At 42.8% G+C, this 288,358-nt stretch overlaps 1 protein-coding gene across 4 annotated transcripts; it reads left to right on the top strand.

The window, feature by feature from the left end:
* The first annotated feature begins 129,009 nt into the window (after window positions 1-129,009).
* LOC127387691 (calcium-activated potassium channel subunit beta-2) lies at window positions 129,010-262,659 on the top strand. Of its 4 annotated transcripts, none has more exons than XM_051626389.1 (5): window positions 129,010-129,094; window positions 247,792-247,902; window positions 253,757-253,927; window positions 256,267-256,462; window positions 262,170-262,659. In XM_051626389.1, the coding sequence occupies exons 1-5, from the start codon at window positions 129,057-129,059 to the stop codon at window positions 262,452-262,454; spliced, it is 801 nt and encodes a 266-aa protein (XP_051482349.1). In that variant the 5' UTR covers window positions 129,010-129,056; the 3' UTR covers window positions 262,455-262,659. The 4 variants fall into 4 exon arrangements, with proteins under 4 accessions (XP_051482349.1, XP_051482350.1, XP_051482351.1 ...); XM_051626391.1 differs by lacking the exon at window positions 129,010-129,094 and adding an exon at window positions 171,886-171,956; XM_051626392.1 differs by lacking the exon at window positions 129,010-129,094 and adding an exon at window positions 218,861-218,870.
* Window positions 262,660-288,358: the final 25,699 nt, after the last annotated feature.

Below are 288,358 nucleotides of genomic sequence, written 5' to 3'. Positions count from 1 at the left end.
GGGTGATTGTGATAAATTACAAAACAACTGCATGAAACCCATTATAATGACACCGCAGTAGCTCAGCAAACGGTGTCCAATCTCTCTAACTCCCCAACAGCCATTTTGCATTGATGAAGGTTATATGCGCTAGTGGGGGAAACCCCAGCAGCAGCAGTATGTGATTGTTTCCAATTGGTCTACCCAGGTCAGGAGGTGAGGCTGCAGCTCCAGAAATCTGGGCTAGAAGTTAGCTAAGAACTGGAAGAAGACCCAGGACTGGGGGGCTGAATCTGTGGGTCTTCTCAGTAGAGAACCAATGATAGATTTGACTTCCTGGCTGCTAGCATGCATAGGCAGGAGATGGAGGGACCAGATGGGTCTCAGAGCACGTTATGCCACCGAGTCCAAAGGGATCAGCCTGGGGGCTGGAAGGGCAAAGCTTGATTCTGGGATTTCACAGACATATATCCACACAATTAAGGTCAGGGGATTATCACAGTTGGTTTTATATCTATTTGTTTATCTATTTGGTTTTTTTATGTCTTGGCTTCAGGGACTGGATGGCTGCATTCAAGCCCCACGAGCTGCTAATTTTGCAATCTTCTCTCTCTGGTGCAAGTGTTTTGTTTATATTTTCAGGCATGTGTTATTTCAATTTTTGTTTATCTCCTGTATCAATCAGTGAAACAGTCTCAAGAAACAAGGCCAGGCCAACGAGAAACATGCAGGTTTTGTTTGGACCGAGATACAGCATTCCTGAAAGTTGGCTGCACCTCAGACAGACCCGGCGAATGATGGTATTTACTGCTCTCCACCTTGCAAACAGAGCTGAAACCCAGCCTTTTCCCACTGGTGGTTGTTAATCTTGATGAGGTGGGTAAAGGTGATTAACCCCTGTCTTTCCTCACTTTACTAGCTCTTTAGTTGTAAAAAAATTCCTTTTCTGGGCCAAGCCTTCGAAAGGACTTGGGTGACCAGCCACCCTTTTATTCTTGTTCATTGTGCTGAGGGCTGGTGCTCAGTACTTTGCTAACAAGATAGGAACATTCATGGATGAAACCGTGTCTCTAATATGAAAGGATCTGTGTACATCTGTTTTTCCTCCCCTCTCCCTCCCTACCATGGGAAAAAATTACAGTATGTTCAGTCTCATTTCTAGGCATCCTGCACAAGCAATGGGATCAGACCTCCTGCACATTAGCTGCTCAGCCCTGGCATCCGGATTCTGAACTGATGGTCAGCACCAGGGTGGAGGGGCCACCAAGTCTGGAAGATGGGCTCAGTACCCTCAGCTGTGCTCTGTTGCTGCGAAAGAGCACAGAGTTACTTTTCCACATGCTGGGCTCCAAGTAGCACCATTAACACTGGCAGGGCTGGGAACAAACCTCTGTGCTCGCAGCCTCTGCAAAAGCTCTTCCAGGTTGCCAAGATGGGATCTGATCTGGAGGCAGTGAGGGGGAAAAGCAGGGAGGAGGACCACTGGCACTGGTGCTCAGGGAGGGGGAGAGGACTCAAGCTGTATTTTCTTTTTGGACTTGAGATTTTGCCTCCTTGAATTAAAACTAGAAATCACAGGAAAAAAAAAAAAAAAAAAGAAAAAAAAAGAAAATGGGGAAGGGAAAAAGAGTGCCAGTCTACAATTGCTGGAGAGGTCACAGAAATGGGCTTCCTAATGGGAATGTGACAGCTCAAGGATTTATAGCTGAAAGCTTAAGGACACATGTACATTGGTGTCTGAGATGGATTTAAAAGGACATAAATACCAGTGAAAATATACTCTAAGAAGAAAACCCATGCATAGTCGAATCATTACAATTCCAACAAAGCAATCATCAATTCCCTGGCAATTCACATTTAAATGCATAATGTAATTCCCATGCTAAATGATCTATTTCCAGAGCAGTCCTTACTCAGGGTGTCTGTGATGGGGGAGGAGAGGCAGGCTTTGGCTTAACTTGCAGATAGTCACTGGTCTGGGTGAGCTACGCTGCACGGTCAAGCTGAGTGATCTATATTTCGGGTTTCCCTCAAACAAACGGGGACAGTCATGCTTTCAGCAGAGAAACACAGAAGCATTTTCACGTCCAAAGCCCAGAGGAGATGGACAGATCTGGAAGAGGAGCAAGATCTCAATGTTGAGGGCTACCAGGGCATCTAATAATACCGCATTTTAGACACAGACAGATAGAAAGCACTACTCCGATTCCATGCTCCAAACCAACCTCTCTCACAGAACTCTGCTTATTGCAACATATTTCTGCTAACAAGATAAGACTTGCTGTAACATCAGCCCTGCCTACACGTCATCCACTGCCTGCTTCCCATCTGTTAGTCTCGATATTTCCTTAATCTCTCTCACACAGCTCCATGAATAGTTCCTCCTCGTAGCACAGGGAGTGAAATTGGAGAATGCAGCGTTGTTCTCTGGGAAAGGAATATATTGGTTTGAAACAAGAAGCTTAAAGGCCCAGGCAGGATGGCTGTTCCCTGAGACAGCACAGAGAATGCAATGAGAAAATGGAGGGAGAGTTGAATTTGAAGTGTCTGTTCTTAATTATAAATATTCTTCCTCCAAACAGCTTTTCTTAACAGCTGGTCATCAATTACACAGAGTTACTGAGGTTTTCAGACAGGAGATCAATAAATGGGATTTCTTTTCTTGGCCAGGAGAAGCCATTACGTAATGGCTCTGTTCCTTCCCTCTGCTTGCCGAGCTATCAAAAACTGGCAAAGATTCAAGACAGATTATTCTTAGACAAGGGGCACAGCATCAAGATCAGCAGCAGCAGCAGTGGTCTCAAGGCCAGACCACAGAATGGGATGATGCAGTACAGGGGGTCTCAGTTCTCCCCTGAAGGGCATGGAGCTGGATGCAGCTTTGGTAGGATGTATGTTAATGAAACAAGAGTCTCAGCACAGTGGTATGCCTGAGTTGCATTTAAAAATGTGCCAGATCTAAATAAAAACAAACCAGACAGGGAATGATGAACAGCTTTCCAGAGCTACCTGCAGCTCCATGTAGGAAACCTCACAGTGTGAGTGGAATAAATGCCCATAGCGTAACAACTTGAGAAGTGCACACCTTTGCTGCCTGATTTGAACGGATTATTTGACATGAAATCAAGATGCAAAAGGGGAGAGTTACTTCTTCACATACTGCAACCCTTGCTGCACATTCCATATAAATCTGGCTGCTGCTGTGTGTTTTAAATTGAGAATGACATCCACATCTTTGCAGATAACCTGTCTCTCACAGACATGACACAAAAGCATTTCTAGAGACATTTTGGTGACCCACTATCATGCCACAAACCATCTGGTTACCTCTGTCATAACAGAGCTTAAAAATAAAGTCTCTCCCTTTACAATCTGTGGCTTACAGAAAAAGAGAGGGGGAAATGCACCTGTTCCACTTTGACCCATCAGCAGCAGCATTGGGCAGGGAGGGAAAGTCTGGGGTGAGCTGAGAACCAGCCTGAAACCACCTGTTTGAGCACCACTAGCAAGATCCCAGGCAGGGTGGTCCTCACAGGCATTCAAACAAATCAATGCAAGAAACAGAAAATAACAAAATATTTTCATGGCCCAAACACGACGGGAAACAGAGTTCAAGATGCCAGAAAGGCCGAGTGCTCTAAGGAGAAATGAAAATAAGTATTTCAAAGCACAGCAATAAAAGCACATTGCAGCACCTGAGCCAAAACGTGCTCTCAGTTCACCTTCCAGTGTAACATCCAGAGCAGCGCTTGGACGATATCCACACGTATAAGGGTTCGGTTTCAAAAACATGGCTTTTCAGGGCTCTCTACCAGCACAACAAGCTGAGGCACAAAGGCATTTGTGGTATTAACTCTCCCCAAGCCCCGGGGGTCTTGTTGCAATCATCCCAGTCATTATGTAACCAAGAATTTCTTGTCTGACCCATTAACAAAGTACAATTCAGTCATCTTGTATCTGACAGATATCCTACCCATCTGTGCAGCTGATTTTCCATAAAATAAGTATGTTATGTACTGCCAGGCAGCCAACGAAGACTGTTTGCAAGCAAGATAATTAACAACACAACCCCTTGAAGAAAACTAGCCAAATGTTAGAAATAGCCCCTCAAGCAAAGGCTTCACAAAGCAAGTGAGCATGGCAAGAATGGCAGTGGCCTCTGTCATAACATTTCCAAGATTAATTCGTGCTGAATAAATTGCACAGTAATCTCACTTGATAGCAATGCTTTTTTGCAGGGCAAGGTCATGCTTATTGCCATAATTGTATGTGGTACATATATAGTAGGGAACATGTAGTGGTGCAAGTATGAAAAGGCAAATTACACTTTATAGGTGAGACTAAAGGAAGAGAGAAGCATTTGGAGAAGGAGGAAAACATTAACCTGAAGTGGCCCTGAGATTATTCCAGACCTTATTTTCAGGGGTCAAGAAAAGCCTTTTTCCTAAAGGGGAACAGGTAGATTGTGCCAGGTGTGGGCAGGAGCAGCATCCCTGCAGTACCCACAAGACAGACCCAGCCTGCAGCAGCTCATCCTGGCCTGGGGGGATCCCAACGGGGGATCCCAACCCTCTGGACCCTTGGCACCAGCTTCACACCCCTTTAGCCCAGCAGCAGAAGCAGCTGACCTGCACCCATCCCATGCTTCTCAGGCTCCTTCCCAGACTACCACACACACATTTTTCGGTCTGCTCTAGGTCACCCACATTTACTTTTTCTTTGAAGAGGGTGAAAAATGAATTAATGAAACAGTGTGGCATGCAAGACACCCTCCCCCTCACTGCCTGGCTTCTCCTGTGAAGAAAGCCAGTGCTTCAGCTCCTATCTGATGTGTATTCAGCAGAAGACTGGGAGGCGCGGCAGTTTCTGTGGGCAGCAGAAATGAAAGAGAACGGCGGGGGGGGGGGGGGGAATGAAAAAGAAAGATCTTACAGCTCTTCGATTGTGCTGGCTCTTTGTTTGAGATATATACATAAAAAAACAAACCAAACCCAAACCAACCTGCTGAAGGATTGGTCTGCTCAAGATAATAACCTTTTCAGAAGACTTGTCTCACCTTTCAAGCACGATATTCCTCAGAAGGGAACTCACCTCTCACACAACCCCTAAACAGCAGGGTTATTTTTTGGTCAAAACTGAGATTCTCTACGGAGTCCTTTTCTCCCCAGTTTTGAGCCATGCCCACCACTCGCCTACAGCGAGGCAGCCACCCTCATTGAGCTGCATGTGGTGGTGGGCTGGAGAAGGGACCTGCCCCAAGCATGTTCGAAGACGTCTATGGGAAGCAACCTTGGGAAGGTGGGATGGGTTGTCCCCACTGCAGAGCTCAGATGTCTGAGTGCAAGAAGAGACAACAAGCAAGCAGGCAAGTGATGGATGCATTACAAGCCAGATACTCATGGCGTGTAAATCTGTACATCATCCCCAGACTTACACCCAGCAAGGTCATGGGTGTGCGCTGCCTCACAGCTGCCCAGAAAGAGTTAAAATCTGTGATTCAGCAGACATCTGCTTGGCTCCCAGGAAAGCTACTTTGCTCAGAAGATTTATGTCAGCCTTGAAAGAAGAGGGCCAGACCAAACTAAAGCAAATCAGCAGTGTTTTGGGAAAATATCTTCTTGCTGAATTTGTGAGAATTTCCTTGTTACATCTGCTATATATATATACATTGTTTTTCCTGCAAACTTCTAGCCCTGGGAATAACTTAAAAGCATTTCAGTAATTCTCTCTTCTCTAATCTTTGGATGTCAAAGTACTTCATAAGCATCCACAGGTGTAGACCAAGGTTTCTGAAAGCAACTATTGATTCTAGGTGCCTGCATTGCTGGATGCCTTCCTTCACATCAAATATCTGTAACAGGGCTTCATTTTCAAAGGTGCTGGAGTACCCAACCTCTGTAGATTAAGCCAGAGAAACAAAACCACTCATCACTTTTGAAAGCCTGACCTTTAATCTGGCGATACCTTTGCGGAGCCTGATTACTGGAGAGGTGAATCATCAGGAGCTGAGGGATACCTCCAAGGTCACATGAGAAGGTTGAGGCAAGCCAGGCATGGAATAAACGTTGTTCAAAATCACCTTAATTGCAAGACCATTCTTCTTGTGCTAGCTCCAGTAGAAAAGAAATACCTTATTTGCAGTAAAAGGTCATTATTTTCATGACCAAAAAGAGTTTTTAAGGGGAAAAAAGCACTCCTGGCACTTAAATCAAACAGCTTTTGTTTGTTCTTTGGTTTGCTTGTTTGTTGCGTTTTTTTTAGCCTTTTTAGGCAAAAAAAAAAACAAAACAAAGATACTGAGTTGAAAGCTTAAAACCAATTTAGGATGAAACTGCATTTTGTCAGAAGGGCAAGCCCCAAGTCCTGACAGAGTTTGGCAAATTAAGACAACTTGGATGATACTAGGGGCTTAGTAAATGAAGCACGTGAAGAAAAATTGTAATAACCAGAAATGCCCTCTAGTCTCATTAATTATTAGGGTTTTTTTTAACATATGACTATGACACAAAGGTACAAAGAAGATCACAGAATCAGGAAATTGTCAGAGTTGGAAGGGACCTCTAGAGATCATCTACTCCAACTCCCCTGCTAAAGCAGGATCACCACGCAGTGCTGGAAGGATTTCATACAAAGAGGCTTGGAGCAGGGGACACTGTTCCTGCTTAAATAACTCCTAATGGAGGACTGTGTTTGAACAGTGATGAGAGGCTTTTATGCACATTCAGAGCAGTGAAAGAGCTTCAAACGTGAACTCTCAGCTCTCTCCTGGCCAGAAGAGATGAATGAAGGTTGTCATTGTTCAGGATGTCATCACCATCAGAAGAAATTTTAGACTCTTCTAGGAAGGGGAAGCAGTTTTTCATTTGAGAAGCCTTATCTATTGTGCAGAGCTCTATTCACAATAAATAATTTCTTCTTGAGTGAGACAGTAATGCTCATTCTTGCCTCTCTTATGGTCTGCCTGGCTGCTCAGGTGGCATAGATGGGCTCTGCAGGACACCTGAAGGACATGGTGGCAACAACCCAGCAGTGGGGGAGCAGAGTCCACCAGGTGGTTGTAGGCTAACCTACTTAGCTGTGGGCTGCGTGGTGGTGCAAGGCCAGGAGAAAGCCACAGACCCTTGCTGTGCAGGGCTGTGCATCCTAAGGGCACCCTAGGAAGGCTTTTGAGAGTTAGAGCAGCTGCAAAGGCTGCACTGACACACAGCATGTGTCGCTTTGAACTTCCCATAAGCCAGAATCTAGAAGGAGTAAAGTTATTATAAAGTTTTGCTTTTCCCTTCCCTGGCTGCAATTTCAATGCCATATCCCTTAAGGAATACAGCATAAAGTTGGATATTTAAGGTAGGATTTAGCTCATTGCAGTGCAGTGGTTGGGATGAACAGATTTAGGGACTAGTGATATTTCTTTGGTACAGTTTGTCCTTCAGCATTCTGCTTTACATGTAGCCTATGAGGTGAATTGCTGATATGAAAAAAAAACGTGATTTGAACACAGAGTTGTTCTTGGAGGATTTCTGCAGTTCTGACTGCTCGGGGAACTCTTTCCTTGTCCATTCATGCTCATATTAATCATATCTTTTCCACTTAATATCCCAAAGAGTGTTATGGCCTCACTTGGACTCTGTACCTGGATGTAAGCTAACATGACTGTCCATCTTCCCTGATGAAAGAGATTCCTAGGGCAAGTGATGCCAATCATCATTAATTCTCCTTCTGAACAAATGGACTGTAACAAGATTTGACCACAGATGCATTTTAGTAGATCAAGACCCATGCTTTCATATCCAGATACCTCTGCATGTACAGTCCAGCTGTAGGCTCATACAAAAGTATTTTGTAGCCATTTCTCAGATGTAGATTCTTCTTCCCTCTTAAAAAAATTTCAACATTAGCACAGGTCATAAATAGAAGACTAGTGCAATAAAAAAAAGGGACTGATGGGCTCCAAATTCCCCATCTGCTGGCTGTTAGTTTGTGACAGGCTGGTCTGAAAGTTGTTCCAAGGGAGGAGTGCACAGCGCAGAGCAATTCCAAGAACATGGCTTTTCTTCCAGGAATGAATTTTAATTTTTGACCATTTCAAATTAACTTGCCATGAGGCCCCTACAGCGTGTATTCACACACAAGAAGCTCTTCACCCATGGGAAAAAAAACCACAGGCTTTTGAATTTGACATTTGACAGAGAGATCTGGAATCCAGAATTATTCTGCTAAGTTTAGGAATACGTGGCAGCAGCACAGGAGATCAGCAGAAGCTGAGAAACCTTTTGCTGGCAGCAGCCAGAGCAGAAACAGCCTGAAAATTAACCTAAACAGTGCACACTTCTCAGCAAACCAAGCAATTATTCATACAATAGAAAGACATTTGGTAGTGGATGAGCAAACAGTTTTGCATAGCTAACAAGCCTGAAAATTGCAAAGGAAAAAACACCAAGGAACTTGTTTCTATGTGTTATCCATTGTTCAGTGCTCCTGCAGGACTTTGCAAAGTGACTTGCTCTGACCCCTCCAACCCAAGAGGCAGCAGGGAAGCCACCTGAGCCCTGGCCCCCTCCAGCAAAGCCTGAGATGCTCCAGAGACTGAAAACACTGAAGTTTATTGGTATCTTCACTCCCATAAGGAAAACAGCCCCAGCAGGGAAGCTTACTCCTGAGGAGCCTGTACTGCTCATCTCTGTTCCACCTGGAGCAATCCTTCCTTACCTTAAGTACCAAGGAGCATTTTCACACCTATGGCTCCACATTCCCCTCGGTCTATCAATAAAGCCAAAGGAAAGATGAAGCCTCAGGAATGGGCTGTGGGTTCTGTCAGCCCTGAATGGGGCAATGGCCCAGGGATGTCAGACATGTGAGAGAGGCAAGCAGGGGAGCAGAGAACTAGCTGCTCTTCCAAACCCAGCTCCATCTCACATGGGGATGAAACAGGACAAGCTTTTGTCAGTGCCCAGCTGCATGGTGCTGTGAAGTTGGCTCCCAGCAGATACAGCAGATCTGGCCTCACTGTTTTTACAGAGGAGACTAAAGGTAATTGAACAAAATCTGTTTCTGATTAAAGAGATTATATCTCGCAGAGCAGTTTTTAAAATTGCACTTAAACGGCTTTTATGTAGCTTGTTATTTTGCTATAAGTTTAACACCAAGGTGGATTGAATTACCTGTTAATTCAACATATAATTTGCTGGTACCTCCATGTGCCATCAGGGATATATTTAAAGGTGTCTTGACAACAGATCCATAGAGTGCACAATAAGGACATCATTACTTAAGAAGATACATCCCCAAAGAGACGCATGACATTACCCCCATCTGTAGATGAGTAATCAGAAATGTTCCCTTTTAATCTAAAAGAAATGGTGCCCTATAAATTCTACATACAAAAATACTAGTAATTTACCACATGATTAAACTGTAGTGACTTTTTTTTTTTTTTTTTTTTTAAGGTAGCAGTTTTGCTGCATTATTTTATCTTGGGATCCTAAAAAAAAAGATTTACAGCACTGAATGCAATGCTCCCCCTTGGAATAATCAATACTGATTTTTAAAAAACTTTAAAAGAAGATTTATTTCCTTGTTGTGGATTTAAATTGCAGGGTGTCAACAACTGATGCATTATGATTTAGGGCCAAATCTGTTTCACTGGGAAGAATGCTGATTTTAAATTACATGAAGTTTCTCTGATGAGTAGAAAAAGTAAGTTTTGGCCCCTATTTTTGTTGAAAACCCACCAATAAAATAATTAACTTGTCACACTGACAGGCACGTGTATTTATGGATGGAAACCATCACACCCTGGAGACACATGACAAACATGCACTTACTCTACAGCTCTTCTCCACATGCTGCTTTGTGCTTTGACTGAGCAAGGGTAGAAGAAGCACTCAGGAATGTCTCCATCAGGTCACAACACGTGAGCATATAGCTCCACAGCCCAACTACCTTTATTTATTTCAAGAATATTTTTTAAGATTTTTATTTTAAACACGCTAAAATGAGGAAAATGGTGACACCTTCCCTGCTGCTGCACTTGGGCACCCACACGGAGTTCGGGAGAGAGCCTAACCAGGGGACAGAGCATCTCCTCACTTCAGTGCCCTGCTCTCACCCAAACGATTAATACTCCATATCCACAGGACAATAGCTGGATAAAAACCTCGTTTTTAATCTTGTCCATCCCCAAGCAGTTCATGATTGCTCCCAGGAGTCTATTCATGAGTGCTTTGTTGAGTTTTAAATGACTCAAGAGCTGATAGGGACTCCACCACCTCCCAAAGGAGATAAATCAGTACACTTAAATAAAAGACAAGATGGTATCTAGCATGCTGTTTCTACAGCATTTGCCATTAGTTCTTACCCCAAGGCAAGCATGAAATAAACATTGCTTGCTCCCAGGTTAACTAACTGCCATTCATTTGGTACAGTGTGGTATGGATTATGCTACCATCAACACACAAAATTAACTTCTACCCAATGCTGACAGAGACACATGTAACATACGTAGTTTGGCAGCACATCCAACATTAATTTCCCAGTCCCAGACACAAGGAACAGAAAAGCTTTATTAGATCATTCAGTCCTGCTCACTGTTAGGCAAATTATTTGCTCCTTAGTTGCAGCCTCTTGAGTTTTCTCCAGCCTCATTTGCAAAATCCTGCAGCATGAAGATGCACCTCCCCATGGACTGCACATTTCACCGTTCACCTGAACTGCACAGTTCACCGTTATGTTTATGTTTGCATTTTCTGCATCTTTCTTAAAATCACCCTTATTTTTTCTAGCTGCAGCTCTAGGATTCCCTCTCATTACTTCCTCCCACACCATTTTTTTTGCCCAGCTATATGATTTTCCACAAGTTAACCCATCCAGCTCCCCCATAATCACTGTGAGCTGCTCAGATTTTATTTCACCTAGCTAATATATTTCTTATACAGGGGCCTGAAGGCTGAATGTGGCATCTCTAGCAGGTTCCCCATGGCCACTGGGGCAAGAGACCTGCTCCTAGAAAATTGCCTTTACTATGTCCTTCCTCCAACAGGACCAGATCCCAAAGGTACACCAAACTCCTTGTTTCCACTAACTATGTTCTTTCACCTTTGCTTCTTTCTGTGATGAGATGGAGTTATTTCTCTTCACATGGATTAACTGCAATTTTCCTGTTTTTAATGTTAATGTTATCTTACTCTAACCACATTTTCCTTCGTATCTAGGCAATTACAAGACAATTCACAGCAAATTTCCATGGGGATAGTTCATTACATACTAGAAAATGTACAATAATGGAGTGTGAAAAACATGGCAGCTTGCAGTGGTGTTAGCTGTTCAGAATGTGAATAAAAGTGAGGAAATAGTGCTCTGTAGAGCCTGGCAAGTATTTGAATTAGGAGAGAGAGAAAGATTATTTAAAGTAAAACAATAAGGCAGAGACTTCCCAAATTATGGTGTGACTAATAATGCATTGTTTCTATTTTTTAATTTCATTTCAATTACCTTTTAATTTTCATGATTGTGCAGTCACCAAAAAATGAGGCTTTAGCACATGGCTAGAAATCCATGGCTCCACGAGAAGTGTATTTTAAGTGTTTGCTTAGTGCAAAGCAAAACTAAAATTCAGTACCTTGGGGGTTAAATCAAATGCATAAATACTGATTCTGCTATTGGAGTAAGCATCTCATGTCAAAATTCTCCATCCTCATAGTGGATGATCAAACATTGTGGTGATAAACTGGTTTATCTCAGACCAGGTGCTCAAGTCAAAAGATGCTTTCAGAAGGACAAATCTCAGGGAGCAAAGAAATGTCTCTAATCACATCAGGCTCTCCTCCACGAGCAAGCTCTTCAGCACATACAGACAGAGCAGGCACTGTTACAAGAAACTGTGCAGCAAGCTTGCCTGAAGCATTCCTCTTTCCCATAGCCTGTATAATAAATGCAAGGAATGATTCAAAAGGGCCATTCTTGCTTCCCTCAGACATATTTTGCTAAACCATAGCAATAAAGATCAACTCTACCAAACAGTTTCTTTTTCTCCTGCCTCATGTCTTTCTGCATCTGTCAACATTAAACTACATCTAAAGAGTAGGCTGAGGATTTTTACAGCTCCTTATAATGTAGCAGGCAGGCAATGGATCCTGCACTAGGCAGACTGACTGGGGACTCAGAAGGGCTGTGGGAAAAGGGAAAAGATCATGGAGGGTCTTCTTCCTCTTTGCTAGCACTTGATGTGGGAGCACGCACGCATCACATGTAGAATTTCATTACATCAGTTCTGCAGCTGCTCCTCCCACCACTGGAAAGAATTAAAATCATTTTCTGGTTGCTGCCCTTTTGCCATCAAAGTCAGCATGTAGAATAGGAACAAAATATGTAATTGTTTCACAAATCCTTGCTTTCCACAGATCCCTAAAAATGGAAATAGTTTTAGTAGTAGTCTCTGAAGATGAGGTGGACTGAGAATTTTATGGAAGAATGGGGCATTTGAGGAGCCTGCAGACTGCTTGTAGTGCTTGCTTTTAATGCCAGGGTTCATCACCTGAAGCAAAAGAAGTTGTTGGGAGACAATGTGTTAAACACCCCAGACTTTCAAGTATGAAGACCTGCAAGAAATCAGTGTTTCTGCAGGCTGTCCAGAAACACAAGGGAGCTTCCCACTGCTGGGGCAGATCTTTGCACATACCCACTTCCCCAAGGAGACAGTATTACTACCTCCTAGCCAAAGCTATCCTCCAGGTCTTGATGCTTGACATCTACCAGCCTAAAGCTAATTCTTTCACCCTTGCAGGAAAAAAATCTCCAGTTCCCTGCATCCCCCCAGATCTTCCCTGGAACAGAGGTTCCCTGTGGATTTGCCTGCAGTGCTGCTCATTGCTTTTCCCTCTGGGGAGCACAGCCATTCCAGATGATAGGTTTACTTCCATGCACACCATCACCAGCTTAGAGAGGAAGCTATCTCATTATTTCAGTGGAGCAAAGGGTTAAGTTCTCAATTATACAATGGAGAGCAGAGTTCCTATAAAGCGAAATGAAGTAATAAAATGCAGTTACACATTATGTTTAACCACATTCTTTCTGAGCTGTTTGAGAACCTCAGCTGAAGAAGCAGTTGAGCTTCAGAATGGAGCTGGCTGCTCTGGGGCTCTTTTCCCCCAGGATAGTCCTAGTAGTTTTAAATAGCTTCTTGCTGCCCACAGTGTTTTTAAGACTCTCGCAAATGTTCTCCAAATCACTGATCACAAGAAGTATTCCCTGTATGTGTCTCTTATTAAAATGAACATAATGAATTAAAATGAAATTTGAGTTCTTAATAAAAATCAAAGAGGTATTCTTTGCAGGATACACATATTTGGCATTTGGGTATCTGAAATGACTTTGCTACCTTCCTCTTCATCCCAAGCTCACACCTAGTGTTGATTTGGGGTCTTCTGATGAGAAAACGGTCAAATACGAATCCTTATGCTGAAATGACTGATGAAAACCAGGACTAGGGCTATCAGGCAGAAAAAGTTGGGTAAGCACTAGAGAAGACTCCAACAGCACATAGTGGTGGTAAATTAGGTTGAGAGACTCCTATGAAAGAAACACGCATAAAGAAGAGAGGCCTGAAACATTTGTAAGTTATTAAACTACAACATCATTTTAACTAATTCGTCACCAACTATAGTCAGTGTTTTCATGTAACCCTATTTATTTATCATCCTATATGCAACATCCTAGTGTTGAATCCAAGACATAATCGAGGTGAGTGAGCATTGACTAGCATAGAGTTGGCACACTGGCGTGCATGCAGATGAACCTGATTTCCAAGAGGCTCCTACCCTGAGTTTCAAAAGTACAGAGAACTAAAGCTGCCCAGAGAACACAACCCAAGTCAAAAAGAGACTGGATAGCAAGCTGAGAGAAGTAGGGAGTTTCTAGCTCCATCTCTTCAACTATCATTAGCAAATTCCACTCTCACTATCAATGGGGTTTTGTGAAAATTAATATCTTTAGTTGGCTCAGGGTCCCTGCCCAGCCCTGCCCTTGCATGGCACCGACTACTCAGCCAGTGCCTCTGAGATTGCAGCTCAGCCAAATTCCTGCAGCAGCACTGAGACATTCTGACATTTTCATTTCTTCTGAGAGTGTGTGACCGGGGATGCCCAGGGAGTCTTATTTAGCAGAGCATTGAAACACAAGCCTATTACTCTGCCTGTCAAGTCACTTATATGGTTCTCCATCACTGCAGTGCCTACTGTCTGTATATTGTTGTAGATGAAAGGAGTTTATCCCCCAAGGTAAGGAAATGTTAGCCCTAGCCTCTGAACCATGAGCTAGAGGCTAAGGCCACACAGGGAAGTTTGTGGCTCATTGGGGAAATTCACTGTTCTCTAAACCAACTTCCAAAGCCTGCTTTCCTCATCAGCTCTTCTCCATTTCATTACAGCACATCCCTTGCCATCAAATGAGGCTTTTGCATCTATTTTTCTTTTACGCTCCAATAAGAAACTCCTGGCAGTTTTTCTTAAATTTAATATTTTCCTGAAAAACAATATTTTCACAATGATCTCTAATTAGATTCCATAGCAAATCACCCAAATAGATGCTATCTTTCCAATTCTTTTATGATGCAAGGAAGGGGATCAAGAAACTGTATCATTTATTTTCCTAAGGATGGAAAAATACAACCAAAACAATGTGCTTGTAACCTTATGAGAACACAGCCCTGACAACAAACCCTCCCAGGCTGCACACTCTCCCAGAAAAACATACCAAAATGGAAGACATTCCAATGGGCTCTACCTGTGGGAAAATTCTCTTGCACATCAGAGGGGCAAAATCAGGTCCAATGTGGAGTGATGCTGCAAATACTCCTCTAATGAGCTTTTCCTGTCCCAGTGTGTTTATGTGGCAAAGACCACCCAGAAAGTGGGGGGCTTCCTGGCACAGAGAATTTTGGGCAAAATTGCTTGATTTCATGACACCTGGTCCATGCTAAAGCCAAACATTTGCTTCTCAAGGATGTTCCTACACTCCCTCCAAATAAATCATGGTGGCAGGGATGACTTAGCAGGGGGCAATTTTCATCAGAGGCCAGGATATCACTTCAGCCTTCCTTTCAACATAACAGTGGGTTTTTAATCATGAACTGCTTCTGATTACTCTCAAGTGCCATAAACAACCAGGATTTGCTATCAGGCTTTTGGATTATTACCAAAACCAGAGTGATATAATACACACTATGCAAAACATGATTGCCACTGCACGCAGATAAAATGCTTGCAATTAAAGAGCCCTAAGTTCCACGGCGGCTGCTTTAAACAATTCCTGCTATTATCACCTTTGATAATAATTAATCCCTACTGTTTTACATAATCCCAAGCTGCTTTGGCAGTGTCTGTCAAGTCCCATCTGGGCATATTTATTTATTTATTTTAGGAAGCATTGTCATCGGGAAACCTGGAAGGCCCAGGAAAGAGCTGATTGATCACAGGGTCCTATCAAATGTCAAAGCTGGCCCTTGCTGACCTCCCATCTATTCAGAACTGCTTTGATTTAATCGGCAAACTGGCTGCCTCTCCTGCCTGTGAGTTCTGCCTGTAACCCATGTGTCAGTTTTTTGAGATATGACCTGCTTCACAGTCCATTCATCTCATCTGAAGGACGGAAATTAAACTGGAGGGCCAGAAAGGGGCACAGCTCAAAATACGCACACATTACACTGGAGTCTTTTGTTTGGGCCCATCAGAAGAGTTAGAGCAACCATCAAAAATGATATTCAAATGGAACTGATTTTCTTTTTTCCGCTGAAATCTTTAGTAATAATATATGTGGAAGAGTGGCAAGCCTTGCAACAGCAGAGGGAAAAATAATAATGGTGCCTTCCCAGATAAGTGCTTGTGATGCCTTTTAATGACTATGAGTGTCTTGATACCTCCAGCTATAGTAGTGTGCACAAGGGAGTATATCCATTGTAAATCCAGTGCTTCAAGCCTTTTTACGTTGATCATAATATTACAGCTTGAACTGAAACACAGTGGAAAGTTCACAGCATGGATCACAATGTTTTAAACCCCATCTGTCTTACTTGGGTTTTATTATAATTTGGAAAATGCGTAGCTCCACTTCTTGCCATGTGGAATACAGCCAGCAGCTCAGGTGGATAACTCACAAGGGTGACCACAGCTTCGCAGAGCAATTTTCACACTGGCTTTAACTTGGCGAGGAGAGTGATTATGAAGCATGAACCCTCAACAGCCATGCCAGCCTCCACGCACTCCGACAGCTCTGGTGTGAGCTGCACCAACTCAGACACACTCCTTGCACAAACTGTAGGGCAAGGCAAGGCTCCGCAGGTGGACCTGCCATATCTGGGTTGACTCAGGTCTAAGATTTCCTTTGAACAAGACAGGTTGTTCCACCCATTACACAAACTTTCATGTGATAGGTAGCTACAAACCTGGTTTTCACTTGTAGAGGCAAGGTGGAAGGACTAGATTCAGCTAAGAGTCCTCTTGTACCTCTGTTACACCTACTGCAGGTTTAATAAAAGAGCCCCTACCATCACTTTGAGACACCAGGAGAACATATTTACTGATGACCAAATAACTCGTTTCCCGATTCTCCTGTTTTCATGGAGCTTCCTTTTGCTGATTTCCCTACCCCTTAACTCCTCCTCTCAGCTTGAAGCACGCACAGGTACCAGGATGCTCCTTGAGATGCTCAGATAACAAAGCACATGCACCCTAGAAACACAGGAGGACATGCAGCTGAGACAAATGTTCCTCCTTGTAATCTCTTCCTTCTCACAGATCTGTAAAAATTCCTAGGCTCTGTCTGCTCATAGTTGATAAAAGTCTAACACACTAATTTACTGAGTAGGTAGATTGCTACTACGTGATGACATTTAACTAAAATTGCACCATCTCCACTAACAAAAAGAGCAAGTGAAGGGTTCACACTCCAGGTTTCTGTAAGAAGCTTGAGGATCATACCACCATTTTTGTAAATCACCTTGTAAATTTAGTAATACAAAAAAAGCCCAGATCCCATTGTTCCATATTTAAATTCAGCCCTAGTATCCTTAATAAATTAATTACATAAAAAAGCCTAACAATTTAAACTGAAATCTAAAGGAGATACTGTTTCTGAAGGTATGCTGCTGTTTGCAATTTTATCTGCCAATCAACAGCAGAAACAAACTCGGTGATTTGTAACAAGGTTTCTTCTTTGGAAGAAAAAACAGAATAATATTTATCAAAGGAACATTTGCCCTTGAGTCTGAAAAAAGCAAGAAAATGCCTCCAAATTCTTTTAGTTCTATGGCATGTCTTTTTGTTCATGTTTAACTGCAGAAGAAAAATTAGGAACAAGTGTGTGCAAATCAGTGCATGTGTTAGCACAGGCTTTAATTGCTTAGGAGTAAATTAATGGCTGCTTGCAATATTTCTGGCAATCTGTTATAAGCTATGTAAATTTTTTAAAGGGGTTTCTTAGAAAGGCTGGCTGAAATCCTGTAATTCATATTCTACTGGGGAAATTGATTTGAGAAATAATAATGAAATGTTTTACCTCGGTGATGAATCTCAGTTCTGTAGCACTGCAATTTTTTAAAGATTCTTGTAAATAATGCTATGAGTGTTTCCAAGAATAATCTACTTGAAATAAATATATCTGTTTCTGAATCATTAGCATTTGTTCACTGTTCATTTTCACCTCTTTCTTATTCTACCATTCCAGGGGTTCACTGCAAAGCCAGCATTAGCTTTGATAATATTATAATAAATTAAAATCCAACATTTGTTACCATGTGGTCTGCTCCAGAGGGTTTTAATAGCAGTTTTGCTATTGAATTCAGTGGGAACTTAATCAAACCCTTAAAAGGCAGGTCCAGTTTTATAGAGGCAAGCTGGAAATGGCCCAAGAAACCACTGACTCTTCAAGGTGAGCCTGCCTCGGTCATTTCAGTGAGAGCTGTTAAACATTGATTGGGACAGAGGGAAAACATCTAACTTGACTGCCCAGGGCACTCATTAAGGCTGTAGGAGAAGAATTAAAGCCTCACATGAGGTAGATGAAGGACATGGACCTGAACCTCCCACAATCACTCCTTCGCACACCCAGGAAAAGGGAAAATCCACCATGGCAATGAACCAACTGTTGAACAATGGCATCTCCACACTGCACTCATCATTTCCATAGTTACCCACTATCCACGTGGACCATCCACACTCAAGATTGCTGGTGACCAGCTCTCAAGACCAAAACATAGGTCTTTAAAGGCTCACAATCCAATACACAGGGTTTTCCTCTGCTTTTCAGGGAACTTGAAGTGGTTGCACTTGAGGTGAACACATGCCATATGCCAAGCAAGTTTTAATTGCTGTCAGCCCAGGGGACAGACAGACAGAAAAAGATGCTTCCACTTGTCTGGGGAACAACCCCAGCAGTAGGAAATTCAGGTTGAAGAGGCTCACTGCAGAAATACACTGAAGAAAATTAGAAAGTTTTATTGCTTGTCCCAGGCAGGTATTACTGAATGTCTTCAGACAAAAGCCCCAAGACAGGAGCTGACTAAAGCACATTACTGGTGTAGCTTTTATTGTGGCTGTATGCATAGCTCCTGCAACGTGACTAGGTGGTTTAGCTCTGCTTTTCTCTTATCTTGTATATTTTATAATGTCCTTTTTCATGCTTAGCAGTATGCAAGAAAGGATCTGGAATTGTCAATAAAGCTGTTATCCTTTAATAAAAAATTAGAAACTACCAAAAAAAAAGAGAGAGGGAGGGAAAGAGAAAGGCTATGAAAGAATATGGCTCAATGCCTAGAAAACTTCAATATGTTGTAAAAGGAAAAGATTACTAATTAGGCTCTTACGCTGTCTATTCTAGTTCCCTCTGTGCTGCAAGAAATTTAACCCAGCTCACTTGGCTGATTGTTGGAGAAGTGGGAATAGAGTGTGGGAGCACTGGAATCAGATTATTGAAATGATCTATGAAGTAATGAGGCAGTGAAATGCAGCTGGATGCAGGGATTTCACTGTTGGGCTGAAAACATAGGAAAAAGATTCTTAAATTAAACGGGAGGCTGGTCCACCCCATGGCTCGTCATTACACTTGGCAGTACTAAAGCCTCCCTCCAAACTGGCCCCACATTGCTTGTGTGCCTAGTGATGCAAGGCAGGGAAAACAAGCTTTGGAAAAGCTGACTGCTACTCCAGATGCTCTGAGAGATCAGTCACGATGCAGGGAGCACCATGAGAGCTCTGCAGGCCATGAGAGGATCCTATGGATTCACTCCTTCAGCTCCCAGTTTTTAACATTTGCAGCTAAAGTCCAAGTTTCTGTGGGATAAGTAGGGTGCAAACCCACGTGGAGTGGAGAAAACGATGGGATGGATATGCACCTGTAAGAACAGCAATGCCCAGAGGTCTCAGCTCTACCCCTTGCACCTCCTACCACTCCAGTGGGCTTGGCCAGTAGCCACCAGCTGGGTCTGGCCTTTGCTTTTCCCAGGGAAAGCACAAGGAAAGTGGCTCTCATGCAGGACCTCCAGCACAGCTGCTCATGTCATCTCCACTGTTATTCATTAACCTGCTGATTCAGGAACAGCTGCTCCCATGTCATTTTAGGTTTTCTAACTCTGGACTTTCTTTCCTGCACTTACAAATTACCTCCCTGCAGCTTCCGCTGCTGTTATTATAATGACCTGGGTAAAATCTGTCATCTCTCAGAGATTTTGGTGGCTTGAACTTGGTAAATTGTGTCCCACTAGTGATTTCAATTGGAAAAAGGGATATATAACTACGTGATCTTAGCTGGAGATCAGCATCTCAGTTACAAATATTTACAGGTGTGAAAAATTATTTTAAAAAATATGGAAGATCATATAAGTTCTCAGTGTTTTATCTTGGGACAGAGGTAGATGAAATAACATGGACAGAGAGAGCTTCAGTGCTGCCGTGGATAATACATATGGGTTCATAAACAAGCACACAAGTTACCTGCTGGCCTGTCCAGGCACAGGGCTTGGAAAGATATATGTATACATAATTAACATAGGGCTTAATTTGCATACTAATTAACCTGCAATATCTTATTTGCATATATATGAATCTGAAGGTGCTATATAAAGCATTTGCTTTTAAGGAGTGCTAGTGCATACTTGACAGACAGTCACAGTAATCTTCATTTTAGGTTAAAAAAGGAATTAATGATGGCTTTGGTTAATATTAAAGAGCAAGTTCAAAAAGAGAAAGGGAAGGCATCTGCAGTTTCCAATCGTTAGGGTAAACTCTATCCAGGCCAAGGAATTTCTTCAGCCTTCACAGTTCAGCAAGGTGACTCAGAGCTTCCTCCTGCAGAGTCACATAGGCTCATTATGGCCCTGACTTCCCCTGGGCAGGTTACTCGTGCTGTCAGTCAGAAAAGTATGTCATAAGTGCACATAATTCATGCTCGATTCAATGTTTTCTCTCCTCCAGGACGCTGTTGCAGCCATCACAGGCAGAGCTACTAACAGACAAGCAGAGTTGTCTCAGCTAATTCAAGGCAGGGAAACTCAAGGCAATGGGAAAGCCAGGGTGGTTCTGTCAGCTCACAGCCTGCGTGGGGCCCACAGTGGAAGTGTGAGGAGGCTAAAGACCATTGCCTCAATCTGGCTGAGTGATTACACTGAACAAAAAGAACTAGACATGCTACTTCCTCAGAAATGCCATATTTTGTGCAGCTGTAGCCAGTCCAAGGTCAGCTTCTTCAGCAAAGCTTTGGGGACCAAAGGTTTCCAGGGCACCTTGGACAACATGCGAAGCTGGACGCAAACTCTTGGATTTCTGACACACATGCCTGGAGAAATTCTCAAGTAGAAGCTTGTAAAGAATGCTTAAACCCATAAAGAAATTATTTTGTGGCACTGGTTTGCTAAATCTATGACCTCAGACTTAGACAACTTATGGTCATGTTACTGTGAGGTGTGGGTGGGCATCTGCATCTTGTTCCAAGCAGCACATATGGATGGGGAGAGGCCTCTGCAGAGGGCACAGTGGCTGGAGAGATCATGGCTGGAAGCAGTGTCATTGCCTTGCCTTTTGGGTGGTGTTTCTCTTCACAGAAAGGAGTTTGCTGAACAGGAACAATATGATTTTAAGACAACTATATTTTACTGTGCAAGCTGTCACTGCAAACTGTGATTAAAGGTGCTCTTTTTGCTAAGACACAGCTCTTTTTTACTGCAAGCTCTGCCTTTAAATTCTGCTGATGGTTTGAAAAGGACAAGCACAGAGGGAGAGCAACGGGGGCAGGAAAGCACCTCCAGTCAGGCCAGGTTTAACTGGATACAAGCACGGTGCACTCTTCTCAGGGCGAACATAATGACTGTGGTGGCCAAAGGGACTGATACGGCTGTGGATTTTGGGAAGAAGCCTGTGGTGCTTGAATGTCATGGAGGGGAAAGCTCACATACTGGGTGATGTTCTCAGGTGGTCTTATAGGCCCTTTAAAAAAAAAATAATTAACAAATCTATAGTGAGATCAGTTCCTGGTAGGCCTGAATGTTATGGTGCCGTGGAAATAAAATCAACGCCATGTGATTCCTGTCCTCCTTGGTGGGGTGACCAAAGGGACACAGTTTATGAGACCCGGCAGCTGGAGCACACTTTTGGGGACCTTGGTCTGCACCACACAGCAGGAGGAGGGGAAAGGCAAGACAAACATCAGCCTGCTTAACGCTCTTGTTCTAGGAGATTTCATCCTGGGGTAAAACCTTGCAAACCCTGCAGCTCGCGGGGCCCAGCCGCCATCCCGCAGGTGAGGAGCTCGCACGGAGGCAGCTGCCTTCCCAGCCCTGCCCGGCTGCAGCTGCGCCGGCGGTTCAGCCAGGGCCAGGGGAATCCTCCACACCGAGGGCTGCTTCCTTCCCCTCTCTGCAGCTGGTCCCTCTGACTGCCATCTGGAAATACATTTTTTCCCATTACGATGCCAAGGAACATCTTGCTTACACCTTGCTTCTGCGCTACTCTCCATAGCCCTCCCTCTGGCCAAATTCCTCCCTGCAGTCCCCAGCGAACAGCACAACTCCCTCTTCACTGGTTTGTTTTTACTGCCTGTCTATGAGCTTTCCAAAGACCACTTCATCCTTAGAAAAATATCCTTCCCTTTAGCACTTTGGATGCTGTTTGCCCAGTGAAAGCCTTTGAGGGATATGGATTCTGGACCGTCATGATTTTAACGAGGGCCTAGAGAGATCATAGTGCTAATTTTAAACAGATGGGCCTTGACACTAAAAGATACCTTGATTGAATTAAATCTGTGCTCAGCAAAGCTCTGACATAGCTACGGTGACCCTGTTTATAGGAGATGCCATTGTATTGATCATCTGTAACACATCATCTGTCCTCTGCTTGGGTTCAGTTTGGCATCACTTGAAGGAAATAATCAGCACTGGCAAAATGTATTTTTTAAAAAATTATTATTATTATTATTATTATTATTATTATTATTATTATTATTATTATTATTATTATTATTAAGCAAGTTAAACAGCAGGTAAGGGTTTCTCTGCAAGGAAAGAATTACACCCATGTAGCAAATGCCATGGGAATAGCAGTGCTCTGAGCACCCATTCCCAGCTATCTCTATGGGAAGCTCAGCGGGGAGGCCCAGCCGTGGCGGGTCCTGTGCCTCAGAAAGTGCTGTAGCACTGGAGAGAGCTGAGAGCAAAAATGCAAAATATGCATTTAAACTTTAAAAATTAATGTTGACATTTATTTTTAAATGTGAGTTGGCAGCTCTCCAATGGTTCACTGAGTGCATTAACTTAGTCAAACGCCCATTACTTCCTCCCCTTCCTACTAACAAGACTGTTTTGAAAAGGCAAGCTCTGCAGCAAAGCGTACACCCCTTGCTTTTTTCTTTTTCTTGTCTAAGCTGCTGAATGCAAAGACTATTTATAGAGAGTGGATTAGAGACAGGCTTGGAGAAAATCTAGATCAGGGTGCTCTAAGATTCAGAAGTGAGAAAGGATTGTCTCACGGCCAAGATTTAAAAAACAGAAATGTGGGCTCAGTCCTCACTCTCTGCACCTCAGCAAGTCACCCAGCACACCCACACTGCTTCCCACCAGCCCTCCTTGCAAGGCTGGGAAGCCTTGGTTCACTTCTTCATTCAGTGGGCTCTGTGAGTGCCCACAGTAGCATCTGTGAGTGTCACAGTAATACAAATTATCTCCCAGGGAAATTCATACCTATCATTGCCCCTACATGCTATCCCGACATGGCATTCACACTTGGGTCTCCAGCCAGGGCGGCCCCATCCCCTGCGCGAGCCCCAGATCCCAAGCTGTTAATGTCAACAAAGACAAAGCCCTATATTTTTGCAGCACCACCTGTGATATTTGGGGTGCAGTAGATCTTTGAATACAACTGTACAATAATGAGAACATTTTGCAGCTGTCTTTTGGACATGGGAGATATAACGACAGACCTGCTTGGGGAATTTCTAGTGCATCCGCCGTTACGGTATCACAGCAGTCAGACATATGAGCTGACAAATTTTGTGGCTGTAAACAGCAGAAGCTTGCTGAGAATCTGGACACTAGCATATAAAGTGGGAATACTTTCCTAACGTGAAGACAAGTGAAATCCGTATGGTCTTTCCAGGCAGCCTTTCAGCCCACTGGAAAGCCTGCAGCTGCTGTATGGGAATCGTGTAATTCCAATACTGCCAGCTCCCATAAGGACTGAGCAGTGTATTAAATACTGGTTTCAGAAGCTAGTTTTGCAAGCCTATAGAAATAAATTTTAGGCTACACTGCTGCTGAAATGAAAAGTGCAAAATACCCCTAGATAAATGTTTTATGATTACAGGTATGTTGTCTACAGACCTCTGATTTCCAGACCTGCTCTGAGCAAAGAAAGTAATTAATCTCCAGAAAGAGAAGACAGAATCACCTCCAATGGTGCATTTTCCAGTAGGCCAGGTTTTCTGCTCCTTCACTACTAAGGAAAGGCAGAATAGTTGGAGTCCTTGTCTTCAGTCCCACAAAGTGACTTCATGGTCACACCAAATCAAGAGAGATCAGATTTCAACCCAATTACATCCTGTAATCATTTTCCCCCTTAACATATGTTTTGTAAAGTTTTATTCTGGGGAAAAAATAAAATAAATAAATAAATAAAAATAAAAATTATGTGATTTCATTTTTGAGGAAATTGTGCTGAGGTGCATAAGGAACCTAATCCTGTTGTGCTGGTGATAAACCAGCAGGGAACTGCTGAGGTTCTAAGGGGAGGAAGGGACCAAGGGAGGTGAGGCTGTATGAACCATGCATCCAGCTCACCTCTCCTGTAAAACCTACGTAAAACCAACAAATGCAAACCCCATTGATAACCTGTCCTTCTACACATTGTTACTGCTCCTATAGGTTATGTTCATATTACTAAATTAATTAAGCCAAGCGAGGAAAGCCCAGTGCCTTCCACACAATGCTGAGTGTGAGGAGGCAATCTGTGTTGAAGAAAGGCCACCCTATTTAGGGGCCTCTCCTTCCCTCTGCACCAACCTCAAGGCTGATTTGAGATAAGATTCCTGCTTTTCTAAAATTGCTTTGGAAAGAACAGGATGGATTTTACCCAGATGGAAGGAAAATAACATTGCAGATAACTGCCACTGAAAGCTCTGTTAGACTCTTCTGTGTGCAATCTCTGCCATATATTTTAGTAAAATACTCACCCTCCACTCCAAAATCTCATTCAAAAACAAAATTAAAATTGAAACATTCACCTTTCCTATCTCATAACCTTATTGCCTGTGTCACATGTGGGTGGTGAGCAGGTTAGGTACAATTTAGAGTATAATTTCCCGAGAACAGAAACGTCACCAAGGAAAGGATTGTAAATAATGAAACTTTGAAAGGAATCTGTGATATTTTTAACAGATAATTGTATTTTAATTCTGTGTTATGGCTTATCCAATTGCCTACAGGTAGAGAAAAACAATTATTTTTCTTATTATATAGAAATCAGATGAGTCAGATTAAAAGCCATCAACATCACAGGTTGGAAAAATATACCAGTGTTCAGTGATGTGAGCAAAGCTCATGAATCTGCTTCAATTTGCGGCCCTTTTAATTGGTTCTCCCTCAAATATTAAAGAGATCTATGTTCATAAATACACTGGTCAAAAAGTTTTCAAGAGATATAATGGATCACAGAATTGTTGAGACTAGAAAAGCAAGTTCATGGAACAACTCCTGCTGAGTTAGGCTGGTAGCAGAAGCTGTAAATCTCTTTTCCTCTCTGTAGGTTTTTCAGAGAGCCAGCCAAGTATCAAAATTATTACTAGATCACATGGTTGCTTAATTACAGAGTTGGAAGGATGACTATTGAATGGTAAATAGTCAGAGTGAATAGTTTATCCATAGCCCCAACAGGCAGGAATATGCTGGCATACTGCTTTGGATCTGATTTGAATATAAAAAAAAATAAAATACAGACACATCAAACACTGTTCTAGTGTAATTAGGAAGAGTAAAATTGGACAAAATGCGTGAAATAAATTATTGCAAATGCTTTGCCTAATGACTGATACCACAAAGACATGCTGCAGTGTCCAACAAAAACAAGGTCAGAGGATTTCAATGCCTAGACATGTTCTGTTTTTGGTTAGAGCCCATCTCTCTTTTGTTTCCAAAGGCCTTGAAGCTTTATACTAAGCAATTGCCAATCACTGGGGTTTTTACAGCTGGAGGACCAGATCTCTGAGAATTTCTGATGTGAACTTGCTTTCAGCCCATCACCAACAAGCCAACAAGGTAAGAAAAGCCATAAGGGTAAGATGTTGTGTAAAGGGCATCACCACTGCAAAGCAAAGCTGTATCCCAGAGTGTCCATCAGCACATGGACAGGCAGGGAGGGAGGACCTCAGGATGCATTTGCTTCCCCTCCTGACTTCTTGCCTTTTGCCACAACTTTTTGAATTTCCCAGTTCCCTTTGTCTGAGGCTCCTGAATTATACACATGCTGAACACACACACATACACACGTCATTCAAAGAAAGAAAAAATATAATAGCTGTAGAACAACTTCCAAAATAATTGGTTTAGTTCATTATGTTCTCCAGGATTCTTATTTCAGGTCCTCCACCATTCTGCTTTTTGCTAAACAAAAGTAAGATCAGTGCTTTATAATTCTCTTCCTAAAACTAACTGCAAAAAAGCATGGCAAGAGCCTTAAGTTATTCACCCAGAAACACTCCACTAACAGACGGTACTACAGAAGCAGAGCAAGTCCTTCTTGCTCCTAAAGACTACATCCCACTTGCCACTGGCCTTCCACCAGGGTCCCTCATTCGCCCCAAGAGTGGCTGTGCAAACCCTGCTGGGTGAGCCTGTGTCCCCCCCCATCAGCTGGTGCTGGGGAATGCCTGAGACATTCCCCTGCAAATAACTCCTTTTCCTGTTCGGTGACTAATCCAAAAGTTGGCAGGGGAGGGGAGGGAAGGGGGGAAGGGAAAGAAAATAAATCACTTTTTATTGATGCAAAGCAGCATTTTTCCATGTTTTCTTGGCACAAAATAATTAAGCTAACAAGCCAAAACAAAAGAAGTATCTGTTTAAGATCTGACTAAACAGTCCATTGTGTGTTTGTTAACCCTTTTCCTAAACCAAATCCTAATCATGCACTCTGTATGTGAGAATGCCATCTCGAAAATTTAAAAAAAAGGGTCCACTTTCTCCCCTTCCCTGCTTCTTTACCAGCCAAACACCAGAACAGTTCACTGCCAGCCACCCTTTGCACCTCCGTGACCTCCCTTCCCACGCACCTCTTCTTTTTTTCCAAGATTCTCTTTTGGCTGAGCACCCTTCCCCTTTGGGGAGAGATGCTTTGTCATAAATATATGATTGTTTGAGATTTCAGTATTGGCCTAGCTTAGCATTTGATGTCATTCCTTCAACTACTGACACTGAATTGCCTTTGTATTAAACAGGAAAAAAACCAAGGAAACAAATAAAAAGTGCCACCTACGCTGATACAAGACCTGACCAGAAACCAACAGACATATCAGCTTCATTCCAGATCCTTCAGAAGAAACAACCTTTCCACAAATTTAGACCCCCGATGGAGATCAGAGTCCCACAGGTTTGTTTTTGGGGCTATCCTGGGATGCTTTGTGCCAGCATATGAGACAGTTTTACTGCCTGAAAAGGTGAGTATTTGTGTTAAAATAGAGCATTTCCAGAACAAGACACAAGGTGAATTTCTTACACACTGCAAAACTGACTGGTAATTTTTTAAAAAGACCCACATATGTTTTATTATCTTCGACTTTTTAATGCCTCATATCTCTAATTGTAGTAGTAATTATTACCTCAGTTAATGAAAGCTTTGGAAACAAGATTATGTGGGAGTATTTCAAGTCATGAGTTAAGTCTTTTAACTCAGTAATTGCCAATAATTAATTAATTTTTCCATCTAAGCACTGAAAAGCTGAAATATTATTTCCTTGAACTGTATTTGTGCTTTGCAGTTCTGAGTTAATTACTACTCTGTGAGCACTTTAAATTAAATTTAGAAGTTTCCAGGTGTATGAATTTTGAGGTCCTAGTAAATCCTTCAACATTTGCTTGGAAAAGGATTTCTGAACTTGACTGATGATGCTGTTCTTCTGAAGGTCTACCCGTTATGTACCTACAGCCATTAAAGGCACTACAAGTGCAATAGCAATAAAGAGCTTAGGCTTGTGGAAGTTCTCACATAAATAAGGATTATACTCATGAACATCTGGTTTGGAAATCATCCACCCTCATTTTTCAGGATAGAGACAAGGTCTTGGTCAAAGCCCCAGAAAAATACAAGTATGTGCATAAATCATTGGTTCACTGGCTATGACTGGTGGAAAAAGACACAATTCCATAAGGAACTGTAACAATTGTAGCTCACCAGTGAGCCAACCTGGCCTGGAATTGGGGCTGATTTGGCCTGATTTGGGACCTGCTAACCCAGCATCTTCCTCAGCTGCAAAGTGGCAGCAGAGGAGAAATACCACAATGGGAAAGAACCAGGTGTGTCAGTAAAAGGACTGACATGTTTTGGGCCTCAGATGACACATTTTGCAATTTCTGTAGTGCGCTGAAGCCCACTCCTGGGTCCTGATCCTTGCTTCCATGACAATATCTGCATTTTGAGACCCCCTCAGTGTAGGGTAAACCCACCACTACCTCCTGCTCCCCCCTCCTCTGGATGCTCCAGAACATGCAATGCATCCTCAAATGCTTCCTGGCTCCAGTTAACTTTTTTAACCCCCACCACCAAACAATGACAGTGAGCAACCCTGGTCTGCTCCTCACAGCTTGCTCCATTTCCTTTTTTCCCCTCAATTGTTTTGTTTTAAACAAAATGTCAGATGCTTACAATCTAGGTGAGCAAGACAGGAGTCTGATCCTAACCTGAAAAGACATCTGCTCTTGCAGCCCTAATGCAGAAGCCTGCACAGCAAGACAACATTTAAGGCACAGTTCTGTACTAGTTACCTCCTATGCCTCACTCCAAGCTGGGGATGTTGCCTAGGTCTCCACTCCACATTGTGCAGGGGAGAAGCCAGCCAGCCCTGGGTCTTTGATGTGTCCCTGGGTCTTACCTAGATGATAGAAATGGTGGCAGCTACCTTGAAAATGCCCAAACCCCTGAATTGATCTAACCCTCTACCTTTGGCAAAGCTTTGCAAGGAGATGTGAGACCTTCCAAGCTGGACAACTGTTGGAGCAACCTGCTCAGATACTAACTGACTCAGATAAAAGTTGATTTGGGCCAAAAAGACCTCCTCCCCTTTCAGCTCTCTATAGCCACTAGAACATTGTATTCCCATGTTTGTTGTGGTCTATTACTCCTTATTGGTAATCCAAGATGTATTAAAAATTAACATCTGTTAACCAGAGACACTAATCTCATCCAGACTTTTAAAGTTCATGTGTGCAAATTATCCTGGACTGCTAAAATAAAAAAAATCTAACTCTACCAATTCTTGTTGAGCATTTGATTCAGTGGCTATTAAACCAAAAAATTATTTCCTTTCCTCATCAAGTATGATGACACAGCTCTCTGCTTCTGCTCAAAAACAGCACAGAAAATTTTAATCAAACTTGTTTGGTTTTTCTCTGCATCATTACACTAAATTAAATCAATAACTTTCACGTGGAAGGAAGAAGTCCATTATTTTCTTGTTAGCTCTTTGTGCAATCATCTTTCTTTATTATAGACACCTGAGATCCATGTCAGAATATGTATTAATACATAGGTCAAGTTTTAAGCTTCTTTATTATTCATGTTTTTGGAGTGCTGCTGCTAACTGACATGTCATAGGATTGGTGGCTGGATAAGTGGAATCATTAAAAATAGCTCATTTTAGTAATAACACAACACTACTCATATTTTATTCAGTATTTAACAGTCTGCAGGAGATTCTCATGCTTTCTTATTTTCCAGATTGTCTCTTCTAAATGTCATTGTTGACCAGCCACATCTAGTTCACCCTCCTGAGCAACATAAGTTAAGAAAGCCTACCATAACTAAAGAAACTAAACAGATGGTACACTGCATCCCTGCAATTTCCTAAGGCTTGAGTTTTAGCCCCTAAAAAAAATAGCTCCCCTTGAAGTAAGCATATCCCATTATGTTAAAACATTAAATATAATAATTACAGAGGTTATGGAACAATTTTCTCAGCCATTGAATGAGGAGGATAAATGAATGCAGGAGCTGGCAACTGGACTGGAAAGAAGTCTGCAGGTTTTCTGTGTATGTTCAGAAGAAAGACAGAGGACACTGAGTCCCTCTCTGCTGTGACCTTGTCACCCCAGCAGTGTAGGACATAGTCCCCTTACAGAGCAGAGGCATTTACTTCCACTGGAAAAATCATCTTCAAGCATGGGTGTCTGAACAGAGATCAAAAAAGTTGTGTGTGGTCATCTCAACATAGGCTATAGTTTAAAGAGTTCAGCATCTCTGAAAATGTAGGCAATTTCAGGGATGTTTTTAGCATGCCACATGCCAAGCTGCCGAGCTAGTGCCAAGGAAGTGGTGTGTGTGTGTATGGCAGCATTCCTGGTGCTTGGCAGCCAGGTACACCTGGATGGAGAACTATTGGTCTCCCCAACAGTACCACCAAGGGCAAAATTATTTATTTGGATTACAAACTCCAATGTTTACTACAGATCATACAGTTCTTGATGTAAGGAGATGCTAATCTCTGTGTGGGTAACTGTAATATAAATGAGAGTAAATCAACATAACAAGAACACATTAATTAAACTGTTTCATTCAAGGAGATTAAGAGAAAAATATTATATTGGTACAAAACTTTATAAAGTTCAATAAATGCAATCGTCTTGCTTGTTCCTTTTTACAGGAATATTATTTCATTGCAGGTTTACAGAGAGTCCTTGCAAGGAGCCTCAAAGCTCTTCCAAAAGATCCCCCTTCTCTGATACAGCCACCTCTGGCTGGCCCATGACAGCTGTTCAACATCACACTGGGACACGAGTAATAACAGTACTTGCAGCACTTACATAGCATTTTATACTTTCAAAGCCCTTAAATTAATTAGTTACAGGGCTACAGTATGGATTCAGGCAGGATGTGAAAGAGAAAACTGTATCCAGTGGAAACTACAGGAGGAATTTGGGGAAATGTAATGTAATTACCTAGTTTGGAATCTGGCCAGAGCACTGCTGCTAGAAACACCATGGGATCTCTAATGACCACACATGGTCAGGACCTTGGTTTCACGTCTGCTCCAAAAGATGAGGAAAGCCTTAGCAAAATGTGCTCAGTCATCAGGTACAGGAAAAGGATGATTATACCAAATCCTGTTTCCCCCCTAGACACCTCATAGCTCTGGGCCCTGAGCTTGGCTTGGCAGCATCACAGGAGCTCGTGCTGTGTCGGACCTCAGGAACTTCAAAATTCTTTTCAATCAAACAGTTCTGACTTTTGGTGATATTTACAAATGATCCACCTCATAAGTCCATTAACCAGTCTTAATTGGGTTAAAATCCCCAAGCAATTAGTCACCTCAGCCATTCCCCTCCAAACTCCCCCAGCACACACATGTGTACCCTCATTTAGCTAAACAAGCAGATCGGGTGGTTGCGTTGCTGAGCTACAGCATTGCTCCATGCCAATTTGGAAATCTTAATGGCGTGTAGACATGCAAATGTCACAAGGGGCCAATTTTAGGATGCACAAAAAGAGGGAATGCTAATTGGAAGGAAGGAGGAGAAGGTGATTACAATTCCCACTCACCTCAGTGGCGCCACAAGAAAGAAAGCAAAATGTGGACAAATAACAGTTAGTGTCTCTGACAGTGTTTGATGTATGCCACACATTGGGCTGGTGGAGAAAGGCACATTTCAGTTTCTCTAGTTGTGTAGGGTGGTAAGTCCCATGTGTTGGTTTGAGGCAGAACACCCACAGCCTGATGCTTTTTTACACAGCTGGATTTCTGCAATATGTAATTTCTCAGCAACACATGAACGTGGATGCTGAGGGATCTTTGGCTGATTTTGAAACACAACATACAAGGAGGGACTGCTGGCAGCTGCTTGCCTGAGCAGCCTGGGAACTCACTTAGGCCAGAGAGCCCTAAAGCAGCTCTGGTATTGCTTGGGGTAAAAAGGGGGAGCTGGGCAGCCTGCCTGGCACACCAAGACCTAGGAGCCTCTGGTGCCTGTCAAGGAACTTGGACTCTTAGGCCTCTTCATCAGCTTTCATGCTGACTACTAAGTGCTGAAGGAGCTGCTTCATTACAAACATTAATGAGAAGAAAAAAATTGGCAAAATTGATTTTTCCCCCCCAAAAAAACATTGCATTTTGTAAATAGAGTTTTCCAACATGTTGACAGAGAGTTTCTTACTAGCACTTCTGATGAGTTGCTACATCCCTCAGAGCTCACCGAGCGTTACTCAGCTCTCTGTTGCCACAGCACAGAATGAATCACAGCACGACTCGCCACTCAGCTGCACCCAGGGCTCCTGCTGCCGGCAGGCAGCTCCCAAAATGAGAGGTGTGAGCAGCCCCTGCATGCACAGCCTGCTGCTGGTACAGGTCAGCTGTACCCTGAGACCTCGGCAGAGCCCTTCCTGTGCTGACAACTGCATTGTGCTGCAGCCCAGCTCCAGGGATCCCCCATCGCAGTGTGGTACCCAACACATCTGCTCTCTCCTTCTCCCTGTCACAGTAGCACCTGAGAGATTCCAGGAGAGCCTTGAAAGACCTGAGCAAAGAGAATGTATTTTTTTCTGCCCCATCTCTTCCTCAGCAATGTTCCCATATGTGGACACCTCTTCTAGTGCACCACCAACGGCTGTTAACTACATTCCCAGTCTTTGCATCCTGCTTCAACATGAGATGCATGGGAGCTTTATTTTTTCCAGTGAATGTTGGTGGAAAAACAATAGAAAGCACATAATGGACAGCTGTTGATAATGGCACTGTAACACACACAGGCATCACTCCACCAGCTTCTATGGATTTAATCTTGATTCATGCTAGCATGAAATCCAAGCTCAGATTTTTGCCTCCAACTCTGGAGCATTCTAATCTCTTGCAGTCTTTTGCAATCCATAGCTGAGCATGTCTGGGGTTTATTTACTCATTATATTAATTCTGATGGCATTTGTGAAACACTGTCACTAGTGGGGAAACCTCTCCATGGCTGAATGATGACATTTGCCACACAAATAAGCCCCAAGTGCAGAATGCCCTGTGAGCACATTTTCACTCAGCACCACCAAACCAGCCCCCTTTTAAGCAGTAATCCTCTGCTTACCAGTCTGCTCAGCCAGCTATAATTAGGTTTTTCGCTCAGGCTTTGACATGTCTTTGGGAATCATCACATTGGCATTTCTCTGCTGTGATTTTCCATGCCTTGCTTAAGCAATAGGGGTGCGATGCAGATCCTGTTACCCCCAGCACTAGTGTACCCACAATAGTCTCTGCCACCCAAAACAACCACACTACAGTAACCAGTGCTTGAATGTGGGACCTCCAAGGCATCTTCTGCAAAATTAGGATGTGACAGCTGGTGTTGCATAGTTTAGAGCCCTTTTGTCAGATTAAAACTTGTTTCTCCTTAGACTATAACTTGGAAGTGACCAAGCAGTAGGGAGCTGGAGGAGGAAAGGGACCTTGTCTCATTAGAGGTTGCTGTTTGTTGGTTGAAAATAGTGAGTCTGAACCTAAATAACTCTGGATGACACAGCGAGGACATGGGATCCAATCTCAGCACTATGGATGCATTCAGCTGTAATGAGCTGCCAGGTCACAAGGGCATCAGCAGAGCTGCTAGTTTGCTTTTACTGAAAAGGTCTTCGTGTTCCAGTTTGAGTAATGAGCTCCCTTGCACACACAAAAACAGGCTCAAGAAACAGCAGCGAGTGTCTTCAGCAGCACAGGCTACTGCAAATACATCACTTCTGACCTTCTGTCACTTCAAGAGCTTTTCACAAAATGTGGAGTCATATTCTAGATCTCAACTCTCGTCTCAATAGCCTGACCCTAAGACACCCATGTGGACATTTAAAGCTCCCAGGTAGAAGGTGTTTCCCATTTTGCTCCTGCTTCAGCACAGTGCAGCTCTCCCCAAGCAGTCTCTGCAACACCAAATTTTCTGTTTGAGGCAGCTGGAGGTGATGGGAGAGACAACTGTAAGAAACGAGCAGTGTGACACTTCCAGCACAAGGTTCCTCTTCCTGAATTAGCTATTCCTAATGCAAATAAGTATAAACATATCTTGCTATAACTCATCTGAAAACAAGGCACTACTGAGTGCTTTCTCTCCTGAAAGCAGTTCCAGGAGGATCAAGGCACAGGCAGGCACGCTGTGGTAGCTGCACAGTCACTACCAAGAGAAGCAGGGCATGGCAGCCCACAGGGAAAATAATTTCACAGAAAAAACTCTAGAGGAGAATAATCCAAGGGAATTCAGCTGTTTCAGTCATTCCTGTGGTTTTGTCTGGGCTCCTTTTAATGAGGCCCAACAGCTCACCACTGCCCTGCCTCTCTGCTTACAGAGAAAGCTTTGTAAGACTGCATGTTTCTCCTGATTCTCTCATTTCCCTCTTGCAGAAGCTGGAGTCTCACTCCAGTGGGATGTTGTGGGGGAGCCAATGGTGTAGTGAGTCCTGGGCTCTTCAGGGCCAATGAGGACAGAAGAAAACGGGTTGTAGTGCACAGTGAAGGAAAACGCAAACCAACTACATAAGCTAACAAGATTTATGACATCTCTGTGAGAGGGTCAGACGCAAATGTGAGGGACAGAGACACCATGGTGCCTGTTAATGGGGTGCACACAGAGGCAAGCCAGGTCCATCTGTACAGACAGCCTTTGCCTCCAGGGATGCTGCTTTAAACTCCCTGCAGTCGTGCTGGTGACACCAAGCATGAACTGGTGGCTTTTGACTCTGCCCGATAGCACCAAAACTGAGATGTAATTTCTGTGAAAGTTTTTGGTTTTGTGCTTTTTGTAGAAGGATTCACTGGTTAGATCTAAGGTACTCCCAAGAACACAGATACATTTCATTTTACATTTTGTATATTTTCTTATAAGAAGATGCTTCAAAGACTGTCTTTATGCTATACCCAGCCAGGCAGTGACTGCAAAAGAAATCAGAGCACAATGCTGGCATACTGACTTTAGCAGATCTCACAATTACTTCAATGGAAGTTGTGCTACAGACAGAGCTTGTTCTCAAGTGAGCAGGGTGAGAGACAGAAAGGGTTGTGCCTGCACAGCCTTGGAAGGAGCTGGGGTACCTTGAGTCCATCCCTAATCCTCCTTTACCCCCTTTTTGGCTGCATATAGCAGTAAATAATCACAGTCTTAAAATGGGACAGCTTATTCTCATGGCCTTCCAAATTTCCTAAGGAAATAAGCCACTTTCTGCACTCATTCCAGATCAGGGTAAACCAAGGGGAGACCAGAGGAAGTCTGGAATCAACAGAAAACAATAACAGCACCTGGCTTTGTTTCAGCACCGTTTTGCTGTGTATCCAAATGTCTTTCGTAGCACTGAAGCTGGGCAGAAAACAGGTTGTGATCTCCCTGACCTGTCATTTCATCAGGAAGCATCATCATCACCAGTGATACCAGGGAGCAGCACAACCCCTCTCTCCAGCACACAACCTGCTTCACATTTCCATGTGATCTTCTCTTACATCAACCCATTTTACTTTCCTACATAAGTTATCTTTTAGTGAAAGGAAGGGAATTAGGTTCCATCAAGGAGCTTTTCAACAAGTTATCACCATCTCAGTGATTTAAGGTAGGCAGAACACCTCATACTCCCTGTTGCTCTCATGGCACCACAAGCTGCCAGTCAGTGTGAAAGCACAGCCCACTATAGCATCTGGAAAGGTCAGAGTTGAAGTGTTTTCACAGAAAGATAATCAAGCCATAAGATAAATGCCTCATCAGGAGGAAATTTCAGCTCCTGAATAAGAACAGTTATTGTAGAATTTCTTTACTTAAAGGAATCAGGTTAATATATCCCCAAATTGCTATTTATCACACCATATGATGTTCAATTTCCAGTGTAATTTCCACTGTGCTTTCTATAGCATGTGTGGAAATCCATTCATAGATCAGTGAATTCTTATTTCTGAATTTTTACAGCAGCAAGTCAACAACTCATTAAGAAAAGCCACAACAAAGCAAAATACCATGTAACAAGGCAAAATAATATTTTGAGATGGTCATTAAAACCTTGTGAGTTCAAATTTAATGTATCTTCTTTTGCAGCTTGAATGGGAAAGACTCAAGAGGGATTGTGCTTTGGGTTCCAGGAGGGAAGGCAAAGGGTGACAGTGGAGAGGGGCTTAGAGCAAAGAGCTTGCAAGAAGCACTAGAGGCTTTTAAAGACATGTCTTGAAGGAATCATCAGCAGACTCCAGGTATAAAAGCATGAGTGTTCACATAGGAACCCTGGGAGAAGAGTCAGAGAGGCAGCTTGTTGTTAAGGAGGAAGCAGACAACAGTGTAAGAACTGGAAAGAGCTGGGAAAAAAAAAAAACAAAAACACTGTGAGAAGAGTGTGATGCTGATCAGAAGAGCTGAAAAGTTAGAGCCAAGTGCCTTTAAGAGCACCACACATTAGAAGAGTGATGGAGTGACAGTGAACTTGAGACTCTCAGAATGAGGAGTAATTTCCTTTCAGGAAATATGTGACCTTTAAAAAAAAAAGAAATCCATTGATGAACACTTTCCAATGGGCTCTGAGAAATAAGCAACTCTTTTCAAGCTTTTACATTACTTGCAAAGCAGCTGAGATTATTTTTACTGCAATAACCTTCTCCTTTCCTGAGCTAAAAGTTCATCTCTGGCACTCCTACATGAAGTGATGGAAGCCTGCTCACAGGGCCTGATGAGACTGGTCACCCCCAAAAACTCTCCCTGTGCAGTCTCTGCCCTGGAGTACCAGGGAAAAAACTTTTACTGGCTCAACCATTTCTCCAGTAATTAAAGAGAAAACAAACGATGCTCAGAGGCATTGCTTACAGTCCTGCAGCACTAGCACTGTGTTGCTGAGCTGTCTCCTAATTTCACTCTAATTTTTACAGCCCAGCCCTGCAGTTCTGCATTTCTAAAAATTATTCTGTGACCAGCTGTCAGGCATCTCACACCTGATCAGGAGATTCAAACCAGCTAGATTTCCTCCTCAGCAACTCTCAAGTCATTCAAAGTATATACATTATCTTTGCTAACAAGATCTACTTTGGGCCACATTGTTTCTCACCCACCACCTTGCTCCAATAACAGTTACATTTTACAATTTTTAAAAGCTGTCAACATCATTGATCTTCCAGCCTGAATGTACTTGTCTTCCATTATGTGTGCTGAATTACTTGTGCCACAATTAAATCTTTATTTAGCTGAAGGCAGCTTACCTCCAAGGCAGTGTGTCATATACTCAGTATAGAAGCACAATAGTAATCTAATCAAATAATGGTGGATGCCTAAAAAATATGTATTAAAAAAAAAGAAAAGAAAAAAAAGAAAAAAAGGCTCCAACAGAGTCTTGTAAGATGGACACACTCCACATGGTAAACTATCACTCTGGTAGGATAATTGGTTTGGTTTGATCAAAACTGCATGCTCTTACAGAACTGATCGTCTGGCAGTACTCACAGCTCAGCATTAAAAGAGAAGATTGTCTTTGTCAGATCTGTCATGAACACAGAAAAAGGAGAGACTGGACTGGGCTGAGCAAAAATGAAGGGATGTCCTCTCAATCCGAATGACCACGTGCCTTATTTATCCTAGTGCTACACATTTAGTCTCTACTGTGAGTTAGTTCTCTATGACCTCTTTTGATGCCTTCTATTGAAGAGAAGGAAAGCTGCTGGCAGAGACATCCCACAGAAGTCCTACCCTTTTCTTCATACCTCTTTAGAAAGGCCACGATGACCTGAGCACAGTCACATCATTCAGGCAATGAAAAAAAGATACAATGCTACCTGTACCATTAATTGGAAAATGCGTATCATTTTACAGCCACCAAGTAAAATGAGTCTTGAGGTCTACAGCTGACACACTCCAGGTTTGCAGATAGGAAAGGATGCAGAGCCCACAGCAATCAGCTGCTGTGACAGCCTCATCTCACAGCTCTTCTGAGCACTGGGTCCCTCTTAGACTTGCAGAATCTCTCCCAGAAAAAACACCCCACCTTGGTGGAAATCCTGTGAACACACAGGTCACCACTTCCCTGTGCCAGCTGCACTACCTGTGACCACGGTGCCCAGCAAGCATCTTATTGCTGGTTATTCATCATGTCTCTGCACTTGGATCCTTTGTGGTGATACTCAAACACTCCTGCCGTTTATGATCCACATCTCATTTGACAGACATTTGTAAAAGATGATATGTTTTGATTTGCAGAACAAAAACAAATTTGGTCTAGAATCCTGCCATCTGGTGACTCCAAATAATTCTTGCATATTTTTACAAAGGCTTGCAGCTTTTACTTTGCTGTATAACTTATCCAGTTGTCACTTATCTGCCCTTCCATAGCCCTTTACTTTGCATATTACAAAGCTCTTTGAATAAATAAGGGTCTTTGCAGCACCTTTGGCTCTGTTTTACAAGCAAAAATAAGACGATGCAAAAGGGCAGGAGACTTGGCCAAAATCACTTAGCATGCCAGAAAAAAATTATGCCATCCAGTTCTTTGAATCTACCACATCCACCTTGAAAAAACACTACCACCAGCCCACTAAGAGGTATTTTTGGTTTTACAAGGTAAACTCCTACTCAGTTAAAAAACAGAAGGAGAAAATGTTGGCCAGTGTCTTCATGACGTTAGACAGAAGACGCGCCATCATGCTGACATATAGAGTTTTGTGCCCATTGCCCTGTGCAGTGCAATAGAAATGGGCTTAGAAAAGAGCTGGTAGGAACCCTGTCTTAGCCTCCCTCCACTTCTCAGGGCACTCACAGCTGACAGATGAGCAAGATGTTTTCAACAAAGACCAGGAGACCATAAACCACATAAACCATGGTAAATTTAATCTCAGAGAAGGATAACAAGAGGGGAATCAAAACATAGCAGATTATTTTCAGAGGAGAAGGGTGTCAGCCACCTTTGTTCATCACAAGCCTGCTGTCAGCTGCCCAGCTTTGCTGCCTTCCCCCCTAGGATTTGTGGTTAAAGGGGCAATCCATTGCCATGTCAGCAAACTTCACAAGAGCACTACCCTTTTCACAAGCATTGATATGATTTCCTTATCTCCTTAGCAAAAGGAAAATGCTCCTTCTTGGAAAGCATGAGTGACCCAGTCCCATATTCCACCTAGTGTGCTATTTGAGATGGCACACTCCTTCACTGCAGCTACCAGGCCACCACCTACCTCCCTCTTGTGAGTACTGCATGGGCTACAACAGTTCCAGGTTACAAACATGGCACTTTGGGTGGCTAATGGGATAACCATGGGAAATTCCAGCTCAAGCCTGCTCTGCTTCTTAGCACAGCCTTTACATGCCTCCCTTGCCAGGTGGGAAAATAAAAGTTCCACCTGGAAGAAACTCTGACTTTACTTGCTTTTAAAAGACAAAGGAGATTTTCCATGCAGCCAGACCCTTTTGCGTTGATTAAAAAGATAATATGACAGCCAAGCTGCAGGTATCAAAACAGGGGGGTCAGCTCTGCCCCCAAACCTGAAGCTTTGGCTAGAGAAGACCAAGCCCACCTATGCACCCTGCTTGAACTGCTGTGGTGGAAGTGGGTCCCTGACCCAGCTCTTGCCAGGGAAGCCACTCTCTGCTTCCTGTGGCATGTGTCAGAAGGAGATAATCTTGTCTGTTGTCCCAGCCCACCCAAAACCAGCACACCTCGTGATTTCAGCCCTGGAAACAAGGGGAAAATCCAGCCCAGAGGCTGAGCCAGAATTGTTGAGTGATGCAAACAAGATTTGATTAAGATACAGATCACGTAATCCACACAGCATGTGCTCTTCTGCAGCTGGAACAAGGGCTAGCTCTGCAGTGAGCAGGTCCTCCCACTGCCTTCAGGGCAACTAAGATAGTTACACCTCCTGAGGATACAAGCCATGATTTTTTAATTTGCAAAGTCCAGCATGTGCCACAATGACATGAGCAGCAGAGCACAAGGTGTTCCCTGAAGCAGAGAAGTGAGACAGTCTCAGGCCTTTTCACAATCTGGGAAAAACGTTATCCTAAAGAATGATAGCCACTTGGAAAGCAACACAAATAATTTACTGCCTCTTCCCTCACCTGTCCAGTGGGTGGGAAGGAAGGAGGAGAAGAAAGAGTTACAGCTCACAGGGGCATGTGAAATTGTGTGTTCTTCTTTGCTCCTCTTCCCCTTCTTGGGAAGGTCTTGGAGTGCGTCTTGCCCCCAGAGATGCAAACATATATGCTGAATGTGTCTGGGTGTTATCCTGCAAGGACACTCTTGCTATTAGCACAGAGGTGGCTATACAACAAAGCCATCTCTTGGAAGCCTTCTTTAATGTTCAGCTCAATTTGAAATATTTTCATGCCTACTAAAAGGGCTTGTGCCAATAGAGGCTGCTGCTGACAGAGGAAGCTGGAAACTGAACTAAACTATACTACCTGCTGCTGTCACTAAGAGTTGAACACCAAAAGTAGCGTAAAAAATAAGAGGCTGGCCTTGATGTTCTGTGCTTGACACCCTTGGATAAAAAAATAATAATAAAAAGAACTGTTATTATTGCATCATTACCTTCCCATTATTTACTTACAGAGCTGAAGCACATAGCACCTGAATGCCGTCAGCTCCCCCGAGATCAGTGCCCCAAACCCTCAAGTCCCAACTGAACACTGCCCTAGGTCCTTCTCAGCCCCTCATTGCTTTCTAGATGCTCTGCTTGGACCCAGCCCCAGCACCACAGAGAATAGCAGGCAGCACTCTGAGCCTCACAGCATGTGTCCATGTAAAGGCAAAGAGCTTCCCTGGGCTGCCCAACTTCAGACCGCCCATAAGCTGAGACAAGGTTGGAGAATGGGTGGGAAACAGGAGCTCCAATAGATGGATGCAATTAAACGATCCTGAAGGATGGAAAGTTTGTGGCTCTGAGGTTTTGGTCCCAGTCCCATAGTGGGTGTAGCTGTGAAAGCAAAACAATATTCCCTACAGTAAGCACGATCAGCCTTTCTCCATAAACGTTATTTCCGGAGGGCAGGGCTGTGCTAGCGAAAGCTGGGGAGAATTTCCATTCTGCCTGAAAGACTCGCAAACCATAGATTAAGCGATGAAATTTAGTGACTGGGAATCCTATCCAGACCCAGTCTTAGTAAGGGAATTAGTAGACTTTATGTTTACTAGATCAATCTTTTCACTCCTCAACACAAGAGATGTGAAGTTTCAAGGTGGCTATGTACACCTCACAGAGATTCTCTACAGATTTGTGTCTGACTTGGCTCTCCCATGTGAAAATGAGCTACCTTCCCCTGCCCACGGCAGCCTGACCAAATATCATAACAGAGTAATCCAACATGTGAAAAATAATCGATCCTGCTTCTAAATCTCTACCATTTCCTCACTCCAAGTAGTATATTTTTTTTGCAATTATCACACTGCCATGTTGAGCAGCTAAACAAGGATGCAAGCTCAGTTTTGTATCAGTGCACTGCTTAACAGTGGTAGCAAATTCTCTCTCTCTCCCTCTCTCTTTCTATATATATATAAATTACAGTGTTCCCAAATGGTTTCTCCTGAGGAGGCAGGCAATAGTTACTTCATACTTTCGCTTGAGATGGATTTTTTTCTCACTATTTGCAGAAAACAATAATACAGAACAGCCAAAATAATAAAAATAATAATAAAAGACTAATAGGGGAAAACAGCAATCACAAAAACAAGCCATTGATCCAATATGCTCTGCCATTCGATACCCAAAATTACCACCTCTGGGCACTCTAAGACCTCTCAGCACAGCTCCAACCCCCCAGTGCACTAGATCATTACCCAAAGCTCATGTAAGGCTTTGGGAATGGATCTACTGACCTGACTGGCTTTGGTCCAGCCTTTAGTCATGTATGCAGGTGACTGAACATTTGAAAAAAAAAAAAAAATCCCACAAAATAAAGGGTGTGAAAGGCATGAGGAGGAGGAATATTTCTTGCATTAACATTTCTGAAAAAGCATTTCTCCTGCAGCTCTCACTAAAGCTGGGTCAGAGGGAGGTGGTTTAGGGAAGCCTCACCTCAGGGCAGCAATGAAGCATGTTTGTTCACTTTTAATTGACTATGTCCTTAAATATGTCCAATAATGAGGGAATAAATGCTTAAAGTAGTTGCCTGGGGTGTTGTGTGGAGAGGGAGTGAAAGCTTCATACAAGTCCACATGCAACTGAACTCCATCCTATGGTGACTTCTTATCATGGGAAAATCTGGGAGAAAATGTGATCCACAAAGTGCCTTTGATGCTCTCTGAGACCAACAAAGCACACAGCAGCTACAGCTGTGACGTGCTGCAGCCAGCTCCCACTGACATCTGTCAGGGACCCCAACATTGGTGTCATTTATGTCACTTTGGAGACCTGAAGAGAGATTTATCAATTTGTGGTAATAAATGTAATGCCAGTAGGTGCCTGTACTTCTGACACCAACACTGTGGTCACCATAGCATAAAATACAGGCAGGCACCAAAATTTTTCCTTAGGGACTACACTCCACCAGCAGCAAAACCCCTACAAAAATTACTTTAAGAGCCATGGAGGTGGCCATTAGGTGCTACCTGACCTCCGCATTGAGCGCCTTGTTCATGGTGCTTCACCTCTGGGCTCTAGGAAAGCTGTGACCCCAGATCCAGAGGTTTCTGGAGTTGCCTTGGGCTCCCAGGCCATGGACCATCTCACCATTCTATGCATCAAAACAAATCTGATTTTGAAAATGAGCCCTGTGGTGGTGTGTTTAAAGCAGGAATGATACCCAGTGACAGACTGCCTAAGAAAAGCTGTGGAGATGAAGGGAAATTATAGTCCTTCATTTACACAATTTGCTTGCATTTGATTAGTGAAGGAGTAAAGGAAAGCCAAGATGAATGTGCTCTCTCTCTTCTCCCCAGGCACCCACCCCGATCACCCCTGGCTCATTCTGAACTGCATCCTCACAAGCACTGCTTAAGCAAAACCCTGTTCCCATGGTTACGCTGAGGATTTTCTGCCCAGGGCTGCATGTGATGGAGTGTGAGAGTGACTCGGCTGATCTGCTAAGCACGAAGCAGAGTCCCCTTCCAGACCCAGGGATACACCAACCAACCTCCCCAGTGCACTCAGGGTGGTGAATCACCACGGTGGCTGGGCAGGGCTCCAGTGTTTTGAGCCATCATTTCAATGGTGCAGAAAGAGGTGTATCTTCCCCCAGGGCATCCCCAGCTTCACCTGCAGGTTGTTTTTGCTGTGGCACCAAGCACCCCTTTCTCACTCCTTCCAGGGTGGCTGCAGCCCTGATTTTAAACTAACAAACAGTGGGAGAACAGAGAAGATATTTCCCTGAAAAACAAAACAACCCTACCTCAAAAAAAAATGCCATGGGTTATGGTGACGATTCAATCATGTGAGAAAGGCAAGCAGGGCAGGCACCTTGCTGAATGAAAAAGATATACTGTTTTTATGATACGTGTGCAGGAATCTGAGTTGAGACCCAAGAAGGATGCTGCTGGGTCATATCAAAGCTGCCGGAAGGAGGGAGGAATTTCAAGTCCCACATGAAAAGTGGGTCCTTGGTAGGGCAGGGCAGCACACAGCACAGCCCACCGAGCGATGTCCAATGCAGCCCATGAGATACCTTGCTTTTTAAGCCAGGATGTATCCACGTGGAATATATTCTGCATGTTGAACTGCTTAAGAAATTACTACTTCCCTATAAAAGAAGTGGGAGTAACATGTTTATATAAAAGTAATCTGGAGTTTTGCTTTTCCTGGGTATTTTCGCAAGAATAATAGTAATAATCAGAAAAAGGGCTGGGAAGAAATTCAAGGAATTACTCACTCCATCCCTCTTCCCAAAGCAGACCAAACCCTATGTGCATGCTCCTTGTCAAATGTCCCCACATGTTTTTAAGGGTCTCTGGTGGTGGATATGCACAACAGTCCACAGATAAATCTATTCCATTCTTTCTTCTAAATTCAAATTCATCTTTTTTGAAAGTCTTTCGTTTCACATTGTTCACCAAACCACAATTGCACACAGAATGTGTCTTTCTACTCGTGGAACATTAAAGCTTCTCCAACGTCACCTCGTAGCAGGCAGTGTGATAAACAACTCTTATTCACTGTGTACTAAATCTTGTTTCTCAGCCTTCACTCTTCCTGACAGAAATGCCACTGAGAACCTGCTCTGAGAATGATAATTATTTTGTTGATATAGTGTCATTCCTTGTGCTTTTGGGTTTGGAGAGCGTTATCCCCCTCAGCAGAAGGAAGCTTGGAATGGTGCTGTGTCAGTCCAGCACGTGAAAAAAAGGCTCCAGACAGAGGCAGGACTGCAGGTACCCCGTGACACCATCACCCACCTGTGCTGGCTCTCACCAAAACCAGGGCAGAACCACCAGCCAGCTGCTCTGCATGGTGAGCACCCACTCCTCACTTGGCTCTACCTCTCAAGCCAATGAAGCATTTTAACATTTCTAGGGCAATTTTCTTGGTTTCAACTCCTTTACAAACATGACTTTCGTTAATACAAGTTGTGACTTTATTTAATTTTCCCAGGAGCTCCCACACCATTAAGATCAAATTTAAGGTGTTAATAATTAAATGGAGGGGGTAACAACTTACAGCCCAACAGACAACTATTTTGGTTAATGACAACGACCAGAGGTAGGTTACAGCTGTGGGCAGGGAAGGCTCCAATTGCTCCCTGTCAGCCTCCCATTAACCAATATTCCTGTTTTCCAATATAGTCTCCCACTCCCTGGATTTCAATAGTTATTTGACTAAACCTCACTGACAGCTAATATTCAATTTAAAGGCTTTACTTGTCAGCTTATATATGCTTATGTGCAAAAATAATTCTCCATGTTTATGTATTTCAGCTCCTCAGCCTCCCAGATGTCTTTAAGTTCAACTTAATTTCACCACCTTTTTAAGTCAACAGCTGCAGAGGAAGACACAGCAACTTCCAGGTTAACTAGTTAATGGGTTTTAGCCAAACACCATATTGAGTTCATGGTTGACCATAAACTCATTTAAAGTGACACCAAGTGCACCAGGTCAGACTCTCTGTATGACAACAACCTGTCCGCAGCAAGATCCAAATGCAAGCAGGCATGAGAAAAACCCCAGCGTGCCCCTGTGTTGCCCTAGCCTATGCACCTTGTAAGCTAATATAAACATTTAATTAAAAAACAAATTATTGTGCAAGAATTCTTTTGTAATAGTGGCTAACAGAGTTTTCCTGATAGTTGGATGGCTTCTATTTTCTATTAGCTTGTATTAAAAGTTGAGCTGATTGATCAGATGGAATAAGATGTCTTCTAGGTATGAACTACCCAAAAGCAGCATCCGATTCTCCAAACTGACTTACCATCAGTCTGAATTTTTTCATGACAGCTTATTTATAAGGAAATTAGTATTTGATACTAATAATGCAAACCTTATCCATTAATTTGGACCAGATATATACAGACCGTGGTGTCTTTTTTTTGGCCAGTCCTACTGAAAAAGTTTCCAGTTTGTATATTTATATGCAAAATTTCAAAATGTCTTTATATGCACCTTTTCTGCCACAGAACTGCTAATGCAAAAGTCTTTGCAAGCAAACTGATCTGTTACAATCTCCTTAGAACAAAATACAAGATGGGTGTCAACACCAGCAAAGGCAAGACAGGGTTTTATTTACTTATTTACAGATAACTTGTTGAGGGATTTTCCCTGCTTCAGTTAACAGCTGCTTTGCTTTTTCGGTGGCAAACTCATCAATCCACCTCAGTTTCTGTCATGGTGGAATGGCAAACCCAGCAGCAAAAAGAGGGATAAAGTCAAGCAAATGCATTACTGTAGTACACACTGTTTGCTGCCTGAAGCTACACAGTGCAGCCCATACTACCAATCAACATTCAGTTTTAGCTCAGTTTGTAAGCATGAACAACTGTACTGCTCCATTAAAATTAAATTATAATTGTTAAAATAATTTTCATCAGTGTCTAGACCCAGCACCTTTTCATCCTGGAAACTGCATTGTAGTACCCCACCACATCAACATACTCCTGCAATCACCAACATCCCACATGGAAGAGAACAGGTTAATTTTTCCAAGGCTGAATCATCACTGAATTCATCTACAATAGCCCATGCAGAATAAAAAGCTAGAGATGCATTTAAATATCCCCAAAGTAATTTGGCTAGTCAATGAACCACAGTATCTTTTCCCCACTCACTGGTTCACTTGGCATCCATCACTTTTATTTTGTATCAGATACTCATTGTCTGGAGTGATAACAGATACGTGGATCCAAAGAAAGGAGCATCTCATTGAATTGCTGGCACACAGCATAACACTGTCATTGTGCAGCATTGTGGTGCAAGCCAAAATACCCATTTTAATGTGATCTCTGCAAAGAAACGATGGCACCCACAACTCTGCTACATAATCTCTGGAAGTTATTAAAACCGGTAACATTCTTGGTCTGGCTTCATCCTGAGTGAGCTAGCATGGGTTTGTCTAAAATGCCTGATTTTACAGGCATGGATGATGCTAACCCTTTTTTTCTTTTCTTGCACAATACAATTTTAAAAGTTGCAATCAAGCTTCCAGAGTATCACAGCACAGTGCTCGTAAAAATGAATACTGTAAAGCTGACAGTTTAAGAAGAGGTGAAAATTGGATAAATTACTAGGAAAGAGGGCACAAATGTACCGAACACCTTTTCACTTGCAGCCGTAGGCACCAAATGTACCCTGGGGACTGTTTCCTTTATTGTCTTGGCCATAGCTCTTTCCTGTGGCTCCAAGCTGAATTATACTTCCTTTCCACCTTCTTCCAGCAGCTGCCTCACTCCTCTCTGCTCATCCTCACCCTGAGCCTGTTCTCTTGAGATGAGGTGTTCAGTGCATCACACAGCAAGAACGTAGCACACCATAATGGTTATATATCTACTGTATTTTTCTTGGCAAAAACTCACTGTCTGCCTGACACTCACTTACTCCGAGGCACAGAGCCCCTGTCCCACCACTGTGTCCCTTCTGGCATGTGCCTTCCAGGGAGCCCCAGTGCAGGGGATTTAATTTTGTTCCACCATACACTGCAGGGACATAGATGCTCATAGGAATTCAGAGCAATTCAGCACCAAAACTTTCTTCAAAGGTAATTACCTGCCGCAGAACAAAGGCTGAAGGCATGGAGTCTTACAGCTTGATTAACTCTCTCCACCCAGAAAATCTTTAAATCCAGCATTACTGAGCTATTGCCCAGAACTTAAAGCTTGCTCACAAGTACCTCTAGGCAGTTAAAGCTGCTCTGCAGTGTCACAGGCACTGCACCTAGTAATATGTAGAGATATATAGATATATAATTCTTCCTTTGTTTAGGTGTTTCTGTAACTTATTGATCAGACAGAAACCTCTGAAGGGATTAAAATTATGCTTCTGGGATAAAACACAGAGACCATGATGGATCCCCCAACAAACCAGCTTGGGAAGAGTAGGACAAGAGGCTGCAGCAGCAAAGCTGCTTTTTGGGGATGTTGCACTTGCAATACAGTGGGGAGGGTCAGCAAGGTGAAAATAGTGTGGTGGAGATCCTGCAGGGTGCATGGGAGGTGACCAAACAGCCTTTGCTTCTCTTTTAGGACCTCTAGTGCTTTCATGTGAAAGGGAAAAAATCCAGCAAGATCACAGCTTATTTCTCCACTTTGAGGAGAATATAAGAAAACGAGACATGACTTAGAAAAAAATGCTCATGCAAATCATCAGTGGGGGCTGCTCTGGGGTCCTGCAGCAGCCTGGCATCTCAGCAGGCACACACCGAGCACTGACCGTATGCTGTAAACCTCTGAGAATCAAAACCAGCCACTACTCCAGTGCAATATATATCAAAGCTGAGGCTCAGGGTTTTGGCTTTTATTCAGACATGTCCAAAATGCTTTGGGGCTTGCCGATTCCTGGCTTACCCAACAGGTAAAGTTTAAAGGTTAAGTGAACCAGCAACAAAATCAAAGCCAAGGAGAATTCTCATTGATTTTTGAACAGGATGAGGGAGAACTGGTTTGCACTAGCTCTCCAGAAAGGGAATTATTGTAAATAAACAGCCTCCACACCCTCCTCCCACACGCACAGGCAAGCGCACTCCAAGCTGCTATCTCATTTCATTCAGCTCCGACAACTCCAAGTATTAAAGATAATTAACCCTTATTATTAGTACTTCCAACACATGGCATGCATGAATTTTACTCTTATATCCTTATAACCTGAGGCTTCTCACCCAGGCCTATTAACCACATCAAAGGGGAAGGAAGCAGGAAAGAAGAGCTATCATTACAGAATTACACTCGGGCAGCCCATCGCTAGGGAACATGTGACCTAAACTGGGAGGCCACCACTGTCCCTTCAATGGGTGCAGAACCAGCACCAACACAGTGTCCTCCTGCAGACAGCAGCTGCCTGCACACAGCTGACCAACCTCCTATGAACTCAGGCACTGTCATATTTATCCTTGCTAAGCACAGAACAATTCTGTTAATATAACATTCATTTGAACCCTAAAATCCTCAGTTCTGACAATCAACTTTGTTTATTTAGGTTACTTCAGGCCAAAAGAAACCCCATGGCAATGACCAGTTCTGGGTAATAAAGCAAGCACAACTGCTTTCCACTTAAGCTCAGCAAAACCTGTGTCTCCGCATTTGATCTCTTTCTTCATCACTAGTATTGTTCAGCAAGCTGGGAACACACAGTCAATGCAGATTTAGAAAATATCAAGAGGGTTGAAAGATATAAAATGTCTCACATAGGCTCAGAGATTTTCCATACAGAGCTACTACTCAGGCTCCCAAAAGAAGATATATATGCGTCTATATACATACAGGCACACATATTTATGTATATATACACACAGCACATACCATGGGCAGGGTATGCAGACACTACACCACAACAGAAAGCAGTTGTTCCAGCAGCCCTGGGGAAGGCTCCAGAAGGCTCCAGCTTTGCAGAGCCCTCAGCCAGGTTTGTGCCCTTGGCAGCTCCTCTGGCTGTGGTAGCGGGCATGAGATGGGGCTGTGTCAAGCTCACACAGCCACCTTCTCTTACCCTGAAATAGAGCAGAAAACAGCTGTGAACCTCTGGAAAACTCTCCTCCAAGGCCCCGGGTCCACCCTGGAGCCAGCAACTTCCCAGCCATCTAAATTAGTTCTCTTTCACAGTGCCTGAACCAGGAACAGCATCACCAGCCATCCTCCTGCAGCAGAGAATTTCAGTTTATTCCTCATGTGGGTGTTTTTTCCACTTCTGCAGCCACAGCAAGGACTCTGGCTTGGCTGCAGGACTGTGGTGTGTTTGTCAGCACAGCTAGGAGCCAAGACAGGGCTGGGGAACAGAAATCACTGAGCCAGGGTTTCACCTCCCCACTGCTGCATGACACTGGGCCCAGCCTCTCCACAGGGCAGGGGAAAGACTCGGCTGCTGTTAAGAAACAGTGTCCGAAAATGGGCTTGTTCCACTGTGAAATTATGACGGCCTTGGCCTGCTTTGCAGGCATCCTGGCTCTCTGCCAATCAAGTGATGTTGAACTGCCAAATCCACCAAACATCAAAGGAAATGAATCTGTTCCCGTGGGACTCGTTTTGCTCTCTGGCCACAGAAATGTTGCAACAGAGCTTTGCTTTGAAGAGCCAGGCAGAGAGGTGCAGTGGGATCCCCAGCAGCTCCTCAGTGGGGCCAGCCACCTCAGCCAAACAGGGCTTTATCTTCTCTGTGGTACAAACCAATATGTGTCAAAATGACTGTGAAAAATCCCTTGCAAACATAATAGGAATGAATAAAATAAGAGGTAAAAATAGCTAAGAAAAGGAAAAAGGTAATAAAAGAATTAGAGCCATTGTGAATGGTTTGCATTTTGAAAGAAATTCCTTAGTGGTTGCCAGCTGTCTGAGCCCTGAAACTTGGCATAACTACAACAGACACTGAATTTGATACAGACATTTGGTTCCTCATATTAATCATGTAGAGCAGAAATAGTATACATCACTTCTGTGTTTGCTTCATCAGCTGAGGCTAAGCCATTAGACTTAATGGAAACCTTCCCTTGAATTTTCTTGTGGCCAAGACTTCAGCTCCAGAGCACACCTCAGAGGAGACACCACTGGAGGAAAACCCCTATGCACCTGCATCCCACCACCCCACAGAGAAATTCAGTCAGTGCAGGCTTATCCCTTGTCTAGTCAGGACTAATGTGCCCTGCTCTTTTATCCCTTACAGATGACAGAAACCAAAATAGACAAAAAGAAATCAGATTCAATTAGTTGCTTGTGTTGGAGGAGAGAGCAAGTGGGTGGAGAGCTGGGGAGATGAGGGATGGCTGGTGCACCCTGGGCAGTCAGGACATCCCTCTCTCAAGCAGCATTTGCTGGGCTGGATTATGTCACATGAAGCAAAAGGGTAAAAGACATAAAAAGACAACTTCGTGGTACAATGAGAAAAAGCTTTGAAGTACCACCAGCCTTGCCCGTGGTGCAAAAGCCAGGAGGGGATGAGGAGGTGATTCATTGCAGTATCTCTCCTTTCTACTTCAAAAACCAAACACCCACACAATTACTTTAAAACCTTAACATATCAGGGCAATTAGTATTAAAACATGTGCCTTATGCCAGTATTGTTCTAGAAATGTCTTCTTTCTTTCTTTCAGCAACTCCCACAGGGCAGTAGGCACAATACATGTGCATACATCTGCTGTGCCACAGACATCACAAAATGAGTCAGGTCCTCAGTTGGTATTATTCAACTTGTCTGTCCTGATGGTTTCAATTTTTTTATTTCTTTGCCTCCTTCCAAACATTCTTCCCTCTCACATTCTGTATGCAACAATAGCACCATAATGCATAATAGCATCATAAGCATCTCTGCAGTCCCTCACGAAAGAAAAATAGATGAGTAGATGTCGCTGACAAAGCGGCTGTGTCTGGGTGGCACTTCGCTTAACAATTCCTGACATCAGATTCTAAATCCTAACTTCACTTTCCTACATAAGAAGACTTTCTCCTTCAATTCTGGTTATCTAATATGCTAATCCTGAAAATATGGTTTAGAATATCTTCATGTTAGGAGTGGCTTCTCAGGTTATTCTGATATATGAATGTAAGTCCCTTCCTCTGCACTCACAAGTCTCCACATCACATCTTTCCTCCTGCACCACTGATCATTTTGTCTTATTAGTGTTACTTGAGTTCACTTGCCTGATGGATAGAAAACCTCTTTTGATTTCCAGAAATATAAAGCTTTTGCTAGAACAGTTAATTCCATGTATTAAGGAGGGTATTTTGCTTAAAGTTTTTGTCATCATTTTGGGGTTAAAAAGCAGATTCATTTTGTCCTTTGCTTACTTAAAAAAGATCCACTGATGACATAAGTGGTGAAGTTGGTTTCATGCTTCATTTCCATACCTGGTGGCAGATACCACCTCCTTCTTCTGACTTGGAGAATTGCACTGCATATGGCCGTGCTACTGCAAAGCTCTCGTGATTTCCAAGTCTGCATCAATCATACTGAACAAAACCATGTGACTCTTGCAAAATGTTATGTTTTGTTCCATTACAATGCACCTCAGCACAAGAATTATCATACCAAGCCAGACCCAAAGATCATGTTAGCTCAAACTCAGTGCCTTACTGTGGTCCAGGAGAAAACAAAAGTAGAAGGAAAGCGTATTTGCCCCAGTAGATTGTCCTCCTTTCCAAACATCTGCAAACCTTTCTAGAGGTTTTATGTGAAGTGTTAGCATCAGAAATCCCTGTACAAGGAGTGCCCCATTTCAACTGCATGGAAAGCATTGATTTAATTTGATGCTCTCCAGTTTCTACATTAGGGGAAACAGTAAATTATTATTTGCTGCTCACCTTCTTTATACAGCTTCACAGCTTCCCTGCTACCAATGTTGGCAAAGGACTGCCAGAAGAGCACTGACGAGAGAGTCTTATGACAAAGTTGCCTTATGACAGAGTGTCTTATGACAAAGTTATGGTAACAACTTTCAGTGTGGCCATTTGTCACCCTCTAGAGGTGGCCGATCAACAAGAGGATTAATACAGCCCAGCTTCTCAACTGCTTTCTTCACCTCTTGCTGCTGAGAGGGAGGTCTTGTAGCCTCCAAACACAGGACCTGCTCGTTTACAGCCAAGGATGCCAGGTTCAGTCTCCTGGTCCTGTCACCCATCTCATTGCCAGGAACTGCACAAAAAGTTCTGCCCTTCAGACCCCACACAACAAATACCTGAGAGACTTGGAACATGCTATTCTTGAAACTCCCATGTGTTATCCATAAACTAATACCATAACGCACACCCATGTTTTACCCCCACAACAACTGAGCTCCCGTGATCATAATAAAATCATGTTTAGGTTGTCTTTCAATCTGGAATGCCAGATTCAATCTCTAAAAAAAATACTGGTTATGGGTGAAAAAAAAGCCAAACTTTTTGCTATGTATCAATCTACCAGCAGTGCAAAAAACAGAGTTGAAAAGCTATCAACAGGGCTCATTTTACATAGAACTCTATAAAAATAGACCAGACTCTGCAGGAGAAGGAGGAAACAAAAGACATTATTACCCCTTTCTTACTTGTACTGTGGTGGTTTCTGAAAGAGTATTCTACTGTGCTAGGAGCTCTAGGAACACAGAAGGAAAAGACATCACCAAGCCAAAGACTGTGGTACCACTTGCCATGCATCAGCATAGTCCTCCTGCCTACCATGCGACCATTTGTACCATCCAAACATATTGATCCTGTTTCTTGCCCCTTATATAAGTGAAGAAACAACAAAAATGCTTCTGTTCTTTGACATCTTTTCTAACACAAGAAGTTCTTATGCAAGAAACCCCTCTGCCTCCAAGGAAACCAAGGGGACAGACACAGCAGAGCCCCTGGATTCTGTCCCTACAGGTCAATCCTTGTGGTGCTGATGTGTGAAGTGGTGTTGGTCCATGGCTTGGATCTGCAAAGCCTACACCCAGCTTACCAAGGAGCAAAGCTCCCATAGAAGCTTTTTCTCTATCAGTACCTGTGTTATGGACTTCGCTTTCCATAATAATTATCACAGCCCCTGTAAGAAGTGCCACCATGAGCTGGAACGTGTTTCTTTCTTGCCTGTGACCATACGCAGCCATGTGGGGGAAGGAAGCTGAAGGCTGGGTGACAGCAGAGTCATTCTCTTTGCACCACTTGGCATTGTCTCACAGAAACCCCTGTGTGTGGGAGGAGTACTGAAAAGCAACTTGGCAAAAGAGGCAGGAGGAAGCATTGCAGGTGTTGCCAGAGCAGTTTGCATAAGGTGACCATTGCATTAGGCAAGCTGAGCTGAAATACTGGCCAGAGGCCAACCTGTCTGTCTCCTTGTCTTTCCTGATATTTCATCACAAGCTCTTCTCTGCTAAAGAAGACAGTCATGCAAACAGGACAGCCTTTGGAGCTGAGTGGAGTTGCTTAACTCCAGTTATCTCCCACATGTCTGTGCCTCTTTACACAAGTGGGGAGTCTGGTCCCATGGTTTAAAAAAAACAAACAAACAAACAAAAAAACCAAAACAACAATCAGCATCATCTTCTGAAAATATTATTTATTCTCACCATTCTGAGAGGTCATATAAAAACCCCATTGGAAACCAGGCTAATTTATTCTCTGCAAGACCTGCAATTCCTGCAACAGAAAAGGTAACACACCATATCTGCCTCTCCCTAGGTCACCTAGTGATAGCAGCATCATTAAATTCAGGAGCACATTTCCGTCAGTGAAGAACCTGGGCCACTATTTCCATTTAAAAGGGCAGTAAAAGAAACATGCCTTTCCAGTAAAGCTTGCCTCTCTGTTCCACTCTCTTTACACCATCAAAAGACACTGAACAAAAAGAAACTCTTAAACTTTCACATCTGAGGTGTGAAGACAAACATTAAGAAGGCATCAAGCATTTTTTTCTAATCTTCAAATTAGTAAGAGGATAAATCCTGAATGCTGCCTATTTTTCAGTGTACTCCCACCAAGCTAAATTAAATCTCTAAGCCTTCTAGAGGTACAGGATCTGCCTTTTCCTTCTGCAGGGCTGTTTTGAAGTGTTGAAGCACATGATAGCTCCTCAGCTCTATGGGAGTAAGTTTAACATTTCAGTTGCATATACTGCTTCCTGCTCCACATTGTTATTCAGGACTTGCTTGTAAAGCCCAGAAACAAGGAACACAGCTTCAGTCAGACTCCTCTGGAAGGACTCACCCCATCCAGTCTGTCTGAGCAGAAGCCCATTATGGCATCAGCAGTTCTTTCAGAGCTGTTACAAAAGAACATCTCTGCTGTGAACAGTGGACTGGGCTGTACTATGGAGTTAAATACTTCCATTATTATGCTGTCTAATGCCTCCTTTAGACCAGGCATGTCAAGCATTTTTGACATAACATATTTCTCTTATTCTGACAGTGCTTTGGATCTCAAATACTGTCAAACTGTTGAGTTTGGTTTCAGCAGTGAACTGTCAATGTAGGGACTTCCTCATCCAGGCAGCCCTGCTGCTCCCTAAGGTTAACTCTTACTCTTCAACACAGTTTTTCTCTGTTCACCTTTTCCTAAAAGAGGTGACACATTTGTATGCATTTTATACTCACAATAATAAAAATGCCACAATAAGAATCTTAATTAGTAACATAATGAAAAAGTCAGGAAGAGAATATACTGTAAAAATGGCACCTGTCACAGACAGTTGTAGGACATGCACTCTCTAATGAACTGCCATCCAAGATTTGTTTGGGATGATTAATAAGACATAATGACAGGTGATGAATATCTTAAAAGCAACTCCATTCCTCCTACTTACTTTGTGAGTCTAACAGAGTTGACCTTTCATAATGTCTAGTAATTTCCATATTACATCCTGAAAAAACAGCTAAAATGAGCATGCTAAATTGCAATATGGGACCAAAAGGGACACACCAAGCAGAGGAAAAGTGTTAGCAAACTGTGACAAATTACTTATCTGCAACTTCACAGGCTCAGGTTCAAGTCCAATTTGAGATTCAGAGTGATATATATTTGATAGATTCAGCTTAGCTATATCAGACAGGCCAGCCTATAATCCACTTTATAACTGTCACACATTAGTTGATAATGCTTAGGAGAGGATTGGCAGGACAGACTGACACGATAAGAGAATTACCTCCATCACCCCCCTTACAAGTACCGTTTATTGAACTCACATCAGAACTAGTGAGTCAGTGTTCAGGACCTCATCACAACACCGTCTGCTGAGAAACCACACGTCTCACACAGTTACACAAATAACTTCTTTTTTTCTGGCCTTCCCAGCATTTAGAAAAGGTTGAAAATAAAAATTTGGGGAGGATGATAAAATGTATGATTCATATTGATCTTTCTGAAAAAAAAGGGGAGGGAGGGCATACATTTCAAAACCCAAAATGTTCATTTCAAATAAAAAATTCAAAACTTATTGTTTGACAAATATTGAAATGAAACATTTCAGTCATTCTGTCTTTTTTATGACAGGTTGCTTGGCGCTTTTCCTTCTTACTGAAGTATTGCTGAGGCTTATTTTAATTTGCAGAATATATTGGTTAAGGCAATTTTTCACTTTTCACCCAAAATTATCTTAAAATTACAACTGTATTTCATGTTCTTTTACTCCATAGACATCTTTTCTTTCCAGGAAGCACACAGGATAATCAGTGTTCAACGTGGACTGGCAATGACAGGCCAAAGATACATATATCTTTCTATCAACTTATGTGGCCCCCAGATTTATGAGAAGGTAGTCATAGCTCCTTTCCTTGCACCCAGAGAGAGTGCTCTTTGCAGGGGCAACATAGTTTTGCAAATAGCATTGCCCATATCCAACGGGGACAACACATCCTACTTGAAAAGACACATCACTGTAGCTAAGTGATACTGTGGTCAAGAGCAATCAGTTGATCAGATCCATTTCCTTCATCTTTGGGCTGCTGAACCTCTTCCTTCTCAAGTCTCTACTTAAGATCTTTGCGAGCACCAACTCCTTGGCCCTTACTATCTCCACCTGCTGCTTGGTGGGAATAGGACATAAGAAGGACTGTTGGAAAAACACAGAGCACGATAGGGCAGGGGTTGGCAAGAAGCAAAAAGTTTTCTCGAACTAATGTGATGTTCCATAATCACAGTGTTAATCACAGCCACACAGCTCATTTCTGCCCCTGTTGCTCTCCTGAACTGTGTCTATTTAGATACAGTTTGTCAAAGGATGGACTTTGTTCTGGGTTTGGCAGATGTAAATGCAGCATGCCCTTAATAAAATAGTGCCACAGCAGTCCACCTCACATCCTTTGTGCACATCTGTGAAGTGCCAAAGTGCCAAGAACACTTTTTGGTGTCATACAAAAATAATAAAGATAGATGTAGTTAATAAACAGGTAAGTACATTTTCAGTCCTCTGAGCTCCTCATTTTCTTTCAGCATAAGCCCCATTTTTTACAGCTGACTGCTGTGATCTTCCAAAGGATGTGCTGATGTGGCTTGAACCAAGTTAATTTCCTTCCTTTTTTTTTTTTTTTTTTTTTTTCAGGATTGCAGTTATCATCAAAAATAAACAGTACAAAGGAGGGGGGAGAAAGAATAGGCAAAGCAGAAACTGATTCAGAAACTAATTAAAATAAAGCATAGTTCTCAAACCTCTTTAAATTATTCAGATGTCACAATCCAAGGAAAAACTGTTCCTTTCTAAGCATTCTGCTTTTTTACCTTCAGCCTCCCTGCTGAAATAACTAGTTTAATTAAATGCTGAAGATACTTCCAAGTGAATTCAGGTTATCACTGACAGTGGTTTTGGAGGCATTCAAGGATCTCCAAGTCATGGTAGTTTTGAGGAGTTAAATGTTTTTTTGTTTTTTGGGGTTTTTTTGCTAAAAGTTGTGAAATTCAGGACTCAGGAACTAAGGGGTGGGGGACCTGGTACAGCTGCCAATAGTCCTTGTCCTTGGACAAGGTTATAACTGGGCACTGCACAATGAAGGGAGCAGCTCCAGCACATCTGGAGACTTGAGAATGAGCTGTGGTTCAATGATTCACAGCCCTTTTTCTCCAGTTGCTGTAGGCATAGAGGACAGCAGGCAGAGAGGCAATGAATGGCTTCTGCACCACATCAGCCCCTCTGTCTATTTATTTATAACAAAGAGCATCAGATAAAATGTGCAACCACCACTGCCGTCATCTTACAATGAAGGTAACAAGCAGTGGGACGCTTGCTCCACTTCAAACCATGATATTCAAACCATTCTGTTGCCTCATTTGCAACAAATAACACACATTTTAAATACAAACTACCAAGCACTATTTCAGATAGATAAAATAATAGGTGATTAGTGAGCTCTTTAGAATGAATTTTTAATCCAATGGCGGTTTCCACCTAGAAGGCAGGATTCCAAAGCTGCCTCTTCATTTTACACCTCCCCAAGCAGGAAATGCAGCAAGCTCAAGTGCAGCAGAACAGGTTGGAATTTATCCGCCATGGCAGGACTCCTCCTGCCAGACCATGGCGATAGCTGAGCTCTGAGCTTTTCCCACTCTAAAGCAAAAACAAGGTCTCCAGTTTTGGGTGGTAAGAAGAGTAAAGTGCCTCTAGCTTGAGCTTTTCTCCCTAGTTGAATATTTCAGGGACACACCCAAGGAAATGGCTATTTCATGCTTGCTGCAGGGACATTTGTGCTGGCTGAACATGCTAGCAATGCCTTAAAAGACTGCAGCAGATCATAATTCTCCTTAACGACTTATTATCCACAGCAATTATCAGTGCTGCTGGTGCACACCTTCCCTGACCTATAGAAAATACCCAAGCTGTTACTTTGCTGCTGTACCTCAGTTCCTGCAGCACCAAGAGGTAACCTACAGCACTGGGCATCCCCCACCCTAGAAATCATTTCCACAAGTGCTTTTCTAAATTTGTTCTGATGTGCAGCCTGGCGTAAATCCTCCACCCATTTTCGTCTCCAAATCCAGCCCCTACCCAGAGGCCTTTAGCTTTGTTCGCTCAGGAGTGATTCTCAGAGCAGTTGTCTCTCCTGCAGCTGTTAATCTGCCATTAGGGTGCCATAAGTCAACCAGATATACTACACCATTGCAAAACCTCAACAGAGTGGAAAAAAAAAATAATCATTTGCTTTACTGTCAGCATAAAAACTTTTTATCTTCATTGACAGTTTTATTTAGAAAATCTCGGCTATATTTTAATTTGGCTGTAATGATAGCTCTTAGAAAGCAGTTCCTGTACATTAAAGTTTTGTGCAATAGCAGCTGCTCATTTTATTTTTCCATTTTTTTTGTTTTAACAGATATTTTTAAAGAAAAGATGCTTCTGGGGTTATCTGCTGTCACAAGAAGCAGATATTTCTGATAACACTGCACACTGGCTAATTACCAATGGCTGCTAAATCCAGCTCCCATCACGTTACCATCAGCAATGAAATGAAAAGGGATGTCTTTAAATCTTTATCTAGTAGGACACCTACAATTTACTTCCTAGAGAGCACATTACATATCTTAGTACAAGAGCATTCTGCCTTTGCTCTGTAAATACCTCCTATCACAACAACAAAACCAATTACTTGGATTGGAGTAAAAATGCAGGGGTTGGTGAAATAGTTTTGTGTCTTTAATTTCAGTGACCACACTTGGTGCTGTGAAGGAAGGTAGCTTTAATGGTCAGAGGCCTTGTTTTCTGTGAAGTAAGTGAAAGAGGCACAGGCACCATTGCTCTACCCATACCTTTGAGCTCAACCTGTCTTTTACTGTGGCAGCATTAGCCAGGTTTTCACCATTCAAGCCCACAATTAAGTAATGCATGGGGAAAAGATATAAAATGGCAGCTAAGGGTCTCTACTTGGCCAAATCCTACATGCCTTTTATAAAGCATTTCCCTTGGAAACAAAAATGCTTCTAGAGAGCTCATAACCTTCCAGCTGTGTGATTTTGTGAATCAAAGTTCATAAAAATCTATAGGCCATATGCTCACTGGTAGAAACTCATAGAAACATGAACAATGGCTTGCAACATACCAGGACTTCAGCCCTCTCTCCTGCTAGCCACACCAAACAGCAATAAACACAGTACCAGTACCTGGCGAAAAGCTGGCAGGGGAAGGGGGACATGAAGACTTTAGAGTTTTGGGAGTAGTTCCCACCACACCAAGATCCATGTAAGACGCTAAAGCGTGTAAAACCAAGCCCACTGCGCTCTTCCTTTAAAAGTTAAGCATGGTAACATTTGAGGAAAAAACCCACCAGAGGCTGACTGTCAAATAAATAACATTTGTAAAAGATGTTCCAGAGGGATTGTGCTGGCTTTGACCAGACATGGACAGCAAGAATGGCAGTTGGTTTGAACTGCTGCAGAATCTGTTTTTTGTTTGGTTTATTTTAAATCGTAACAATATGAAACTGATCTTCCAAAACACTTTCTTTTTTCTTTCTAAAAGATAAAACCCCAGAGCAAGAATATTCATGCTGGAAAAAAAAGTCTCTTGGATGAATAGCTTTGCTCACGCAAGGGTAGAATTGCCTGAAATAGCGTTGTTTTGAAACAATGCATTGTCTCATAGGAATTTTAGACATTCTTTAGGAAGGCAGCACTTGGCATTATATTTCATGCCTTTCAAAGTATCTGTTTTCTTAGGAAATTAAGGAAGGGAATGGAAGAGAGATGTTTTTCACCAAACTGACTTTTCAGTAGTAAGGGTCTCAAGCAGGAAGATACGTAAGAATGGACAAAAAATAAAAGATATCTTATTCACCCTAAATGTCAGCAGGAAAAATAAAGGAGCACTCTCTCCAGACCACGTGCATGAAGAGAGACTTTCTTTGAAAAAAGTCTCTTTATCACTAAAAACTTGTTTCAGCTTGACTGATGAATGCTAGACAGTTGCACAGGTGAATTCAGGAGACCACAGCTGACAAATATCCCATCGGGACAGATCAGCTCAAATACAGTCTCTGTATTTTCCTAGCAGTCTCTCTTTTGTTTCATACATGCTTGTTAAGCCTTTTCTGCTACAGCAAATATAATAAAGTAATGTTAGGATATAAAGCCCTTTTTACAATGCCTCCAGAATCTGAAGGGTCTGATCTGATGGTCTGGTTCATCTCCATCTATCCCTGAGGTCCAAGCCACAAACTCCAATCCTGTTCCTACAGCCCGGTGGATACACTAGTCTAGTCTGGGTTCACCTTAAAAATCCCCCAGGTCTGGAGAATCATGTCATTTTAGTCTCCTGGTGGTTCTATTAATTATGCGAAAGCACCACAGAAGAAAGAAAAGAAACCTAACCGGTACACAGAGACTTTCTCTTCCCAAGTTCCAAGTCACCCCGCTTCACCCCCCACCCCCTCACACACTGTTATTTCACTTTGTGGTTTATGCCAGTTTGCTACCATATCTTGCCAGAGGGCTGGCTCAGCTTCCTGGCTTCATTTTCAGTTGGTAGTTAAATCCATCATTCAAATCATTTTTCCTTTGCATATTTCTTCTGAAGAAAGGTCCGTGGTGGGCACATTATTACTCACTCCCTGTTTCCAGTATAAAATTTTAAGTCACCTCTTTGTCCGCTGTGCAGCCCACACACATTGACGTAGCATCTTCTCACACTTCTCTCCCACACAGGCAGCTCATAAAATTACACTCCTAAACCATACAGGGGATGATGGATGGCTGGTATTTATCTATTCTATGCAGGACTAGCTTACTCAGAGGCTGGTAATAGGTAAGAGCAGTTTTAGCTGGCCCAGGCACCATGCAAGATGTGCTGATTGCCTACATATAGATCTTTAATTGCTGAAAGAGTTGACTTCACAAAAAAATATTTCTATGATTGACAGGCCAACAGGCAGCCTTGGGCAGGAGGTCAAGGAGCAGAGGTAGCTGATTGCCAGCTGGAGCTGAACACTACCAATTTATCAATTGGTGATGAAGCTACCCCAGAGGAGCATTGACTAGGGGGGTTCTCTCTGTGCAAAGAGATCAGTGGAAGGTCACAAGAAGGCTGCAGCTGCTGGGGGAATTGCTGAAAAGGTGGAGGAGAGGTTTCACTGAGAAATGGGAAAGGTGGAGCTGATTATGGTATTTAAGCTCTTGTCAAATAATGCTACCATGTAAGAGTGAAAAACCAGCTGTAGAAATCTGTTTTTCTACTTTACCCCTCACATCCGTAATTAATTGCAGTAAATCACCCCACTGCAGACACACTGGTAAAACACACAACCTGTCTCGCTTTCATGTTGGAGCTTTTTTTTTTTTCTTGCCAAGGTGTTAACACAAGGAAAATAAATTTGCCTCAGAAAAAAAACCAAAAACAGTTTGGATGAGCTGCTTCATCATCTTCTTTCTGCTTTTCTGTAACAGTAAGTGTAGCAATATCCGTTTAAGTTTAGAAAGCATTTTGGTACAGGATGTGTGGGAACCACAAATACCATCTGAGGCCAAGTTACAGTAAATTCTATTCTTAGTGTCATTAATGGTAGTGCTTCTTTTTTGTCACAAAAGAAAATGAAAGAAGGCCCATTAATTCTTCACTTGTGGAGCAGTAAGAAGGCAATTTAAAAAAAAGGGGAAGGAAGGATTCCAGTCACAAGTACATGAGTGAATTCAGACCTTAATGTGTCACTGACCTCGGAGGTTGGAAACCATTTCTATCTATGAATGGTCAATATTCAGGTTCTTGTTACTTTATAAATATCTTCAATATAAGCACAGTTTGAATCAGTAACTATGTGTTAGCATGATATTACTTATTAAGGCCAAACACTGCAATAAACTGTTAATCATTACCTCTGCTATTCCTGGCCACTGTCTGCATTACAGTAGAATAATAATAAGAAACACATTTTCTACTACTTTGGGTGTAAGACATGAGACAGTAAATATTTCACTTGGTCTTAGCATTTACACTCTCTGGACTTGGTATTTCTCTGATTTATACCAAAGTGAAGTAGGAGTAAATCCACCAAAGTCAATGGACTTAAGCTAGGGTAAACCAAAACCTCTATTACCAAAAATCAAATGTCCATTTGTTTTAATAACATTAATTTAAATGAACTCACTTGATATTCTCATACCTCTGATACGTGCACATAATTTATACCAGAAGTAATCCTGGGTAAACCTGAGTGCTTATGGATTCTCAGGCCACTCAGATTTGAAAAACTAGTTCAAATAAAAATATTAATAGAATTTATTTTCTAATCTTGTATACTGAAGCCAAGTGCAGGGCATTCAGATAACTTAAAGACATGTGGCAGACTTCATCCAGTCAAGCATGTTGTTATTGCACATCTCCTTTACCTTGGGGACCATTTAGGTTTCCATTTTTAGCTGCACACACAATACAGACATATCTTGGCTGTGAAGGCTGAAAGAACTGTGAAAAGTGTGGGGCACAGGCCCCAATTCTGAGCCTGCCTCCCTGCCAGCTTTGGGGGTTCAATTCCTCCTGCTCCCTTGGTCTGCCTTACCAAGGTTCTTGCATCAGGAAGTCAGCAGATCATCAGTCAACCAGTTCCCATGTAAGATCTAAGTGGGGAAACACAGACCTCATTTTCTAATGCTTTACCCTGCAAAGTCCCGTGTCCACTAACAGTAACTGAGGACAAAACCACAGCTTGTTAATGCCAATGTAATAACACATGTGAAAGCATCACTGGAAGAGAAAGGGCTAAACCACATCCACCTAGAAGTACCAAGTGGGAAGAAACCTTCAGAGAAGAGGTAATGTTCTAAGGAGATGTCTTTATTTATTTATTATTACTTTTTTAAACTGAGAGTTGCAAGTGTGAAAAAAACACTTAGCTTTAGGATAGAAATCCTTTGTTCAGGGCTGGAGTGGAAGTAAACTGAAAGCTAAATATGGTTACAAAACCATTACTCTAGGTTTGCTGGCGACTGAGGGCAGAGAGAAAGGCAATGGGCAAGGACATTTTTTGCCTCAAGGACCTGGCTGCAGGTGGGAAGTGGGGGTTAGCTGTCATGAAGCTTAAAGACCCAAGTCACCCTGATTTTTACCCTCCTGTAAATTTGGAAATTTGGTCCCCAGGCTCAAATCTGAGACATGCTTCTGTGAGCATCAGGCCCGAGGGACTGTTTGTGAATATAGCATGTCTGCATCTTCTTTTGTATATTAGGTAGATTAGCAGGATACTTCCAGCAGAAGTGCTGTAAACAGAAATAAATTATGCTTTATGTATCTTGTGAGCTGCTAATATTAAAAGTCTAAATATTTGTTCAGATACATACATCTCCTCGGCTGATAAGGAGTCAGTCAACAAGAACTGAAAAGCAAAACAAAGAACCCTCTCTGATAGCTGGCTATTAGGAAAGCAGAAAGCTCATTTCAATGCCACAAGTCCACTTCAAAACCTGAAAGGTGCCTCTCAATGGACCACTATAAATTAAAATTCATATTGGCTTTGTGAGGCACCATCTGAGCAATCACAAGGAAGTGTGTTTTGAGGTACACGACCCAGTTCTTTTGGTTGTGCAGAAGAAATAACACTTTGAACCTGCCTTGAAACCCATCTTGACTTTCTGCAGGAAACGTGCCCCTGAAAAGTTCTGCCACTATTAGGTCATGCTAGTGCCTCACTGTAAGGACAAAGACACAAAAACAGCGAATGCAACAAGGTGAGGAGGTGACAGAGTGAGCGGTGAGAGACAAGGGAGAAGTGATGAACAAGGAAAGTGAGTGCAAAGGAGGGGAATGGACTTCAAGTACAGAAAAGGTGCTGAAAAAGGATGAAGGAAATCATCCCCACAAGACAGCGCATTCATTTCCATCATTGTTCTGCTCCGAAGTCTTGGTTTCCACACTCTGCATCACTTCTGACTGCCCAGAAACCCAGCCCTGGGAGAAGCAATGCAGCTGCCTGGGCCTGCAGCCAGGATGCTGTCTGCCTAAGAACATTTTTATTCAACTTGAGGTTACAATTCTTTGTTTTTGAAAATGTAACATTTGATATAAACCCAGGGTGCTGACCTATTCCTTTTGAGAATGTACAAGTCATTTGGGTTTTAGTTGCAGCTTTTGATCAAAAAGCTTTTAAGGGAAAATCTAAAAAAAAAAAAAAAAATCCTATGAAAATTCCAAACCAAAGTAATTTTCTGGCCCTTAATTTCCAAGAAGCAGGGAAAAAACAACCATAAGTGGAGGGAATAGAGAAGACACACATAAGTAACATCAAGGGGATTATTCCTTTTCCTTAATAAGGGTCTTTAACAGCATGATGACTCATGCAGTACAGATAAGCAGAAACAAAAAAAAAATCAAGAAATTAAATAGCAAATGGAAAACTCAGAAGAGAAAGCATGTAAGAAAAAAAACCAAAACATGTGGAAGGGGAATGAACTAGTTCCCCATCTAATACCTACCATTGGCTAGGATTTTGCCCTTCATGGGACATTTTTTTTGCCTGGGTTTTTTCCTACAAGAAAAGTCTTTGGGAGTTGGTAGACAGCTCCCTCTTACTCTCCAGCGACAGAGGTAGTACAAGGAGGCAGTGTTTCTACTTGTTATCTTCTTTGTCTATAGCACCATTATTTTAGAATTTTAAAAATTATCAGAGCTAGGTGATACACCTAAAATGAACAATGGCTTAACTGAAGTGCCATCTTTCTTTTGTCTTTCAATCTGAGAAAATGTTTCCATCTTTAATACTCATCACTCCAGCATTTGCTGATGCTTTTTTTAAAATTATGCCAATCTGTTGCAGCTCAGAGACAGGACTCACATTTTCCCCCAGGCACCCAGTCATTTGTTTCTTTGTGTGTGTGTGTGCTTTATTTTTTATGGGGCCAGCTGCTTTGTGATCAGCAAAATGTCAGAAAAATCATTTTACCATAACAAAGCTGAAAATAAAATATTCAGGGAAGCAAACTCCCATGGAAATCTTTAAAGCCCTAACAAGGGAGAATTCTCATCTCTGTGCACATGGGTGACTCACTGAAGTAAATGGGAATTACGTGACTGCATCAAAGATTTCAGCACGAAGAGCACAGATTTTTCTCCCAGCTTTGGCCTTTTGGAATGAACTCACAAATAAGTTTTGATGAAGATTCTAGATAGCGAAAAAACTTGCTTAGTTATATCATCCATGACCAGAATACCAGAATGATTTGAGGGAGTTACAGCATTTTCCTATCAAGATTAATTGCACATTTAACATAACACGTCCTTAAATGCTTTTTATAAATCAAGTACTCGCGTTCAACTGTCCAATTTGCTAAGACAATGAATGCTACTTAAAGGTCAATACAGATGTGTCTTTGCAAATTTAGAGGTTAATTGACATAAATCTTGTTACAATTTGCAATATGGAAAAAAGCTGTTTCGGTAAATACTGCAATTAAACAGAATGTTGTTTTTCTAATTGTTAGAAAAGAAAGCCCCAAATTACCAGGAGGAAAGAAATTAGAGCAAACAGATCTGCAGGAAAACATTCTCATTTTAAGTATCAGCTAAAATATAAACTGCCTATGAAAAATTCACAAAGATATACTCATGATGCACCAAATTATCCTCTCGGGTTTCATAATTCTGCGAGTGAGTGCAATTAGTTAACAGTGGTGGTGTTATAAAACTACACACTGTGGCTGGCGGGGTTTGAAGCTACTCCAGAAACCAAAGTCTGACGCTAAACAACTATTGTGTTTGGGTATTAGGCAACAGGAAATCTGCCTGATGATAACTGAGTAATACCAAGCCCTGCAGCAGCCACTGAGACACTATGTCCATTTAATCTGCAGATGGCAAAGTAGATATGCCATTCACAGCTGCATGCATGAGGATATGACATCTTTGTCTATATTAATCTCATGGCTGGCTTCACATGACTCATTCAACCTTTTTTTCTATTACATGAAAGGGAAGTTAAGAGGCAAGACCTCTGGTAATTTTTAAATAGGTCCAGCCCTGCTGCGATGTACATTTCAAGCAATAGACTACAGAGCTGCTCTCCATGTTCCTAAAGCTCTTGTGCCACACAGCTGTGTGAGTCCAGTGTATCCACACAAATCCTCTGTGTGTGCCATCAGCTATTTCCAAAGCAGTCTCATTAAAACACACAGGCCACGATGCCAGGAATATAAGTGGGTCAAACATATTAAAGTATATATTGAGACAAGATCAGCAGGCTTTGTTTTCTCAGTTATCAGTAGGGAGATAGAAGACTTAAATATATGAAAACCTTAATTTTAAAAATACAAAAAGTCTGCAATATCTCTGTTTCACAAAGATAAGCTGACAGCTAAGGCAAAACACAGCTATGCCCAGAGGCAGCAAGGAGCATAACAGGCTTCCCAGCTCTTCTCATCCTCTGTGGCAAGGTTAAGAAAAACACGATGGGTTTAGCTCCAAGTGGTTCACAGGAGCTTTGCTGTTCAGGGGAGCTTGATGTTGAGTTCCTGTGCTTTGTTTTTCAATCAATATTCAGATAAATAAATCTTCAAATTAATATCACCAGGGGAAAAGTATGACGCTTTTAATCGTCTTTGACTGGAAAAATGCAAAGAATCCTTGCGGGTTTGAGGACATCCACAAAATAGTACTATTTTCAGTTACAGTAACTGCTCAAACCTCAGAGGAGAGACTGTTCTGAAGAGTAAGAAACACTCCCCTCCCCAGAGAAGTAACTTCTACAGTTAGGCAAGATACTGAAAGTGATGAAGAAACAGAAGCAGAGAGTTGTCATGGTCAGCAATAGTCACACAGACCCCTCAAGGCATGGGTTAGATGAGGGCTCAAAAGGAAACAAACAAAATTAAAAAAAAAAAAAAAAGAGGGAGGAGGGAATATTTCCTAAGGCATTTATATGAGGAAAAATAAACATTTTCATGCTAAATTCCCATACTGAAGTTCAGAGCCTTTCTTTTTCCATGATAATCCCATCCAGCCTTATACAAACAAAAATAACAACAATAGTGAAATATTTTCCTGATGAATACTTGTCCCATGTGGACAGGAAGCTCCAGTTGTGTGCAGAAGGCTGAAGTTGAAGAATCAGGATCCAGCTCTACAAGGCTTTCAAGATTTTCTTGTTTGCATCCTTCTGCTCTATGAACACTGTACTATGTGCTGAAAGCTACAGCAAGTATACTCAGAAAATAACAAGCTATCAGTAGAAAATAACTTCTGGAAAGAACACCTGCCCCAGACAAGTGGAACCCTAGTGAAATGTTTTAAACCTCCCAGATACGTACTAAAAGCCATGGGCTTCTGTACAATACATATAATCTCCACTTTTCCTGCATGAAAAAAAAACAAACAACAAACAGAACAAAAAATAAATACTTAATGTATTTTAAAGTATCTGAAAATGTCCAAATTCTCTAGGGAGGCTAAATTAGGCTTTTCAGTGGCTTTTTTTGGTGATTCTATGCTTGAAGCAAGCTTACTAACCATGCTTGAGAAGACTTTTAACTTCAAAGACTGATGTGCTTGAGAGGCAGCAAAAGAAGTAATTTGTTAAAAAAACAATCTAAACACAACCAGAAAGACTTTGATGTAGGTCAAAAATCCACAGCTTCCCAACACAGATCACTTGTAGGAAACATATACGTGTATGTGTATATGCTTTTCTATTTTAGTATAAAAGAAAAGCAGAGAAGTTGTTGAGTATTCCTAAAACCCTCCAGTGACAAGAGTTTCAGTATTGCTCCTGGGCAAGCTGTTGTTACAAACTTCTTTACCTCTTCCAAAACCCCATTCCATTGAGCTAAGAGAGCTTTTCCTTTTTCTTTAACAGACTGATGCTTATGACACAGAAATTAGCAGTTCCACTTATTCCTTAATCCTACTATGCCATTACCTCTTTGTGTGCATGAGATGAAAAGAAAATATTGACACCAGATTTGGAAACCATGTAAGGTAAGGGGCTTAGAGTATGACAAAAGAGACCATAGTAGAAGACCTTGCTCATGCTGCTGATTCCTAGCATTAAATACCACAGTGTATCAGAGATGGATGTTCACATTTCTGCTAAGCAGCCTGCAGGGGCACAGGTATTTCAAACCTAGAGTTTAATGCCTGCGTAGCATGAAGGTAACCCTGGATTAAACTTACCACTTGAAATGCTGGCTAACATTATTTGTCATGTTACCATGAGATAAAGCAGTAGATAACCATGCAGTTACCCTTGTTTAGAAGGAGCTGCTGGGTCATTACTGCTGTTTTAAGTGACTGTCCAGTGTTTTGGAAATAATACAGAAAGAGAGAAATAACCTGTCAAAACTGCTGTGAGCCCCTCACTGCACAGGTCACATCCCTGCAGAGCTTCTTAGTAAATAGGAGCTGATCCCTCGTTTGGAAACAGAATATTGCTGAAATCTTACAACCTTACAGTGAGAAAAGCAGAAACACTTTCAAAACTGCTTTTCATCTTTTTCTAATCCTCCTCTTAACTCTTCACTGGTAGGAAATGGACATTTATAGCCACTATCAACTGTCAAACCTGACAACAGAATTAACAGCTCTAGTAATTAGCAGGAAAAGTACCTTGGCAGGCACAAGGCTCAGACTGTAAGGTGATCTACAGATTTTTTTTTCCCCGAGGGTCAGGGTAGGGCTAAAATCATAAAAATGGTGAATTGCTTATGATATGAAGAGAAAAGAGACAGCTCAGCCACAAATTTTAGCCCAGCAGATTGCAGTCAGATACTCTATAAAGACATCGGTTAACCTATAGATCAAAGCTTGTTAAAAACAAAGCAAGTATCTTAGAAACCCAGCAAATTAGATATACTGCAGACAGTTAAGAGGAATAAAGGAGATTAAGTGGCCACTAGTCATGCTTTCAAAACCAGAGGAGAATTTAGTACTCATCTGAACTTCTTCAGACACAAAACACTCTACTCCCAATAATACAAAAACTTGAAGTATGAATCTTGGGCTTAAGCAGCTTGCTGACGACTTTTAAAATTACCAACATCTCACGTATTTCTTGAGATGAAAAAGTATTGAAAACTACCTGAGAAATAGATGTTAATATTTCCCTGCACTCTGTGTACAATATTTGGCAGCAGAGATTCCAAATGCCCCAAAGCCCTACCTGTATTAACAGCATTACGGATATTTGGCAAAACCAATCATAGATGTATGATGTGCTCACTGTTACAGAAAAGATAATTTTGTCTTTCTGAAGGAAAATTACTTCTTTACCCAAAGAAGCATGTTTAAGTTGGAAGGCATTCAGTTTCAGATGCCAGTACCTTTTGGAATATAAAAACTGATTTTTTTTTCAGAGAACATGCTGATGCAGATTGCCTTTAAAACAAATAAACAAACAAACACACAAACACAACCACAAACTTGAAAGTTCACTCTTTTTATTTTTGTTTTTCTTTTTTTCCTGCCAGGAGGAAATATACCCTCCCAACCAGCTGTTCTCACTATTCAGAATGCATAAATATCAAAGCAAAACAGAAACTTGAGCAGTATGGAAATACTCTTGAGGAACTATAGACTACCTAGTGACCTAGTCTGCAATTATAACTGTAAGTTATAGTGAAACCCTCTTTCTAAATAGCCATTAAAAAAAGATTTAAAAGATGTGCTGACAAACCAGAGAGGTTGGGGACTGCATAGCACTGCACCATACAATGACCAGCCTGGGATAAACTCTTTAAGGACATGCATGACACACACAATGACTTAGCACCAGGATTAACAGGACACAGCAAAGTACCACAGTTATACAAACACTGTGAAGGAAGAACTCCCCTTATTTGTTACTAGTTAGACTTCGGAAAATGCTGAAAATCAATATTGGTTCAAAATTTAGACTAGTTTTGTATTTGAAAGGATTTCTTTAATGTATATTAATAATAGCCAAGATAAGCAAATCTGTGTGTTAGCAGCTACCCTAGAACATAATCAAGCAGCCGTTGACCCTTTTGTGCTTCTAATCTAAATATACAGAGAAAGCACTGGGGAAAGGAAATGTTATTATTCCTGCCTTAGAGCTGGAGAATTGAGACAGATAAGAACTAAGCAATTTTCCATCCTTAGAAGGGAAGTGTGTGTCAGAAACTGGGACAGAATGCAGATTTCTACAGCTACTCTCAAAACAGGTTTGCTGGTATAATTGTTTTTCAACTGCACAGGTTGCCAAAGAATCCTGAGGAACATTTATGGAAAGTGAACCTTAAGTATGCACTACTCAGCTAAGAGCCTTTTCATGTTAAGAAGTGGATTTTGTGCAGCTGACTTCAGAAAATCATAATAAGAAAAAAGTGACAAAAAGAAATGGAAGAGAAGAACATATGAACTAAGCAAAGGGAAATGCAGTCATGCCAGATGCTCTAAGCACAAACTGCTGGACGAGCTGTGTTGCTTTTCCCTTCCTCTAAGTATGGAAGATGATACCCAAGCATAGCTGGGTGGTCCATTAGCAAAATATCAACCCAAGTCGCTGTGAATTCAGCAATGTTACTGCAGCCAGATAAAAGCATTGCAATGCACAGATTAATGAGGTGAGATCTAGACAGAGAGGAAAAAATGGAGTAGAAATGCATGGGGCTGTTGCTGATAAAGAACATAGAAATTCTCAGGGTCATATGCTAATACAAAGACAAATATTAAAAAAACCTATATATGCACTGACAAGCCTGCTGCCACCCCACTGAAATAAATGGGTTTTCACCCTTTGGTAGAGGTAAAATTTCAAGACTGGAGGTGTAGAAACCAAAATGTATTGAGCTTTTACTAAGGAAGACAAGGTAACAGGCTGACTGTGCTGCAGATCACAGACACAGTATCAATGGTGTTTGATCTTTTATCGAAATCCTCGCCAGGTAAAAAAACCACCCTGCTTGACTCTAACCTTCAGATTTGGTGCAAATAAATCTATTTTGTTAGCAGCGACTGGGTTAAGTATAGCACTTAAAGATGTGTCTCAAAAGACTGCTCATCCAATCCTTCTATGTTTATGGGGTACTAATAGTGTGTGGATTCACAATTAGGGTTGCATTTTGCCCAAGATTTAAAACAACACACTAATATTGATATGCAACAAGCACAGCTCCTTCTTTCAGTATGGTAATTCTGGTTTCATGAGGAGGCTGAGTTGCTCCCATCCTCAGTATAACTTGTCTTATTTAACAACCTAGACAGAAGAGCTTTAAGAGGTAACCGTTGCTAGTTTTAATTTTTTTCTACTAATTTGAAAACTGCTTTTGCAAAATTACAGCTTTTTCACTTTTAAAAGCAAGAAAGGGCTGCCTGGTTTGTGTGAAAATCCTTGCAGGCACATGCACTTCTGTGGAGAAGCAGCAGCTGTTTCCCTCTGCTGCAGCTGCAGTCAGTGCTGCAGTCACAGGGGTAGGAGCGAGGGCTGCTCCACAGCCAGGAGCCCCCATGCTGCACGGCATGAACATATGAGAAGCACCAGCCTGAGATACCTTCATACACCAGAGACTGGCATCAATAACACCAAAGAGACAAAAGATGTGCTCAAAACAGAGTTCTGCAAGGATGAAGAAAAACAAAGCTAAAGCAGCAACAGCTGCAGAGCATCACTGGACAGACAGTGTGTTTCACTCTTTAGCTGTGCTTTTTCCTGGGTGCTCATTATTTTTCATCCCATTAAACAAAAAGACTGAGACCAAGTAAAGTATACACGTGTCTGTCTGTACTTTTGTAGAGGCTGACTCTGACATGAGGGTGATGAGTGGGTTTGCTGGCTGCTGTGCCCTGTCAGATCTTCCTTGCCCTGACTTAGCCAGCCTGACAGAATCAGCAGAGTTGCTCTCAGGATTTATCAGCACAAGCAATGTCAGAAGAAGACCCTGTGCACTCCTGCTACAGCCTGTGGCAAAAACATGATTTCCTATTTGGGAGTTACTAATCTATCATGCATTAATTAATCATACAGGCTGTAGATAGAACGTGGCTGAGCAAACTCGTTGGAGAGAGGAATCCGAAGCCACTCCAATATCCCGAGGGCTTCTCACAGCTCTGCCCTCCCTACTAGGAAATGTCATTCTCTAAAGTAGGTCTTGCATCTTTAGAAGACGAGTGTGGGGAAGAGCGCTCATCTGGGATATAGAGACAGTTTCAGGCAAAATAGCAAGAACGGTTGCTCTAGTTTGATGAGGGTTTCCTCATTATGCTCTGTGCATTTCAAATGTGAGAGTTGTGTTTTGTAATGATACTACATATCATCTTTGAGCCTTCAGGGACTGCATGTAGGATTTCAGAAATAAATATATTAGCAAGAACAATTGTTGCTCAGAAGAAAAAAAAAGTAGCAGTTTTTCTGATAGATAGCTTCTGTGTGCCACCTACAAAGGCCTGTGTTTCTCTGCTCTGGATTTTCCCAGGCTCTGAGGTACTTAAATTAATTGCCATTTATATAACCAATGCAACCCTTTCTCAGGGGCAATGAAAGCTCTGACTCAGGAGAAAGTCATCAGATACCTTTCATCACTCAGAAGCAAGACCAGTGACTAAAAAGCATAATATTTCATTTGGATTTAGTCTCATCTCTGCAGCACATTGTAACAGGCAGCTCTCTTTGCTGTCTCGTTTTTGTTTGCTGACTTCAGGAGTGTACTTCAAAAGTTCCCTGTCCTAATGAAAGTGCTACACCTGTCTTTTATCATATCCTTTGTTCTGAAGTTAGCCCACATTCCCAGATAGAAGATGAAGAGTAGGAGAACTTATTCAGCATGACAAAACAGTCATTGTGTTAGAAAAAATAGCACGTATCTAAGTGAAAGAAATTCCTAATAAAGAGAGCAGACCTACTGAGGTATGTTTTTCTCCTACCACAGTGTCCCTGCTCTAAAATAGAAAAAGAGAAACATATAAGCCATATAGACAAAAAAGGCCATCTGAGTCCAGCTTTAAGGAATCCTATTGAACAGTGTTGGGAGTATGTGACAGGACATGTTGTTCATCTGCTGCTCAAGAACACTGTCCTCAGCTCTAAAATCTTCATGCTCCATCCTCTTTGAAGTCAAAGGAAGATGGTAGCTTAAAGAAAAAAAAAAAAAAAGTGTTTGATCAAAAATTTCTGTATTTGTAAGGTGCTGTATTAAAAAAGCTTTTCCTTGGCTGATTTCTCTCTGATACAAGAAATTAGTTTTGAAGTGTAATAGTGGTTTGTAGTTTTATCTTCAGGATATGGTTTTGAGTTTGAAAAGGTTTTAATTGAAAGGCTGTAGTCCCAGGATTGTTTGTGTCTCCCTATGATTAAAAAATAAATAAATTAGCATTTCTGTCTAGCAATTCTAGTCTTAGCATTCCTCCTGGTGAGACTTACACAATACTCATATCTGCCTCCTGGGTCTGATTTCCTTAACAGTACTTTGGACTGGAGTTGCATCATCTATTTAGCCATTCCAGGACTATAACGAGTACCTTTCAATCCTAATCTCTTTCTGTGTAACCTCTAGTGGCATTTAGTTGGCACAGAGCTCTCCCAGCTTTCTATGCCACTTTGAAGAGTTACTCATGCTCCATGTGGCATTTGTCTCTTAAAAGCCTGATTTACCTGGGTTCTTAGCTGCAGTCCTGACAGGAGGAGGGCACACACCATGTCAAGGCTCCTAAGTAAGTACAGTTAGCAACTCATAGCTACATGTCAGATGGGAAAAAAATAATAAATAAAAAAGTGGCATCATTTCAGGATCATCAGTGGGCCTTAGATCTGGGGAAAGGAATAAGAGTGAAATGACAGACACTGTGCAGAAGTGAAGCTAAGGCAACACACCCATAAAGACATACACAAGTTGGAGGGCTCTGTACCAATTCTGTGCCAGCCTTTTCTCAGGAGACCCTGTGCTCCCTGCAGCCTCGAGCAGTACCTCCAGAGCACATACACTAGTTGTCATTTTGTCTGGCACCCCTGAAATTCCCCTTTACTAGCTCGGCTCCATTGCCCTTTTTCAAATATAACAGGTGGCACAAAGCAAGATACCAATGCCTCGCATGTCAGAATTTCCAATTGCATTTATTTGCATTGTTGCTCTAGTTTATTAATGACAGCACTCTCAGTCTCACCTTCTGCACAGGCCCTCAGTAATTCACTCTTCTCTATGAACCTGCCTTACCTTTTTTTCTATTACTTCACAACGGGCAACCTAAACTAGGTCTCTAACCTGAAAAAAATCTTTTTATTTATAATCTGGCTGGCATTAATCTACTAACTTAAGCTCATACAGAATTATTTGTTCTACAAAAAAGGTAGAGAACAATTTTTTAGGCTTACACAAGGAGTGTGAGTCTTTTTGTTCCAGTTTATTAATTTATCTGCATCAAGACCACAGATCTCTGTGGGTCTGAGCAGGTTACAGATCCCTGGTATGTACACACGTTTTATACCCTAAAGTGCCTAGAGTTTAAAGAAATTCATCTCTCACACTGGTTCATTTTACTACTTGACTTCAATCAAAACTATCTCCACTGAAGTCATTCTACAGACTTCATTCCTCTACTTAAATACACCATCTATCCTCACTGGTACCACCTCCCTCCTCCTACTCATTTAAATGGGCTGTTATAGCAGGGTAGATTAATGTCACAGTCATCTCCCTTGATTTAAATGGTGTTTGATTATATCTGTCAGGATATACTTCTCTCTAAGTATGTGTTCTTGCCTGATGTGTTAATCTGATGGAGTAAATGGGCCTAGAGACATGGCCTAATCATTGCACAACATTAAATAGTTAAGGCAAGGTTCAGGCCTCCAGGTACAGACTTGTTGTACTGGTAATCCCTGCAGGAGGTGGAAAGCATGCCAGACTTTGATGATATAATGGTCAAAACACAAAAGGAAAGTAGCATTCTCCAAGCATGAGATAGTCAGCAAATACCACATTTTCTACATTTTCACATCTTTTTCCCCATTCCTGCTCTTTTGGGGTTGTTTGGATTTCTTTTGAGTCAGCCTTAGAAAAAGCTGCTGTGTCTCCTGCACAATTTCAGAGCTGGGATATCAAGCACAAAAGCTGTTTTTGTTGGACCTAAGAAGGAAAAGTAAATTTTCACCCTATGGCTGTTCTTCCCCTTTCCAACATTCCCCCAAGATCAGGAGGACTGGGTGAACCATGTCACATCCTCCAGCACAGATAGCTTCAAGATGAGGTGAAAGAGAAGAGTAAGACAACAGGGATGAGAAAAGCCCACAGAAATGAAAGCAAGGTCTCATTTTATTTTTTTTTTAGCAAGACCTTACTGAAGAGGATCTGGACCTTCTTTCAGGGTTGCACTTACTTTTTGGTTGGTATAGTCTTCTTAAGACCTTACCAGTCTTTGACCATTATTGCTACTGTTTTTATACCAATTTCACCAGCAAGGCTGTCCAGTCTGACAGTACTTCTCCTATGGAAGAATCTTTGAAAAAGTGCTATAATCCCCTTATTTGCTGGAAACTCCAAAGTTTTGGGAGCTTTTCTGAGACTATCACTTTCAGATTAAAAAAATTAATAATAAAAATATTAAAATATTGACACAGATTAGTGAACTTTCTTATTGATTTTTTAAAAAAAACATTTTTTCCTACCTAGCATTTTAATTGAAGTTAAACTAAATAAGTTTTGAGCTAGTTAAAAATAATGTTAGTAAAAAAATTCTAAAAATTATTGGAGAAATTCTGGGAACATGAGGGGGGACTTAATGTCATTAAAAACTGCAAGCTTTAAAGAAAAAACAAAAATGAAATTTAAGTCAAAGCAACACCTTCTGTACTCATTTTAGACTAGATCTCTCAAGACAAAAAACTTAAATTACCAGGGAAACTTCTTCTTTCATGATGCTCTCTATCACAGATGTACCCCTACTACAGCTCTGTTATAAACCTCTACATCTGTTGTCCTTCAGGTTACTGCAGCCCTTCATTACCTTCACACAAGAATTTTGGGAATTATTAACATCAGCCTTAGCTTTCTGCATCTTAGCCCAGGGCCAAATTAATTGTAAAGTCCCAGACTCAAAACTGTTGTGTCAAAGTCAGATTCATGCTTTATATGGAAAAAGAAGGAAATCACACAGAGAAAAGACTTCTTCTTTGAAATGAATACATCAGATAAGGATTAAAATCTTCTCTACCAAAAAAAAAAAAAAATAATAATCTTTCCTCAGCAACCTAGATTTGTGACAGATCACAAACAAGGAATCAAAGGAAACACTGAACAGATAGATGACAACATTAAGAAGGCTTCCTAATAATGCTAGATGCACTGATTTTTTTTCTTAGCTGCAATTTCATGACTAAGCATAACACTTGTTATGAGTGATAGTAGAAAAGAACCATAAAGCTGACAGCATAATGTATGATTGCAGTCCAAAAGACTGAGGAAAGAAGAAGGCTAGTCTGGGAGGGAAATGTTCTAGAGCTCTGCAATAAGGGACTTAAAACAGTTTTGTGGCAGTTACATCCAATACTGGGTGTACATACTGTGGAAATAACTATAATAACAGCTTCATACTTCTGTAGTACCTTCTTTCTAGATGGATGATTATTTACATAGCACTTGGACATGGGCTAGATATCCTCATAGGAATTTACAACCTCATTTTATTCGCGATGCTCAGTTACTATGGTGAAAAGAGTCATTTTTAGCTAGAGACAGACAAGCAGTTAGAGCAGCAAACAATGGGGAGACACAGTGCAAAAGAAAAAAAGCTTAAAGCCAGGATCCCAGAGGGTTAATTCACTGAGATGCTGGGGATTACTTTCTTCAGCTACAAAGAACAGTTCATTTGGGGTGATGGTAAATCAATTTATACTTGATATCAGTAAAAATCCTTCCTATGCATATCCTTAAGTTCATACATTCATATACCCTGGATTAAGCCTGATCCAGGGGACAGCAACTTGCTTGCCAATGCAGGACTGTGGTTCACTATACATTGAATCAACGGGTATCAACAACAATGGAACCTGGAACTTCATCCTCAATCCAACCTTGAAGAACTGGATAGTTCAGCAGAAGTGGGAGAACAGGTGACCCTGTTGTGGAGTGCCTAGTGCATCCGAGTGAATGCCATCAGGGAGTCAAGCTGGGCTAATGACTGGAAAGGAGGTAGCCCCAAGCCATAGCTGGCAGGTTCTGCCACCTGTCTGTAAACTCTGTGGCTGAGCTTGGGTGAAGAAGAGTGCACAGATCCCAGCGGAGATCCCAATGACAAACTCCTTTCTCTACAATAGTCCCTACCATGCATTGTTGCTATTCCCAGTCCTTCACCTTGTTTTATTTTTCATTACCAAAAATATCAAGGCTTCCCAAAGCCACCTGCATCAGAGTACCATTCAAATGTTTGCTCTTATCTGCCTCCTGAAATGAGTTATTTTAGTTAACTTCATTAAGCAGGTTTATTGATGGAGTAAGCTACTCCTAATTACATCCTTATACACAAAAAGGTTTGGGGCAAGCGGGAAAACCTCATGGAATTAGAAGGGCTGTAAAGGTTTGGGAAAGAGCCTTCTCTCTATTAAGGAAAGCTTAATGGTAATAGGAAAAGTATTGAGATAGACAATTCTCCAGCAACAGGAGCTGAAGTGATTCACCACTCATTCTGCATGTATTTGACTTGATGATGGAATGCAAGAGCCCACCTTAACTCTTTTTCATCACCATCAGTCCATCATGGTAAGGGGACAGGGGTATTTGCAAGGCTGATATAATGATTTTTGGTTAACAAATCAGACTTCACATTAATTACTTTCTGTTATCCTCACAGAATACCACTACAAAGATATTTTACTATCTGTTCTGTCAAATCACCATTCTACTCCCTTCAGCCCTTATTACTTTCATAGAGGGCTAAGCAGCTAACCAGACAGGCCCCTCTGTAGCCATCATTAATGCACACATATAATAAGCCACTCACAGGCACAGTATTACTCATGAACAAAGCCTATACCTATTTTGACACAACCCACAGAGAAAAAAAAAAAAAAAATTGTAGTTAACTATGCAGATAAATATTTTCCAACTAAAATGGGATTGCATGACTTCAGTCATGTAAGCCAAAATACTTTTCCTTAACTATGTTCTAATGTTGTTCTTTACACAGGCATTGATTGTGTACACAAGATAATAAACGTTGGGAGAAGTTTTTAGAATTGCTCATCTAGAATAAAAGGTGGATGTTTCCTAATCAAAATAACTGCATAGAGAAATGAATGAAAACAAACCCAGCCTTTATCCGCACTCAGCTCCATGAACAAAGTGTGAGGCTGTGCCAAGCACTGGTATCAATTTTCCTTGCTTAATGAAAAGGTTTTCCGAGATGTAGTCCTTTCTGCTTCACTGTGGATTGACAATACATTCTGACCTAATGGATGCTGATTACTGTTTCCATTAGGCAAGGCTGACAGAAGCAATATTTCTTAGAACCACAACCTGTTGTTGAGCACAGAGCTATTGTAGTGTAACTCTGGGCCACAAAAGCCTTTTCATATCACATGTTCCTCATCTGCTTTGAACCACCAGACGTTCTCTCACATGGCAACAGGAAGACCTGACAGGCTGTTCTACCATCACAGCTGGGAGAAAAAAGACTCAGGAGATAAAACAGAATCATCTGGAAGTCTTGGTTCAATGTGAACAACAGATGAGACACATATCACACTTCAATTCTTTAAATAAGACAAAAATAAAGTAAGCAGCACAAGTGAGAGATTAACTTGCTGGCAAGTCCTTAGCTCCTCCTGATCTCCCAAGGCTTCAACCAAGCACCACCAGAACTGGCACAAGAAACCACATCCTTCTTGCAAAAGAGAAAAGAAAAAATTGAAGGGTGTTACGGTGTATGTCTTTTGTTTATCATACAGCTGTTTCTGTTTGGACAATTTCAGACATTACAAAAGAAGGCGCAGAGCCTGGGCTGATCACCAGCCCTGTGCCCAGAGGCATTACCTAGAGCCCTGCCTCCAGCTGCTCTCAAACTAGCTTATATACCCCATCTTTAGCTGTATTTGTTGATCATGCACACAGGTGATGTTTTCATCATTTACTTTTCATAGCCTAACAGAAAGACTAATTCTTCCAAACACTGACATCACACTAGATGCTCATTTTGATAGGTGGAGTATGGGCTGTCTTTCCTGAGGTGAGCTTCAGAAGCCCCTTCCCACCACAACAAATTAGCCTGGTCCATGAAGGGTGCAGTTAATCTCACAAGACCTTGACAGGTAGGAGACTAATAGATTAATGCCTGATGTTCTGTGCAGTTACCAACTGTTAAATGACAATGTGTCCTGGACACTTGAGAAGGAGAAGGGGGAAATGAGGAAAAACTGAATGTCCAGTGCTAAAATTCCGAGCATGCCAAATGGCTTTGAGGAAATCGGGGTGAATAAGGAAGGTGAAAGCTGCAAAGCTCAGTATGAGAAACAACAGAAAGTAGTCACTTAGGAATAGGGTATTCACCATCTCCCAGGTCTGAGTTGTTACCTCAGGAGTTGCTCTGAGGCTGCTTGTTGTTTTGCCTCCCTCTTGGTTTCAGTATCACTGTGCTGGGCAGCCATTTCAGAAGAGATTCTCCTAAGTGCTTTGCTTTGCCCACACAACCGGTGTCACTACGGTTTGTGGGAATCCTCAATGTCCTCTAAATTAGACACATCTTTGCTAAACCAGCTGTGAAATATGCTAGTGCCTGCAAAGCCTCAGGAAAAATAAAAAGATAAACAAAACCAGAAAATCCCACACCAAAATGAAGCCTTTTTCAAATAATATTAAAAAAGAAGTGACATCATTTGCACATGCTGGGTGGGGAGGCCACAGTTCGTGCAATTAAGTGGTTGACTCTCTACACCACCTCAAACCTCTCTCAGCTATACAGAGCTTCTGAAGGATTCTTCTCCCAGAGAGAACAAACTTATGTTCCTGTGTTTTTTGTGGAAGCATTTTATCCCCATTTCTTATATTCACTCTAGCTCCCTGCCAGCAGAATAATATTGTAGCAAGTGGGCAGGCACAGCTGGCACTGGAGAGCACTGCCTGGACCTCATTTCTGTGTGCTGGGCAGCAGACTCCTTGTCCATCAGTCACCAGCTCTCTCCAGTCTCTGCTGACCCAGAGAATAGCAAAATTTCTGTGACTGCTTGAATGCTTTCTCCCTGCACTTTTGTTGTGTCCAGCATTTGATCTGCCAAATGGTGGGTTGCTGGGTGACTGGGATTTGTGAATTTGTACCTAGAGCAAAACATTTTTTTGCTTTTAAAATAACAACTATAAGGACAGGAAAAAGAACTACAAAAAAACCCCAGAACATTGTTGGATATGATTATTCTGCAGGAACCTAATTGCTGGCATGGTGCCACCAAAGACACAGCAGCTGAAGGCAGAACAAATGAAAAAAGCTGCGCAGCAATCAATTGCCAGCAAAAAAAAAAACACACAACATTATTTGTGTGCTCATGGTTTTATTTTTCTGGGAGCCAAAGGGGACATAGTGTTCTGTAGCTTCACAGACGACAATTTTCACACCAGGTTGATACTGCAGAAAATCTGCTTCTATGCTGGTGAAAATACACTGCTGTCCTAAACCTGCCCAACACAGTGACTCGTGCTTTTTTCACAACTCCACACAGTGAACAGCCACAGAGAGGACAGAACTCAGCCTGTGTCACTCAGCATGAAATACTCCCATTGCACTCAGCTTTCCTTGAAGACACCTTGTGTGTGTTCTTCATTGGCCAATCCCCTGGGCATGGGCAGCCAGGCAGCATGACTCCTGCCCATGCCCAGCACCCAGCTTTGTCTCTCAGGTCTCAAACCTTTGGTTGCCAGTGAAGCCCAAGGTGGATGAATTTGCCTAAAGAACACTGCACCAGTCTTCTGAGAAACCATTCAATGGCACCTATTACCAGCAGGACAATGTCCTTCTATGGAGATTTCCTTCTTAAACTACAAAGGTGGAAAAGGAAACAGATGAAGTAACCTCTTTAAAACCAAGCAGAGGCATGAGACACCTCAACTGTCCCAAGCTGTGTACCACTGATTTATTCTTGAAGCCACAGACCACAGCACTAAGAAGTTGCTTGACTTCAAACAAGTCAAGTGTGGGGAAATGAGCACAACCCTTTTCTAGCTCCTTTTTGCTGTGTAAAATAATCCTTGTGCATCTCATGTATCCCTGATGCATCCTGTCACCTGGCTGGCTCTCTTGCATAGGATACTTCTGATTATCTGCTTACCATCTTACCCGATGTGAAGGACAAATAGTTTGGATTGTGAGTTATTCAGAGTACTGTACATGGTGAATGTGAATTTTGTTTGCTATGCTTGAGCTACTGAGACCCTACATCAGTGCTGTGCAGGAAACAGTATGGACACATGGCTAGTACATAACTATGCCTTGCCATCACTCTGTAGACCTGTACACTTCTCACACTGATTGTGTCTCATGTAATATGGATGTCTTTGTCAATGGAAACTGCTCACAAAACAATTCCATAAGACATGCAACCACACTGACATCTGCAAGTTTGTATGCTTCATTTAAAAGGCTCTGCTGTGTGTTGTGGTATATTTTCCAAGCAAGGGGATAAGTCATTTTTTCTAGCTCTTCAATTTGTAGTAACTTCATTCTCCTTCAGTTCTCCCCAGTTTGCTGTGAGCACTGCCACTGCAATACTTTTCCATTTAGATGAATAAATAAGTCGCAGAGCCCCTTGGAAACTGTTACCACAGGTATTCAGGAAATAGCTGGCAAGAAGAATGCTGTGGTTCATATTCCCCCTGGGCAAGCATAAGATTGGCACAGTGCAAAACCAAGCCAAAAAAATTTCATAAATACAGATGAAAAGAAAATTCAGCATAATCCTTTTCCAAAGCCAATCCTTAGTGAATCTGAGATGACAGGCTGAGTACATGCCTGGCTTTCTGCTGACATTATAATAGCTAATATGGCTTTGGCAAATGAGTAGCAGGGAATGATCCAGCAAAACAGCTTTTGCCTCCTTAGCAGAGCCTGAAATATACCTCTGGTTACATCTCACACAACCTAAGCAGGAAACTTCACTACCTGAAAGCAGCACTGCAGCAAAGCCAGAAACAGAGCTGAGGAGACCACTGCACCAACAGAGAACACTGGCTTACTGAACAAAAAAAAAATAAGTTTTGCAAAAAGATGTTCATTATGATAACAAGGCAAACAAGAAAAGTGTATAGCAGAAACAAAGTGAGCGTCTTGCCTGCTAGATGCCAGCAACCCACTGGCCAGGCTGACTGTCCACCAATCTGGGAGCCCTACCTTCCACCATTCTAATCTTTCATTTCTTTGCAAGTTGGGCTGTAGCTCCTGGGTGCTAAACAGTTCCTCAACACTTCACAGTAGGTTTTTTTTTTTCCTGACTTCTTTTTTGTGTGCTGGTTTCAAACAGGAATTTCATCTTCCAGCCTGGTTTGTTTTTAACAATAGCAGTCAGATCCTCATTTGCTATAGATGTCTATATCTCCACAGAAAATAAGGTGAACACCTGACTAAGGTGTACCAAGTTGGGTCCAGAGAGCAGTGTGATCTGATTTCTACTTCAGCTTCAGCCAGGTCAGGGTTTGGGGATCTTGGAGTACAAACTATGCATTCAAATTTCTTTCAATATGGTGCTTGTCTTTTAAGTATTGAGTTCTGTGAAAATGCATGCACTCTCAAACTGCATGTTCTTTTGTCATATGTTACTTTAGATATACACTGCTTGTCATTTCCTTTCTAGGTCTGTGTAGAAACATTTCTAATGATGTTACCCAAATAACAAGTTTGTACAAACCTATACAAGCCTATTAGCCTCTAACTGGTCATGCTGACTTAAATGGAAAGACTCCAGCTGACTTCACAAGAGGCTGAATCAGGTCACTAACAAAGATTGCAAATTCAGGTTTGGTTCAGCAACACAGAAGCTCAGAGACTTGTCTAGATTTGTTTAATATGTGAAATCACCAAGACTTTTGCACTTTGCAAGAACAAACGTTACCATAAGTCTTAAAAATGAGGATGCTGCAAGTATAAGCCTTCACACTGCACTGTGGCTATACTAAGAGCTGAAAGAAGAAAGGTGAAAAAGGGGGCATTTGGTACAGAAGTGAATAAGTATCAAAAAAGTGGGGATTTTTTTTTTTTTCCCAGATGCTCATCTTTATTTTGCTTCCTTTATGTTAGTAGCTCTTTTCATCTGGAGAAACAGTATGCTCCTCACTGCTTTCTCAGGTCCTAGCCTTGGTTCAAATTACAGTCTTAACCACATACATTATTCGTTACGTGTCTATTGCGATTAGTTCCTCTCCTCAACAAAAGGCTTCTGCTCCCTAATTAACAATATTTCATCACTGCATAGATAGAGGTAGAATGACAAAGGCACAGGAAATAACGAACAACACAATGAAAGCCCCTTGGATTTTCCTATTCTACCGGTAGTACAGGACAAGAATAAGGAGACATTTAATGAAATCAGAAAGGTTGCAGAGGCTGATACGGATTAAAGGAAAGTCTTTTCCTCTTTGAACATAGTTTATAACCAGGCTGTGAAATTAACTGCTGCCTACTCAGAGCTGAGGAAGAACGAGATTGTATTTTCAGTGTCCTTTTTTTATGTGGGATCTAGTGAGAGTCATAGCCTCAAAGCACATTTTGAAATAAAGCAATAAGGGAACATCTTAGTTAAAAGAAAAGCTGAAAAAGGAGGTGTTGGTCTGCACAAGGCCTCTACAGGAGCTGTTGGTTGTTGTCTGGCTGGATTAGCCTCAACACTGTTCTTAATAGAAGCAGATTTAGAATAGACATTGGAGAAGCAAATAAGGAAGAAACCTCATGAAGAAAAGAGAAAGGTCAAGGGAGGAAGTGCAAGATGCAGGGTCAACAAGCTGAAGACCGTTAGAAGTCTGAGTGGACTCGTGGAACAGGATGGGCAGTTCTGTCTGTCCCACAGCATAAGACCCCACTTGCTGTTTGGGGCAAGTGAGGAATACCTTGCTGAACTGGGGCACATCAGGAGCAATGGGCAGAGAGAGCACTGAACTAGCACTGCCTGCTCCAGCAAGGGAAGCAGGGAAGCTGAGTGCTAAGCCCCTGCATGGCAGGATACAAGCCAGGAAACTCTGGAAGCAGGGCAGCTGTTTGCACAGCGCTCAGCCCAAGCTCCACACTGCTCTGTGGGTTGCCGTTTGCCATACAAACTTATCAGGGCAGACTTTATTACTCAGGAAATTGTGTCAAGCATCTTTAAATAAGAAAACCAAAGGTGTTCTAACCCTCTCTCATATAGTAAATACAATAGTAAATTTATGTTCTGTTCCTCTGTAAGCTTGTTTTTGTGCCTATAAATCCCCAGTGCTAACTTTTTATTTTTCTGAAGCTACTCCTGACAGTACTGATGGCACAGTCATCTTCCTCCACCAGCATAAGCACCTACCCCACTTGGTCTGTTTGCAGAAATGGCAGTGAGAAATAAAAAGATCAACCTGGACTTCCCCAGCAGCTCCTTTTGCTAAGATTAAAATCACATGGTATATTACTCAAAGATTCAATATCTCATTGCAGTTTAAGATCCACTGGCAAAATTAAAAGTGATAAATTGCCATGCTCCAGGGTATAAACTAATTACCATCTAGAGTCAAGAAGCAGCTTTCCTCTTTATACTGATACAGCCTTTTACTGTTGCCTGGGAAAATGAGTTTGGAAAAGGTTGCTCCTCTCTCTGATGCACTGACCTTTGCCAAGTCTGGATTCTCAGCTAGTGGATCAATGGCCTATTTTAGGATGACGTTCCTGTGTTGATGTATCACCTTCCATTCAAATACATTCATTTGATTTAACATCCATTAGCAAGGTAATGCCCCAGAGCCTTGCATTCATTAAACTGTTTGTTTACCCTTATTATTCCAGACATTAGTGCAATCTCATATGCAAAGTGCAAGTGAACACATTCATTGCTCCATAAGTCTCCTTCCATTGAAAGGTTGGTGTTCCCTCCATACCTTTTGGAGGCAAGAGCAATGGTGACACTGGTACAGACCTAAGCCTTTTATGAAAGAGCAGCGTGGCAGGTCTATTTGTCTGAGCCCTTGCTGACACCCACAGTCTCTGTAATTCAGTCTGACAGATTGAGGCCATGTTCCAGATCTCACAAAAGAAGCAGAGGCGGGTATTGATTTTTCTGTTATTGTTGGTGATTTGCTGCTTCATTCCTTTAACAAATGTTAAAAAAATATATAGTAAATAGGAAGGTCATAGCTGCAGGTTGGCAGAGCACACAGTACTGTTTCTCCTGTTATTCTCTTCTGTCTCTGTCTTTCTGATTCAATGGGTATGTTCCACAGACCTTGAGCAACAACACTGGATAAATATGAAAATATAGCCACAATGCTGTGTACAATCCAGAGGGACTGCAGGAGAAATCTGATTCCAAGCAACTTTCACACTGCAAATTTGAGTAATGCTCCTTGATCCCAATTCAGAGTAACAACTGCATTTATAGCTTCTCCTGCATTAACTCTGGCATGTAGATAACCTCCACGTTCATATGGAAACCAGGCTCCTCAGCACACAATTCTCAGGCTTAACTCTTAACTAACCTCAGGTGTGATTTGTCAAGCCCAGACCCAGTGCGGGTCTTCCCACACATGTGCTGGATGCTGCTGGCCATGGCCCCTCATTTCACATGGACACCTTGGATCACGTCCATACCTGCTCTGTGCATCTGCTACATTTGTTTGGCAACATGCACATCTTGTAGCACCTTAGTTCTGATGTACAAAGATGCTAAGGTATCTATTTCCCATTAAAACCAACAGAATACCTGGATCCCTTCCCTAGCCTACTATATTGGTTTCTGTAGTTTGGGGAGCTTTCTAATCTCCAAGTGTGCTAAAGTAAACAAAGGATAAAACATTATGAATTTGCTGCTTTTATCATCTTGAAATGCTCAGGCTTCCCCTTTTTACAGCTAATTCTGGACAGATGATATGCAGATTCAGGCCTTAACTCCCAGACAGAGCATGCTGCCATGTGTAGAAATAAGCCATTTGTAACAATTCTAAGATAGATTCTGAATTTATTATTGGCATTTTCAGATTTATCTTAGCAAACTATCAACAATCCTTTGTGTTTGGCACTGTGGTAAAAAAAAAAACCAACACAAACAAACAAACAGTTGCTCAGGGGACGGGTTGGAGGAATTTGTTCCTTGGGGGAGTTGGGTGGATGGGAGAGGCTGGATTGCTCCCACATACCTTCAGCAGAGCAACAGAAACAAATCATCAGGCACTTTAAAGGCATGCCAAAGCCTCTAATGTAAATACAAAATATATAAGGATATTTTTTAGCAGCTTTTCAGACTAAGAGAGATCAATAATATCTTCATACTGCGAACAGAGCCATTTTCACTATCACAAGGCTTTGACAACCAACATCCTACGCAGTTCGTCATGCTGAATGTCACCAATGCTGTCTGAATACTGATATTGTTCATGAGTTTTTGTCATGTCTCATGTAAAGATTTTATGTATTTAATTTAGCAAGGCCTTGATAAATGGATATAAATCTTTGGAGAGGCTACTGGCAAAAAAATCCATTAATATCACACAGATGTCTGTGCTGTGTTAGACTTCAATAATATTTACATCTTATCCTTTTTATGAGCTGAGTGGCAATGCAGTGATCATTCTTAAAGATGATTGAAAAACATAGTAATCTCCTGAGAACACAGGCATAAATCTGGAGTAACCTTGTTGCTTCTGGTGAAGATATTTTTGCAGAAGTGGGAGTGCTATTCAGCCCAGCGATTGCGTCATACCAGCAGTTACCAGTAATGAGAAATATAGTTACTTGTACCTTCTCTTCAAAATCCTTGGCTTTTTTTCCAAAAGAAGTATTTTCCCTTCACCAGCCATCATGCCAGTGGTGTGTAAGACCTTCTTCTGGCACTGGCTCATGAGGAACATTTTCTGCTCTCCCAACGAATGGGCCAGCAAAGAAGAAACCTGCTCCTGCATGGGTTCACTGGTCAGCAAGAGGGAAACAGGACCACCAAGAACAGCTGGCTTCAAGACGGCACAAGGACGTGTTCCTCAAGGGCCATTCTCCAACAGGCAGGTTGCAGCATGGGCTACACAGGGCAGCTGAGGGCTGAACAAACATCTGCTTCAGCTAGTAACCACTGAGTACCAGTGGTTTTAGATTCACCAATTACAACCCTATTATACTGCCTTTTTTATTATTTATTTATTTTTACATTTCAAAACAAAAGTGACACTCCCAAGGAGGTAAATACTGATTGCTCTGTCTCTCAGGAGCTGGTCTGTGCTCCCAGGCAGGACAGACTCCCCTTTGAAAGGTGTGAGGTTTAATTCCCACAGTGCCACTGCATTTCTGTTTTACGCACCCTGGCCTGGAGGTGATAACAACGGCAGGACAACACCACTTGGCACCTTCAGGATGCTGGCTGATACCTCACAGGGATGCTGGCAGGCCAATGGATGCAGCTCACTAGCAGCCCTGCAGCCCCACTGAAAGGGAAGGTGTGACTTTTCAGTGTTTCCATTAGCACCGTGCCAAGGGGTCACACCAAAGGCTGAAGGGAGTAGGATCACAGTGTGGGTGTAAGTACACGCATATAGCCCTAGCACCAACGTGTTTAGCCAAAATATTAGAGAAAGGTGGGAGTAAAAACAAAGGCAGAGAGCTGAGAGAGGTGAAGCAAGGGCCACGGTCAAAGAAAAGTTCTTTGCAGAGCTGGAAACACAGGTCTCATGAGTCCACCTACGGAGCTCTGCTGATCCTCAGAGCAGCTTTCCCATAAGTGGAATACGCGCCAATTTTGACAGTATTTTATTTGTGTACAACTATAATTGTGACCTTGTCACAATAAATTCCTTTGTGAAACTTGGTCCTATTTGGAATATCACTTCTTCACAATACGCTAGAGGTCTAGTAGGAATGCCTTACAAACATTATTCATGTTACACCTCAGGGGCAAGATAAATAATACATAAGTTGAACGAACACCCAGGCACATTAACAGGAAAGGCTATGCAACTTCAACCACCCTGTGAACTTTTCCCTTTTCCTCACAGAAATTGTTTCTGTCAATGTTTTGCTTTAAATTGGGCTGAAAGGGAGGAAGGAGGGAAGTCTAGCCAGAAGGTTGCCAACAAACTGTGTTCACTTGAGAATTATTGATCAGTGCCACTACTTGCACTTTGGTATACAATGTATCTCTCCCACAGGTAAATTTTTCTGGGGGCTGAGGGAAAAATAAACTAAACCAAAAATTCACCTTAATTTTTACTTTGTTTTGGAAAAAAATTGGTTGGAATTTTTCACTGCTGGTGTATTTTTGCAAGGAGTAAAAATGTTAAACTGGTACAAAACAGTACTGTAGGATTACTCCTGATTATCATGCAATTTTCTCAGTGTTGACAGACTCATGGATAGTTGTTAGAAAAAGTTATGCTGACTGAAATAAGGAAAAATATGGAAACACCTTCTGCTATAATAGATTCAAATAGCTGCCACCCTATCAATTAAGCAACTGAAGAGCTGCCAGCTTTGCATTTTGGCTTCACTAGCCTCAGCAGTTCCCACCCTCTCTCCTGCTGTGATTGCTTGTTCCTTTCAGCCCTTGATTTTCATCATGAGCTCCGTAGAGCAAGGACTTGTCTCTTTGTTTACTCCTGTAACAGCTCTTATTCCTAATGCATGCAATTAGCAGTAACACCATAGAGATGCAAAACCACAGATGCTGCCCATCTTGGTGGCAAAGTAAATATTCACCGTTATCTTCACAGTCTACTGAGATCTATCAGTTTCAATTAGAAGAGACTTGTCTCTGGGAGCAGTCAAATGATAACTTTAGCCCACTAGGTTCATATCCACCCTCCAGAAAAGCTTATTTCCCCATCAGGCTCAGGAGAGTAGTGGTCCTATTTCACAAAGTCCTTTCCTCTCTTTAACCCAGGCATCCCTCCACCAAGCTCAACAACTTATGATCTGTGCTGTTCACTGATAGCTCATTTTTATGGTGAATAAAACCTACTGACCCTTCACTGAGGTACTTCCTAAATCTTGCTCTTATCTTTCTAGTGTTGGCAAGATCCTATCCTTCAGCAACAGAATCCAGACAGGGATAGAAGAAAATATTGTTCATTTTGGCTTAATATAAATTAGTCAACCTAAGGAGAGCTTTCTTTCCCAGAGAAGAGCATTAACTCTTGTGAAGACAAGAAAAGGGATGCAGAAAGGCAGGGAGAGGTTGGCCAGGTAACACAAAGCAAGAAAATTCTACCTGTGTATCACCACTGCTTTCACCCTGCCCACGCTGATTCACTTGGTAACAGCATCATTTACAGCAGGAGATGAGCTTATTCCAGGAGCAATGGAAGCTGCTTGGCAGCCCGGTAAAAGGGATGTTAGGCTAGGCTTCAGTAAACAAGTGGTCTTCAACAGCATTCCTGCACTTACTCAGGTATTCCTGGCGAGGTCAGCAGAAACCCCAGGAACTTGAAGAAGTTTGCAGGAATAGGACGGCAGAAAGATGAATGTCTGAAACAGCCATATAACACTTCCTTGTACAATGGTATAATGAAGGTTCTTTTCATTGAAAGTTAGGGGGTTGGATCGTTTGTTTTAAATAAAACTTAACTCAAGGTCAAGAGTAAATACTTACAATATTACAAGTGGTAGGGCAGAGGGAGAAAGCTGGCCTAGAATGCAAAAAGCATTAGAACAGGGAGAAAATTAAGAAGTGCATATAAATTGATGGTGTTAAAGCCTGGGGAACAGTAAATGAGGAACACTCAAGTCATAGAAAAACTCAGATCATTTAGAAGCTAATGGCAAAGACAGTTCAAAGCCGACAAACAGAATAATGAGGACTTTTAAATATCTTACACTCTCTGTGAATCATAAAAATGCAGAGATTAAAAAGGTAAGGAACTCCAAAGAGACAATCTAAGGGTTGTTTTGCTTTTTCTGTTCTGGAAATGGAAAGCAAAATGCTAAGTCTCTCCTGGGAACCAGTTTGTTGAGTAAACACCCTACAAAGGAAGAAACTTAGTCAAAATAGTAAAATTATTTACTAGGTAGCATAAAATCTGAGGAGAACAGCAAGAGTAATTTTGAAGGAAATAATCTGAAATCAACAGAAGTAGGCACCCTGGCTAGTTATGTACTCTTGAAAACATCTGAATTCCTTTGCAGATCTTGCCTTCAAGCACTTAGAAGTCAGATGCCATTTAGAAGTCAACCTACTTAAAAGTTCACATGCTTAAATCATCCTTTACAGTGAGACAAATGCTCCTGAGTCCCTTTAGTGCTTTGGAAAATACCACTTCATGTGCAAACAAACTACCTCTCCAAGCCCATTCCAACCATACCCTCCTGTTCATTCAGCCAGGCCACACTTCAAATTTAAGTACATTCTATATGAATGTTCAGAGTGTAACTTTCAAAGCCTACAAGACCCTACTGCTCATAGTAGAGGAAAGCAGATCTACCATTACCTGTCTAGTGTTTAATTAGGTGATCTAATATTTTGCTCATTTCCTAAAATCATGTTTCTTGGAAATAGAAACAGCAGACATGTAGCTCCCAGCAGATCCTCACTTCTACACGGCTCTTAAAAGAACATAAAAGACCAGAGTCTCTTTATCCACAATGGAGCTATTCAACAAAAATTAAGAGGTATCATTTTTACAGGATCTTTTGCACTGTGAAGTCCTGCTCTGGAGCCAATTCACATCTCTCCAAGCTGACCAGCCTACTTCTACACTGCAGATAAGCATTCAGTGACATCTCTGAACATTTCCAGTGCCTCATTAAATACACTACACCATGAACACCACGTTTCCAGCCTCACAGCCTTTGGTGTCTTCTAAAGAGTAAAAAATCCAGCAGTTTAATACAACGAAAACAGTGATTGTTTACCATATATTATTCAAGGTTGACAAAAACTTCACTGAGTTCCTACAGCATCATGTACAAATTACTTGGGCAAGAAACATCATTAAGTTTTGTTTAATAATCTTGCAGCATTTGGCAAACATACTGTTCAATAAGTGCCTTATTAAACTTAATTTTAAGTCTTTTCCTGAGATACGCAATTCTAATGAAAAAAAACCAATTAAAAAAGTGATTAAAAGATCTCAGAAGCTTTAAAAAAAAAAAGAAAAATATCAAGCAGACTTACTTGAAAACTCCAGAAAACAGTGCTGAAAATTGTCGATATGGAGTTTATAGCTGTTTAAAGGGCTAGGCAGTTTCAGGATGTCATCTATAGGTGTTTAATGACCAGCAAGTTTGTGCTTCCATTGAAAAATACAAATACCTGCAAAGGACAAAGATGAAACAAAGCTCTTATCAGTAAGAGAAAAAGCAAATTTTGGAGGACAGCTTTGCAGGTACTAAAGGGACAAAGGAAAAGCCTATGCTACCTGAAGGTAACTATTTCTCATCTGCTGTTCAGCTTGTCTTAATTATGTGGATGAGAAAACTTGAATTGGAAGAATTATAATTGAGTAAGTCACCTCATATTTAGGACAACTTGATGTAGAAGGGCTGTAGTGATAGAGGCAAAGAATGACCAAGCCACAGTATGACAGATTAAAAATAAGATGAAAAGAACCTATCTATAATTATTGGAAGCAAAAAATGTAATTCTTACTGAGGCTTCAAAATTCACCAAAAGAATGAAATAAATACGCACAATAATGTCTTTTTTCTAACTTAAAGAGTCATTGCAGAAAAGATTAAAAGTTGAAGTCATTAAAATGGAGAGAATAATTGTGTTCAAGAAGGGAGAATTATACTAAAAATACAAGATTAATAGGCTAGGTATATGATGCCTGCTGTAACATCACAATTAGAAACCTCATTGAATTCAACAGTTCAAAAAAAAGCTGTTGTTGTTTTTTTTTTATGTGTTTCAGGTCTGTTGTACCATGTTCCCAGTTACTATATACTGCCCTTAACACCACTTATCTTAACCTAACCTGTCAGCTCCACTCACCACATACAAGGACAGGTACAACACAGAGCACCCTACATGCTTTGTGTAGCTTTTTGCCATTGAAATGCAACCAATTCCCAGGAAGTGTGAAGATGCCATGCAAAGATCCAATGCTTAAAGCAGCATGCCAGAAAACCAATACCTTTCCCAGGGGGAAAACTCAAGAATATCTTCATTTAATGGGGAAAATTTTCTTTCCCCCCCCCACCAGAAGACTGAAGCCATTTTGAAACTTCCCAGCATTTGGGTATTCACTAAAAAATTTTCACCACTTCTGCTCTAAAAGAAACACAGAATTGAAAATGGAGACAAATATCTCAACTGATAGCCCAGACTGCTATGGGTATTGGACCCCTAATCCAGGATCTGACCTTACCACACAAAAAAATATTAGGTGTTAAGAGACACCTACACAAAGGACTTTCATTTGCAACATCTTGTCCAGGTAACCAACACCTGGCAGCCTTACAATACTTCAATTTATAAGCCTCAGAGAGCTGAAGGAATGCCTTTTAAATATATCTGAACTAGTGTAAGTCTGTGTGAAATCAATAGGCAGTATTCATTTAGCAGGAGGTTGAACTCATGCCAACTCTGACTGAACTGGAAGGTCAAATAAACAGATATTTCAAGCTTAAGTTTTGGGAAAATTAACTGACCTTCCACATGCTCCTCTAAAATTGAATCTTTAGACCTGGGAGCCAATAACAGGACCTAGAGCCCCATAGTGACTAGATCACATTGGTAATAGGTTAAGTTACTGTCTATGGCTTTAACTTAAGGAATTATGCCATCAGCAGCTAAGCACAAATGTAACAGGTTTCCCCACAGTCGTTTGTGGTTTTCCAACTAGAGCAACTGCTTTTGGAGGAAAGAAAGGAAAGTGTTACACCCTGCATTAGATTTGCACACTGTGGGTCTATACCTCTGTGCATAAAACCAAGTTTCATACCTGTGCTGCACCACTGAGAAAAAGTCCTGGGTATGTGAACCCATCTTTACACTGGAGGAGGAGGAGCAAAGGCACAATACTTGTCCCCTCCTTGGCATGCTGTCCCTCTTCTCCCCTATTCTCTCCTACCTGCTTTCTGACAGCAACATTCAGCATTATTGGCTTTGCTGTGGAACCATCTCTGCATGAAGGCACTGAGCTTTTCAGGGTGGCAAACACTTTTCCTCTCCATTCAGTTCCTTGTCTCCACCAAACATAAAGTCACTGTCATTGACAAAGCTGTCTGCTGCTACATTTTCGTCTTGCATTACTACATTCACATGGGAGAGAGTACTCCTTGCCCAGAAGGGCTGACCAACTAAATAGCAAAGAATGGGGATGAGCAAGCATAAATATCCTGCTCTTCACCCTTGGCCATGGGCCCCCTGAGAGGTTAAATATGTCTATGGAAGCCACAGCTGGTCTCTTAGCCCCTGGTGTGCACCTCCCTCTCAGCACAAAGGAGAAAAGGCGACCTCTCCCTTCAAAGAAAAATCATCCTCAATTACAATAAACTGAAATTCCTCAGCAAAGAGGCACTTTTTGAAGCTGGGCCAGGTATGGAAGAAAAAAGAAAACCAGTATACAGAGCAACTGTTCCCAGAACATTGCTTCAAAGTTTCTCTGAATGATCTAATTTTTATGCTATTTATCTGGGCAAGAAGGAAAATAGAGCTCACAGATTATAGTGTTGCTGATGGATTAAGACTTCAAGCAAGTCTTGTCATCTTTTATTAGGCATAACTTTAGAACACACTGGCAAGGCATAAACTGCATCATTGCTAGGTAACATCGGATTTTTCAATTATTATTATTCCAGTCATGATTGTGCTGGAAAATGTAGAGATTTAAAAGTCAAATACCATAATTATACCCACAGAAGGAGTGTGTGCAGGGGAATCCTCAGTGGGTTCATAGGTACATACTTCTGGTAGGTTTGGTTTCTAGATTTTTTTTATTTTTTTTTTAAGTGTATCAATAAATCAGGCATTCACATTTCCATTACCTTTTTCCCCTTGTAAATAATCAAACCAATCCGTTCAAGTATAGGTTCTTCTCCTCCATTTATTTTAGAAATCCTAAAGACAGTACACTTTGGTAATAACCTCACTGAGGCTCAAGTCCAGAACGGTGAAGGGAGAAGCTCACATTTCCTATTAGCAGTGAAGTACCACTGGGTAAAATTCAGCAACTATATTGGAATGAAATTCAGGTCAAGAAGTTGTAGGAAATTAATGAAACTGTTCCACTGAATTCCTGAAATTTCAGATAAGGTTCTATTTGTGCAGAGTTATGCCCAATGGTGCCAAAGGCATGGGTTATATCAGAGATATAAAAGCAAGAAAATTTCTCCATATCTTCCATGACCAGCAATTCTGCCTGATCCCAGCACTCAGTTTTTTTTTTTTTAAAAAAAGTATAGCTCTTTCAGTAGGTTCTAATGATTTCTGTTTCCTTCTGTCACTTAACGATTGTTAAGTCACATTTTATCAGTGCTTATCATGATTTAATGGCACAATCATTTGCTTAATATCTTGTAACCTGAAAATAATTATTTCTCCACTGAAGCAGGTATGTTCTGCTGAAAAACTACCAAAATGCCACTTCTGCTTTGGTGAAGCTGCACTACACTAAAAATTCCTGTTATATTGCTTTTCTCCCTTATAGTCATAACATATTTTAGTTACGAAAAGGAATGTAAAAGTTGTATGTTAAGTCTCTCAGTAAGCTTAACTGTCTAACAACACTGTGCTTCACTTATTTTTCAAAAACACCAATTAAGGTTAAGAATTATTCCATGTTTCATTTACTTTTAACACCATAGTGCTGGTCAACGTTCTTCATGCTCACAACGTGAAATTGCTTCAGTAAGTACAAAAAAAGTGAAAGGCTCATTGAGAATATCCTGGGTCATGTACTAACTTCAGCCACATCCAGCAGAGAATTAGTTCCAGTGTCATTACACAGAATTTACACAAATTTAAACGAGAGCAGAATCTAACCCAGGGTCTCAAGGTCTCATGATCTGTGAGGAGATGTCTTGGTTCAAAAGTCACGATTGTCTTATATTTTATTTAGTCAGTGCAAAAAAGCCTAGACTTGAACATATCCACACCTTCATGGCTTAAAACCCATCCCCAAAATTTTCAACTGGAAATATCAGAAAGCCACCGTTTGTGGATGTCTTATGCACAGGCTCAGCTCCTCCATGTGCTGAAGAAAGAAAAACATTATCTGATGCCAGTGGGCAAATGCTTTCAGGCATAAAGCAATGTGTTTTCCTGGCTCCCAGGAGAAGGTCCTCCTGTCTAGGGAGCTGCACTGAGGAGAGGAAACATTGTTCAGTGAGAAATACAAGATAAGCCACTGACTGAAGTAACAGACAAGCTCTTATTTTACAATTTGGAAATCCAGTGAGAGAAAATAGAAATCAATAAAGTTGAATATTTCAGAATATCAAAAAACCCACAATTCTGAATTTCATGGAGACTAAATTACACAAAGGTGTGTTTATCTCTGTTAGTACTACTTTTTCCCCCCTCTCTGCTCTGAAAGTTTTTGCCTATTTAACAAGTTACAGGAAGCCCTACATACCACATCCCACACTGATGACCTGATCCAAAGCCCCTCAAGGTAAGTAAGGCTTCCACTGACATCAGCACATTTGGATGGGGTTGAAAGGAAGCATTTGTGTTTGTTGTTGTTTTGGTTTTTTTTCCAAAGAAACAGGCTGATGAACTTGGCATGTTTCTAACATGAAATCCAGTAGAACAGTAAAAGATAGGACAAACGTACTTGAGCAGAGGCTGAAAGATGGAGGTGGTCACAGCATGGTATCTCTGGCCCTTTGTCCCCATTTGGCTGTGCCACCAGCTGCAGAAACAGTACTGGTGGGGCATGCAGCTGCTGGAACAAGCCCCAGCCAGATCCCTGCTCACCTGCCCATCACCCCCTTCCCTCCCAAGCAGGACAGGGAGGCTGGGTTTGGCGCTCAGGCTTTCCAGAGGATTGTGCCACATACCAGACTAAAGTGGAAACACAACTCTGAGTTGTCTGTGGATAGGATCTGCTCCTGTAAACCAAACAAGTCATTCTGGCCATCCTGACTACTGCATTTACTTCTCCCTACAGCTTGGAGATAGCATATTCCTCAATATAATTCAACATAACTACTTTTTCTTTTTTTCCCTTTAATCCATCACTAAGTTGACCCCCAAACAACCCCAAATTGAAAAGGTATGGGGACCACTTAATGTTTCAAGAGGAAGGGGAGGGTTGAAAACATTTCAGCACCTAGCACCAGGTAATATTACAAGATTTTGACAGTATAAATCTTACTTCTGAGCTGTAAACATTCAATATTTGACATGTTCACAAAAACCCTAAAAATAAATTAACTTGAATTTTAAAATCCTTTCCATTCCTAAAGGCCAGCTCACCACCAATAGGTGGTTATCTCAGCAGTTAACAAACAGCAGGAGTGCACAGCCTGGAACGGTCACGTCAGTGTCAGTAGCTGTTCTGCTACAACAGGAGGGGAATTGAGGATAATTACAGGCTGAACGAGTTGCATAATACAGCGTGCATCCTCAGCAGTACATTGTGTCCTGATTACCAGCACAGAAGCCAGGGCTGCATTGAAATTATAGTTTAAAATTCAGCCATCTTTATTCTAAGAAACTGAATTGGAGAGGCAGGAAGAACCAATTCCAAAAACGAACAAAAATTGGTCAGAGACTTGGAAAGAACTGTATTGTCTTCTGGCTGGCAGCCTCACAGCTGCTGATTTCTGTGTAGAACTGAGTGGAAAGGTGGAAAGGCCTTTGAACAGGCTAGATTCCCCTCCTAAGTTCTTCATTAGAAGGTTTAAATTTCAGGACACCATTCTCCTCCAGTTACTGCAAGGGATCAGGAAACGTATTTCCAGTGACTGCTGCCAGGTCCTGGCAAAAAGAGAAAGGACAAAAAGAGAGGAACAGCTGCTGAGTCTGATGCTCAGAGGCTGCAAAAGGATGGATTTGAAAATGAAGAGAACCTGCCACATGCTAATGTGTCCAAACAGGCTTTGGGTTCAGTTCCAGCTCTTCAAAAGGAATAATTTCAATCATGTCTTTGCAGGGACTTGGAACTTCTTCTTAGTCTACTCCCTAAATGGTTTCTTTACTCTCATCTCCTAGAGAGGCTAGCCCCTTGCTGAATATCCATCCCCTGCTCCATCTCTTCCAGCACTATCCCCACCATCAATCTGGACAGTTTGTCAGAGAAGTCATCACTTAGTTTTTATGTAATTTCTCTACTATATTCCACTACAAATTGATTAAACTAATTTACCCCCTTCTTACATTAAGAAACAGTTTTTAGTGAAATCATGGCTTCCTTCAAAGACACCTTCTTTTAATATTCTGCTGTATGTAAAAAGCCCACTGAGCCTCTTCCAGAATTCATTATTTATCACTTCTGATGCAAAGATCAAAGGCACAGAGGACTGATAATGTTGAAATTTTCTCAGAAGTAGACATCAAGATGTCCCCTAAATAGATCTGGCACAGACACGCAGGTATACATGTATATTCATATTCAGGTACGTATATAAATAAAAACATTCCCCTTATATTTCTGCTCTTTATAACCATTCTTCTGAATGAAAAAACAGATGCAATTTCAAGTAAAATTCACAGGAGGAAGGTGCCAGTGTTCATGGACAGTGCTTAAGTGTCTCTTAGTGACCATAAACACTTAACTGCTGCCAAAACACTACACAAGCCTAAATTTGACCAAATACTTTCACTAGGGAAGGGGTCATGATCAGAAACACAAGTTACTGAATCCGTTGTCCTTACATAAGGAAAAACCCCTTGATACATTCATCTACCATGTCCCTAAACACTTAAGTCTGAATCTGGATCCTGCTGTGTCAGCACAAGAAGGTACAATATCAAGCTGACCCACCCTAATTATGTGTGTCTGCTAACCCGGGCTATTATGATCTTTTCCACAACCACAGCAGGAACAAAGGATGACTGTGGGACCACATTTGAAGGGTTATCTCTAGAGGCAAGATTTCCTGCATCATGAAGAAAAGGTGAGCTTCATCCCAGAAAGTTCAGCTCCCTAGGAATTGTTGAGGGAAATGTCTGCTTAGGGAATGATAGCCAGACAATGTCATCTCCTTTAATTAAGGCAAACTGAAAACAATTAAGAACGTTAGATTAAACGTTCTTAACATAAATTAAAATAGTAGTTCATTCACACTGGTATGATTGTAAACTCACACTTCATGTTTGCGAAGTGTTTCTAGAAGCTGAGTTTGATCATGCTGTATAAATATAAACAAAGCCCTATAATATGTCAACGTGTATATGACAATAAATCAAATATTTATATTAGCAAATGGTTTGGCTTTTGCTACTATTTTAAGGAGTTGTCGTTGGGTTTTGTGTTCCTTTGCTTTCATTTTTTTAATCACATGTAATTAACTAATATTCGTTTCAAAATAAGTGAACTGACTGTATGTATTTTGTACGGTGCTCAGGTTGATATATACAGTACAGAAGTTTAATTTTCATTCTGAATTAATTAAGAATTAATGACTACTTAGAGTGTTAGTCATGTCTTGAAATGCTGTTTTTCTCAAAGGAAGGCAGTGGCAGAATTAGTCAACTCTGAGTAGTACAATTAGATGCAGCTTCACGAAAAGCATGAAGAGTTCAGCACATTAAAGGATATTATTTTACTGAGCATGTTATACACAGCGAGTGAACCTTTTGTGTCTGCAAACCATTTAAAATTAATTTTTCATTCAGTTTCACATATTGTACTAGAACTTCAGCTATCCAAGAATCTTCCATTTCTTCAGTCATTAAAATTAAGATATTAGCATACTCTGAAGTACTGCTGGACCTACAGTTTAAACAGTTTCCAACATGAACAGCAGAAATGTCCTTAGAGAATGCAGAACCCTGTGGTCATCATTTCACCATTTCACTACCAACTGTTATACCATTTTCCCCACGTCCTTCCTATGGAAGGATAATAAGCAACAAGGAGGTAGTAAGGAATTTTAAAATAATCCTGGTTCAGCAACAAAGAGCATGCTTATTGTTCAGTTTATGGCAGCCTGATGGTTGAAGAGCATTTCTGCTGCACAAAGCTCCTTTGCAGGTGCATTTGTGGGCTGGCAGTTGGAGAACGTGAAAAGGAACTTTCATCTATGAGAGAAATCTATGCCTGGGAACTTGCCCAGAAGGCAACCCATCTTCCTCGGGTAAGGGTCCATTAAAGCTAAGTATAAAAGCAGCTGAGATCCCAAGAACCACAACATTATTCCTTACACATTCTCCACTGAGGATTATGAAGCACTGACAGTATGCTCATCACCTGGGGTTAAATGCATCCCATGGAGAGGAATTACACAGGCCCATATGCTACATTGCTAGAGCCAAGCAAATATGTTTCAGGCAAATATTTTATTCACAAAAATGACTTATTTCTCAACTAAAATAATTTGAAAAAGAAGATCAAATTCACTGAATTGCCTCAGAGGTTTAATAAAAGATGGGAAAACAAGCCTTAAAAAAAATTCTATGTATTTTAATCTGGCAGGTTGAAAAAAGTCGCATCTTTCTTTTACTTTCAAAATTATTTCTTTTGAACTTGGCATAAGAAAACATTCCAACAGAAAAAGAGCCATAAGTAGAACTCTTTCTCCCCTGCCTGTTGGACCACAGTTTAACTTTACAGAAAATTTGTTTTTGAGGTTTGTGGGGAAAAGAGTCATCTACATTGAAAAAGGCAGTTGCTCTGTTACAGTTATAAGACTCCAATGCTTTAGGACCTGGTCCTAATTTAGGTAAGTATAAGAAAAGATTTTCTCAAGTGAAAACATGAAGGCTAGGCCAGTTTTTATGATCTGTGAAACCAAGGTACTAGACCATGAACTGTGTCTTGGGCAGATGAGAATGTGAGCAGAAGAGCAGAAAGCGTAAGAACATCTACTGAGGTCCTACAAGAAACAAGATCAGCAGTTTTCAAAATCTCAAAAAGTTCCCAAGCCAACTAGACAATTCCCATATTAAAAATTAGGAATGTTCTTTCACATATCAAGGCTTAAATTTACTAAGGCTAGGGATCGGATTTGAGCTAACTTAATCTAAAACAATGGGAATATAGAAATTGTGCATAGAAAACAAGGGTAGCAAGAGATATTGATAATAATTGAGTTCAAAGCCCTCCAGGAAATGAACAGATGATGCCACTCATCAGTGGAACAAAGGGAAAAAAATGAGATTAAATTTGAGGGGAACAAGCACTTTTACAGCTCCAGCTAAATAAAATCTCTAACTCTCCTACAATGCATTAATGCTTATTGAGCAACAAAAATACAAAGAAAAATGAGACAGCAACATTGCAGCCACCCACAGCCTTCCTCAGGTTATGCTTGTAGGGATAAAAGATGAAGTGGTTTAATACCTTCCAATAAGACTGAGTCATATAACCTCTTCTCATCTGTGGCCTTCGTATCTGTGCAATGGGAATGCCCTCAAGTTGAGGAGTCTCAAGGATACCTCCACTGTCACAACTTTCCATTTGTGTGAGTAGAACATTTGAGAGGGAAATCAAATTAAAATATTTCAGCACTGTATCTGGGAACTCACCTACTAAGCAGCCTAAGTTGCTGCATTTATAAAATTCGTTATGAGATGTGGGAGCCTGGGAGAGCACAGGACCAAGTCTGCCAAATGAGAGGAGCCCTTCCTACCCTACAAACCCATTATAAGGCTCACAGGGAGGCTGAAATGGTCATGTTGCTGAAGTGCTATCCCACATTCCTCCCCTTCCCTCGGTGCTCCCACCTCAGCTGTGTAACTCTCCTTTTCAATGCCTATGAATCCCAACAGGGAAGGGTGGTTCAGCTTCTGGTGCCAGAACAGTCATAGGCCAGGACCAGGACACTGCTCACATGCACAATCTGTGAACACGGACTGGGATGCAAGCAGCCTAACCCCAAGCAGGCTGAAACAAAAGGGGATTTTATGATAGTCACCTCTGTTAGCACAGGAGTCCCCCAAAAACACTAATACCTATTTCACCATACTGTTTCATCCAGGTCAGTCCTGGGGATTGAAGTCAACAGGCTTCATTTTAACTAGTACTCAGAATATCCAGAAACACCAAAGTTATCATTGCTTTCGCTCCATCCTGCTAAGCATGGGAATACAAATTTTGTCCATCTCTGATACAGCTTCTTTCTTCAACATCCCCTGCTTATCCAGTGAAAAAAGTGGAAAACATTTGCAGAACAGCTACTCAGTACTTTCCTCAGACATCTCAATCCTCCTGATCAGCCTTTTCCCTCCTGTCTCTCTCAAGACTAAGCTCTGACAATAGCAATGTTTGTTTCCTTGCATGTTTTACTAGAATAGGGGACATCACACAAAATTTGCATGATCCTTGAAGAATCCAACACACATCTTCACTTCACAGCAGCAGTATATTGTTCTTGTTTTACAGATGCAAAACTGAGATGCAAGGGGATTACCAGGAAAAAAAATAATAATACTTTTGTTCCTTCACATTTTTTGGATAATTATTTCCCACACATATAAAATTGTGACAGGACCTTGAAAACTTAGCCTTTTGGTGACTAGTGGCATAAGGCTCAGCATCTTAACAGCCTTTGACCTCCACAGTCTGAGTTTTGCTGAAACCTTCCACATGTTGGAGAAGCTGCCTTGGCAACAGAGAGGGGAAGCTGAATTCCAGGAGCACAAGGGACCCGCCTCCGTGGAGCTTAGATGCACACAGGAGATCCTGGCACATTCTCAGTTTGGATGCCAGGCAGACTGGGAAAGCATTCCCAGAAGGTAAATCCATGGCCTTCACTCAGCATGAAGGATGTGTAGGAATGAGAGATTTAGTCTTCTTAATATGGGGAGCCCCTCTTCTTACAGGGCAGAGAGGTCAAGCCAAAGTGTCTTCACACAAGCAATCAGTGTTACAGAATGCAAGCCTGTCACCTCAATGTCATCAGCTACCAATGGAGCAAATCCAGTCCTTCCCTTATTGGTAACAGCACCCGAGTGAATGCCAACAAGATCTTTGCTGTTTGAGATCTTGAGTGTATCTTCTAATTTCAGCCCAAAAGATTACAATCTAGCATGATTAAAAAGAGTAAACGCTGTAAGCGACTGCAGACAGCCTCTCCCTCATGGAAAGTCAGTAAATAATGAAAGATGCATGTTCCCATTTCAGTCATAAAATAAAGAGCAGCAAAAGGCTTGTGAGTTAAAAGGCTCCATGTTAGCCTCTAAGCAGGCACCTCTTTCAAATTCTTACTCCTCAGACCTACTCACTGATAAGTGGCATTGGCAACTACCCTGAGAATGTGTCCAGAAAAAGAGCTAGAAGCAGTGACATAAGCAGGCAGGAAATGCATTGCTAAATTTTGGTGTGAACAGTACTTGTCTTTCTCATCCATGACAGAGAAGATAAGCTACTGAGAATGGTAGAAGGAAACAAAAACACAAATTAAGGAACAATGTTTTGCACTACATTTGCTTTTCCTTCCCCTCCTTCTTTGATTTCACAGAAAAATAGCTATATGTGCATGTAGATCAATGTGGTATCTCCAGCCCTACAAATCCTAACAAGTATCCATGGAACTCCTTTGCTTTCAGCACAGTGAAAGCCAGTTTATACCACCTAAAGTGTTTAATTGCATGAAGACAAATAAAAGCTTTTATAACACATGAAAAAACACCTTAGCTACAGCAGCAACTATCTGATGAAATTCCTTTAAAAGCAGTGTTCATCAGCATAACCTTTAAGAAAAGAGGAGGGAGAAGCAAATGACACCAAATACTTTGAATTTTTAAGTGTAACTGTACTCAATTCAGTTGGTTTCAGAAACATGATTATCAGCAGATTAACGAACTGTGGGTAAAAAAGTAAATCTCACTAAAAGGGTCCAGAAAAGGTTATGGTTCCCTCCAGATTCACTTTGCCTGGAATGTAATGCAGTTCTTACTGGGACAGATGGCCAGGTGATGTCAATTTTGGATTACTTACCAATATATGCAAGCATGGTGTCCCACCACTTGGCCACCCTCCCAAATTTACAACAGGTTTTATAATATTAATGACTTCTTGAAACTCCTCTTGGAAGCATGTTATTATTGGCTTTCATATTTGAAGTAAATTTTAGTCATCAAGACTGGACAGAAAAGAATGTTACGTCCCAGGTGCTGAAATAGGATCCAGCTTCACTGAGGGGTTTTAATTTACGTAGCCTTTACATTGCCTTCAAGACAGTTCCCTGTTCTGCATTTTTCTGCCTAGTCTTGATTCCCTTCCCCAAAAATGAATGCCTTCATTTTTTCCACCAGAGCACTGCCAAATATAATGCATTCCCAAACTAAAATTCTGATAGAACAACTCATTTGAAAAACCAAGATCAGTTTTAATAGTACCTCATATGCTTTAACTGCAATGGAAACAAATGTGGCAAAAGAGTCTCTAGTCATGGCTGCAATTCAAACACTGAACTGTGTGGTAAGGCTAATGAGAAACAGATAATAGGAAATAGTAATATGTAAATAGCAATAACAGGAACAATGATTTACACTGACTGCACTGAGAAAAATGTAAGCAACAAGACACGTCCATTGTATTTGTAGAAGTTTCCTAGCTTTGTTAACTTAATGTTTTAGTATCAGAGAAAATATATTTGTTAACCATAATGTGAGAATTTTAATCAACTACTGTCCCATTATAAGCCATGTGTTTTGGAACAGGCCCTTTACTAATTTTAACTGATCAATATATACAGATTAACACAACAATCCTTTATTGCTGAGTATATTTATATTGATGTCTATACTAAAGGGCTTCAGGCTTCTAACCCTTAATTACTCACGTGTCTCTATATTGCTTGATTGTGGAATTCTGTAATACTAAAAACATGCAAGAGAGTTGTCATTAATTTGGATAGTAATCTGGAATCCAATTCTTTCAGACAATTTATTCCCCAAAAACGAGTCCCACAGCTTCAATACTTTGGTGTTGTTTCATACCCTGAGTGAGCTCATTTGAGGTCTTTCTTTTCAAACAATGTATATTGGCATTGACTGCTCTGAAATTAGTTTAAATTAGGTCAGAAAGAGGCCTATTGCCTATAAAAATGTTATCTTCTATAGATCAGTGCTTAGCCCATGGTTATTGCAAAATATTTCTCCCTCTGACTTTAATCCTGTTCTGTTTGTTTTTTTCCCCCTCCTACTTCAGAAAACAAACCTACCATGGAAAAGTAGAAACAAGTAAACTTCCCACACACACAAATTTGCATCACTGCAGACTTTAGATATCTGGATCTACTTCCCTAATTGGGTCTTAGATCCAGGAGTAAGACAATTCTTTCAACAGAGGTCAAAATCTATTAAAACAACCCTGTTGGAAAGAGCTACAGCAATGGACTGTTCAACAATCATCTAAATTTTAATTAAGAGGAAATATTTGTGATAAGAGGCCAGATTTGTGATTTCTGAATTAAAGGCAGAAGAGAATTTGGCCTACAGTAAACAACAAATAATGTTAATTTTCTTTCAAATAAGAATCACAGTATCTCACAGGATAAATGCATTTAGATCTGATACATTTTACTCTTATTAAAAAGCTATTTTTAGTCATCCTAGTCAATGCATTTCCAGTTAGGTGTGGGTCTCAGCAGCCACTGAAAAATATGATACCTTTCTCTTTCTTTGGATTCAGGAAGCTGAAGACACTCTTGGCTCAGAGCATCTGGCCCTAGATTACCTGTTACCAGCATGTGGTTCGGACTCAGATTTCATCTCGCTGCCCTGAGCAGTGTTGATGTGGGTACATGCGTTACTTTTACTGTCTCTTGGCAGTCGTTTATTGGTAATTATTTTTTCAGATACACAATACCTGGAAATATCCTGGATTTTCCTGATAATACATTAAAATAAATTTGCCTGTAAATGTAGTACTAAAGTTTCCATTCTGAGCTGATATCTATCACGTAATCTAGGCCAGAGTTTACATCTGGGGTAGATCAGCCAAGTGCTATTTAAATCTAAAAATATATGACAATTTATATCAGTTGAGAATCAGACCAGCTGTTTCTAATGGGGTTTCATTTGAAGCAATTAGAAAACGTGAAGTTGGAAACCCTATAATCTCGTTAGTTTTCCAAGGCCTATTATCTAGTCTGTGTATTGCTTCTAGAGGAGTGGGGATCCTCTCCAATTACTCATTCTTAATTTATATGCCAGACTCCAAGCTTCTGCCTCCACCACTTCCCACGACACAAAGAGAAGCTGCTGCATCACCTAGTGGCTAAAACAAAGCCTTCAGAGGAGCAAGGACACTTGTAAGAATGGGCCGCTTCTCCCAGCACTTCAGTCTCCCACACTTAGGATGCACAGAATTAACTGCATGCAACATGCAGACATGTTATTGTGAATATTTTCTTCAGAGAACTAGTGTTTCAATATGTAAATATATGACAACAGCTCCTCAAGGGGGACTGTCTTCCCAGGTGGAAAGCAGAGGAGCCACTATGCAGAAGTGGAGAGAGGCAGGTCATTGGTGAAACTGCAACTAAAGGCTTCACCTCCTGACCCCCAGGCATAGCTTAAGCCACCAGAACAGAAATGTTTCTTCTCTCAAGCCCATCCCAACTACAACTAAGCCCCACATGCTATTCACATAGTCCACAAAACTTGTGTGACTTTACTGTATATGAATCACCCTTGAATCCTCAGCCTACGTCAGCCTGAGTAGGAGTCACTACAGAAGTGGGATGCAGCATTATTTTGAATGCAGTTAAAGGAGAGAGGATTTTGCCTGACTGGAATGTTTAGTATTTGGTGGAAGCTGTAAACCAGACTGTAGCATGGGATACACTGTGCTGCAAAACTACCCAGCTCCTGGACTTGAATAGAGGCAACAGATACTGAACTACAATTTCCATAACATGTTCCCAAGGCATATAACATTATACTGAAGATTAAATATTTCTACACCACATTGTTCTGCAGAACTCCCTGTTCATAAATATTTTCAATATTTATTCCAGTTCAGGACAGAAACTTGCCAGAATATCAGAATTGCCTATGGGTAATGATTTGTAGTGTTAGCACAGCTCAATTAATATTTAACTTTTACACCACAGGTTTCCTACCAGAATGCTTTACATTTCAGTAAATGGGATGACAGGACAATTATGCTCTTTCAGTATCTTAATATTTGTTTAGACTTACGTGGGGAAGAAAAGAACAGTTTCCCACAAACAGGAACCCAGAGCATCGTTAACAAAGAGTAAGCAATGCTCTTCCTATGTAAAAAGTTACAAGTTACCCAATGCAGGTGGTCATGTTAATTTCTTGTCACTATTTTTCTCCCTCAAACTGATAGGGAAAAGCAAACTCTAGGAACTGGATATCTTAGAGCAAATTTCTTTACTTAGGCCACAGCATAAAGTCCTCCAAGTACCAAAAATGTTGCCAAGAAAAGTTTCATATCCGCATAAGGAGGCTGTTAATGCTTGTGGTATTTTCAAACCTGACACCTGGAGCTTCACAACACAGACTTTCACAGCCTCCTAGGAAAGCTGCCTGCACAGTGAGGTCTTTGTCAGATGCTTCCTCTGATTCATGTTCTCTACAGCATGTGCTTATATCACTGTTACTCTGGTTAATAATCTGACCCTGAAAACTGGAAATATACCACAAATCACCATCATGGAAGAGTTTATGTCTCAACTTCCTGACTGGATTCAAAGTTCAAATGATAAACTCATCAGTGGGTGTACTGCTTTCTGGCTAGTGGAAAATCTGTTACCAGCAAAGAACTATTAATCTTCCAAAAAGAACTGCAATACCTTCAGATTATAGCTTTGTGGTGGGGAAAGCAAGAAAAATTGTATGGCAATCACTGCTGACCCTTGCCATTAAAATACCATTTACTAACTCTTCAAACCAGGGACTGAAATCCAGTGGGCAACTTGCCAACAAGATCAAAGTCAGTAGGAGCTTTGTCCATGTGAGTAAGTACTAATAAGTGCCCAAATAAGGCACTTACCCACAATGCAAATATTTCTTCCTTATTCAGCATATGGAATTCCCATTGATGGAAATGAAAGTACCATGTGTGCAGAAAATGCAAACGATATCTACAGCATGGATCAAGGGAAAGAATTTTGCCTGCAGTGTAATGAAATTGTAATCATTCATACAGCTCAAAAACCTCAGGCTGCTGAAAAAAAAAATAGCTGCACGTTTTCTGTGTGAGAATCACACCATCCACCATTTCAAAACCTTCTGAACAGGAACAGGATTGTTTTTCAACTACCAAGCTGAAGAAGTGAAGAAACAATGGGATCTACACTGAAACAGTCTGAGGTTTATCAAGTAAAAATAAGCTAATTCTTACGCTCAATTAAAAGTATCAGGATATTTTTGAATGACTGCAACTTAGTTTTATAACTCAGAAACACAGCATTTCTAATGCTAATGGACAGGCACACTGACTTTAGCACCACATTTCTAACTCTTTGAACAAGAAAATGGTACCCGCCTATGTGTCAACAGTCCTAGAGGACAGAAGTATGTTATTTATTTCAGCATTCTGATATGGAAATCAGAGACCTTGCTCTCCTGTGGCCAGGCTTCAGAATTAGACTTTATTTACAAGTAATTCAAGGCTTGAATTGAATGGAAGATGCATCATTCATAGACAATTACTTTACTTGCAAACTTAAAGGAGCTGGACAAATAACAAACTGACTAAAATACCTCTGTAACTAAATGGCTGGAATGTAAATCATTATCATTCATAGAGGTCATACTACCTAGGCTGCAGCAATGTTCCAGAAAGTGTTTGCAAATGCCCCAAGTTGCATGCTGTTTTCTAGTTGTCATTCACCATTTGCTACTCCCTGTCAAAATGTTTCAGTTATTAAACCAGAGAGCAGAAAATACCACATGCCCAATCACATACTGTGAATAATAAAAGTAGACAATTTGTGAATGGTTTGTGAACAAACCCAGAACCAGAATAGAATTCATGCAAACCATTAAGCAGACATCTGAATAACAGATCTCTTTCCAGAGAACAGAAATTATTTGCAGGTTGCTTCTCAATTAGAAAGAAAACAGTTAAATCCATCAAGCTTTGTGTTTTGAAAAGTGTTATTAATGTGGTCCTAATATTTCATCTCTGTTTCTGCCTTCAAATGGCTATCAGGAAACTGCTTAAATTTACCTTCTCTGTTCTGACAAAAATAACATTTATTAGGACTTCAAGTTGAAAATGCTTATCAGGAACATATGTCAAAATACATTACAAGGGAATATTGATTACCTCAGAACTAGGATTCCTAAGTCCAGAAACCACAAAGAAGAAGTTAAATATTACAAGAAGTCCAAGCATGTAAAGATAAGAGTTTGATGGGTTCAGCTATAATTCTGCCCACCACATTTTTTAGAAAACATTCTTAAAATTGACTGAAAAACTAAGTGTTCAATATTCACTATGCAAAGTGGCCTGCTAGCCTGATCTCTCAGAGACTGCACAGAGCTCTTCTTTTCTCACTCAAGCAGCACACAAGCATTTTGCAGCAGGCACATGACTAACCAGTTTTGATTTATCTTACATAGACACACAAACCTGAAAAATTTACTTTTGTAAGCATTGATACCACTAAGTCTGAATATTTGCAGAAAGCCAGTCCAAAAGTAAGTATTCCTGAAGCACTTGTAAGTGGGATTTGCTTTTCGTTACCACACAGCTCACACACAAACGGAGTAGATTACCACAATGCCTGGGGTGTGCTCATTACTCAGTTTTCCCATTTGTTTAAAGATTGATATTCTCATGGCATCTCTTTGGACTAACATCAGTGCATCCTATGGCAAAACACAGCATTAGACCTTTATAGTGTGTGTGATACAACATAAATCTACATTGCCCACATCTGTTCTCAGTACAGAACACCCCTTCCCCAAAGCAGGAGTTTTACAGCTGATCAGATTACATTTTCCATATTCTGTTCCTGGTGTTCATTCTAGATGGAATTTGTTTCTACACAGAAGATGAGCACAAGGCCTGGGTGCCATTTAAGCTGCAATTAAGCCCTCAGAAATAGGTCTTAAGTGATGCATAGGCTGCTGTCAGCTCTCTACATTTCACCCTATGTAATTTCTTCCCTCACCCACTCACATTATGCTATTGTCTATGGCTTCAGAAAATTACTACTAGTGCATTCATAACTTTCATTCAACAAAGAGGCTCAATTATTGTTTTCTTTAACGCCCTCTGAGCTCCCCATATTGGCTGTTGTGCTTTTATAAGTACATTTCCCCACTATGAAATTTCTCTTCCATCCTATATGGGGAGGAGTATATTTTAGAGTTCACCCTGGAACATCTCATTGGGGAAAAAGAATTAGATATGCACCATTTCCATTCTTAACATTATACTGACCTCTAGAGTAAGAAGTGCTGCACACATGATAAATCAGCTGGATAACTGAGAGAGAAGCTGAAAGATGAGGACTACTGTGAGCTGCCTGCTCTCAGGAAAAGCTCCCAGGAGCAAGGCATTGGGACAGCACAGACCCCTCAAAGCTGAGATGGATCTGCGTTAGCTGATAACTTGGAATAAGGATCTGGCCATGCCATAGCCTTTGTGAGTTGTCCTAATAGCCTCACAACAACCCCACACAGCATCTTACTTTTTGATACACATAACAAAAATTAGAAATCTTAAGGTTTATATAGATTGGCAACACTTCACACAGCATCGGGTATTTCCTCACATTTCCACTTTTCAAAATACTAGTATTTTAAGATCAGAACACATTCTGAGCTATGCATTGTTTGCTGAAGGCATTAGTGTAGCAATATACAATGTGTTCATAGTTTTTTTTAATGAGATAAATTTCCTTTGTTTTTTTTCTTTTCCGCTGTATGAATACTTACTAAAATAATTATTAAAAGCCCTTCTAAGTATGATTTTTATTTTTTTTTTCAGAAAGAGTTTTTAAGGTTTCAAAAGCACATTCCAGAAAGACTCAGCTTAAAAGCAGGATTTACTTGTCATCACCTAGATTCCTCCACGAAACCCCTGTGACCTCTTACTGGTGAATTACTAAAACATAGCCTCATTCTCAGAATGAGAGCAGAAAACAACTGCTTTACACCATGTTTACTTAACTGCCTCTTAGTTATAGACAAGAAATAAAAATACCTAAGAACATGTTACTCAGGGTAAGAGAATCCACTAAGAAACACATTGCTCCTGTTCAAGCCCCAGGCAGCCTACAAGAGCAATATGGACAAATCCTGCCATTTTTAAGAACTACCCACAAAACCAGCCTGCTAAGTTACACTATCATCCAAGTGCCTAAAAAATTCATTTTACAACCCAAGTACAAAGTTCTAGGGACCTTTGAAGCTGTCTTGCAATCAATTAGAAATATTTGGGGGTGATAGTTTTGTTTGCACAGTGATTGCCTTTAACAACATATTGTAGCTCCTAATATCCAACAAGTCAGCTATTTCTGTTCACTCTTCCCCTCACGTGAAGTCAGACCAAACTGTAAAAAAGCACACATGTTCACAGGTAAGATGTTTGAACTTCTGCAAACAGGAAGGCAGAAAGTTACTTTCTTTCATCTTCTGTATTACTTCAGAATAGCTCACAGTAAATTTAAAAACAGCATTTCTAGAAGTTTTTCTGTTAAAAAAAAAAGTCCTCTAAGAATTACATCAATACTCAAAAAGCCCTTCCAAGTTGTATATTGCATTACAAAAAGCTTTTCTATGTTGTTTGTTTGGTTTTTTTTTAAATAGCAATTTCCAACAAAATGTTAAATTAAAAAAAAGCTTTTTGCTTAAGATTTCAAAAGGTAGACAACTTGTGCCGATTTCTGCATTGATTCCTTTCATAATCAAAAGCAGCATGTACTTTTTCACAAAACCACAAAAAGCTCAATTTCCAATAAACACAGATCAGCATTAAGGTGTTTCAAGCAGTCAGAAGCTGAGCACAAGCAGCAAGTGAAACTGTAGGGGCCACAGCACACCTGGTATTAAAACACAGGGTGCAGAGTCAGAGCAATAAGGGATACAACAGGTTCCTTCAGAAAGGAGCTGTTTTTTCACAGCAGATTATACACCAACTACATGGGTAGAAGTACATGGCAGCCAGTAAGCAGAAGTCAGGAAGGGTCTCATCTAGCTCAAGCTGAAACCGTTCTGCACTGGGGAACTAGACAAACACAGCACCCACCAACCACAAACTGTAGTTACACTCATGTCAGAGACAAAGGCACAGATACTTACCCCCTCTGCAGCACTGGCTGGCAACTCAACATTCCTCAGAGACAAAAGAGGTTGGCAAAAGGAATTTAATCCCACAAGGACAATCTCTCTGACTAACACATTCTCCTTAGCACCCACCACATGCCCATGAAGATTCTGTTCACAGGTGTAAATCATCATCCCCTTGTAGATCTCATTGGGCAGCTAAAGATAACACTGCCCTGGTGCTACAGGGGAAATTTGAGCTGAAAGAGGATGCAAAACTCTTTCTAACCCACTGCAGAGGGGCTGCAGGTGCTTTGGGTTAATCCTAAAGACTTTGCAGGGGAAGTCAATGAGTCTTCAGCCCTGCCCCTCCACCTGATGGGCCTTAAACTGCACCTTCCTTTCTTAAGGGGTCCACATGCCTGAAGCAGTAAATACAGCTCTTCTTGAACACATTTGTGGTCTCACTCTACAGCACTGTGTGGGCTTCCCAGCAGTCCCAAGGTGTCTCCATACCTGGGGTGCTAAGATTTCCCATCCCCAAGCCTTAGCACACATTCATAGAACCACAGAATCATCAAGGTTGGAAAAGACCTTTAGGATCATCGAGTTCAACCGTCCACCCTACAACTCCCAACCACTAAACAACTAACCATCTCCTGAAACACCAGGTTTACCCATCTTTTTAACACCTCCACGGATGATGCCTCCACTACCTCCCTGGGCAGCCTGTTCCAATGCCTCATTTGTGCCAGAGCGGGGAGGTGGGTTGCACAGTTTGTGAACATTGCTATGATCAGATATCAGTGATGGAGTGGCTGCAACCTGGCCTAGAAGGATTTTATTTATGTGGTTTTATTATGTGTTTTACATGTTAACCTTCTAAAATAAAAATCAACATATGTCAGACCAATGATGTTTAAATGTATAATTCCCTTTCTAGTAAACAGATGCTTCCCCTTACATGTCTGATAAGCAGTTCTGGGAACACAAAGTAGGAAGAGACCTTGGAGAGGAGATGAGAGGGGCTTAAGAGACAAGGTTACTGAAGACACTGGAGGAGCAGACAGCAAAATCAAACTCACAAACAAACTGCTCAAGGTAAAAAAAAAAAAAAAAAAAGTGCATTGTTGAGATGTGCTGCTTTGTTTCTTCATCCCACAGTCAAGAGAAAGAGAAGACCAGACATATTGTGTGCATTTTCCACAGCAGGACTGGGAGGGGGAGAGGTAGATGAGTAACCGAAAGTCAACAAACCGTAAGGAAAAGCGAGAAGACAAAATATGCCAAGCAAGGGAGCTCAGCCCTTCTAGCAGCTGATCTGTGCCTGAAAAATGAGCCAGACTGGGGCTGTGCTTCATTAGGAGCTGAAGAAAACACTCTGCATGGGGCAAATACACAGGCCAAGGGTTAATCTTCATTGTTACTGTCATGGGAAATGCAAGGATGTAGTTATCTTTTTCATGAGTACTTGGGCTGATCAGCAGTCATTGCTACCAAAGTTATTCCTCTTTAGGCTGTTTAATACTTGGCACTATGCTGGGCTTTCTTTGTTTTCTCTCTAACCACCATGCTGCTTCTAATTTATTTTTTGTTACACCTCTGATTGTATTTCAGCCTATTCCTGACCCAGAAATGATAAGAATTATCTCAGTTGTAGTTATCCATTATCTACTCTCTTTCTCATCTAATAGTTCTTGGCTCTTGAGTGAGGAGCAGAAACCAATAACTGAAGTCCCATGGGCCAAGCTGGGGGAAAATGCCAGCAAGCCTTTAAGAATATAGGTAGAAAGGGTGGTGCATTGGACATTGTGCTTTTTTGTCATTTGTAAGAGCCTCAAAGTCTGCTGGGTTTGCATCTATGCTCTGCCATCCTGCTCTTGCATTTTAAAAACCAGTGGGGTTCCTCTCTCTGACATGGCATACACTTGGCTACCAGCCTGTGTGATTAGTGGAGGTAATAGATGTACAAGGAAGCACAGCGGATGACAGCATTGCTGACATAGGGGTGGGGCAGAAGAAAACCATTTTGTGGGCAGGAATGTCCCAACTTGGACTGGACAGAAAGTTTAACAAAACAAAGTCATTAATTGATTTACTTGTTATTTTATTTTATTTTTTCTCTTGATAAAACCAGGAAAACTTTTCAAGTGAGTAAAGAGAACCCCTGGCCAGTGTCTTTACATAAGGCCACACTCTCAATACCACCTGAAAATTTAGCATACAGTGCTATGGTGGGGATTACTGGTGACACAGGCCTGCCATGGGGACCTAGGAGATCCCTTTGCCTTTGCAAGAGAGAGCAGCCACATCTAGGAGAAGTTAAAACACATTTGTCATCTAGAGCATTCACAAACTTCTTGCTTTGGCTACACACCAGTTCCTCCTCAGGAATGATCAATGGTAATTTTACAATGTTGTTTCTCAATAAGCTTAAGTCAGCTTACACAGGTCACCAGAAGACAAAGTCAAGCTCTCTTTCCAGAAACTCACGTGCACAAACACAAGCATTTGTCTGGCCAAGATTTTCCTTTGTAATGTTAGTTTTAACCTCCATCAGTTTTCTTGGCCCCCTTCTCTGAAAGAGCAAGTGAATTCTTGTGATGAAAGAAGGGGCCACGTAGGATGAAGGACAAGAATGGGTAGGCAGCAGTACCAGAAGTAGTGACAGTATTTAATTACTTTATATGATTACAAAACTATGGCACAAGTTGCATAATACCATTCCTGGGTGACTGGATAACTAGAACTTCCTAAATCAGGATTACGAGTGATAAATAATGAAACAATGGATAATACATGGCATGCAGCTAATATTCATTCTGGGAACAAATGTCTAATTACTCAATTCTGAAGAATTGAGAAGAATTCGTTAAACATGCATGTGAGCAGAAGTAATCTTGACTGAACATCTGAGATTATTCAATAATGAAGAATGTGGTCAAAATGCACAGTCATTCAGAACCAAAATAATGTCATTTGGACGCCAGCAATGTTTTTGTGGCATTCAACCAGTTCTCTGAGGATTTTATGATGCTCTAAAGCTTTGTAGTGTCATCCTCCTTTCTGACATTTGGAAGCCAGGTATCCTGAAACGTTTAAAGGGGGCTGGGGAGGGGGGGAAGGAAAGGAGGTAGTGAAGAGGGAGAAATGTCATAGAAGCAACAACTCTTTCCAGCTCAAAGGAATCAATTGAGGAAAAAATGGCAATTTTCTCTTTACACCCTGATGCATTCCTGCCTGAGGTGAAAGCTCCAAGACTTCCCTACCACAATCCCCTGTAAAACCAAGCAGAGGACAGTATGTGCCTAAGGTGACAACCGAGGGAGGAAATTTCCAGGAATACTTTGAAACATGACTATTTACTCCTCACTGCATGAACAGAGAGCCTGCAAACCAGACTTCCTCAGAGACATGTTTTGAAATGGCAGACTTCAGAATATCTATTTATTTTAACTCCTGTGTATTGTCCTCACCTAACTTCTACTTGAAGATGAACTTTATTTGTAAGTGAAACTAGTTTGGGCCAGATTCAAGGCCCACTGGGTGGAAATTAATGAAGTCTCTCTGTTCTACTACATCAGCTCAGGGTTTAGCCTTGAGGGCAGATTTTAAAGAGATTTCAGGGAAAATTTCAAGTGTTCACTATGCCTCTCCAGGGCTGTGCTACCACTTGCTCAACTACTTGACATGGGGACTTCTGGCACCTAGGCTCTGTTATATTCTGGTTACTTATTATTATATTCTGGTCACTTATTGGGGTGTCTGTATAGAAATGAGGTTCTCTGCAAATCTTGCCTAGGACAAGCAGTGTTACATGCAGCCTCAGAGAATAGGATTTACCAGCTTCCAGATTTGTCTGGGTTCCAAAGTCATTACTCATGAAAACTTCAAAAAATGGAAAAATAAACAAATGGTAAAATAAAATAAAGATCCAACAATACCCTTACTGGATTAAAATCTGTTTCAAACTGTTACATTAACCAATCCATCATAGCTACCTAGTGATTTGTAAAGCAGCATCAAGTCAGCATATAGACAGAATTGTGTGTGTGTGATGCAAATAAAAAAGGGTATCCCAGACAACTGCAGTGTTCCCCATAGCAACAAGTCATGTGAACTCTTCAGGAAATGTAAATAAAACCAAAAAGTCATGTCATTGTGCACAAAAAATCCGGCTGAGAAGATGCCCTACAGATATGAACTGTAATAATCTATTCTACTGGAAGCCCAGGTGATTTATTTTCCCACATCTTTTTTCATGTGTGTGTGTCTGAAAGGAATTTCCTTCCTTTAATGGCTCACATTCTGTTCTGAGCTTGTTAGTGCAAAGGAGACAAGTCTAATTTTGCTAATCCATGCTGTGAAGGGAGTCAAACAGCACTTTCTATATTCGCTGCCAGTATGAAAAAAAAAAATCACACTTCTATCAGGTTCTTAATACTATCTGAGAAGATAAACTTCTGTTGCTAATAATACCTGACACTTCTATGTATGAAAGCATCAAAAAGCTTCAGAACAAATTGATCCCTGGTGTAACCATATTGAATTTACTGGAAATAAACCAGTACTAACCTGGCATGTTATGGGGTCAAAGCAATACACTGGAGAGTCTCTTCTTCCTGCAGGCTCACTCTGTCAAGGTTAATGGTGCCAAGCAGAGCTCCTGCCGCTTTCCTAGAGTCACCAAAGGCTTGAACTGGGATTACACAGCACTGACAGGGAGCTGATGTAAGGCTTCTGGTTTTGCTTCCTCCTCTTCAGTCAGCAGAGAGCTAGGCAAGGAAGAAAAGCTCTAGTCAAGTGTAGTTCACTGAATCCTCATGAGGGTCGTGCCAAAATCTAGAAAGTCAATGGGAACACCTCAAAATTACCAGCATAGCAGATTTTAGGAAAGCAGCAGAAAAAAGGTAAAATATGATTTTGCAAAGGAAACTAAGAAGAATGTGTAAATCCCAGAGGGACCCTTGACACCAAAGTCCTTACCAGAGTTCAGAATTTTGCAAAACTGAGTCTTTCTAATTGCTTTAAATTACAAAGTGGAACAGACTATCTTCTCTTACCTTCTAATCCTTTGGAAACAAGTAATTGTCAAAATAATTACATTTTTTCAGAAGTTGGAAGCCTAATAACATTTTCCAAAATCTACTTTTGTTGGTTTTCCTAGTTTTTTGGAAGGGGAAAAAAGAAGTGTTGCCATTTGAAAGACTTTGAACTTTCCAGCTTTCCCTTTTTTATAATTACTGATACGTTTCTCTTCACTTGGGAGATACTTATGAAAGAGAAGAGAAGGTACTGTTCAGGAAGTAGAAGCTTTTTTATCCATCAATAATTTCAAGTCTACAAGATCCATAATCTGATCATTGCCCACGTGTGATCCTGCCCTGTTTGGGCAAGATCTTTCTTTCACAACTGATCTGGACAGTCTCAGGACTGGACTCAGCAGAGCCCATCTAGAACCTTTGGATATCTCAGTATCAATAATGCCAGAAATCAGCCTTGGCAAGGGCACACACCCACCTCTGAGAGCTCTGATGACTCTGCTTAAATAAAACTCAAACCCTCAGCAGGAGTGGATAGGTGAGAATCTTGACTTACGGAATACAGTCAGACTAGCTTCAAAGAGCAAAATTGTTATCTAATTGTAAATATTTATTTGCAATTATTTTTTTAATAGCAGGAAAGCTTCCTGTAACCATGGAGCTAAGATAGCAGGCTAAATAGGTGCACACAGGTAGAAATGTACCCATCCACCACAAAGGTCTTCTGATTGCAATGGTAAACGAAAGGCTCATTGAGAGGCTAAGCAAGGCTTCACATTCACAGGGCATATGGACCCCAACGAGCAACAGAAGCCCTCTCTTCTAGGTACAAACTCCTCTGTACCTCAGGATTTTCCCATTGCACTACTATTTACCAGCAAGGCTGGGGTAGCTGAGCAGGGTATGTATTGTTCTCTTGCCTTTGTAATCAATATGCAAGCTCCTCCTGCCTCCAATGTTCTCCAGCATGCCAAGAGAGCCTTTGGCCAGTTTATCACCCAACAACAAGACAGATTTTTTTCCAAAAATCTCAGAAGTTACAAGTAGCACTTGGCAAATATAAAGCTTGGTAATTTGGATACTGATTGAGGATATTAAAGCAAACAAAGCTTCCTGGGGACTCGGTTCACCCCCATATGATGGGGAATCCAGTCTGGTAGTAGCTGTGACATCTGCACACCAGATCTTCATGTGGCAGCAAGACCACATTAGTCCACTGAGGTATATGCCTGTCTGGGGGATCACAGGATACTGGGAGAATGTTGTTGGCAATTTGCAGCATCAGAATGCAAGGGTACATATATCAATTCATCCTAAATGGCCCATTCACAGAGGAAAAAACAAATAAATGATACCTTTTGGCAAAGTGTTTCACAGTACAACGAGAGTTCAACAGATTGGAAATTATAACCATGATCAGGGCTACTCCAATATGCAAACAAATGTTGTATTTCACCCATCTTCTAATTGCAAGGGCAGCAACTCACAGAACTCACCTGCAGCTTCTGCAGAGAGTACTGTGACCTGGAGCAAAAGAGCTTTACCGCACCTAAGGGAGAAAGTAATACTCAGTGGCTTGAAGCCTGTGTTTTGTAACTCATAATGCACCAGAGGCAGGAACCACAGCCAGGAGATTCTGAACTCATACTGCCAGTGATCTCAAGAGTTTCTGATGCTTCACAAGCAGCAAGACACAGCTGAGCCTGGGCTCCACTGGCCACGATGTGAAACAGCCTCTTGAGAGAAACCCTGATCTTCAGTAAGGGTTTAATTGATTTTATTCAAGTACAAAACCACTACATCTAGATATTCTAAATAAATATACCTCGGGATGCTGATCGACAATGGCTGAAACCAGCAGCGTACCCAGGTGGTCAAGGCAGCCAACAGCATCCTGGCTTGTATTAGAAACAGTGTGGCCAAAAGGACTAGAGAAGTGATCCTCCCCCTGTACTCAGCATTGGTGAGGCCCCACCTCAAGTACTGTGTGCAGTTTTGGACCCCTCATTACAAGAAAGACATCAAGGTGCTGGAAGGGGTCCAGAAGAGAGCAGCTAGGCTGGTGAAAGGCCTAGGGAACAAGTCTTATGAGGAGTGGCTGAGGGAACTGAGTTTGTTTACTCTAAAGAAAAGGAGGCTGAGGGGAGACCTTATCACTCTCTACAACTACCAGAAAGGACATTGTAGAAAGGTAGGTGCTGGTCACTTCTCACATAAATAATTCTATTATATAAATGGACATAGCTGAAACAAATTTTTTTCTGCTGCATTTCTCATGGAAACTTCAGCAATGTGATATCAACATAACAGAAGCCCTAGATGTTATAGGAGTGGTCGTACATGCACCCAGAGCAAGAGAAAGGCATAGGAGAGGCCTCAGGTAGCTGTAGGGGGAGTGGCCATTAATGACCATAAGCCTGAAATTCAAAGAGGTAGCTACTTTTATGTGGCATACATTATCTGTGCTGTCCATCTTTGGGCCTGCTTCTACCTTGTCTGAGCTCTGTATCTGTGAAAGAAGCAGCCCACCACTGACAAACACATTCCTGTGGATGCACACCCCTTGCAGCCAGTGAAGCCCTTGACAGGATTAAGCCCTTGCCTGGCTGTTTTACAGTTTGTCTGCACTGATAACCTTCAGTGGCTGTAGGTTCTCAGACATGTGAACATGCAGTAATACTTGCTCATTTATAGTTACAGTTATTTGGCAACATATGGCAAGAACACGACCATTATCGGTGAATAATACTTCAATAAAATGGCTCTGTACTAGCACAATGACTCTGGAAACAGATACTGTACTGTGTATAATGACAAGAAAATATCTAACTGTTGTTGAAATAACCTTTCTAAAAAGAACATTGCAGGTCCAGGTGTCCTCTATAGATGTTATAGGAAATCCCTCACCATCATCACCCCAAAGAAATAAGTGCCCTGGAAGAATTACTATTTTGGATAAGTGCCCATATCTCAGATATGCCATAAGGTAGCTGTGTCTTCTCAAGACATTAGTTGTATTAAAATGTTCATGGCATTTGCATGAGCTATGCGGAAACCTTTCCGTGCCATTTTCAGTCCCACAAAAGGCCACTTCTGGAAGTTATCCAACATAAGCCACTGAAACTGCCATTCCCCAGTGACCAAAGCTGCAGAACCTCAGAGCACAATCTGTATTAGTGCACCCTATTCACATTAGCCCCGTGGCTGCCCTCCATGCCTTACCTCCCCCATATGTGCATTGCACAGATATTCTAGTCCACAGATGGAGGCTTTACACAGCGAGCACCTCCTTAGAGCAAACAAGCAGGATCAGTAAGAACCAAGGCTTAGGGGCAGCAGGTTAAAAGGAAACTGAACCTCAAAACTAACTACCAGAGGATGCAAGGTGCAACAGGACAACAAAGTGAAATCAAAAGCAGAACCTGCAATCTTCAGACTAGCAATACTGCATGGTCAAAAAACACAAGGGGAGTGTTAGATTCAAGGAGCAGATTAGAAACAGTAAACTGGGAGACAGATAACACTAGGGAAAACAAAACCAGGAAGAAGACGGTACGCTGCAGATCTTCAGCTCCCAAGACAGGCAGCCAACAGGAGACACATCAATGAAAGAACCATTGCCAAGGACTACCAGGAGGCTGACAGCAGAGCCCAGCAGAGAAATTAACTCCTGGCAACAAGGTTAAAGACAAGAACATTTCTGTGTGTGTAAAGGACGCAAACTGAGGTCATGCTGAGTGTAGAGCCGCAAGGTGAAACACACGTGGATTTTTCAAGGGATTAATGGGGTTTTCATTTCCTTTCCAAACTGTTACACTGGCAGCAGCTACCTACCCAGTTGCATCTACGCTGAGGAACCTAAAGGAATTGGGCAATAATGTACAGTCATTTCAAAAGGATTTAGGCCAGGTTTCTCTATGCTAGAAGCAAGAAAAGAACCTTAAACCCTGTTATATTTGACTAGGTAGGTAAATACCGAGTTTGTTTTTTCTCATATTGGAGCTGTTGTTTGGTCTTATGGTTTCCCATCGTTTACTTATTCACATCACACACAGCTTGGGTCACAGGATTCAGTTTCCTCCCTATTAAAATGCAACTCTCCAAGGGTGGAAATTGCAAGGAGAGACCTTTGCACAGCAATATTGATCAATAGTTTGCAAGAAAAGGTGTAGAAGTTATATAGGTACACACTATCCAAGCCAGTGTTGCATAAAAAAAGATGAGTACAAGTCATCAGGATACTGAGTTTACTTATCACCTCGGCTGCACGACTCACATGAGCTCATTACCAGACCTCACACTCTGCTTTGGTGTTGCTGTAATTTGGCATAACACATATCATCCAATATTGCTTCCCTTCCGCTCTAGCAATGCTGATGTTTCCTTCCTGTGTTGCCAAACAGAATAAAAATACCATGAACAGCCAAGAACACAGCAGAAATTCCCAGGACTGCCCAAGGAGTTAGCAGTGCTGGGAGGAGAGGGGGGATGTGCTGCAGAGCAGAACATCTCCCACAGTCCCAGACACTGCCCATGAGAAAGGCTGAGACACAGCTTTGGCTTTTCTCAGGCCAAGTTAGGTATAATGAATAGTAAGATAGAGTTGGAATGGAGTCAGCAAGAACCCTAGTTCAGTTATGCATGGTTTGCAGAAAATCCGAGGGTAACTTTGTATCATCACAGAGAATTTTAGCAAATTACTGACTAGGTCTGGAAATATGCTTTCCCCTTTCATTTCCAGCATGCACACCTGTAACCCGACAGTACGTGAACTTAAGTGTGTTGTTTGTTTTTTTTTTATCCAGAGGAAGTGAGACTGCATCTTATGCCCACCAAACACTGCTCACAACCTCCCAGAGAATTTGGCTGCATGAAGAATCATCCAGTATCTCGGCACAGCCTGTGGGCCAGGGTCACTTCTTTAATCTCAGCTATTCTAAGTACTATTTCCATGAGACTGTTCCTTTTTTGCACCTATTACCTTGAAATGTTTGCCTAATTGCCTTTGCTGGTCTTATAGAAATAAACTGTATTTTTAGAGTTCTGGCTATAGTTACTTTGTTAACCAGAGACACTAAGAAAATGTAGCAGAACCATATTAAATTGCAGGATTTTTTGACAGATCACCTTTCAACTCCCAAGGATGGATGGCCACCAAACCATCCAGAGAATTGTTCTAACAGTAAATTCTCCTGTTAGGATTTTGCAACCTACTGTAAAATTACCAACATCAGCTATCTGTTCACATTTATTCTAGCAGATTGACAATTTCTTTATTATATTCTTCCTGTCGGGTGCTTAAGACTGATTAAATCTTCTTTAAATTCTGAAACCTGCCCTGACAGTTATCCAGGCAGGTAAGGTGTTCAGTGTTTTCCTCACTCTTCATTCCCAAATTTTCAACATGGCTTCAGAGCCACTGTCAGTAGGACTTCACACTAATGCCACTGGGATACAGGCTTGCTAGCATTACTGCAGAGGTAATACCACCTCCCCTCTTCTGTCCAGCATTCCCATCTGTACTCAGCATTGCATCAGCCCTTTCCACCTCCATATTTTTAAATACTGCTGCCTCTGCTAGACTTCCTTTGTGACAAATCACAAAACAGGAAGGGAGAAGCTTCACGGAACAGCAAGAACCGTTATTAAGATGCAAAAGACATTCATAAAGATACGGATCAAATAAAATTTAGTGTAAGGAGGAAGTAAATTAGAATTGACATTAACAGATGTTTATGAAAAATAAATGGAAAAGAAACCGTAAAGGTTTACTGTGTCCCACACTTTATCAACAAGAGGTACACCAATGAAATTAAATTACAAGAACCAGTAGAAAGGATGATAGGAAATTTTGTTTCCCAGAAAACATAATTAATTTGTAATGCATTTGCCATGAATTACTGTGTAGCCAAATTAGCAGGACTCTAAAAAACATTCAGCCTTTCCTGTCATAAGAGTACCCAGATAATTTTAACTGTGAATAAAATGCAGGTGGAATTCAAAACATCTCTAAGCACTGAAAAACCCAACTTCTATAAAGAAATGCATATTATCCTCAGAAGTACCTGACACAAGCATGATCCTTTGTTGGAAGCAAGAAAGTGATCTTGATGCTGCATTTATAAGGGTGATCTGTATGTTCCTACACATTCAACTAAGGATTTTCTGTCAACTCCACAAAAGTACTCATTTCTCCTCAAGACTGCAGTTATTCCCACACTATTCAGTGGTTTTCAGGTTTGTGTTCGCTTCTCCCTCACTGGGCGTTCTCTTAGCTGAAATAATATGAAAAGTCTTTTTTCCTCTCACATTATTCTTTCAGAGCCTTTTTTAGCAGAATCCTTTCCACAGTGCTGGCCACGCTATTAATGTATTGGGGGGGGGTGTTGTTTTCAAAGATTATTTAGTATAATGTAGGAAGTCTGCGAAAAGCTTCAGCACCCAAAGAGCTGCTGCTGAGCGACTTGCCTCGAGGAACGTCAAAGGGTGCTGGCGCCATGCACAGAATTGGGCTTGTACCTTGCTAAAACTTTACCGGCGATGAATCCGAATCAGTTTGTGTTAATTTCTTGCTGCTGGAAGCAGCAGGTGCCCAGGCGGGCCAGGGCTGGCCAGGGCAGCCCGCCCCGCCAGAGCCGGGCGGCAGAGCCCGCGTCCAGCTCGTCGCGGGGCTCGGCTGGTGGGACTGGGCCTGAGGGAGGGGAACCAGGGCCTGCCGCACCCGGGACGCTCAGACAAGGCCACGGTGACCAGAAGTGACACTAAACCCAAGACACCCCGTCCCCTCCGCCGCGCTCCCGCAGCCCAGGCTGGGAAAGGCGGCGGAGGCGCCTGATCGCAATGGGGACGGCGCCACCTTGTGGCGGCCGCCAACCGCCGCCCTCCCGCGGCGCGGAGCCCTGAGGCAGCCGGGAGGGGCTTCCCGCAAACGGGGGCTCCAGCGCTCGCTGGAGAAATGTTTTCCTGGCCTTGCAGAGCCGCTCCGGGGAGCACCGCCTGGCCGCCGGGGGGTGGGCTGAGCACCAGGTGCTGCCGCCCTCGGGGCTGGGACCCTTCTCGGCGCACTGCAGAGGTCCAGAACTGCGGGCAGGCTCCACCAGGCACCTGGAAAGCCAGGACAGCCAAAATAATCCCAGGTGGTGGCAGTTTTGGTCAGTTGTGAACAAACCCGTAACTCTTGGCAGAGAAACAGTCTCATGCCCTCATCTGAGGTGACCCCGCGTGCTCATCTGTGTTGCAGCTCGCCCCTGTGGCTCCCTGTGCTGCTGCAAACAGCCCCCCCGAGCAGGCTGTGAAGTGGCTGCCTTGAACCAGGTGGATCCTGGGAGGGGAATTTTTCAAAGAGATTACCTCAGAAAGCCCAACAGTACAGTCAAACATCACAGAACTGTACGGTGTGTGGGATTTACTTGAAGAAACGGTGGGCTGGAGGGTACTCTTGGTCTCTCCCTAATATAAGTATTTACAAAAAAAAAGGTGGGAAAATAAATAATAAAATAATTACTAGAGAGGAAAACAATGCAGAGCCTTTAATACTTTACTGAACCCACAGGAAAATTTGAACCCCTCCCTTTCCTGATTCACTTTGCACCCTCATCACGGTCTTGCACTTAATTAACTATTGCCTGCTGACCTGAGCCCTGTAGCTACCTGGCAGTCCCAAGGGACAGGTGAGATCCATCGTTCCCAATCCTGTCTGTAAACCAAAGGACAGCATACTCTGTCCCTTTAAAAGGAACTACTCAGATGCCCTCCACCATTTTCTGCATCATTAAGATTCCTGTGCAACAATTACAAAACAAGTACATGGGCTTGACCCCTTGTGCAAAAAAAAATACTGTTGATTGCAATGAATTTACAATCCAGCCCCTTCTAAGTATGGATTGATTCCTCAGCTTCTATTTTCCTCTTGTGCTTCCCAAGAGTAAGTTTTCCTGCCTCAGAATATTATGCAGTAGCCTACAGGCATTTTATGGTGACTAGTATTTTATGTCATGCTTTAATCTTCTGTAAGTCACTTTGAAATGTCTTTTCTAAAATGCCCTTTTCCAGTTGCTCTCTGCTTTCCCAGGGATCCTGCTGCTATTGTGAGAACAAATTTAATTTGCATTGATCTCTGTTCCCAAACAAAGCTGACTGCAGTCAGCTCCACTGTTCTGTGAAGTTCATTAGTACTTCCTCGCAATGGAGATCACCTCACTTCACATGTATTTCTGCTATATAAACCAGTGCTTATTAATGTATATGCTGTCTGTGGCCCAAGCCCATAGACTGCTTTCAGAGCTGAAAGACTAACAGGCAAAGTTACAGGGCATAAATCCAGAAACTGGGCTTGGAAAATGCCCCTTCAGCTGTTGTAACCTGTAGCCTTAACTCCGGAGTAACTTGAGTTGCTAATGCTGAATTCTGTAATGTTGGGTCGCAGTACTGAAGTGAGTACACTGTGTGAGGCATCTGCTCTCTCTTCAAGCTAGGTTTGATCTGACAGTCATGGACTTGTTCACTGATTACTCTGACCAAATGAAGGCCAAAATTTTGCAAATCCTGAGATATGCCCTGTTGAGCTCTTCTGAAAAATCTGTCCGTTAAGACTGATTTGCCTTGTGCTAAGAACTGGAAATCCTGCTTCCATGCCTGCACATCTTCCCACACCACTGGGAGCAGTGATAATGAGACTTAGCCATAAAACACCACCACTGTGAAAAAGCCTTCCACTGCTCATTCAGAGAGGGAAGTACTTAAATTAATGCTTTCAGCCTGGAAGAAGCAGGGCACAGGTACCAGCATAGCCATCACACTGCTGTTTGCAAGTCACTAATGCTCCACAAAGGCAAGGATGGGGATCAAAGAGTCCTATTAAACAGCCAAGCCTATAGCATTTTCAGCTGCAAAGCTCTGTTTCCATTATAAGGCAAAGAAAAAGATACAATTAGAGGATCTGTCAGGAGGAGGCATGAACAATAGCAGAACAAATCATTTGACAGGGCTTGGTCAACATTTATTAAAAGCTTATTTTGGAGGGGAAAGTGTCAATACAGCACAGATGAATGGGAGTGGCACAATGTGATTATTGTTACCAGGAGTGTACTGAGACAAAGGCATCACAAACCTCCTTCAAAGAGAAAGAGATCTAGTAAGCTCAAAATTCTTCTATGCAAAATCTTAGAAGAGACACATCAACTGGAACATTAACTCTGGAAATTACAGACTAGTGGCCCATCTTGTATTTGATCGTCTGGGTAGATTATATGAACTAAAATGATTTTCCACTTCTCCAGCTTCTGAGATGCTCTAATTCAAGGATAAACACATACAGATGGAAGAAAAACATGTTGACATGTCAGCATAGAGCTTCTTCCAAATGAACAACAAAAAGAGAGAAAATAAATCTTATTTAAAGCTTCACAGAGAAATCGGTTTCCGCTGAGACAGCTTCCTGGTGTGCAAAGGGCCACCCTCAGTGATTAAGCTGATCAGCAAAATGTATCAGTGAGGCAAGCCCAGAAAATCATCAATGACCTTGTCTTGAAGAATTAAAGCCTGACCAGAGCACTGCTGGCCTAAAGCTGTCCTTAGCTCCACTGGACTGCCCTGTGGAAAGGCCAGCAGCCATAAACGTATAGCCATACACCCATACTGCCCATGCACCAGCAGCATGTGCAGACTGAAGGGCAGGGCCTTTCAGTGCTCTTCTCCTGCTGAGCATCCTGCCAAGCTGCACCCAACTTTCCACCATGGCTCCTGCTGTTCAGGAACAGTGTGGAATAAGCAGCTGGAGCAGTGGTTGGGTGTCCTACAACTACACTACTGAGTAGGTCTCCAGCTAGAAGTCCCTCAAGCTCACGTTGGTCTTTCACTGCAGTAAGGGCACTGCCATGCAGCAATGGAGTGACCACTTCTCTTTTGGCTCAATGGAAACATGCCCATCCACGTGCAGTTACTGAATTGCTCTCTTAAGTAGTCAAGTTTTGCACCCCAGACTGCCAGGGCAATTCCAGGAGAACACATCCATTGTCCTGCCAGCTATCTGCATGGTCTCTCTCTCTTCCTGTGGTTTGTTTGAGATGGTGTGGAGTTAGTAGAGTTCAGACTGTTTTCAGTGAAAGATGCCTTCATTACCTCTTGTAGACAAGGTACAAAAACTCAAAAATAGTTAAACTTCCATTTCTGTCAATTTCCAGCACTTGTTAATCTCCAAACCTTCCAGGTTAAACCAGTCTAGCACAGTTAAAACAATTTTACAATCAAATGAGATAATCTGGTTCCCATACATAATGTCCTGCACTACCCATTCCTGCCACTTGCCTTGTGCCAGCACTATTGCTATCAACCTTCTTAGAGAACTGTTTCAGGGAGTTAAGGGGGCAGAAAACAGTTCACTTTCTATATGTAAAGTTACTTTACTGCCCCCTTAACTCCCTAAACCAGCTCACTGTGTGTGCAGGCAAGCAGCAGTTCAAACGAGGGTATGTACAGAATATGATGTAATTATATAGTTGATTGTAATTAATTGCAACAGCTAAATATACACTATGTTCAAGTATTAATAAAATTAATACACAGAATGATACAGAGAAGGGAGAATGGGAAAATGCCACTATTTTTGGTAGTAATCAATCTCTGGATTGACTAAAAACATGCCCTTTCTTGCATGTATAGCAGCATTTGGTGATCCTGAGAAACGTTGCCTGTGCTGCTGGCAATGCTGTATTAATAATGAAGAAGAAAATATTATGCTCCAAACTACATAAGACCCTTTCCTTAAAAGTAATTGTGCTGGAACTAGTCCACTGATCTTCCTTCAGAAGATGACCAGCTCTGTGAACAGTGAGAAAATGCAAAGCCAAACAAATCCATAGCTGGCAATTACTCCAAACACCTGTACCAACCAGGCTCATTAAAAGTAATTGGAAGGCACGTGAATTATGTTCTACCATTAACCTGGCACAATTATCTAGAGTTGGTGTGTCAGGCTTTTTAGCAGCCACAAAGGCAGTATTGCCAGATGCTGTTTCTGAGAGAAAATGATAAAGGGGAAAAAAACCAAGCTGCCACGTAACTCCTCATTGTGCAAGACCAAAAAGAGCACTCATAAAAGAGTAATCAAAAAAGACTCTTAAAAAATAATAATAATAAAATAAAAGAGGTTGTTCCTATGTTCTTTGTAAAGGTTTGGTTTTCTACACAAAGACTTCAGCAGTGTAACTCAATTGTCCTGTCCCTCTGAAACCAGTTCTCACCCCTTGTACAGTGTTTTCATAGCTCAGCCTTAAAATCTTGGCCAGATTCTGCTCTAGGGTTCACATGAGGCCCCACTGCATTGGAGGGCAGAAATGCATCTGACTTTGCCTTCTAACAGAAGGGTGAAGAGAAATGGCTAAATCGGGACTGGGGAAACTTCTGCCTCTCCTGGGCTTGCGTCCCAAGGCCATCACTTACTGAATGACCATTGTTTGGCAGTCTGGATGGAAAGGCTTTCTGGTTTGCTACTAGCTGAGAGGAGCACACATGGGAAACCTCCCTCAGTAAACAAGACTTGGAGGAGATGCTGACTGAAATTTTCGAGGTTCACCATGGATACAGGCATGCCTGCTCCATTAGTTCTAAGGGGATTTGGGGAAAAAATGCCTTCAGGTCTCTTTGAATATCCCAGGTGGGAACATGGACACTTTTTTTCTCTCATGAACTGACTTTATACATGATCTGTGTGACTCCTTAAGTAGCTTTTAAAAAGCCCATCAGCACATCATCTCAGGATGCGGAGACGGAAAGATGCAACACCAACATGTCACAGGGAGGATTAAGGTGGAGGGAATAATATTACCTGTAATAGAACCACTGTCAGCCTTACAGCCTGCAGCAGTTGTTTCACACCTCTGCTACTGGATACAGCATTTTCTGGCTGCAGGCTCAAGGCAGATTTCCTCTACCCTGGCGAATGGAACAACCTTAACTTCTGTCATCCTCCCTGAAGTAGTTCCAGATTTACTCTGAGGCAAGGAGAGAATCTGATCCTAACTTTTTGAAAACAAACGCATTTACTACACCCTGGGATTTTCCAAACATGACACATCCATCAGTTTTCCTTTCTGACTAACATTTGGCAAAGTGTAACTGTCAAAAGTTTTTAATTCAACCCAAACTGTTATTTGTTCCAAGCCACATATTAAATGTCAGTGACAAAAGTTTCCATACAGCATTTCTGGGCATGCACACATAGCTACCCTATGACCTACACCGAGGAACAATTCTGGAGCTTGGAGAAGCTTAAATCCACTGAGGCAAGGGTGTGAAAACACAGCTGGGCCCAGCAGCTTCTGCTGCTGCAGTAAATCCCACTTTTCTCCTCTGCACGTCCCTTTAGTCTTTAAGTCTTTAGAGGTGACATCATAAGCTCTCCTTCTCAATGCAGTTCTTTTCTGGCACTAAAATCCCCTCTGAGGCAAGGACAGTTTGGCGTATTTTCCCTGCCTGCCCATCAAGCTCTTAAAAAATTAAGTTATTCATCATCTAGGCATTCACCTCCGCTGCACTAAGGCTTTCTGGCCAGAAAGTCCCATGGGTGGTTATTTCAAATATGACTCTGCTTCTATTGAAGACTTATGAATTTAAATAAATCTGAAGTATGGACAAATGCACCTTGTGATAATTATTGCCTAGCACTATACTTGTAAAGCTGTCAGCTGAGCTTCTAGTTTGTATTTCCCTAAATTTGCTTACATGGGCAAAAAAAACCCCAAACAACCACAAACCCCATACTCATCATACAGTTTATCTGAGGTCTCACATACAGCAAAGCATTGCTTCCAAGAAGGAAAAGAAGTTTGCAGCAAAATGGTTTTGTAACAGATGTATCAATGGAAAAAGTTCGTAACTGGGAGTGTTCTCTCTTTCCCTGTTTCGCAGTTGCTATTAGTGCTGGTCTTTAGGGTGTAGCTTTCCTCTTGGGCTTCTGTGTTTGTTTTACGTATTGCTTTCCTCTTCCTTTTGGTCAGAAGCCTTTTTATGATCAGGCAAGATAATACTGAGCAGCAGCACCGAGTCTGCAGGACAAAATGAGCCTTTGCTTTAAATATCCAAGAGACAAATGGAGGTAAGTAGAAACAAATGGATTAAGCTGTTTGGGCTGGGGAATTGCTGTCAGTTCATTATTCAGAAGTTACTAGCAACTAGTACCTTGGATTTATTTCAGGTTTTTTTCCCCTATTTAACTGCAATGTTAAGAATTGAACTGAAGTCTGGCATGGAAAAATACTGAAGTTGTAATTGTGTTCAGGCCTTTGGAAGGGATTATGGAGTTGGTTAGGACAGAAATGCTTTAAGTAGGGTTTCCTAGGCCTTCATGGCAGACCTTAAACACATTTTCCCGCCTCCTTTTTCTTCACCTTGCAAAGTGTCTCTGTATTTCTGATACACTGTGCACACTATAGCAAATCAGAGAGTCAGCTCTGTTCCTATTATCTTCCTGTATTTCATATATATTACAGAGGTTGTACTTGCTGAGCTGTATTGAATCCTATTACAAAAGCAGGGTGCAGAGGGCAGTTTCTGGATGCACAATCAGTCCCTGTAACTAATAAAATATAGCACCTGCTTTGCTGGAAGTATCAATGTGAAGCCAGAGTTGTCAGGGTAAGTGATCCCACTTCATAATCCTATAATGTTGATACAATTTTGTGGTACTGGCATAAAAGAGATACTCAGAGCTAAGCAGGACTTTGAGATAAGGTGAAACTGGTGTCTTTAAAGGAAAACCACTCAGTGCAGGTTTTGATGACGTGCAGATCTTTTAGGGTGTCAAATATCTGGCAGTTAGGTGGATGAGAACAGCCTTGCTTATTCTGTTGCACAAAGGCAGTGAATATTTCAATTTAGAGAAGAAAGGGGTGCATGTCCAAGCAAGACTCCACACGTCAAGAGCAGGCAATAAAAGACTAAATATTCTTGACATCTTTTATGTTTTCTAATTATCTTTTAAGAATCTTGAAATGTATTGAGAGGGAGGGTTTTTTGTCCTGTTTAATGAATACTTCTAATATCAAGACCTTAAGTTACATTAGTTTTGCATGCACACCTATGGTATTGGTTTTGGTCTACAGCTGCATTATCATGGTTTCCAGACTCAACTGCCAAAAAAGAAATCGTTCTTATTTATGATTTGCTGATCATTCACTCTTATGTCTGTTCGGAAGATTTCTAGGGAAATATTTATAGCAAACAATTGCAAGTCAGAGACCCCAAAGTTAGTTCATTTATGAAACAAAACAAACATTTTCCCAAAATATTTTGTAGAATCCACCAAGTTTTTACATTAGTTTCTTCTTCTGTTCACATAGACCAGACTCTGTAGTCTCTCATGTTGTGAAATACCAAGGAAGTAGAGTTGCATTTTGGTGCATGAAGGATATGTACTTTATGAGAGGAACTTAGCTCAGCAAGGTTATTAGCAAGGGACAACCCTGAATTGGGGATATATGAATTATCTTTCTGTTGGTCACATTGCTTCTGCCTTCTCCAGTTCTCCTCCTGCCTAATCTCCTCTCCCACATAGACCCAAAGCTCTTTGGGGCAGGGACCTTCCCTGCCTTGGATGTTCATACAATGCTTGCAAGTGTCTTACATAGCAGCATAGCACAGATAATAAATCAGATGTGCTGGCCTTAGTCATCCCTTTCCATAGTAAAAAGTTCACTAAGTTGGTGGAAGTTTTTACATGGCAGTACCAGATCTCAAACTATGAGTGTCAGTTCATGGAAACACTGAGTTAAACTGCATTTATGTTGGCAAATCCATGCCTAGAGAGCTGAGTCACTATGCAAAGCAGCAGCTATGGCTTCTTTGAACATTTGCTTTTCCAAAATACATCCACCAAGTTCTCCAGTGTGCTGCTTGCTGCAGATGTTTGTCTTTGAAACACTGCACTGAGACAAAAACCAAGGCAGTCACACTTCCAAGCTATCAGACTGGCAACAAGGGAAGAGAAAGAAAGTCTTGAGTTAGAAACAAACACAAAAGACAGGCCTGGGTTATGAACAACTGATAAGGACCAAGAAACAGGGATGGAGGATCATTATTAATTTGTATAGTTATTTTCACAGCCTGCTTTTAAACTCAGTTATACCAGTGAGTATTTCTACTGGCTTTCCAGTTTCTCTTTTTGTGCAGCTTAAATGTTGCTCACAGGCTGAGTAAAATCTGAAGGGGGAAGTTTTAGATGCATGGAAATAACCTGCTGCAGTCATCAAAACCACATCAAGGTACTGGGGGTGAAGTAGGACCAGTCACCCCTTCTCTCCTGAACACCTACCTAGAGCACAGACCCTGGATTTCTGCTGTAAGCAGTTCATACTCACAAGTCCCTCTGCTCCTGAATTATTTTAGCTGGATTTCTAAAATAAAAAGGAAGAATCATACTAATTGTAGAATCCAGAGGCTAAGAAAAATAATTCTGAAAGAAGAGTACAAAAACCAATATCCACCTCTAACATAAAAATGTGCTGGGAGTCAGTGGAGAATAAAGAGAAAGAAACACCAGAGCAGCCAACTAGAAAAAAAAGACCAGCTAATACTTGATAGTCACAGGAAGGTAAAAAAGAAACTACTTTGAAACCTCTCAATTGGAATACACTGTGGAAGAGCAGACTGGTCCCAAAGAGAGCTGTCAGAATGGCATAATTAAGTCAGCAGCGAAACTTGAACAAGAGATATCTTAAAAACAGAAAAAAAAAATAAATCCTGTAACATCTGAAATGTCAGAAAGTACTTTCAAAAGAAAAACATTGAGAATGGTCAAAAACTGAATTTTAAAAGCTTCTGTCCAGTTTTCTATTAACCACAGCTGGGTATTTGACATCCATTTAAATTATTTCTCAAGCTCATTTAAAAAACAAAACAAACAACAGCAAAACAAAACAAAAGCAACAAATACGTTTGCTTTCCTATCCCCTCAATTAGAGAAAAATTATCACATCTTTTTATGTTGAGAGTTAATTGATGAATGTCACATCATGTATCACTGCCTCTGCATCTGACAGGAATCAAAGCAGAGATTTTGAAAGGCAAGAGTCTTTGAGCTACTAATTATGCTTAACAAATAAAGTGTTTCAGTTGTTTCTATGACTTGGGAAACAGTGAAGCAGTGGAAGAAACATGAAAGCAGTTGGGTAACTTTCCTCTAAACTGTGAAATTATATATGTTGAGAGAGGCTGAGGACAATTAAAAAAAATGCAGATGGGCTGTGTAAAGGGTCAGGGCCAAGCTTCATCACTGCATAGACTAGACAGCCCCAGTATGTCAATTAAAGGAAGCAGCCAGTGGGACAGCAACATCCTCTGCAAGGATGCGCACGGTCTGGCCTGGCACACACTCCCATCCCTGCCACAGGGCAGCCTGTCTTGGAGAATTGTAGGCTAATCACATTTGTTATAATGAAGGTTTTAAAGGCAACCACAATAATCCCATCTAGCCAAAATTAATCTATGCACATTACCAGTAAAAACTTTCCAGGCAAAAGTTAACATGTATCACCCACTTTCCAGTACTGAGATTTGTGTGGCCCCAAAGGACCAGTGTCTTTCCTTGAAGCATCAGTAAACCACACCACGGATGTGTTGTACATCAGATTAACCTCCTAGAGAGAACCTACTAGATAAACAGTTGTATTTTTTGTAAAGCACATCTTTTACTTTTTACCTAATGGTGGGTAATTCTGGAATCTCAATCACAGATTATTTTGGAAAATAGGTTAGCAAACCAGAGAGAAGTGGTGCAGGTAAAGCTGACCTGCTGCAGGGCAGCAGATGGACCAGGTGACTCTTCAGGGGACTCTCAGTCTCCATTTTCTATGATTTCTCTAATTTTATCTTCTGTTTCACTAACTAGACAGCTGGTCCTGTACTAGTCAACAAACAACAGCAGTGATGCAGGATGGCTTAGATGAGGCCAGTTTGGAGTGTTTGCTTTCATTTTAGGAGCAGTCATCCAGCTCTGGAGGAGAGCTAACAGGCTACAGGCACAGCTGGTCTTGTCTGTGTTTTCAGACAGCTGAAAAGCTGAAATCTTTCCCAGCAAAAGAAAGGCTATGCATGCAAACACTAACCATTTTACTGCTTTTTAGAAAATACCCAGTTGCCTACCTTAGTTTGTGATACTCTTTGATTAACATGTATTCCTGCACTGCATTGCTGTTGCTATCACACTTAACTTTTAAGTGAGGGAATGGACTTCATCTCTATGCTTGGAAGCAGAAGTTCTAAAAAATGGAATAAAACAAATGTCAGATTCTGACCTTATCCTCCAGCTAAGCCCTGAGAACTTCAGTCTCTTATGAAAGTCTGGTGTCAGTGTGGTCTCTTTTTAAAACAAAGTTTTTTGAAAGGCTGTTATTTTTGGAGCTTAGGAGTCAATGAATGGAAATCTGTGAAAGCAATTCAGCTCAGATTCACATGTTGACTCATGAGTCTCTCTTGAGTAAGTGCAGTAGTCAAATCATGTCCACAAAAAGGGACCGGCAGTAGCTTTGGAAATACCTGTCCTCTTTCCCAGCTTGCACTCATGAGCCATACTTCCAGCTTACTTTAGTAAAAAAGCAAATAAACACTTTGTCTGCAGGCATCAAATATTGCCTCAGTTACCATCCCTGTATCAGTGCTGCTGCATAGCATGGGAAGGGAGGCTCTGAATTTTATGTGAGCTGACCATGTCTTACGTTAAGATTCATGTTACTGTAAGAAGATCCTTTTCTCTCTCATGTATTACTCAAAACTGAACAAAGCCAAACAAGTGGTTCATACAGTTCCCTGTCATCCATCACATATCTGCTCTTTTCTCATACCTATGCAGCATTTTCAAAATCAATGCTAATATCTTGTCAGTTCCTATTAAAACTGCTTTTCAATGCTCTGAATCTCTTGATTTAGAGATTGCCCAAACTGGTGAGGTGACCAGAACCAAACTGTCTCAGGCACTGCTGGTTCAGCCACGCACACGGAAGGACACTGCCTTCCTGGGAGCCCCTTGCTGCCTGCCCAGCCCCTGCTGATGCTCCCACCACACCCTCAGCTCTGCCGCTAAGCTCCTCCCCGCTCTGAAGAGTTCACTTGGCCTCCCGCAGTGTATTTCTGAATCAGGCTTTGCCTCCTTTCATGCAAAGTACGTGCTGGTGTCAGGTAACTGCGGGAGTTGCACTGCCCCAGGGAACCAGTCAGGGACCGCTTCGTGCTGTGCCAGGGGCATTTGTGATCTTTGCAGTCTTATCAACAAGCCAGACAGGCATACGCCCAGGTGTCAGCCCCCCCCATATTAATAAGTTGCACCTTATTACAGGTTTTGTTAAACCACCAGTACAACAGCAGCATTAGCAGTCTCTGGTACAACCACTGATCCTAATTTGACAGGAAAGCAGTGCTCAGGCAGGACAGGCTTTCAGGTTTGTAAGGCTTCTTGTGTTTCCAGGTTCTGGTAAAGAAAAGGTTTTGAAAAACATTTGAAACAATTTATAATCTGCTTTTGTGGACTCAAATAGGTCAGATAAACATCTGAGCATGTTTGTCAAGGAAAACAAACTGCCATTCTGAACAGCTGGAGATTTAGCCATCCCCAGAGCCAAGTCCGTCAAACTAGAGACATGGCAGGCTGCCAGACAGCTCCATGTGTGTCATTTCCATGGTCACACAGGGAGGGCCTCTGGGCAGGAGAGGATTAATGATAACTCTCGGACATCCCAAGTGCCTCATTTTTGAGCTTCCCATGGCAGTATATTTCTTCTTCCATTTTCACTTTGTTCTTAAAGCTTCACTCTTCACTCTTCATTTAAGCCCTCTAAGGGAATTCCCTGCAAGATAAACGTACATTACCCTTTCAAGATAACCATTTTCGAAAAAATAAATACTAAAATCTATTTAGTGTTGCCCCTCATGCATATATCTTTCTCTCTCATCTTCTCTAAATATTAGTTCAGAAAACAGCTTTTTTTTTTAATAGCAATTTCATTGCCATAATCCAGATAGCATGGATTATTTCTATAGTGATGCTGAAATGCTGATTTGCAGAGTGGAAGGCAATTTGCTATCCTAACGAATTACTTTTGTCCTTGGATGAAACAGACAGCAAAGGCAGAGCCCCTGGTTAATTGGAAACACTAGATAGATATTCATAATGTTCTACATGTGAAGTCTAGTGTTTGAGATGTTATTAACATTCAATTTAGCTCCTACAAAATTTAAACTAAAGCTTTATGCTGATTTCCAATCAGAAACATCCTTGGAAATAACGTGGCATGGTGCTTTGAAAGATGTCAAAAGATCACCTCTCTATAATGACCAGGGATATGTGGATGCAAATAATGATATCTGAGTATTTATATGAATGATTCCTCTCAGAGCTGCCCATCACAGCTAACTGTATACAATACACATGGCATCATAGAATGTGTGAGTTTGGAAGGGACCTTTAAAGGTCATCTAGTCTAGCCCCCCCTGCAGTGCGTAGATACCTTTTTAACTAGGTCAGGTTGCTCAGAGCCCCGTCAAATCTGACCTTGAATGTTTCCAGGGAAGGAGCCTCCACCAAGTCTTTGGGCAACCTGTTGCAGTGATTCACCACCCTCATAGTAAAGAACTTGTCCTAATATCCAATCTAATCTACCCTGCTCCAGTTTAAGGCCCTTGCCTCTTGTCCTGTCACTACATGCCCTTGTCAACAGTCCCTCCCCAGCTTTTCTGTAGCCCCTTCAGGTACTGGAAAGCTGCTATAAGGTCTTCTCAGAGCCTTCTCCTCTCCAGGCTGAACAGCCCCATCTCTCTCAGCCTGTCTTCATAGGAGAGGTGCTCCAGCCCTCTGATCATTTTTGTGACCCTTCTCTGGACTTGTTCCAACAGGTCCATGTCCCTCTTGTGTTGAGGGCTCCAGAACTGGACACAGCACTCCAGGTGGGGTCTTACAAGAGCTTACATCGAACATATAAAATCAGGAAGACACTTCACTTACTCTCAATCTGTCCATGAAACTGGATGGAATGAGGCCTAAATCCAAGTCCAGCAGCCTAACATAAAACTTAAAAGCCACTGTGTGAAATACAGATTTCTCATTAGGCCAAAGTGAGAAAGCAACATCTGCCAATATATTTGCAAGAACTGTTGCATTCGCAGCTGAATTCAGTACCAATATTATTTATGAGGGACAAAAAGCGATTAGCATCTAGCAACTGGCTCTTGGTAGAGTCACCTTCAGACTAGTCAGGCACAGTCCTACTTAATCTGCCTGCATTTCCAGCACACTGATCACCATGTATCTTTGCATCATGGCCATCCATCACACCCCCAGTTTCTCATCTGAGTACTGCCAACAGCACTGTGAGTAGCCCAGCGCTGACACTCCCTCCTTCTCCCTCTGAATCTTATTATTTAAGTTGCTGCTGGCTAAGAAAAGGAAAGTGGCTGTGTCCACAGTAACATTAGCAAACTGTCAGCTTAATCACTGCTGATCCCCTCACCCAGCTTGCCTGCTGCTCTTTTTTGAGGCAGCAGACAAGCCCAATAAATTCACCACTGTGCCCCGTCATACAGAATACTGCTCATTTTCCAGAAAATCTTTGGTACCCTGACTGCCTCCAGCTCCATATGCAATGTCCCTCAAGCAGAGCCCTTGCCAGGGTTCCCAGAGCCCATGCTTATCCCCTGCTCAGCAGGAGCATCTCTGGCAGCAGGTGGGCAAAGCAAGAAGCCCTTCTGCTCTCTGTAGATTAATTACCTTGGGGAAAACAGAATTACAGCACTAAAGGCAGGATGCTTTGAGAGACCTTTCTGCAACCAAAGTGACTTGTTGAAAGGTTTTCCAAAAGCTTGGAAGCTGTGGTGTTTTTAGAGTCCCTAATATCTTCCATTCCAACAAAATGTTTATTTTCCATTTGGAAAGGAGCAGACACACCCCCACTAGCAAAGCAGCTCTATTCAGCTCTCCTGTCACCCAGGGGCCATTACTGAGCAACAGTGTGGTCTGTAGAGGGGAACAGAGCTGCAGATGACACTTCCTAATGCAAACTGCAGAGGATTCACCATTAAGTGATCCTCCTGGACTCCAGATGCCCCATTAAATCAGACAGAACTGGCAGGCAGGCACATGTGTGAGTACAGAGCAGCATCTGCCAATGCTGCCTTTCATTGTCCTCAGGATTTCAGTAGGGTAAGGAATAAAATCAGGCTCTCCACCTTGTTTAAACCCTCACCAACTTGTCTCAACAGCATACCCTTGCCTTTTAAGCAATGATTATATCTAGACAGCTTCTCTGGTATTTTTGTTTGTGTAGAGTTTTTTGTTGGTTTTTTTTTTTAATTGAGTTTTCAGAAATGGGATGATGTTTTTTTTCCTCTTTAGTTCACCAGGGTGACACACCAATTCTTGATGTGCCTCGTTTGATACAGTACATCAGTCAGCTTGAACTAGATTTCATGTTACAAAGCATTAGTAATGTAAGTGGAAGGGAGCATCATAGCAAACAGGGGGCAAATGTAGACATTCTTGGATAACTGCTATTCCCAAAAGTTTCAACATCCATAATCTTTCCTCTCCATCTTGTGTCTTGCAATCTGGGTGTGTGAGTGTTTGTACACTCTTGCCTCTTTCTCACCATGCCTGTACCACTTGCCAACTCATTGCAGTTCTCAACCTACTGCCAAGATCACTCTCCCCTGTTGTCATATAACATTCCCTAGAGTTTTCTGGAATAGTGCCATGCCTGTCCTCCCACAGAAGTTTTGCAGGAGCACACAGAAGTCCAACAGGTATAATTATTGTCAAGTGGTGTGTGGAGACAGAGCCTCCCACTGCCTCCTGTTGCCCTCCCACCAGCTGCCCTGGCATGCCTGGGAAGCTGCACTCCAAATGGTCTGCTCTGCTTCTTTCGGTGTTTCCTGAGGAAACAAACAGTTCATCTGCTCTTTAAGCATTAATGGACTCCATGAAGCATCTGGTGAGTGGAGCTCTGTAGGGCCCCTGCCTCACAACAGCTCACACCCTGTGGCACACGTACAACTCTGCATTATGGTCAGTAGCTGACCAAGAGGTACACATTAAATTCTGTGGAGTGACACTGACACACACCAACTGGCTAGTTACACTTATCAATTTTCACAGGTCTTGATCTCATACTGATTTATTTGCATCAGCAAAGTTACTCCCAGACCTGGCCTTTCTGAAGACTAGTGTCTAGGCCTGCACCAAGGTTTGGGTGGGGTTTTTTATAATTATACAACTTCCTTGGCTGAGAATATCTTCCTGCAGCCCTCTTTGTCCTCTTTCTAGACCAATTTCTTAGACATAGAATACAGAAGGGGCTTTTTTCACAACAGGTTAAGAATAGCTGCAGTAGTAGAGATGTTCACTTGAGGATACCAGCTAGGTACTGGCACTGTAGGAACAGTGGTAAGGAAAACATTAGTTAATGCAGAATGTGCCTTGGGGGAGCTAGTTGGACAAGAAGATGGGATCAAGCCATCTCTGTTCTCCCAGAAAGAGCCAATCAGTCACAAAGCCCAGGGTTTTTTTAGGCAGTGGAGCTAATCAGGGAGTGGGAATCAAAGCCTCATTCTATGAGTTTTATCTTCTTGAAAGTTGGGAACAGAGACAAATCCTTCCCTGTAGTATACTCCTCTCAAGAGCAAGGAAAAGGGCTCCCAGTGGTGCTGCTCAAGAAGGAGAGCAACCCACAGTCTCAGACCTACCCATACATTCCTGCTCTTTCCAAAGCATCCCACATGCACAGAGTCTTATTCATGAGTATGAACAATAAATTTGTTTGCTGACAAGCTTTACTTCTGTGCTATTCCTGCTATCCCGCTTAGTTCCACATGCCACTTCCTGCTGGGATAACAGATTTGGTTAAGGAATGAGGAGTTTGTAGATCTGCACTATGTTGCTGCTTATCACATGGGAGCAAGGCAAATAGCACCTTCTCCTTCAGAAATCACACCTCGATGCTTGAGAGTGACCCCACCACCTTCAGCCTGCTCAGAGCCCTCCACAGGCAAAAACCCTTTCTGGAGGTGGCAAGAAGCTGCCAAGAGTACCCAGGAAGATCAGCTAATGCTTCAACAACAGCTGCAGGAGTGAGAAATGTTCCCTGCTTATTTGGGTTTGGTGACCAGCACATTATGAACCAGCAAGTGAATGTACAATCCCCATTAGAGCACTGACATCTAAAGGTGCTGCCTTTCAGCACAGGGAGAGCAGTGATGAATTAGCTTGCTGGCTTGATGGTGGCAGGGCACAGTGAAAATACTAAGTTTCCACAATACTTGCATTGCAGAAAAGCTTGTGTACAAAGCACAACCATAGCTTGTGTAACTTGAAAGTAATAGGGCATGAAGGAAAGAAAAAGAGAGTGAAAGAAAGCAGCTGGTTATTTTGCAAGCACAACAATAAGGTGTTTCTGTGGCAGGGCAGTGGTGAGAGACTTGTCTCACTTTTGAAAATTACTTCCATTCTCCTTTCTCTCTGGTTATGTCTCTATTGTCTGTTTGCCTCTTTTATTCCAGGACTGTGTTCTAATACATACTTACACATTTGTCAAAGGTCCTGTGCAAAGGGAATATGAACATAAGCTGCACCTCATAGACACCAATGTAAAAGCATTAGTGACACTTGCCATGAGCTGCAGAGGGAAAACCGTGGGTGAAAAGCAAAGGCAGTAGGATGTGGCACAGAAGTGAGGACTTGTCTTAAGAGTTGTTTCTGTGTGTTGTTCTGTGTTAGTTTTAGGCCTAGCTTAACATAAGATTAATAGAAAGGGTTGGAAAAGCATGTCTGCACACAAAACAGAGCAGACCAGTTTTTTGTGTCATTTATAGATTTGTTACCCCTCTGTTCTGTGCAGAGCCCTTCCACCAGCTCAGCTTTTGCCATAGCCCTCACAGCAGGAGCCGTGCTATTTAGTGATGGCTCAGCCCATAAGGTTAGAGGATGAATCCACCTTTGGCCCCAAAAGCAACAGGCAGAGGCAAAGCAAAGTCTTAATGTACTCACCAGCTTTCCTAGTAAATGAACAGAGTTTGTCTCTTCCAGTCTTATGCTTGTCTTATTTCCCCCAGCAGAGAAGTAGCACAGCTCTGTTTGGAGAGCAGGTGGCCATCTCATACAGCCATCTCATCCCCTTGTTCAAATGTTTGAGACCTCTTTCCTAGCCCAGAAACTAACTACGATCTTAAACTTCAGTCCTGTGCCCCAGCCCCTTGTTAAGATTTTGGCTGACCTGACTCTCCTCAGGTCTCCTTATCCTCTCCTAATTCCACCCCTTTTCTCAGAGCTTCCCCTCCTAAATGCAGAGTGAAAACAGGTGTCTCTCCGAGGCAGACACCAAAGGCAGGCTGAGTTTCATAGCTATATTAATAAGGAAATTAAGACTAATTGGAGGAAGCATTTTTACCTCCATATATAGCCTTATACTAAATTGCTGCACTATTTCTAGCATCCGTGTTGTCTCATGAATGCTTAAATGTCAAAGCCAGCTCAGACCCATAGCAATGACAAAAGGCTATAGAGGACAGATTTGTTTCTTAGCTTATATAACTGTTAAAAATCAAACTGAGAAGTTACTTCATTTAAACACAGAAGTAGTTTCATGAGAGGAAAATATCAGTCATGAAGAAATGTTTAATCTTGCAGAAAAAGGTGTCTGGAAAAACAGCTGGAAGAAGCAGCCAGATGAGCTCCAGCAAACAGCAAGGGGAACTTGTAGTGACTAACCATGTCAGCGTGGATGGCAGATTCTCCCTTCCTTGACCAAGTCAAGATCAGATGACATGCCCACTCCCTCCCACCCCCGAAGTTGTTTGTTTTTTTGTTTGTTTTTTTTAAATCTTTGCTTGGAAAAAGCTCTACTCTTTACTGAGAGGGTTTATTCAGTGGTAAGGCAGTGATCTCTTCCATGCAGAGATCCTTCCATGAAGGACAGTGGTTTACAGGTGTTATCTGGGGTAATTTGTCCCTGAAGATCCTGGGGCTGCCTTGGAGCAGTGGCAGAGGTCCAAGGAGAACAGAGCAGGTAGAGGAGCTGAGGACACAGCAGATGCAGGAAGAGGGGCACAGGCAGGCTAGGGGTGCAGGTATTGCCAACAGGGTGCCACTGGTTCAACAAGATAAGGAGGCATATCTCCATGCAAACTGGCAGACCTTTCCCCTTCCCCTGCCTGCTGGGAAGGTGAGTGATCAAAAGATCCTGCCCAGAAATCCACTCTGGTAAATCTGTTAGGTCTCACCAAGCTGGTGGGTCTGAACACAGAGGAGAGGAACGGTCCCGAGATGCAGGAAGTTTAGTTCTGTTCTGGTTTCATCTCCAAATCTTCTGTGACACTAAGAAAGTGGGCAATCTCTTCCTGAGCCCCGAAGTTTTGTGGGCGCTCACTGGGACCCCTCCAGCACCGCTCTTTAGCCCCCTGAGGCCCCAGCTGCAGGCTCCTCGGGGCAGAGCTGTCCCTGCCGTGCTGCCACCTCCGGCCCTGGGCCTCTAGGTGCTGCTGTGCCACCAGCAATGGATTTCCCGGCAGGAAGAAAGGGAGAGGGATGGCAGTAAATTCCTCACGATGCAGGAGGAAACTGCAGCAGTTGTGGATCATCAGAAAATGCCTTTTTCTTTTTCTTTTTCTTTTTTTTTAAAAAAAAGGCATCTTGTTAATTCTTGAGTAAACCAGCCCAGAGGGCAAGGCTCTCCATCTGTATCCTGCAGGGATTACAGGAGAAGGAAGAAGCATGAGCAGTGCTTTCTGCATCACATCTTGACTAAGCGACAGCTGGAGTTTAGCTTTTCCCACAAAGCAGAAAGAAGAGGTTAAATTGAGCTAATGGGATTGTCATGATAGGAGTTAACCCTGTTAGATCAAGAGCAAGAAGTGATTTGTCACAGACAAAAGTAATGCACATAGGGCTGATGCTTGAAGGTGAGGCTTAAAGCTTCAGGCATTAACAAATTAACATTTTGCCTAATTAGATATTGATCACTATCACAAGGCATGTCATGACCACCTTAAGGTTACCACAATGAGCTAACCAATGATGGAAAATCAGAACATGTACCAGAATGCTTATTAGTTGCTTCTCCACTAGGAACTTTACTCACATACCCAGCAAATCTGCGAGTCTCATCCTGCTGTTTCTTAAATGAGTGATAAATACTCCCTTGTTTCCCTAGGGTGACCTCACAGTTTTCCTTTTCACTGCCATACTATGATTTTCACCTTGAATTAAGGTAAAATGTTGCACTTTTCCTGGTGCCTCAAGGAATGCAAATTTAAAGTGTTCATTAGCCAACTGATCCTATGCCAGCTGGGACAACCAAGGAAGATAATTTTGTCTCACCACCAGTAGAGAGATGCTGTATGAACAGTGTCTTCTTGTGTGTATTCCATTCTGTGCAGGATATAACATGAATTCTTTGTGGCCAGACGAACCCTTAACATCATCCCACAAATATGCTGAAAGCAGTGAAACAGTAAATAAGATATCTGCCTGTCCTTGGGTAATAAGAACTAACAAAGTTCATGCTGCATCCCTGATAGCAGGGGTTTATATGCTAGACACACTGCAGAGAGAAAGAAGCGAGAAGACCATGTAGCTTGTAAGTTTACCCTGGTTCAGCTGGTCCATAGGCCCTCTCTGAAAGTGCCCACAGGAGACTATTTTTCCTTTGAAATACTAATCCCAATTTAGTGAAGGGCTGGTGCATAAGGCAAAAACCACAGAGAATGGCTCTTCAGTTTTTCCATCTGGTAACCCTCCTCTCAACAAATGCATTTAATGCCTATGCATGATCTGTGGTGGCTGTTTAATGCTGATGCGTGAGCGTGATGTGATGCTGCTCATAGAATGAGAAGGTCTGAGACATACAGTGAGAATTAGTTGGGTGGCAGAGAGCAATGGTAGGGTGCAGTGATGGGAGCAATTGGAAGGTGCTCTTCTGCAGCATGGTCCAACACAGGTGATCAGTCCTAGGAGATACAGGAGGCATACACCTCAGGGAAGAGAAAGCCTTTTTAACCTTCATACGTTCAGTTGTCACCACTTCATCATACAGAAAATAGTCCCTGACAGGAACCAGACAGACGCTTCTCAGCTGCAGCAGTGTCCAGGCAATCCAGCAGGAATATCAAACTGTAGGTAGGAGATCCTGGGCAGATACAGATAGTGACACTGCAGGGCGACAAACAGCCAAGAAAGGATTGGGTCCTACCCACGGCTCTGCAATATCAAACCATGTCCCAGATGAGAAGTAGTGCTTGAGAAACAGCAGGGAGCAGAGGGACTGCAGAGCAGCCTGTACCACCTAACCTGACAAAGCTATAGACAGGTTTCCTGAATGTGCTGGAGACTAGAGATCCCCTGTTTCTCATTTCTCTCAAAAATATGTGTTAACTTTTGCTCCATGTCACTTTTGCTAAGCACTAAGAGCAAGTACCTATGCGTCCTGTGATCTGTGCTTGGAGCTGGTACTTGGCGTCACACAGTCCCTGACTGTTCCCACCACCTCCACACTGCTGCCATGGCAGACTGAGCCTTCAGTTTTGATCCATTCCCACACAAAAGTGCATTTTGCAGCACTTTGCCTCCAGCCTGTTTCAGAGCCATGCTGTTAACCTGCCTTTGCCAGTCCTCTTCATTCCTATGCTGATTCATACAGCCTATAGCAAAATTCCCACGTGTGTGAATACACAGCCTCCAGGCAAAACTGTCAGCAAAGTGCAGCTTCCCAAGTGCTAAGCAGGAAAAAGCATCCAGGGAATCCAGCCCTGATGCCAGAGGTCTTATTGCCTGCAGAGACATAAGCCTCCCCAACATCCCACAGTCCCTAGATGGGCATTGCTGCAGTGACTAACCCACCTGCCATCACTGCCTAGACACAAGGCAGGTCCTGGTGAATAGATGGACAGGCTTTCAAAGGATTATGTTGTGTAGAATAATTTTTGACTTTTTACCTGCTAGCCAAATCCTCACACTTCTCCCCATGCACACACCACAGCTTCCTGAAGTTGGGAAATGGAATGTCATTTCTAATTTGTATGGTATTAGTTGATATTGTTGCAGGTATTTGGGGTTTGAGTGAAGAGGAGAGAAGGGAGTTTATGCTTTTCAATACTGGAGTACGCATGTGTCTGTGTGCATGTTCTGCATCTAAGGCAGTGTTATTGATATCTGGGAATTTTTTGCTAGAAAATAATGGGCACCAAACCCCGTCTTCTTCAGCACTATAGACATCACCTCTAGGCTGATCTTGCTGTACCTCCTGTAATTAGGTTTTGTGTTAGAGCTCAGAGTCCATTTTCTGTGTCTGACAACACCTCAGCAAATTTTGTCTAAAGACTGAGGATTAGTCTGACTAATTCTGTGGGAATCAAGCCAGAGTTTATAGCAGAAACAGATTTTATTTTTCACTGAATTATATCTTAACAAATATCAGTGTGATAATTATTTACTAGATGAAATATAGTTTTTTAATCCTATCATTTGTTACAAAACACCGTTTCTGGTGTTTTCTCCCTCTATTAATTACATCTTGCTAGCTGAGAAACTAGGGCTTTTCCCTTCCGGCCTTTAACATGGATGAAGTGCTATGTTTGGGATTACAAATGCAGACTCTCTATAATCTTCCCCGAAATACAAGGATCATGATCTGCTTTTATTGCAGCAGATACTCTTGCAAGACCTCCTGTATCTCTGTGTGACTTGTAGCCAAAGACTGCCATGACCTACGACGTTCTGTCAGAGCTAAGGGCTGTTGAGCAAGACAAGGCTTTCTTCCTCCAAGTGTTGGTGGCATCCCACCACTTTACACTGATGGCTGAGAACTGACATCTCTAGAGGCCACCAAAGCAGAACCTGCTCATAGTTGAGTGTAGCTTCACTGTACCTGGGAAACACTTCCAGTTAGAAGAACAATCACTGCTAAAAATGGATTCAGGTCAGCTTTTTCAGTGCTTTCTCTCAAGCAGAATATTCAACGAGTTGTTCTAGGCTCCAAGTGCACTTTCTCTGCCCAGTATGTGCTGGCTGTTTCCTTAATCATAAATTGCCTCATGTCAGACATGTTACAGCTGTCTTTCTGTCCCTTTTCCTCTCTGCATTCTCATGTCAGCTTTACTTTCTATTTATTTGATCCTTAAAATCCTTCTCAACATAAAAATCTAACAGTTGCCACCATGACAGAGTGACCTTTATACCCATCTTAAAGGCAGCTGCATCCTGCCTTACTTCTTTTTTCCCACCTTCCGCTCTTTCTCACCTCCTTTCCCCTCTCTATAATTGTGTAGTCTCACACAACATACAGGTTCAGTTCAGGAGAACTAGGGGAAGAAGATCAAATACACATCAGTCATTGTTACTGTAGGTGGGACACACATTAATAAGACAAACTCCTCATTTTCTGAGGACAGGGATTATATTTAGCTCTGGGAGGAAACTTGACTGTATACGTGTAGGAGACTGAGATATCCACTACAGACATTTTAGGCTCTCAGAGGTTGCTCAGGGTCCAGCATTACGGGTGCTCATTGGCCCAATATACCATCACTGGCCTAAAACAGACACCATGCCACCTCCGAGCCACAGACATTTTCTGTCAAACATACATAATAGTGGGGCTGATTATGCTTCAGCATATTTTCTAATAAATTATTTCTTAGAAATAATGCACTAAACAAATGGTAATTATAATGAAACAAGACAAAAGTGATAATACCATTGCCTGTGTTTGGAGTAATGAGGAGGCTAGATCAGATAATGAAGGTGTAAAATGAATAAGCACTGGCATCTTTAATACCCATGATAAATTCTAGGACACTGAAAAGACTACATGATATCAACAAATAACAGTTCATAACACTAATGACAACAGCCTTATAAAAAAAATGATCTATAGAGTGGTAGTCATAGAAGGAAAGCATCCCAAAATGCAAAAACCACCACAGGACCACATAAAATGTATATATCCCGCATGCAAAATAATCAGAGCAATTCTCCTGCTTGTCCTCAGCTCTTGGCTTACACTTTATCTCACAAAGCACCTTTTGCTCTTTTCATTTTCATCCTCACAAGTGCAACATGGGTGACTACTGCTAATGATAAGAGTGACTTTAATTCCCATGGCTTTAGCTTTGGCAAGTACTGCACAGATTCCTCTACCTGACAGGCAGGAAACTGTTATCAAAAAAACATGTTATGGTCCATATAATCCACAATGTTTATAAGAAGGGGGGTGGGAAAGGAAAAAGATACTCTGTGCCAGAGTACCAGTGCTGTGCATGGGGACAGCAGTGCTGCTGGTTTCCCTGGGTTTACTCTGCCCCCTCCCACCCAACATGTGTCCTGAGATGAATGGATGGAAGCAGCAGAGATGAGAGTGGGCAGCCAGGTGGATGTGACTGTGGTTCTAGAGCAGAAAAGTGCTCTTCAGGGTGGCAGCCTCGCAGGGCAGGGTTCCAATAGCTGCACCCAGCTCTACTGCTATGCTGCTCAGATCTTGCTTCAAAAGTCCAATGGTTTCAAAGTAAAGGGATAGATACATCTTTCTTAACCAACTGGTCCTCACTTGAGAGTTCACTCTTAGGCCAAAATTAAAACAAAATAATCTGCTGAGGTCCAAAAGCCCCAAATTTAGCAATATATTGTAATAAGCCATGACAGCTCTGCAAGAGGCCCTCTGGATGTCACTGGGGACCCAGAGCAAAGGAGTGAAACCAGGTTTCTGTCAGCATTAGCAGAGTAATAACAGTATCTCACGGAAGGCAGGGCTGTGACTTATCCTTCTCCTTCAGGGTTTCCTCATCATTTTGCAACTAAGGAACCAAGGCAGGGTAACAGTATTTGTAAAAGAGATTCCTTTAACCACAAGATCATCATCCAGTAACAGCTGCCTCTGTAAGAGGCTCTTAGTGCTGCAGCCCAGTTTAATGCCATGAAACCAGACCCAGCCACAGAGATGTTTCATCAGCCCCCCTTCTCCTCCAAGAGCAGTCAAAATAGATTGTGCTGTCATGTTGAGCTTAGCTTTGCAGCAGATGTGGTATATTTGCAAGTGATAGCCATTCCTGTCATATATTGAAATTAATTTCTTAGACAAAAATCTGCCTTACTTGGAATGAAAATGAGCAGCAGACACATCAACACAAGTGTGTTGCCAGCAACATTTGTGATAAAACAGCCTTTTCCACTGTTCTCTTCCCCCCTTATGATAATTTAGCTACAGTGCCATTTTTCCAAGACAACTAAGTGCACATATTTTCCTCTTTCCAGCTGACTGCTGCAGAGTGGCTATGCTTGAGAAAAGAAGTTTTTATCATTTTAATAATCTAATCTTCATAAACCTTTTAACGCAAAAACAAAAACTACTTAATGCACAGCAAGATAATTAATATTGAAAATAGACCCTGCAGGGGAACTGTAGTACCTGCTGCCTTGCATTAAAATCCCAGCATCATAAATAAGCTATGAGCTTTAAGTAAGCTTGTAAGGACACTATAAGCAGTACCAACACAGACACCACATCCAGTTGCTTTAAATAAATCACATCAAGAGTTTACTTAATATTTTGATAACCCAGCATTAAGAATTTCACCAGTGTCCCTGCTGAAATCTCAGTGACTCTTAAAAAATAAAACTTTTATTTTCAAAAACATTGCTTTAGAGTTGACAGAAAGAACCATAATGGTTTACCTGACCAGAAAGAAGAGAATTTGCTTTTTCCTCTTACCCGACCAAGCCATAAATGAATGAGGGGAGAATTTGCATCTGGAACTTGTTAGGAGCAGCCTTGGAATGGGTCAGACTATGCTCCCCACCTCCAGGCCAAAAGCTTTTCAGCTGGACCAGGTGCCCAAGATGAGGCTTTTTGCTGCCCTGAGGGGGCAGTGAAGCTGGATATTCCCTTTCCTGGCAAACAGCAAATTTGTTTGTCTGTTTGTTTGTTTGTTTTAAAAAGAGTGTGGGGAGAGGTAGCAACAAAACCTTTCTGCTGCTGACATCTGCCCCTTAGCAGTGCTACAGAACTCATTAATGCTGAGAACTAGGCACTTCCAGCAGAGACTGAAAGGATCCCTGAATGCCAAAAATAATATGTGCATTTATAGAGCACTTCAGATCTTCAAAGTACCATACAAATATTAACTAATTATTTAAGGAACTAATTACTGACAGAAAGATGTTTATTGCTTTTTCTGAGCACATGCATTGGGTGTATGCCAGGGATCCTTTGAAGGACCCTGTTGAACTTGCTGGGGCTGCTGCTTGCCTTGGGGGTTTAATGGCTGGTGTTTTGAGGTGGGAGCCCACCTTCATCTTGCCTGTCACACGGGAGTATGCTCAGCTTAGGAGGATGCAATGACACTGGTCCCTGTCCTGACCCAGACCCTGCACCCATAATTCACAAGGGGCCATTTCCAGATTTGACCCTTCCAATCTCTGTGGCAGCCAGGTAGGCACAAATCTGCATGACTAATAAGCGTGCATGAAAAATTAGTTGCCTGCTGCAGCTACAGTCACTTCACAAGGGACTGCTTAAGGATGTGAGGTTAAAAACCTGCACTGAAATAGGAAACAGTGGGAAGGAAATCAAACAAAAATACAGACTCATTTAAATCTCAGCAGGGAGTGTATAAAGACAGCAAAAAAAAAAAAAATCGGAGTGAATTAAGTATTTCAAAGGATTTAAATGGAATGCAAAAGACATTTATTATGTACATATCCGGGGAAGACAAGGAAGAATGCTACAGAGAAAGTACGCCCCTTAATTAGTAAACTAGGTTGGGCATGAAACTAATGATAACTAGAATCTATCTTTAATGAGACAGATGAATGTGAACTGTTCAGAAATGAGGAAGAGCCAATACAATTTATGTTCTTAGTAACATTTGAGAAGATACTTGAGGGAAATAATCAGCTGATAGGGATGAGCCTAGGATATTGGGTAAAGTGGTGAAAATGCCATACTGCAGGTGATTATTTTTCCTAAATTCTGAACAGAAGACTAGGAAGTGACTACAGAAGTGAGTACGCAGCCACTTTAAAGGAGAAATAAATTACCCCAAAACACTGTTTTCTGAAAATCTGCTTTTTACCCTTTCTAAAATAATCATCCTGGCTTTGGACTGAGGTGCAGGTAAGGAATACAAAGGCAACGTGTGCAACCTGGCCCATCAGAAAGTCCCTGCAGTGGTCCCTGGGTGGCTGCAGTCCCTAAGGCCACTGCTGCCCAGCAGGAGGTCCCCATCCTAGCCAGGCACTGTGCAACCACAGAGCAAGCCCTGGGAGTGATGCCTGCAGGGAACAGGATGCCTTGCAGGTGGTGCTGAGCAAGTTGTGCCAGTACAGGGCTTTCTGATGTATTTTGGGTGACCTTGCCGCAAGACAAGAGTAGCAGCTTTAGCAGCTGCAGGGACCACAACCCCTGGCTGCAGCCCTCCAGAGAAACTGTGCCCCAGGTCATTGTGTGGGATTTCAACCATTTTTGGAGAGAAATCACAGTCCTGCCTGGGCTTGTACTGATACAATAATGACAGAACTGCCAATTAGCTGAGCCCATAGCATAGGATTGACATAACAGTGGCCCCAAACACCCATTTTTAGAGGCATTGATACACCCAGCTACCTTGGAGGCAATTCTGGTCGTGGGTGTTTGGTGCCACAAAGCCTCAGACAGCATCGGTCTAGCAAGAATAAATCTCACTTGATTGCTTTTTTGATAGAAAATTAACGGATGAAGGGAATGCTGGAACTGTAATAAATTTGCATCTGAGTAGTGCATTTGATACTGTGCCTCATGAAATCTTTCTAGAAAAATTAATTTAAATCAGCTTGGAGATGAACAGTCTTCTTGATTGAAAACAGTCTAGAAGGCTATAAATGGAGGTTAACAATAAGTGGCAAAACATGGAGTTGAAGATGAGGAGACCATAGGAGAACCACAAAACTTAAATAAGTTTTATTTAATATCTTCTAGAGATCTACCTAGAATATCTATATAGAAATAGAGGAGGAAGTGACATTTTAAGAAGACAGCAGATGAGATGAAATTGGGAGGAAATAAAAACCTCCACAAAAAAAAATGCAAACAAATTCAGAGCAGCTGGCTCAGAACATGATAAAATTAATTCTGGGTTGTTACAGAACAGCAGAATTAGACCAGTTTTCCTGTTTACTTGAACAAACCATCTCAATCCGTTTTCATTGGTAGGAGGAAAGGAGTTTTTGGTTCATTCAGTTGTACAATTTGGCTTTTTTCTAAGTTTGTGACATAAGGCAGGATTTTGACTTCCGAATGGGTGATGGTGCTTAGAGTTCAGACTGCAGTCTTCAGGACAAGCGTGCACACACACAGTTACTTGCTAAAAAGCTTCAATATTTAGCAATTTAGAATCTGCCTGCTAAACATCTGAAACAGGTGAAATTCCACCTTCTCCCTCAAAACTTGTGGGCAGAAGTTAGAAATGAGATACAGGAGCAAAAGGACAGTGCATTTGGGGGCAGCAGAGGTTCAGACCACCTGTACGCTGCTCTGTGTTTCTGCACCTGGAACACTGTGTTCAGTTCTGGGAAATTCATTAGCAAGGAGATATTGAAAAATTGTAGTGAGTTCAGAGAAGAGCAACAAAAATTATCAAGATGATGGAGAGATTAATTTATAAAGAAAGATTAAAGGAGCTAAATCAGTAGTGGAGAACTGTAATATACTGTCACGCAGAGAAAAATGGCTACAGAGAAACATTTCAGTCTAGTGCTGATCAGTGTGAACACCAAAGACAGGGAAGAACCAAGTAGCATGGTAGGGTGTAAAAGAGAGTATGAGGAGTCGGAAGTGAGAAGGCAAAGTACAGACTAAATATTCAGAAAAAATCCTGACCAGGGGAAGCTCTTAGATTGCAACACTTGGAGTGAAAAAAAAAAAAGCCAGCAGATGTGCAATGGGGGATTATCGCCCAGCTTCCCCCAAGAGAAACAGAAAATCACCGTGTTTCTTAATGCTTTCTGTGGGAATGGAACAGATCCCTAGCTGGGGGGCTAAGTGGCAACAATAAATGTATGCATAGGTATGAGACTATTGTTCACTGTGAGCTGTGGTGACAGTAGCATTTCCTTCATATAATTTCAAATGTCCTTGAGAGAGCATTTGTTTAGAAAGAAGAATTTGGAATCTAGTCTCTGGACATTTTTTTTCTTTGATTATCTGAGAGTTTTGATACTTGGTGGTGCTCTGGGATCAGACATACACAGAGGCTTCCCCCTCCCTGTAAAATTTCCAATTTAAGCACTCACACTTACAGACAGTTTTTACCACTCTACAGAAATGCACCTTTATGTTCTTAAGCGTAGCTGCTCTGTGCCAACAGCAACAAGTTCAGGGCACATAACTGAAATGCCTTGTCCAAGCCAATACAAGTTATTCTCCAGGAATTCAGGCTCCTAAGGATTGTGCAGCTAATGCAACACAGCACCTTGGTTTTCTCATTTATTTTGTTTTATTTTGTACGCTGTATTGCTTTCACCTCTCAAATATTGATTAAGTCAAGTCAAGGCCTTGTACTAATCAGTGTAGCACAGTTTGCATTGTTATACACGTGTAGCCATTATAACTGTTTTTTGTAAAGTAGTTTGTGAGCTATCTGTTTCCAGAATGAGACAAGGTCTGCATGTTTTAGCTGAGATCAGCTTTATGTGTTCTGTATCACTTAGGCTCTCTTTACTAGTAATTTTCTATGCACTACAAAATGTGGTCTGGTCCTCCCCCACTCCTAGTGATGGCAAATTAAAGCAATTTGTGTGAAGTCAATTAACTTCTGGGTGATTAAACAAAGGAAAGATTATATAGGTGTATAATAGCTACCTTGGATATAAGCCTGTACTATCAGAAGAGAAATGTGGAAATATATGAAATTAAGCCTCACTGCAAGCAGTTTGCCCCAACCCAAAAAGTGGCACCCCAGGAGAAGCTAGACACACTCATAGCACTGAGAGCTGCATTATTCTGTTACTTGCACCATGTGAAACTCCTCCAAAAGAGCAGGGCTTGTAGAGAGCTTATCTGGAGAGAGCGCATGGACCCTGCTCTCTGAACGGTGGCAACCAGTGGGGTGAATTCCACCTACCTAGTCTCTGGCAGCTGTCAAGTGTGAATTTCTAATCTCTGCATAAAGCTGGAGACACAGTCAAATGACTTTGTATTACTGTCATTTGTATTCTGCCTCCAGACGCTTTCATTCCTCTTGCTTTGAGTAATATTTTTTCAACCTTGTCTTCTCATTAAAATTTCCTCTTCATTATAGCACATTTCAATATGATTTCCTCCTGAATTGAGCTCAGGGTACAGCCCAACTAATAAGAATGGCATGATCTGCATTATTATGCACACATAATGCATTATAATTGAGTCTTATTCCACTTTAATTGCATGTGTTTACAAACATCGTGTTCACTGCAACAGATTATGTGTTTTAGCTGATTGGGCCATTAATGATTGAAAAGCCAGTGCCATTTTGTATTAAACCCATTTTGGCTTGCAAAATAAGTGACATAATATAAAACTCTTCTGGAGAGTCACAAGATACATTTCTAACTTTTTCTTGTTTATTTTTAAATGTTGATAATTCTGCCATTAACTTTTTACAGGGGCTTGCAGTGAGAGGACAAGTGGTGATGGTTTTAAGCTGAAAGAAGAGAGATTTAGGTTGAAGATTAGGCATAAATTCTTCAGCGTAAGGGTGGTGAGACACTGGAACAGGCTGCCTAAAGATGTTGTGGGGGCTCCATCCCTGGAGGTGTTCAAGGGCTCTGAGCAGCCTGTTCTGGTGGAAGGTGTCCCTGCCCATGCAGGGGAGTTGGAACTCAATGATCTTTAAGGTCCCTTCCAACTCAAAAAATTCTGTGAACTGAAATCAGACATCTTTAGAAATGCAACACTTTGTATCATTCAAACCATTTTCACCCCTCCAGAGCGTGGCAGGATTTTATTCAAATACTCATTCTTGGTTGAATTTGGAGGCCAAATTTAATTTAGCAACAGAGAGTTTGTTCTTCTTGGTAATTTACACCCCACCCCAGCACCCAGGCAAGCCCAGCACTTGTGCATTTTTCAGAGAAGAGATTTGCACCCAGAGCTCCCCTCCCCCCTTTGTGAATTTGAGATGCCCCCACCCAGGGCCTTGCAGTTTTGCTTCTGGGCAGTGTGATAAGGTCAGCAGATGCAAAATTATTTAGGAAATGGAGCTCCCGAGACTTCAGGTACTGAAGAGAACTGGAAAATTTGGCAGCAGACTGTGTTGTTTTGGTGCAAGGTCAGTTAGATAAGGTCAGTCAGGATGTTAAATCTAACCACTGCCTAGTTTATCATCGGGTTTTGTAACAGAAACAAGGGAGCATGATAGACCAGAGTCTCCAGAAGAAAAAATATTAAAAGCAAAGCAGTATTTTCATCAACATTTATAGAAAATGCCCTTACTAACGTGCCTTTTCTCAGATACTTTTAGCCTGTGTAGCATTAACAGAGATAGATGTGCTGTATCTGGGCTCTATTCAACTTTTTCTTCACACGTTTTATCCTGCTGCTCTTCAAGCATCTATGCAGGGCATATTCTCACCCTAAAAGCTGTCCTTCAGACCTGAGTAACACCTTGCTGAAGATGCTGACAGGACCACCAATTGCAAGCATCTTGCAAAGATTCCTCAAAACTAGCAATGCTTTTGGCTATTACTTCATTACAAATCCAGTGGCTTGCCCTTGAACTTTCCGTGTTAGAGAAATTCAGTGACTGGTAGCTGACTTCATGGTCCCAAATATTGGCTTGTTATATTTAATCATCACTGAATAACAGACTATTAGGATAGTAAAGGAGAAAGAAAGGGTTTGTCCTACGTGGAAGAAAGGTTTTGGCAGAAATCAAAATGCAGGTGATGTGCTCAGCATTTTCAGGATGCAACTGTTTATGGCTATGACAATAAATAATACATCACAGGCATTGACAAATGGAGCTTCACAAAAGCCTTGTGAAGTAAATCATGAATTGTTATCCAGGACAGAGAGGGAGATGGAGCATAAAAAGGTGAAGCAGCTTGGCCAAGAGGATACAGCAAGCCTGTGGCAGAAGTGCAGCTCCTGTGGTGCCCAACTCTGTGCTAGTAACCACAAGCCCTTTCCCTCCCAATTTTCTTCTAGCTGTTCCAACTGCAGAGGAATGACCACTAATACTGCATTTGGACACGGAGTTGTCAGGATGATGTGAAGCCAGGAGAAAAATTAGTGATTTTTATATTCTGTGATGGATTTACAGAGAATCTCAGAGGCTTTATTTGGACAGTCCGGGTTCTGCCATGCATTTTTTGTTTCATCTATTGGATTTCTGATAACGATAAAACTCTCCAGTGGGACTGGAGATGTGAAGTGTTTTGGGGTGGAATTAAGCAATATAGTGTGATTCTCTGATTAGAACAGGAAGGCTTTTGTTTTGTGCTGATAGGATTTGGGCAGGAACTGTGCTCTTGCTATTAATTGTTGTGCATTATGACGCATTATACACTTACTGCATTGTCTAATATACTTTCTAGGCATCATTAAATGTTTACAGGATACATACATATTGAAGTGTGAGGTTTTGTCCACCTTTACACAGTTGTGCAAGTAGGGATGGCTGTAAGATTGTATACTGGGAAGTAACACTGATAATGCAGAGGTGATCTTGCAGACATTTACGTTTACTGTGAGTTATAGCAGTTTGATGTGATTTGAAAACACTTTGGGCTGCATCAGTTTAATTCACACAGCCTGGGTTCAGTGAAGCAGGATCGCATTGCTCTAACTGCCTTGCCCCTTCTTTCTTCCTTCCTTTCTTCCTTGCACAACTTCTTGCCTGCATAGCTGGTGATGTCCTGACCTCTAGTCCTACAGCTGGCTCAGTGCAAGCAGCCCGTGGTCACTGCAGGTGGTTCTGGTGAGGCTTGCACTCAAGTCCAGAATTTTTTTGCTTCTAGGCTAGAGGACACCAGCACGTCTCTCTTTTGCAAAGTTATTCCAAGCCTGTAGTTAGGACCTAGGGCTGATCAAACGCTTTGCTATCCTATGATGAGAAGTGTGGCAGGAGTGAAAAGCATTACTGTTATTGCTGTCCTTTGAAATGTAGTCCCTAGGGGAGCTGACATTTGAAGGATTCACTGCATGTGGTGAGGTCTGCTGTCAGCCTGGGAGGCCAGGATTCATGACCGGTGGCTCACAGATACTTTGTGCTGGGCATAGAGGAGGGAGAGCTTTTGTTTGAGGGGAACAGCTCTGCAGAGCTCTGGAAGGAGCAGTTCCTGTAGCTACAGGAGAAGAGTCGGTACAAGGTCAGAGTTTTTAGAAAGGGCAAAGAGAAAACAACCCATGTGTGTTTGTGTCTATGTGTTATTTGCATACATGTGCACACACAGGTAGGTTTGTGGATATATTTAACTTCTAGGTTCCTGGATGAAGAATATTCCTGGAGAATGAAGGATAAAGTTACAGAATACATGCTCATCTTTGTGTGAACACAACTGCATTAACCTTAAAAGATGAGGGATTTAAAGCACTGCAATGAGGCTGTATTGAGGGTGAATCCCTTGCAAAACCCTTGTGCTAAATCAAACTCATTTTACTTAAATAAGCTCATAAACTCCCCCATCGCACAAACTGTTATTTTAATGCTTCCAATACTGAAAAATGGCCAAAGGTATTTTCATTGTTTTTAACCTGTCAAAGAGATTTGCTCATGGCCTGGGATGCTGCCTGCCAAGCTCCAGGACTGAAGCAGTCTACACACAAGTCTCTGGGGAAAAAAAAAAAACATTAAAAATAAAATAAAGAAGGGTTTATCACTGACAAGTTGTCACAATCTTAACTAGGGTTGAGCATCTGGAGAATCTGGAAAGCACATCAGACTTGGAGTCAGTGGGGAAAAGAGGAAATTCTGCAGTTATCGGAGTCCTGCCATAAAAGGAAGAAATTAAAGGGAGAGGGAAGCAGGCACTTCTAAGATGGGACAGTTTGCAGATGGCAAAGCACGTTGATAAGACCATTAAAAACCAGCTAGCAAAGTGATTAATGAAGTGGAATTGCCTTTTTTGTTTTTTGGGACTGACAGTCAATCGTATCCCAACAGGATCACCTGAGATTTGAGTGCAGAAGTCAAGGCACTGCTGAAAATCTGTACTCACAGCCAGTGCCTCCTAACTGTCCTCCCATCCCAGCCCCCTCCTTGCAACACAGAACTACCCATCCAGGCTGCCTTTCTGGGACTTTAGTGGGGAAATGTATGGAGGAGGAAAAAAAGGATGAGAAGTGGGGGAATAGGATCAGTAGCATGCAGACGTTAAAGAAAATGTTTAGGAGTACATGAAGTGGGAACCTGGGCATAAGGACAGCTTGGCTCCCAGCCCCAGGAATTCCCTGAAGTCCTGGGAATGACTGGAATGCACAACTCATGGCTATGGAAGGTCACATCTCAGCACAAATGTTTCATGGCCCTGCTATACAGGGAGCTCCTAGTTGTGGAGTGGCTTGGTGCTTTAAGCTAATACTCAGGAGCAAGCAGAGGGGCTTTTGAGCACCAGAAATACCCAACAATTAGCTCAGCAGTGGCTAAAATAAAATAAGTGTCATGCATGGAAGAATATTTGGCATATTTCCAGATCTTAGCAAATAGAAAACCCCATCAGTCTGAAGAATCATTCAGAGTTTATGATGTGGAAATAAATGGCTGGTGTGTGACGCATTTCCAGCTTATGGTGAGCCATCTATTAGAAGAAAATATTTCAGATGTTCTGGGGAGGGACTCAACCTCACTGCTGAAGGCCAAATGCCACGAGCATGAGGTGAGTGCTTCAGAAGCAGAATAGCCTATACCACATGCAAAGAGATAGGAGATCAGGAAACATTAGGCATAATTACTTCTCAGCTATTTAGTACTCAGATGAGGTGATGGGGAAAAGTCTCCTGTAATAACTGTGTTCAGGCAACTTCTGTCTGCTATAGTGTCATCTTTGGTGGCTTCCTCTCATTTTGAGGCATCTACTGGATGGATGGAAACCTTTTACAATTTGACCATTTGACTTGAAGCAAGCTCTGAGAGTAAAAGGGAATCTGCCAAAATGACAAAAGTGAGTAAACTGTTTTCAGAGTATCTATTTTAACAGCAACAAGGCTCAGACATGTCCAGCAATCAAGGTCAGCATGACCTTGGGTTTGAGTAGCAGTGCTCTGTCCAGTCCAATGGAGGCAGGTGAGCCTGGAAAGTCAGGGATCTCAGAGCACTCCATGGACACCACCTGGTTTTACAAATACCTTCAGCAATAGAAAAAAATCTTTGTTTTACAAATGAGCAACTGAAACACAAGGAAATAAAGTCTTGCCCAAGAAGCCAACAGCACATTCAGCAACCACAGAGACTACGACGGCCAGTCCATATTTTTAGCTGCATTCCTCTTGGGAGTAAGCCAGAGAAAAGTATCAGCAACCATATTCCCACATGCTGCTTAGTGGCAAAAGATGGCAATGAATTCTCCATTGCCAAAGTAATCCTAAATGGTATTCACAAGATCCATAATAATTTCCTTAATGAGCAATTTTCAAAGAGCATTTCCTTTCTTTAGAAAAGAAGCTTCATTGGAAGAAAATCTCAGCTAGTTTTAGGAGGGTAAGTCTCTTCCTTCCTTAACCCTGGAGCTGCCCCAAGGTGTCTGTGCTCAGGATGATAGCAGCAGACCCAACAGTGTCCCTCTAATCTCCAGGGGTCCTGGTACTCATATAGACAGTACAAGAAAATGTGAGTCAAAACTCAGTCACACTGTAAAATGTGTCTTGTCTGTCTTTCTTTTAAATACTAATTTTCTGTCCTTTTGGTCCTTTTAATTCTTCTATTCGCTATTTTTGTCAAAGACAAGATTTGTGCTCTTTATTTGACACAGTCTTTTCAATTCCACCAAAAGAAGGGGAAAAAAAAAAAGAAAAAAGAAAAGAAAGAAGCTGTAGAAAAATCAGTGCCAGTTACAAAGGACTACAGGAGTGATGCAGTGAAGATCTCTCTGCTGGAGAAGCTCTAGAAAGTGTCATACAGCACCAAAAGGAAGGGAGGTTTGGTCTGAGCTCTTTACGTCCAGGAAACTGTCTCCTCTACAATGACTACAGAACTAGACCTATTTTCCCATCTTTAACCCTGTGACACAAAGAAGCTTCCAGAAAGGAAATATTCATTCTTCTCTCATGAAGTACCAGGTGCTTCTCAACTGTGTATAGAATCTGGACACTCACACACTTGTATTTTCATTTCAGACAATACCCCCTGGGCACGGTGCAGAACATCCCTTGTGGCCTGAACTTTTTAAAAAGAAAATGTACAGACACTTGCAGGAACAGAGAGTCCCTTTTGCATCCTGACTTGATTATGATAGTAAATGTATGGACTTCATGCCCAAAAGGCAGCATCTGTGGCAGGGTGAGTTGAGGAGATGCTTGCTCAGATAAGAACAACTCCTTGACAGGCATCCTTGCTGCTTCAGCCACTCCTAAGAGGACTTGTCCAAGGGCCAAGCTAAGCCCCAGAGGTGTATGGCCTCAGCACTGCCCTGGCCTATCACTCACAGCCCCAGATCTTGACATGCGGTTAGCGGGAGGTCAGCGTTGAGCTGACCACATCCATGCAGGTTTTGGTGCAGTTAGCCTGGGGGTGAAACGAGGTACTAACTGTCCACAGGAGACACTGGCTGCATCTCCTGAGAGCACTGGCCTGTGAGCAGCGCTGCAGCAGAGCAGCAGCACTGGCTGCAGAAGCACACACTTCACTTGGGGTGCCACAGTCCCCTGAAGGAACAGTGCATGCTGTGGTGCTGCTCCCCAAAATGAAGGTAGCAAAAGCAGCAGTAGCTGGAGAGACTGAGGAGGGGAAAGGGGATAAGAATTGCTGATGCTGGAGCCACGGCTGCCTGCTCTACCTTCTGCTGCTGCTGCTTCCTGGGAGTTGAGGATCAGACCAGCTCTGTTTTCAGGATATAGATAAAGTTTCAGTCACAGGTAAAGGTAATGCATCTTTCAGTTGCAAGAAAGCCTGGCTCTTTTTTTCTGTGGGGCAGAAACAAGAGAGCAGCCACTTTACTGTGCCTGCCAAGCTCATTGTGGCTTGGCTGGAATGCCCAACCTGGAGCAAGCCAACTCTTTCATCCAAAGCCCATAAAGATGCTGACACCCACGAACATGCACACCAGGGGTATTCACATGTGGACTCAAAGAACTGGCCTTTAGTAGATATTTTCTGTGGTTTTGACTGGTGCAAAGGCTATTCTCTGAGCCCTCTTCAGCCACCTCCTGGCAGAGGTTAGGATTTCACAGAATCACTGCAAAACTTAAGATCTCCCAACAGCAGCAGAAAAAGAGGCTTCTGCATCACTGAGGCCAATCCTCTGCAAGCACAAGCCACCTTATCATAACAACCCTTTTATCCACCCCTGAAGCTGTGTCTTCAAACCAGTTTCGTTTTACCTCTGACCCTTTGTTGAGAGGACTAATTTAGTGCCTTATTCTTCTGATGGCTGGAAACCTCAGAATTTCCAGCCCAAGCTTATCCATGACCCATTTATACCTATTTGTTCCTGTGCCAATACTGTTCCTGAGTTTAAATAGCTCTTCTCACTCTCCAGTGTTAACCCACCTCCCCACTGCATTTATAGACAGCAATCACATCTCTCAAAGCCAAATAAAGCCTGTATTTGCTGCATTTCTCTGCAGCTTTTCCTATCTTAACAGACCTTGTCTGAGCTTTTGTGCCAAGACTGACTCTGTATTTCAGGTAGGGTCTCATCAGGCCCTGGCTCAGAGATGTTCACACTGGACGTCTGATGCATCATAGGGTCACAAACTCCTTCTCCAGTCTCCCTTGAGGCACCCCAGAAAAGCTAACTTCACTTTCTTCTCCTCTATCATTTCCAAAAGATAAGCCTCATTTCACAGAAATAATGCATGGCATGACTCCCTTGGTGCCCAGCCTCGCTTTTTGTGTGATTACATCCCTCTTCACACTTCATCTCCCCTGCTGCAGCCCTCATGACCATCCCAATTTTTAATAGAGTTTTCTGGAGCTCCACTATTGTGCTAATCGAATCTAATTTCATCTCAGCCACAAATGTCAAAGATTCTTCTTTGTGCCAGGAATATTAGAATTATAAATACAATCAACCTGCCCCATCAGCCCTAAAGGGACTCTGCCAGGGGCAGCCACTGCACCCTAAACTTTTTCATATACATTATCTACTGTCCTTAAACCTCCAGACATTTCCTACACAATTCCACTAATCCTTGTTTTCTCCAGTTTGACTAATCTTTTCACTGTGTCAAATACTTTGTAGAAATCCAGAGAGATTAGATCTACTGCACTGCATTTGCCAAGAAAACCTATTATCTTATCCAAATAAAATAATCAAATTCATCTGACACAATATACCTTTAGTAAAGCTGTATTGCATTCTTTCCTTAAAAAAGAAGTATTTTTTCCTTAAAGTTAGTATAACATTGAGGTCCTTGACCAGCCTTTAGTCACATAGACCTTATTTTTCTCTTAAACACTAAGCACAAAGGGGTGATAGGAACAGTGCCCCATCCAAACACAGGTTCCCTACATTTTGGCTCCAGCAAAGTCACAGCAGAATAGCAGTTAACCTCTATTATCTGCTTTTCTACTTCTTCTTTTTTTTTTTCCTTTTTTTTTCTTTTTTTTTTAATGTTTGGAGTTTTTCTACTTTTTTTTTCTTCAAAAGTGGTTTTAAATCATGTTTTTACAGTGTCAAAGTACAGAATCAGGGGCTTAGGAATCAAACAAACCAAGTTCTAGAGAAATAATCTATCTCCATATGACCAGTGGAAACAAAATACTGTATCTTTTCCCATGGCAATTAGGGAATCTGTTCCCTAAATCTGGCCAAAAAAATTACTAAGTGCATAGAAGCAGTGATTATAAATTTAAATGAAATAGAGAATATTACATGTATTTTCCTTGGGTTTGATCCAAAGGTTTCTAAATGGTGCAGCTAACAGGCTATTAGGTGTTAACAGCCTTCTGGCTCGGGATCTAATTCTTAAGCATTTCTGTATCCTTTGGTCGTTCATGGAAAAAGACTTGCATTTGGGGACCTGATAAGCTCCTGTGCACTAAATTTATGTTAGCAAGTTATTAATATTAACATCTTTTCTCTCCCTTGTTGTCCCTCCTCCCTTCATTCTGCCCACAAAGGAATTCCTTTTTCTTTGGGTAGCCAGGGCAACTTTTTGACTTTTCTCCCTCAAACCTTTGCAGCCCCTCCTTAATTTGGTGATGTTACTGTCCCTTAGGAGAGCCAGAGGTGATTGTATCCTACAATAAGCAGCACCAGCTTCTCATAGATCTAGTCCATGAGGAAGCTCTCAAAAGACCGTTAGCTCATGAGTGGTGCAGTTTAGCTGAGGGAGAAAAGCTGTGCCTTGTGCAGGTCACATCACATCTTTATGCTTCATTTTTCCTTTGCCATGGATGACTGTCCATTAACTGATACACTCTTGAGCCTGCTCCTCTACTACACCTTTGTTCAGTACAGACCCTGGCCAGGGCTTTGCATCTCATCCCTGCTTCTCATTTTTAGCTTCCATGCCAAGCTGTAGGAGCACCAAAGCCATTGCAGTAGCTACTGAGAGCACCAACCCATACTGCACAGGACTGCAATATGGCATTGTACTAACTCTTTATGCTACATGCAAACAACTAAGTTGATGAGTTAATGAACATTAAGAAAAATGAAAACATTTCACTCAAGCTGTTCTAGGACTGTCTCAAATTGTGTGGAGAATTAATCTCCTACTCCTAGCATTAAAAAAAAAAAAAAATTAAAAAATTGAAGGTCAGTCACTGGAATTAGATGAGAAAGGAATCATAGAATGGTTAAGGTTGGAAGGGACCTTAAAGATCATCAGGTTCCAAAACATGATAATTATCAAAGACAGACGCTAAAAGAAGGGTCCATCTGAAAGTTCAGACAAACTTGAACTTAGTGGCAAAGAAAACCCCACTTCAATTTCTCTGTTTCACAAAACAGTTTTATGAACCTAGTAAGGAAGTTTAGCAAACCTGACTATGCAGGAGAAAAAGCTCTTGTCATAATTAATCCCATTCAGAAATCAGATGCCAGCAAAGGGGAGGAAGTTCCTTGTCGTTGATATTCCTGTCAACCCACTGAAAACAGGAGGGCTTCAGGAAAATTAGACTTCCTTTGTAAAACTATATTGCTTGGCAGTAACTGGACTCATACTTTCATGTAGGTGGTTCTCATGTCATACTCAAACATCATTAAGTGTTATTAAACAGATAAAAGATGCCTGAAACAAGATCCCACTTCAGGATTTAAGTTTTTAAGAGTAAAATGTGTTTGTACATCTAGAGTCAGGAATTATAGAAGACAATAGTAATTATTCAGTAGAGAATGCACCTCATATATATCATCCAAATATATAATCACAGAATCTTGATCATCTGTTTCATGAAAAATGGCTGTATTAAAAATAAATGGCATGAAATTCCTTCACGGTTTCTCACATATTTCATATGGGCCAGGGAATTTTCTGGGAGCTAAAATATCAAGAGGCTACCAAAATAAAACACAAGTAACTTTGGGCAGTCAGTGTCTTTTTGTTCAGTGGTTGTACAGCTCTTGATGAAATGGAGCAGTTCCTGAAAGAGGACACTGAAAGGACTGAGCTGTCCAACATAATTAACACATATGATTGATCTCTTTGCCAAAGAGATGAAAGAAAAGCAGATCTTCAGTTTTTGATCTCAGACCTGTGTTCCTCATTGTGGTGTGTGCAAGATACATCATTTGCTACCAGTCTAGTGACACTGGGTTCCCTAACTGCCTCCAGATCAGTGATGCCTCATGTTATTCCAGGTTCAGCACAACCAAATTCTGCCCATTTCCACCAGCCAAGTAGGAGTAACTATATTGACTGCTGGGGAGCTACAGTAGTTTACTGCACCAAGAGGTATTTGAAATATAAGCATGAAAACCAAGTAAACAAAATACATCCTGCTTGTGGTGGCTGTGGGTGGGAGGAGAGTGGATTAGAGGAGTGAGCCAAGGGTTAGAGATGCCGTGTGTGTCTGTGTGCGTGTGTTTATGGAAGGCACATCAGGGTGATTTTGTCTTGAAGCACAGGAAGCTGAGGCCAAAATTTGTCCCCAGAGCCTGATTCTGAAACCTTCAGCTGGTCACGCTGGAGCTGGGGCATTATTTGCAGAAGTAAAGACTTTCTGAGACTCTTTTTCTGATTTTTGTTCACTCGCCATTAAAACATAGCTGGTTACTGGGGTCTAAAGCTCCAGCTGTGAGTCCCTGTAGTAGAAGGGTAGGATTTGTGCATTGTTGGACAAATCCTTGTGCAGTGCTTTTTGCTAAGGATATGGCCCCTCAACCTGGCAGGGATGAACTCTGCAGCTTGCAGTGCATCCTCTGTGCCTATCTGAAAGTCCACAACTTAGACTCAAGGTTATTTCTAAGACTCCTAAAATAGAGCAAGTACAGACAAAAAAACTTAGAGAGTCTACTCAAAACTTTCCAGAGCAGAGAAAAGGTCAGATTATAGGTGTATTTCTGGACAAGTTGTTCCTTTTTTTTCTTTCTGTTTTTAAAATTACCTGAAGTGGAGAAATAATGAAACATTACTTCAATAGGCATCACAAGTATCAAATAATTTATGACAGATGTAAACAAATAATGTTAGGTAATTAAAACCAGAGATAAATCGCTGGCTAAATTCCTCTAGAGTCCTCTTCACTTCAGCCTTTGATGATATGTTAATATTTTTGCATATGTGTGATGGAAAAATGTATCAGAGAGGATGGAAAAAAGATACTTCATTTATCAATGAAAAAAATCTGTGCTTATGCCAAAGGAGTATCCCTGTACTCTGTGTTAAAGGCAAAGCTTTATCATTCTGCCTTTATCCTCTTGGAAAGCATATGCTTGGTTTCCAAACACCAGTTTTTTTCCCTAAGTCATTTATCCATAGGCACATCCTGTGTCCTCAGCTGCTGTGACGATGGGGAAGAGGTGGCAGCTTAGCACAGCAGATGGAAGTTTTTCACAGTGGGGAAATAACTTTGTATGAAAACTCTGTATCTTTGGAGATATACATTTAAGACCAAGTGTTGCCCCCAGTGGTATAAATCCCCAAAAATTCTACTTCAGTAAATGCAGTCAAATGCCTCTGGTCACTCCAGATTTACACAGGAAAACAGAGAAAAAATTTTGAACCTCTGGAAGTTTTTGATATTCACAACCATAAATCTTCTGGCAGTAGCTTTGGCAGTAGCCATGCAGCAGTGTGTCCTGATGTGGGCTAAGACCTGCTGACCACCTGCTACAGACTACAGGTCAAAAACATTAAAAAGCAGTGTCCTGTGAGAGGTTTCTCCTGGCCCTGCCAGCACACGTTTTCTCCAAACAGGCTCAAACTCAGCCCAGGCAAAGTCCCTCCTGGTCCTCAGCAGCTGTGAAGCTACCATCACAATCCTTCTTCACCCTCCATGCATGGCTGCAGCACCTGTAGCATCCCACATAAGCATCCATGCCAATCATGGACACAAGAGTCAAGGACATCAAGACAGGGGACGTCAAGACAGAGTCTTTTCTGTCACCCCATTCCCACACCCATCACTACCCTGAACTGCCTCAGAGGGTGCAGACCCCCAGCTCCATGAACAGCCCCACTAGCACACAGGATGTCCTGGCCTTAGCATGGAGATGACCACTGCCCCCACAGCCTGAGGGTGGTGAGGGCCTGTGGAGGGTGAGTGTGTTATTCCACCCTTCCTACACAGGTGTATCTCTGCACACCACAGCTCGAAGGCAGCTGCTCATGCCAGAGTGAGTATCATGAGATGTGCTGCTTGTCCTCAGTTTAAGAAAACAAGCCGATGGAGTCAGTGAAATTGTGAAAGCTCTGCTGAGACCTGGATGGCTCTGACATCTTGGACACATAGGAATAAAAGCCTTTCCTTCTGGGTGCCCTTCAGTCCAAAGAAGAAAAGTACAATGGCTATGAGGTTGCTGTAAAGACACTGCAAGGGAGGTTGTGCATTCAGAAGCAGACGTATGTGACCAGCAACATACAATGTAGAACTCACTGCACAATATGGAGGCTGCTTTGGCAATTTTAGGCACTTACTGTCCTGAATTTAATGTTTATCAGCAAGACAGCAGTAAACAGAACCTTAGCAAGACTGAATTTCAGTTGTTTTCTTTCATTCCTCAGGCAAAGCTCGCAAAGCTCTTTATAAAGACAGAGGATTATTCTTAGTTTACAAATGGGGAAAGTGAGGCACAATGCTACAAGATGGCCCCTCCACTGTGCACATCCTGATTTCCAGGTTATTTACCTTTCTTCTTTTAACGTGGCTTCATTGAGAACTCCCCTCACCAGGGCAGAGCAGAGTCCCTTTCCCTCCCCTTTACATGCTCTCTCCTCAATATGTTATTTCACACTTGGAGTGCAGAGCTTAGGATGCAGCACCAGCTCATCAAAGAAACCCAAACAGGCATTTAACTGATGCAAAAAACCTTTCAAAAAGTGAGAGAACAGAAACAGAAGCACGAGCTTCATCAGAGTTGTGACTGTTCCACCAAAGCAAAGCAGCAGCTGAGTAAAGAATAAAAGGAAGAAGAGATTAAAGGAGATACTTGAATCCCAAATAAAGGAGAGCACTGCATAGCAAGTGGGTTGAAGGGGGTGGAAAAAGACGAGGAAAGAATTATCTAGCATTATCTTGCTAAAGTTGCTGGAGAAGTAATATTAACATAGGAATGGGGAAGCACGGATAGAAAAAGCCATTGAGAGTTGGTGGAGAAACAGCTGGGCACTGTATGTAAAATCAGACAGCAGCTAAGTGGCCAATTTGCTTTTTCTGAGAAAGGTGAATAGCAAAATGCATTATCCATCCCAAAGCAAGGAAATCACAGCAGCGCTGGTTGGAGCAACGCTTCGGGTAATTATTGAGCAAGCAAGAAACAACCTCTGATCACGGCATTCCAGGAGAGGAATAAATTTGGAGAATTGCACACAGAGCTCAGACCAACATGGGCTGCAAATGTTTGAACAGTAATCCATGGCTTAACAAATGGGAAAGCAGCAGGCAGCAATTGCTGCTCAGCAGAACTGTTCAGAGCAGGAAACCATCTCTGTCCAATAGTTGCACACAAAATCAGGCTTTGAAAGCACTGGTACTGAGAGGCAAACTGAGGAGAGTAAAATCACTGAAGCATGAAATCCTGTTGGAATTACTCAACACTCGTGCTGGAGACTGGCCCCTGCAAAAGGGTGTGCATCCTCAGATACATATTTTACTGGACTGTAAGTAGGAAACATTTGCTGGGCCCAGCAAGCAGCACTGTGTAAACAGCCTGTTTTGTTGGATTCTGTTTTGTTGCTGTTTGAACTTACAGTCAATCTTCAGTGATTTACTGAGGAAGACTGGGCACACCAGAAATCATTTAATTTCATCACCTCTGCCAAAAGAATTCAATAGTTTACACTACCCATCATTGTGAAGGATGCTCTTTGAGTCTGGATTTCCCCTCCAGATTAATCACAAAAGGTTGCCTGACCCATATCTGAGCAGAAAACATACTGCAGCCAGTGAGTGGCCCCTCTTTGCACCAGCAGAAGCAATCTAAAGCAGAAAAAAGGTTTATTCTGACCTCTTTGCTGATAACTGTCTTGAGTATGTCCCAATTCTGCTGCTCTTTAGTATCACTGAGGACTTGACATTGTGGCAGTATGTGAAAGCTTTGATGCTTCTGAAAATTAGCTGTGCTTTATGATGTATTTGCTCTAGGTAACATCCCAACTGGCAAGTATTAATTAACTGGCACACCTAGAAGTGCAAGAAAACAGTAAGCTCTTGGAAGTGGAAAGTGAAGGAAGAGTTAACCAGTCTCTATTTTTGCCAGCAACTACACATCCACCTCCATAAAGTTTGAAATGTAGCAGATGTTTAGAGAAGAGCTAGCCTGATCTATCAGCCTCTGTACAAATGAAGGTTGAGTTAGTGAAGAAGAAGGCAGAGTAATGTTTACAAGAGAAGAGCAAGAAGATTTCTGACACCTGGGCAACTTAATGATGGCAGATGGCAAAAGCTGAAGGCAAAGAGAAGGAGCAATGTGCACCAGCAGCTGTTGAACAAACGGGGAGTAGAAAGTCCTCCACTGAAACTGCACAGGAAGAATTTAATACCAGCAGTTCTGTAAGAATAATGGTATGAATATGCAAAGAAGAGCCTGTGTTTTTAGTTCTCAGACAACTACCGTCAGAAGTGCCCGATGGATTGTCAACCAAGGAGATTTTCACAGCAAGAAGCAATCTATTTGCATCAAATACTGTCAGTCTGCAAAGCAGCAACTTCTGGGTCATTTAACAACACTCCAGATGTAGTTATTTTCTCCCAGGCAAGTGGCTCGAAAAGAGCTATGCCAGAAAAAGACAGTCGGCATATAAAGGGAGACAAACAAGTGGTATGTGGAAATGATTAGCTAGTTGGTGTAATATAACTCAGTTAAACAAACGGATTTCCAGGACACTTGGGTGTCCTGTCATTCTCAGCACAAGGAAGGCTGCAAGACTCTGGCCAAACACAGGGTTTCATTTCACCATCAGTAAACAAGTGATTTCTGACTTTATGCTAAAGATAATAGTTTATGAGCAGTCACCCAGACCAGCCTGGCTGTGGCTTTTCGTGTGGCAGCATGGCAGCATTGCACACTGCAGCTGCAGAAGGCACAGGTGCTGCCTGTTTTGACTCAGGAAAATGAAGGGAGTCCAGCCAGAGCTGTATATGGGATTGACGTCAACCAGCTTTCTTGATAATTCTGTCACCATTATTGCACATAGCCAAGATCACCACTAGGAATTCATCTTCTGCCACGATGAACTCACCCTTTTTAGGTAACAGCTGCCATCAGCAGAACTGAGCTCTGAGTTCAGGCTCCACAAAGCTCAAGAGTATCTAGATGTGTATGACACAATTTGGCCTCTTTTGCAGCATCCTTCTTCTGGTTAAGTCTAATTTTCATTTACACTGTAATTACACATACTTCACACAATCCATTACCTGCCGTGCACATCACATCTGTAGCTCTGCCAGGGTAACACTGCATTGACCACTGACATTCTGCAGAGAGACCCAACATGGTGGAACCACTGATGGATCATTCCTTTAATACAGGATTCACACCGAATATCTATGGATTAGAGACACTCCCTGCTGCTGCTTGAAAAAGACTCAGCAGGTGGGTAGAAAGAACACTGTCTGATAGGTATGCAACTTCAAAACAAATTCATGCTGTTTTAGAGAATTTGTCACCGAAGAAGAAAAGGTTATCATGTGTGTAACCTCCAGCTTTAATTATATTGTGTACTTCACTGTACAATTAGAAATGTGTATTTGTAAGAGATAGTTATGCTTTCTAGTTACGTATCTATCAAATTCTCATTATAATTAGGATGACTCATAATGAAATTATGCATTAGTTGCTCCATTCATTATATTGTTTGACTTACAGTCAGCGCACAAACTACAAATCTTCCGAGTTCTTCCTCTCCTTCATCCTCTTTCCATGTTTCCTAAGCAAATATTCATCAGAAACAGACAGAGGCATTTAAAATTTTTGCAACTTCTTAGCAAGTGATGAGTTTTCTCGAAGAGGGGCTACTGCTGCAGAGCTGGGCAGCAATCTCACTCTCTTAGAAGCCAACAGAATTTAGCTGATGGAGGGCAAAGTGAGAGCACATATGAGCCATTTGTTCCCCAGGGTAATCCTTCTTTGCAACATTCATACAGTCCAGGAAGTCAGAAGATTGCTGTAACTGATCAGATCAGTGCCCCATCGCTCTCTGTATCTTCTTGCCAGCAAGGAGCAGATTGGTGCATCAGAAAAACACAACTGCAGCAGAGCTATGGCACAGGTAGGGAATATGCCTGAGTCCCATCACTGGTGGCAGCTGCTGTTTCTGCTTAGTGATTAGAAAAGGCCTGAGTAAAAGGGGAGTATCCCACAATATCTCCCTAAGACTGAACCATTTTGAACTAATCAGCCCCTAGCCCTACACCTTACACCTGGATCTGTTTACACCCCTTTCAGTTGTGAGTCGATGAAAATACATCCAACAGGTAGTTATCACCTGTTGACCACCAAGTATGAATGACTTAATCTTACTACAAAGTATTGAAGCCTTTGGGATCACTGTGACAGGGAGGTCCATAGGTAATTTATTCACTGCATCAGGGAAGGGGGAGCTGGGATAGTAATCCAGTTTTTATGAGCCGCCTTGTATTCAGCATTGGGGAACTGTGGATGTGGGTGGCAAGGATCACCTGCTGTAACCTGTCATTAAACAGTTTTGTCCAGAGCAGTACTGAAATCTCTCAAAAGATCATTCACAAATTCAGCACCCCTGGACCTGTGTATCTCCAATAAGAATCTCTCTAATGTCTCTTGAACTGCTGTGTCATCCCACTTAAAAATGAATTGCACAGTGAAACCCTTAGTGAGACAGAAATATATTGGTCAGGACAAGAAGAACTTTTCTTTTTTCCTTTTTTTTCTGCCTTAAGGCGAATGTAGTGCTTATGAAAAATGCTAGATAAGTGGCAGTGAAAAAAATTCTTTAAATTATTCACAAAGCAGGTATTGTTCTGGCAGCCATACTTGCATTCCGCATGTAAAATGGTCCACCCTGAGATTCGTGCCTACAAAATTCAAAGTCCTCTTTGCTCCCACAAAATTTGGGAGAAGCTTAAGGTGCTAATAATGCCCTACTGTAAACTGAGAAAAAAACCTGGAGCCCTGATACCTGCCCTCCAACACTGACTGTGTGAGGTGCAGGGGGTGAAAAGGGGAAGGGAGGATGTCCAAGAGAGACAGTAAGTACAGTCACAAGTAAGCACAGAGTACCAAGGCAGCCCTGTTAGCAGCAATGTTGATTTGGGGGCAAATGCTTGTGGTAGCCCCAGATGTCCCCATCAGCATCTATGGCTTGTTTGCTTGCAGCAGCAACAAGCTTGCCTTCACTCAGTGGTTTCCATGAAGGCCAATTCAGAAGGAGGAGGGTCCTGTAGCCCACCCAAGCACACATGCTGACATGCTGTTTGGTGAAAGCCCTTGGCAGCATGTGGATCTGGTGTGTTGGTGGCAGGAAGTGAAGAGGTAAAAAGAGGGGTTTAAACTGGCCACTTTCCTCTGAGGAACAAGGCAGAATTCAGCAGCTGGCTTGGCACAGACCAGCAGCCTCTTCCCCCACAAGAGCAACTTCCCAATAGTCTATGACAGTCACCACTGCAAAGGACAAACAGAAATCCAAACCAAAGGAGACGGCTCACTCCTTAAGCAGCCCTCAGTGCCATCAGGTCCCAGTCATTGAAAAACCTAAGGTGCATTGGCAATTGGTGTTCTCTTAACCCCCTCATTGCCACAGTGCGAGGCAGCCACAGCTGGGCTTGCACCCTGATCCGCTTTACTCCTTAATCCCTTCACATGCCATTCATTTTTGACATGTCTCCATATCTGGTATTACTATTTGAAGCCAAGGGCTGTGACCTGGGTGGTACCAAAAAATCAGGCAGGTGCTGAAGAAGCAGCAAAAGTGCTAACTCCCTGCTTGCTCAATCCCAGCCTGCCTTGGCCCCAGTTTGCCTCTCCAGTCCTTCAGCCCCTGTGCCATTGCTGCTGGCAGTCACATCTGTTCTGGTGGCTTTTCCATTTGTCCACTAGGGACCACACTGAGATCAGCAACACCGAATTGACAGCAGGTATTAACAAGCTTTGATCCATCTCGACCCAGGCTGGTTAATAATGGACAACCAAGAAGGAAAAGGCTCCAAGACCTCAGCAGAGCACTAATGTTTCTGACCTGGAATCTAAGGATGCACACGTTTTTACTGAAAACAGCAGTCTGCAATACTGAATTTGCAGTTACTGCACTTCCTGAAAACAGCATCCTCTCAGCACCCCTTTTCCACACATCCCAGGCTCTGCAAATGCCACGCATGGCTCACGTTTCTCTTGCTCATTGTTCTGGGTGCTGTCAACTTGCAGCCGTAGATTGCAAGACCCTGCTAGCTGCAAGCTGTGTTTTGCCTTTTGGGGAGCACAGCATTTATCTGTGACGCCGTAAATACAAACTGTGGTACAGTCCATCCATCCCCCGTCATCTGCTTTGTGCCACATCTGCCTTACAGAGTTTTATGAACTTTCAGCTTCCAATCACTACTTCCACCAACTCCTGCGCCAGCCTCAGCCTGCGGTGGGGGCGGACGCTGCCGCCTGCATTTTGCCGTTCACATCAGTCGGGAGAGCTACGGCTCCTTCCTTCCATTCCCGGGAGTGATTTTCTCCTTAGTTTGAAAACAATGTGTGAAACCCTGCTCTGCAGAAACAGTAGCCTCAGTAAGTTTAAGGATGACTGAAGCTATTTCTTCTCCCGGGGAGGTTTAAAAGCTATGGAGGGATGAATGGGGCGAGACCTATCGCTGCGTTTCTAGCAGCCATCCTGTGACAGCACGGAACAAAAGCAGGAATAGCATGTCTAGCCTAGGTTAATAAACCCTGCTGAGTGCATGCCTTAAAAGCACTACGAAACAGCCTTAAGTCAGCTTGAGATAACTAATTTCAAGCATGGCTGTCTAGTGTGCCTGTCATTCCTATTGTCCTTCTAAACTATTTCAGACATTTTGAGCGGGGAGTACTAAGCTATGAGTTAGCAGGGGTTGTGACATTAATGGTCCAAAAAGGTTTAAGCACCAGGAGGGAACGATGACAGTGCTTAACAACTGGTGGCAGTTTGGAGGATTCCGCTGGATCTCTGTTTATTAATAATTAGGCTTCGCCTCGGAGGAAGATGTGACCACTATCGGAGGTAGGATTTGCATGGGAAACAAAGGGAGCTGTTGCTGTTGGGTGCCCATTGTTTGTGCTTCCCTCCCTGGCTTTCCCAGCGCTGCCAGGTGCATTCGGCAGCGGGAAGCAGCGGTGGGGAGGGGGTGATGGGATGGGGCGGGGGGGAGGGAGAACCAGGGGTGGAAATACTGTTGCTAGTCCTGCGTTTTGTGGCAGAAATGCCTCGAGGACAAACCGGCTCAAATCTCGCCGCCTGCTGAGTGTGCGTTCCACGTTGTTCTTCCCGCGGAGTAAAAGACATAGAGGTCACGCAGAAAACACTTTACTCCTTTTCTACCGAGCCAGCCAGGCTGTCCCTGAGATGGGAGAAGGGAGAGGGGAAGCTGTCCTGAAATAAAAGGGGAAGAGGAAAGCTGTGGAGCCTGTAAGATGAGGGAAACATGCTCTTAATGTGTAAAATGTGGCTGGAGTGGCACCGACGGGTCATTTAAAAAGAGGAAAACGGAGCCAGGTTGGTGGGCGGGAGGGATTTTCTGGGTGAGGAACTCCTTAGGTTATAACCTATTGCAAAAAATGGCATGATGTGTCCATCCATTTTGCATAATCAAAGCTTCCTCTGCACTGTTGGCTTTGTTCAGCTGGACAAGAATTGTAGTTTGAGACAGAAAAAGGTCTGATTTCCTCCCGTGCCACTGGCAGCCCCCAGCCACCCTCCCTCCGAGGAACAGCCTTGTGGGGAAGATGTAAACAGCGCTCTGTTGGATGCTGAAAGGGTTGGGAGTGAGGGCTGAGCGGGGGAAGGAACACTCAGGAATATAACAGGAAACCTTCTCCTTGACAAAGCTTGGTTCTCCCCAGCCAGAAGTCCAGGAGGTGATATGCAAAGTTAGAAGCCTTATGTATTCTTTTATGATGTGCCTGTTCAGGGTTACTAGACAAGAAAATGCCTGAACACCAAAGTTGAGTCTGCAGGGCAAAACAGGGCAGAGAGGTTAGCGTGGGGTGCTGGTCAGTGCTGGGCTGCAAGTTTGCATTTTTGTCATTGCCTTTCACCCTCACCAAGAGAAGCAGCAGGAACTTAACAAATGAAAATCTTCTGTCCGTGCATATCACAAAGCCTTATCATTTGGTGTGTTTGATCTGAGTGTGATGTTCCCTGTGTTGATGAATTGTTTCGACTCGTGCATTAAAGTTTCATCTCCAAACAACAGAGAGACTTCAGAGTGAGTGGTACATAGTAACAATAAAATGTTCTGCTTGCTGAAATGCTTCTCACTGGAGCCATTAAAAATGCACTTAAAGGAGCTGAGAGTTGTATCTTGCAGTAAGAGGTACGGTGTCGCTTGCTGTGCTAAATTTTAAAATTAAGGTGATGATAACCTTTTAAATCTACTTTAGTGTAGGTGTCATTAGGCATACTTTCCAATACTGTTGTCAAGAGCTCACAACTTCCTCCTAACTCTGCTAGACTGATTGATTTCATAAAATCTTCATTAGAAAAAAAAAAAAATAAAAAAACCTATATAGCAGGGACTTAGCAAGTAATCTGAACTCACTCATCCTAACTAATGCTCCCTTTAAGGAGAATTTCAGTGTATTATGCTGCATTGGCAATGCATCATGCTGTAATTCATTTAATAACAAAACACTGATGACAATATAACAACAAAAGTGCTAAATGTATTTGGTCAAAGTAAATATGAATTGTGCCAAAGTGAGCAACATTGGATCAGGAATGGCAAGAATTCCTTTTTAAAAACATAAGTGTTTTGCATTTGATCCAAGACACAACTTTTCAGTCAAGTCCATTACTTTGCATTGCAAATTGGGGGGAAAAAACCATTTCGATCTGTGTCATAAACACAACTCGATGTATGATGATAACAGTGAAAACTTTCTTCCAAAGAAATTGTTTCTGACAGTTTGCAGTACAGATCAAAGAGCTATTATGCACAGATATTAAATCTGTGTCAGAAATGAGCAATGCCTGTGGAAATCAAGCATCTATTTTTTTCTCCTCCATCTCACTTTTGTCCAGAGGCTCAGACAATTTTACTTTATTTTCCTTCAAGTGCCTTTCTGAGGGAAGTGGCTGAAGGGGTAAAACCACATGGAGGTGGGAGACTCTGTTCAACCTGTGTCCGGACACAGACTTCTCAGGGGACTTGGGCAAGTCCCCCTCCCCTTTGCAAAAGGGGCAGGTTAATAGCCCTGCCTGGCAAACGAGGATAATGTACTAATGATGCAGTGAAAATACAAATGATGATGCTCAGGAAATGAGGTTGAATGTAGAGCTCCAGATAAGACAAAACACAAAGCAAAATTTTTTAGCAGGAGCGGGTTAATATTTTGGTCATTTTCAACAGTAAAACAACACATAAGACTAAATCTGCTTTCAAAACTATTCCAGACAAATTTGACACTTCCAAAAACTTCTGCTAGCACCAAATATCCATTCTTCTGAGAGCCTGTCTCTCAGCATTCCATTTGCTCCATCTATTTAGAGCAAATAATGAAGCAAACCATCAGGTTGCTTCACTGTGCTGAGAAACAATATTCCAGTTTTCTTCAGCAGCTCAATGAGTACCTTTTGCTATGAATTTCACTTGCCCTTCTGCTTATGAATTGTCTGTGGAGCTCATGCAATTTTCTAATTTATTTATTTGCTATTATTTGGGAATGCCTTCAGCGAATAACTCTTGGCTTACAGATCTTTGGGGAACGGCAAATGTTCGCAAATTCATACTGTGTTGCTTAGTTTAGTCATGTGGTGTTCCTTGATTAGATGATTTGTATAGCTAACTCACAGAGAGTGAACTGCAAATTTCACAACCAAGTATCCTGTTTCATATTGGATTTCCATCACTGTCTGAGCAGTCAGATTTAAAATTCATGTCTTGCAAGTAGTCATATGAGCGACACATAAGCACTGAAGTGCTCCCACCAGACAGATGTGAGAGCCGGGTTAAACAGCTTTCAGTTCCATATGAATATTCATGAAAAGTGTTTGAATTCTTGCAGCTCAGTTAAAATGAATAGTCAGCATCATCCATCACACACTGCATGGGCCATTCTCTCACAGTGTTTGCCACATGCCCACATTCTCCCTAACTCTCCTGTGTAAGTCCACAATGCCTGTGGAAACTGTGTGGCCAAAATAAAAGGAAAAAAAGACAATTGTGGAAATTTCTTAATTTTCCACATTGTAGCCTCGCCTGTTGTTCCTGTCTGGCACGTTGTGTGACATGAAGAGAGCCAACAGGGAGGACAGCAAGAGAGCATCAGCAATGGTGCAGTGAGTGCATGCAAGAAAACATTGAAAGAGGGTTAAAATAGGGGTGACCACTGGCAGAGGGGGGATCAGCCACACAGAGTACATACCTTAGGAGATAAGGGTTCACACAGCATGAACACAGAAATGCACCAGTACAATTTTTAACAATGAATCCAGTAAAGGCACAAGCTCTTCAGGTAACCCTTTGCATCACTTAGCTGGACAAAACCTCCCTGAAGCCTGTGCCAGCCTGCCTTGCTTGCTGAACCCTTGGCACTGAGCTGCACCACACCTCCCCATCACAGGGAACTGGTAGATCCAAAAGCAATGGGCAAGGTGTCCTTCAGAGGAAAGACGAAAAATGCCAAACTAGGTGTAGATGTTGTCTCCAAAACACAGGGGTTACAGCTAGATCTCCAGACTACAGACACAAGAGGCATGAGCTGCCAGGACCTGTGCCTCAGCCCTCCCCAGGTACCCAGCCACTGTGTCTGAACTCGGGTTCCTCCCGCTGCGTGTGCCACTGCATCGTCCTAAACCAACCAGTGCCAGAAGGGCTTTGAAGACCAGAGGAGACAAAAGAGCATTTGTCCCAGTTCCCCACTTCTCTTTCAATGGATCAGGAATCAGAGTGGGACTGAAGTTTCTGATCAAGCCCAAAGTGGTTCACCTGTCCAAGGTCACTGTCCTGGCAGGAGCCCTCTGGATGGTGCCATCCTTGGGCGCCCGCTGAGGTGCGGTACCAGAGAAGGGAGAAGATAACACAAAGTTGTTTCAGAAAACATTCTATACCTTTTACTTATGGGTGAGCTATTTTCACCTTAGCAGGGTAGTACTCCTTACTGACAAACATTAGTTATTTGGAAATTAAACAGGCTTTATAAACATCAGGCTCCTCAGTCAATAAATAGTGTTTCAGAGCCATAACTTGAAAGAAGTCAAACTAGGAATGGAGAAAAGACCAGAATTATGGTCCCTTTGGGACACACTCCTTACCACTTCTAATTAATATCTGTTACTTAAAGCATCACAACCCATGGTTAAATCAAAGTCAGAGGAAACCAATAAATATAGACTCCTTCTGGAGACATGTGTCTAAGCTTGTCCCAGGCTCTTCTGGCCCTCTGGGGAGCCAGTTCAGCTCACAGACCTCCACAAAACTGTGCTTTAGTTTTGTCTAGCTGAGGAAACCAACTTGGGAACCAACAAGCTCCAGAGCTGGTGCAAGAAAAGCAGGAGGTCATAGCCAGGAGTGAGGTATGGGGAGCAAGGAGCAGTTGCAACCCTGGCACTAAATCCCTCTGTTCTACTAAGCCAGTGAGGATGCTGCAGAAACAGGCTCCAGATAACCACATCTTGACCACAGCAACATCTTGCAGACCCTGAGAGTTACAAAAGACATGAAGGGCAAAAAAGGAAAATAGCTTGTCTGTATTCTTTGGTTTTCAGTCTTCAGGGCCCATCTGGCTACTGATGATCAGTTTTTAAGATTATATGTTGAATTCCAGAGCTGCTGTTGTGATAGGGAAAGAATTGATTCAGCTGTGAAAAATAGTCCTTGCAGTGTAGCTGTAAGGAGGACTGTTGTGATTTGGTGAAGTTTACTGATCCAAGAAATAAGTTAACTTTTGAAAAAGAAAGCCTGAGTGGAAAACATCAATGCAACTAGGCTATCTTTCAATTCCTTCAACAAAGCATATATACTTCAAGGTATAGGGAGCCATGATCCAAGCAGGGAACAAAGAAAGTTCATTTGTAACCACAGCATTTTATTAACTGGAGGATCTTCTAATGAAAAGTCCCTTGACTTTTCAAAACCCATGTTAATGATGCATCACAAGATATAGTATAAGCTCGCAAATTCCCCCTCTTCATTTGCTTGCATATAACAGGTCAATCTTGCTGCCACTCTGCTCTTTGAAAGTTCTGCTGCTCTCCTAATTATTAATTGCATTAAACATGTATTCCCTCATCTTGCAAAAAGCATCACAGGACATACTGTCTGGTTGTGAAATATCCCTACAAGTCCACAGAATTATTTACTTATTTTAAATTTAATTAAGATGATCCAATAACATGCATGCAGCTGATCTGGAAAGATTTTGTCACAGGTAAACAAGCTTTGAAAAAAAATTGCTTTAATCTCTTTTTGCTTTCAGTTTTAGTCATATTTTAAGTGGATTAGTATAATCTTTCCTTGCCCAAACTCCACAGCCACTCTATTCCATCGTTGTTCTGATTTTACAAAAAGAAAATGACTGAAAGTAATTATTTAAAAAATCTCTTCAGAGATGCATATGTGGATGAGCTTATTCACTAAGAACTCACAAAATAACTCAGCATTTTAAAACAACTTAATCGGGTGCGTTAAGCATGAACAGGATGTCTTTGTTAGGTGTGCCTGCCATTAGAGGGTTCCCTAGATGAATATGCTTGTCGTGTGGAAATACCTGCAATAACTCAGCTCAGTCAGAGAGAATCCCCTTTTAAACAAGGTTTGAGTTTCCAGAGAGGTTTCTTTTTTCTTTTTCCCTGTGTGATGAAGTTGATTGATTTCAAGCGAGGAATCTTTCCCTGGTGGGACCTGGACTGTTAAAAGCCATCACAGTCATCACAGAACTTGGAAAATCCTGTCCTAACACCAAAGACTCTAACTCAGCTCCTAAGTCATCAGAGATGAGGGAAAAATCCCACTAATTGACAACAGAAGCTTTCTGATATTTTGCCATTATTTACTGCACACACATGCCCTCACAGGGGGACAGTACTAACACAGACAAACTCGATTGACATGTGTGAATTTATTTTCAGCAAGAAGACCTAAGCATGTCCACACTAAAACTTTGGACTACAGCATTCCTAAACTAGTAAAGTTGATCAAAAAGGCAAATCCCCATTATATTCAGTTTCTTTGATCTCTTATGAACCAAAGAAAAACTAAATTTTCTTGAATCCAGGGTGACAGAGAAGGAAATCAGGACTCTAGATCTCAAAGCTATTCCCTTCCTTCATAATACTCCATCACATCTGTGCTGTGAATGCAAATAAGCCCTGGCATCCAGCACAAGGTGCAGAGGTTCTCCTGGCAGAGCAAGAAGAAGTCTCCTCTGCAGAAGTATTTCTGCTCTGTGCTGAGTGTTCATCTATGGAGTCAATGCAGCAGCCCTGCTAGTCTGCCAGCATACTTCCCGTGCAATTTAATTATACCTAGGAGATTCCTACAAGATTTCATGTATTCCACCTCTTCTTTGAGGAGGGGATCTTGAACAAAGGGATTTCTCCAGCCTTCTTTGTTTCTAAGTTCAGTTATACACACTTCAGCCTCCAAGAAAACATGCTGTTTGTCTACTCTTTCCGCTCTGGCTGCTCTATCCACTATCCATTCTCCTGTCTCTATTTTAAAAGGCTCACACACCACAGTCTGCTGGTCACTAGCCAGATATCCAGATGGTGCTTATGTACCACATTGATAGATACCTTAGAAATAACAGGGAGAGAGGGAAAAAATACCACTGGCAGACTTCAGATGCTCTTTTTGATAAATTGCAATTGTAGATCTAATTAGCTGGTTCAATCCTTTGGAGAAGGTGGGGAAGCAACAACAACTGCAGTCCTACAGAGCAAACGCAGGAGGACAAGTCTCTTGCTGTCAGGTTTTAGCTTCCCATGCAGAAGAGTGTCAGGTGGATGGTCTGTCTATCCTTCCCTCTTCTTTCAAAGACACCAGGTTTTCGTCTGGGTTTGAAGGTTTCTCTCTGTGCCCAGCCCTGTACTGCCTCAGCACCACTACGTTGTGTCAACTGCTTTTGCAGAGACAACTGGTTTCTAGAATGAAGAGCAAACACTGCTCACCTTAATTGTGTGAGTATCCCTCTGGCAATAATCAAACTAATTGCCTCAGTAAGGCCAGCAGGATTTGGCTATAAACCAACCACCAAAATGATTTAAGCATAAGTGTATTAGTTCCTTAACAACTCCAAGACTCACTTGTTAAACATTATTTACATCTCACTAAGAAATGCTGTTTCTTTTCTCTCTTCCACTTGTCAAGGAGAAAGGTAGAAAGGATGAGGTGTGAGGAGCAGCTGTGTGAGCACAGGGCTGAGCCCACCCTGAAGACAGTGGCAGGGAAGATGGTTCTTCTTCCCCCTTGGTGGAACACCCTGAGCAGTCTCTTAGGAACCCCAGTTTGCATCTTCTCTGGGGATCCCACCAGCTCATGTCCTTCTGGCGGACGGCACCAAACTGTAGAGGCATCTGCCAAGAAGAGATCAATTGCCTAAACTTGCTGTGGCCACGTTTGCCTCAGAACTTAAAGCAAGAGATAGCATATCCTTTAAAATATTTAGCTTGGTCAATAAAACTGATACAGGAAGTCTTTTTGGAGCTTTCTCCTAAGCAGCCTCAGCCCATTGCCTCTGCTCTTACAAAATTCTCTACACGTCTCTAATAATTTCCACTGTCAATCTCTAGTCTCTTTTTATATCCATTAAAGAGTTTATGAGATAGGATGAGCAGAAATGAAAAAAGATTCTAAAGATAGAGCATGCAATTGATTTATGTTAATGGTATTGTAATAATATTTTCAGTGTTTGATTTCTTTTTCATTCTGTACACAGCTAAAATGTTGATTAGTTTTCTATTCCTCTCTCATTTATTGAACAGCCACTTACATTGGGCTCCACAAATTTATTCTCAGGTCTGTCTCCACAGTGGTTAAAACATAATTAATTTTAAATCCACCAACACACGAAAAGTTGAGACGATTCTTCCCAATCAATCTTACTAGAATTCATCAATGAGTTTCACCAGCTGTCATGCTGCTCATAGATTTGTCATTGTAAAGCTCCTCTGATTCACTAGATTTGACACATTTCACAACTGTTAATACTAAAAACAAAAAAACCCAATCCTGCAATTTCTCTTGAATCACACCATAAGCCTTAGAAGCCCCCCTAGCTGTGCATGAATAAATATCAGTCACCTGTGACAGCATCCTTCATGATTTTTGCATTTCTTTACATCAACAACTTTCATCACTTATGCATATGTCAGAGACATAACAAAGCTAAGTGTGCCCAGGTGTGCTAGGAGTTTATAAAGGCAATCAGAGAATAAAGGTTACTGCTTCATTTTGCCTTCTTAATATATTCTGCCTTGAAAACTACATTAGATATCAACCTGCCTTACATTAAAGGCATCAGCAAATGAGCAGTGACCCTCAGTGATGGTGGGGAAAAAAACCCTGTTTTTCTGATGGAGTTCAATAACCCAACAGAAGAGATTATATAGCACGATGCCCATGATAGCCAGACACCTTTTTTAGTCCAGCTTGTCCGGTTTGGACAAAACACAGCCTAGGTCTTGTCTCAAGTTTGATACAAAATTGAATACAAGAATTTCATCAAAAGTATGAAAAAGACACTTGCCTTTCTTCTGATCATTTTGAGGTGGCTGTGCACTGTCCTATGTTGGCTGGTGGGACTCAGAAGTACAGTATCACAGACTTGGGAACTGCTGAAATCTGGACCACCACCTGTGACAACACTTTTATCTTCAGAGTTGCCAAAATTAAGGGCTAGATTTTCAAAGCAGCCTGGCATCAAAAGTGCCTTCAGAATTCCCTAGGAAGCAGAGAACTGCAAGCCTGATCATTGGTCTCTCATTTTCAGCCTGCCCCAGTAAAGCTACCAGCACTCATCACACCTTTCCTACAGGTTAAAAAACAAGTGTAATGTGGGCAAGTGGTCTTATGTTAAGGGATTTTCAAGGTCATAAACTTGTTTTGTAACAGTGTCACCTAATACCAAAGGTCTGTGTTTTGTGGTGAAGCACTTGCCCTGTTAGTTGCTTCAAGCAGAGGTGTAGGAGCAAGTCCCTGACCTGAGATCTGAACAAGTGTGTATGCTCAGTTCCTGAGCCTGTACAGCATTGTTGGTGGACCTTCATGTGTGATACAGAATGCAAAAGAGTTACTGAAGTAACAAGCATTTTATCTAATTAGCATATTTATTACTGATGTATGTGACAGAGTAAAGAAGAAAGCCTTGGGTTGTGCCAGGTGGAAGACAAACACAGAGCCATCATGATCAGTTAAATACATTTAGACATCACACATGAAGGCAACACTTGCAGGAGGTGTTGAACGACCCCAGTGGGGGATTGCGTGAGTATCGGGAGCAGAGGCAGCACCCCATTCCTCCCACCCCTGTGAATGGCCAGTGGGCTTTGGAGAAGTATACTAAAGAAGTGCCAGGGAGGGTCCTGCACAGAGGGGAACCTGCTGGGAGAAGATGCTCAGCAGGGCTGGATCCTGTGAGCTTCACATGCAATGGCCAGTCCCCAGGCTGGATTTCAGCAGGACTGAAGCTCCTGCTACAGCCAGAGCCCTTCCACAGACTTACGCAGGCACTTCTCAGTCTTGTTTCTTGCCCCCCTGAGCAGGACTGAAAATCAGCTGCAGCATGACACATCTGAGTATAACTTTCTCAGAAGAAATTAAACCCCAAGTGTGTGCACATTTGCTGCATATGTCTTGCACCTAGGGGTATGTTTTTGCAGTGTTTCACAGGGGCAGGGCAGCAATCAGCTGGCCACGTTTGGGATACTGTTGGCATTATCTTGATGGCCACTCCCTGTTTCTTGAACACAGAGATACACACTGTGCTGAACCAGCCACGTGCAGCAAACAAAACCCCACCAGCTCCCCGTAACAGAGTAAATACTGCTATGGGACTGCTATGGGAGCAGTCCTCTCCAGCCACCTTTGCTCTCAAGGGCTGTTGACCATCCTACAGTCAAGTGTGTTGACCCAGGGCCAGGTGTAGCCCAGGAGTGTGGTGAGCAACAAGCCAAGGTTGTGCCTTGTACAGGAAAGGTTGCTCAGACCCAGGAAACACACACACATTCTTGCTGGCTGCTTGACTTTCTGGGGGGGCCTCGTTCATATTTCTAAACTGTTTGGTGGGAGCAGCAGAGAGAGGGGAAAGACTGGGACAGTAGCAGCTACAAATGAATTGCTGTATTGCAGGTATTGAATGTCTATTTTGCAGCTGAGGCTGGATGGGTGGTAAGTAATAACCTGGGGGAGGGAGAGGCAGAGCAGTAGTGGTCTGGCCAGGGAAGTGAAAGAGTGGTACTTAGAGACCACAATGTTTTCTAGCTCTTTCTCTTTGGCTATTTTTTTTCTCCTGAGTGGTTATATGTGTATTTACAGCATCATGGGTACCAGACCATCAGCTCTCCTTTCAAAGAGCTGGTTGCCTGCCATTAAATTGCACTGTATATTATCATAAATCTAGAAGAACAACATTTTCATTCATGACGTTTCATAGTAATTACAGAAAGAAATCTTCACTCATTAGCAGTAGCTGCCTTTCAGATTCTCAGGCAAGAATTTCCCAGGATCTTTTTTTTTTTCCATTCCTTCTTGTGTGTTATTTTATACGTTATACTTCTGGCTTTCACATGCACACAACTAGGAAACATTGCTTATCCAGAGTTCCTTTTCCTCTCTAACTCATCTTTTTCATCTATAACTTATTTCCAGACGTGAAAAAACACAGTTATAAATTATATCTGACAGCATTTCCCTAGCTCCTGAAATTACAGATGTCTTGCTCTGTATCTTCTTTGTGAATAGGACAGAACATGTGTTGCAAAAGAAGCATTTTATCATAAATTAACCCTGATTTCTTCATTCAGATTCTAGTGATACGGTGAAATTACTTCACCTTCTGCTAAGTCCTGATCGTTTTTACTATCCATCCCTCACAACTGAAAAAAATCAAACAAATAGGCTATTATGCATGAAAACTAGTTTTTAACATTAGAAAAAGAAATATAAGAACAAATGCTGAAACCAATAAAATTTGGAAAATGCAAAGCTGCAGCTGCCATCCTTCTCATCAAGAGTGGCAACAGCACCACAGCAAAAACTGAAAACCCTCACATTCAATGTTCCATGCCTGTACAGTGCCAAGTACTCACTGTATCAGCCCACAGGAAGAAGTGATCCCTCAGTGGAGGGTGTTTTGACTGAAAAGGTGTGAGAAAAGGGCTGGTATTTTCTTATTTGAAAGTAGATGAGCAAAGGCACTGAGAAAATGTGTATTGCCCAAAACCAGAGAGAAAGCCTAAAATAAAGTTAGCAGTCTCCCAATTCCCACCACAATGACTAAACCCCAATTAATTTCCCCTACTCCTACATTCATGGAATCATGCCCATTTTTTGCCTTATCACCTGGGTCAATGCCCCTGGTGTGAGAGCTGCCACCTCAGTAAGGCAAATTTTCATCCTAGACACAGCCCTGTCTTCAAATCCAGCCAGCAACAGTCTTCTGAGGAAGATACAAGAAATTCCTTAATTGGTAAATGCAGGATAATCTATGCCAATGAAGGTCTTATCCTGACAGAGATTAACTTTAAGCCTTGAAGCTTGAATTTTTATGGCCGTTCCAAAATCTAATTTATTAGTGCTAAATATTACTACTCAAAGCATTCACATTATCCATAGACATGTCCAGTCCATCTCAGGATTTGCACTCCCACATCAAACCACTCAGTTACCTATTCAATTAACACGATTTTTTGTGATGGACCTTAGAGGATGAGACCCACAGGCTTGTCAGTTAATGAGTACTGCCAGGTCAACGAAGGAGGAGAATGGAAAGGAGCACAGCATGTATTGTACTAGTCCCAGTATTCACAAGCAAGCTTTTAGATCCAGGTAAATAACTGAAATGCTGCCAAACTTGTTCCTCTGTGTTTCTGAATTGTTTCCCCTTCACTGTTGCCATGCCAAATTTCAGATTCACATTGTGCCAAACTTAATACAAACAAATTTGCAGAACATTCATTTCAAAGTCTGGTTTACTCTAGTATGAGTGAAAACCAAATGTGAAAGGAGCATGTCTGAGCATTAGGGCTAGGGCTGCTCTTTGTGATCACTTAAATGAGGATGAGAAACAATAAAGCCAGATTTGCTTTTATCTCATCACAGCTAAGCCCTAGATTTTGCACAAGGAGATACCAAAAGCACCTACAACTCTTAACCAGCTCTTCCTTCAAGCACACAAAACAAAGTCTGGCTTCAGGGTAGGAGGAAAGGAAAACTTGATTGTGTCTTAGAGGAAAAATAGAAACTCCATTTTCAAGGTTCATTTTCCCATTACAGCTCCCAGAAACTCATATAATGCTCCAGTTGAGATTAGCGGAATCAGGCACCTGAAGGAAATCTGCAACAAGAAACCCATCTGGGAAAACCCTTAGTTTTATATTCATATTTCTGAAGTTGTTATCACACTAGTGGGAGGTAAAACATTTATTTTCCCTTGAGTACCCAAAGATACTGAGATGCTCAAAACACTTCAGAAAGGGGAAGACATTTGCAGGAAGCCTCAGGCCACAGGCAGCAAGAGCAGCTCCTGGCCTCAGATTAGGTCATCCCTGTTCCCACCCAGGGCCATCGCCTCCTGGGGAGAGGTGAGGCTGGCTAGAAAGCTGCAGACAACTAGAGGTAATTAACACCGCTGGAAATCCATCCCAGGCAGCTGCTAGTGCAGCACTCAGGGGAAGGGACAGGAAGATGAGTCCAAACTCTGTTTATCACTTTCTTGAGCAACTACTCAACAGACCAAAGTCAGTGGGAGAATTTACCTCCCTTTTCAATCTCATGTGGTAAGGAGAAATACCCCAGGGTGCAAATCATCCACATCATTTTTATTCACCCCGTATCTGTCTCTACTGCTCCCCTTTCCAGTTACCCCCAAATATCCTAGATCATCCTTTGCCCTCTGTGCTGCCTCCCACAGTCTCACAAGGAGAAGTCTTCCTCCACCCCAAGCCCAGGCTGCCACAGAGCTCACCAGGCAAGAAAGGGGGAAAAGGGTACAGCAAAGATGATAAGCATGCTGTCTCTTAGGTGCCTCATTAGAAACATACCTTGAAAGGACTAGAAGTAAATTAAAAGTGGCATTTGACCCTATCTGCTTGTGATGAACTGGGTTATAAAGGAAGGACTGAGGAAGGTCTGCAGTATTTCAGGGCCACCCAGTCTACGGGAAGGCAAACTCTGCTCCCAGCCAGGTTGCACGGACCTTGGAGAGCACAGCACTTCCCAAACCTCCTCTTTTCCACTCACCAGCACAAGAGAAAGCTGCCTGTCATTCACCCAAATAGCAGCTGCAGCTTGATTGGAGGCAGCCCAGTTGTTCAGATTCACACTTGCACTCATGGACGTTTAGGTTTTTTTTATAACCAGGTAATGAATTTGGGTCTGCTGGGGATGAGGCAGGGCTCCTTCCTCTCCTGCAGCAAAGTTCCCATGGCAGTGAACACATGCATAGCCTGAAAGCAGCCCAGGCAGAGTAACTCAGTCATCACTGTCCCACAAGATACACAAGAACTGCCAAAAGTTTGTTTTTTTCTTTGAAAGAACAAAGAAAGCACATTCCCCTCCTTCACTGGCAGCAACCTGACCCTGCTCCTTCAGCCCTCTGCTACACAGCTCTTGAAAAATAAGTAACCATACAAGAAAATCCCCAAAAAGCCCCAGCCAGCCTTTTCCAGCTTCTCCCCTTCATTACTGGGCATCCAGGCAGGATGCTCCTGCTGCCAGCGGTGGCTGCCTGGGCTGTCCCCTGGTGCAGAGCAGGTGCCTGCAGTGCTGGGCTGGCCACCACCACTCACACTCTGGCCTGGCTGTGCCTGAGTCCAGGCAAGGAGCAATCCGTGCACGACACTAATTGCTTCTGCACTAACCAGCTCTGCGTGACTGTGCCACAGTAATTGCTCTGCAGTCCAGCAGATAATGACTTTTGGGCAAGGCAAGCTGTACACCTACTGCTGGGCACTCACTGGTCACTGCTCTGACGCAGCCAACCCAGTCTTCTGCCAGCTCCTGCTTTGCCCCACTCAGCTGTCACTCACATTTGCATGCACTTTTCTGCACTGCCTTGTCAGGCAGAGGCAGGGGTAAAGTGCAGATCAGTTAAATAAAATTATCCTTCTCCCTCTCAATCCCGTTTTCCCTTATGTCCTTCCCCTGACCACAGTGAGCAACGGATCTTTTGCAGCACGTGCCCTGCAAAGGTGGACAGACATTTATAGTGCCACTCAAGACAAGTTAAGGCAGTTAATCTTTCAGAACAATTTGCCTCACCAGCTGTTAGCTATCAGTTTTCTCCAGATGGCTAAAGCCCTCTGGTATCTTAAGTGTATAAAAAGCATAGTGCATTTTAAACCTGTTTTTTCAACAGATTCTCTCTAAACAGCAGTAGATTGTGCAAACATTTACAGCCTCCCAAACCTATGCTACAGAGTTTTCCCCCGAAGTTGCAGAGAAGGTGTAAAAACACAGGAGCACAGGCTCATAGGGGAAGCAATTCTAAGGACAAAAATCAATAAATATAGTCATCTAAACAGCACTGTGGCAGGACACTGGCTGCATGCTGATGCAGAAGATTAATCTAGGAGGTTAAATCTTTCCTCCTTTTTTTGGGCTGGCAGCTTTTCATGCCCAGACGGTGCCATGAGGCTGACCAGCTTGCAACACCAGCACAAAGCCAGTCCCCAGTACGGGGCTGTCCGTGTCAGAGTAACTGCAAAAACAGAATAGCCAAAAAGTGGAGAGGTAACAGCATGGAAATGCCAGTTCAGAACTCAGTGGGTAAAAAAAAAATAAAATGTAAATCACTCATTTTTAAAGGCATGGCTGGCCTCATCAAGTACATTTAAAGAAAAATTATCTGGACTCAGAGAAGAGTCAGTTAATCCTTTTACTTGGAGGATGCAGTTATTTCCTAGGATGTATATTTTTTCTTGTTCCATGAGTCTTTTTATCATGGGTGTCGTAATCTTCAGGGCAATTAAGAATCATTGAATTTTCATTATCACAGTTGCATTGGTCTCCTCTTGCTGGGGGAAATGCAGTTCCCAGCCCCACTTCTTGCTAGTATTAATTTTCCCATCAGCTTTATGGAAGCTATCAATTTACTGGCTGCCTTTTGGAATGATTTAAAAATATCATCTCAGTAACATTATCTTCCAGCCATATTTCACAGATACTGTGAAACTGGTTTATACTGATATCTTACTTAGTATCTGGCTGACAGGACAATTGTGGGGAAATATGGCCAGAGATACAAGGACATTATAAGATAAATCATGAGCTTTAAAGCTTAACAGGTTGTTTTCCTTAGAAGGGACCACAGTGATACTCCTATGCACAAAATAGCCACTAGTCATACAAAGGCTGAGGTGGAAAGTGACCCTTAATGCATGAAATAAATCCTAGAGAGTGGCTGAACAGCAGCTTAACTCTGAGCTGAAGTTTTTCATGGGTTTCTTGAATTATCTAATTTACCAGAAATGAGTGACTGCTGCTAGGAGGGTACAATAGCTAATAAAGCATTCCAGAGTCATTAAGGTTTATCATGTAAATCTCTATTTGAATGCTTTGAAAATGCATATTACTTTCTTGATAAACTGTGATGGCTCCTTAGGAGCTGTTAATACAAATTAGGGTGCGTACCACAGACAGTAGAAAGCCTTATGGAAAGTATTTATTCCACATGCAGGGTAATTAGCTTTTAAATTATATTAAATACTGCAGCTGTAATGTTTTCCCCCCAGTCTCAGGGATCACACTGCTTGTATAAAAATATTTTTACTAAATTTCATTTCCTCAGATAAAAGCCCAGTTTTAAGCTGTGCAACCAGGAGGTTTGGAGACTGAAAAACTGCAGAGAGGGGAGGACAAGTTCCTTTCATTTGTACCAGTTAATAATCCCCAGATACTTTCAGAAATAATTTCCATAATCTAAAAACTGTGTTGCTTTTCATCAGAAACTTCTGTCCATGTGGAGCCAAGTTGCTTATTATTCTTACCTCTGGGTTTAGTCTTTTTTCAACATGCTGCCACTACCCTTGGCCTGCACAGTGAGCTCTCTGGGGCAAATTTGTTTTCTATTTATTTTTACTGCACCATAGCACAACTGCAAGCATTATCCCCATCTGGAAAACCCTACCCTGATGCGTACTGAACAAATAGGATGAGAGAAAGAAAAGTTGCCTTGACTTCAGCTAGAGTTGGGTCAGATCCCAGCATCTCACCTTGGCCTCTTCTGAGCTCGTCCAAGGCAAAATAAGGTCTCAAGTCAGGTGCACTCTGCAAGGTGAAAGCAGGGCACCTGGAAATGAAACAATTGCTGGGGGAATGGTGTAAATATTAGCTCAGGTATAGTTACAGATGATTTGTCTAAAGGAGATCTTCAGCTTGAAAGAATGATTAAGAAAAATGTGAGTAAAAGCCTCAGAATCTGGCCCATCCTGCATAAAATTACTTTGTAATCACCCTGAGTGGTGCATGATCTTCACAGACCAATTATCACAGGTCAAGGGAGGATGGCTTCATATGCATACTGTAACAAATAAAAAGACTGAATAAAAACTGCCTTCATATAGGGAAAAGACCTGAAGATGGGTCTTGTTTTGGTTTTCTAGCAGGAGGATCCCCAAGCATCTCCAAGCAGTTTCCCTGCAGCTCACTCCCCCCACCCCAGTGCTTCCATGTTGGGTGGAGAAAGCAAACAGCCCTCCTGGCTGTTGAGATCAGGGGCCTGCAAAATGTACCTGAGATCAAAATATCCATGAGAAGAGGACAGGAGGGGAATGTGGGGAACAACTACAGGCACTTAGAGGAGGACAGCTGTAATCTGCTGCAGCACCGATTTACCTTGCACAGTCAGTTAAATTGACTTAACAAGGTCTACAAAACGACCAGGGTGAAAACTCTCTCTGGAAAATGCTACTTTCTGATAATCAATTATATTTTTTCTACCTTTTGTAGTGTCACAATTTGATTCTAAAGATGCATTTGAACAAAAGCTGTTGTCAACTGTTTTCCAAAGCACGTTTTTGCTCACTTGAAGACTGAAACAGGCATACCACAAAGAGGGTTTATGTGATAAACCTGCAGGTATTCATCTACAAAGTTATTTATTCATCAGCGATAGATCTTTTTATATATGAAGTGATACATCTGCGGCTACTTCTGATGTTGAGCACATCCTATATGTATATAGCTTTGTGAGAGACTAAGTTGGGGTGGATTTGGAAAGAAATGCTGTTTTTCAAAACAACCTCAAGCAAAACCTCAAGCAAACTCCCTGCATCAGAGCCAGTTTCCATCATTTGCATTTGTGAGCCCCATCTCCATCATTATCACATTCTGCCTGAAAGCTTGTGGTTTCAGACTTCGGAGAGACCTGTGAAAAGCAGCACAACTGAAATGTGTTAAAGCCTTTTTCAGTGGCTCCTTTGTCTCACATGGTCCATGATGAATTTCTGAAGGACTGTTTTCCTTCCCTGCAGCTCTTCCCTCTATTCCCCCCCCCATAATGAACCTACTTGCTTTACGCACAAACTTTTACCTTTCCACACCCAGAAAGGAAGAAGTTTGGTTTCACTATGGCAACCGTGAGCCAAAGGTAGGATCCTTTCAGACTTCTCTCTCTGTCCTTTGAGCAAAGATTGAAATACGTGTGGCAGCAAGGCTTGTAAAATCCAATTTCTAGGGATGTCTGTCTGAGCTGTTTCTTTATTTATGAGGAGCATTGGGCAAAGCAGGCAGATGCAGTGTCAGGTGAGCTCTGCTTGTCTTGCAGGTGCAGGGTAGAGGGCTTTGGATGTGCTCCAGGCACCCGGGCACCAAACGGAGCGGCTGTCAGAATCATGTTGCACTTTTGTTGTATGAAAAGCAGTGGGAAGCACCAGGTCCCTCCCTGCTTCTTGCACAGCAAGGAGCAGCTTTATGAGAGATGATAGCACAACTGGGAGGTATAGAAAAGATGATAATTTGTGTTATAATGTCCAATGATAATGGATGGGGTATTCATTCCCATAAATGCTGAGACACTCTCAGAGCTGATCACTTTCTGCACTATTCTAGTCTCTGCACAATTACACACTAAGGCCTTCAGTTGCCAGGGCATGTTGACATTTCTTCTTTTCTTTTTTGTTAAACCTAGCAAGCATGTGAGCTGTCCTCTATTAACCCAGGCCTAGGAGGTGGTTTTGGCACAGGATGCTCCAGTTGTTGCCATATCCAGTGCCTCCAGTCATTGGCTTTGTGCCTGGGTTTGATGCGGAGCAGGCAGCAGGGCTGTGCAAGACAGTTGTCAGCAAACAGGCTGGGGTGCTATAAAATTAACACCTGAGTGTTGGGGAAAGCATGAAAGCTAAAAATACCCACTGTGTGCCTACAGCCAAAGTTGGAGCTTGCATTAGGCAGGCTGCTTCTGTCATTCCTCACCCCAGCTCCAGGCCATCTCCTCCCAGCAGCTGAGCCAGCAGCGTGCAGTCACCAATACCCTTTTGCATGGTGCACTCAAATGGAGCCAAGCAGCACAGCTCCAAAGCTGCTGGCAAGTGCAAGAGAGCCAACAGTCACTTCTTTTCCACTTCGCTTTCTAAACCTCTCCAGGTAAGTTATCAAGAGACAGAAAACAAAAGGTCCTACTTGCACAAAACTCCAAGGCTGGTAGGAGCACTGGAACTACTGGAGAGAGCAACAGAGGGAAAATTACCCTGCAGAACATCTAGGACATTGACCATTTAATGCAGGCAATTCTGCTAGAGAGAGGCACAACCACTTGTAATGAGCTGTGCTCTCCCAAGAACATTTTCTTTAAAACATTTATAAATTAGATTTCAAAACTATGAAGGGACACAGGTACATCTCAGCTGTATCATGCTGTGACCGAGTGCAACCACAGCACAGAGCAAAGAGATACAAACTAAAGCTACAAACCCATGCAGGTAACAGGCAGAAGCTAGGTTTTATACAGAGGTGTACTTCAAAAGCAACACGGTAGGAAAAACGTTTCCTTTGTCTGCAGTACTGCCAAGCCTCTTGTTTAGAATTATTGAGAAGTGGAGTTAAATTTACAGGCATCAAGGACATGGGAAAGGTTGATGAGAGCCATGGGCTCAATCTATAGGGATTGATCCTGCCAGTGATTGAGCTGTCTTCCATTAAACAGCTGATGACAATGCTGGGTGCTCAGTTTACCCTTCCAGTGCCAGGATTTTTTACCCAAGCGTCCTCTCTGGGACCATCAGAAAATCTGTCCATAGTGCTAAAGACTTAATTTCCTTGATTACTGTAGCAATCTAACACACTAATCAAGCAGATGCCAAAGTTTATTGAGCAGTCATGATAATCAGAATGTCCCAGGGGGATTTTTCATGAGACTATGAAGCCAAAGAAGTTTTTCTGTCAGTCTCAGAGCTCCCAGAAATTCTCTAAAGACACTACAAAAATTCTCCCGACAGTCTCATGGGATCTGCTAGTCACGACAGTGCCTGGCAGCCTGCATTGATTTTCCTGTCTGGGGGAACTTTATTTCCAGAAGTGCACACACAAATTCAGGTTGCTGCAATAGTCCCTGAAAAAAATGCTCTTTTGGGAGGACAAAACACTGTCACTAGATGTCACACACAGCTCTTCCCCACCTCCAGCCCCTCCAGTCTACCCTCCTGTCCCCAAAAAACTGGTCTCCTCAATTCACCTGAGGTATTTCAACCTCTGACCCATTACCAATCAATTACCTAATTAAGAGGTTTCCTCTCAAGCTAAAAATCGGAAGTTCAGCAATTACTAGTTATTTTCTAAAACCACCAAAACACATCTCCTATAGCCTGTTAAAGCTTCCCTGAGCTTTCAAAGGACCTTGTTTAAAGCTGCCCCTCACCAGAGTTGTGTTTAACCAGCTCCAGAGCAGCAGCTGCACTGGGTGTCATCCCTCTTGACCCACAGCCATGCACTCAGTGGTGGGGCTGGCAGAGGATCACAGCCCCCACCAGGGCCAGAGCTCAGACCTCTGCTGAAGTTCCAAACCATACAATTACTCTCTGGTACCCAGGGGTGAGATGAACTTGCTAGAGTGAGTGCAGAGAAGGGCAACAAAGCTGGTGAAGGGTCTGGAGAACAAGTCTTAGGAGTGTCTTAGGGAACTGGGGTTCTTTAGCCTGGAGAACAGGAGGCTGAGGGAAGACCTTATGGGTCTCTACAACTACCTGCAAGAAGGGTGTAGCAAGAGGGGGAGATTAGTCTCTTCTCCCAAGAAACAAGTGATAGGACAAGAGGAAAAACCTGAAGTTGTGCCACAGGAAGTTTATTAGATTGGATATTAGAAGAAACTTCTTCACTGAGAGGGTTATCAAACACTGGCACAGACTGCCCATGGAGATGGTTGAATCACCATCCCTGAAGGTGTTTAAAAGATGTGTAGAAGTGGTGCTCAGGGACATGGTTTAGCACTGGATTTATTAGAGTTAGGTTAATGGTTGGACTCTTTGATCTCAAAGGTCTTCTTCAATCAAAATGATTCAATGATTCTGTGAACTGTGGGCAGTGCTAGAGAGGAAGACAGGCTGAAGTCACTGTGGTTTGACCCAGAACTCACATCTCCTGCTATGGAAATCAGGCAGGATGGCATCTGGAGGCTTGCTACAGACCCCTCTTTTGTAGCCATCAGTGCAGAGAAATGGTGGAAATCAGATCACAGAGGGACAACAAACAAGTAAAAGCCCTTGAAGAATTGGGACCAAGCATCTCTCTGAGAAAACTATCATTGAGATTCTCACTGGGTCACTCAACAATCTCAGCTGAAACCTGGCTGAAGACTGGTGCTTGAGGCAGTCAGCCAGGAAGGGGAAGTCATTTCAGCTCAGGGTTATTTCTATTTTTAACATTTCTGTGTTCGTTTCTGTATTTCAAACAAAACACAGGGAAGATGACTGATGACTGACCTATGCACTGAACTGCAGGGGTAACTGGGGTAGTTTCAGATGTAGGTGAAGCTGCAGAGAAAGCAGGAGACATTTAAGTTGGAAAAGTCAGTGACAAGTAGGGCAATTAAAGCCCTACCTGGTAAATCCCTCTTCTGGTAATTTTAGGACAAAACAGCAATAGGTTATGACACTCAGATGTTGATTAGGGAGCCTATATTCCATCTGATGATTTTTCGGTCAGCTGTTAGAGATCCACATCAGAAAAAGTTATTGGCCAAATGTAGCTATTTCCCCCCCAATCCTTTTAGCAATCTTACCCCTGATGAAGGAACAGTTGGCAAATAAAGCAGCTACTACTCTCTTACCCATGGAAGGAGGTTCACCCAGACATATTACTGCAGACAACTACATTGTAGCAAGTAGTTAGCAATAATGAATAATTAATGAAGAAATAATGCATTTGTATCTCAATACCCCCAAGGTCTTTGGGCACCTTCACAGAAAATAATTAAAACAATAGATTACAAATAAGATTACAAGTCCCCAGGTAAGTGAATGTACATAAAAATCACAGCAGTGCAAAACCAAAGAGGGCGTGAGTGCAATGCAGAAGCCAAACAGTTCTGGCGCTTTGCTCTCCAGACTGCACAGCTTCTTGATTGTGAACCATGCCTTATCCCTGGGATGTGATGGAGCCAAAGGCAGATACCAGCCATAGCAAGCAATATTCACAAGCCTTACTGTCATGAAAACATCTTAACACTAAAGAATGATAGCAAGGGAGGGAAAGGACAGGTTGGCAGGCTGTAGAGAAGCCCATATTCATGAGTGCAACCAGCAAGGGATGCAGGTAACTCCTAGCCATGTCTCCTGCAAGGGCCTTTTCCAGTCAATCCTCCAGTGATTCCAATGGTTTGAGGGGCAAAGAGCAATTCCTAAGTATTTCCAACTTTGTGCCTCTTACATAGACCCATCCATGTATTACAACTGCTAATAGCTGGGCCAGACACCTTCATTAGCAGAAAGCAGCCAAGAAGCAGGTTATATATACAGACACCTTTGATCATCAGGATAGTCAGAGCCTTCCCCAAGCACAGCCTTAACTATGAATTAAATTAAGCAGCCTTCTCTCCCTGCTCCATAGAAACACAACCTGCTTTCAGACCTACTTGAATAACAGTCTCCTTAGCAAAACACAATAGGATAAAAGTGCTTTTTTCTAAGCAACCTGGTGGAGTCACAAGGCAAGTTTTCCAGCTACCATTTGAGAAGCCACAGGAATTACATTTAAATAAAAAGAATTCACCAGTCTGAATGGTTATGAGCAAAATGCAGAATGACTCTGGGGTAGTTTAGTGTCGGGGAGCAGAAGGGGAAAGTGGCAGTTTGCAATCTGGAGCACCTCTGTCCTTTCCATCCAGATGCTCAAAGAAACCTCTTCCCAGATCTTAAATTTCTCTCTTGATGGCACAATATAAAGGTCCCTGGAGGACAAAACCTAACATTCAACACTTCCAGTTGCTTCTGAGCATCATGAAGCCAACCTTTCCCCACTTCAGGGAAAGACCATTGTTGTCACATATGCCCATGTACCCAACCTACAGCATTACCAGTTACTACCTTGTCCTTGCAGTTGTGCAGCACACTTCAGCAATGCTGCAACTTTACTCCATCTTAAGCAAGAGCAAGAGTCTCCCACTGACTTTAGCTCAGTGATCCACCTGAAAACTAACCCAAGGTTGCCCTGTCCTTACACTTGCCAAAATGTAAGCTTGAGGTGCAATAAACCATATGCTTTTGAGTTTAGAAGTTCTCCTTCATACTTGAATGTTTTAACTATTTTTTAAATTGATATTTTCTTGTTCATTTGCCTGAAGAATTGTGATCAGTGTGTGCTATAGCTCTGAAAGTGCAAAAATAATTACTAGTCCAGAGTTGCTCAACGAGACTGCTTCCAAGAATTTTTGGCGAGTTTTTTGGCTGTTTTTTTTCATTGTTGTTTGGGGTTTTTTGTGTTTTGGGTTTTTTTTATGTTGGTTTTGGTTTTTAAGCAGTAGATTAAAGGGTTATTTCTGTAGGAAGGAGACATCTTGGTAATACTGAAAGTGAAATGTCCTAAATCAGAGCCTAGGAATGTATTCTTTCATGCACTAGCTACTGAATGATGAATTAATAGCAGTATCTCAAATACATCTTCCATCAATATGCTTATTCAGATTTCATCAGCATTTAATTAACATAAATTATATAATATGAGGATTCAGACAGTCATAAAAAAAACACTTCTCTTTTAGACTATGAAATTCTTGTGGTTTCTGCAAGGCAGCAATTTTTTGTTGTTGTCATTTCCCCTGGAAGTTCATCACAAGTAAAATATCTTCACAGCAAATTTAAAGCTGAGTTTTTCCTGATTTTCTGAAGACAGTACATTGGGTCTTTGGCTTTGATTCAGGTCTTCTAAGTTTTATCTCAAGAAATAGCAGTTATACAAAGGAAATCACAGCAGTATCTTGCTGCAGAGGGACCTTCAGCAGTTCCTATAACCCCACAGTGAGGTGGAGCACCAGTAAATCACACAAGCTGTTTCTCATTGAAGCACCTTAAGTCAAGAGAAAATAGTTATGGCTGTCCTAAAAAGCCTGGGTATTTTTTTTAATCTCATAACGAAACAAAAGGCCTTACTGCTCTGCCTTCAAAGGGTGCAAAGAAAAGCAGACTGAATCCAGGAATGGGTAAGTTTAGGTACACAGTAGAAATGTCAGCCAAATGACCAGAATGATGGGGAGGGAAAGAACAGCTGTAGTTCCCCATTGGGCTGAACAGCATCCAAATGCTCATTTGCAAGAAGATGGGAACCAAGTGCAGAAGGCAAGAGGGAAAGACAAGGACAAACAGGTTCCTAGCAGCAGAGATGGAGGTATTGCTTTCTCTGTGTGCCTTTCTGAAGCTCAGAGAGGGAGATGCCTGCTCTGACCTACAACAAAGCACTAAAAGCTGGCTGAATTAAACCAACAAAACATTATTTGTATGAAGTATCACATTAAAATCATATTATGTTATATTTATTTATTGCTCATGCTTTGATTTACATGTATTCTTTTGTCATTAAGTTTTGCCCAGTGCAAAAGTTGCTTCCAAAGTGACCTGACAAACCAAACTATTTTATTCCTCTGGATGTGGATATTCTTTAACATAGGACAGGGGGTTGCTCAGAAGTGTCCAGCTCCACAGGCTGTCACTGCAGGGAGGGCAGGTAGTGCAGTGCACCAGCACAGATGCTGCTGTGCAGGCTAGGATGACAGAGCTGCAAGTAGCTTCTTCCAGAGACCAGCATCAACTACAAAAGCTTTCCAAATCATAGGAAAGAGCAGATCCTAGCCCCAGAAGTCTTTGTGGAGTTAGTAACAGGAGACTGACTCTCCTTTGCATCACATGAAGGAGAAAGCACACCGATATAAATAGATAGTTAATGTGTATACATTAACAAGTGGTGGGGAAAAGATAAGCCCTGCATTCAATTACACTGTTCTAGTTCATATAATCCACTCCAAATTAGTGAATATAAAGCTCAATGTCTAGTAACCCTCTCTGCTATTGTTACAAGTTACCATACAGTAACAGGTCTAAGCACTGGGCAATCCTGCAGCACAAAGCTGCTCCTTCTCCAAATTGTTCACAAGAGACCAAATAAACAAAGGAAAAATAATAATAGCACAAAGTGTCCAGGATTATGGAGCAAATCAATAATTAAGACAGGAATAGAGCCCATGCCCTTTGTGTCCTTGCTGAATGCAGTGGACTCCACAACATGTCTTTTGGTGAGTTACCTTCTTTTGATGTAAGGTGCTGTGCTAGGACTCCCCTATTAATGGCTATAGTCTCCATAGGTTCCATACAGGTCTACAAAGGCTGAGAGATAAACCAGCAAGCATGGAAAAGTGCCTTGACCAGGGCAGTTCTTTCCCAAAGGAGCAGATAATGTGTGTCACCACAAAAATATTAAAGACACATCCACTAAAAGCACAATTGTGGGAACCTGTTTTCAAAGCATGTCACATTCGTGCCCACGAAGGAGCTGTGCATGTCTGTGAAGCCCATCTCAAACTCTGATCTGACAGCAAGCCCCATTTGTGTTTTTCCCATTAAAGCAAATCACTTGCCAATGCATTTGAACTTCAAAGCTTGGAAAAGTGAACTGTGTGACCATGAATTTTGTATTTCCATTCAATTCCATCCTGTCCTTTTTCATGTCTAGAGCTCAATGGCTCAAGACCAGTTCTTGGAAAGCAGTGAAGTGACCCTTAATCATACCCCCACCTCTGAAGCTATTTGAACATGGGAAGATGGAACCCTCCTTCACCCACATTTCAACTGTATAGTTTCATTACCTACACATCTTTGTGTACACATTCACACCACAAAATACTACCAGCAGCACCTTCCAGCAGGAGAGGTAACACCACAGACAGGAGTTTTGGTACCACTGAGGCTCTGACATTTTTACACTAGGGACTGAGATTTTCAAAAGAGAAACTGTCCAAATCTGATTTACAAATCAGTGTGACTTGGACTCCTAACCTCTCAGGTCAATAATAGAAAAAAAAAGATCCAGGCTAGAATTAGTAACAAAAGCATTTGCTTGGGTTCTTTGTTTTTGCATTTTTCATTACACAAGTATGAAGCAATATTGTGCTGTGACAGTGAGTCAGAGCTAAGCTGAAGCACAGCTTCTGCTCTAATCCTTCTCTTTCAGTTGCTCGTTTCCCTTTCTCATGACATTCTCAAGAGGCTTATTAATAACAACTGGGAAGAAAGGTCTTTTCCAATATATTACTGAGATTTCTTCCCCAGATATGCCCACATCCATGACCCACTCCTCAAGAGCAGTGGCATTTCCAGAAATTAAGTTAGTTCCACTAACTGTGTTATATCCTCCATTCTTAACTAACCACCCTCCGTTGCCTTAATGTTCTCATTATATTTGATATATTGCATCACTGTTCATTTATTATAGCATTTTAACTTAGGTTCAGAGTATATATCACTGGTGGAGCTCTCTGGGATAAAGGGCAATGAATACGTTAATTGCCTGATAAATTATTAAGGACACTCCTTTAATTGGGTAATGTGCTGTTTACATCTTTGAAGCAAATACTTATAGGATCCATATGTGTGAGGATTTCTGCTAAGCACACAGCTACCAGCCCCTGTCTCCACTGGAGAATAGTTTTATCAGGCTATTAAAATAAACACCATGCGGGAGAGATTGTACCAGATGCCAGGCAAGAGCTGCAGCTGGAATGAAGAGGCAACACTTCAAAGGAGGAGCAGTGACTTACACCAGCCCAGGGACTGGTCTTCTGTGTCCAATGGATTTCACTCAAAGCAAGGCAAAATAGCCAGAGACCTACATTTTACACTGCTTTAGCTAACCTAGTTCATTTGAAGTGAAATGGGTCACAGTGTACCCACACAAGGAGTTCAGCAGCAAACCCAACTTCAGAAAGAGCATAGGGAAAGTGCAGCTGGGGAGAGCAAGTGGGTATTGTGTTAAACGAAGCCTGGCATGAGAAAAAACCTGCTCTTCTGGCTGCTCTTGCAGCACAGATCAAAAGGAAAACATCCCCTGGAAGGGCACAGCCTGAGCAGCCACGTACACCCCACAGGGAGAAGATGGGGCTGTACAGCTGAGAGGGAGAGGCACACTCCTCCCCTAGACCTCGCTGCTCCCCAGCTTTCTCCTCTGTCTGTTCATCTCTGTACTTCGAGATTTCTTGAAGTTCTGCAACATTCTTTTCCTCCTGAGCTGTGTGAATGTGAAGATATGTCACATCCTTTCCAGCCATGTGCTATGTTTCTTGCTTATTAAAATACAGAAGGGAGCAGATTGTTTAGGAAGAAGCTTTATGTTGCTAAGAAGTATTCAAGAAATAAGCATTTCAGGATAAGTTCACATTTCAAAGGTGCTTCATATCTATTTGTTATCAGCTTTGGGTAATACAGTGTGCCTGAGCTCAGACCCTGCATACAAAACACCACTGAAAGAAATTGTACTTTATCTCCCTCTGACTTGACCCCTGCATATTGAGCCCCTCATGGGCTCAGTGTAAAGAAGTGCTAAGCCTACGGAGGACAGAGTCACTCATTTCTATAACTATGCAGTGTCTCCATTCACAGCTGGTTTTAGAGTAGTCTTACTATGATTCAGGGCAGTCTATCTTGGGACCAACAGTGGGCAGGAGCATGCAGAAAGCCCCTGGGGTAGGTGAAGACATAGGAAGCAAGGCCATATTAATGCCCCTTTTCATTATTTGGGCACAGATATCAGCTCCTTTTGTTAAAAGGGCTTGGCACTCACCAAGAGCCACAGCAAGGGGCAGGCGTGACCCCACCCAAGCAAGATTAGCTGGAAGATGGACAGCACCTTCAGCAAGCAGGTGTAATCAGGGAGCCTTTCCCATGGCCCTCTGATATATCCTCTATGACTGCCTTCTCTCCCAATTTTTTTCACTAGAATTTAACAGCTGAGGGTCACCTGGCCTTCCCTTTATGTAAGGCTGTACTCTTATTCCTCTATGGCCAAAAGACAGCAAAGCAATTTGGGAAGAAAATGGGTAAACGTGTATTTACATGCACATTGTATGTATCTATACACGTTACTTTTCTTAGAAAGTTGACACTTTAGTGTCTTCTTTACCTGGCAAGAGGCCACTGTGTTTTGTTGGGGTAGGAATTCAACCCCACATCATTCCACACAACCTTGTTGCACAGTAACAGCTGGGTCTGGTCCCCTTTTCTGCAACTCTTGGGTGAAAACACAGTTAAGCCTTACAGATAAAAGAGCTCTCTGCCCTTTCAAGGGCTGCTGAGGAAAATGCAGTCACAAACCTACTGCTACTGTCAGTGGATCTCAATAACAAAGTCAAATTAGGTGAAATCCCAGCTGATGCCTCCTTACAAAAGCTGAGGCTGAACTAGTACATCCAGAAAAATATCCAATTCAAAGCTCAGATCTTAAGAGGAATCAATCCCTGCAAACATGCATTGAAATGAAAACAAGTGTAGATGAAGAAATTCCTCAGGTTAATGCTTCCAAACAGATCAATGCACAAACTCCTGTGCATTGATTTCCTGGGGCTCCAGCTCCCCATTAGCTCTTCAAGACAACTCTACACCACCAATCTATGAAACCAGGAAGTGGAGCTACAGAATTTTTTTGCCTCTTCTAATTCATTTTTCTACTCTTCTCCAGACTCTGGCCACTTGCCCACCCCCTCCAGGCAAGCCCAGGACAGCCTTCCCTGCTCCCTGTTGCCTCTGTCTTTTCCTCTACCATGGAGCAGCTCCCTGAGCCATTCAAGAGGTTTCTGCCCCAGCTAACTGCTTTTCTGCTGCAAGTTGTGGGGCTTTCAGCAGAAGAAAAAAGCCCAGTAGTATCAAGTGGCTGGGAAGAAACGAGCCAAAACAGTGGCCAGGGGAGGGTCAGTGAACTCCAGGTGTGCAGAAAACTCCTCCACCCCATCCAGCTGTGAAGCAGGCACAGCCTATCTGCTCATTGTAGCATTTCCACTGTATCATACCATGCAAATGGACAGTGGAAAGAAAACCAACTGTTCCCTCACTTTCATGGGATCCATTCCTCCTCCTTTCACCAACAACCTTTTAAATTGCACCTTTTGCTGGTCAAAACCTCATTGTGTTGCTCAGTTATAAATGCAGGGCAACTAAGCCCCATCACACTGATTGTGCCATTAATGGGTGCAGAAACACTCAGCATCCAGCTCAATAGCCTTTACAGTTACATCAGGGTATGGTTTACATCCAGCCACTCATCCTATCAGGGGAGAGTAGAGCCTAGAGACCACAAGAATGAAAAGAAAGAAAACAACTTTAAATGCATTTGGGAGGATGGGGTTGGTGATTTTAAAGCTTCACACACAGTTGGTGGTGAGGCCTCAGGGTGCTGTTGCACAGGGGGAGCCTGGGGTGGAATTCCTGCCCACAGAGCCTCATGCCATTACCCTCCTCTTGTGTGGGGATGAGGGAAACTGCCCATCCCAAAGGGCACAAAAAATGGTGTGGCTGCCAGTACAGGGCCCAGGCACCAGCCCCTGACATCCCACTGTCGAGTTTGACCTTTTCCCCAGCAACTCTTTGCAAATGACAGGTGCTGCTTCCTGCTGCAGCTGGAAAATACTCAGCATTCTATTCTGCTTTTGGATGCCTGCACACAGCTCCCAAAGCTTTTGACCTGCTCATGTTTTATGCTTTCTAGGTCTACTGTTCTCACATTGACATTAGCTTTACCACCATCTCCAAGGCAGTACTTTACCATACAAAACACAGCAAAAGCAAAGGGAATATGCCTCAGACTGCCCTGCTCATCTCTAAAGAAGGTCCAATAAAATTAAGTGCAGTATCAGCCCTTACAGAACTGCACAGATTCAATGTCTTTAAACCTCCAGTGCTGTGATCAAATTGTCTGTCAGGGTTATTCCAACATTAAAATGAAAACTCCCTCCAAATGTTTGAAATAGAAATCCACTTTCAATGGAAAAGATCCCATCGCATTTTTCAATAGCCCACCATGGCTCCCTGGCAGTTTCCTCACCTGGATGCAGCCCCAGTGGAACATCACACAGCTGTAAAACCATGTAAAAGACAAAAATATGGTTGTACATAAACCAGTTCTGAATCATAACTGCTCCCAGATAATATAGACTGACAATAATAGAGCTCAAACTGTAGTGCTCTACAAAATATTGCAAACAGGCAGTGGGAAATAGTCTCCTATTTTCTTCCCCTTACTTCAAGACTTTTCTTATCTGCCTTTGCTGGGATGACCATCTATCACTTCTCTTTGCATGAGCAGGAAAAAACTGGCATGTTGCATCTGATTCTGCTGCTTTATCTCTACTAGTGTTTTAGGAGCCATTACCACTTTGGTTATGCTAATCTGATAACATTATTTCTGAGCAAGTTGCCACAGCAGAGAGAATAAGAGGCCAAATCCAGTGAAATCAAATATGCTGCTGTTGTATTTCAGGCACTGATTTCAAAGGGTGTGAGTGCACCATTTCTCTGATGTCAGAGGCAAAACAAAATTCAAACTTTCAGAGAAGTTTTAGAATACACAATACATATAAAGCAGGGGATATCATAAGTGTTCAAAACGGGTACGAGAGCAGGGTGGAAAGCACAGCAAAACCTCTCCTAGCAGGACCAAAGCTGCCTCCAAATCTGACCATCTCTCCCTCGAGCCTGGAGCAGTTTAAGTGGCTTTTGGCCAAGGGGACCTCTCCACATCTCCACAGCTGTGGGTGGCAGCACCCCACTCCCTCATGAGCCCTCCTGAGCACAAGGGCTGCAGCTGAGCTCCTTGGCTGGCATTCTTCAGCCAAAGCAGAAGCATAGACATCAAGAAAATTACTAATTTCCACAACTTTAATTTAGCAATAAGGTCCCCATAACAGAGGGGCAGAGAAGGTGGATGGACACCCCAGCACCAGGGGCCAGGAGAGTGGCAGCAGGCACAGCCTGTGGAGCAGAGTGAGATGCAGCTCTGCAACCTACACCCAGGAAGGAGCTCTTGCATGTGGCTAAATAACTCTGGACACTGCAGTCAAGCAATTTGGAGTGTCATGTTTCAGCAATAAAAGTGAGAACATTGTGGGAAACAACCTTTGATAACCCTATTGAAACTGCAAGCATCAAAGAACTCAGGCTCTGCTTTTTTGGCATCCAAGCTGCTGCATCAGGAAGAGCAATGCAGTTGTGTGCTGAAGCACCACACCTCCACACCCCAAAACCCAGCAGAGGATTCCCTTCTGCAAACTCTTGCTGTGGCCAACCCAGCTGTGCACTCTTCCATCTCAAGGTCCAGGCTGGGCACTGGCAGAAGCAGCTCCCATTTTAAGAGATCAGTGTTTCCACTTGCTGAGTATCCAGTATCTCTGGTAGAAATAAATACAATTTCCAGTCTGATGGACAAAGCAGGTCAGGGAGAAAGAATTTAGTTGCAGTTGATCCAAAAATGATATTTTTCATTTAAATCAGAAAACTTACATTTAATTTCAAGTCTAAGTATTTTAAAAATATTTTCATAAAATTATAGGAAAAAAATTAAACTAGGAAAATACTTCAAAACAGAGTTGAAGAGTTTCATTTTTAAAGTATTGAAACAGTATTGTATGACCTTTAAAACAAAGTGAGTTTCAGAAGTACTCCTCTGATCTGCAGCCAAAACTACCACACTGATTTAGGCCATTTTTGTGAAAAGTTTGAGTACTTGAAGCAGAAAAATTCCACTGAGCTCATTCAACCCTACTGCTGGAGATGTCAAACAGCATTGCAGCTTGCTAAGACCTGCACATCCACCTGATGTGAGGCAGCTTCCACAAGTAAACAAATCCTTCTGTTCATGAACCAAGTAGAGAATTTTGCAGTAAGTAATCCTTGGTCAATTTAACTTTCACTGCAACTATTATTTTCAGTTTGCATTTAGATGTATATTTCAAGAGAAAGATACCTCCCTCTATGCTCCTAATTATAACCAATGAGAAAGACCAGGAACAGGGATATCAGCTTATTCAGAACCCAGCACTTTCCACAGAGCAGCAGGACCTGCCACCCTGCAGCTCTGATCATGTCACACTCCGGTGTCCATGCAAACACTTGGGTTGGGAGAGCTGTGGAGACAGTGATACCAAACCACACAGCTCAGACCAGTCTGGGCATCCCCAAGGATGCTGCTTTTTCTGCTGCTTTCAAATTATTGAACTACAGCAATGGAGGTTTGTGTCACTCACAACATCCTCAGGAATAATGTCAGAGACTCAGCACATCACCAGCCTCCCCTGGCACAGCAGTGGTGTCCTCGGGCAGGCAGGGTTTCACTGCTTGCTGCTTTAGAGGACTCAGAGGGAGCTGGCATGCCCTTGCAGCCAGGCTGCCAGAACAGGCAGGGAGTTTGGCTACCAAATACCTGCAAGAGAGAGGGGCTGCTGGAGCAGCAGAGAAGAGCACCTGGGAAGTGTCAGTGACAACTTTTGCAGGCTGTTGCCCATCCTCCCCACCCCTCCCCTGCACTTCCTCACAAAAACACATACACAAAAGGGCCAACAGCAGAAGTGTGTCATCTGCTTTGTCTGCAGGGATTAGAAAACTGGTATAAATTATCCTTTTCATTAATTACTTGATCCTACCTAATCCCCAATGGATGATGTTGACCTCAATAGACCAAATCTAGGCTTCTTAGCCCACACAACCTCTTTACCCTGTTTCATAGCTTTCACTGAAGCTTCTTTCCAGCTCTGTTACATCCTGGCTTGCTTCCACTGTGGCTCAGCAGATCCACAGCATCTCTACTGCAAGTTCTGCCAGCCTCAAAGGGCAAACCCAAGCCCTCCTGCTCCACTGGGTGAACCAGGTGTTTCTGTCATAATGCTCAAAAATGTTGTAAAGGCTCCAGACAAAGAAATGTTCCAGGTGTCTCCCACCCTGGAAATCCAGGGAGATGTATATCATTCTGTAGGTAAAATTTCAGACCTCAGGTCTGTTGGACATCCCAAACTAGTACCAACAGAAGAGTATGAAACTGCAGGGTAAAGGAGACAACACTGTGGATCATCCCAAGCAAGTTCTAAGGGATATCATAACTGTGACATAAATTGATTTTTCGATCTAAGCTCAATGGCTACTTATCTCCACTGGCAAAATTAACATTCAATTAGATTTGATAAATAATTCATGGCAATCCATTTGATGTGGCAGCAAGCTCCACCAGTGAATCATCAGTGTTTCACATCATCATGTTGACATCAACCAAGATTATTTCTTAAATGAAAGCATCTCTTGTAGTTCCCACCATCCACACCCAGATGTTTCTGGGGCTTGAAGGCTCACCATTTCATATTGCCTAAGGCTACACTGGAAGGCATAAAAGGACTTGTTACTATTGAGATTTTTAGTTTAAAGCAATCTAGCCATACATAAAAGTTGGATTTGCTGCTGAAGGTTTTTTCCAGCAATGAAACACATTTGGAGTCCTGCAAATCTTGTGTAACGAAGCAATGCAGAACCACTCTTTAGACATGCAAATGGAATGAGACTGTAAAGCATTCTAGGGACTGTGAACCTTTTGCTAAAACTCAAAGCAAAGATTTCTATTGTCAACCAAAAGGCACAAGTATTTCCAAATTGTCTTTGTGCATTGTTGGGAAAAGGGCAAACAAGACAGAGTAAATATTATTTGCAGTCTGCTATACCCAGGGTACCAAGCATTGCAGGAGGGATGCAAATAGTTTCCTAAGAAGCTTCTGAACAGATACATAGAATTAAGACTACAGGTTGAGAGAGAAGAAAAACATTTTCTCTCCATCAATGAAACACCCCAATTTTCATCAAATCTACCCTTAGCTCTCAGGGAACAAGACTTTTGCAAGCAAACCACAAACTCACCCTGTTCTGCTTTGCTGTCTGAACCACATTTTCTCTCGATGCTCTGGCATGCTGTTCTCCCCAGGCAAACCCACTGTCAATGCACCAAAGCCTGGGGAGCAATCCTGCTGCTGCTTCCTGGCCTCCATAACTTTCTGCTTTGACATTTGAAAGCCTTCTCATTAACTGCTTTTTAGACTACATTTATTCAGAGGGAACCTAGAAACAATGGCTGGGGTGTATGTTGGTTTGGAAGCTAAGAGCTTGCAACTGTGCTGCTACCTCAATCATTTTTTATTTTATTTGTGCAGTTACATTTTACACCCTCCCTGGCAGAGGAGGTACAATTAGAGCCACTTGGAAATGTGAAGTGTCTTTCACCACGCAGGTAGCCAACAGCAAAGCTACTAAGCCTGGTCTTGCAGGACAATATATTCCTCCAACTTGGTCTTGCATCCTCTCTCTTACACCACCTGGCTCCATTCATGCTCCCAAGGACATTTGATTTGGTAAATGATGGGAACTCCCTCAGACACCCCCCAGCTCTACTGCCTCCCTGGGAGTACCAGGAGCTGGGGCCAGGGGTGCTGACCTTCAGCTCACAGCAGGCAGCACAGTCAGACTTTGAGACCAGGTACACATCCTTAAAAGCCCCAAAGAAGCACTGTGATACCGCATGTACTTTCCTCTTTGAACTGAAAGATCCTGTAAACAGCCTTTAGCAGACTGTAGGTAAAATTTGAGTTCTCTATAACCTTAATCTTTGAGATTACTAGAGGCTCTTGTGCTGCTGAGGGATCAAAGATGAATAGCCATTTTAGCCTGTGCTTCCACAGCAGCTTTTACAACATTAGATATAATGACCAGGTGCTCAGCTGGTATAAACTGCTTCAACTTTATTTTCTCTGCTAGCAATAAGAGCCAGTTCACATCATCCAAGGACTTCTCACAAGGTCAGTATTAGATGAAGCTGATACACAAGGTCTCACTAAACTCTGTGGTTTTACTCAAGTTTCTGCTGAGATCTAAGACACTGTCTGTGTGGCAGACCCTGGAGTTTGCTGACATGTAAAATCAGCAACATATACTATAAAAACAGAAATAAAGAATAAACCTCCCATTACTTGCTGCAGCGGGGCTCTCAAAGTGAGACTAAGATCCACCAGTGCTGTACATGACAAGGAAGGAACACAAGCACCAGTCCTGGGAAGCAGGGACAGCCTGGCTCTTCCTGGTTCCCTGCTTGTCCCCAATTGCAGGGAATGCACCCTGCATTACACAGAGGCAACTTCAGGCCCAGCCAGGGAAGCAAGGTCATGGTCATCATGACAGTGAGCAGACATCACAACTCTGGCCTCACAGCCCCAGGCTATATGTGTCACAATGAGACAGACTGATGCTCAGGAGGTGCACATGAGCTGCCAGTGTCTTAACAAGCAGCAACATCCCCCATAATGAATGAACTTGTGCACAAGACCACACACAGAAAATACAGTGTGGTTTACCTGTAAGGCTTCAGCTTGGTCCAGAGCTACAACTGGCTGCAAAAGTCAGACAGCAAAGCTGATTCAGTAGCTTTTAAAAGGGAAAAATACAAAAGAAACCATTCAGGTGCTCTAAGAACAAAGTGTTAACTCCATCTACACTTCTGGCAATGCAGCCAGGTAAACTGTGGCAGTGATCGTGTCCTGCAGTGAAAGTAGGCAGCATCCAGCATAACAGTCTGAATAGCAGAGGTTAAGAGATATGCTAGAGGGGCCCCTCTTGCATTGTAAAAGTTCGTAAATTAGAGAGATTGGCAAAATACAGGAAAGGCTGGAGAACACTTGAGCACAGTGTCAAAACCCACAAGCCACTGAGCAGCTCTGCTGGTTCTTGAGCTAAATGGCTATTCATGCCATTAAGACAGTGACAGCACTAGAAAAATTTATCAAATATCTACTCTGGACTAAATGAATAATTGCCCAGTGAAAACCTGCCAGATGTGCTGATGTATATTATCTTTATTAGAAAGGCCACTCTGAAAACCAAATTCATTAGGAATTTTAGTAATTTGTTTCTTCATATAAACTTCTCCTTACTAATTCAGTACAGACAGATGCAAATCGAGGCTTTGGAAATACAGCATTATATTAAATCAGGGCTACATTTGTCAGTGGGTGTAGCAAAGAGGAAGGTTTAAAGTAGGGAGTTTTCTGCAAAGGACACTTACAAGCCAGCAATTTTCTGATCACCCTCCCAAGGGGGCTGCTGAAGTAACACTGCCACGGCCCTCAGAAGAGGAAGCAGCATCTCTTGTTTAAATCTGTGTGCACTTCAGTGCATTAATGAAGTTCTCAGCACTTTATCTACATAGAAGGGCCACACTACATCATGCTTTATAGGGTCAGGAAGAGAGGATGCAACAGCTTTTGACTTCTGACAGCATTACTCCTTTAATCCACTCAGAGGCATTCAGTGTGGTGCTGAAGGCCTAAAGTCTACCTAATCCTGCAGCTGACCTAGAGACATCGCTAAATGCAGAGGGTTGCACAACATGACATTTCCCAGTCAGGGTCAGGATTTCCCAATCCCCACTCCCTCCTTTCTCCCAGGTTGAGCTGAGGCACACATGCACACTGCACAGCCAAAGCAGCCTGAGGATTGCTGAAAAATCCGTGTTTCAGACCAGTAAATCCATCCCTTTTGACCCATGAAGAAATGGGTTTGACCTGGGGATGGTATTAAGGCAAGTCTTGCTGTACAAACAGCAACTTGATTTTAATGTCATCTTTGTACCACTGGATGGCCAGTTTGGCTAAATAGCTCCAGAGAGCCAAAGACCAAGAAAACCTGCAGTACTTTGTTGTTGCAATGGACAGGTGAGGAAAAACACCTTCCAGACCCGAGGACCCATCCCATGTGTGGGGAGGCAAAGAGTCTTGGTGGTAGCAAATGACACAATGCTTTGAACTAAAACTCTCCTGGAAAAAGTAGAACCAGTGCTGACAGACCTGTTGTTCTAACAAAAAGATGATCATGGTCTCTGTGGAAATGAGGTGTCCTTTCCTGCACCAACTGGCAAACGTGAAGAGACCAGGTGAGCAGGTTGACTGGAATCCCAGTTACATGGCACAGGGGCTGACAACAAGGGTGCTACGTTCCAATCTAGCAACACTTCAAAACCCTGAAGAGGCAGTTTTAAACAAAAGGGTAAAATGCAAATTGCACTTCTTGCAGGCTAGGAAAGAATAAAGAATTTCCCACAATGGCCTCTGATATATTAGGCACATTATCGTTACTGCTGCGTAAGAAGTGGACGTTAATTAATGCTGAATTACAAAGAAATTCCAGTAGTATCACATATTTCAGTCCTGCTGCTGCAGCAATGAACTCATTATGAATAAAGAAATTAAAAACATATATCAGAAGGCAAAGTTAATGATTTTCCACTTAAGCATGAGCAAAACACACCACTGAACTAGAATGAAAGAGGAGGAACATATCTTGGCTTTTGCTATGGGAGAAGATCACAGCCCAAAGCACATCCTTTGCTGAGAACAAAGTGTTTATCAAGTTATTTCAAATATACATGCTGTGACCTTGAGCCAAACACTCAACATCTGCCACCCAGTAGGTTTTCTAGCTACAAAACAGGAACAGCAGCACTTACCTCCTGCAAATTCAGGGTCAAGTTTAGGGTATGGGGACAAGTCTGCTTCCCTGTCCTTGTGCAGTGGGTGCTACAATAATTGAGGACATCCTTGGCACTTCTCCAGCCACAGCAAGGAGACAGTGAAATCACCTCTCAGGGCATGGGTGGGTATTTAGGAGCCACCACGGAGGAGGAGGAGCTGGAGAAACCAGAGACACATGGGCATGGTGACTGGCAGGAGCCAAGAAGCTCAGCAAGAGGTGGTTACAGCCAGTCCAGGTAAAATTGGGCTCCAAGGAAAAGCCAGAGGTGAAAAGACCAGCTGAAATGGATGAAGCAGATCAAGCGGTATAGAGTCAATCAAAGTGGTATTTGTGGTGCCAGGAGGGGGTTGAGGCTTTTTGCATCACCAAAGATAAAACCCGAAGGTGTAAAATTGCATAATCATCCTTAAACACCTGCACCAAAGCCACAGCTGCAGTAAGTCAGTGATGCTCCAAGGACACCTGAGGGTGGCTCAGCTCCATGAGCAGACCTGGCCCAGGGACACCAGCTCTCTTCTTCAGCATTATTCCCATTCCCAAGACATCTGTCACCTTATAAATTAACCCAGGCTGACACTCAGCTAGGCACGTCCGCAGCTGCAGTGAACCTTTCCTGCTAGTTCCCATCTCAGATATTTATTTCAGTAGTTCTTGCTTTCATATTTTTACTATTTTTACTGCTTCCATCAGTCTTTTTGACTTGAACCGAACAGTTTGCCTTCACATTATTTCCATTATTGCTCTGCCCATATCTGATACATGTGTCAGTGACTGAAATTCCATGGAGCTTAGCTAAATCCATGTTGTCTGATAAATAATAGCAGTGTGTCCCTCTCTTCAAAGAAAATGAGAGGTTTATTAATGTAGCATCGGATTAATTTCTGTTTTATATAATTATGCATTGAATTTAAAAGGAGATGTCATGCCAGCAATCTGTGGAGTCATAATAGGTAATCTGTAAGAAAGAACAAAGGAAAATAATTTTAATAAAACATTATGCCCTAAGCAAGAAATATGCTTCATGTATCATACATGAGAAAATACAGTTATTTGATGTAAAATGGAATTGTGACCTTGCTGCAGAAGTGTTCATTACCCAGCGCCTCAACAAGCAAATGAATGGATTTTGGAATGGTGCAAATAATAGTAATAATTATCATCATTTTTGTTCCTGGCATTTGCTTGCTGACAGCCAGATTGAGCAGCAAGTGCTTTGTGCTATTATTTATAAAAGGCATTACAAATAGAATTCCACATGAAAGACATAACAGAAGCATGTGTCTAGTGCAAAGGTATTATTACACATGAGCAATCAAAGGTTGCTAAGTGCTTATAAGCCAAGTGGAAGTTCAGAAACAGAACTCTGGCTGCCAGAATTCTCTGTGCTTCATGTGAGGACATGTATGTACTTTGTGGTATCAACTATGCATCAGCCTGGCATTTGAATCCCTACATAGGAAGGTTATGACTGTGGTTACTATGGAAATTACTCATGCTTTTTCATAGGCATTTTGCACGTGATAAACAGTTGTGTGATAACTCATCCGATGATACTGCTTAAGGGAACTGTAGCACTCCAAGGAGGTGTTGAATCATCAGGTCTGGACATTGCCCTCTCTGCACAAAGTCTCTCCCTTGCTAAGCATTAAGTGTTGTCTGAACAATCCCCTCCAGTAGGTCTCAGTTCAGTTCTTGGCCCTTCTGGGCTGGACTGGAGCTGCCTGGAGCCCTGTCCCAGGGTTGCACTCTCCAGCACTGCACCACCTCAAAATACCAGCAGCAAATTTGCTCTTTAGCAGCAGATGGAGAAAGTTCACCCTTCCCACCTCGTCGGCCAGCCTGTCTGCAGTGCGCCAGGAAGGGGCTGCGGGAGTGATGTGTGTGTGAGCTGGGGTGAAAATTTACTGCAAGAGTGACTGCTGCTCCCTGAGGGGCTGGACAGGTAGGGAGAAGCTGACGGTTTCACAGTGATAGAGAGAGCACAGAAGTGCTCTGCCCCTGGTGAAGGATGTGCTGCAAAAAGTTAAGGGAGCAGGAAACATTTCAGCGGAGTTTTACTTCATTAAACCTGCACAAAACATAAATTGGGCCTTAGGAGCAGCTTGTGATGGAGCAAGGAGCTGAGGGAATTACCTTTGGTTTTCAACAAAGATCACAAATAGCTTTCGAGAACACCCTGATGCATTTGAAACAGTACAGTTATTAGGCAAATAGGTACAATAAAAGAAACATCTCAGCAAATGGAAAACCCCCCAGGCATGTGTGCCTTCAAATTGCTATTGGAATGTTAAACCCTGATAATTGCTTTATCATGTAAGCAATTGCATCGTGAGTGTGAACACCACAGCCAACATATCAAGGCAGCTGTAAGTACCTTCAGCTCTGGCTTCAGCCCTGTCCCTCAGCAGAATACCCTCTGATTGCAGGGGGCTTCTCTGTAACTCATGGCACAGCTGATTGCTATGCTGAAGTGAGAGAAAATTTCCCTCCTCTAAGCAAAACAAATTAAAACAGGGCTGAAAACAAACCTGAGTGCACCCTTACAAGGTTGTTTCTTTCAGGCTTGCTCTGAATTTAGCAGTTTTGGAGGCTACATCTAAAATATATTCTATCTCCCCTGGGTCTCAGACATCTTATCACCTGTCACCACCCAGTTCTGCACCCAGCCTCCCTGCCTCAGCTCCTCTCCTGCCTGGGGAGCAGCAGCCAGAGCAGAGCCCACCATCCACCTTTCTCCCTGCCACCACTTCCAGGGACTAACACATGCAGGACAGCACCAGCAAACAGGAAAAAAAAAAACAATGTGTCACAGAGGGACCAAAATTAGCAGTGAAATTTCCTGGAGCTATAAGAGTGGTTCAGTTTGGTATGTGGCAAGCAGCAACTCCCCAGATCTGGAGCAGGAGTCACTTGTGGCCAGGTTTGTGCGAGCAGTGGCCAAAGTGCTGTAGATGACCCACCTATAGCTGAGAGGTCAACCAGTGAGTTTGCTGCTTATACATTCTATAGAATTCAGGCTGAAAATACTTGTGGCAGGTCCCTGCTGCAGACAGTTTTTGGGAGGAAAGGTTTCACAAAACAGATTCAGTTTCCAAGCACTAGGCTGGAGAGGAAACACCATATTTTGTCTGTGTTTAAGGCTGTGAAGCATTTAACTGAAAAGCTTTAGCAACCCTGTGCTTAGGAGGTGGAGCTGGGAATTTGGCAGGAGCGTTTTGGTGTAAAAAAAAAATGTGCCATTTGCAGTTTTTTTGGGGGAGGGGAAAAACCAAACTGGCCAAATTGTGAACCTATGAAGGTTTGCAAGCATTCAGAAGACCTGCTCAAACATAGCTGCCAAGCTTGCTCCTGGAAGTGTTCTTCCCACCAGACCCCAGGAGGGACACTTCCCCTCCCAAGCCCTGGGCTTTGGGGGAGAAGGCAGCAGCTCCCTCTGCCCATGTCCCTCCAGCAGAGCCATCCCCAAATGCATCCCAGTCCTGAGCCTCTTGCTGGGTGCTCAGGGCCAGGTCTGTCCCAGGGAGGGTCCAGCTCCTGCTGCAGGGGCAGGAGCCCAGGACTCCAAGATCATCCACACTCTGCATCCGAGTCTGTTTTTCCTACACCTGCCCCCCCAGCCCTCTCAGTGGTGCTACAGTTGTAGTCATTATCACCCCTGAGTGTGCTGCAATTTTCTGTACTTTCAGTTCCTCAATTACATTGATTATCACATTAAACATTCCTGGTGCTACAGAAACAGACTAAAAATAATAAGCTTGTATCTTCCTAATACAAATGAAACCCATTTGTACTACTGAGAGCGTAGCTCCTTGTTTTGCAGTAACGAAGCTTTCATCTCAAGAGATCCAATTCATAAAAAACACTTGCCAAGGCTGCTCACATTTCCTTTTTTTTCCTTTACTGCCACTGACATTGCTTTAAGTTCAAATCCAATTCACGATGAGGTCAGCAATTGAAATAAAATGGAAAAGCCACAGAAAAGCAAAAAACCCCAGCTTTGATGGCCTGACACCCTCAGGCAGGCAGCTCTGTGCCCACTTGGATCCATGCTCCTCCCCCTGCTATAAATAGCTGCAGCCACCTTTGTTTCCCAAAATAGCAACTCATTGCAAAGGAGGTTGGAACAGCAGAACACTGTACATAAAGCTCTTTTTTTAATATTTATAAATATGTCTTTGTAACCAAAACCACCCAAGGTGGGCAATAATACAGCTGAGGAGATGCTGCCTGCAGGGGAACCAACCAAAGGCTCCGGACTAGGAGGAGGGTGAGGAACAAACAGGTTTGATGCTTTTCCACTTCTCCACATGCCAGCTTCCAAGTCACAAGGCATGGTTCAAATGTATAACATTGATATCTGCTCCACTGGCTGCTTCAGAGCTTCAGCAAGGCTAAACAGCCCATCTTCCAGTCTGCCCACCACCTCCACAGGGCAGGGCAGGCTCCAAGGGAACATCCTGGGCTCCAGGAGAGTTGTGGGGTGGGACATGGCAGCCAGGCTCTGTCCTGATGCTCTGTTTGGATGAGATGCAGCTCCTGCCACCCCTGAGCAAAACAAGAAGGAGCCTGCTTTTCCCAGCCTGGTGGCTTCAGCTACACCATGGTCACAAAACAGCACTGGGGATTAAAGACCTCAACAGTGGGCACCGGTGCTGTTGAACCTGACCTACTTCCATCCTTCCCTCCATCGTGGGAGCCTGGAGATGAAGCCAGCCAGGACACACCCAGTGGACATTCCTCCCATTGGAGCTCCATCTGCTTTTTCACTTCCCTCCCATCAGGAGGCACAGGGACTGAGATCCAATAGCAGCTAAGGCTTTGCTCTTTCTGTTAAGCTCCAGAAAGAAAACTAAAAGGCAGGAGAGGGGCAGAGGAGAAGCTTCCTCTTGTATTTCCCTTTGAGCCTAAACCAGCAGCATCCAGCCACACGGCAAGCTGGGGACACAGCAAGGGTTTTACTGCCCTCCCACACTCAGCACCTGCAGTGACAGTGGGACAGGGGAAGGATGAGCATCATTCTCTCCTTTGCCCCTGACTAAAGGAAGAAGAGTCAGGCCTCACTTACCACAACTTTGGTTATCTAAAATAATCCTCCCTTATACAGAAAGAGGTCACGTTCCTGACGTTAGTCAATTACATCACAAATAAGCCTGATTATCTCAACCCTAATTGATCTGAATCAGTTCATTGCCACCCAGATTATTTGGTAAACGGATGTGTGAGCACCTAAGGCTTTGCTGCTAGATGCAGCACATTTACCCAAGATTTTACCTGTAAAGAATGGAGCACCCTGAAAACACGGGTCAGAATCTGAGTAGGGCCGGATCAGGCCTCCCCAGGCAGGGTACGTGATCACGAGTCTCTCCTTCCCAGACATTAGAGATGCCACAACACCATGTGGAAAGACATTTTGTCCCAAATTGCCAATACCCACAGTACATGACAGCCCTAAAGCCTGAGATGCTTGCAGGAGCCTTGCTCTGACTGCCAGAACCTTCCCCAGGGGTGGGAGAGCTTCAGTGGTGAGCTCAAAAGCCTCTTACAGAGATAAAAGACCTCAAAGACCTGGGATTCTGTTGCTTGTTGTATTAATTCAAAGGAAGTAGTGCCACAGGACAGAAAGGTCATAAAGGCAGTAAGAAAATACCAAGAGAAAGATGTCATATGCAATATGAAATGTTTTTCCTAGCCCCAAACCATCATCTCATCCTTCTGTGACCCCAGGAAGCTCTGAGAGCTTCCAGCCTTGGGCATTCAAGGGTCAAACTTATCCCTTACATGAAGCTTTTTTAGCCTCACTTTGGATCAAGTTTTCCAGCAATGCTGGTTCCCAGAAAAAAAAAAAAAAAACACAAAACAACAACAAAACACCCAAAACAAAACACAAAAGCACAAATCTTCAGCCAGCCCCCACTGACCCCAGGAGGTGTCAGGAATCAGGCTCATTACCAGAGCAGGAGGGCTACAGAGCAGCATCAAAGACTCTGGGAAAACCTCCTGCAGAATGTCACCCTCTCTGAAACTTTGTAATTGGCATCAGTCCCACACAAGGCCACAAATCTGGTTTATTAAAGCATAAACTGCTGAGCCTCATTAAATGCCAATATCATCATCTCCTGTGGGATTATTCACCCTACAGATGGGGTCATCGGCTCCAGAGCAGCAAAAAGTATTCCTAGCTGAGATGGGGCAGCTGGGGCACATTTCCCACCTGTGGGGTCATACCATGCTGTGCCATGGAGAGGCTGCTTCCCACACGCCAGGAAATATCCAGTATAGCTGCATGCTCACAGGCACATGTTCCTATATAAGATGTCTATGTGGTATAGCTCCTCTCCCTGCTTTCACTGCATGTTATCTTTAAATTTGGAAAGCTTTTTGTAACAAACCATCAGAGAGTAGCAGCTAGTTACCAAGGAGATTCTCTGATGAATCAGAGACTGACTGGTATAAGATCTAGACAGGCTGTAGCTTCCTAATTCATAAGACCTTACATTTTAAACAGGGGAAAAAAAGATCCTCTCACAACAAGCTGTCGACCATGCCAGCAACAACAGCTTTTATTTCTGCCATAGGAGCAAATAGCAAGCACACAGCGTGGGAAGCCAGGGAGCAGCCAGAGATGAACAGGAGCGTCTCCCCGGCACACTCTTGACTCGGGAAAGCAAACACTGCCCAAGGACAAAGTGGTCCCATGGAGGTGACTGAGGGAAAGGCTGGGAAGTCCCTGATTTCACATGGGCACATGCAAGGATATACAGGGATGAGCGAGCACTGGAGAAGGAGCTGCATGTGTGCTTCCACACAGCCCTGGCATTCCGGGAAGTAAAGGTTGCAGAGCCAAGCAAGGGGCTGCCTGTCCTGGTGCCAGCTACAGACTCAGCACAACGCTGGGACTACCCCAACCCTGAGCTCACTTTCCTACCCAATTCTTGTAGCTTTCCTCCAAGGAGAAGGTGAGAGTGATTAATTTGCCAAATGACAGCAAAGGCACCAACTCTGTGCCGAGCATCCTGCCCTTGCAGGGATGGCCATCATGTCCCAGAGGAGCCCGGGCAACTGGGGATGCACAGGCAGAGGAGATGGGAAGAGGAGTTTTTATAAAGCTTGGGATAACAAGGATCTTCATGAAGTAAAGTTTGGAGAGAGAAAGCTGAGCTTTTTTGGGCCAACTTTTTTCAGAGAGTCTTCGCACCCGCTTCTTTCTGGTGGCTCATTTCTGAGAAATTATTGAACCCTGGTGCTTTGCCTCTGTTTAAAAAAACAAAGTAATTAAAACTGCCTGGGAACTGCAAGAGCAGTGAGAAATATTTGGAGACATCAAGAGACAAGATATATGGAAAGCTCCTGCTTGAGACAGGCTGTTTTCCCAAAGGCGGAAACTACAGAAATATGTAGATGAGAGGGAAAATCTCCCTGGCAGATCCCATTGAAATCTCCATTTTGGGCACTGCTCCTCTGCTGCTGCTAAGGTAAACCTGCTCCTTACTAGGGGAAGCTATGGGATACACCAAGGTGTTTGGGATGAATGTGGCTGAGAGCTTAGACAAGTTGCTGTGAAATATTGGGACTGAAGATTAAAGCATGCATTAGAACAAATTCAGGCTTTACTGCTAAGCATATCCTGGAAAAGGAATTCCTAGTGCCATTACATCTGACAATAGGCTGGCATGAACCAGGCTTTAACTGAGGATTTAAATAAAGTGCATTTTATAGACGAACAGTTGCAAGTGCTGTTTTAAGATTTAAATTACACTTGCTCATCTGAGGCATGAATTAGCTGTTGGTAGCATTTGATGGCTAGAAGCTTGTAGTAATGTTTTAGCAATGTGTATTGTGATGTTATCATGGAGGGACAACTTAAAAGTAACTTGTGGGCCACATTTGGAATACTCCAAAATGCTGCATAATACTGAAAATGGCAGATGGGATAAGGAAGGGGCACAAGAAACACTTGCTGACAGTAAGCTGCTTTTGACACTGCAAAAAAAAGAAGAAGTCAGGAAATTCCAAGCCTTGGCTCACAGCCTGGGGGTAACTGTCCATCCCGCTCCAACTTCACACAGAGGGGCTTTTACAGCACTCACTCCCTGCACTGCCCAGCTGTGCCGGGCAAATAAGAGGTGCAGTAGCAGAAAATTAAAACAGGCTTTCAGCTTTCACGCACTTAATGGACTATAGGGTCTTATTTGACTTCATATTTATATTAACTTCACCCTAAAGTGAATAAAAGTTGTGTTTGCATTTAAAACTGAGAATGGCTGAGGAAGCAGTAACTGCACACAAATTTCCCACAGGCAGAACACAAATTCCCAGGTACTCTCAGATTAACAACATTGTGCTATGCCATAACAGTGGAGTTCTTCCTGCCTTGGGCTGATTTTGAATATCTGTATTCCCCAGAAAGTGTTCTGAGTTTGTTTTTCTAAATGTGTACAAGCAGCAGCTGCTAGAACATGAACCATGTCATACACAGTGCTTGGAATCCAGGCAGAGCAAACTGGCAGGTTAGGGATTTGCAAATGGAGAAACTGAGGCAGTGAGCATTTAAATAATTTTGATTAAAATGTGCAGCTCAACAGAAAGTGTACACATAGTAACTTTTTTACTAAGTTTTTCCTTCCCCTGCTTTGCAGTAGCTATTAGTCTAGAAAGCTTTCAAAATTAATCTCATGTGACTTTTGCTATGCAGCAAAGCTGGTCTGAACAGAGATTAACAGAGATGGAGCCTCTGGAAGGTGCCATTCCTGGGCTGCATCCTGCCTTTGCTTGTGAATTTTGACTGCAGTAAATGAGCAGGAAGATGACAATGGTTTAAACATTGGCTTTGGAATTATATTTGTTGCTTCAGGCATTTCTCTATGTAAATACCTAGAATAAGGTCAAGGAAAGAGGTGGGGATTCATGAGGAGTACGAACTGCCAAGTGGAGGGTGGCCTGCACCCACCCACAGTGTTTGACAGCATGTCTGGTCTCTTGGTACTAAACTGGTCTTGGAATAGGGAGATCAAGCTAAAACACAAAAACTCATGTAGTTTGCTCCAGACCCCTGCATGCACATCTGCTTACATGGTGTTTCCGAGAAATCAGTTCTTCTCGGCACACAAAGTGTCTGTTGCTGAGCACAGAGTGCAGGCACGGGGAAACTTATGAAACAGCCATACAGATTAGCTCTCAGTTGTAATCCACTCATTCCCACTTGAAGAAATCCTGTCTTTCCCCAGGAGAGCTTTGTTGCCTTGCTAGAAATCCTCTTATTCACCATCAGCCCCTTGGCAGGGCAGGTGAGTCCTGCCTCACAAGGCTACTCTGTGCTAGATTCAGTCATTGACTTCTCCCCACCCAAAAAAGGTGCTTAGATGGATCCCACAGAGCATTTGCCATTATCCTGATGTGGTGCCCCAGCTTTACCTAACCTCAGCTGGTGACCCCAGGGCACATGCAGGAAGTCCTGAGGTTGCAGTGGATCAAGCAAGCTGCGTTTGGGAGCTGGACTAAGGACCAGCCCAGCCCCTTGCACGCCCCTGGAAGGCAAAGCTCAGCGCCAGCACAGCAGGGAGGTGCAGGATCCTTCCTGACAACCTTCTCCAAATGACCCAGATTGCATCAACGGGCTCTGGAGGGAGCCCGCAGCCGCTGCTCTTCCGATGGGAGCACAGGATTTGCAACATGGGGCCCATGAGAGATAAGGAGCAAGACAATGGAAATGAAAAGCAGAAGGCCTCACTCTTCTCAGCTTCAGGACTGGTAAAGTCTCTTATTTCCTTTTCTGCTCTATTTCTTTTAAAAAAGCCAGAGAAGTCACACTCTCTCTGTGCCACTTTGCATGCCAAGCAGTGGGGTTTTGGGGATACCTCCATGCTGAGGACTGAAATTTGCCTTCCAGGTGACAGTTCAAAAGCCCAGAGGCAACTTAGCAGACTGGAGTATTGCTTGTGTCTGAATGACCCAACATTTCTCTTTTAAGGACCATTTGGTAGATAAGTGCTCTGATAGCCAGGTGCTACAGGCTGTGCCAGCAGAGGGGCAGCAGTGGCAAAGGAGCCTGCTAGACTTGCATGCTTGTTCAGAGGCTACCAACAAATATTGATGCTTGCAACTCCCCTCCAGGTGAAGGGCAGGCAGCAGCAGCAAAACCCAACCAGGGAAGGGGTCTGTGTGAAATTCTCCACCCCCCCTCTACCCCCAAAGCCATGCTTAGGGGGGGACATGCCAGAAGCCCTCACTCTCATGAGAGCCTCCCTTTGGGAAATTGCAGCTCTGCTGTGCCTCTTGGGCTGAGCAATTGGCTCATGTACCCTTGTTTAAATGCAACTCACATCCTCCCCTATGCAAGTGCAAGCCACGAGCACCATTATTCTGGGCATATAAGCCACTTACAGCAACATTGCCTTTCTCTTAATGGAAAAGAGGCATCACAGCAGTAGCTACACCATGGACCATTAATTTACTGCCAGGTGGCTTGACCCTAGACTTTAACATGTGTTTAACTAGAAGTCTACAGCAGAGATACTACAGTGCAACTGTAGAAATGCACTTTTACAGGAGTAGTTTTGGTGCCAGTTGAACTCAGTGACAAATACCTCTCCTGCTCTCATGTGGCCAGGGACTCACAGGTGAGTGGTGCTGGGTGGAATATTTGGTTGTTTACAAAAGAACAAAGCAGTGTGATTTCCACAGGTGTTTCCCCAGAACAAAAGCAAGATGGAAAGCAGAGTTAGAAAGTTACTTGTCATTTAGGTAAAGCTTCTGCTTCAGTACAGAAGTGACAATCTGCACTTCTGATGCAGCCCCACAGGCACTTGTAACCCTCATGCTCCAGGCACACAGCCATGTTCTTTGCTGGGCTGGGTCCAGATCAAGTTGACAGTGCTTGGCATGATGCTCATCCCTCAGCACAGCCACATACCTGCCACTTAGTACTTAGAAATATAATTTCCCAGCTACACTGCCAGGGGTGTACAGGAGGGGTAACAGGCCAGATTTCTACACAGTGTCAGTTTAACTCCCTATTAGCTCGGCAGAACAATGGCCATTTCTAAAACAGCTCAGCTGCACCCCTCAGTTGGTACACTGGTCTTGCTAACTGGAATGTGTCCAGCAGCATGTGTCCATGCTCTTGCTAATATCAGTGGAGATTTTAAATTGCCTTTAATTAGAGCTTTAAAAGATCCCACTGTTTCTCAGCAATTAGCTTCTGTACTGAGTTTATTTGAATTGAACAGTAGCCCTCCACACTGGAGATGTGGCAAGCTTGGGAAACTACATTTTTACTCTGCTTCTAATTCTTAATTCTACTGCTGATGGGTAAAGGCTGCAGGGAGACAAAATACATCCTTTACAAGGGAAGGAAGAATGAAAATCTCAGATAGAGCTTAAGCCCATCCATGTCACACCCACAGAGTTAATTAGCTCCGAGGGAAGCTGTGTGGTTTTGACAAGTACTGCAAGTTTCAGAGGTGAGGGGGAGCTGGGAAGCAACCTGCTGCTGCCAGCAGACCTGCTGGGTGTCACTACTTCAGGCTGACTCCCAGCTATTAGCAGATCTTGATATGACAGAAAAAGACTTTTCCTTCCCCTCACCAGGTTTTCAGCCCAGTCCCACTCAGCACACATCCATCCTTCAATGTCCCCCAGCTCTGTCATCCTCATGTCCCCCCTGTCCCACACAGGTTTTATTCTCCCTCCCAAATTCTCCTCAGGCTATAATGCTATAGCTTGCACTGCAAACTGCTTTATCCCACACCTCCACATCCCTCTGCCCTCTGTTTCATGGCCTCCAGGGCTCCTGCCCCTCTTCATTGTTCCCAAACCAGCTGTAGAGCTGCAGCAACATGCTGATCTGAGGGATGGTGTGCTTCCACCACCTTGGAACAAGCCTCCAGCCAAGTTATTAAAGCCATTTAATATCACTTTTCTGACTAGCACAGAAGTTACAGTACTTAATAATTGCATTTCGCACTAGTTACAGATAAAACAGACCCTTTTTACTCATTAAATACGGCCTGATATACATTACAAGATATTAACAGCCCCATAAATGAAATAACAGGGCCAAAAGCAAAGTCATAAGTGTTCTCAGATGCCTGCAGATTAATCATTTGATATCTCCATAGGAGTATTCAAAGCTTTCCATCACCATACCTTCTGAAAGCCATAGGACACTTCTCCTAGCTATAGCTCTGCCTTACCTACAGGAGGCTAAAGCAATGAAGAAAGGTGCTCTCTTGCTTTCAAACACAAATTGATGAAAAAGCTGAAGACAGAACCTGGAAATTTTGATTCCTTGTTTTCCATTTCACTTAGTGGAAAAATATTTCCTTGTTGTGTTAATCCATCACAGTGATTATAAAATTGATGCTTCTTTCAAAGTGTTTTTTCTTCAGTGCTTTCTTCAAAGCACACATCCACTCGTGATCTCTGTGGCTCAAACTGTACTCTTGGTATTTTTGGAATTGATTGCAACCTCCTGATCCATATAAATAAGCAACAACTTCAGCAAAACAAGAGCACAGGTGCTGCTAGAGCAGCAATCACTCCTCAGGATCTCAGCCTGAGACAGAAACCCATTGCCTCCTCCAGCAGCACAGATGCTGGTTTCCCTCAATTTGGAGATTAAATAGATGCCACATAGCAGTGAGCTGACCTGTCTGTATCCCTACCAAGTGCTGTGAGTGCTCAAGCAGCAGCACAGCTTTGCCATAATTGCATAAGCACACAGCTTGTTCAAACTCCTCTCCAGCCCACACTCAAGGGTTTCACAGTAGCCTTTAGTGTAGTCACTGCCTCAAGTGCAGTCATCTCCTTTGCATACACATAAGGTGCTTGAAAGCTCCAGCTCCCATCCTCACTCCTGCAGCACAAATCATGACTTTTGTTTTATGCTGTTGAATCAAAAAGACCAGCAAGTGGGGGCAGAGAAAGCAAGGCAAACATTTTGAGCAGAAAAGCTCTAGCAGAATCCACCATGAAGGGTCAGGTCAGTTTAACCCATCCCCTTTTTTCTCAACCCAAAAGCAGCAAATTTCATCAGGGCACCAAGAAAGCCTTGGCTGTTTTGGAGCACTGCTCCTAGCCAAGAGCCCAGAATCTGCAGGAGGTACCAACATGTCACACAAGCCAGTAGCCATTCCAGAACAGTCATTTTTGTAGGCACCTGATACAAGTACCCAGCCACAACCATAAGTCAATCAAGCCATCTGCAGCTTCCACAGGAAAACTCATCATGTGAGACAAATGCATCATTAACTTTCAGCCATGGCTAACAGTCATGAACCTGGGGGCTGAAGTGTCAGTTCATGCCAAGGAATACAATGGTCAACAACAGATTAAGTCCACAAACAACTAGAGAATCTCTGAGCTGTGCAATGGACCAAGAACAGAAATAAGACTCATTTATTTCTCAGTTATTTATAATCTCTCCAAAACTAGCAAAATTGGCTCCCTCAGAATTATACTTAATAAGTTATTGCTGTAGTCTAGCCCAGAACTCCTCAGTGATATGTCATTAGATCTGCTGTCTGGTACAATAGACATCTGCTCCCATCCAATAACACTGATTGGAGCACATACACTTGTTCAACTAGAGAACACGACTTCAGAGTTTGAGCATCAAGCTGAGACTAACTAAATGATAAGGTGAAGCAATTAACATCCTTAAAGACCCTCTAGACAGTCCTGTGTATACAGTGTAAGGAAAGGTTGTTTATTTGGGCGAGGCGGTCAGCAGAGAGAAGGGAAAGCAAGTCCCTCATCCCTGATAATAAGCATTAAAGACTAGGGCTCTTGTTGTAGGACCACGGCCAAGCTATTGCTTCTTCAAGAGACTGGCTGAAATCCAGCCCTCTAAAATGCTGTCAATGGTACACTGTTGGGTGGCCTGAGAAAGAAGATATTACAGAAATATAGACTATCATTCATTACTGCTGTGAGTTTTATAGGACAAGTGTCAGCTTAACACAGCCAGGGCCTCATGCTTCCGATGCCAGCAGGAGAAACCAGCCTTGGAAAAGCAGGTCAGGCAGCCTCATGCTGAGCACAAAATGGGGGCAGGATCACCACCAAAGACTATCAGGGACAAGACCCCCAGAAGCCCAGATCTCTATAATTTTCACCTTCTCCAAATTGTCCTTTTCTTCCCCCACCTTTAAAAGAAGCCTGTGGGTCTGCCATGCTCACCCTGTGCCTCGATAATCAGATTTGCATCCCCAACCATCACCAAGCAGGTTACTGATCCCCTTTGCAACAAGGCAACTGAAGCTTTATTTCTCACTTCCTATTTTCCCTCGTGTTCCCCCTAAGCTGCACCCCCAGCATTGCCTCTTGGTGGCCACAAAAGCACTCAGGCTTTGTTTCATATTCCTAACCCACTCACCCATCTGGTACAGGCAGCACCAATCAGCCTCCCTCAAGCAAGGTCTTTTTGCTAAGAGCAGAATTTTCCAAATATTGACTCATTTTAGCTGAAATAATATCATTCTGTTATTACTGCCTATGAAGCTGGCTCTGTTCCACCTTCTACAATACTTCAAAAGTGACTGGGCTACATCAAAGATAACTCATGTCACAGCAGCAGAACCAGGTCCTGTTTAGTACAGCCCATCAGCTAAACTATTACTCTGAGACCCCCATCTGCTCTTGTCAAGCAGTGATAGGTATAAATCAATCGACTCATTTCTGCACAGCTTTTCCATGACTGTGCCTACACAGGGAAGAAAGCACATTCATTCAGCCCTACTGAACCTTAATACAGATTATAGTAAACATAAAAGTGGCATCTTAATGCAGTACAATGTACATACTTTACCCCAGAAGGCTGCAATACAAGGAGTAAATATACTTTAAGAAACAATGCACAAATAAAAAGGAAATACATGAGATTACTGGACACAATACCTGGGATGTACAAACTGCTGCTCCACCTGCTTGCAAATGTCTTTCCCCATTTCAAGCAGCTCTCAATTTTTTGCTCCAACACCTCCCAAAAGCTATTTTCTTCTTAATATCCCAACAAGAAGCTTCACAGAACTACCTACAAAAAAACAAACACCTTTGCTGCTGAGTGAACTTTTTATCTGCTCTTAGTCTAGCCTTGATCACGAGCACCTTGATCACGAGCACCTGGAACCCACAAACCCAGCATGTCCTGGGCTGATTGCACTCAGTTGCACATTGTTTCACTGGCTTTAACAGATCCCTGTAACAATTAGTACCAGCTGAGGACCTAAGAGCTGCTTCCTTTATTTGTTTATGAGCCCAGGCAGAGTTTGGAGATCACATAGCAAGAAAAAGCCTCAAGTTAGGGCAGCAGCAGAAGTTAACTTGCTTGCAAGCAAAAGGTTTTGCTTTGTGATACGTTGATTGTGTCTCTGAAATTCAGATAAGAGGTTCAGCATCCCCTTATTTAACAACTTCAAGGGACATCAAGCAGAAGATGTTTAGGATGTTTCTGTGTGGCTCGTGTTGCTAAGGAAACTGTCTCAGCAATGCTTGTGTGCTCCCCACGGCTGGATCACTTGGGCTTTGCTGCTCCAAGGGATGGGTGAGCCATGGTTGGAAAATAAACTACACAGACTTGCTCAGGAATGCCTTTATCACAAGTGAAAAAATACAGTAGTAGTAGTAATAGTAGCTAATAATAAAAACCCCCTAGCAACAGGAGATCCATATTCATGCTCTTGCTAGTAGCAGCATGCTGTGTATTAGCAGTTATATCTAACCCTTCAAATAGACACAGGAAAAAGAAAAACTACTGTTTTCCAAACACTGCTACAGCTCCTGGCAATGTTAGGGTATAACATTAGGATATGTCATGCCAAAAAAGTCTTGATGATGCCAGACTCAATATCAGTGCTTGCTAGCTGCCCTCACATCAAAAAACCAAAGCCTGAGTTACTAAACGACTCAGACATTTCTGAGACTATCACCAGGAACAGATGTTTATGTGAGTTGTGAGTTATATCAGTGGCAACGGTAGGCTTCAATTTGCAGATGTGGTGGTTGAAAAAGAAAGGCATGGTCTTTAACATTAACCAAACCAGTTCGGTGTGCATACAGAAAGGTGCTGGTATATTAATGCAAAATCTGTATGACAGTTAAATATGCTCTCCACCAGTAAATTATGTCATCTGTGTACACTCTCATGCACCTTGCCTCTGAGAAACCACCAAAGAAGTAGCTCCTGTTTAACTTCTTTGTTTGTTCCAGGTTTTTTATGTTTTGATTTTGTTTCTGGAAATAGTGATGTGTTTGCTATAGGATCAGGTGGTTTTAGGCTATTATAAGTTGTGAATATTACAGAGAGGTCCACTACAAGACTTTTATTAACACTTACATACATTATATATTTGTACTTAAGGCTCCATCTGGGTAATCACCCAAAAGCATGTGACTTAAAGGCAAGGGTCATCCACACCTCTACAGAAGATCTGCCAAGGATAGGTTGAATTTATCAACAACTTGTGTTCGTATTTACCATATTCCCTACTGTCTTTTGTGCAAATATTGCACTACTTTAGCCAGCACCTACCATATCTCTTTTACCTTCAATTGTATAGGCAAAGAGATTGCCAAATGCTACATTAGGTGCTTCTATTTGCTTGTATAAGGTTCAGTTTCTCCAAACATTGAACCATTAATAGGCCTCTACATAAAAGTCTCTCAAATGTAGAAGAATTACATTTAATACAGCTTTACACTTGTCTATTGTAGCTGCTGCATTATGTGCTCTTAAATTTGGGGTATTTGACATCAGGATTCCCAGTTATATTATAAATTTTCTTTGGAAAAGAAGTTTGGAAGCTGAGTCAATACCTAAAACTATCACTAGTGTTGAGGCCACAATAGTCCAACGTTACCTATAAGTGGGATGCAATTCCTTGTGGTGATCCTTGCCTCAGATGACTGAGAAATGTGTCTGTTGCTGCCAGCTGTGAAACAGCAGGGTGGCTGAGATGAACATCTGCAGCATCCACCCCCATGGGCCAGGATGTTGTTCTTTGTTTCTGAATCTAGATAAAAATTCTTCAACCTTTTGGAAAGGAAAGGGGTGTAAGGGTTAGTAGTACAAGACCACCACAAGCTGCTAGGTGACCGTTCTGCCTGACATGATAGAAGTCCTTTGGGAGTGCTGCTTTTCTGGGATTTTCATTATTTTCTTGGACTGATCTGGAAGAGAAGGGATAATCTTATGTGATGTCACACACATATTCTCAGACAAGAAACTAGAAATGGTTTGGTTTAGATCAATCCAACAACCAGAACACAGAGTAGCTTTGGATGCAAGGATTGAAAACCAGTTCCTCCAAACCCCAAATTTAATCCAAGAGCCTCAAGTGAACTTTTGACTTTATACCCATTGATTCTCTTTCTAATTATTTATTTTTTAAAAAGCTTACTGATTTCTGAACTAAGACTTACTGAAGGTGCAGCAGCTTGGTATTTGAGCACCAGTGACTTTGTTTCACTGAATTTTCCCATCCATTCCCATTACCCAGCTCCCAGGCCAGTGCTGAATCATGAAGGGCCAACAGGCACCATACGGTGATGCTGGAAAAAGGCAGCAAAACATTCATGTTGTACTTGACCACTGACTGCAGGTGGCTCAGAGAGGAAACCTTTTGGACCAAACCCCTCTGCATATCACGGTATCAATGCAGCATATCATGGGTTGCCTCCAGGGCAGTCAAATAACTGAACCCAAAACCCAACCTAAAATAATTCGCAAGTTTTGTGCCTCCATTCTCCATAACCTGCCTGGCTCTCAAGAAGATTTGATTTGTTTCCAGACTGCCTTAAAAAAGCCTTCGCCCAGCTTTGACCTGAAATCCTCCTGCTCCAGATAGGCCTGAGAGAAGATTGTTCCTTAGGGCTCCAGCACTTGTTAATTCTCTTAAAGAGATTACTCAAATCTCCTAAACAAATATCAGAATAGGTTTTGGATTAAGCGTGGGTGCTAATATGACCTTGCTGACAAAATCAGCATGATCTAACCTCACAAATGGAAGAGGGAAGCCTTGGATGTAATTTTGCCTCGGTAGGTATGATCATGGTAAGTTATCAGACTGCTCTGCATCTATGTTCCCCTATCTCTAATATTCTTGCAAGGTTCCTTGAGAGCCAATACAAAAATTGTCAGATCTTTATGGAAAAGACAATGTACTGACGAAGTCATTTGGGCTACAGATGACCTGCTGTTTTCTTTTACTGATGCTTATTGTTTTTCCATTTCTCATCTTTGAGCTATCTGGTTCATTGTGGTGTCAGCACGAGGCTGGTTTGCACAGCATCCTGACTTGTATCATCAGTCAAAATGCCATTGTTCAGAAGTGGATTTATCTTTGTGTATTTGGTAGGGTGCTCCAGCACAGGGTCTTGGGCATTCTGGCATACCGAGGGGTCCACCCGTCCCCTCTGCTGGGCACCTTTGGGTGATTTCCCCACTGTGGAGCTACAGGCTGGAGTTATTTATGTCCTGCATCTCTCCGTGCAGCTTTCTCTGTGTCTCACTTGGGTTTCAGAAATAATTTAGCCTGCAAAAACATGCGTGGGGTTCAGCCACAGAACGGACACCAGGAGTGGCTCAGTGAGGTTTGTGTTCAGCGTTTCTGTCATTGTGTTGTGGCCAGGAATGAAGCACAGAAATTTTTTATCTGTGAGGAGCATTTCACTAAGAGAAATCATTAAGTCAAAGCTGAATCACTTTCAACCTACATCACGTCTGTTGTGGTTCTGTTACTGTTCATCTATAACCCCATCAGATTTCCTTGCAAAATCTCTAGTATCTGTATTAGGAACAATTTTAAATCCAGTAAGAACTCTCAGAATATTAAAAAAATATATATATATAAAAAAATCATTGGAGGGCAAAGACCATCATGACTGAAGCACTTACATTTACCTTCCAATCTCTTTGCCCAAATTTCAGTCGAATTTACTCTGTTGCTAATCCAGTACTATGCTTGCAATATCTAACCAAATATCACTCATGTGGAAACACATTAAAATTCTGCAGCAAGCTGGAACTTATGGCTTCAAAACTCTTGTCAGCTTTGCTTCTCAGCCATCAACATGTATCGGTGGGTTTGCCTTCCTCTCCTCAGAAATGTATTCTCAGAAATAAAGTTCTACTGAACGTCAAGTGTACCTGATACAGAAATATAACCATTTCCAAAAGGTTTCTTCATATGCTGTTACTTAGTCTTCCTTTCTTGTTAGATAATTTAATATATATTTTATAAAGAATTCTGACACTGCAACGTGCCACACATAGAAATAGGAAGTAATTATATGGTGACAAAATCTTGCGAATAGCAATCAGAACTGGGAAACTGTGTTACACACTTGACTTCTGACAAAAAGGAAGAGCAATCCAATTTTGCTCCGATAGCAAGGGCTGCCATCGGAACAAGCAGATATGAAGGCAATGTCCCCTTCACACAGCCCAGGTTCCTTTGTCCCATACGGGGTTGGGCCAGGTCTTGTTTCTGCACAGGGAATGCCAGGCTGGGGGGCACAGCAGATATGATCCTCTCTGATCCCAGCTGGGCTCCCAGGGATAAAAGTGTTCACAAGGAGCCCAGGCTGCTGCTGAAAGTGCATCTCCAGATGAGGCAGCTGAAAGTCACTTTGTACTCAGTAGTGTGGGCTCCCTTCCATCCACAGCTGCCTCCTTTGCTCCCTTCAGGGGGCTGTAATTCTGTGAGCTAATTTAAGGAGAAAAGCCTCTTTAATCTGGTATCATACAGCCTCAAAGGCTGGATATTTATTGTTTTGAATAAAATATTAATATTAAGCTCTTTAGGTGAGGACTTTGTCTTCCAACATCTCTTCAAAACCCTTAGAATGCTGTTGATGTTACAGGTGAAAATGCTACAAATAATTTAATAGAGTTTGGATCTCAGAGATCTGTTTCATTAGGAATAGTCTCACAAGTGTATTAGTATGTTGTGATACAAAAGGCTCTAGTATGAGAAGGGCTCCTGCAGAAGTTAGTGCTGAGCCTTGCCCTGGAAGAGTCTGGGGTCAAGAATCTACTTTGATTTAGGTTTCCTTGTAATTCAAGAGGCTCTTCTTGATTCTCTTCCACCAGTAGAAAAAGGATATCCTGCCCAGGGAACAAATACGAAGTGTAGCATAGAGAGCACTCATTTGAGAAGTGGATGAGAGCTATTTAATCCTGCAAGTTAACGGCATGTCGTAGTTCCAGACAGAAAGCAAGGATGAATCCCCTAACCAGCTGAAGGCAAACAGGTAAAAAGGATTTAAGAAAGAAAAATCTCTGCAGAAAATCATATATTATTAACTGAAAAAGTAATTTAACAGAATAGTAATGTTCTCATACCACTGAAAAAAACTAATACCAACTCTTTAAATCTAATAAGATCTCTGCAAAAGTAGAAATGTGCAATCTGCACTCCTTAGAGTCTGAGGCCAATGGTCATTACGTACCATAGAAATTCTTCAGCAGTTCCAATACAAACAGGATCAGGCCTCCATGGGATTTGGGATGTTGGTGGCTATTATTGTCTCTACAGTATATTCTGCTCAACCTCGCCACAGCGATTAAAGTAACGTCTAATTTCCACAACAATGTAAGCAATTTCTCAACATGGACTGCTCTGGAATGCCGAGCGCAGCATGAGCTGCTGTGTTTGCACCAGAGCCATTTCCTGCATTAAACAAGAACCAAATTTGCCCAGAAAAATCACACGTGGGTGGGAGGCAATCCTCAGACCTTCTTAAATGAGGTGCAATCAACAGGCAGACCCTGCACGTGAATCCTAGGCCCATGCTCTGAGGAATCTATGAATAGTCACCAAGCGACATTCCCCTCCAGCTTGCAATGATTGTGCCATTGTGTTGCCAGCCATTGTATTTCCCATTTCACTAACAGCCAGTTCATTGTACTTCAGCTACTTCTTTATTGCACACATCAGCTGGAAATTACCAGCTTCGTTACCCATAGCTCCTAAAGGCTCCATGCCATAATCCATATGGAATTCAGCAGACTTCAATGTACACGGAAATGCTGGCCATGCAAATAGTATTTCATGCAATGCAGCTGCTGTGCACCCAGCTATCTTGGTCTATCACTTTTTGCAGGTCCTGGCAGTGTCTCCCAGTTGAGCGTTCCATTAACTTTTTGCCCCATATTTCTTAAAAAGCCCAGAAGTAATCTTAATCCCCCTTATCTTGCTACACTAGTACCTTCCTGCTTTCCTGGTGGCTTTACACAGAGATTTTGTGGAACTATATTTTTACACTTAGCCCAAAATTGTCTTGGAGGAAGACAGTGCAAAGACACCTTTCCTCAAGCAAGATAAAAACAGAAATTAAAGTCTTAGTTTATGCCTGATTTTAGTTTGGGTCAGATTAGAGGAGGGTTTGTTTTACTGCAGTTTGAGAGAAGGGTGCGCTTCTCATTTGAGATGGGAGATGGATTCCTATTAGACCCTCCCTTTAGATTAGTCCCTTGGAGGAGGCCAGGATGATCCACATGGCCTTCTCGGCCGGGCCCAGCAATTAACCTAAACCTATCAACTCTGGAAAGAATGTCATCCTCACATCAGTGGTGTCCTTTCCCCTGACAAACTGAGGGTGTCTGTAATGGGAAAAGGAGGCATACAATTGCTTAAATACGACTGGCCAGGAAGAAAAGGTACAAAATCCACTTTAATGTGAGATTGAAGTAATTCTATGGCTTATAGATTTGAAATAGCTTGTTGTATTAATAAATTCAGTACAGAAACTTTCACGTTCAAAGCAAGCCTCTCAGTCCATTACTTCAGAGAGTGTAGTCCAAAAGCTATTGATCTATTTATACAGATAAGCACCCAACAGAGTTATCAGAATAAATCCAAGCACTCAGAAAAACATTCAATATAAATAATAATAAATAGGTAAAGATCCAGGAAATAGAAATGTACATTTTAAAGCTAACTGAAATGCTGACCCAAATAATAGCTGTTTATATGCAGTTCTGCAAAGGCAATTCCAACAAAGGGAATGAGAGTGCAAAAAGTAAGTGGATAATTTCAGAGGTGGCAGACAAGAGAACAGATAAGAAGCATCCAATTCAAAGGAGATGGGCCAGGGCTAGAGTGCTGGAAGCAACATGGGATTATTTAATTATTTTTTAAAATAGATGAACATTCTTTTTCGAGGTCGAGAGACGTTTTGGCATTAACCCTGTTTGTTGGGTTTGCTGAGACATTTTTAATCTGCCTTGTTTGCTTCTGAAGCTGCCAGGGGATTGACTGAGGCTGGACCAGCCACCACCACCAGTCTTTCAAAGTACGTATCAGCCAGTTCATCAGCCCAGGATTTAGGCTGATGACCATAAGCAGCCTTTGGGCCATGCCTATCCTACACTGTAGTGCATACAGCCTATCTTGAAAATACTATTTAAATTTTTCCTGATGCAAAACCACTCAGTGCTGAGTACAGCAGTAAAGAAAAGCCAGCTGCAGTCCTGGACAACTCACAACATGCTCTCGATTCACTTCAGGTGTTGCCCAGCCAAAAATATAAAGGTAGGTTCAGACCAAGTGCTGCCTCACCCATTTCACTGCATTAAACCTACCCTACAAAGTAAATCCCAGTTGTGAACAGCCATGCTTTGCTTGGCTTTAAATGAGGAACAGCAACAGTGCAGTATCTTGAGGGGAAATACTTCATTGTATGTGATAATATTAAGAGCTTGCAAAAAATTAAAATAAGTATCAACTGAAAAAAATTGTTTTGGCCTGGAAGGCTGAGGCCTTTAGGAGAAGTTCATAGAATTTTGCCAGCAAGTTTTAATTTTTTCCTAAAATAAGGAAGTAAGTTCCTTTGCAGTCCCAATGTAGTAAAATGGTTTCTGTGAACATCTGATGTGAATCATCATTGATTGTGCTTCGGTTGGCTCATCCCAGAAATCGAGCACCTCCTCTCCCCGTAGGCAGCCTGAGCATGCTGGCAACGTGAGCAAGCTGGAGTTTGGTACCAGCAGATCCAGGTGGTGGTGAGAAGTAACAGAGAGTGGGAAGAGACAGAAAACATCAGACAAGTAGGAAAGGAGAGTAAGATAGAAAGAAAGGAGAATAAGTGCCCTCAGGATCTTGAGCACAAGATTTAAAAGAAACAGGGGAAAAAGTACTTTCAGAGCAAACAAGTAAATTGTGGAGTTTCTTGGCAGAAGACCCAGTGAAGGTGACAGTGGGAAACAACTTGGGAGAGAGGTTAGAACAGCTCTGAAACCCACGAACCACAGGATCCCAAAAGGGAGTGTGAAGTCCCACAGGCTGGTCACAACAACCATCGTGGCTTGGTGCAGGTCTATCTGTATCTGCTGTTCCTCACATCCCAAGCACCTATCAGTGGGTGCCCAGTACAAAAAGGGGTGGACCTGGGCTCTCACCTGGCACTGCTACCCCTTAAATATCTTTCAGGAGGTGGAAGCAGAGGGCAAGTCATGGGCTGATGTAATTCAGCTCCACTGAAATCAAAATGGACATCAGGATGCAGCTAAAGGACTGCTGAACTCAGTGCTGGAGGGAGAGGAGCACTGCTGATTTTCATACGTGGTCTGAAGCACAATGAGGGACAGAGGAAGAGGTTAAAGGTTTAAAAAGCATTTTGATAAAAAACCCAATATATTGTCAAAAAGTTAACCAGAAGCCAAGATTTAGCCAGATCTGCTCTTATTTAACCTTCAACATAAGACCAGGTCTCAGGCTTTCTATTCTTGGTAACAGCTGATGAACGCAGTGCAACACAGTATTAATAAACATCTGCCCAGCTCTTAGATTAATATAAGGGAGAATTAATGGAGGTCTTAGCACATTCATACTTTCTAATTATGGCAGATGACTTTATTTATAGAAAGAATAGGGAGAATGGAAACTGTCACTGACACCATGTCAATATATATAATGAAATCAAATCATTTAATTGTATTACATTTGGTTAAGGAGTCATATCAATAAAAGGCCCTCCTTAGAGCAGTTCAGTGTTTGGTATGTACTTCATGTTAGAAAGCTATTAGGATTAATATTTTTTCAATGAAACATTGGGAAAATAAGTCATCTCTGACATACCTATTCCTGTGCCTATGACCCCGAGTGAGACAAGGCTGGGGGACAAAGCTTCCCACCAGGAGATGTGACAAGCCTGTTGTGTAGCTGTCTGCTTTTAATAGAATCATAGAATGGTTTGAGTTGGAAGGGACTTAAAAGATCATCTAGTTCCAACCTCCCTGCAAGGCCAGAGGCACCTTCCACCAGACCAGGTTGCTCCAACCTGGCCTTGAACCCAGCCTTCTGGTGCTGGGGCATCCATAACTTCTCTGGGCAAACTGTACCAGTGTCTCACCACCCTCACAGGAAAGAATTTCTTCCTAATGTCTAATCAAAATCTCCCCTCTGAGTTTGAAAACAGTGCCCTTCATCCTGTCACTCCATGACTTTGTAAATAGCCCCTCCCCAGCTTTTCTGTAGCCCCTTCAGGTGCTAGAAGGCCACTATAAAGTCTCCCCAAAGTCTTCTCTTCTCCAGGTTGAACAACCCCAACTCTCAGTCTATCTCCATAGGCGCGGTGCTCCAGCACTCTGATAATTCTTGCAGCCCTCTGCTGGACTCACTCCCAGAGCTCCTTTTTTCATACTCTTTTCTGGATACCCCTTGCTTCCAGTTCCCAAAGCATCCAAAATAATAAAATGCCCTATATTGTCACCAGCCATGGCTAAGCTGTCTCAGGCATCATCTCTGCTTCATGCAGTGCCCTCCTCTGTACCATGATGAAGTATCACCAGTGCTTCTGTGGGAACAATAACCATACTATACCACTGAGATAAATACAGCACAATTTTAAACCTTGGTATGTTTACAGCTCCTAAGAGAGAGGGAAAGGCCCATAAAACTCCTAGTAAAGGGGGCATGGCTTGTTCAGATCGTTTTCAGCTTGTTGGGTAAACCCTGAAGCTGGTTTTTATTGCGAGGTGCTGGCATTGGTGTGAGAGAGCTGCTGGGTTTAAGCAGGCTTTGGACTGACTGTGACTGTTTCTCAAGGTTCTAAAACACACTCTGTTATGTTCAGTTCAGGCAGAGAGCTAGGGAAGTTTGGATCTTTTCTTCCAGAAGCAGGGAAAAAGAAAATAAAGCTACAATTATGGTGACAGATGGTTTGTTACACACTGAGAATCGCTAGTAATTTTGTGTCTTGCACATTGAAAGACAAGATCAGAACTGAGGCTGAAGAGCCGACAAAGTCCTCTGGTTCTCTTCTGTTCTTCCAAAAATGTGTTTCCTAATCCATTCTGATCTCCCAAAGCTATAAGTCTGAGCTAATGAAAACAGAGCAAGAAAATGTTGCTATTTCTATTAATTATAGAGGCAGGTATGTGCAATAAACAGAATTCATATCCCTACAGTGCTGCCTAAGTACCTATAATTCAGCTGCTGGGCTCACAACTGCAGCACCTTCTTCATGTTGTTTTACAAATTAGCAAACCTGAAATCAGCAGCTGTGTACAGTGTGATGACATTTAGCTTAACTACAGGAGATCTGCTCTGCTGAAATCCATGGGTGGTCTTCCAGGGCTGCTTTTCACCGTGGATGTTTTAGAGCTCCAAAACTGAGTACTCCTAGATCAGCTCCATGTTTTCCATTGAAGCGCAAATACAGATGCTTAGGAAATACTGTCAGAAATCTTGCAGTTGCTGATATTCTTCCAAGTACTGCCAAGCCAACACCTGGGGCAATGCCCTTCCAGAGACAAGCAGAAAGGGGGGCCAGGGTCCTCCTAGAGCCAACCTGACTTTCCAGGTCAGTTGACTGGCTTTTGTTTACTGCAGGGTACAAGGAAAATGAACCTACACATGGACATCTTTGCTCAGTGGCCGATGCTCAGTATTTGCACACCCCATGGGAATTTATTTTATGCATCAAAACCCGCAGAAAGAGAACTGGGTGGGCCGTCTCCTAATCAGTCCTTCCTCTCCCACCACTGCAATGCCAGTGTTGGTGTCCTGTAGTAGGATTCACAGTAGCAATGGGTTGGATGACCATCTTCTGTCACCCCACGGTCACCTTCACATCAGACCAAGCCTGGGACTAGAAAGCCCCAAAAGGAGCTGGCTGCCAAAAGCAAGGTTGTTCCAGTGATGAAGGAAGTGAGAGCTTTTGAGGTGGCAGTAGAAGAAAAGCAAAATTCCTGGGGGCATAGGGGAAAGCAGAGTGATAGCCATTCTTGTTCCACTCCAGATTTCTACCTTCTAGATGGAACAAACTTTGCTTTTCTCTGCACCTGAGTGAGAGGAAGCGAATTGCCAGTTCCTGGTTGGCAAATGCATTTGATAGCAGAGACTCTGCTATCAGCTGGGAAGTTTGCACCAGCAAACTGGTCTGACTGGGAGTGCTCTGACACCTGAAATACTCTGGTAGCAACATTTTCCAATAGCTGCAAGGCACCAATAGCAACATATTCTGAAAGCAAAAGACTCCACCAGGATAAAACAAAAAGAAAAGGCATTTCTTTGGGCTGTTGTGCAGAAGGTTGATTTTCTATGTCCTTATATACCCACTACTTGCAGTACTGCCAGTGCTAAATTTTAAGCATCTGACTCAGGCATTTGAGTGAAAAGGCAATAAAATGCTTGACTTTGATTGAATATTGGACTTGAACTTCCATTGTGACAAAAGGTAAATACAAACAGTGTAAAGAAATCAAAAAGCTCCTATTGGACAAAATGTTACACGTAATTTTTAAATCTTTACAGATATTGAAAGATCTTCTTTTTTGGCTTGCATGAAGGTCAAAAGCCAGGTTTTGAGCACTCTTTCAGCAGGGGTTATATTTGTATACTGAACCACCCACCAGTTTAAGAAGAGTATTTTTTAAAATTACATCCAACATTAGTCCAGCTATTAGGATTCCCCAAGAGGCCACAGCAAACTGGAGAAATGCCTTTGCTCTGGCACTGCCAGGTCCCAAGGCACTGCTCTACCCTTTGCCTGCTTCTGCATCCAGCTCCTGACCTCACTGATGTAAGTAAGAAGAGAATCAAGTACCCGCTTTCTTCTGAAGTACATATCAAAGAGCATTGAAGATAGACTACAATAAACTTGCTCATCAGCTTTAAAAGAAAAAAAAAGCTGAGCTGGGAAATGGATGACAGCATTTCCAGTCTAAGCAAGAGGAGCCAGTGGGACTGAAAGTTACAGTCCACATTACAGCAGCCTCTGATAATATATTTTCTGTAATTGAATTACTGCTATCAAATTAATATGAGAGAAAAACCCTCTGAACACATTTCAAAGAAGTCTACCAGCTTTTATTTACCTACTGCACTGTACTACACCAAGAGGCACAAAAGTGTTACAACAGGGCCAGCTCAAGTCTGGTGCCTTAACAAGTTTTCCCACAGGTATTTTTGCTTAAATTGATCTAAATAAATTGAAGAATTCAAATGTCAGCTTTTAGTTGCAAGGTAGGATTTTGAGAATATCTACATATAAGAAACATTTTTGGTTAAACTCACTTTAGCAGCCTCCTCAGTCACAAGCTGTGCTGTAAAGCACCTTTGTAATGAGACACAAACTGGCTGTTTCCCGTGGGAGGTGGAATTGGCCTTCAAGATTTCAAAGTCAATGTGAAAGCATAGCTTTTCTGCATTTTTATTTTAATGTAATTTATGTGATTGCTGGGGCTCAGGGATTCTTAGGAGAGAGAGGAATAGGAAGAGCATTCATAAAAAACATTTAATAGGGTGAAAATTAACAGATAATTGTTAAACTGCCCTAAAAAGTAGAGAACACAGACATAACATCCTGATTTTCAACATCTCTTTCCTTTCTTTGTGAATGGCATTATCCAACAATGGATACCTTCTAGTAATAGACCAGAGAAGGTAAGATGGTGCAGGCTGTATGTGGTGGTAATTATTTGGACAAATCCCATCTGTGTGTCACTCACAGGTAGGGGCAAGCTCTTGCTCTCTGGACAGGCCTCTAGTGTGTCTTCAATGCCCATTTTCACAGCCAGAGTCTGCTTTTAATCTCCTGTGTGACATTCGGTATGTTAGGACACAAAATTTTGTCTTGATCTTGATAGTTCCTGTCATTTAGCAGCTGGGTGGCAGCTGGCCTGTATCAGCAGCACAGCCCTGTCCAGAGGAAAGCTGGCAGAGTACAGAGATTATCAATCCCAGTGAGGTGCCATGGGGATCTCCAGCTTGGGCGTGTCCCCAAGACAGAGATGGAACATTTTTCTCGCTGTCAGTCCTTGGTGATGAGCAGTTTTGTGCCTACAGCAGATGAACCACTTCCTGCTGTGTGAAGTCCATCATAATGTAAGTGCCAGTCCCCAAAGCACCAGCCCTTGGCTGTGTGAAAGGGCATGGTGCACAGAGCTGCTCAAGAAAAGTGAAAGCTTTTTCCTTGATGAAATGTACAACACATGTGGACCTTGCACATGCACACAGGTAGACACATGGCATATCCTGGACACCACCAGTTGTGGGAAGTGTGTAGGAAGCTGCCCACCCACACTAAGATGTCCATGTACAGCCTTGCAGGTACCCTCTGGCAGTGGGGCAGAGGAGTGGGGAGCAGAATGCCTGCTGAAATAATGAGATTTGAAGGGTTTAAGGACCTGAGTTAGGTCCTTTCCTGGATCTGCAGCTTGTCTGGATCATCAAAAGCCAGGCCACTGTGCAGCGATGTGGTCAGATGAACCCAGCCATGCAGAAGCTGTTCAGTGCCCGACCTCACTGACCTGCTTAGAAAGGCAATTCTTGCTGGCTGGTTTGCACTTGAACTTCTGTACCAAGATGGGTATCTTCCAGGAGCTACTAAAAATAACTTCCCACAAATGGCCCGGCAGCCTAAAATCTACTCCTGCATCCTGACCATTTCAGCATGTTTCCAGTGCACAGTTTTGCTGCCACCAGTTAATTAAGGCAGTTCTGCCCAACACTGTTGAAAAGGAAAATGTTGTCTGTGCCCTGAGGGAAATAAAGCATGGAAGTCCTGTTAAAACTGACAGAGTTTTGCCACTAATTCCCGTCTGCTCTTCTGAATGTTAACCTACAAGACTGGCACATAAGCTTAATGATAAACAGGGATTCCAAACTGACAGCAACAAGATATTAGTCAGATAGGCTGGTGGTGCCTGCAAAAATCTTTCGGGCACTCATCTTTCAGGAAAGTGAAATTATAAGACAAAATACTGTTGTTATGTTATGTTGATTGAGGGAAATGCCAGCACAGAATAGGACAAAGTAATGGGTCAAACCCAGATTTATTTCTTTTTTTGATCTTTAATCCATATTGGATCCTGAACAGCTCCTCCTTCCCATTCTTATTGTTATTTGTGTTTAGCAGCCAAGTAAAATAGCACACAAGGCAAGAAATGTGAGAAGAGAGTAATAATGTGATGCATAGTGTTAACTTGCTGGTTTTGGAAATATCCATTTATCTTGGTTAAATAAAAGCTTAGCCCAAGTGCTAAGCCAAGTAATCATTAGGGAGAGAAAAAGACATTCACCTCCTTGGAAACTCAATACTCTTCAACAGTAATAGCACTGCAGCGACATTGTTAGAAGCTGGACACTTCCTGTAATTAATATAGATTATTGCTGTATGAGGAATGGAAGCATCTGTGCCTGCTCCTACCATTGTTTTTCTTTCTGGACCAGTAATGAGACAAAAACACATTGGGTATTTGTATCATGGACATGGCCCCTTCACTGCTTGGAGTGTTCTGCTGGCCTCAGATGACTGCAGTGATGCTGTTCTCTTCATTGGTTCAAAACTGCACAGAGGGTGTGTGTGCACTTGTTCTCTCTTAGAGAGACTTCACTTTTGTTCTTCCTCATTATGTTTTTTCCTGATCCTCAAGAAAAATTGTTTTTATGCTCAAAAGTATATTACAAGAACACATATATAAAGAGATTCATGAGCTCCCAAGCTATTGCTTTTCTAAGGAGGCAAAATCTTCATCTGTACAGTCCAGTCTATCTCTGAACTCATCAACAAAGCAGGTGATTTCATGTTCACACAGATTTTTAACCTAATAGGCTGGTGCAGCGCTGTACAAAACCTGCCTCATCAGCCTCATCTCAGTACTTGTTTGACTCATTGACTCCACCAGATTTCCCATCTACTTCACAGCACTTCTGCAGATTTCATTACTACCTTTCTGCAATATCCATTCGTCCCTACTCTCTTTTGTGTGCACATCACTATTATCTTTTATGTTGTGTTTCCTGTCTTTCTAATACTCTGCCTTAATGTAACCCACTTAATTTCTAACTTGCTCTCAGTCTTGCTCATCAGGCTGGATTTGATCTGTGTCCTAACTACGAATGAATCCATTAGAAAAACTTCCTTCTTCTTACACTGGAAATTGTTCTCTGGGGCTTGCACCTTCCTGTAGGAATTAAGATTTCACATTCTGTCCCTAATATGTGACTTGGAGATCCCTACCAACGGGCAAAGCAAACAGGGAGCTCCTGAGAGGACAAGCATGAGTTCAGCAATCCAGAGATGTAGCCACATTGCACACAACTTGGACCCAAGACCCAACTGGTGGATGTCTCTACAGAATTGCATTTTAAAAACTAAGAACACTTAAAATAGATAATTCTGGGAAAGTTAAGCAAAATGTATACAGGAAGAAAAAACAAAACAAGCAAAACAAAACGAACCATTTCAGGTGCTTTTCTGTAGCAGTTGTCCACAAGATTCTGTTCTGTGAATTTGACACAACAGTTGATCATAGTCAAGTAAGAGGGCTACAGAATGTGAAATCTGTGTCCTGAAAGGATGAGGAGCCACTGCAGTGTGTTTGTGCTGCAAAATTTACCTTTATTGAATAAGACAAAGAGAAAAGATGCTCATGAGATCCAAGCTGGATATTTGCTTTCACCACAGAGGTTCACATTTCACAGTAGCAGTAGTATGGAGGTGTGTTATCTGTCTTTCCCCATTGAGCCCTTTTCTCAGTTTCAAGGGAAACATAACTTCTACCCAGTATCTGTCATAACCAGGTTTCTGAGCTGATGTGGTGAGTACTATTCACAACCTACCTGTAGACATCCCTCTGCATTCAGAGGTCCTCCAGCATGTTCAAGAGACCAGTCATGAAGGAAGCACTACTGCCAGGCAGCTGAACACCCGAGCTCATGCTCCTCTCATTCCTCCCATCTGGCAATCTCAGACATTTAAATCTCAACTAACTGTCCCTTGCATATGCCAGCAGATCTAATAAAACATCATCCATTGACAGCCAGGGAAACTCAACAAACTTCATACCAAACTGCTTAACGGGGAGCAGGGTGGGCTGGTGGACTTGGGTGCTGCTCTGAAGCAGGGATGAAGCTAGTGAATTGTAGAATCATTTTGATTGGAAAAGACCTTTAAGATCATGGGGTCCAACCATTAATCTAACTCTGCTGAGTCTAGTGCTAAACCATGTCCTTAAGAACCACATCTACACATCATTTAAACACCACCTGGGCATTCAACCACCTCCCTGGGAAGCCTGTTCCAGGTTTTGATAATGCTTGCAGTGAAGAAGAGCTTGTGCAAATCACCTCCTTGCTCTGCACCTCAATGTCACACCTGCACTGCTGCAGCATTACTAGACATCTCTGGGTAATGGTCTTTAGTAAGATGGGACATGTGAATTCTCAGCAGGTGTCTGGTGCTCTCACTGACTGCCCACTCATTAGCAGTGCCCATGCTCAGCCAGCTGCAGTCTGCTAGATACTCATGAAAATTAACAAGCCAACTAAACTCAGACTGCTGTACATTACTACAGAAAATAAAGTCAAGCAACAGCTAAAATTGTGGAGGGGAGGGAGGAAAGAGGAGCAGTGAAGGCAGACCAAAGGCAACATGAGTTGTATTTATTTTTTTAATCCCATCTCTTTTAGTGTCTGTGATGAGCACTGTAACTAAAGGAATCTAACGGAATTAGAATTTCAATATGTCCTAAGCAGATTGGAGCCATTTCCATTCACGAGCAGCATGTCCCAGCTGTAATTGCCTGCTTGCTTATCCACACAGCTCTTTGCAGCTAATCCAAATGCAGACTCAAAAATAAATAGTGCCAGAGCATTCACTTCCCCGCTGGGCAGTAGTTTTAGCTGGCTTCTGCCTCTGCTTTTATCCAGTTGGTGCTCTCCATGGCACAGGGACTGACTCAAAGGAGATAAAAGATGATTGACCTGCCCAAGGAATTAGGTGGGAGAAAAACCACTCCTGCCATATCTGCCCCAGCTGTTTGTGCTTTTCCTCTGGGTGCTGCTCTACGCCTGTTTATCATTCTCTGCTCTCACCTCTCTCCCCAGCCACATTGCTCGTGTGATCTGCTTCTTCTCAGTGGCTTCCCTAAGGGCTGCTGGTGCCCTCCCTGTCCCCAGCAGCACATCTCTCTTCCCCTCCCTACGCTCCCACCACCAAAACACACCACTGGGGTTTCAGCACTGCTTCCTGAAACAAAACACTCTCTTTAGGGATATTTAAAAGCTGTGTACTTCTCAGATCAGGTCTTCTCTGAAGAGGTGTAAAGCTGAGGCACAGCTGCACAAAGCTGGAGGGAATGTCTCCATGGATGGGACTTGGCACTTCCCCAAAGTAAGGCTCTGCCTTTGCTCTATGGCACAGGAATCTGTGTGTCTTCGCTGCCCTCCCTCTTTGCTGGGTGGAAGGTGGTTGCCAAGCTATGTGGGCTACTTAGACTCTTCCTAGGGAGGTACCCTTTAGGAAAGAGAAAGCCTAGGGATGACAGGCAGCATTAAATGCAAGGCTTGAAAGTTTTTACGAAACAGTCAGCACTGCAGGAAAACAACATCATGACTGGTAAACCTGGAAGATATAGAGGTTACTTTGGAATACTTAATTTTGAAGTGTGAACATATTGCATGTTGTCATGCATTGATACCTCAGCCTGAGTATCTCTCTTACTCCTGTATATAACGGGGAGAGGAAATTAAAAACCTCTAAGCATGATTCAAAGTTAAATAAATTTTTACCTTTGAAAACAAAATCAAATGCCACTTTGGACACAGCTCAGTTGCATCTCCATGTGATGGCTTCAGTTGTTATTGGCAGCCCTGTCCTCCTCATCCTTTGGACGTGGAGTATCCTAGACATGCCTGTACTGTGGGAGCCCAGCAAGACCACCCTGGATCCAGGGTCTCTCCTTCAACTCCAAAACAAGATGGAGAGTTCAGCTTTGCACTCTGAGGAGATTTAGGAGAAGGGCCAGAGGTAAATTCATTAATGAGGCATCCTCAGCCATCAGTCTTTCTAAACTCTTGTCAGTATTTTAACACCAGCTTCCCAAAACCCATTTTTCCCTTGCCATAATGAGGAACCCCAAAATCAAGGTCATCTGCAGGTTGGATTAGTCAGTACAGCCAGAGCTCCTAAGATGCTTCAACAAGAACAGCTATTTATGTCACTTTGTCCTGCACTGTGCCCATTAGCTTGCTGTACAGCACAGTGTGGTCACGAGGCAGAAATACAACATTTGATATTGCTTTTGTTGCTTCACAACTTAGTGTTGCTGCTGCCAAAGTGCTAAGTGTTCCGTAACTGGTAACTGTCTTCTACTAATGCAGAGACATTTCTTTCATGAGTTATCTTAGTGCTGGTTTTCTTCATCCACGCTTGCTCTTCTTCCATGACGGCCACATGCAAGTGGGATAAGGGCAAGCAGATACTGTGTTTGATGGAGACCTGCAGAGAAAACAGGCTTTCATGTCACATCATGGCCATGGCCACAGCAGGTCTCGCTCAGATATCCCAGGACTAGCAAGAAAAACTTCAGGACTCACAGGGAACTGTCTCAGTGTTCAAATGAATCCTCTGGCTGGGAAACATCGGGATGAAGCATCCAGAGCTCTTGGCATCATGGACAGTAAGGGATGTGAGTGTATTCAGACAAAGCTTGAGAGGTCAATGATTATATCTTTAGGTGAATGTGTAGCTTTTGTTGGCTTTTGATGACTCAGGGTGTCTTTTATGAGGCAAAATTAATGCAAGTGCTTCTCTTTGTATAGTGTACACACTGCCCAGGAAATGAAATGTCATAAGGGAAGCAAAGCTTGATTAGTTTGGTGCTGTAAATGGTTCTCCAAGGTTTCCAAAACCCTATGACTAACATAAACACAGACAGAGGCAATTACAAACATATATATAAAACCCAGCTTTCCATCTAAAAACATGGTCCAAAAAATATCCCTCTTTGGCTGTTCACAGATGTGGTGACCTAGAGGTAAGGAACCTTTCATGTAAATCGTAACATAAAGCAAAGCCTGAACAAGGAATGCAGCCAGCCCAGGGTGAAAGTGAGGACAACAGACCACATAATATAGTTACCAAAGTACCAGCTGAGGATTTTGAGATTTACCTTCAGAATACATCTTTTTTGGACCAATTTGGAGCAAATGCTACCCCAGCATGTTTTCTTCACACTGCAGGCCTCTCCCAGGCACTTGCTGTTGGGTGGACTTGTTGACATTCCTCAGGATCATAGAATCATAGAAGCACTTAGGTTAGAAAAGACCTTTGAGAACATCAGGCCCAACCATTAACCCTACGCTACCACGTCCAGCACTAAGACATGTTCCCAAGCACCATCCAGGGATGGTGACTCAACTACCTCCCTGGGCAGCATGTTACAATGTCTGACAACCCTTTCAGTGAAAAAGTTCTTCCTAATGTCTAGTCTAACCCTTCCCTGGTACAGCTTGAGGCCATTCCTCTTGCTCTATCACCAGTTACTTGTGAGAAGAAATCCTTTCAGGTAGTTGTAGAGGGCAATGAGGTCTCCCCTCAGCCTCCTTTTCTTCAGACTAAATAGCCCCAGTTCCCTCAGCCACTCCTCATAAGACTCGCTCTTCACCAACTTTGTTGCCCTTCTTTGGACACACTCCAGCACCTCAATGTCTTTCTCATCTTACCAGAACTATCTCAAGTCCCCATCTTGCAATGGCGGAAAGAGTGGAAAGCTTGTCAGATTTCCTAATGACGTCCAGAAAATACACCAGAAGATAATGTTCAAGAGAAGGATGAGAAGGGGGGAAGGTGGGAGGAGTCGGTCAGCCCACAGTCTGACCCAATGGATCAGCATCATGGGCCTTTAGAGCTGTGAAGTGTCCTGGGCACAGCTGTACATGTATTCATATGAGTTGGTACACCTTTTACTCAGTGTTTCTCTCTTAAACATTGTGCATTCATGCAGAATAGACCCAAAGGCCAAGAACAAGGTGTGTTTTGTAAAAACCAAAGCATGGCCTCCTTGCCTGTCTCTGTGGCAACCCTGCTGAGAGATGGCTGTGTTGATGCCACACTAGGTACATAATTAAGGAGACAGCAATGTTGAGGCAAAACCAAGCAGAAAGCCCATGGTCCAGCCCAGTATCCCAACTCTGAGAGCACACAGTAAATGTCACACCAAGTACAGCAGTTTGCTGGTAACCTGCCCTATAGCAATATCCCTTCAGACTCCTGGTAGTCAAAAAGCAGCTTGAAGCATCTTTTCTAAACTGTTTTGTTGTTTTTTTAAACAGGTGTTGTCGTGACTCTAGGTGCTCCATCTGTTCAAGCAATAGCACAATCCACTTTTACTCTAAATGCCAGGCTGACATCCTGCAGTAATGACTTTCACAGGCTGATTACTTGTTGCACGAAAAGAATAACCACATTGCCAGCAGCTGACTCAGAGAGGCAATGGGCAGAAAAATGGTAGCGTTGCTTTTTTTCTCAGAAAAGAGAGAAGGGACAGGGAAGGAACAGCATTCACAGTCCTGCCTTGGGATTAACTCAGGCGAGGAGAAAAGCATGGAAGTCTGGTAACTGACCTGGTGGAGCAGGACATGGTCATGTAGGTTGTAACTGTTGAAAGTTAGAAGTCGTCCAAGGGCCTTCAAAGGAGGGTCTTGGGAGTTCATGTTGTTACTGTTCTGCAAAAGGCTCTTATCTAACAACCAAGTCCCACCTAAAGGAAACAGGGAATTTAGTCACTTATATCTGACCTCTGCTGTGATGTCATCAGTGTAACAATTTTACACAAAATTAGGCATCTAATTGTGTGTTAAATAGAGATGGCTGGCTTGGATTGCCCAATAATGAAACAGGCAGCATTACTGCTATCACATATGGACTGCTCCAGGGCACTGGCGCTACAACGGTATCTGAAATCACTCTGACTTTACAGAGAAGGAAAACACCCGTTTTCTTCCTCTGGCACCCCCTCAATGGAACAAATACCTCTCACCCAGCTCTCACACTGGTGATGCTCCTGCAAGTTGCTCTGGAGTTATGAACCTGTGTTCCCGTTGACTTAGACAGGCAGCAGAAGCTGCTGATTACCTCTAATGTGTGCCCAAGCTTTGCTTAATTAAGGACAAACTCTCTAATAACATTCACCACCATCTCATACTGGGCTCTGGGACCATGGAGGCTGTGGCAGCACAGCCAGCCAGGCTTTCCTGCCCTGCAATTCACCTGTGACATCCTAAAGGATGCAGTGGCAAATACATATATAACTTTATTTTCCAGCATTAAGGGTCTCAGCCTGGGTCAGGTCTCAGACCAATATCCAGTGTGGGCTCCAGGTCCTTGGCTACCTGCTCTGAGCCCTCCCACGTTGCTCAGTGCAGAAACACTGGCTCAGTCAGTACAGGCTTGGGCAGTCTCTGCTGCACTGCCTGGGGTAGTGTAGGTACAATCTTACACACCAGAGTGAGGATTAGACACCAAGGCCCTGTGACACAAATTTCTGGCCATGATCACTCTAAAAACACTTCTTGGTTGGTGGCTGTATTGATTAGATCCTCGTATATGCTATTTCACCTTCTGAACTACAGTTATTTCGGGGAGAAAGTGCCTCTTTTATTGCTTAATCCCCAGCACTTAACTACACTGGTTGCAAGGAAAGAAAAAAAACTTTTTTAGCTCTCACAGCTGCAGTGATGACCACAGAGTCAGGGAAAGGACTGGAGAGATTCCCCTCCTTCTGCTTCCCTTCTTTTGGGCCACCTTCTTGTCCACTTTGCTGTGCATGAATGCAGCACAAATGCTTTGTCAGATATTACTACTTGTCATTTCAGGCAAGGTCACTGCCAGCAAGCCCCAGTCCCAAGCCAGCATCTCTGAGCATCACAGTAACAGGGTGCAGCAGGATCCCAGCAGGGAGGTGTGATGGGGTCACCAGTTTGGCCAGTCTGTGAGCATGGCCTGGGTCTGCGCCATGGACCCCGCGGTGGGGCTCTGGGCTGACTCCAGACGGAGAGTCCAGTCCCTTGGCACCCTTAGGTCTGTCTGCCTACAGATGGGTTTTGCCTCTTGTCCATGTCAGAATTCCCCTGCAGCCATCTCTACAGGATTTAAGTATTCTCCCAGCTTCACCACTATGCAAATATTGAAATTATCCCTTTGCATGATTATGTAGATAGTGAAATACAGATTTTATCATGTGAGGAGCACTGAGGAATTAATGTGTCTTCTCTGCTGACAGCATCAACAGCCAGGTTTCTTTTTTAGTGAGATAAAGAACAGCCCCCAGTCTATTAACATCTTTGGCATTAAAGTATTTGGTATCTGGAATATTTTTTTTTTCTTAAGCCTTTTTCCAAATACAGTAAAAGCACCAAGTGCCACAAAATAACGTGAAATACAGCCCTTACCAACAAGGGCCCAATTCTCAGAGACTGAGACTTTAATTAAGCCTTATTAAAGCCAGAAACAGATTAGGAGGAGCTATGAGAGGAGCTGTAGCCTCACTAGCAGGGCTGAAACAGCCTGTGCTTTCAGCCTGGCAATGAAGTTAATATCTGGAAAGATGGTTGTTCACATTCAGTTGATGTAGGGTAACCAAAATATGCTACAAGTAACATAGAAATTGTGAATGTGCCTTAAATCAAGACAAGAGAGCAGCAAACTTCTTGAGATCCCTAAAACTCTATTTCTGATTCTATGAGGTCTAATTGAAGCACAGGGTTCAAATTCAGTCCACAAAATGAAGCCCCTCAGACTTTTCTACTCTTCAGAAGACCCTGAGAGCAGGCAGCAGATCTCACAGCAGGTCTCATACTCTGCTGTGAAACAAAGAAGCCCCTGGGCTGGAATCCAACTGGTTTGGTCAAATGGCTTTGGGACAGTAATTTCTCTGTGGGAAAAGACATCTTTATCACATCAGATACATTTCCACAAAATGCTGCATAAACACCTCATACTTGTGCCTCATTCAGGCACCTTTCTTGGGGACCTCATTGCACTGAGAGCTGCCATACAACCAATAATTTGTAATGAATGTGTGTCCCTAAATAATAGACACTATCTACTCCCAAAATATTTCCAGAAGAACATCAGATATAGCTGTTAGCTTTTCTTAAAATACCGATGATTTCTTGTCCATGGTGCAAATCCTTTGCAGTGTGGAGCATAGCTAAGCCTGATTAGCCAGGATCACATTTTACCAGTGGGGCTGCTGAGATTTATTCTTCATTCCCACATTCTGATCTGTCATGCCCATTATTTTACATCTCTCTTTGGTTTAACAAGCGGTCCATCTTCAGAGCACACTGGGAACGGCCACAGGAGATTTATCAAGCTGGATATAATGTGGTCTGCCTCATTGGATTGGCAGTGATAAAAATTATCCCTCTTCCCTCAGGTCCTTCCATCGTCCCACTGCAGAGAGCAACGACGACACTGGGCAACACTTTAAAATGTTTATTTGGACCAGTGGCCGGAACTCTACATCTTACAAGCAGGATGAGAAAAGGTAACCAGTAGCTATGCTGATGGTGTCTTATGTGTTTTGAATCTTTAGGAGTCTGGCCTGTAGCTTCTCTTCAGTAGTGGCCCTGGAGAAGTAGATGGAATCCACCAATCCACTAGTGGTGTTCCTGGAGAAAACAGGCTGAAGGAGGCAGAGGAATAAATTAGCTACTGGATCTCCCAGGAGTGCAAGGAATTACACAGAAGAGAAGGAATAGGACGGGGAGGTTTTAAGTCCACAGACAAAGGCAGCACTCAGTTGGGAATGAAAAAAGTCAAATATCACTGATCAAAGAGGAATTGTCAGTAATGCTCAGACTCATCCTTTCAAAATCTCTCTCCTTTATAGTGAGATTTGCTGGACAGCCTGTCTTGTCACCACCAGACACATTTTCCTTTATTTTGTTTTCTTTCCCTCTTCCCTCCTTAGCCTCCTCTCCTTCAGTTCCCCTTGCAGCCACTATTAAATGTATTCACACATAAAAAATAATCATACTCCGGCGAAACAGAAGCAGAGGTCAATGTATCTATGGTGCCAATTAGCAAAACATGCTCTTCAGTTATTCTAATGAGACATTGCTGCTGGCATCTGCTTATGGGTTCAGGCAGCAAAGATGCCCTCAGGATGCTGAGTCTCTTTGGAGAATTGGTCCGTTTGCTGAACTCTTCTGCAAAGGCTGCACAGGTGTTCCGCTCTTTTGAAAATTCGATCCCAAGCAGATATTTTGAAGCCACAAAGGGCCAGCTTGGCAGCAGGTTTTCATGGACTTTTGGTTGGAGCTGGTTATCTAACTGCCTCATATACTTCTGCAAGTCTCTTCTTTAACTGAATTTTCCCCAGGCTAATGTTCTTCTGCCTTAACGCACTGTCATGGGCAGGATGGTCCAAGAGTAGACACTTGTAGGAGATATCTCCCCACACACTGGACTGGCTGGAAGCCATAAGCTCCTGATTAGCATGGCCTTCATCTCACACCATGCCTTTCAGTGGGACTTACTATCTTGGGTTGCACACTAAGCTAAAGTGCTCATGGGTGCCTGGTCAGTTTACAGCCTGGGCTGAGCTCATCCCCATCTGCTGCAGAAACAGGGAGCTAGGGAGCAGTATCTGTGCATACACACCAGCCATGGTGATTTCAGGTACCTTTTCAAGCCTTTGGGTGAGTTTATTTCCCAGGTGGTCCTGTAGAGCCGTACAGAAGGATTTCTTCATACCCTGTGAGTGATTAATAAACTGCAGGAGGGAAAAGGAGGAAGAGAAAATGGAAATAGGAGGGTGCTGACCGCAGCCTCAGGACTGCAAAAGAGAGGTGTGAACACAGAGTAAGTGTTGCTGGTGGGAGAAACTGACCCACCGGCATCTGGCAGTGATTTTTACACATACAGGGTCACCAGCAGCATCACTATATCAAACAGGCAATGCATTTTAAATAAATGTCTTCCCTTGAATGACCTCTTTCCCAGCAATTTTTGTTCCTTAAGCTGCAGACAGGAGAACTAGCAACCGGGGCAGCAAACTTTTCACCCAACACATGCCACCACTGCTGACTTTTGAGGAGTCGCATGGTAATAACACCCTGTGTAGCAATAGGTCACTGGCTGTGAATTAATCCCTTCCTCCTGGGTGGAAGGTGACTCTCGAGCATCTGCTTTTGCAGGACTGAGCCCAAAACTTTTTTTCATTGCTGTTCTCCAACTGCCACTTTTTAGTTTTCAGAAACCTTGTCAAGCCTTCATTATTTCTCAGCTGTCAATTATGTTTTCCACAATATTTTAAGCTTGGAAAAACCAAAGCATTGGTTTGGTTTGGCTCAGTTCAGTCCAGCTTGGTGGGGAAGAGGGACTTGAGTGAATGAAATCTGTTTGTATTTATGTGAATTCTTCTACAACCATCACTGAGACTTTTGTGAGAGTTCCAGAGAGATTTCCTGTTGCCATTGCTCTAGTAACAAAAATTAATGCAGCTAAACATACCCTGTAAAGAAAAAAGTAAAGGCTTCTGTGCAGAAAAGTCCCTGAGCATTGGTAATCCCGCAGGTATGACACAGGAAGTTTTTTGACCCTTGCTTTCAATAATTTCTGATATCAATAAACACTTCAACATGAGGTAATTTGAGTGACATCTGCATAATAACCGTGATATAAGAAAACTGAATGAGAATTCAAAGTCACTGAATAACACAGAGAGGCAGGCATCCCCATCTGACAAGCCCCATGACCACCCAGTGCCAGAGGAGACAGTATCTTTCTCTGGGCCCCACCATGGTCCATTTGTAAGGGAAGGAACTTGAGTAGGTATATCGTGTATATTAAAAAATAAAGTAATTGCAAGTTCCAGTTTATTCTAGATCTTCAGGGAGGAAAGTAGACCCCCTTTGCAGTGCTCCTAGATCTACCCATTTCTGAGCAAAGAAGCACTGTTGTACTGGGTGAGAAGCAGCATTATTTGAGCCTCTTTTGCTCTACATGACATGCCCAGTTACAAGCCCTTGACTTACCAGACTGTTGCCAATATGTGCCAATAAATTCATCATATCCCTGGAGCTGCAGAGCAGTCCTGCACCAGCAGAGCAAAGAGCATGCAGGGTGCACGTGGAATGCCTCATCCTTCACAGAACCGAGCGCTAAACTGCCATGTCCTCATGATGGCAAAGAAAGTTCTTGGCTGCAGCAAATTTGAGTAATTCCACAGAAGATACAGAATTTCTTATTAAGGCCAGTAGTCTTAAACCAGCACTGTAATTCTCCTTGACTGACTGGTGTTCAGGCTGACTAACGTAACCTGGGCTGCCTAATTTCATCCCACAGGTCCTCCTTAAGCTTTCCTCTGGAGATCATGTAGGGAGCTGCTGACTACATTGCAGAGGGATCCTCTCACTGCTGGTGTGCAGAGATATGGAGAGTGAAACCTCTCCTCTGTGCCCAGCAGTCACGATCACAGTTGAGATTTCCTCTCTGGCAGCTGAGCCTGAATAGAGTGGTCAGCCCATATCCTCTGAGCAATCTGGCAAAGGAACATGGAGATTTAACAGGGGAGATCTTCAGCCTGGAAATGATGAGGAGACCAAAGACCATTTGTCCTTGGGGGGGTTGCTTTCTATGAAATGTCTGTAAACAGGGCAAAGACCTCACGTTCTGGCAGCTGGCACTTCTTTAAAAAGAAACAGCCCCCCCCCGGGTGTTCTGTTTGGGGAGTTTTCACAGGTGATCACAAGTATTAGCTGGAGTCACCTAGATGAGTAGTGTCGGGGATGCAGTGATCTGTACTTAAGCACACTGCAGCAGTCAGCTAGTTGTGGCTGGTGAGGCCCTGGGATCCAAAACCAGCCGGATAAGTGCAGCGTTCTTCCAGCTTACCGAGCAGAAAGAGGTCTCCAGGCTGTGCCAAAAGTGCACTCATACACAAAACCCGTTCCACGGAGCAGGACACAGACACACGCGGGCCTCACCGCCGAGCTCCAGCTGAGAGGATGCCGAGGCTGCTCTGTTACTGGCAAAATATTCTGCACAAGGCATCACGTCCCCCAGAACCATGGTTCTTGGGGACAAAAAAGTGAAGTCTGGTAACAGCAGATAGTCCCAGTATCACAGAGAGCAAATTGGCACCTCCTGGATGAGCAGGAGGAGTGGGTGGTTGCTCAGGGTGTCCCCGGGGCTGCCTCAGGCACTGGCACAGGCTCCCCCGCCACCGCCTCAGCCTGTGCTCCCTGCACCCACTCGGGAGAAAAAAGGCTGTGAGGTGCACCAGGCCCTGTTGTTCAGGGCTTGGAATAACAAATATTTGCAAAAGAGCAACAGAACGGCTGCTCCGAGCACGAGGCAGAGCTTTACCTGTATCTACCTGGCGGGCGAGGCGCCAGGCAGGCAGGCCCTGTGCACCCGCCCCGCTGCCAGCCACCTGCCCCACAGGTCGTTCCCACAGCATGCCCTGCCTTCCATCCTTTTCTACCTCTCATTCAACGTTTCTTGGCTCAAGGCCACACGGGAAGTATTTGCAACCAGTCTCAATTAGCTATTTGTTTTCAGATTGTCCATTTGCATCCTTTTTATGGCCTAGCGGCTCTGGTGACATTAGTGAGCAATTGCACAGTCTCTGTTTTATGTCCAAGCGCTGACATAAGTTATGCTGTGTGATCAGTTAATGTGCTGGAACTGCATGACAATCTCTGCCTTCCTGCCTGCTTCCATTTGGTAGCAATGCAAATCCTAACAGCATCTCTCAGAGTTAAATACAGTTTGATAAATAATAATAGAAAAGTAGTATTAGGTTATTACTCTACATTACTTCTTTGAAGGCATTCACATCTGTCAGTTCACAGTATATTTATTCTCCCCAACACTAGAGAAAAAATTGACAGGCTGAATTACCATTACATTTCCAACTAGGAAAATGTTGACAAGTTTTAATGGATAGTTTTGAAGAGAAACCATGGACACCTAAAGATACAAGTTACAGCTGGATGAAGAAACATCAAGGGGTCTTAAGTAAGGGAGACTACTGACTTTAGTACCATCTAAGCAAAATGTTTGCTATAAAACCCTGCACCATATGTGATTTTCCTGGCTATGACTCATCTAAATTCAATTGCAGATTCAGGGCGATTATGGTTAAGCCTATTTTATAGTTTCTACTGTGTTTACGTATGATTTTACATCTGTCTTACCTCAATTTCTTTGTCCCATTGGTGAATATACATTATGTGGTTGGTCTGACACATTGTGCTTTTTTCCAAGGTTGAGTGAAACTTGGCAGTTTCAGCTTAAATGAGTGGCGGGTTTGCTAGAGCCCAAAGTGATGTTGATGTTACTCACCTGCCATTTTGCAGACAGTAGAAGAGGAACTTCTTCCACGTGTACTACTATGTCCATGTTATGGTGGTGCCAGGGCTCAGAGGTGTGCTGTTCACATGCTTCGGGTGCTGCCTGGATAATTCAAAAGAACTGTAACAGAAAACACAGGAGTTTTTGACCAGCCTCAGGTCTGTAAGTACATTTTAAACCCACAAAGTTTGAGTGTGTTTGAAATGTACTCAAATATTTCCTGCTTCGCTGTTGTGTCCTCATGACCCATTGAATCATCAAAGGCTCAGAGATGAAAGAAGGACTTATGGTTAAAAAATGCAAAGGACTCTCTGCTGAAGGCGGAATGGTTTGTTGTATCTTCTTTTTTATTTTAATCTCAGAACAAATAGCTTTGGTGGATAATTTTCTGCAAGGGTTTTCACTGTAATGAGTAAGTGGGCTTCCAGGAAGCTGTTTTGTGAAGAAAGTAAGTAAGTTCCCAAACAAAAAGCCCACAAAAATCAATTGCAAAATCCCTACAGTGTTTCATGAGCTTTGAGTCACACTTAGGGTGGGAAATTTCCCAAGCGACCATCCTGTAGGGAGTGACAGAAGAATGTGGTCCTTTCAGATAACATTAGTGACAACTTTCTTCAAGCTATTTCCTACATATGGTAACTTGAGACCTGTTACCATGTGCAACTGAAGAAAAGACACCTCATATACCTAAACATCTTCTAGGGGCCTAAGATGGCACTGACAGGTCAAATTCACCTGTGGTGTCATTCAGCTGAGCCAATGAAACTGTACCAAAGTAGGATTTACTGAGCTGGCACAAGTGTCTAATCTTTATATTTGCTATAAGACATTTTTACCTTTTCAGAAATTTTTGTAATTTATTTTGGAGATTAATAAGTTTCTACCAGGTCAGAGTGAATCCGATGAAAAAGGACATCTGAGGACCCTTAAGCCTTTCCCTCCCACTAGATGGGTATGGAGGTGGAACTACCCACCCTGTAGAGGGTTCATTGATTAAGTATGAACTTCACATAAAAATGTATTATTTTCAACCTCAGAAATATTTACCAAAAAATCAGGGATCACGATCTACTGGAGAAAAAGAAAACAGTCACAGCCCTAAAAGCTGGAGAAGACCGGGCCATACTCCTCGGGCTGGCCATGATGGTGTGCTCTATCATGATGTACTTCCTCCTGGGAATCACCCTGCTGCGGCCGTACATGCAAAGGTAATTTCATGATGGTTACCCTTGTCTCACACACTCTGCTCCAGCTGACTTCTCATGGCTTATTCTTTTGACTCTTTTTGTTAAAGTTTTATTATTTCTCCTTTGGTCAACATAGGCCTGATTCTCCACTTCCCTACGCCAGTGTAAAATAGACACAACAACATTTAAAATGAGTTGAGTAATACCAGCCTAAGGGAGGGAAGAATTAGATCCCTCTTGGACAAAATCTTGATCCATAGGCTTTAGACTTGCCACAGGTTAAAACCAGTATAATATCCATAGCAGCTGGCTGGCAGTCCTCTGAACTCTGCAAGTGTCTCTGGGGCTACTTCTAGAAATCCCAGTCAAACTCAGGAGAAAACAGCAAAAAATATTTAGCAGCCTCAAGAAACAACAGAGTTTCAAATGAAGAATGGGGAATTAATTTGAGAAAGGAATCTAGCTGCTCTGTAGCACATAGTTTTTCCTGTAGGGTATTACTTTCTTTTTAACAAGTGAAATCCTCCTGAAATACAGTAATTTTCTCCAAGTGAAAGACCATCTTTCATCATTACTGCTCTGTACTTAATTTTTCTGAGGTCTTCTCTGCCATGGAGAAGGAAGTTTGGCCCATGATTCATTAGAAGCACTTGAAATCAGTTTTCAAGCACCAGCCCTATTTAAAATCCAGCCCAGGCTGTAATAAGACTGTCAACAATGTTTTTTCTGCCCTGATCAGTGGAGTTAGCATAATGAAAAAATGTGTAGTTGGGCATCCAAACATTAGTTTATCATGTCCAAAATCACCTCAAGGCAGCAGCCAATATCTGACACGTTTTGGCTTATCCACCACAGGCTTCTACCTACAGTTAACTGGTGTGAAAATCCTCAATTATATTGGTGCACCTGCAGAAAATGTTCATTCTTGACCCTGCAACAGTAAGGAAAAAGTAGTGATGCCTGAGGATAAACTGTACTGATTTGCAGCATCTTATTTATGTGATAAAGGTATTTGCCCCTTTTTAGATCCAGGCAAAGTTTAGATTTTGAAAACAGAGATCAAGACCTGTTATGCACCCAACAGCATTTGCTTTTCCAAATTGCTCTCCCAGACCTTTCAGGGCCAGTTGCAGAGGCTGCTAAGGTCAAAATTGCTCATGTGGAAAGAGATGATTTATACTACAAGCTATGTGAAAAATTGCCAGAAGATATCTAAGTACCTACAAAGTATTAAATATTCCATCTTCACAAGTCTCTTGTAGGTAGGTGTTACTTTATTACACCCATGCATGAATAAAACAGCAGTCAGAAAGGTGAAAGTGAGGAGAAGATGAAAACCCCGGAGTCTCTGCTATCACTTCTCTTCACACAGCCAGATCTCCTTAGGGGTTATTCTTCATTACAGACAACAAAATACTGCCTGGGAGGGGAAAGAAATTCCTTTCACTTGATTCCCCCCAGAAATCGTAGCATAATTTAATATAAATGTGAAACAGAATACACAAGCAGAATTACCGCTGAAGTAAAATACCAAGAGAGTTAGTCAGAAATCTTTGATAACACTCACTGTGTAAAGCTTTTTGTAGGTTTGGCAAAGAGGGGCAGACCCCCAGTCAGGGTGAGGGGCAGGACAGCTGCCCTGGGTGTGAACTGAGGGGCCCAGGGGCTAAAGGGAACCCTGGGGTGAAACTGTTCCCCCAAGAAGGGGGGGCTCACACAGAGCCCTCACTGTACCAGTCCCACTGCTCTCATCCCTAAGGAAAAGAGAGCTGTAGATTTTTAAATACAGACAAGGAACCCAAGGGAACATTGCTAGTGCACACCAAGTCTCCATCATTTCAGTTTTAGCCTCTGGTGAATTGGCTATAAGCTGAAATCCACCAGAACAATTACAGCCCCTGGCTTCACTTACAGAAAGCTGAGCAAGCTGCCACAGGAAAAGCCTTTCCACAGGTGGAGCCACATGTGGCAGCACTTGCCTGTTACTGTGTCTTCAGGCACATGAATATACATATCCTGGTAGTGTAAAGCCATCCTCCCAGTCACCACTTCAAGCTGAACTGGACTTCATGTTTAACCATCAAGTCTTAGTCCAGCTTGTCCTGTTCCAGTTCCCTTTTTATGTTTATACACAGACATAAGTGTTGGGTGGTTTTGTTTCCAAAATACAAACTTTAGGTACCACAGAATACTACACTGTGATGAGCGACTTGAGAATGTCCAGCCTTAGCCCAAAGCCCTGCAACATGTCCTGCCTCCTACAAGATGCTCCCTGATATACCCTGATAGAAAGCCTGAGCTGCATTTAGTGCTTCTTGCCCATTCTCGCCATGTTCTAAACATCTTTTTTTCCTACTTAGTGTCTGGACAGAAGAGGCTCAGTGCTCACTTCTCAATGCATCCATCACAGAAACCTTCAACTGCTCATTTAGCTGCGGCCCAGACTGCTGGAAAATCTCTCAGTATCCCTGCCTCCAGGTGTATGTTAATCTCACCTCTTCTGGCCAGAAGCTTCTGCTCTACCACACTGAGGAAACAATGAAAGTTAATTCTGAGGTAGGAGCACAGAACAAAATGTTTTCTTGAATGGGTTTCTGGAGGGATGCTCACCTCATTATACCCATTCCTCACTTTAAAGCAATATAAGTCCTCCAGCTCCTGCTTCTCTGGTAAATACAGAGCAGAGAATGCAGAAATCAGTGCACAAAATGAACTTACATCTCTGAAGGGGGCAGCTTTCCACCTTCATTCCATGCAGGGTGGAGGCTGGAGCCTCCTTCATCCTTTGCCCATGCAAGCCATGCTTTGCAGGCACAGGCTGGCACTGAGCACTTGTCACAGTGGTATTCTCATGGAGCTGTGGACAAATCACTTCCATCCAGGTGTGGCTCTGCACAACTGCAAACACCCCAGGGATGTGCATGGGGCATGCTTACCTTCAAGGTAATATTGGAAATAGCCTTATCACTGTGGGGCAAGGCAGCGTGATGGAGAGGGAGGACATTCCTGTCCAACAGCAGACACGTCTCTGTCTCAATCTCTGGTGACAAACTGTGCACCCTGAGTATCTCCATTCAGGTCAGATATGTCCCTGGGGTCAAGGCATGGCACATATGCTGCAGATGGTGCAAAGATGCTGAAAGCTTGAGGAACAGGAACTGTCAAGTTAAACGCAGCTGCATGGAAATAAAAGGCCTGGACTGTGGGCAAGTATAAGCCAAGGAATTGGCCTTTCTTGCAGAACTTCCCTGATTGCCAATATTGAACCAAAAAATTATTTTTAACAAATCTGAAGAACTCCTCTCTCTGCTTCAGCAAGCACAAAATCCAGCATAACTCCATCCAGGTGGGATGGAGACAGCTCCTGCCTGGAGGCTCTGATGAAGGCAGCGGGCGCACAGCAGGCACAGGCAGAGCTGTGCACCACACACCCTCCTCCACAGGACAAGGCAGGATCAGACTAAGAAATAGTCTCCCCACCTTCCCTTCTTTGTATCTACAGCACCTGGGTATCTCAGACTCCAAGCTGCAGTGAGCCAGCACGCAGCTAATTCCTGAGACTTGCAAGTGCCAGATTTGCATTGACTACCTAGTTCTCCAAGGTCACTGAACCCCAAACTACGGGCACTTGAGAAAGTGCAGCCCATAACAGCAGAGCCCCAGTTCAAGCTGCTGACAAGGTAACCTATTGTGTTGCTATTTACAGCAGCAGTTCAGCAGACCAAATTACTTCTGCATATTAAGATGAAGCGATATTAAAATCAGTCAAAGCACAGAGTGGTAGCACCGGCCTGGTTATTCTGCTGGATAATTAGCTGAGAGACAAAGTCCTCTGGATCTGGAGTGTGGAGAAGAGTGCCCCGTCTTCCCCTCCAGCTCAGCAGGGCAGAGAGGAGGTACTCGCCATTTGTGAAGCCTGTGGCAGGACAGACTCCACTTTCTGCTGAGACAGGAGCAAAATCCAGTGATGCTCACACCATAGTTTGGGTCAAAGAAATCAGATCAGTCTCTGCACTCCACTGGATTCAAAAAAGTCAAGAAATTCATCACAAATCTCCACATTCTGTTATTGATGATTTTTGCTTGCTGAAGTGGACTTTGAAATTCTCCCAGGTACCATCTCCTCTTAATTTGATGTAGGCACAGTTAATACTTCTCCTGCCCAAGGTTGTTTTACAGGTTAAGCTCTGCTCTCAGGAGGATTCCTAGGTTTTTCTGACATGCTGCAGGCTATGTGACCCGAATCCAAATGCAGTTTTTAATGGAAGTTTGCAAGGCCTATGAAATACCTGGCATCTCATTCCTGGTGGGGGCCAGCAGAGACTCCAAGCTCAGATCAGCACAACCCATCCTAGCTCTACAGATGGATGCTCCCTCTCCCCCAGCCAGAGGGGTGGCCTGTGCAGCAGGACAAGCAGCCCTGAGCATGGCTGGTTTGTGATGCTCCAGCCATGTGCCAGCTCCCTTTCTCCACCCACCTACCCAGCCCTGCATTTCCTATTTATCTCCTCACCAAATAAACAAAACCCCATCCCCGACTTGCTGAGGAACACCAGTGACCTTCAAAAGGTCAGCATCCCCCCACCAGCCCCTCTGCCTGCTGAACTCTACCACACACACCCAGCAGCATCCAGAGCCCATTCCACTCCTCTCCCCAGCAGCTAGCATGGACAGAGCAAAATGCACTTAGGTTTTAAATTATGATTAATCTAAGAGATTTGCTGTCTAACCTAGCTGTCAGCCCATAAGGTGAGGAGTAGGCTGAGTTTATACTGAGATCTATAGCACACTGCTGCCAGTCTCCAGTGGGAATCAGTAGGAAGTCAATGGATACCAGCCGAGCTGCTTGATTCTTTCTCAGGAAAGCACACAAGGTTTTCATGGCTTTTCATTGTTCTCACTGTGCACGCTTTATGTCTAGCCTTTGAGACAAGCCCAGCCCCAATGTCAATACAACCATAGCTGCTTAAATGCTTTCACAGCTGCACTTTCCCTTCTCAGCTGTCACAGGCTGTAGCAGCTTCTGGAGAGGTATATCGGCTGGTGTTCCCTCACACCCAGACCACAGAGCCAGGCTGTCACCCTGAGGAAGGGCTGAGGTAGTTAAAGTAGTTCTAGAGTCCCCATTTCAATCTCATACTATATCATTTTGATTCTTTTCATGTCATGGGAGCTACCACTGATTTATACCTGTGCTCCATGAGTGAGATAACAAGCAGGATTTAATCACCAGAATATTTGCTCTGCCTGATATAACTGCCTGAAACTCAGAAATTATGGGGAATCTCATGGTCACCCACCAAACATTCAGGTATTTATAATCCAGGAGGAGTCTGCCTGGTGCAGAGGAGCCAGTGATGTTTGGCTTCAGTTCCCAACAGATCCACTTCCGTGCTGGAGAATTCAGTCTGCAGGAATCAACATCAGGCCAAAGCACACACAAACCACCTCCTTCAGCCCTCACTTCAAACCTGTTGCACTTTCCAAAGAGATATTCATTGACATCCTGACCACCTTCTCACAAAGATTACCACAGCACATCTTAGCAAAGTTTCTAGTCCCAGCTTCTAAGCTCAGCTTGACAGGGCCATACACCCCATCATACACATCTGATGAGAGCCATGTATTTCACAGTCCAGCCTCCACTGGGGGCTTCTCTGGAAATAAAGTTGTTGGTGTAACTTTGTTATCTTAAATGAAACTGCCTCCAGCTTTCTTGGAGATGATCTCTGTCCTTGGAGATACTGTTGACTTGACTGGACTGCACAGCATAGGCCATTGGACTGGACATGTCCAGAGGTAGTTCATACAGGTTACATATCCCATCCCTCAAATTAGAAAAACTGAGCTGGAAATTAACAACAAGTTCTTTCTGCAACTGCTCAGGATGTCCTTCCTGTGACCAGACTGTAAATAACACAAGAACCACCTTTTCTCACATTGTATCACTGTACCCTCATTTGAGGCAAAGAGACAGATATTGTTTGCTTTCAGATTTGCAGATTTCCAAGTGTTTTAAAATGCAGAGATGTCACAGAAAAGCATAGATTCAGTAGTCTACATTCACAGCATAACGATTGCAGATATAAAATTCCCTTCTAGGCACCAAAGAAAACTAAATTAAGATCTAAACAAAGAAAACACTCAAAACATCCCATTATACACAACTACCTACCAGTGACCTGTGCAGCACAGTAGAACCAGCCCTGAGCTCTCCCTGGAATCTCACTGAGGAATTCAAGACACAGAAGGAAGCCAGGAATCTGTCATGATTTGGGCTTTTAAGGGCCTGGTGGTTTCTGTCAAGGGGGCAGAGCTGGACTTCAGCAAGAGTGGCCAAGTCCCCATTTAGTCTCCTTGCTCAGGACAGTAACAGCTGGGTCTTCAAGAAAAAAAAATGTATAGCACCAAACTTGGAAGAAAAACAACAAGAAAACCTATCTGAGCTGGAAATACTGCTGTTGCCACAGTGATAGCACATAATTTAGTAAAAGAAAATGAGGGATGCTTCACTAAGACATTTCCCCTAATTATTACATTTTGATCTATTAAAGAGTTATAGGCACTGGAAAAGAGCTTGTGGCTTTGGACATTTAAGACAAAGCTGGGCAGAGAGCAAGAGATATCCTAGAGGGAGCAGACCTCTACCAGCAGAAAGAGAGATGAGATATTACTGCTCTGATATTTTCCATCTTTAATTTCTAGAGCTCTATGAAATATTCATAATGGCAGTACTGTCACGCTCTGCCCTCAGTGCTCCAGTCTGCTAACACCAGCCAGTCTTCCTGCAGTGCTTCAGACCATATTCTGTGCTAATAAACTTGCCAATGAATCAATCAAATCCTGTTATGAGGTTAATCCTTTAAGCATTATTAGGACAAGAGATTTGTTGAAGTACATTCCAAAAAAGTCACAGCATAGTCATGAAAAAGATCAGGGGGACATTTGTAAAGTATAGATGTTAAAACAATACCAATTAAAAGCCACAGGTCACTTTTTTATTATTAAAATGTATTTTTTCCTTTACAAAACTCATTCTTTCTCATTAAATTATCTGGAACTACTTTAGGTGCCCACCCAGGACAAGCAGGTTCAACAGAGCAGGCAGGGAGCATGGTGGGACCTGTAATCATCCTACAACTGCCAAGGAATTATGATCTGCTGGGTCCCCCTATGCACAGTCAAGGAGTTAAGCAGCAGATTTCCAGCCCTTCTGAAGCAGCAGGGAAATTAATCAAAATCCTGTGCAGGAGTAGAAAACCTTCCAGTGTGGAGGGGCATGAGAGTCTAGAAGAGTGGAAGGAGTGAGGGGCCCTGGACTGCTCCCATCTTCCAGACCAGCAGCAGCAACAGCAAATTCAGGTGTTTCTGCTCTGGGTTAAAAACCAGACACTACCTCAGTCCTGTGTCTTCCCACCACCCCACACTAGCTCTATGCAGGGAATGACCAGCACAGCCCAGGGAAACTGTTCCCACACTGTCTTCAATGCATGGGCTTTGTAAGCTAGATTTCAAATTAAACTGCCTTTAGTATTCTTTGGGAATGTTAAGTTGAAACTGCATTAGATAGACCCACCCTCAAGTCTTCCTGTCTTTGCGACCAAGACAAGCAGCAGCTCCAGGGAGAAGGAACTCTTGGACTTATGCTGGGGTCAAGAGCAAAAACAAGACAAAGAGCCAGCCTGGTAGCCAAGCTGATCTTCAGCTAGAGGGGAATGAAAGTCTTTTGGGCTGTCAGTAGGAAAACTACTTTTTCTCCTAGGCTATTTATTTGTCCCAAATCAAGTCATTATCCCCCAGGAAAAATTTGTATAAAGGTCTCTCATCAGCCTTCTCTTTCGTGGGTGCCCACCACAACCACTTTGATCTGATCCAAGTGAGATCTGAACTACCAGATTTGTACTTACAGAGTCAATTTCCCATCTAACCATGAGCATGCGTGCCACTTAAGATGAAGAGGTACTTCATCAGATCCATTTTTGCATGTGTAAATTAGCAATAATAATATATTCACCTATCTCATGAGACCACTGTGCAGATTAAAGCATTAATGTTTGCACAGCACTTGGAGATGCTCCAATGGGAAATTCTGTAGATGTGCAAAATATTGAGTTTTGTCTGTGATAAATTTATTATTAGCTTAATAGTATTCCACTCTTATTATGAAAAGCATAATCATCTTGCAATTTTCCTGCTTGCCACCTGAAAACACACTTTGTATCTGGTTTGGAGATGCATTTTTCTCCCTCTGATTTCTTCCCAGTGCTCATACATACCCAAGTGTGGCAAGAACTATGAGGAATCCATGTCAATGGTGAACGTTGTGATGGAAAACTTCAGAAAGTACCAACGCTTCTCCTGCTTCTATGACCCCGAAGGCGTCCAGAAGAACGTGATATTAACCAAACTGTACAGCTCCAACGTGCTGTTCCACTCCCTCTTCTGGCCCACCTGCATGATGATCGGCGGGGTCATCATCATTGCGATGGTGAAGCTGACTCAATACCTTTCCCTCATCTGTGAGAGCATCCAAAGGATCAGCAGATAAAAACAAAAACTCCTGAGATTCAATTGCAATGAAAAATACTGTTTTCTCATTCTTCACCAAAGAACCTTAAGTTTGTAATGTGCAAGTCTGTTATAAGTTCCTTACTATATACTTATAAGTAGAGCAATAATGCAAAAGCTGTTCTATATGCAAACATGATGTTATTATTATGCAGAAAACTGAAAAAAATACTGTTTTGTGTTGACTGTCTGTATGATCTCATTTTATGCTGAGACTAGTACTTCTTTCTTTTCAATGGCCAAAATAGGGCTCAGTGTGACCATTTCCCAAGTTGACTCAACTGGTATTTCCAATGTAAAGGATTCTGGGGGAAATTCACCACTGGACAAAGGGCAGCCAACCACCTGCACATCACTGAGGTCTCACATCTGGCCCTGTCCAAAAAAATACAAATAGAATTGATAGGGTTTGTTAAGATGGCACAAAAGGAACATATTTTGAGGCCAGGATAAGCATACAGTATTTTCAGCCTCAGAAGGACTTGATGATGCTCTGTGCTTGCTCCCCCAGTTCAGAAGTAAATTTTACCCTATGGTACTTAAGGTCTTTTGGAAAACACTTTGGGGTTTTATTTAGTGTTATAATTTCCTTCTATCTCATCAAAATCATCTTTGTCACTTGCAGAAGCTGTAGCCAAAAAAACAAAAAATCACCTTGTTCCATTTGCTATTCTAGTCTGAGCCCTATTGATGGAGATGGGACCAGAACACCTTATGTAAAGGTTTATGACTCATTTGTCTTGTATTTGCTACCATATCACTGTAAAGAAAAAAAACACAATCAGCTATTTTTTCATTTTTTACTTCCAACTATTTTAGATTTTTTTACTTGATATATATACAGATATATATATATAAAGAAAAAGCTATATTATATCTAGTTGTGTGTTGGAACTTGATTATGGTGGGGTTTTTTCCTTTGTTTTTACCAACTGGAAAGTCAACAGTATAACTCATGTATTTATAACCTTCATCCTTGGATAATATCATAACATGGAGGAGCAGCACTGCAGGATCTTATCCAATATTCATGATGTTGTTTCAGTCAAAGGTCACTGTTGTTGTGACATCAAAATTGACAAAAATCTCATCCAATTCCATGGCTCTATTAACTGAATTGTTAGATAATCATCCTAATACATCTGGAAATCTCTCCTCACCTTAACTCAGTATGCAGTGCTGGCTGACATGAATTATCATTTTAAAGGCCCAGGTGTAATGATTTATTGGAAAAGCCAAGATTCTGACTAAGATATTGTCCTATCTGTGAAATGTTTACTACAGGGACCTTGCCAGTATAATTTCATGCACACTGTGGTCACAATTTCTGCATCATTTATCGTTATTCCCCTGTAGGAAGCATTCCTTCTTATGTTTTAAAGACACCTCTCTCAGTTTCTCACTTTGCACTCAGCCTGAAGGACAAAAGCAAGGCAGCTCCTGCAAGCACCTTGTGAACTCATTATCCAACAGCTCAAAAAACCATTTACAGGCCTATTCAAACCAAGAAACCAACATTTTCCCCCATCAAAAAAGAATACAAAACAAGTATTCTGCCTGGTTCATCTATATGTAAGTACCTTTCCCCAACGAAGCATTAAAAATTTCAAGATGTTACAAAACTTTACAAGTCATGCAAGTGTATTGTGAGTTGTAAAAAAAATGAGTTCTCAGCAGTGAAAATGAACCTGCAATCTTGTAATCAGTAGTTTAATTTTCCTTAGCTAAATAAATTCCTGGAGGGCAGGGGTATAATCAGGATTCCAAAAATATGTAATAAAAACATTAAATTAAATCTTCCAGATTTCAATATCTTCTGCCTTCAGATCTGGCTTGTTTTGTCAGACTTTTCTTTGTAGGCTCTATTACCAAGAAATGAGGAGGGCTGATGCTGCAGGGATCCCATAAAGGTTTATTTGCAGAAATGTTGCTTTGATTAATCTGTGGGATTTGCAGAAATCACCATCAGTGGATCTGGAGTCAAAGCCTTCGGTGGACTGACAGCAACCTTAATTCAACAACCCACCTGCCAACAGAAAGTGACACCCCAGTGACAGAGTCAATGGGGACCCCAGTCCAGCTGCCACAGCATCTCAACCCTCTGCTGCACAGGCATGGTGCCACCATGCAAGGACATGGGGATTCCACACCTGGTGCCCATGACATGAGGGTCTCCAGGTGCTCACGGTTGTTACAAAACCTTATTCTGCAGGTTTTGCCAAGCAGGAAGGTGTCTAGGTGAGTGCCCACAGCTGAGTAGGCATCTTGACCCATTCATAGACAGCCCAGGTGGCTCTCAGGGTGCATCTTCATCCTTAACAAAGTTGTTTGCCCTTCAAGCAAAGAGGTTTGGTCCATGGCTGGTTTTGCCATCCTCAGGGATGTCCTTCATCCATCTCTCTGTCATCAGCTTGGTTACCAACACCAAAGGAAGGACCATGCTGCCAACTGTGGTTCACAAGTAAGAAATGGTTCGTGGCCTCACTAGCAAAAAGCTGTGGTGGCTTTTCAACACCATGACTTACACTGATGTTGACCATTTACATGACAATTTACATGGGCTGAGATAAAAAAGCTCCTTGGCTGCCTGTGAGTGACATTTCCAGCACCTGTATTTGTCTCAGTTCTGGTGACAGAAAAGCTGATGGTTCCTGACACTTACACACCAAACACTGCTTTCAATATGTTGCACCATAAACCTTTCACAAGCATCCTGTGGGTGAAGCATCTTGATACTGCTGCAGTCTATAACCATTTTGTTGACATGAATGGGTAGATCCATGGGATAACAAAACTGGAGCAATTGGAGGGAGCAAGGTAAAACAATAATTTTAAGGGCAATGATCTGTCTGATCACCAGCAGGGTTCATTCCCTGCTGAAGTGTTAACACTGCAAACATGGCTTTGACAACTGCTGCTCCAATGAGGGGTTGTTTTTTTCCAAGGAGATTTAACCCTGTGCTATTTCTTTCCTTACTTTCATTTTAATATATCTATTTCCTGCAAAAAGAACAGATGCTCCTGCAGGGAGCTCTAATGAATGAGAAACACATAGTAGTGACATTCAGTGATCAGGCAAATCCACCATGCTTCTGAGACCAGTCTTGACTCTTCCCAGCACAAACACTTCAACACTTGATGTCCCAGCTGAGCATTGAGGACAGCAGGGAACAATCAGTGCTGAAAAACCCCTGAATGGAAAAGTACAATATGAAAACAGAGGCATTAGGAGCCTATGAGAGGTACTCTTGTGGCATTTAAGGCATGCATAAGTATTCCAGATGCCAAATTCACATTGCCTTTTGATAGTTATTTTCTTAATTAGTTTATTTATGTCAGGTCTTATTTCTATTCTGGAACATCTAAATCTGAAGTTGAAGTGTGAACATCCCTGCTGTAATACTCTGAAACTTTGCATCTTGCAGCAGGCTTACTAAATTTCACCCTCCTGGACAAGAGAAAACTTAGTTTTTCTAATTGAGGAGATACCACTTTATCTCACAAAAACGTACCCAGGGTGCAAGTGTTTCCAACCCCAGTGTGAGCTTGAGGTGAATACAGAAAGGAGAGACTGTTCAGGAAACAAGAGCCTGCACATCTCAAGAAGACAAATGCAGTGATTTCAAACCTGAGGGGCAAAAGGAGAATGAAGTGCCAAAGCAAGGCTGGGTTTGCTGCTGGCTTTGCCTCCTCATCTCCATCCTCATCACCAGCCACAGAAGTAAAGTTCAACAGAAGAAACTGGTGTGAGCCTGGTCCAAGCAGAATCCTGCACCTACTTGACTACAAAAGCTGTGACCTAGAGCAGTACAACTGTACTAGCATAACCTTTGGAGGGAATGGCAATTTTGGGGTAATAGCACCTTAAAAAATTGGCCAGCTAATTTCCCTTCTATTACAGTCATACCCTTATTCAAATAGCTGCAGCCATTCAAGTGGATTGAACTAGTACCTTTGCAGTAGTCTCATTTTTTTGCACAGGCTCTGAATCTAAGCAGCAGTAGCTCTCCATTAACTGCTGGACTGCTCATCATCGATCAAAGATCTGGGAAAAAACCCTCACTTTTCTGCTCCACTGAACACTTGTCACTTCCCAGCATTCAATTTTTCAGCAAGACACCAGCAGCTCACGTGTACTCAAGCATCTCTCAACTGGATACAAACTTTGCCAAATTGTTTTTGTTGTGAAGGAGAGAGAGGAAAAGCAGGGGTAAGCATCAATTATTCTGTTTCAGTGTTTTGAAAACAAGATGTTTCCATTTTTCTGTTTGAGTTGATGGTAGGTTTGTTATTAGGAAAGCTTGAAAAAAACAGTAGTTCCTCTGACATGAAAAAACCTATCTGTAATTGCTCTGTTTACTGAATATTTTGAACATTTTAATTTTTGAGGCTGAGCAGCAACACATTTCCTTTCTTCTATTTTTCTCACCTACCAGTGAAGTGCAGAAGCAGTCACATAGACAACCAGCAGCAGCCCAGGCCAGGCTCCAGCCCGCCCAGGTGGTCATCTCAGAGAACATCACTGATGTTCTTAAACAAAGCACAGCACCTATCTCAACCAGCACAACAGTTACTAAACCAGGAGACACCAGGAATGAGGAAAGGAGCATTCATTCATTATCATCATGTGTGTGGGGCAGCAGCCACCAGGCATCAGGTCCTCTCCCAGGTGCAGACATCCCTGTAGAAGATGCTGCTGCTCCAGGGAGCAATTTGTATGCACCTACCCTGTGCACTTGAAACCAAACCACTTTTTTTTTGGGGGAAGGGTTGTTTTTACACAAGAAAGAAAGGTCAGGCCATGCAAACCAATTTTTTGAGCTGTTGCAAATTAGGGAGGAGCCTGTGGGAGATCTGATACACCTGGGTGAGTAGCCCTGGCAGGCCATTTTTGTCCCAAGAGCACAGCCAGCATTGCCTGACTGTGAGTCAGCTCTCCCAAGCTATGTCCCCTCTTGTGTTTTGAGAAATCTCAGTGAACCAGGAGGGCTGGGTGCCTCACTCACTGCCCAGCAAAGCTGCACTGCTTCTGACCACATGCTGGTCCCTCAACAAGCCATTTTTTGGCCCTGAACTGCTTAATGTAAAACAAACCTCATTTCACACAAAGCACTTTTTTTGTCCTTCAGAAATTATCTGGAAAACAAAAAGAATGCAAAAAGTGCTGCCACCAGGCTTTTTTAAATGAATCCAATTTCTCCTAACACTTAAAAATGTGTTACCATTAGCAGCACTCTCCATACAAGCCTGTCGACTCTTTAAAGCTCTCTATTTTCATATAGGGAGCTGGTGAGTATATATTTATAACTGAACTACATTTACTCAGGTGAGAACTTAACATATTTCAGTGTCTAGAGATATTATAGTAACATAGAAGGAAAGAGATGCTCCTTCTAAAGTGCTCTGCAAACTCTATATCCAGCAATATTACAGCATGGGCAGAAGAGCCTGGAAAAAATACACAAACAAAATTTGAACCTGAATGGAGTGATCTGCTACTGTCTCACTGAGCTCCTTATACTGATCCAACTTCATTCTTCTCAGGTTTTTCAGTTTGCAGAAAAAATTGAAGCTTTTCTTTTTTCATCCCATACACAGGATTGGAAAAACAGCTCAGAGTTGTGCAAGTAACAACATGCTTCCCATGCAGCTCAGGCTACAAAGGTTTAAGAAAGTCCCTTTGGGTAGATTTTCCAATATGTCATGTGATATGGGGAAGGTGGGAGATTTCGTCATTCCTTTCCTTATAGTCTCCAACCTGGCTATTCTTCTGCATAACTGCAGTAACTACTCTGTATTTGATTATAAAAGCACTTCTTAATATCCAGCCACCTGCACATTTAACTCCAGATCACAAGCAAAGGATCTGCCAAGGAGCTCCAGACCCAAAATCAAGCAGGCAAGGAAGAGCCCTTTGAGACCCTTTCATATGCAACTCATGGTTTTAATCACCATCCACATCACCTCTGTTATATTCATCACTGATTAAGTAGGAAGCAAAGTCTGATGAGTAAGCAGCAACACCTTAATCGCTCTCTTTGCAAGCAAGAGTTGAAAGCCATTAATCCAGCAGGACAGCTGAGCAGTATGACAGGAGTTTGCTAACAGTGCAGAAGGCTGCAAAACCCCACACAGAGGGAGTCCTGCTGCAATTACTTGACACTTCCTTAGCACCACTTCACCATATGCTTAAAGACAGGTAGGAAAGTATGTTAGCACCAGCACATTTCCCACTCTTTCCTCCCGAGCACATTTTGGCTCCAACCCCTGTGCAGAGCAGTTCCTGGGTCTCAGCCTCCAAGCATTAGACATTATGTCCCACTGATAGCAAAGCACAGGCCAGGAAATCTGTCTCAAAGTGTGTTATTTCATAGCATGTAAACTGCCATGGGAAAGTCCTGTTAGCCCAAGGTTTCTACTAAACAGTCTCCAGGAAGGAGTGGGAAAGCACACAGGGAAAGGAGACACAGACACCAGGTAGAGCTATCCAGGAAGCTTTCCTCATGCAAAAGAATAGCAAATTCAGAGCCAGCATTAGAGGGAATTCAGATACTCCCCTGTCAAAATCAAGAGGTCTTTACACTCCAACCAACAAGTTAATCCTGTTCCCAGGGCCAAGAGTGAGGGACTGCAGCCCATGTCACAGAAGGAATCCTGGGCAGCTTTGTGTCCCTACCCTGACAGCAAGTGGTAGCTGTTCCTGAGCCCCCACAGGTCTGCAAGCAGGAATCTGGGAGGCACTCACTGCTCCTGGTTTTCCTGCCATTAGCTCTGTGCTGCTGAGCAGTCACTGTAAGAGATAAAAGGCAGCAGAAACCTGGGACTGCAGATGTCTCTGGCAGTCCTTCATCTCCAGCCAACAACACTCTGGCTGCAAACAGCAAATTAATGATCTAGGAAATTTGTTGTTCCCTTATACCCTTTTGGAGACCCCTCCCACCCTTTCTGGCTTCTCTCCAGGGTGAGGACTTGGCCATACTGGTCAACAAATCCAGGAAAGCAGAAGTAAAGCCAAAGTGCCATCCACTTCCCATCATCAGAGCCCTGTAAACTGGGTCAGCATTAACCCAAACATTTGGGCAATGAGGCTTCGGTGTCATCGGCCCTTTGACTTCACCACCAGGAGCTTGCTGTAGACCTATTACCACAAATTACTCAAGGGTCTCCAAAGCCATCTCATGCAGTTGTTGGCCACTAAACCCTCTCCTGAGCTGAACCACATCCTCAGCCACTCAAAATCAGCTGCCCAATGCCTGATATAACCCTCAAAGCTCTCACTCCTCATGCCAAGAGCAGGACAGGAGGTGGCAGTCAAACCTGGACATGCCTTGTCATGCCAGGTTTGGTTGGGGTTACACAGAGAAGAGGTAGATAATTGCTTGGGAAATTTTTCCTTTGCTTTTTATTTTTGTGGTCTGTTTTCAGTGTGATTTGTCATATCTTTCTCATCTGTTTGTACAACATTCCTCTTGTCAGGGATGAAAGGCAGTGCCCTTAAGGACTTCTTGCTGGCCTTTTAATTGAGCTGTTTAAACTGATGAATTCAGCTAGGGAAAAATTCCTTCAAAAGAGTGGTTTTATTACAGAGCAAGCATCTCTCAGGCCACAGCCACTGTGGAGGAGCAAGTGCTGGGACACAGAGCTGCTCTCTTCTCCATCTGCATTTCTGCAGTGCTGAGGGTGGTGAGAGTGATGAGTCCACCAGTGATGCCTTGAACTCTAGAGAGAGGGAGCACCACACCTGCCTGTTTGGAGGGTCTCCTATAAGATGGGCATAAGGACAGCCTTAAAATTGTGGTGCATTTCCTTGCATAAACATAGCCTGTAAATGCAGGTGCTGGTGCTTAGGGGTGGAATGTCCTTCTTATACAAATTTGGGGATTCACTTGCATTTCTGAAAGGTGGTTCAAGTCAACAAAATGCAGGCCTGTCTTGCACAAGGTGTTTGCAGCTAATTATGATGCAGTTTAAAAAAGTTCCTTCTGCAATTTTTTTCTGGAAAAACAAGTAATGAGAAGTTCCAAGTTTAATACATCCATGATTTGGGCCAAGTTTTTGTTTTAAAGACTGCTGCAACATCCACCAAAGTCCAGTCACTCTCCTGCTGCCCATGGGTGTAGCCCAGAGCTGGGTCCTGCCAAGGGGTTCACCAGGCAGCATCCACTCCTCCATACACTATTTGGTAGGGAATAACTGAAGTCCAGGCTTTTCCAGCCTGCTCTGCCAACCAAGCCTGCTTTATGCTTTTGGGAGAGACGCTAATGCTCTCCAACTCAGTTTACCTTTGAGTTGTAATTACCACATGAGTTAGCAGTACTCACTTTGGGCTTGGGCCCACAGGACCAGCTGCCAGCACAGCCAGCCTCCAGGAATCCACAAATGCCACTTTGAACCCTATTTTTCTCTCTGCTGCTTTAGCTCACTTGATGCTTTTCCCTGGGGATTTTGACTCCTTTCCCTGTATTTCCTTCAGTGTTATTAAGCATTCCAGCAGCTCTCAGATCAGATGTGCAGGGAAACACCAACTTCCACAGAGCAATTCTGCCTTGTTCTGGCAGAGGAAAAATCCATTCTGCTCCAGCCAGATCTGATATCTTAGCAAGGGAATGCTAAAATATTGAAGTACATGAATCTCAATCAATCTGAAGTAAAAAAAATGAATTCCCTGTAGGAGCAGTGCAGTTCCTTCCTCAGAGAGCTGCTGATTAGCAAGGTTAATTGTGTACCTGCCAACAGCAGTCAGCAGGAGTTTACCCATGCCTTGTAAAGGACAAGCACTGATAACAAGATCCTCATTATCCTTGGGTATCTAAGCACACACCAGCTCCAGCCCTGCCAGGCTGGACTAGGAAGTTGTTAGCAAGAAGACCCAGAGCTGAGGTCAGGCAACTCAGGTCATAGGTGATCCATACCAGTGCCTCCCAATCACCTCTGTCCTGTGCCAAGCCTGGGGCACCAGCAAGGACAGTGCTGCTGAGCGTGAAGGAGTTGAGTGGTTTATGCTAGATGAAGCCAAGCTTCTGCCTATTGATACTATATGCCTCTTGTTTGGTTATCAAAAAAAAATCACCATCCAAATTTAGTGCTCTGAGCAGGGATTTGGCAGTGAGAGTTTTCCTGCATCAGATCACAGCTCAAGCCCAGAGAAAGGTCTGGTTCCATCCAGAGAAGGAGGTAGGGGACAGCACCCACTGCCAGAGCAGGGCAACAAGAGACCCAAAGCCACTGGCCTCTGCCACCTCCGGGTGCCAGATGTTGCTTGTGTAGGATGGTCCCCTTCACCTTGATCTGGACCCCTCTGGCAGGTCAGGAGTAGCTGTGCCCTCATGGGCAACCACTGAAGGGCTTCCCCCATAACATGCCTTTCTACAGATGTCTGGAATATTTCTCACAGAAGCAGAATAAGCAATTTTTCAGCAAAATATTTTTCTATCAGATAATATTTTTTATCCTAAAAATTCCAAAGGGGATTGTGCCAGAATCAATAATCTTTTCTCTTAGAATGTAATAAGAGACATTTGACCTCTTCAGATGAGGACTCCCTCTTTGTAGGTCAAAGCAACACATTTCTTTTTCATTTTTCTATTAAAACAAATCAAATGTTATTTTGGTATCCAAACAAGATATCACCTAACAGTGGTGCTCACACTAACCTGCACTGTCATGTTGAGAAACCACGAACCAGACTGTTGCACCAAGCAACAACCTCCAGGCTCTGGCTACTGTGCTCAGAGCAGCTCTCGTGCTCTGAACACCCCAGCACACACAACTCTACAGGGGACCAGGGAAGCATTCAGAAAGTTCCAGCCTCTGGGACTGCAGGAATTACAGACTCAAAACAGAGAGGCCAGGGAAATGCCAGCTGTGTTTGTCCCAGGAGACTTGTGGACCTGAAGGACTCACACTTGGCTGTGTCAAAGTCAACTGGTTTTGGTGTGGAGCAAAGCCAGCAGCAGTGGCAGCTCCGCAGGGAAAGCACTTGGAGGCTGGCTGGTAGTTGGGGTGGAGAGCTGAGGCAGAGGTGGGCTGTTTTTACCAACTATGGGTCCCGGGAAGCAGCAAGGGCTGGAGCTGGGTGCTGTGAGAACAGGAGAGGCAGAGCAACCTGTCCCAGGGCCTGCCAGAGAGCTGAGCCAACCCTTGAAAGAGGGGAAACTGAGGCACACTGTCCTTAGCGGGTAACAGGCCTTTCTTAGAGACACATTTTCAAAGCCAGATGCTGAGCTTGTGTCCTTGGAGTCAACATTTGCCCATGTCTTTTTGAAGATGCAACTTTGTAGAATATTCCGAAGTACAGGCTGCCATGTCCAGCTCATACTATGGCAGAGACTTCAGTAATCAAACAGCTACAGACCCATTCTGCCTCACCACATTGCCTCTGAAATACCAGACACACAAGGCTCGGGTGTGGAAGAGCCCAGAAGAGCAGGGATATGTTTCAGCCAGCATTTTTAGAGGCTGCATTAAAGCCATTTTGCAAATGCAGGTCCTGAACACCTGACAGCCCTTCAGAGGCAGAGAAATGTTTGCCTGATGGCCGAGTTGCTTGGGCTGCTCCTGCCAGCTCCAAGGCACCACACTGGACTGCTGCCCCTCATTAGCAGCACCCCTCCCAGCCTCTGGACACCAGCTTCCCTCTCATCTGCTGTAGCACTGCCATGGAGCCACCAAGCAGAACAGGGCAGCCTGTGAGGGATCTGTAAATCTGCTATTTCCACCTGGCCAGCACGGCACAGAGACCTGTGCAAGAGCTTGTCACCCAAATCTGATCAACAGCAAGGTTTCAAATCATCATCCTCTAACAGCAAAACAATAGATAGCACCAAACAGGTCATTTGAAAATATAAATTCTTACAGTATTTTTATAAATAATGAAGCTACTGCTTTTTTTTTTTTAAAGGAGTGCAAAAGCAGTCAGCTGCTACTACCCAGTTGCCATGTTGCTGCCATCCAAGATGAAAGCCAGGAGCAAGCTCTGCCCTTCAACAAATCAGTAACCACCAGCCTGAGATAAAATAGTGTGATGAAAGGCCTATGGGACACCCCTAAAAAGCAGGCTGAGACACAGCTGAGCTTTTCTTAGTCCAAGCCAATCCCACCACCCTTCTTCCCTGCTTCACACTGACATTTGCTGCAGAAGCAGATGTTGGAGCTGCACCCACAAAGTAGGACTTCTTCCACATAAACTGAGCCACGGCCCCCCACGTTGCTGCAGTGTGTCCCAGGCCCTGAGAGCTGCAGATTCACTGCGTCATTGCTCATCCCTAAGAGCCATTCACAGCAGAAACTCCAGGAATTTAATCTCTACACCTCAGTCAACTTATCAAAAGCATTCAAGATGCTTAGGTCATTAACCAGCAATAGAGGATAATGAAAAAAACCCCAAGCTTGCACATCATTATTATTAACTGCAGTGCACTGCATCACTTCCAGTTTCCAAACAAAATGCTGCAGAACAAAGCCAACAGAGGCATGAAAAGTGGAGAGACTGAGGTCACCAAGCAGGGGAGAACAGAGCTGGGCTTCTTACTCAGATCCAATGCATGTACATGAGCTCTCCTGCTGCCTCTCTGCTCATTTACTTCAGCAGCCCTTTGGGGTGAACCTAGTGCTGGGCAATTCAAAGAGCAGCCAGGGGACCCAGCAACCCGTGGTGGGAGCAGGGCAGGTTTCCCAGGGCTGGCTGTGCCAGTGCCCCTTGCTCCAAACCATCATAGCCAAAGGCCTTTCATGGGCACAGGCTGCCAAGTTCATCCCACAAAAAAGCAGAGGTGACCTGGGAGAGATGACCCAGATCATCTATATGTGAAAAATTCAGCCTGCAGCAGTAGTAACCTACTGCATGGACTTAACAAAACTTGACCTCTTCCCCCCCTGCAGCCCCAGACCACGGTGAGACTTCCTGGCCTTCAGGGCACAGTAACAGCTCAAGGAAGGGCAGAAGCAGCTGCAAGTGGCACAGCCCAGCACATAGGACATGTCCTGATACAAAATGAAGCACACCAAGTCTTCACAGCCCAGACAAAAGATTCTGCAGTGTGCCCAGTGTCAGCCAGCAGTAATGCAGTCACAAGCAGCTGAGGAAACAAATAAAACCCGTTTTCCTGTGTGAAGCTGCAGAAAGAAAATTTCCTTTTCTCAAAATAACACTTAAAACAAAAAAAGGAACAAAACCCCAAAGGCTTGTGTACTGAAAGCAGTAACAACTTTGGCTGACAGAAGTAAATTGACTTATACTAAAAACACTGAAAACAAACTCCCTCAAAATGGGATTCCTTCCTGTAAAACTTTGATTATGCAGAAAAACATGTTTCAAAGGGGAAAAAAGGATTTGTAAAATTATCAGTTTTGCCCAGGATGCTGCAAAACTTTGCCATAGCCACAGTATCTTCAGTACATTCATAACACCAGATACATGCTGAAAAAGATGGCATGTTGTAAAATCCTTTTTGAGTAGATAGTTGAGAGCTTAGGTCCTAATCCTGGCCATGGCACCACATGTCCTGTGTGGGCCACTGCCCTTCTCCCCCAAGACACAAGCCCCATGGCCTCCACTTGCCCCGGGAGCTGCCATGAAAGCCCACAGCAGCAGCAGAGAGCTCAAGGGTTAATGCCAACATTTGGGTGTTTATTTTAAGAGCATAAAACCCTGACAGGCCATAATTATGGTGTTGATAAGCAGGGACAGAATATTTGATGTTTCAAATACCACATGACTAATTGGTGCTGGGACAGCTGTGCGTGTAATTTGGATGATACGTGCAGCACCAGGGAGGAGGGGGCTTCCCACCAGGTCTGGAGGAGAGCTCCTTTATCCTCTGTGGACCACCCCAGCCATGCATCACCCTGACACCACCAGCACATGGGGCACCTTCCCCTTATTATATTGTCAAGCTGAATTAATAGAAAAGTAAAGAAATAAATGCCTGCTTCTATTCTTTCATTATCTTCTTGGATTAGGCTTCTCACCAGAGCACCATGGATACTCCACAGGGATGCTCTTATTTTTCAGATATTAGGCAAGAGACAATTCTGAGAGCCCTCAGAAGATGCCACATGCTGTGGAGGGCAAGGCGGAAAGCAGGTTTCTCTTGTTGCAAAGTCACCCTCATTTCCTCACTCAGCACACCAGACTTTTGTTTTTTTTGGAGGCCTGTTTTGAGCTAAAAATGGTAGCACAGGAGCTGGGGCCTGTGTACCAAAGAGCTCCAGAAACACACCCACCAAGCCCAGAGGGACAGGGACAAATCCTGGTAGCATTGCCAGCCTTCCTGCTTCCTTTACAGGTGGGTTGCTTCAAGCCAGAGTAAAGCTTCATCCCCTGTTCCTTCTGCATTTCTCCACACTGGGGGTGTCTTTTCACACCCATCCAGTCAGGATGATAAATTAGCGCCAACTTTTTTTCAGAAAAGGATGAATATTCCATTGCTGTGATTCTCTCTTCCTCTCCCCTTTCTCCTACTGACTTTGTGTCTCCAAGTTCCCTCCCCTGGCCCTCCTAGGTAGGGTTCTCCACCTTCAGAAGTGATAGGAAATGCATAAGCTTCTCTACCATACATTGCTTAAGAGCAACTTTTTCCCTCTGTAGCCCAGGAGGAATTGTGAACTATTTTTAAACCAGAGCTTGGTGCGATAAGAGCCTTTAATTACTAGATAAAACGTGTGCATCAGGGTATGGAGATTGACTTTTTAAGCTTCTTTAGGGAAAAATGCCTTGGGGTAAAACTGTACTCATGACCAAAAATTTGACATTCACCAGTGGGAACCCTTTTTTGGAGAGAGTGCAAGAGAGCAATCCCAAGGGCTGAGCATTTAGCCAAGGTCAAGCTGGAATGAAGCCAGCAACTTCCCACGAGAAGCTGTCCAAAGACAGCCCAGCACTCACACTGCATGGCTGCAGATTCCATGGCCTCTCAGCACTGACCAGAGGGCCAAGCTCCCAGCCAGGCTTTGTCAAGAACTCATAGGTCTTCTCCAAATGCAAACCTGACTCTTTTCCTACCATCCAGATCCATGCACAGATGGGAGGGAGTGAGGCCAACACTGAAGCACCACCTCCATTATCATAGACATGTTCTCCAGAATGGCCCAGCCAGTCATTATCAACTACACTCACTTACAGCTCCCCATTCTTGTCAAACTTCACCCATGCCTCTGATGCCAGGCAGAGACAAAAGCTACCCCACACATGCCAAGGGCTGCCAGGTCAGCCACACAATGACAGCATGGCCATACCCTTCTCATAAGCAAACACACTTCACAAAAGGTAGTGACCCATCCACAATCATCTCCATTATCAAAAAGATTTTACTTCCCAAGGAGCACTGCCCAATCATCTGCCAGGTTGGCTGGGCCATCTTTATCTACAGCTTTTAGCAGCTGCTGATTCAGTCAAACCAATAGCCCATAGCTACAGCAAACTATGAAGGAATTAGTATATTTCTCAAAGCACTACTAGCAGACCCTTTCCACCAACAGCCCCCTCTCCAATTGCAGCCTTAGAACTCTAAATGACCTCAGACTTGCCATAGCATAGTACATACCTGAGGAGCACTCCTGTGAACCAGGAAACAAAGCAGACACCACAGGGAAAGCTAAAGCTCTCTAAAGGAGGTTCTTTTAAAGTGTAGGTCCTTGAGTGCACCAATAAGCCTTAATCACCCCAGTGCTCCTCACCTGGGACCTTAGCCACAGACCCCTCTCATCATGGCCCAGCTGCTGCATTTCAGGGCTAATTTTGGGCCTGTGCATTTTTGCTTCTGGTCCTGGTGAGTAGGTGGGGCTTTGTGGCCTCACCATGGCCCTTAGCTGGAGCACAACAGTATTCCCCCATGGTGCAGGTGTTGTTCTGCCTGGGGCATCCACCTCCATGGGGGGGTTCTGCCTTTCTCAAGCTCATCCCTATCCTCATCCTACCCTGGGGTTGGTGCTCGGGGCTCATGAATCCACCTCTTTTGTTTTGCAAAGCGGGGTGTTTTACTATAATTATGTTTTGGCTACAAACTGCAGAAGAGAGACATGATTATGGGTTTTACTGTTTCTTAGAATTCAGCACAAGAGCCACAGAGCAGCTGTGGCTGAAATGATAAAGTATTTATTTTGTGCTGTTATTCTGTCACAGGTGTTTCTCGCCTAGTATAAAGAAAGATTCACACGCATTACACTAATATATAAGTGTACATTGATTAAATCTGCTGGCACCTGGTCTCACAGCCAAAAGGAAAACAACTTGCAGGTCATTCTCTCTTCCTGTATTTATAAACTCACCACAGTTGATGTATGATATCATTACTGTAACTATGCCACATGCAGCAGTAGTGCAGAGTGGTTTATTCCACCAATACTGTTACGTCATGATATTTTCACTGGTAATTCTCTGTGAGGTAATCCTAAAGGTCTTTACCTAGATTTGGGAAGGGAGAGGGGATTGATTCATATGTTTTTGTGCTCAGGAAGTGAGATCCATAAAGCTGTACTCTCCACATATTTCTTTGCATTGAAAACTGGTTAATTTTTTTGTAGGAATCATTCTGGAGGAAATCCAGTATGACTGAAGGTGAGATAACTTAGCACTTCATTTAAAATCCACTAATATTGATTTCTGAATGCTTTTCCTCCCCCAAGGCTACAAATCAGGAAAAACACTGTCAGGGTCTGGCAGCACACCCATGTCACCAGCATCTCTGCCAGGATCTAGCAGCTCTGGGAGAGCTCCTGCACCCAGTGTGGCTGCTGTGGGCTGGGCAGATCTCCTGCACCTTCCACCCAGGATTTACTGTCCTCTCTGCAAGTACGGGGACAAGCAACAAAGCAGCTGCTGATTTGGTTCTCTTGGTCCTGGTCCATAGGGATCATGGACTGTATCAACTTCACTCCATGTTAAAGGACTGCAGTAAGACACTGGGGTGAGGATGTTATATCAGGTTGTTTTTCCTGCTTCCTTACTTGCAAAACAATGTTGCTGCTCAAGCTTTTGAGGGCACATCTCAGCTCCTTGCTCAGATGGGTGACAGCCACCTCCTAGGCACTGTCTACTAGTTTGATCCTGGTTGAAGTTGTGCCTGCAAACTGCTGCACTCTCAGGATACCCTGATCTTCCTCTGGTGTTCCAGTCTCTGTCTCCTGCTGAGCCTTGCTCCCTGGAAGGGGCAGGTCAGACAAATGCAAGAGAAGAGCAGTCTGCCACATCCTTCTGCACCAACCCGAGTTAATTTGAATGAAAATGAAGAGCTAAAGAGCTCCTGGCATCAAAGCATCTCAGGGGCACTGAGCTCTCAGTTCCCTCCATCACCACCACACAGGAGCTTGGGGATGTGCCCTGAGTACTGACCTGCTTTTCCCAACCCTGCTCACTGCAGCCACTCACTGACTCATCTGAGTAGGTGGAAAGGAAAGAGGATCCTTAGGGAGAGTTTTTCTCAGGATTAACCTCTATCTGAGAGGGAGGGTATCGAAGGGAAGCAAGTGGGCAGTAAGATAGCTAACATCCAAGACCTGTGCTGGTGGAGAAAAAGGCTCAGCAAGGAGACAGAGATGATTTGTGGTAGGAAAGATTTGTGGGTGCTGTGCTATCTGAAAGAATACAGTGGGAAAAGGAGAAAGTGGTTTTACAGGCCCCAAAGCGAACCTCTTTGCAAAGTGTGTGTAGCTGCCCAGGCTGGGGACAGAAAGGGCAGCAGGATGTGAAAGCCTGAAGGTTCAAGAAGCATACCAGGACTTCACATTCATTATTAAATAATGAACTGAAAAAGCAGAATTCCTCGGAGCTTATTCTTTGCCTTGGTGTCACTTGTTTACCAGGGACCAGTTTTCCAGGAGCTGCCCTGGCTATGCCAACGTCCACTGCCACAGGTCAGGGGTGAGCCTGGAGTAGCAGCAGAGCTCATCACTAGTCCTGATTCAATCCACTGAAGTTTGTGCCAGTTTAAGCTAAAAGTTAAGCTCAGGAGGGTTTCAGAAAAATCTAGACCGGAGGCACAAAACAAGCATCTTGAAAGGAGAAGGAGGTTGAATTACAGCTGGTGGTCCAACTTTCAAGCAGATAAATTACTTTGCAAAAAGACTGGTACAGCAAAGCGCCTTTTCAATTACAGAAAGCTAACTCAATCAGCTCCTATTCTTTTAAAATAGATCTGCTGTGTTTAAAGGAATGTGCATAATATGTGGTCCATTTATTTCCAAGAACACTGCAGTGAAAGTTGCTTTGTGGATTCACTGCAAAATCCTGAGTAAAAAAAGGAAAAAATCAATAAATGGTATCCACCTTTCTTGAAAAGAAAAGCTATTTTTCTCCCCAAAGTTCAGTTAGTTTTGCTCTGGCACTTACTGACCTTGATTAAGACACTTTCAGTGTTTATATAGGGGCTTCTCTTCAATCAGCCTGGCAAAAGATTCTGTTCCTTAAGCCACAGGGTTATCTACAATCTTGGATGGACTTTGATGGGGAATTGGGGGTGTTGGGAGGAATAAGTCACAAAGCTGAAGCTCATCTTTGAAGTGAAGGGTGGCAGTTTTTTTGTCGCTGTTGTTTGGGGAGCAGGGTGTGAATGTCCTTATTTTCTGTAAAGCAGCACCAGCTCCAGATGCTGTACTCCCCCTCAGCGTGGCAAACACATATCTGGTGTGGCAGAATGGGGATGACTGGCCAGACCCATGCAGCCTGTGGCCACCAGACCCTGCCGAGCATGCCTACAACATGCTGACTTTGAGACATTTGCCAGGGCTTGGGGAGCTTTGTGGGCCCAGCAGACCTCATCATTGCAGTCAGGGTGCAAGTCCTGAGGCAATTAATTCAACAAGGGTTCTGGGAGCAGAACAATCCACTTGGTTTTTCTTGCTTTAAGTATTTTGCTTTGATTAGGAAAAGAAAAGAGGCCCCAGTGGTTTCCACAGCATCTGTCACAACAGCACTGGGCAATGTGTTTGTTGTTGAAGATCTGAGCGTGAGTCACCAGCACTTGGGAGGTGGAGTGGAGACCAGCAGAAAGCAGAAGGCGCTGCCAGCTCTTTTTTATCTCTAGCTTGGCTCAACCACAGTGATTAGCTAGCAGAGGGGGTGGTTTTCTTCATTAGGCAGCTGTAAGCAGGTGGCTGTGCTCACTCGGAAATGAGATAAGACCTGAAATGCCTGTTTCTGGCAATGAGATGAAGCGGCTTCTTTCCCTGGCCGTACCACCATGCCCAGCGCTGCTCCTCGTACAGGGCTGTGCCATATGAAGCTGCAGAACAATTGTATGGTGAGATAAGGCTTTCTGTGGGTGGCAGGGTATCTCTCTGAGACCATGGAAGAAAATAGTGCAAGTTCTAAACAGAGTCTTGGGTTGCAGTGAGCCTGAAATGATCGTGTGTCTATGTGCAGTGAACAGAAGATGTCCTGTAGCTGCAAAAGCACTGCGTATTGGTCTCATCCAGCTTCAGGTGACAACACATGGCCCAGATGCAGGCAAGAACAGCATGTGCTTTGCAGAAGACTGGCTCTTCTCAAAAGACTTCCTTTTTTTTTTTCTTTTTTCTCCAAAGAAAGTCACAAATAACTTCAGATTGAATAAATACTCAGAGAGAAATATTTTCCTTTGTTTGTTGTTGGGGTTTTTTTGAGATTTCCTTTGCTAGAAAAAAACCCAAACAAACACAAATAACAAAAGAAAAACAACGACCAACGAACTCAGCATTTAAAACCCCTTAATTGCTTAACTTTGATATAGCATTTTAATTATCTTTTTTTTTTTTTTTTTTATGCTAGGAGGTCAGAAGGGAAACACAAAGGAGAAGATGATTTTCCAAGATGATGTGCTAACCTGACAGCAAAGCTAAATATGTAACTCACACCACTCAAGTCCCTGTCTATATGTAAGTCAGTTGTCCACAATATATAGCATGTAACTAATTAAGCATTGCTCCTTGGCTGTTTTAAATAAAGATATAATTGGGTTTTTTAGTAACAAGCACCTCATATCTGATACGTAAAACTATCTCTAGGGCTCGTGGGGGCAGAGATCTCAGATTAATTATCAGCCAACTTGGAGATTAATGTGGAAAAGTGTCTACACTAGCCTTAAAAATGTGTGACTACTTTACATTAATTGGCAGTCAATTAAAATGCAGTAAAAAGGGCCCAGAGTGGACACACTCAGAGGGAAATAATTCACTCTGTGTGCTGTATATGTTAATTTAAAAGCTCTGTAACAGTAATTTCAAAGTTATATCTTTCCCAGTGTGACTGGCGATACATCTTAATTCACATTCCAAGGGGGATAAGTACATTGCTGTTAAACAAAGCCATTTTTCAGTTTTCCAAAGTAAAAAAATAAAAAAAATAGTTATGACCTTTTTCTCAGAATATGTGTCATATAATTGATTTTCAAGTGACTGCTCTTTGAAGTCGTCCTCTGGAAACTCCTCACCAGACCTTGCCATGTCACTGGAAACCCTATTCAGGGTGGGGATGTCCCCTCTTCCTCACCTTACCTGTGAAAGGCAGGTGAGTTACCCAAGGTTAGAGAGGAAACTGTCTTCCTTTGGATGAGACTGCTCCAGCTCCTGAGCACCAAGATTTCATTTCTCTCCTCTTGCTCAGGAAAATTAAAAAGCTCAGTGGATAAAAAGTGTGAAATAAGAATTAACAGCCAAAGAGGGAACTGTATCTATTTCATAGCAAAAACTTTCATTGAGACATTAAGGGTATTTGCTTCACTGTGAATTGTTATTATGTACAATATATGGATTTCTTTTAGACCCTATTCTTCATTCTTTACATCAAGAAAAGAGAAGCCTTAACAATGCTCTCAGCTATTAGGGAATCACTTTGTGGTGTCTAAAATTAATGTATATTGAAATCAGCCCTTCAGGTGCTGAGATGAAGTTCTGAAGTTTTCTATGATGTGAAGCAAAGAAAGAGCAGAAAAAGCACAAAGATACTCATCAAGAAGGCCCGTTTTTCCTGCACAGCTTTTTTTATTTTCAAAAGGCAGCAGAGGTGAGATTATTGCAGCAGTTAAGAGAAAAAACTGAAGTTTCAATGAGCTGGCACATCCAGATAAATTAAACCTGGCTACGAGATGCAAATTAATAAAGAGGATGGTGGGGGAGCTGCCTCTTCCTGCCCTCACATCCCCATCTCCAGCCAGTCCTGGCAGTAATCTGCTTAGACAGGCAAAATGTCCAGGTGAAATGGTGACCTGACTGGGCACTATGCTTGTATTTTGGGCAGCTGATGTTCTCCATCCTGCAGGAAAGTTCTTGTTCCATCAATATTTACTGATGTTTTCCTCACTGGGCACTGCTGAGAGTGGCTGAGTCTTGCCTTTCAGTATGCAGGAAAGAGGTTAATCAGTAAGAGGGAGAGCCCTCCCCAGGAGCACCTTCCATCTCCTTTAGCTTTTTCTGGCTCTAAATTAATGCTAATAGTTTTCATTCTGGTCCAGAGTTGCCTGTCTTACCTCCACGGACCAGTGCCTGGTGGTCCTCAAAACTCTCTGGTAGCACAGTACTAGCTGTGCTCCTTCCAGATGCTCACTGCATCCAAACAGGCAAAAAATACAGATTAAAATGTCGCTTTTCCACATGGACAACAGCTATCCTTGCCAGAAGGGTCTTCTATTGACTCAGAGAAGGGAAAGAAAGAGAGAGAGTGAAGTATAAAAGTCTGGAATCTGAATGGAAATAGTCCCTGTTCCAGCATTTACCTATGGGAGCCAGGGCAAAGCACAGGTTTCTTTCTGCTTGGTTTCCCACACACAGAATTAATTTAAATGTACCACATGGCTGTGAAATGCAAGACTCTAAAAAATGGCAGGAGTTTTAAATACTACAAATGTATCACAGGCTTTGGGGTCAGAGAAAAATAGGTGGCAGCCTGAGTTTTCATAGATGAAAACAGACATTTGCAGAGGATAATCTCTATTAGACTGGGGGGGGGATGTTATGAGAAAATCACCAATGCCAGGCAATTTTCTATCCTAAGGCAGAGGAGGTTTATAACAGCCCCCTGTGCTTTGGTTTAGATAATTTAGTCTGTTTTGCCAGCAAATATCACCATGTGCTGATAAGCTAAATTTCAGCAAACCTTGGTACAGTCAGCAGGGAGCCAGGTTTGTTCTACACTTTAACTTCATCAAAGCACGTTCTTTCCTTCTTTCCTTTTTTTTTTTTTTTTTTTTTTTTTCCCTGAAGCACTGCAAATACTTCTGATCCCAGTCTGAATAAATAATCCTGGACAGCAAACACAAGCTGCAGCCCCTGGTACCCGCATTGCACCGTCCCACGTCCCACTCAGCGGGTACTTTGGAGGAATCATGATGACACATCAATCATGGCCAACTCCCTTTGTGCATCCTCAATATCTGCTTGGATTCCTTGATGTACTGCTCTCAGAGCAGAGTAAACCCAGTGCAGCATCTGAGCCAGTTGTCATTCCCTCCCAAGTGCTGTCACTGGCCTGAGGCACCTGCACATCTGCATTTCTGGGCCCCAGCCCAGCTCCTGGTCAAAGTTCACTGCACACCAAGGTCACCACAGCCCTTGGCGATCCAGGAGAGGGAAAAGGAAAAAAGGGTCCCTTTTTTTGTGGATAAAATTAAATTTCTGACACTTTCAAGTTATTCATTTGATTGGAGCAGGGCAATTAACTGCCTTGCTGTAGCACAGCAATCAAGTGGCTCTACTTTGCTGCTGCAGCGCAGATGTGCTGGGTCTGCTGTTCTGGGAGAGCCTGCTCCTTCTCCTCTTCCTTCTCTCCCTTTTCTTCCTTCTCCCCCTCTTCTTCCTTCTTCTCCTCCTTCTCCTCCAGTACCGTTTTGGGAAGCCTGCAATTATCAGTGCATGCCACCCAAATCCCTGAGGTCTGGCTCCCACCCAGGATCCAGTCTCTGTGGACGAGGTTCACCCCCAAGAATTCAAACCAACAACCGAGCACAGCAGTGCTGCACCTAATAGATAGTAATGTTAAAAGACTGATTGTAATTTGAACGCTAATTAAGGAAGATAGTTATTGACTTTAGTGGGAGACAGACCAGGCTCTTGCACATGCACTAAATAATGAGAAAGCACGGAGGGTGCTGTCAGCACTGGGGGAATAATCACAATAATGGGCTGAGAAAAACACAGCTTCCTTTTGGTAAAGCTTTAAGAGCAGTGAGACCTGCACTAAAGGAGAAAGGACTTTCTGTTCCCAGTGCTAGGAGGTTAACTCATTTCTTCCTGTATAATCTACTATTGTTATAACAGCACTTACAAACCCCAACAATCAACAAGTGTGGCTTTGTTAAGAGGCCACCTACCTAAGTTCTAGGTGTAATTTGCACCTTTGAGATGCTTCTGTAAAATGTTGTTCTCCCCCCACTCACAGCACCCAAAATTCTTTATTTTTACTAGAACATTCAGTAAAAAATTCTTTACTTTTAGTATCTTCAGTATTAGCTGGGGTCAGGCCTCCTCTGACAGGACTACCTAATGCCCCAACACCCAGCACAATAAAAAGACTGAGCTTCCATGAAGTGAAAGCACATAGAAGAAAAGGGTCCCCTTTTCTCCCATCCCTTGTGGGGATGGGGATCATCACAGCAGGTGCTGTGCAAATATAACAAAACTGAAGGTCACAACCTGGTGACCTTGGACTTCACACAGGACATGAAACTACTGTCCAATGTAGCAGAAGAGGGGAGCAAGGTAAAACTGTATGAATATGTATTTACTCAGAGCACCCACATACAGACATAGAGACATGATTTTGGGACAGTTCAGCCCAAGTACCAGGCAGCCCCAGCGTCTTGGCAGAGCTCCTCACTCGATGAGAGGAGCAGGGTGATGAGAGGTAACAGAACTCTGGCTCTCCCTTGGAAACCAGGTTTGTAACTTGGGGCTGGAGGCAGCAGGCATGGTGATGAGGATGTATCAGCTCACTGGTCCTGGGAGAGGTATCACCACCCCTCCCTGCTCAGGTAAGGTCAACACAAGGGGCTGCAGCAGGTATTTCTGACAGCATGGGAAGGTTGTTCTCTTTAAGTGTGGTTGAGAGCACTCATAGTCAGCATGTGGTCCACAATTTGAGGGAAATGTAGAGGGAATGTTATTTTACAGTGACATTTGGAACTAAGTACTGGGTTTACAAATATCCTTCCTCAAAATGTAATGCTGTAAGATTTCTCTTGACACTATTTTTTACTTCTATCAATTCATCTTTGATCTATTGTTCCCTTTCTTAATGGCAGAGGGAAAGGGGAGGAGGAAAGGGGTGTTCAAATTCCACTCCATCAAGGTCCTCACAATGTAATAAGAGCTCAAAAATCCATAAAATTAGGCATGGTCTTTCAGCTGCAAAATCCGTATCACATGCCAATAATTGCCAGAACAATAAAAACTTCTCCATCTTTATTGTCACAGAGCACACTGATGCATTGCAATGTTTCCCAGGGACATTAGTATTTATGCACATGACTCTGGGAGCATTGACCAGATACGTGTGGAAAATCTCCAAGCCATCTCGTTGGCCGATTTAGATTTTTCAGCTGAACCTTTGAGACTAGACTTTGATTTTCAATGCTGGCATTTTTATGATAGAGGCTTTGGCTTATTAACAGAGCATAGTGAAACCAGCTTGTTGTTTTCCCCCTCCTTTTCTTCACTCTGCTATACCAAGGGACATTTATTACTTTTTGATAGAAGATGCACACCCCTCCCATAGGAGAGGGGCACTGAAGCCGGACGAGATGGCTCCTGCCTTTGTGCACCATCTCCAGAGTAACTGGAGAAGGGCAGGAACTGGAGTGTGATCATTCAATAAAGTGATAAAACACAGGAGTGAAGAAAAAAATGCTTAGATTAAATAATTCTTCGATGTCCCTTGTCTTCATCAATGTCTCAAAAGGCATTATGTGCAAAGCAGAAAATGGTATTACTTTTTGTATTAATAGAAGAGATGAATCATCTAATGCCATTCAACAGTTTGAACTAATATCAAGGTTCAGGTTTCACAGCTGGCTGTAAAAGAGACAGGAAAAAAAGTCACAGATTGGAAGTTGTTCACATTTTGGGGAAGATCCACCCTCTGCTCCTCCGTCTGTGACTTCCTCCGATCTCTAACTAGTAGTCTGAAATCAAAGCTCTCCTTTTTAAGCCCTGAAACTTAATTCTTGATCTCCTGAGATCTGAGCAGCCAGACAGTGCAGTTACAGGGTATGCAAAAAGGGTAGTAAGGGCTTGCTACTGTGTAGCCCACCTCCAAAAAGCCAATACAACCTTTGGGGGGGATGATGACAGGCTCCTTCGGAATGTCTAGAGCATCTGATGATGACAGCAGCAACCCCACAGCATCACTACAAAGACTGCAAAGAGCCAGGTCGCATGCCAAGGGTGCAGCCCACCAGCCCAGCACACATGGGGCTGGCCATCTGCTCCTTGGTACAGGGCCACCTCCCACAGCCCACCAGGACCCAGGGACCTGGCAGGGTCTCCATGCACTCTGGGAAGAAGCCCAGACTGAAAGGTGGCTCTGGAGAAAAGCATGAGTAAATGCACTGATAATGTCAAACTTCTTTTTGAAAGATCTGTGATTTTGAGGATGCTCACTCAGGTTGATTAAGGACTGAGTGAGCTCCTTCCCATGAATCACACTTCTCTCACATCTCCTAGAGGTTCCTGACCTCTACCTCCACCACTGATACCTGAATAACCACATAAAGTGGCACTGAATTGTTGGTACCAGTTTGTCCTGGAACATGAGACTGTGCAGTACAGCAAAGCAGGAGGTGTTTCATGGGCCATTTTGGCTGTTTCTGCTGCAGAGGTGGCAATTAGGTACAAACTGCCACAGCCATCTGGGTTTAATCCACCTGCATCATCAGTCAGAGGTTTTGGAAAAAGCCTGGATGCAAGCTTGCCAGTCCAGGACATGATGTCAAATCATGGCATGCAGCAGGGATATGAGTAGAACAGTCTCCAGGGCAAGAGGAATTAATTGCTTGAATCCTAATTCTTTGCAAGGTGTGGAAGTCAACGGGAGGGAAGGATGCCCACGTCTTGCAGAATGAAAGTGCGTAAAGCCAGGGTCACCTTTCACAGCAGAACTTCACAGAAATTAGATGACAGCCCATCCGTGCTAAGAGTTTCTCCACATCAGAGGTTTTGAATCGCAGCAGAATCATTCCGGCATCCGTAATTAGTGCTTTCATTAAATTCTCATTGCTCTCATATTAATTTCAGGAGTTTGGAACTGTCAGAAGCAGTATGAAGGGATGCTAGCCTGGTCAGGAGCTGCAAATAAAAGTTGAGCTCCTGATTAAAAGTTTAGGACAGCCCTCATTATTTTCTGCATCAGAAGAGTAGCCTTTTTGGTTACACTTTCAGTCAGTACTAATTCATTACAGAGGGCCTATAATTGTTCCTGCCTCAGAGCTATTTTGTTTGGTTTTTAAAGACAACTTGCTTTTCACTTGCTCCTCACTAAAGACAAATACAAACATTCGTGTTTGTGTTCAGAGACAGAAAGTGACACTGGGAAGGTGCTGGAAGGAGTCACTGCTGAATTTTCCAAATTACTTGCTGACTGGACCTGAGGAGGCAGTGGGAGGTGTAAGTCCCATGTGGATATTTAGCCTTCCTCAGCTTCAGCAGCTAACTGCACCATCTCTCTTGCTTGTCACTTTGTCCTGCTTGCAGAGCTAACACCACCCAAGCATCTCCTCCCCAACCTCCAGGTGAGGTTTAGTCCCACAGGGAATGGGGATTCCCTGTGCCCCTCCTTAAGAACCTCATGCAAGGATGTACACTTCCACGTGAACCAGAATGATTATTTTGGCTTTAAAAAGACACCCAGGTTCTAACTCTGGATCTATCCACACCCCCAGCACAGCCCCATCCATGGGAACTGGGGATGAGGGGTTGTATAGG

This window comes from Apus apus, chromosome 8, assembly GCF_020740795.1.
Source record: "Apus apus isolate bApuApu2 chromosome 8, bApuApu2.pri.cur, whole genome shotgun sequence".
Classification (NCBI taxonomy): domain Eukaryota; kingdom Metazoa; phylum Chordata; class Aves; order Apodiformes; family Apodidae; genus Apus; species Apus apus.
This window is presented reverse-complemented; position numbering and strand designations above follow the sequence as displayed.

What these genes read in the sequence shown, in the direction of transcription:
- LOC127387691 (XM_051626389.1), top strand. Translation starts at nt 129,057, where the DNA reads ATGAGCCTTTGCTTTAAATATCCAAGAGACAAATGGAG. An exon ending in CTGCGGCCGTACATGCAAAG is followed by an intron (nt 253,928 to 256,266) that starts GTAATTTCATGA and finishes TTTCCTACTTAG; the next exon opens with TGTCTGGACAGAAGAGGCTC. An exon ending in CAATGAAAGTTAATTCTGAG is followed by an intron (nt 256,463 to 262,169) that starts GTAGGAGCACAG and finishes ATTTCTTCCCAG; the next exon opens with TGCTCATACATACCCAAGTG.